The sequence below is a fragment of the Chiloscyllium plagiosum genome, unplaced genomic scaffold (assembly GCF_037043375.1).
Source record: "Chiloscyllium plagiosum isolate Xiang-an unplaced genomic scaffold, Cpla_swu_hap1 HiC_scaffold_9, whole genome shotgun sequence".
NCBI lineage: Eukaryota > Metazoa > Chordata > Chondrichthyes > Orectolobiformes > Hemiscylliidae > Chiloscyllium > Chiloscyllium plagiosum.
Window position 1 is genome coordinate 60,426,350 of NW_028270147.1, and position 288,358 is coordinate 60,714,707.

Genomic DNA, 288,358 nt, shown 5'->3' on the forward strand with positions numbered 1-288,358 from the left:
TGTGAATAGCAAACATTTAATGTCATTCGCACAATAATTTGCAATTTACCTTCGCCTACCATGAAACAAAACCTCTAAGCAGACATTTGAAAACTCGGCACGTTAATGTAGCGCGTGTGGGGTGTGACGTGAGATGTAAGCGCGCTTGAAGGGGCGGGCGTAACGTAACGTGTGCACGCGCTGGGCACGGTCTGTGATGTCCGACGTGAGCCCGCTGGAAGAGGTGGGCGTAACGTAACGTGCGCGCGCGCTGGGCACGGTCTGTGATGTCCGACGTGAGCCCGCTGGAAGAGGTGGGCGTAACGTAACGTGCGCGCGCGCTGGGTACGGTCTGTGATGTCCGACGTGAGCCCGCTGGAAGAGGCGGGGTGAGGCGTAACGAGAGTGCGCGCCGGGAAGGTAAGACGTGACGACGTCGGGGAAGAGGGGTGGTGCTGCGTTGGAGGCGACGGTGAAGACATGTTGGAGGTCCGTCAACGTCATGATGTTGTGGTTAAGCAGAGCCAGGAAAAGAGCGAAGCAGCTGGAGATGCTGCTGTCCGAGTCGACGCTCGAACTGGGGACGGGGAGATGTCGGCTGAGACGTTGACTGTTTTCCTGAAGTTGTGCGCGGCGGTTTTTTACGGAGTTAGCTCTTTTTTGATCGTGGTGGTGAACAAGAGCGTCCTAACCAGCTACAGGTGAAGGGAGTGGCGACCGCTGGGGCGGAGGAACTAAAAGGTTTCGAGGACGATGTAGAGTCGTCCCCCGCGCCGCGAGCTCTGACCCCCCCCCCCCCCCCCCCGGCGCGAGCTGCCTTGTGTAAAGAAGCTGCGTTACCAAACGGATTCGCATCTTCTTTGATCGTCACACTCATGCACTAAAGTCGATTCAAAACTGCAGCGTTGCTTAAGCATGGGATTGCGTATTGATTGGCGTTAAGAACATTTGCATTTTAGACGCACTGTTTCTAGGTTTGTTTTCAGATTCTCCAATAATGAAAGGCAAAATCATTTTGCAAAGCGTTTGTTATTTAGGTCCGATACTTGTATCATTGTTGAATTTTTAAAAAAAAAAATTCCCGTAAACGATAGTCTTGTAGAAATGCCATTATTCAGCCTCATTTTTCGGATTTTGTTCTGAATGTTCCGAAACTGGAGTTTAATCGAAAGCGTCCAACAAAGTTGGTTTCTAACATTCTATTTAAATCGCTTCCTACGTTCGAGAACTGTTCAGCTTTGCTTTCGGTCAGAAACCGTTATTAGTCTGTGGCAAACTGGTCAATGCTTGTTCTTTGTGCTTGAGCTGCGGCTTGCATATTTTGGGAAGGGGGGGAAAGTAGACTTTTTTCCTGTCGCAGCACTTCAACAGATTCCTGTACCGACTTGCATACTGTATGCCGTAAAGTCTTTTGTACAATCTAATTGCTTAATGTCTTTGCAATCTGCAGATTTCCGTCAATATTATTTGTGGGCATTGGTCAGGTACAGTTACTTTGATATTTAAATTCTGCGTGCCGGAAGGAAATTTTCATTAAAGTAGTGTATAAAAAGCAACATGTGGCCCATTTTAAAATCCGTTTCTTTCGCGTACAGATGTTAGCAACGGTAACCCTGCTGTGGGTGGGTAAGGCATGCAAGGTGGTGAAGTTTCCTGGCCTGGACTACAGTATGCCTCGGAAGGCAAGACTTTTTTGTTTTTTGATGCATAAAGCTAATTGTAGTAATTTTATGTGTACTATTTTGCATTCATTAAAGAGGAACTGACTTGATAAATTAGTCTTGTGTAAGCATCAATTTACAGACAGTTATGGATACTTTAAATTTTTTTGGTGTTTGTCAATTGAGCAATAAAAGTCTCCCTCCCTTTCTTTCTTCTCTACGCCTCCACTACTTCACTCCCTAATCCCATGCATGTACATGTGGATTTTCAGATGATCATATGCAATTAATTAGTTTAATTGAATTGGACATTAAAGTATTTATGTATAGTTTAAATTTTATAGTGCTACTCAGGAATGTTATGTAGTTATTTTCTGATTTTTTTTTGCTAAATTCTAATCCATATTGCAGATCTTGAATCAAATGTTGACCATTTCACCTTTGTCTATTTATAATCTCAAAACCAGCAAGATATTAGCAGTTACACAGCAACAGTTTTCTTCTAGTGGGTGAAAGTAATAGATCAAATGTGTATAGTGCCACTGAATTTATTCATCCTTTTATTTCTGTACATTTTTTTGTTGCCACTTCAAAAACATCTAATTATATTTAATTTGTTCAGACATATTCTGATTTGTCTCTGGGGAAGTGGATCTTGAATTTGATCTTCTGGGCCACAGATGATAACATTACCATTGTGGCAAAAGACCCATTTTGACAGAGGTTCCTCTTGATATGATACCAGTTTGTTTTTTCTTTTGACTAGGAGGAATTAGCTTGCCAACGAACTGGCACCTTTCTCCTGCAATACAAGTTAGTTTGATCACTTAAAATTTCAAATTCTTGACTTATCCTGATGAGCGCAAGATGAAAAACTTTGGAAATGGATCCATCATCAGAAATATGCAAGTTTGATTTCAATGCCTGTGGAAGAATGTGTTATCTGCCATAGGGAAGATCATTGCATACATGCAACTTACTCACTTATCTCTTCCTCATAGTTGATCAGCTCCTTCCAGAGTTGTAGTGCTGTTTTTACCTGTTGAGGCACCACAAACATGATTTTCATTCCAAGCCAAATTTGAGAAAAATGGAAGCAATTGCACCATGGGCCCTCTATGGCCTTTTGACAACTTTGAACCTTTGAGTATCCTCTTCAAATTTGGCTGCTGTCAGAAATTTGTCACCATCCTCTGTTGACTGCATGATGACAGAAGCTGTGATCTTCACCCACTACAGAACCTTACTCTGTGAAGTCTTGCTTGGCTCAGTCTGTCATAGCACTAACTCTTCTACATCTTCCTCATTACAATAGTGCATCTCGCGAACAGATTACCCAAAGACATGGGGATAGCTTACAGAACTAATAAATTCTTCAACCAATGCCATCTGCATTTCAAAATCATTCCAGCTTTGGGCATTGAGATTCAGGATCCAGATGATACTTGTCTGCTTTCTCTGAAACTAAGCTCAAGGTCATTGTTGACCGCTCCTTCACGGTGTATGAGAAAATAGGCCGTTCACTAGACTCCTGAAAAAATAAGGTCCTCTTCAACCTTGTGTCTCAGCATGGCACCTCTCCAATTGATTAAGAGCAGTAGTACGATCTTTGTCTATTTTTGTTGAGATGAGATTCAAAAGTAGATTGCAAAATAGTGAGGGGTGTGGATAGGGTGAGTAGCCAAGGTCTTTTTCCCCAGGATAGGAGAGTCCAAAAGTAGAGGTCATAGTCATAGAGATGTACAGCATGCCGACCAGTTATCCCAACCCTATCTAGTCCCATCTGCCAGCACCCAGCCCATATCCCTCCAAACCCTTTCTATTAATGTACCCATACAATTGCAACATTTAAGAGGCATTTGGATCAGCCTCCACCACTTCCTCTGGCAGCTCATTCCATACACACATCACCCTCTGCATGAAAAAGTTGCCCAGTAGGTCTCTTTTATATCTTTTCCCCTCTCATCCTAACTCTATGCCCTCTAGTTCTGGACTCCCTCATCCCAGGGAAAAGACTTTGCCTATTTACCCATTCCATGCCCCTCATAATTTTGTAAACCTCTATAACGTCATCCCTCAGCCTTCTACACTCCAGGGAAAACAGCCCCAGCCTGTTCAGCCTCTCCCTGTAGCTCAAATCCTCCAACCCTGGCAACATCCTTGTAAATCTTTTCTGAATCCTTTCAAGTTTCACAACATCTTTCTGATAGGAAGGAGACCAGAATTTCACAATATTCCAACAGTGGCCTAGCCAGTGTCCTGTACAGCCACAACATGACCTCCCAACGTCTGTACTCAATACTCTGACCAATAAAGGAAAGCATACAAAATGCCCTCTTCACTATCGTATCTACCTGCGACTCCACTTTTAAAGAGCTATGAACCTGCACTCCAAGGTCTCTTTGTTCAGCAACACTCCCTGGGACCTTATCATTAAGTCCTGCTAAGATTTGCTTTCCCAAAATGCAGCACTTCGCATATATCTGAATTAAACTCCATCTGCCACTTCTCAGCCCATTAGCCCATCTGGTCAAGATCCTGTTGTAATCTGAGGGAACCTTCTTCGCTGTCCAGTACACCTCCAATTTTGGTGTCATCTGCAAACTTACTAACTGTACCTCTTATGCTCGCATCCAAATCATTTATGGAAATAACAAAAAGTAGAGGACCCAGCACCGATCCTTGTGGCACTCCACTGGTCACAGGCTTCCAGTCTGAAAAACAACTCTCCACCACCATCCTCTGTCTTCTATTTTGAGCCAGTTCTGTATCCAAATGGCCAGTTCTCCCTGTATTCCGTGAGATCTAACCTTGCTAATCAGTCTCCCATGGGGAACCTTGTCGAACACCTTGCTGAGTCCATATTGATCACGTCTGCTGTTCTGCTCTCCTCAATTCCCTTTGTTACTTCAAAAAACTCAATCAAGTTTGTGAGACATGATTTCCCATGCACAAAGCCATGTCGACTTTCCCTTATCAGTCCTTGCCTTTCCAAATACATGTACATCCTGTCCCTCCGGATTACCTCCAACAACTTGCCTGCAGCCGACGTCAGGCTCACTGATCTATAGTTCCCTGGCTTGTCCTTACCACCCTTCTTAAACAGTGGCACCACATTAGCCAACCTCCAGTCTTTCGGCACCTCACCTGTGAATATCGATGATACAAATATCTCAGCAAGAGGCCCAGCACTCACTTCTCTAGCTTCTCACAGAGTTCCGGGTACACCTGATCAGGTACTGGGGACTTATCCACCTTTACCTGTTTCAAGACATCTAGTGCTTCCTCCTCTGTAATATGGACATTTTGCAAGATGTCACCATCTATTTTCCTACAGTCTATATCTTCCATATCCTTTTCCACAGTATATACTAATGCAAAATACTCATTCAGTATCTCCCCCACTTCCTGTGGCTCCACACAAAGGCCATCTTGCTGATCTGATCTTTGAGGGGCCCTATTCTCTCCCTAGTTACCCTTTTGTCCTTAATATATTTGTAAAAACCCTTTGGATTCTCCTTACTTCTATTTGCCAAAGCTATCTGATGTCCCCTTTTTGCCCTCCTGATTTCCCTCCTAAGTATACTCCTACTTCCTTTATACTCTAAGAATTCACTCGATCTATCCTGTCTATACCTTACATATGCTTCCTCCTTTTTCTTAACCAAACTCTCAATCTTTTTAGTCATCTGGCGTTCCCTATACCTACCAGCCTTTCCTTTCACTCTAACAGGAATATACTTTCTCTGGATTCTTGTTATCTCATATCCTGAAGGCTTCCCATTTTCCAGCCGTCCCTTTACCTGCGAACATCTGCCCCCAATCAGCTTTTGAAAGTTCTTGCCTAATACCGTCAAAATTGGCCTTTCTCCAATTTAGAACTTCAACTTTTAGATCTGGTCTATCATTTTCCATCACTGTTTTAAATCTAATCTAATTATGGTCGCTGTCCCCAAATTGCTCCCCCACTGACATCTGATGAAGGAGCGGCACTCCGAAAGCTAGTACTTTCAATTAAACCTGTTGGGCTATAACCTGGTGTTGTGATTTTTAACTTTGTACACCCCAGTCCAACACCGGCATCTCCAAATCATGACTTCATTAAAAAAGCATGTTAAACATAATTTTCCCTTAACAAATCCATTGCTAACTTTTAATTAACCTACATTCCCCAAATTTTGTCTCCATTACCATTTTCTTCAAATTTCGTCCACGTTAGCAGAGAAGTTCCTCATCTCAGAATTAAGTTGGTACTCCTTTATTGTGAGAAGTGTCCTCTGATCCTCCCTTGAAGGTACACATCATCTCAGCGTTCACCTTGACAAACCCTTAAGAATCATTTATGTTTCAGTGAGAGAATTTTTCATTCTCTGAATTGCCTCTCATGAAATAATAGCTTTCGTTAAATAAGGGGACCAATGCTGCTCATAATATTTCAGATGTGGTCTCTCTGGCACTTTGTACAGTTGCAATAAAACCTTTCTATTCTTATGCTCCAACCCCTCCACCTAGCCTTCCTGATTATCTGCTGCACCCATGCGCGAGCTTTGTGTTTGAAGTACAAGTATCCCAAAGTCCCTTTGCAGAAAATTGTAGCACATTTTTTTTTTAAATAGTATTGTTCATTTGTTCTGTTTTCCAAAATGAACAATTTTGCATTTTTCCACATTATACTCCATTTGCCAATTTTTACCCACTTAACCTATCAATATTTTTTTGTAAACTGTTTGTATCCCCCCTCGTAAATTGCCTTTCCACCTATTTTTGTGCCAGCTGCAAATTTGGCTACAATACATTTACTTCCTTTCTCCTGGTTATGAATATATACTCTAAATAGTTATGGTCCCAGCACTGATCCCTGTGATACCTCACCAGTCACAATTTATAAGCCTGAAAAGGAAACTTGCTGTTTCCTGCACATTGCAGATTGGAATGCCCGTCTACTGCCAACCTTGTGACCTCATTGCTTATAAATTTACTTTTTATGCGATATCTGATTAAATGTTTTCTGGAAGTCCAAATATAACACTTGCTAGTTCCCCTCGATGCATTCTGGTTGAGACATCCATAAAAGATGATAAATTAATCATATTTCCCTTTCATGAAGCCACATTGACTTTGCTTAATTAGATTATCATTTTTCAAATGTGTTGCTATTATGTCCTTAATGATCAGCTCCAATACTTGACCAACAATAGATATTGGACTAATTGGCCTATAGCTATCTGCTTTATGTTGCCTCCTTTTTTGAATAGTGGTGTCACATTAGCACTCTTCCAATCCCCTGGTACTTTTCAGAATCCAAGGATTTTTTAGAAAATTACAAACAGTGCATCCGCCATCTTCGTAGCTATCTGTTTTAGGATCCTACAATGCAAGCATCAGCGGCAGGGACTTAGCTGTCTTTAGCCCTGTTAGTTTGTCTAATACTATTTCAGTAGTGATAGTACTTAATTCCTTTCCCATTTTCTTTAGTAGTAATGGGATGTTTGAAGTATTTGTCATCATAAAGACTGATCCAAAACATCTGCTTAAGTCTCTGCCATTTCCTTGTTCCCCAAAACTGTCTCCCCAAATTTGTTTTCTGTATTCACTTTGACACCTCTCTTTTGTGTCTTTAAAGAAGCTCTTATTGTCAATTTTTATACTATTTGCTAAATTGTCCTTTGTTTATTTTCATTGTCTTTTTAATTTATTTATCCTCCTTTGCTGGATTCTGCATTTATCCCACTATTGAGGGCCATTGCTGACTTTGGCCTCTCCTTAACATCCTTGGTTAGTCATGGATGGTTTATCCCTCTGAGAATTTTCACTCCTTACGACTCTCAGCAAAAAAGAAATCCCACTAAGTTACCACCTCAAATGTCTGCCAGTGTTTGCTTACTGTCGTTTCTCCAATCTGCCCAGTACACCAAAGCTAATTCTATTTTCATTTCATTGTAATTCCCTTGTTTTCGATCCATGTTTCTCACTCTTGGATTGAATATTAAATTCATCATGTTATGATCACTACTTCTGGGGGGGATCTTGAAGGTCGTTTATTAAACCAGCTTCATTACTTATTACAAGGTCATTTATTAACCAAGCGATGTTACCTATGATCAGATCCAAGGGAGTCCACTTTATGACAGCTTGTTGTAGAAAACTACTATCCCTAATACATTCTGAATTCATCACAGCTACCCTTCCCCATTTGATCCAATCAACATGAAGATTAAAATTGCCCATAATTATTACTGTACTCTTTTTAGCCCCTCTTCTGATTTATAACCTTTCCTAAGAGAGGCTTCTCTTTGGGGATCTGTTCAGTACTCTTACCATCCTTTCCTGAATCATTCCTGATGAAGAGCTTATGCTCAAAACTTTGACTATCCTGCCCCTCGGATGCTGCCTGACCAGCTGTGCTTTTCCAGCACCACCCTTTTTGATCCGAGTCGCCAGCATCTGCAGTCCTCACTTTGTTCTAGTTGATTGTAACCTTACTGCGAAGCCTCTTCTAAGGCTGCCCACCTTGAAGAAGTTCTCCTCCCTCAACAAAGATCTCAGTGAGTCTCTCTCACTGCATCCCCCAGGTTGATTCCTTTCCTCTGAAGCTCTTCAACCAAGTCCTGAAGCAGACCGGCTACAATAGCCACATCTCCTTCCTCAGTGCCTGACTTTGGAACCAACTGATCCCACATGGACTCCAGACTACATTCAGGCCATCACAATTTGGACCTGACCAGTACCAACAACAAATCCAAAGCCTCCAGAAACTGTTTCCCTCCAGATCCGATCCTCTGCTGCACGCTCGCAGCCATGCGCCTTCACCTACTCTCTCTGCAGTTAGCCTTGCCCGGCTCAGGGCCACACTATCCCAGAACTGCAAAGGGCCTTCGCTGTTCTTCATCCTTAAAAGAATCCACGCACTTAACAAACGTACATTCCTGATGAAGAGCTTATGCTCGAAACATCAACTCTCCTGTTCCTCATGCTACCTGACTGGCTGTGCTTTTCCAGCACCATACTTTTGACTCTATCATTCGAGCCTAGATTGTGTCTCAACTATCCTCCGTTCATCACTTAAGTGCTAGCCGACAGACTTCTCAATCTCGTCTGTCGAAAGGCCAAATAACCCTGAATGTCAAGTTCCCAGTTTTGATCTTGTAATCATGTTTCTGTAATGGCTATAAATCTACTTATTTACCTTGATTAGCGCTAGTAACACATCTGCTTTATTCCAAATACTTTATGCATTAATATATAAACCTTTAAGTCTGTTCTATTATCAAATTTCCCTTTACTTCATTTCTTTGCTCCAATATGACATTCATTCATTGTTCTTTTTACGTTCAAGTAAAAATCAGTCCCATTACTAACCTACAATCCCACTTCTCCTTTACTTTTGATTTAAAAAATTTCCATGCAACTGAAACCACTCTCCCACTATTTAGTTTAAACCCTGTCTATAGTCCTAGTTATGCAATAAACCAGGGTTCAGATTGAGCCCATACCATTGGAACAGCTCCCTCCTTCCCTAGTACTGGTGCCACTGCCCCATGAATTTGAATCCATTTCTTTCGTACTAGTCTTTTGTCTTTAATCTTGTTGTCCCTGTGCCAGTTAACTTGTGGCTTAGTCTTGCACTTCTAAAATTCGGGAATTAACATTGACTAGAAACTGGATAGTACCAATGAAACAAATTGAGACAAGGTAAGAACATGTTGCAGGATGCAATTCTCTGGTGAGTAGCTCACTACCTATCTCGCCAAAGCTAGTACAGTGCACGCATGAATCAAAAATGTAACCAAATGTGCTCTGCTTTCCCTGAGCATGGCTCCTACAGCACAGCAGAAAAGCTTGCTTGATTAGCACCCCAACATTTTATCTCCCTCTCCTCTCTCGCTTGTTATTGGCTGTGCACTGGGAAACTGGATCAATGTCTCAGTTGTGGCTAGACTGTTTGCAATTTTGGCAGTAATTTTGAACTAAGGATCCAAGCTGTGTTTTCTTCACAAAAATTCACATCAAAGCTGTTTCAGGCATTCAAACCCCTTCACTTCATATTTGTCTATTTTAATAATAGCAAAATAGTGCAGAAGTTGGGTATCTGAAACAAACACAGCATCTGTAGAGTGAGAAACAAAGCTATCATTTTGAGTTCAATGACTGTTCTGAACTTTATTTTACCTAACAGTAAATTAGTCCTCACTTTTTCCTAAGAGAAAATTAGCTCCTGTTTCCTGCACCATAACATGACTAGATTTTTAAAAATACTTCATTTAATGTGAAGTACATTTAAATGTTATGAAATTGTGAAAGATGTTAGAACTGCAAGTCTTTTTCCTGTCATCTGAGCTTTCTGCAATCGTGAAGTCCATGATTAAGTGCATGTGCATGTATAGATCAGTAAGGATGCAGTTTTACACTTTGTAATTTGTAAGTGACTTCTCTGTTCCCAGTCGTTTTGAGTTGTGGCACTCACTATGTAATAACTGCAATATATATTTTTCATGGGCGGAGTTATGAATCCTTTTAAATATGATTATATAGCTTATGTTTTTGTAAGTAGGTTGTAATGATTATAACACCTCTTGATTTCTTTATATCTGTAAAAGATAATCCTTGGAGCATGCTTGTTAATATTTAACATGATTTACTCTTCTAGGTGTTTCCACTACCTCTATTATACCTGGGGAACCAACTTACAGGATTGCTCGGCACTAAGAAACTGAAGTATGTTTGAATCTATTTTGAGCTCAAGACAGTAGGGAAACTATTTTGTTTGACTTTTACTAATTTGGCTTAACTTTCATTTTCCAGTCTTCCAATGTTTACAGTTCTAAGGAGGTTTTCCATTCTGTTTACAATGATAGCAGAAAGTTTGTTACTTAAGTAAGTAAAAACATAATTTTAATTGTTTGCTTTAAATATTTGTCTTTGTTTCAAAACCGTGTATTTAGATGTCTTTTCACTCATTGGGCGAAGATCTGATTGAGAGTTGTGACATCCATAAAGTAAATTTGTACATGGGCAAATACAATTTTGTAGAAACTTTGTAATCGCTAAGCAGTTGATAGCTGAAGTCATGTTTCCCAAAAGTCCCGCTCAGCCAGGACTTTGTGTCCTCCATCAAAGATGGACAGGTTCTACAATTTAGACAGTTAATGACAGCAAGTAGCTGGTTTAGCTCCATTGTAAGGAAACAATAAAGGATTGTATCTCCCACATTACTCTAGTTGGCTGCCAATACAAACTCTTGTTGATTTTCAAAAAAATTATACTGTTATGAAAAAAAGTGGGATACCACTTTTAAATGACCTGGATGAGGGTATAGAAGGGTGGGTTAGTAAATTTGCAGACGACACTAAGGTCGGTGGAGTTGTGGATAGTGACGAAGGATGTTGTAGGTTACAGAGAGACATAGATAAGCTGCAGAGCTGGGCTGAGAGGTGGCAAATGGAGTTGACCGCAGACAAGTGTGAGGTGATTCACTTTGGTCGGAGTAACTGGAATGCAAAGTACTGGGCTAATGGTAAGATTCTTGGTAGTGTAGATGAGCAGAGAGGTCTGTGTCCACATACACAGATCCTTGAAAGTTGCCACCCAGGTTGACAGGGTTGTTAAGAAAGCATCCAGTGTTTTAGCTTTTATTAATAGAGGGATCGAGTTCCGGAACCATGAGGTTATGCGGCCGAACTTGGAGTATTGTGTACAGTTCTGGTCACCGCATTATAAAGAGGATGTGGAAGCTTTGGAAAGGGTGCAGAGGAGATTTACTAGGATGTTGTCTGGTATGGAGGGAAGGTGTTACGAAGAAAGGCTGAGGGACTGGAGGCTGTTTTCATTGGAGAGAAGAAGGTTGAGAGGTGACTTAATAGAGACATAAGAGATAATCAGAGAGTTAGGGTGGATAGGGAGAGCTTTTTTCCAAGTATGGTGACGGTGAGCACGAGGGGGCATAGCTTTAAATTGAGGGGTGATAGATATAGGACAGATGTCAGAGGTAGTTTGTTTATTGAGTAGTAAGGGTATGGAATGCTTTGCCTGCAACGGTAGTAGATTCGCCAACTTTAAGTACATTTGAGTCGTCATTGGACAAACATATGGACGTACATGGAATAGTGTAGGTTAGATGGGCTTCAGATTAGTATGACTGGTTGGCGCAACATCGAGGGCCGATGTTCTATGTACCCTGGATTACTTTTGTGATTTGTCATTAAATCTTGACATTAACTTCCTGGATCAAAAACAGCTGTTTTCTTGCCACAATATTGCTCCTCTATTGATAGAGGGCAACACTGGATCTATAATAGTCTATAATATCTGTACAAGAATTATTCTGTTCATTTTAAGAAAGTACTTTCAACAAACGTACAAATTGAAATGCTGAAAATATGTAAAATGACAAATCTCTTCCCATATCAGACTTTTTCTCAACTGTAGTGTTAATAATTGGTGGGCTATGTTGTCTTTCTACAATGTTTGGTCTTGTCATTTAATAAATGTGTATCCTGTATGCAGGAAGACAGTTCTGGTAAACATAATACGTACGTTTATAGCCAGAAGACAGTTGTTTAATATAAAGTGAATAAAATTATTTTAATCATCATTCTGTTTAGATTACATTCCCTACAGTATGGAAACATGCCCTTCAGCCCAACAAACCCACACTGCCCCTCTGAAGAGTAACCCACCCAGACTCATTCCCCTACCCTATATTTACCCCTGACTAATGCACCTAACACTAGGGGCAATTTATCATAGCCAATTCACCTGACCTGCACATCTTTGGATTGTGGGAGTAAACTGGAGGAAATCCATACATGGGAGAACGTGCGAAGTCCACACAGACAGTTGCCCGAGGCAGGAATCGAACCCGGGTCTCTGGCGCTGAGAGGCAGCAGTGCTAACCACTGAGCCACCATACCACCTTTATTTCAAGATAATGTATCTAAGATGTCATTCTTAGTTTGACAATTTGGTCTGCGATCTCATTTTTCTAGTTGTTGAGGCTGTATTAGTTCTTTTGTTCTTATGAAGCATCAATTTTGTTAGCGCGGATGAAATGATATCAGTCCGAGCCCAGAGTGCAGTTCAACAATCAGTAACGTTTATTGATACAGTAACACATGCGGAGACCAAACGAGGTCCGAATCTCGGCTGTTCTGCTGTTCCCGCACGCTGCTACACATTATATACCTTTCTTTGTCAGGATGTGAGGATTTTGAATATGAATGGGATGATAGTTCCCCATCATCGCTGGAGTAGGTGCAAATGGTGGGTTTCCTGCCGTCCCAGGAGAGTTGCAGTGTACACACAATAGGGTGCTAATTGGATTATGTAAACGGGTCCGGGTACTATCTGCTTGTCTCTCTCTCTCTCTGAGGGCTGGGGGCTAGCATCCCCCTTTGTTCCCTTGGGGTGCTGGTGTGTATTAGTCTGATCGTTCCTGTCTGGTGGATGCCTGTCCTTTGTGTCAGGATGGTTCTGTATTGATGAATATGGGTGTGTTTCAGTCAGTCTCTTGATTTGATTAGGTTAATTAGCTCCGGAGTTTCGGTCTATGAGTCATGGTTAGTGTCTGGCCTAGTGTGGATTTGATCTGTCCTCTGGCTCCCATCTCCCGGTCACGTGGGCGGACCGGCAGCTGCTGAGTTCTGTGGGTTTTAGCTGCGGCTGCCGTTTAAAACACAAAATGAATTCCTATAGTTTTACCAATGTAGGCATAGCCCCATGGCAAATGCGGGGCGGCTCTAATGCCCGCTTGCAGTCCCCCCTTTCGGCAAGGGGTTGGACACGTCCACACCCCCGATGCCGATATCTTGAAAGTTGGTTCCTTGCCCGGTACATTCCGCCAGCCGTCATGCTGCAGTCATGGGGCCTTTGGATAGTCCCGGGAGATGGTTACATTAACTCGAGCCCTGTGAGCTCGTGGTGCCTGATCGTCCGCCAGGAGTCTATGGCGTGGAGCATGGTCTTTCTGGCCTTTCATTTCTTGTGCTGAGGGCATGAGTGACATGCCACCAGGACCCAGGCCAGAGCCAGCAGTAACTGTATACCTACAATGGTGTGCGAGATGTTTCGGATCCAGGGATGTATGTTTACGTTTAGGCCCCAATCCCACACCCTCTGTGCCCAGCCCTGGGACTGCAGAGCTGTCTGTGTCCTCCTCTAGTTCCTTTATATGTGATTGCAACTGGTGGTCCAGTTTCACTGAGTGTCCTACCCGGGTCCTAAGCTCCGTAAGACCTCGGCCCAATGTGGGATGGGGGTTTTTTCGGGCTCCTGATATTCCCTGAGGGTGTCCCTGAATTTGTCGGTAGTTTGTATGGACTCGGGGTTCCATTGTCGGACCTCTGAGATGTGAGCTTGCCCAATCGTGACTGGGTGCCTGGGGGTGAAGCAGAACTCGTGCTGGGGAATCGGGCACTGCAGTCCGTTATACCAAAATAAGGTTTCAAGAGTGGAAACACAATACTGTCCCCTTCCACCATTCCCCGCCCTAGTGAAGTGGGGGCCCGTGGGTTCGATTTCAAGGGTGCAGTCCTGTGTCCGGTTGAACCTGCATTCTGCTGTTTAACTCCTTCGTAAGGGGTGAGGGCAGATGGTAATTGCCCCCCCCCCCCGCGCGGGCAACCTGTAAGCGGCACCCCGTACACAGCGCCGTTTCGAGATATGGCTGTGTGGTGAGCTAAACGATATTTGAGGGAAGCGTTTTCCCGTATGACTCCGATGTTCTCAATGTGAAACAGGGGAAATGGCCAGACCCTGGGGTGACCACGGGGATCAGGAGGACAATCCCGACTCCTGTCGCCTCACTGACCTCACAGTCGGGAATCACTGGGTATACTCTAGCCATACCCTTCAGAGTCCGGCTGTCGAGCGGCCCGGAGCGCCCCGCAAGTGAGGCCAGTTTGGCGCTGTCGATCCAGTCGGGCACCTCCCCCCTTTGGACCTGGTCAAGATTATACCGGATCTGGGCTACCATCCACAGGCCATACACATGGCACAGCTGCCCCTCGTGGATATGGGCCGTGTTTTCTCTTTCCCGGTCTATAAGGCGGTTAATGGTGTGGGTGTGTGTTTCCAGGACTGCAATGCCGTCGAGGTGGATGTATGCTCCCTCTTCCCCCAGGAGTGCCTGGTCTGCCTGATTTGTGAGAGACCTCTGTAGCAGGTCCCTCATTAACCCTTTTAGTTGCTCGATCTTTTCGTTAAGGCCCTGGATGTCTAGGGAGTTTACTACGGATGTCCCCGTGTTGAGTCCTGTGAGAGCATCGTTGACTATGTCCGTCTGTGTCGTGTGTGTGTGTTATGTATGTCGGTCCGGTAGTGGGTTGCCCCCATGGCGTCTATGGCCCTCTCTATAACCACCTTCCCCATCATGGCGTATAGGTTGCGTACCTGTGCTGTGCAATAGTCCAGTACCCGGATGCCCGATATATTGACCAGCACAGGTTCGACCTCGTGTCGGACGTTGTCATAAAGGGCCTCTCCCTCATCCCACAATACCGGTCCCCCTGCGGGCCCCGGTCCCAGAGAGGGGAACGGCAATATCCCTGGAGTCGCGGTCGGGGGTGGTGTGGTTGGGGCGGGTGGAAAACACAAATTAAAGGAGATTACCGCGGCATTGGTGGGCTCATAATACCCGCAAACAGACAGATCCCGTGAAGTAAAAGCATCAAAGGCCGGGGCAGAGGCGAGGTCCTCCGGCATGGCACACATTGTCCCAAACATGCCACCCCCCAAGTCCATTGCCTCAGCACGCCGGAGGCAGGTCGGCCGCGGGTCGCGCTCCGAAGTGCAGAATAAACAGTGTGTCTGTACGCCCGGGAGGACCTCCAGCCAGGCGTTGTAGAACGCATTGATCTTGTTGGGCTTGTCCCTTGCAGGAATACAGATGGCGCCGGACGCGTTGAAGGCAACACCGTGGCGGTAGAAGTTGTCATGTATCTCGGGGAAAGAAGGCATCAGTCGTAGGGCGAAGAGGAGAGCGGTGCACCGGTGAAGCATGATCTGTGGGAAGAGAGGGAGAGAGAGGGGCACCCTTACCAAGGGTGTAGGGTTAGTGTGTGTAGGAGCAGGACCCCCTGGACCGGTCCGCCCGTCGCGCTGTAAGGAGAAAAAGGAGGCGGTTAGAATCAAGTCTAAGGGGCGGGGGGGGGGTGAAAGGAGTGTCTGTCCGGTCGGGGCTTAAGGGAAGGGTTAAAGCTGGGACCAGTGTTTCCATCTGCTCTTTCCTTTCATGTCGACACAGGCGCAAGTGTTGCTGGTGAGGATGATTTTGTGCGGTCCCAACCACGGGGGGGGTGAAGCCAGGCCGGTTGGGGGCGGCCCTGACCAGGACTTTGTCCCCAACGCCGGGAAGGGGTTGGGCGGGCAGATACGGTTGCAGTTTTGTCTGGTCCCTAATGTCCTGCTGATCGCGTGCAGTTTGTCTAAGGGCCTGCAGCTGCGCGTCCAGCTGCCTGATATAGCGCGTCATCCTGTCCCTCAGGGGGGCCATGTCTTTTCTCTCTCTTTCCCCCCCCCCCCCCCCCCCCCCGACCATGACGTTCTCTGGTGGTCGCATGGCCCTCCCCGCCGCTTTGAGAGTCCGGTTCATGCGCTCGACCATCCCAGAGCTCTCTGGATGGAACGGGACGTGGAAGCACTGTCTGATGCCTAGGAGGCGGCAGGCCAGTTTCATCGCGCGCCCAGTGAAGTGCGTGCCCTGGTCCAAGTCAATCTGGAGGGGGGCCCCCCAGCGCAGGAAGATGTCGAAGGCCAGCACTCTCGCCACGGTGGCGGATGTACAGTCCCGTGTAGGGAAGGCTTCTACCCAGCGCGTGAAATGGTCAACGATCACCAGGCAATACTTCTTGCCAAGGCTGGAGGGTAGGGGGCCTGTGAAATCAACTTGGAGGTTCTCCCAGGGCCCCTTGGGCCATGGCTGGTGCGCTAGGAGAATGCGCAGGGGCCGCCCCAGGTTGTGCTGGGCACAGACAACGCATCGGTGGCAGTGTTTGGCCACGTCGCGGACGAGGCCGGGCCACCACCAGTCGGTCTGGAGCCTAGCAAGCGTTCTGTCACGGCCCGCGGTGGTCTGGCTCGTGGTGTAGTTGCATCAAGGTCGTTCTGATGGCCGCGGGGGCCACGACCCTGTCGCCGTGCCGCCACACACCATCAGGGTCGCGGGCTGCGCCCTTTGCCAGCTAGTCCTCTACCTCTCCGGGCTGTGCGCAATCCAGATACTGGGGTCAGCTCCTGGGACGGGGGCCGACGCTACTCAGTCTTTGCGTCGGGCGAGCAGCTGGCCCCGACTGAGTTGATCCCAGTCAGGGGTGATCGGTTTCGGGCTAGGGCTGCGGGGTTTGTGTGGAGTTTGCACATTCTCCCCGTGTCTGCGTGGGTTTCCTCCGGGTGCTCCGGTTTCCTCCCACCATCCAAAGATGTGCAGGGTCAGGTGAATTGGCCATACTAAATTGCCTGTAGTGTTAGGTAAGGGGTAAGTGTAGGGGTATGGGTGGGTTTCGCTTTGGCGGGTCGGTGTGGACTTGTTGGGCCGAAGGGCCTGTTTCCACACTGTGTAATCTAATCTAATCTCCCACTGCAGAGGTCAACCAGGAAGGCTTGTTTGGTCGGTTTTTAAACGGGGGGGGGTCAATCTGTCGGGGTCTTGTACCTAAAGTCGTCGGTCCAAGGATAGTCCGTCAGTCACAGTAGCACATTAACAATAAACGACAATAATAATAATCACGCACACATTTACTAGTGTTCCGCGATCCCAATCGCCCACCCGCGAAGGCTCACACTCACTCACTCACTCACTCACTCACTCACTCACTCACTCACTCACTCACTCACTCACTCACTCACTCACTCACTCACTCACTCACTCACTCACTCACTCACAAAGAGTACTCTACCGTTACACGACTGCCGGACTCACTCCGTTCACAGGTTCAGATAACGGCCGGCAGTGAAGTCACTTGCGGGGCACTGGGAGACTTTACACGAGAAGTAAAAGAGCAAAGATACTCACCCAGTGCCGTCGCAGGGATTCAGCAGCCGTCGTTATCCCGGACGAGCCCCCAATTGTTAGCGCGGATGAAATGATATCAGACTGAGCCCAGAGTGCGGTTCAACAATCTAACGTTTATTGATACAGTAACACCGGTGGAGACCAACTGAGGTCCGAATCTCTGCTGTTCTGCTGTTCCCGCACGCTGTTACACATTATATACCTTTCTTTGTCAGGATGTGAGGATTTTGAATATGAATGGGATGATAGTTCCCCATCATCGCTGGAGTAGGTGCAAATGGTGGGTTTCCTGCCGTCCCAGGAGAGTTGCAGTGTACACACAATAGGGTGCTAATTGGATTATGTAAACGGGTCCGGGTACTATCTGCTTGTCTCTCTCTCTCTCTCTGAGGGCTGGGGGCTAGCATCCCCCTTTGTTCCCTTGGGGTGCTGGTGTGTATTAGTCTGATCGTTCCTGTCTGGTGGATGCCTGTCCTTTGTGTCAGGATGGTTCTGTATTGATGAATATGGGTGTGTTTCAGTCGGTCTCTTGATTTGATTAGGAGATGGGTTTCCATATTAATTAGCTCCGGAGTTTCGGTCTATGAGTCATGGTTAGTGTCTGGCCTAGTGTGGATTTGATCTGTCCTCTGGCTCCCATCTCCCGGTCACGTGGGCGGACCGGCAGCTGCTGAGTTCTGTGGGTTTTAGCTGCGGCTGCCGTTTAAAACACAATGAATTCCTATAGTTTTACCAATGTAGGCATAGCCCCATGGCAAATGCGGGGCGGCTCTGATGCCCGCTTGCAATCTTAAATAAGTTGTCCTGGATTAAGACCATTTTCTTGGTACTATAAGTTCAGAAAGTAGCTTTCGAGGAAACACTCATCATTTAATGATTTTGAGCCCAGCAGTCATTTATTAATTTAGGAAACAGTCTAGTAGTCTATGACTATAAGCAGGTAACAAGGATGCTAACCTAACCACAAATTATCTGTGGGCCTCTGCTAGTCTAAATTATTAAGAGCATTTAATGATCTTGGGCTCATCACCAAAAGTATAATAGCAGGGCTAGCCAGGTTAATTCTCTGACACGAGGATTGAGTAATCTCAAATAAGGGAGTAGAAGAAATCTAGATGAGCAAAACATTTTTCTTTAAATGCTGGGTCTTGCCTCATGACATTCTTAAAATTTTCTACCAATATACATTTCCTTTTTTTAAATATATAATGGGTTTTTTAATAAGTAAGTATTATAATACAGTGTCAAGACAAGTAAACATAGTTTGCATTGTCTTAATTAGGAGGGAAGCCATTTGGGAAGTTCTTTGTAGTTTTAAAGTAGGATGTTATCAATACTTATGCAAGAAAATCTACAGTTTAAAACAGTAAACATGTGCACTAGAGAATTCTGCTTTAGTGTTGGGCATCCAACCACCTGCAGTTGTATGCAGACTGAATAGAAGCACAAATATTGTCAAGATTGTTGTCTAGTAGTTGAAATTGATCTTTCAAAATGTTAAGATCCTTTTCCTTGAACCTGCCTTATTTCTTATTTCTAGCCTCTCTTTCTGCCTTCTGATTTATCTGCCCACGATCTGTCATCCTATAGTATGTTTGGTGTTATCATTGCTGCATGTATGTAATCAAATTATTGCTATTTTAATCTTAGAATATTGTATAATACATTAAACTACTTTAAGATTTGAGAGTTTTTCTTACTATTTCGTTGCTGTGAATCATGATTGGAAATGTTTATCCTATTGAAAATCGATGTAATAATAACCTAGCTTTAAAATATTTCTCATTTGTTTCTTATTGCACCTTTGCATTTATAAAGCCTTCAAAGGAAGAAACATCACAAGCAATTCAATCACATTCAAATGTGAAGCTAATTATTTTTTTCTTCCGAATTTCAGTAAGAACTTCTCTTGGTCTGTACAGGTGACTGTCTTTGCAATGATACTTGGTGCATTTATTGCTGCCAGGTAAGATTGGCTAACTCATAGAATCATTTGAATATTACAGCATACTGCCTATTTAACGCAGCAAGTGTGTCTGGGCTTTTCTGTGCACTGTTTATTGAGTGTAATCCCAATTTCCCATCTCATTGTCCTGCTCACTTATGTTGTTTGGAAAAAATATTAGTCGCATTCTCTTTAAGAAAAGATCATGGAATTAATGGAATTTAATGTATTAAAGTAAGCACCGTAACACCTACTTCAGGTAGTTACTTACTAAAATTCATTCTTTTATGATCTTTAATTTGTCTCTTTCAGTGTCCATTTTATTAAGAATCTGGCTGTACAATTTTTCTTGGCTACAGTTGCTTCGCTTCTCTTTTGAGAATAGTGGGACAGGAGCTGTCTCAGTTCTTTGTGGATACTATTTTTTGGAAATAGCCATTCTGCTTCAATCATATTGGCCATTGCTGTTTGTCCAGGGCCCTAGGTGTAGTCAACTTCCCTCCAATAGTTTCAGGCAACAAGCTCTACTTGGGAGGAGATATGTGGCCTGCATATCTACAAGGCAAGTGACCAGATTGCTAGTAAAAATGTACCCATTATTTCCCCTGTAAGACATTGATCTCATGGATTGCAACTATATTTTCAAATACATAAATTCTTTTTCTGAAAAAAAATTTTAAGAATAATGTGAGCACTAGAAAACTTGGTAAAGGTTACTGAATGATTTGGGCCAATTGGTTATTAATCAAAGTATGTGGAACAGGAAAGTTTTCATATTGGATTCAGATGAAGATTTTGATGTCCTTGAAATAATAAAACTTGGAGATCTCCTGAGAAATTAATATTCTAAGGACAAGATTAGTGGTTTGTGTATTTCTGTTTTATTGTACAAATGCAAAAAAATACACTGCATTTTCTTTCAGTTCTGACATGGCATTTGACTCATTTGGATATGGATATATTCTTGCAAATAATGTGTTAACAGCTGCTAATGGAGCTTACGTAAAGCAAAAATTGGAGTCAAAAGTGAGTACTTCTTGAAAATTTGTTTCAAAACCTGATGATTTATTTTGAAATATTGAAAAATGTTCCAAGTTTTCAAATATTTAGCCTTTCCAATCCTATGAAACTATATTCCATTTACAATTGTGGTTTTAGGGTTTACGGTGAAACTACTTATGCAGTTATTTGTAATCAGATATGTTTTCACTTTTTGGCTTTTGCTTTCCTAAGGAAATAAAAAAAACAGGGTTTAAGACACATGGCATGAATAAGTTCTGCTGTTGACTATTGACACTAGTGAAATTTGACTTCCCCAATTTTCTGTCATTGCCTCTTTGAGGGTATTGAAGTGGCAGCACAGAAATTATAACCTGCATATAATAACTTAACCATGTGGCTAATCAGGAATTGAGATGAGTGACAAAATTGGATCTGTTCTCCATGTTTATGGAAACATTTTCCAAAAGGAATGACTGAATAATGTTAAAGATTAGGAAGGTCGTTTTTTTTGTCCCCCTTGCCCCCAGACTTCCTCCTTGGGGGCAGTAAAGCTTAGTATCAGGTTATGTTTGTTGCTGTGTATTCCAAAATTTTGTGTAGGTATGTAATAACATATGTATAAATCCTGTCCCTTCAGTGTGTTTTCTATTGATCTCACCAATTGATAGTTCAAATGCACTTCTTACTTTTCTGCAATCATTGTTACTGTTGCTGCCAGTATTGTAGCAGTAATGTATTTTATCCCTATTGTATAACTCAGTTGCTAATTTCTGAGGAACTAATGAGCATTACCCTGAAGATAAAGCACCATCACTTGCTGTTTCCCTTCCGATCACTGGCACAGAAATTGGCATCTCGCTTGACTTAATGAGTTGAAGGAAATAACACTAGGATTTTTCAACAGAGTTGACCAGATCCTTGTGGCATGGAAGGCCCAGGCAATAGTTAAATGGAGAGTCTGCTCATGTAGTAGTTTTGCGGAAGAGGAGCAATGTAGGCATTACAGGCCACAGTTTTTAAAATAATAATTCTTCTCTGCAAGGAACTCAGCATATGGTGAAGTTTATTCATGATTTTTTGGCTTCATCTCACAGATAGTTGAAAGGTGTTTCGGTCTGTCAGCAGGGTAGTGAGTACTTGGTTAATAAATGTGTAAGCTACTTGTGTGCTGAGAATATTGCAGTTCTGGTGAACCTTCAGTGTTATTCTTATGAAAATATGACATACCTTTCAGGAGAGGCAGACAGGGGCTTTACACTTAAAAGAAGGCTGGTGATGTCTGAATAAAATCTTTCATGTTGTCAACCTGAACAAAATTATTCACATATTTGCTTTGTAGCAAAGAACTAAACTAAAACCTATTTGTAATATCTTAAGAAATTCAGAAGAACTTTCTTCACCCAGTGAATGATGAGAATATGGAGCTCACTATTATCACTGCTCACTATTGTCTTTTATGGGGGATGCATTTATCAGTGCATGTAGAGGAATGCTGGATAAGCCCAAGGTATACTAAAAATAGTTATGCTGTTCAAGGCAGATGACGAACGATGGGAAGAGGCTTTCTGGAGCATAAACCCTGGCGTAGACTGTTAGGCCAGAAACAGCTTGTTTCTAAATAATGTAGAGGGTGGTAGCATTGTGGTAATTGGACTGGTAATACAGATGCTTTGAATACATAAATCCAGTCATGCCAGCTGGGAAGAATTTAAATTCAGTGTATAAATTTGGACTAAAATGTATTCTCATTACTAATCATGAAACTACCAGATTGTTGTTACATTGTTCTTTAGGGAATGAATCTGCTGTTCTTAACAGGTCTGGCCTAAATCTGAATCTAGACTCTAAGTGATTCTTAACAGTCCTCTGAAATGGCCTAGCAAGTCACTGTGTACAATTGCTATAGAGAAATTGAAGGAAACTTAACTGGATGGACCACCTACCATTGACTTCGGCATCAGAAGCAACACCCTGCTCAACACTGCAAAGTCCTCCTCACTAGCATCTGGGACTCCTCACTTAGACCTGAGTGACAAATTTGGAAGATTAGTCAGGCATAACCTGACCGTCATAGTTATCTCTCTTGCACTCAATGGCTCCAGACTCCTCATTCCCCATCCCTGGGTATGGTAGGACAACCCATCAGAGATGACAGCATAGTCATATATAGCAATGCGTATACTCATTTGTTTTCAACAAATCAGACTGTAGGTAACTTTATGGCATCAGGTCAAAATGAACAAGAGAACCTCCTGATTGTCATCCACTATCTTCGATAATTCACTGCTCCTCTGTGTCACATTGGAAAAGACTTCAACAAAAGCACGTAATGTAATTTGGAAGGGGAATTTAAATATCCTTCACCATGAGTGGCTCAGTAGCACCATGATAGACCAAGCTAGCCAAATCCTAAGTGATACATCAACCAGATTGTTCCTGTAACAAGTGGTATGAGAGAACTGACGGGAGTGGAAGTACCACCTTCTAATTTCTAAACTCTGGCATTTTAATTTCTGCTTGCTTTTAATTTGTCCCCAAGTCAAAACTAAAATTTGCTCAAATGTATAATTTAAACCAGGAATTAAATGATTCTGACACCATTAACATCCTAAAGGTTGCACAGATCAATTTCAAACTGGGTCAGTCTTAAAAAAAATAATGTAAATGCAACAGCGTGTAAGGAGCTGCGAGTCTGCTGTAACTATCCATCTAATTCCCAAAGCCTATCCTTCTGTTTACAAGGCATTACTTAAGAGTGTGATGGAATACTGTACTTGTCTGGATGAGTGCACTCAAATTCAATACAGGGTAAAGCATCAGTACCCTACTTCATTGGTATCCTACTATTGTCTACAGTATGCATTTTGATAACTTGGTAATGCTGTTTTGAAAGCACCTTTCAAACCTGTGACCCCTACTAACTAGAAGGATAAGGACAACAGATATGTGGAGCCATTGTCGTTACCAAGTTATACCTCGTCGTTTTGTCTTAGAACTACATTACAGGTCCCTCTATAACTCTGGATCAAAATCTTGGAACTCTCGCCCTTAGCATTGTAGGTGTATTTATATTATTAGAGTATAGTGCCGCTAGAATGTGGCTTATCACCATTTCTTCAAGAATATTTTGAGATGGGCAATAAATATTGGCCTTGCCAATTGTGCTGAAATTGCAAGAGCAGGTGAGAAAAATATTCAACGATCAACTTTGATATTGGAGCAGATAACTTTATGGTTAAGAGAAGAGCTATTTGATCAGTTGAACATGAAGGTTAATGCAGGGATTGTCCGGCTGAAGTTCTTCCTTAAATTGTTGCTGTAACGTTATGACAATATGTCTTAAGGACTGCTGTCACTTGCCATTTGCTATTTTATCTTTCGCCTGTCTGGCAAGGGACCTGGTGGCAAAAAGGACAGGTTCAGATCAGAGCAGCAGACTATGCTTTACTAGCTATTGCAGATCATCTAGGAAACAGCAGAATTATGTGATGATGTATGTAAAGAATCAAAGCTTCCTTGTACATTGTTCCTCAGACTGTAGAAATATTGTTTTCATCTACAGACTAAGATGTGCTCTCTCTTTTTGAATAGTACAGAGGAGGCCCTTTGGCCTAACAAGCTTGTACCACCAAAAATCTACTGTATCCTACATTAGCGCTAATTTCCTGCTCTGGGCCCATAACCTTGAATGTTGTGCACTTCAAGTGATCAGCCAAGTACTTGTGAAAGACTGAGAGGTTGTCTGTCTTAACTAGCCTCCTGAAAAGTGCACCCCCTCTGGGTGAAAAAAAAAATCTTCCTTCAATCCCCTATAAACCTCTTAACTTCCACTTGAATATATGCCCCTTTTTTAATTGACCCTTCAACTAAGGGCAACAGCTACTTTCTAATTACCCTGTCTGTGCCCTTCATAATCTTAATACACCTCAATGAGGCCCTCAACTTACTTTGCTCTCAGGAAAACAACTCGATCTTATGCAGCCTCTTTTATAGCTGAAGTGTTCCATCCCAGGCACCATCCAGGTGAAATGAAAACATGTTGCTGAAGAAACTCAGCAGATCTAGCAGCATTTGTGGAGAGTAAGCAGGATTAACATTTTAAGTCCAGGGACGACTCTTCAGAACTGGTGATAGTTAAGAAAAGGTGGTTTATATGCCCAAGACAGGTGGGAGAGTATGTATGTGATAGGTGGAGATGGAGCCCCGAGAGATAGAAAAACCAGTAGACAAAGGGATGGCTAATAATAGGAGAAAGAAAAGCTGGTAATTGGGACTAATAAGTGAAAATGGGTTGACTGTACTGAAAGTACCCCATGTCATGACAGGGCCTTTGGGTGTTGGTGGATAAAGGACATAAAAGTGTTCAGGCCCGAAAAGTGTTGAACTCTATATTGAATCCTGAAGACTGCCCAAGAGGAAAATAGCCTTCTGAATTTCCTATGTATCCCCTCCCAGCGATGGTGGTCAGAATATAATTGACAAGCATGTTCATTCATGGGGTCCCATCTAGACGAACTTCACTGATCTAAAATATGTATTATCTGCACAGTATTCCAGCTGTGGCCTAACCAAAGTGCTGTACAGCTCCAACGTTTCAGCCCTGATCTTCTAATCTGTGCCATGACTGACAAAGGAAAGCATCCCATATGCCTCTTTAACTGCCTTATTAACGTGTCCTTCTGGGATCTGTGGGTAAGCGCCCCAAGGTATCTATGTTCCTTTGATCTTCTTAGTGTCTTGCCATCCCTTGTCATGTTCCTTTTTAAGTGGATCACCTCACATTTAGCAGGGTTAAATTTCATCTGCCATTAATGTGCCCATCTGTCCAATCTGTACATGGTCTGTAACCTGACACTTTCCACCTCATTGTCGACCATCCAGACGTGTGTGCACGTGCACACGCAAACTGCCCCCACCACCACCTTCTCATCAACACAATTTATAAACGTAAGTAGTTGTGTTTCATTAACGCGAATTTGAATTGTATTGGTTACAACCCAATTCTGGTCCCATTAGTTTAAATGGTGCTGTGATTTTCTTAATGCAGGATTATAAGAGAACAGAACTACTGCATTATAGCAGAACTGACTGTACCACAAACAGTAAGGGACCAAGTACTGGTCCCTGTGGCATGCCACTGTTCATTGGGCTCCAGCCGCACGAACAGCCTTCTATCATTGCTGCGTTTTCAGTCAATAAGCCAATTTTGGATTTATCTTGCCAAATTATTCTGGATCACATGAGCTGTTTTCATCAAGTTTCCCATTTGGGATCTTGTCAAAGACCTGCTCAAATCCATATAAACTGTCAAATGTACAATCCTCATTCAAAAATCCGGATGTTGCTTTTTCTCAAAATTCCTGTGGACTTGTTAGTCATGACCTCCTTCTGACAAAGCCATGCTGACTATCCCTGATCAAACCTTGCCTCTAAATGGAAGTTAATTTTCTCCAATATTTTTCTACCACTAAGGTTAAACTCAATGGTCTGTAATTCCCTGATCTGTCTCTGCCACCTTTTCTTATAAAGTGGATCCACATTAGCACCACCTCTGTAGCTAGAGATGATTTAAAAGTTTGTAATTTCCTCCTGCATCCCCATAGTTGACTGGGATACGACTCATCTGGACCTGTGGATATATCAGCATTTAAATCCATTAAGTCTCCATACCACCTCAATTCTTGTGTTAATCTGTTCAAGAACCTCATAGTCCATCTTTTTGAATTCTGTGCTTGCATCCTTCTCCTGCATAAAGACATTTGAAGTACTTAATACTCTGCCACTATCCTCCAGTTTCATGCACAGATTTCCCTCTTGATCTCTACTAGGTTGTAACCTTTCCCTAATTATTCTCTTCCCCTTGAGATACTTGTAGAATACCTTGGGATTCTCCTTAATCTTGACTGTTTTCTCATGCCCTGCCTTTGTTCTCCTAATTGCTTTCTTGAGTTCTGCCCTGCACTTCTACATTCTTATAGGGCCTCTGCTTTGCTCCCTTTGTACCTGTTTTTCTACAGAATAGAATTTCTAGGATGACCTTTATTTTAGAACCTACAGTAGTAAACTGTTGATTTAGAGTTTCACATTTCCCTTGCCTCTTTGCAATATCTGTATCATTTCTCTTGTGAAAGTGTGTGGAAATCACTTATTTAAGAACTTTTTAAAATTTATCATTCTTCTTTATTACCCTATTTTGAGTGATAAAGCAAGTGTCTCTTTAGTGTTCAATTTTCAGGCTCTGATCCACTGAGTGGATACTCTGCTTGAGATTAAATGCTTGGTTGACTGGATGGTAACACAGATGGAAATTGTCAAGTATATATAATAAGGAAAACTTAAAGCTAATCCTCAAAGTTGATAGAATTTTGCAATCATTTTCAGTTCGAATTTTTCAGTATTTGAGATTTTAAAAAATACTTCATATTTAAAAGAAACACATTTTTCTTACTCGAGTGATTTTCTTTTTGTTTCTTTGGTTTACTTCTTTCAGATACTTTTATCTTGGAACTCAGATCTTCAAGTTTCAAAAATGGTTTTTACAGTGCCATAGCTGTTGCAGTTGTTGCTGCTTGTTCTTTGTGAAGGCCAGACAGCTGAATCCTATCAGTATTGATTAAGGCTTAAAATCAAAATGTATCCATTCACTTCAGATGTTTCTTACACTGTGACATAATATTTGGTTGATTTAGAAACAGCATGGAAGCCTATAAGGTATTTAAGAGATCATAGTAGAAGATGGTGGCAGATTCTGTTTAATATATGCATATAACTCAAAGTAAGTGCATACTGAGAGTTGAAACAAAGAATGCGAGCAAATCAAATTGAATGGCATTTGTGATGGTGACCTCCAGAGGGAAGACCAGGATTGACATCCTCTTGGCACTTCTAGCTGAAGATACTTGCAAATGCTTCAAGAATTTCCCATACAGAGGAAATACTCTTCTCAAACATTCATCCTATCAAACTCTTATTGAAATGATCTCATCTCAAATTTCACCCAGCCATAAATCTCCCTGTTTTACATCTTTCTATGAATTAACTTTCGATTTCTGAAGATTTAAGTGGTTTTCTGTAATGGGATTCTGAAAGCTTCTCGCTTTCAATTATGGTCTCACCTTGCATCTTAAAGAATGTTAACATAAGCACTTTTCACTTTGTACCTACTTAACAAAATTGAGCTAGTGTTTTATAAAAATGTTTTTTCTTACAATTGAAGTTTTAAATAGATTTTCATTTACAATTCTGGGTATCTCCATGTCTTTGTAACGAGTTTAGAAATATAGAAAATGGGAGCAGGAGTAGGTTATTCAGAACATTGAGCCCACTTTGCCATTCAGCATTTCATGGCTGATCCTCCGTCTCAATACCATTCTTGAAGTGCTGCTATTTTTTGTGTCTTCAGCCAAAATGCATAACTCTCATTAAGTTCTGTACTTGCTTTTAGTTGAATATACCTCTGCCAACTATGTTCTGCAAATAAATTTTATTGTCCTTTTTGTAAAATTGGCTGCTTTTTGTTCTTAGTGAAATCTGGTACAGCACACCTATGCTGAATACCATTTTTTTTGTATATCCAGCTTTAACCTCTGGAACACATTTCTTACTCTTCTGTGTTCCAGCAGCACCTGATTACCTGACCCTTTGATTCCCCTGCCTGTTGACCAGCTTTTCTACTCTCTGCCCTTTTAAATATTTTTTTAAAATAATCTCCAGCTCACTCCTCATGAAGTGCCATATCCACTACATCTCTTAGGTTCTCTTTACCTGTTCAAATAGTCACTTTAGAAAAATCATAACTCTTAGATTTGTTAATCATGTCTTATCTTTTAATAAATCTATTTTGTATGTATTTAAATAGCCAAAATGCCTCTACATATTCATCTGATTTCATCTTGAATAATGGATATCAAATTATTTCCCACAGCTGATGTAACATTAACTGGTCTACAGTTTTATTGCTATTTTCCATGAACATAGTTGTTATATTAGCAAGCCTCTGTTTCCTTGGCACAAGTTATATGTCTGAAGACTGAAAAAGTTCCTGTCTACTGCATTCAATATCTTTGAGTCCAGGCTAGATTATGGTGACTTGACAATTTTGTGTTAAATTTTAAAACTCAGTTTCTTGCTTGTCTCTCAACAGTCCAACATTTTATTAATTACTATATTAACCTTTGAGAGTTTTCATACTGCATTTAACTGATAGCTATTTCCCTTGGAATGCTTTAACATTGAGTAACTGAGTTTGATTTTTTTTGCATCTTTTAAGGAAATGTGGATACATGTTTGAAGCTGTGTCTACTATTGACTATGACTATAAGATTGCAGGGAAGTAATTAGTTTTTGTAGGTGACACATGATGGGACATCTTGTATAAATGTTTTTGCCTTTCTTCTCAGTTATTTATCAAGAGCAATGTATGAGTAATTTACTGCCAACAGATTTAGTTATTGAACTGCTTCTGCTCCAACAATACAAAACAAAGATGCAGATTTTGACTCCTTACATACTTCATACGCTGTGTTTTTAAAAAAAAATCATATGGACAGGAAATTGGTCTGCAGGAATTTTTAGTGTAATGAGATATACGTAGAACCTTAATAACTATGCTATAGGAATGTAATTTAGTGTTGGAGGTCAATCATCTCAATCCTAAGGTTCCTAGGAACACTTCTCTGTTCGCCTCCGAGCTTACTTTTTCCACCAAGACTCTCACCGACCCGTCAAGGATCCCTTCTCCTGCCTCCAACACCCCATCCAACCGGACACCCCTTGCTGGCCTGTTACCACCTCGATCTCTTTATTTCCAATTGCCACCAGGACATTGACTGCCTCAACCAGCCTACCACCCCTCACCCACTCAATCACCCACCCTTGCAGAGCGCAGCCTCCATTCCCTCTGCCCCAATCCCAGCCTCCCCATCAAGCAGTGGACAAGGGGGCGCGGTGGTAGTTGGCGCACTGACTTCTACACTACTGAAGCCAGGTGCCAACCTGTGGGCACTCTCTCCTACTGCCCCCTTGACCATGATCTCACCTACCATCATCAAACCATCATCTCCCAGACCATGCACAACCTTTTCACCTCAGGGATCACCCACTCACACCTTCCATCCTCGTCGTCTGGGAACCCTGCACTGCCTGATTCTACCTCCTACCTATAAACCTCAAACCTGACTACTCTGGTTGGCCTATCGTCTTGTCTTGCTCCTGTTACACCAAACTCATCTCCACATACATTGATAGCGTGTTCCACCCCTCTTCCCCCCCCCCCCCCCCCCCCCGCACGTGCGCGCCTATGCACACAGTCAAGGAACTCCCCACCTACGTTCGGTGCACCACCCAAGCCCTCTACCTCCTCCATGACTTTCGTTTCCCTGGCCGCCAATGCCTCATCTTCACCACAGGCATCCAGTCTCTTTTCACATCTGTCTGCCATGACGAAGGCCTTGAAGCCCTCCATTTCTTCCACTCCCAGTGTCCCCATCAGTATCCTTCCACTCTTATTTGACTGGCTGAACTGGTCCTCACCCTCAGTTTCTCCTTTGAATCCTCCCACTTCCACCAGACTAAAGGGCTAGCCATGGGCACCTGCATAGGCCCCAGCTATCCCTGTTTCTTCGTCAGGTACATGGAGCAATCCACCTTCTGCAGCTACACTGGCACCATTTCCTCCATTACATTGATGGCTATCAGCGCCACCTCGTGCTCCCACGAGGAGGTTGAACGGTTCATCAACTTCACTAACATTTTCTATCCAGATTTGAGTTCACCTGGACTATCTTGGACACCTCCCTCCCCTTCCTGGACTCCTCCATTTCCATCAACAGTGACCAACTCAACACTGGCATCTTCTCCAAACCCACCGGCTCCCACAGCTACCAGGGCTACACCACCTCCCACCTTTCCTACTGTAAAAAAGCGCTATCCCTTATTCCCAATTCCTCTGTCTCTGCCGCATCTGCTCCCAGGAGGACCAGTTTCAACAAGGAACACCCCAGATGGCCACCACCCTCAGACCACAATTTCCCCTCCCATGTAATCGATGATGCCCTCCAGCACATCACCTCCATTTCCCGCACCTCTGTCCTTGAACCCCACCCCTCTCAACGCAACAAGGACAGAACCTCCCTGGCCCTCACCTTCCACCCCACTAACCTCCGGATACATCACATCATCCTCCGCCATTTCTGCCACCTACAAACAGCTCCCACCATCAGTCATGTTATATTTCCCTCCTCACCCCTATCTGCATTCCGTAAAGACTATTCCCACCACAATTCTCTTGTCATGGCCATGTCCCCACCTAGCCACCTTTCCCTCGTCACTGTGGGAATAGCAAAACCTGTGCCCACATCTACCCCCCCCCACCCCCCCTCACTTCCATCCAAGGCCCCAAAGGATCCTTCCACATCCATCAGAGATTTACCTGCACTTCCACACAAGTCATTTACAGTATTCATTGCTCCCAATGCAGTCTTCCTGTACACTGAGGAGACAGGATGTCTACATGCGGAATGCTTCAGAGAACATTTCTGGGACACGGACGAAACAACCGCATTGCCCCATGGCCGAACACTTTAACTCTCCCTCCCACTCCCCCAAGGGCATGCAGGTCCTGGGGCACCTCCATTGCCAAACCCTTACCACCCACTTCCTGGAGAAAGAATGCCTCATCTTCCGCCTTGGGACCCTCCAACCACATGGGATCAATGTGGATTTCACCATTTTCCTCCCCCATCTTATCCCAGATCCAACCTTCTAACTCTGCATCGTCCCCTTGACCTGTCCTACCTATCCATTTTCCTTCCCACGTATCTGCTCCGGCCTCCTTTCTGACCTATCATCATCACCTCCACCTTCATCTACCTATCGCACTCTCACTACCCCCCCTCCACCCCCATGCACAAATCACCCTCTGTGTGGAAAAGGTTGGTCCTTATTGCCTTTTAAATCTTCCTCTCTTACCTTAAACTGTGCCCTCTAATTTTAGACTTGCCAGTGCTGGGGGAAAAGACATTGACTATTCACCTTATCTATGTCTAGTGATTTTATAAACTTGTATAAGATCCCTCCTCACCCACCGATGCTCCAGTGAAAAGAGCCTGACTATTCAGCTCTCCCAGCTTATACCCTCCAACCTGGCAACATCCTTGTAAATCATTTCTGAACTCTTTCAAGTTTCACAACATCCTTCCTGTATTAGGGATACCAAAATTGAATGCAGAATTCCAAAGGTGACCTAACCAATATCCTGTATCAGCATGACCTCTCAACTCCTATATTCAGTGCACTGACCAATAAAGGCAAGTGTACCAAATGCCACCTTCATTACCCTGTCTCCACTTTCAAGGAACTGTGAACATGCACTCCAAGGTCTCTTTGTTTGGCAACACTCCCCAGGACCATGCCATTAAGTGTATAAGTCCAGCTCTGATTAGTCTTTCCAAAATGCAACATCTTGCATTTATCTAAATTTAAACTCCCATCTGTCACCCATTGGCCCATCTGCTCAAGGTGCCATTGTACTCTGCGATAACCTTCACTGTCTACTACACCACCAATTTTGGTGTTATCTGCCAACTTAATAAACATATTCACATCCAAATCATTCACACACAAGTCAAAAAGGAATGGACCCAGCAGCAATCCTTGCAGCACACTGCTGGTCACAGGCCTCCAGTCCAAAAAGCAGCTATCCACCACCGCCCTCTGTCTTCTATCTTTGAGCCAGTTTTGTATTCAAATGGTTAGTTTTTCCTGTATCCCATGTGATCTAACCTTGTTAACCAGTCTCCCATGCAAAACCTTGTTGAACACCTTACTGAAGTCCGTATAGACAATCTCTACCCTCTGCCTTCAATTCACTTTGTCACTTAGAGTCATAGAGATGTACAGCATGGAAATAGATTTGTTTGGTCCAACTCGTCCACACCAGCCAGGTATCCCAACCCAATCTAGTCTCACCAGCCAGCACCCAGCCTATATCCCTCCAAACCGTTCCTATTCATATACCCATCCAGATGCCTTTTAAATGTTGCAATTGTACTAGCCTCCACCGCTTCCTCTGGCAGCTCACTCTATATGCGTGACACCCTCTGAGTGAAAAGTTGCCCGTTAGGGCTCTTTTATATCTTTCTCCCCTCACCCTAAACCTATGCCCTCGAGTTCTGGACTCCTTCCCCCCCCCCCCCCCACCAAATAAATAATCAAGTTGATGAGATGTGATTTCCCATGCACAGAGCCATGCTGACTATCCTTAATCAGTCCTTGCCTTTCAATACGTTAATCCTGTCCCTCCGGATCCCCTCCAACAACTTGCCCACTAATAATGTCACATTCAGTGTTCTGTAGTTCCTTGGCTTTTCCTTACCACCTATCTTAATGGCGCCACACTAGCTAACCTTCAGTCTTTTGCTGCCTCCCCTATCATCTGCTTAATTTCTGAAATCAAATGAAGTCTGGCATTTTCAGACCTGTGTGTGTACTGAGAGTAATGACCTCAGGCCCAGTCGTCAGCTGCTTATCAATGATCTTCCTTTTATCATAGGTTCAGAAGTGGGAATGTCCATTGGTTATATAATGCCGAGCATCATTTGCGAAATAGTCCTTGCTGTGTATGCAGCAAAACCTGGACAACATTCAAGGTTGCACTGATAAGTGGCAAATAATATTTGTGCTACATTAAGTACCAGGCATTGACCATTTTCTAATGAGAGTCTGATTATCACCCCATGACATTTGATGGCATTACTATCATTGAATCTCCCATTGTCAACATCTTGGGAGGTTGCCATTCATCAGTAACTGAGCCAACTGCATCAATGCTGGTTACCAGAGCAAACCAGAGGCTAAGAATTTTGCAGTCAGTAACTCACTTCTTGACTGCTTGAAACCTATATACCATCTATGAGGCATTGGTGAAGTACAATGGGATATTCTTCACTTCGTTGTTTGGTGCAGTTCCAACGTGACTTGAAGCTCACTGCCTATCAGGACCAATCAGCTTGTTTGATTGGCACCCAATACACCACCTTAAAAATGCATTGAGTCTACTCATGATACAATGTGTGTCTCCCACCTATAAATGCAGTGCACTACCTCAAGGCAGCTCAATGGTCCTCCAAATCAGTGATCTCTACCGCACAGAAAGCTGAGGACCGAAGATGTATGGGAACACCAAGTTCCCTTCCAAGCCCTACACTATTCTAACTTGAAAATGTATCACTGTTCCTTCATTGTTGCTTAGTCAAATTTTTTCAGCAACTTGTTTTTGTTTCCGATTTCCAGCATCCATAGTTCTGTTTTTTGTTTGCTCAGTAAAAGTCACTCCTCATTGCCAAAATAATGTGCCGCCTTCGGCACAACTGTCATTATTTTTTCCCATCTTTCACGCTGACCATGCAATTAGTTGGTAAATACAATACCATTCATTTTTATGCTGAGGGTATAAAATTTAGTAGATTGATATTGACAGTTTGAATTCCATTCCTAAGTGATTGATAAGGCATCCTCCTCCTGTACAATTAAAGTTTGGACCTCCAAAAGTGAAAGGCTGCTGTTACTGTATTGTCCAGATCCTCAATATTTGGATTGTGATTATACTGATTACTGTGGTTTCTTTGTAGGAACTGGGTAAATATGGGCTACTTTATTACAACGCCCTCTTTATGATTCTGCCTTCTTTGGTCATTGCATACTTCACAGGTGACCTTCAAAAGGTAAGCATTTTTCAAGCCAAACATTTGATTCGAATTTTGATTTTTTTTTTTAAGAAATTAGTTCTTAAAATAGGAGTTCCACCCTTCAGCATGTGCTACCACAAGCTACGAAGACACTCAGTGGGTCGAAGGGCTTCTTTTGAACTGTATGATTATGTGCATTAGATTGCTCTAATAGATTTTATTTCCGACTGTTGTCCCTCCTTCACTTCCTTTATTTTACTTTCTTTGTGTCCATTGACAACATTTTTGCCATTGCACCTGCCTTAACGGTCCAGACACTCAAATCTGTGTTGCCCTGCAGAAAAGTCCTAATCCTGAAACATATCAAGAATACCAACTGTAGTATTGCATTGAGTCTGCTCACAACAAAATTATGGCTTTGTTTAGTAGATAGTCTCTCTAGACCTTGGACTCCACCCTATGGAACCATCATCTTCATCTCTAAGCGTCTGATAATTGTAGAAGAGGGAACAATTGTTTCATGCAGCCAAGAGCTGCTAAAAATATCTCGAGACATGAAGCTGTCAGTCATTGGCACCATAGGATCTCAAATTCGCACTACTAGCCACAAACAAGCTTTCTAAATGGATGACTGGCATCTGATATTAGTGTGTGGTCTCTTTGCTAGTACAGGGAAACTAAATCAGCAATAATCAGTTTAATGTTCTGCTGAACTATAACAAACTTAAGTCAGAATTCTGACTGCTGGAAACAGATTGCGTCCTTCTACAGAGTAGAAAAGGAGGCTTCAAGTAGAAACTAAACGTCAGTTATGAGAATGTAACAAATAGCAGAGGGGGAGGGTAGACCATTGGACCCCTGCAACTTGAACCACCTTTCAGTAAGGTCTTGGTTAAGCTATTGCAGAAATTCTTTAATGATACGAGAACACGAGCTACATGAGAGTTGGCATCAGCATCTTTGAACTCTAAAGTACAGTTTGGCTTTGGATACTGAATAATGTGTTGCTGATCTACTGTTTGTAGTGTAGCTATTGGCAGAATTTCTGTACAGGGATGCCTTTTTATCAAAAGAAAACCTTTGCAACTGCTGTTTGTAGTAATTATTTCATGATAAGTTTGTAGCAGTTAATTACATTTTTATATAAAGGATTCCTGGAAAATGTTAATAATACCAGAGACTCCAGTTTGAATTTCAAAAAGACAGCTCAAAAAGTTTAGTTTTGAGAAATATAATTTATGATGAAAATAATGGACGAATTACCAGTTTTAAAAAATGATCGGAGGTTCTTTCAGTTTACAAAGATATTTCAATCTCTGTTCTCTACCCATTTCCCACCCTTAGTTTTTAGTGCCTTTTTTCTCTTCCAAATAATTAACTTCCTTCCTCATTTCAACCCCCTTTAAATTCACAAAGTTCTCCACCATCCATGAAGTCCTGTTCATTAAGACATTCTTTTCTTCATTCTATAGATCAGAAGGACTTTCTCTTTACACCCTATCCCACATTGACATAGCCTTCAAAGATCTATTAATCCCAATTTCATTGCTTAAACAATACAGCAACAAAATTATATAGATTTTTAAAAAAAATCTAGAACTAACCATCTCCTAGATCTGGATATAATAAAATTTGGCAGTTGTGTATGAGTGGAAGTCCAAGATTCATTGCATCTTAAAGACTTTGGTTTTAACAGCCTTTCAATTCACTTTGTTTTAATGACAGCACTTTGTTTTTGAAAAAAGGTATGATTTGAAGTGTTTTCTAGTTCTTGAGGTGACTAACTAATAGTCAAATCCATTTCATTACACCCATCAACACTGACTAAAACTAATGTTTGAGAGGAATAATGCATGTTCAAACTAAAAAGCCAGCCAAACACTAACAATTGGTAACTTCCTTCATGATTTGATGAGTGAAGAGCAACAAAACAATGACCCATCAATATATACACGTCATTAAAACTAAAGGTACTGGAGAAACCGATACAATGAAAGATATTGAAACAGTGTCTTTGCTAAACAATATTAATCTTCCTTGAGTATCAATGTGTCATGCAGCAAAATTAGGATCATGGTGGATGTTGTGTTGATGGATTTTTGTTCAGTTTGCAATATGAACTGAAAGGAAAATTGGAAGAAGGAAGCCAGAAAATTATAGAGGATTTTCCACTCAATATTACCCCTCTTTTCTCTCCAGTTGTCAGTGAACTAAAGGAGCGAACCTAAAATCGGCTCTGTTTGTTTAATTTTAGTTTAGTGAAATACAGTTGCAGCATTATTAAAAAGTGACCATTTAAGTTGAATAGTACTTTAATCGTACTCCTACTATCTTGAAGCAGTTTGTTGGAATATGAATGGAAAGCACATGAACACTGGTTCATTTGTGAAAGGCCTTCTGCTTGCAGCTGTTCTGACAGTAGAGTTGTTGAAGTAATTACTTAGACTTTGATATCTGACCGGTTGGAATTTCTTCAAAAACAGTGTGCCTTATGGAAAAAGGGAGCCCTGGGAGCTCTGAGTAGAATAGATCTTCTCTTTTAGTACCATACAGTGGCTTAATTGAGCCTGTTCTTGGCAGGTTATGTGGGAAGTGCTATGGAGATTGAAAACGCAAACATTTTCAAGAGTTACGATTTTAGAAACCTCTCGTTCTGCATGGTATTGCTAACTAAAGTTCCTTTTACCTTTTTGAAACAGTTGCAGACTGATTGCTAGATTCTTTCTCTGAAATATTCAAAACCCTTAACTTACCAGTAGAATGTTTAGTTGCATGTCGGCCTGATGTATTTTTGTAGAATAGGGTAGAAGGGCAACTTAGACAGTTTTATTTTTGGTCACTACTTTGTGTGTTTCAGAAAATGTCCTTAAATATTAGATACCATGGAAATTATTATAATTTTTTATAATATTCTTGATCAAGCATATGTCTAATATATTTTTATAATGTGAAGCATTCAACACCCAATGGGCATCTGCTGGATTTGATCATTTTCTACAGCTCTTAATGACCTCCTACAGCTATGCATTTTGTGTTTGAGGAATAAAGTAAAGAGATGAGCTGCTTTGGACCCATCTAAATTTGATTTGATTTGCATTTGGGTTTGATTGGTACTTGGAAATTCAATGTTCCTGTATATTGGGGAGTGTAACCTAGGGAAAGAACAATAAAATAAATGCTGCTGCATGAGAAGAACGGAATCATGCTCTTTGGCTTTTAGGGATTTTCAAATTATCTTTCATTTTTGTTGACTCCGACCTTTTGGCTTTTACAAGATGTAATACACTTTTATTTCATACCATGCAGGGATTCAAACTCATTTCAAGCCAGTTAACTTAGAGTCATAGTGACGTACATCATGGAAACAGACCCTTTGGTCCAACTCATCCATGCTGACCAGATATCCTAAATTAATCTAGTCCCATTTGCCAGCATTTGACCTATATCCCTTAAAACTCTTCCTATTCATAAATTCATTCAGATGCCTTTTAAAATATTTGTAATTGTACCAGCCTTCTCCACTTCCAGCAACTCATTCTGTACCCCACTACTCTCTGCATAGAAAAAAGCCGCTTAAGTCCCTTTTAAATCTTTCCATTCTCACCGTTAAACCTATGCCCTCTAGTTTTGGAATCCCCCACCTTGGGGAAAAGACAGTGGCTATTCACCCTATCTATACCCCTCAGATTTTATCAACCTCCACAAGGTCACCCCCACAGTCTCCACTTCAGGGAAAATAGACCCAGCCTCTCCCAAAAGCTCAAACCCTGCAACCCATGCGACATCAATATAAATCTTTTCTGATACCTCTCGAGTTTCACAGCATTCTCCGTTTTGGTGGGAGACCAGAATTGAATACAGTATTCCAAAAGTGGCCCAGCCAATATCCTGTTTAGTTGCAACATGACCTCCCAACTCCTGTACTCGATGCACTGACCAATAAAGGCAAGCATACCAATGCAGCCCTCACTATCCTGTCTACCTGCGACTCTACTTTCAAGGAACTGTGAACCTGCATTCCCTAGGTTTTTGTTCAGTATTACTCCCTAGAGCCTTACCATTAAGTGTATAAGTTCTTTCTTGATTTGCCTTTTCAAAATGCAGCACCTTCCATTTATCTAAATTAAACTCCCATCTGCCACTCTTCAGCCTGCAGGCCCATCTGATTAAGGCCCCATTGTACTCTGAGGCACCCTCTTGGCTGTCCACTATACCACCAATTTAGGTGTCATCTGCAAACATATTAACCATGTTGCCTCTGTTGACATGAAAATTATTTACATAAATGACCAAAAGCAGTGGGACCAGCACCAATTCCTGTGACAGTGTTGGTCATAGGCCTCCAATCTGAAAAGCCATCACCCTCTGTCTCCTAACTTCAAGCCAGTTCTGTATCAAGAATACAGTTCTGCCTGTAATCCATGTGATTTAATCTTGCTGACCAGTCTATCATGTGGAACTCCATTGAACACCTTACTGAAGTCAATATAGATTGCATCAACCTGCCTTCATCTATCCTCTTTGTTACTTTTTCAAAATTAAGTATTTTTAAAAATCTGAGTATCACTAAAAGTAACCATTTTATACATCTGGCCTGAGTGTGTATTAATATTTATTTACACAAACACCAATACTACAATTATTATGGTGCCGAAAGAAACCTTTCAGCCCTTCATCCATGTACTAACTCTTATCTAGTGATAGTCGCCTGTCTTTTCTTCATATCTCTACACCCCATTGCTATCCGTTTTAAAAATAACTAGAGCCCTCTTGAATGTCTCCATTAAACCTGCCTCCTCCACATCTAGTCCAATGTAGTCCATTGCCTAACAACTCGCTACGTGAAATTTTCTTTGCTGATCACCCTTGCTTCGTTTGGACATGATTTTTAAATCTATGCCCCCTCATTCTTCCTTTTATAAATAGATCTACTCTGTTCCACCTGCTCATGATTTTGAAAACTCCAAGCATATCTCTTGGCCTCCCCTCTCTCAAGGTTGAGTGGTCCCAACTTCAAAAACAAATTGCTGGAAAAACGTGGCAGGGGTCTGCCGATAAAGGGGGAGGGAGGGGCAGGATGGTGAAGTGGGGATAGGTGAAGACAGGTAGAGGGTACGACCTGATTGGTCAATGGGAGGAATGAATCCGGTTGGTGGCAGGGAGCAGTGGAAGCATTTCTTCTTATATTGAGATTTTGAGCTATTTCATGATGGGTCATAGTTCCAAAGTTACTAATATTTTGCTCCCTCATTCTTCCATTTGCTGGATAAGTAATTTTAACAGGAACACTAGCCCATATCCAAATCTCACTCTGGGTGAGATCATTTACTTCAAGGGCTGGGAATCAAATCTGGGCTGTATGAGATTGTGATTTGCATCTCAGTGGATAAAGTTGTTGAGCCATCAAGTAAGTGGATGAGAAACACTTTAGTTTGAATAAAGGATAATTGGAGCAGTTCAGTAAAAAACAGACGTTTAATATAATATTGCACCTTCCACATTTTTAGAAGAGATTATAGGTAGGATGGTTAAGGCGTTTAACATGCTTGCTTTCATTGTTCAGACCTTTGAGTAAAAGAATTGGGAAGTCAAGTTGAGGACATTGGTAAGGCCTCTTGTGGAGTACTGTGTACTGTTCTGATCACCCTGTTATCGGAAGGAAATTTTCAAGGTGGAGACGGTTCAGAAAAGATTTCAGGATATTGCTGGAATGGAAAGTTTGAGTTAAATGACGAGACTGGACAGGCTGGGACTACTTTCCACAGGATAGGAGGTTGAGAATTGTCCTTAGAGGTTTTTAAAATCATGATAAGGTGAATGACATGTTATTTTCCTAGGGTGTGGGATGTCAAGATGGGGGGCATGTTTTTAAGGTGAGAAGAGATTTTAAAAAGGGCATGAAGGGCAACTTTTTTTTCCAAGATGTTTCATGTGTGGAATGAACTTCCAGAGGAAGTGGAGGATGAGGGTACAATTATAATGTTTAAAAGGCATTTGGATAAATGCATGAATAAGAAATGTTTGGAGGGGTAAGTAAACGCAGGCAGGTGGGACTAGTTTAGGTTGGGCTTACAGCTGGCATAGACTGGTTGGATCGAAGGGTCTGTTTCCATACAGTATGACTGACTGACTCGCTGACTCCATTAAAGAAATTATTGCTTTCCTTTTCAGGCAGTTAATTTTGAAGGTTGGTCAAATACCATATTTGTGATGCAGTTCTTGCTGTCCTGTATAATGGGGTAAGTTTACTTTTTAAACTCCTGAAAGTAATTGATGTTTCATGTGTTTTACAGAGAGAAAAAAAAACACTTTTTTGCAAATGACTAGTTCTCAGTTAAGCTCATGCAGGAATACACAGTAATAAATCCATTCACATCTCGTATAGTAGCACTGAACTGTACAGAGCAAGAAGATTCAAGATTCAAATCTCTATTGTGATAATCATTCATTCATCAAAATCTACTTTAATCCTGAGGTTCATTCTAAACTTTGATTTGTAGCACCAAATGTCTGAGTACTAACTAGTATTAGCGAGTTTTGAAAAGATTTGTAGCTTGGGTTGAGGTTCTGGATGTAAATTTGCTTGCTGAGCTGGAAGGTGCGTTTTCAGACGTTTCATCACCATACTAAGTAACATCAGTGAGGCTCTGGATGAATCACTGGTAGTATGGCCCCCTTTTCTATTTGTGTTTGGGTTTCCTTGAGGTGGTGGTATCATTTCCTGTGGTGGTGGCGTCATTTCCTGTACTTTTTCTCAAGTATTGATAAATGAGATCCAAGTCAATGTGTTTGTTGATAGAGTTCCGGTTGAAATGCCATGTTTCTAGAAATTCTTGCGTGCATATTCACAGGAAATGACATCACCAATCCAAGGGAACCTAAACACACACAAAAAATGTGCCATACCACCAGTGCGGAGGCTCACTGATGTTAAGTGGTGAAACATCTGGAAACGAACCTTCCAGCTCAGCGAGCAAACCTACATTCAGAACTAGCAATGTATTTAATCTGGAAAACATATTTTCTGTTTCTTTGTTCTGCAGTACTAATTGTGCTCCTAGAACAGGAGTCCAGTTGTCCTACCTTTACAGTCAGTCTGTCCTCCTCATTTGACCTCTAAGTACAGGTATCTTTTAAGGTAAATCTGCGTGACCCTCTTTCCTGAGGCCAGTTTATCCTTCTAGTCACTTGCCAGAAGTAATCCAGATGTGATCTGATTCTGATCAAGTTTAAATATAACTGGTATAATCTCCACTGACTTCCATTCCAATATGTTCAAGGTAAAGACCAACATTTCATTACATTTTTTGATTAGTGTTTTGCAACTATATGAGCTTTATGTTATTGCCATGCTGAATTCCACTTGCCCCATTAGTATTCAGATTTTTATTGGCATATAAAATATATACAAAACAATCTAAGCAAGTTGTGAATAGTATCATGAGGCTTTTTACATAATTGTGCACAGTAATAAATGATATAGTAGCAGAGATAGAAGGTTGACTGAGAAATAGAAAGCTGTCGAAGCAAATAAAACTTTGTCACACTTTGTGACCTTATTCTGTACACAAGTGAATAGAATACTGAAAGTAATATCAGACTTTTTAGAAAGAAGTTGGTACATTATGGGGTGAGGGCATCACTGGCTAGGCCAACATTTATTGCCATCTTGCCTAGTTAGTAAGTACATGAATAAGAAATGTTTGGACGGATATAGGCCAAGCACAGGCAGGTGGGACTAGTTTACTTTGGGATTATGGTCAACGTAGACTGGCTGGACCTATGGATCTGTATAACTCTGACTCACTTTTGAAATTCAGTCACAGGTGTAATGTAGAGGCAGTTAGCAGTCAATTTACAAAGAGCTACTATAAAATAAAGATAATCTCTTCCATTGGTGTTGACTGAAGAATTAATATCATCCAGAAAATTGGAGTGATCAGCAAAACTGTAGACACTCAGCAACTCTGACAGAGCAGCAATTCCTTTAATGTATGAACCCAGATTATCTGCTTAAATCCATGAGGTGGAATTTACATCCCCAGCCTCTGAGGAGAGAGTGCCGCTAGTGATTTAAAATTGTCGCCTTAAATTAGTTTGCGGCAAGCTACAAGACTGATATCCTAGCTGGTGACCTCATCAGAGTAGCTATGAAAGATATTATTGTGAACATAATCCTTTTTTTAAACTTTTAAATACAGAATGCAGCACTGAATTATAAAACAAAAAGTTGAACCAAAAAGCAAAACCAGATTAATGTTTTATTTCAATAGTTTTGTACCAAGCAGTATAATCTACAGACGTTAAAATGCTGAAAGTGCTCAATAGGTCAGGCATGACCTGTGAAGAGAGAAGCAGTTGGTTTTCAGATCTGTAGCGACTCATCAGAATTGAAAAATTTCATGTAAGCAGAGAGGCAGGAAAAGGGACAGAAGGGAAGGAAGAATGATATGGAGGAATGAGCGCAAGGCAAAATGGAGTGTTAAGGGCACGAGCTCATGATCAAGAGGAGCTATAAATGGCAACAGCAGTCATTCCCATTAAATGAATAAAAATAGGAGCATGTGGTTATGATCTGAAATGATTGAACCAGGTGTTCAATCTGCAAGAAATAACTGAATGTAAAATATTTGATGGAATCTCATATTTCATTGAGGTTTCCATTAAGATTCAGTAAAATACTGAGTAAGGTTGCAGATATTGAGGTCATGGTTAGGAGTACAGCAGAGAATTAAATAGGTAAAAGGGCTCATCAGACTAGCTGTGTGCTGTGAATTGATTCCCAAAAATTAAAGTTAAGACTGAGAAAAATCTCATAGATTATTGTTAACAGATATGGAGACTCGTTTATTCTGAAGTGATTACATATGGGATCTAAATAATGCAACATCAGCATCGAAACATTTGAATAAAATCTTGATTCGGAGATTATTTAACCATTTGGCCTACTTTTGACTTGCAATGGGACAAGATCCTGAAGGCAGAAACTGGCAAGTTCATGTCTAGACAATCCATTTGTGTCAAGGAACTGAATATAGACGTTGACTGAGTAGAGTTATTACTTTCTGTATTCATTATGTTGATAGCAATCACTCATTTACAAATCAGGAATTCTATACTTTTGTCTTGCCATATTTTGGTGACATCAAACCAAAACAGTATCCATCCATTCACCCCTCCCCACCATGTAAAAGATGCCACAGAGTCGTTCAAAGGATTCTTTCTTGCTGCAGTCATCACATTATTTATGTGATTATACCAAATAAGTATCAGTGATATGCAAAGCACAGATTTTACTTTCCTCTTATCATCCCAAATCTGAATGATCAACTATTGCATGAGGAATGGAACTCAGTATTGTGCAATCTTCAGCGAACATTATCATCTTGCACCTATATTATGTGGCTCACATACTCCTAATGTAATTTAAATCTATAGTCAAACTATTAGGTGAATTCCCCATTGCCCAAAATATTTCTTATATCCATAATTTTGCACTTTACTGAAATTCAAGTGGTAGTGGTAGCCTTGATTTTTGGCTATAAATTGTGGCAATGTTTTATGTATCAATATTTGCATTTCTAGATTTTCAGTTATATAATACGTTCACCAAATCGAGGAAAGTATCTGTTTTTTGTTCTTGATTCCTTCACTTGTAAAGTTCCATGTATAACTGAAGTCATCTTTCACTTTGCCTAAGTGGTCATTCTTCATACATGAGTTGAGAACATTTTCATCAGCAAATATTCATAGCCAAGTTTGCTTTCCTTTGTTTTAGACATGCCATCGAAGTTTTCAATCTGCATTCACCAATGAGATGCTTACCTTCCAGGGTGACTGAGGGTACTAATGATTGGCCAATTGAGTGTGTGTCAATGGAAGGGTATTGGTTGGGTCAGTGGGGGAGGAAGAAATGGTGGGCTTGGAAGCCTTGGTCGTGGCATGTGGTTGTGTATAGGGACTGGATGTCCTTGATGAATATGTGTTTGGGGGCCAGGGAAACGAAAGTCACTGAGGAGGTGGAGGGTGTGGGTAGTGTCCTGAATGTATGTGAGGAAATCCTGGACCAAGGGGGACAGGACGCTGTCAAGGTACGGTGGGGCAGAAGCAAGCTGAGACGATGGGTTGACCAGGGCAGTGAGGTTTGTGAATTTTGGGTAACAGATAGATAGAACCAGGCAGTGTGGGGATTCCGGGCTGAGGTTGGAGGCAGTTGGTGGGAGATCGCCTGAGGTGACGAGGTTGTGTATGGTTTGGTGATGGGAGGTGATGTCGTGTTCGAGGGAGCAGTAGAAGGAAGTGTATGAGAGTTGGTGCCTGGCTTCAGTGGTGTAGAGGTGTGTGTGCCGAACCCCCCCCCCCCTGCCCCCCCCACACACACACATGTTTGATGGTGAGGTTGGGATTGGAGCGGAGAGGTGGAGCGTTGCAAGGGTGAGAGATCTGAGCAGCAGTTGGGGATGGAGATTGAAGACAGGTAACAGACCAGCCCGGGGAGTCCAGGTTGATGGAGGCAGGAGAAGGCGTCCTCGGAGGGTGGGTGGGAGTTCTGATGGAAAATGTTAAGCACGGACGTGGCGGTGGAAGAAAAGCTCGATGTCGCAATGCATGTTGAACTCAGTGATCCGGGATTGTAGGGACTTCAATGAGGACTGATTGTTCATCCTCTGAGTGGGAGGTCTGGGGGGATTGGTAAAAGCGTGGCAGGGCTGGGAGCTAGGACCTGGTGTGGAACTGGAGTTGCGAATGGAGTTGGAGTGGGTGTGGTTATGCTGCCTTTACCGACTGTGCTTTTCCAGCACCACACTTTTTGTCTCTGATCTCCAGCATCTGCAGTCCTCGCTTTCTCCTACTAATGATGTTTGCAGAGCTTTTTACTGATGTTCTGCCTGATAAATGGATCCTGAAACTTATTAAGTTTGCTTTGATCTGCTGCTGTCAAGAGTTTGAGAAGTATTATTTTGACTGTGTATTGGTTACCTATCACTTACAATGGTTCATTTGGCAAGGTTAAAGAAAATGTAATGATGGCAAGTATTAAGTGCTACTGTCACCTATAATGGGTGTGCAAGGAGACTGATATTTGGAGTTGGGGTAGGGTTGGTTCCTGGTTGTGAATATGAACAGTTCAACTACCAACCCTTTCATTTCAATGCTGGATATACCACATCTGAAATAAATTTAATTAAATGGATAACCTATCAATGTCTGATAAGGATTGTTCTGTTTCTGAATTTGTAAAAATTGCATTTCTGTATGGAACAAGTTTTTGTATGTTTGTAAAACCATCAGAATACTTAACTTTCATTTCACTCTCTTGTTTTCTTTCAATAGGTTTATTCTCATGTTTTCTACAGTTCTGTGCACTCAGTATAATTCTGCTCTTACTACCACAATTGTTGGCTGTGTTAAGGTAAAATGAAACATTTTTTAAAAGAATCAGTGATACGTTTTCATTCTTAGTGATATTTTGAGCTAGTTATGCTGTAGCTGTTGGTGTTCCAATATCAAGTGCTAATCATGTGGAAAGTAGAAGCAAATGGTCTAAGTACTTCACCATAGAGATGGTAAAGTATGGATACTAAGTCTAAAAGCAGCTCCGTGCTTATTTAGCAATTGTCACTGAAAAGATGTGTTTATTATCTCTTTCCTCCCTGTTACAAGGCAGTCCAAGTCTATAAGCACAGGTGTTAATTTTGTGGCAAATCTTTATGGTATACATTTTAATGTACTAACTGTGCTTCATAATGGGCTTTGAAAGTGGGAGATATGTTTTTATATGGTTCCACCGTAGAAGCACATTTCATCAGCATATACAAGACCAAAGTACAGTATTTGGGGTGAGAGGATAAGCATATTGGATTCAGATTTTCCAAATGAAAGGAAACTGGAAATCCTTTCGTGCAGGGTCTGAAAGACTTCTCATTGTTTCTTAACTGCATAGGAAAATGGAAGCATTAACTTTAACATTACAATGATGTTATGTAATGTCTTTACAAATGTAGAAAGAGAAGAAATTGTTTTGAATTGTAAATGCCAAGTTAATTCCATTTTCATTTCAATACCACCATTTTAATTCTGAATTTATCTCTCAAACAGTTTGTGACTCTTTAAATTATTTTTAAAAATGTAATTGGTAATCTGACTTGTCAGAGTGATATATCATGTGGAGCAGACAATCTTTTTGGAAACCAGATTAAAACATTACAAATATGCTTGAGTCAGGTAAAATGTTTCATGTTCAAGCATGATCCATTCTGCTCCATTTCATATATGACTGAACCACCTATATTGCTCCATTTTCTCAAAAGCAGATGCAGCCATCTTACATTTCTTTAAAAGTTAGTACATCAAAATTTTGTTACCTCCTCAGAATATTTTGGTGACTTATATTGGAATGTTTCTCGGTGGAGATTATATATTCACGTGGACCAATTTCATCGGGTTAAATATTAGGTGAGTGACAAGCTTCCTGATTTGAACATGGAAAATAGAAATACATTTTGCATGATTTGATTTTGATTTATTATTGTCACGTACTGAGATAGTGAAAAGTATTATATTGCATGCTAACCAGACACATCAGAATTTGTATAAAAACGTCAGGGCCCATTGCTGTTTGTTCTCTCTATCAATGATTTGGATGAGAATGGCAAGTCATGATTAGTAAGTTTGCAGATGACACTAAAATAGGCAGTATTGTGGACAGTGAGGAAGGTTATTAGAAATTGCAGCAGAATCTTGATCAGTTGGGGCAATGAGCCGAGCAATGGCAAATGAACTGTAACATAGACAAAGTGTGAGGTCTTGTATTTTGGAAAATCAAATCAGGCTAGGAGTTTTGTGCTGAATGGTCGAGCCTTAAGGAGTGTAGTAAACAGAGGGACCTTGGAGTTCAGGTGCACGATTCTCCGAAAGTGGAGTCACAGATAGACAGGCCAGTGAATAAAGCTTTTGGTACACTGGCCTTCAGTCAGGGCATTGAATATAGAAGTTGGAAATTATGTTTAGTTGTACAGGATGTTGATGAGGTCGCACTTGGAGTATTGTGTTCAGTTTTGATCACCTTGCTATAGGAAGGATGTTATTAAACTGGAAAGAGTGCAGAATAAATTTATAAGGATGTTGCTCGGACTCAAGGGTCTGAATTATAGGGAGAAGTTGGACAAGCTTGGACTCTTCTTTAGACCGTAGGAGACTGAGGGCATGTGGATCTTGGTGAGAAGCATGGATAGAGTGAATGCACTCAGTCTGTCTTTTTCCTAGGGTTGGGGAATCAAGGGCAAGTGGGCATCAGTTTAAGATTAGAGGGGAAGGAGTAAAAGGGAACCTAAGGAGCAACTCGGGTAGTGCTCATGTGGAATGAGCTGCTAACAGAAGTGATTGTGGTGGGTACATTAACAACATTTAAAAGGCAAATAGATGGATAGGAAAGGTTTCGAAGGATATGAGCCAACTGCAGTGATATTTTGGTTGGCATGGACCAGTTTAGGCCAAAAGGCCTGTCTGTGTGCTGTAGGACTTTATGACTCTATCCCAGTCATAGAACAGAATGCAGAATGTACTGTTACAGCTGCAGAGGTGCAGAGAAAGATCAACTCTAATATGAGTGTCCATAAATCTCGTAACTGGGGGAAGAAGCTGTCTCTTATATCTTAACGGTGGAAGAGAGTATAACAGAGGTGGGAGGAGTCTTTGATTGCCTTGGCTGCTTTCTCGAGGCAGCAGGAAGTGTAGGAGGAGTCAATGGAAGGAAGGTTGGTTTTCGTGATGGACTGAGCTGTGTTCAAAACTCTAATTTCTAGTGGTCTTGGCAAAGCAGCTGCCATACCAAGCTGTGATGTATCAAGACAGGTAATCCTCAGGATTTTTCATAGGGATTTCTGGTAGTGTTCCAGTGCTTTAAGTTGCCTTTCACGTTTCAGATCCATATAGCAGTGTGGGAAAGACAATAGCTTTGTAGACCAGAAGTTTAGTCTGGATCTGTAGGTCATGTCTTCAAACACATTTCTTCTGAGTTGGGCAGAGACTCCATTGGCTCAACTCAGTGTTGTATTTCTGCATCGAAGTTGTCCTTGGAGGAGAGAAAATTGCTGAGGTATGAGAAGTGATTCCCATTTTCAAGGGGATGGTTGTTGACCACCATTATAGGAGGGATAGAGGAACTGTTGGGTGGTAGCTGATGGTATACTAGGATTTGTTTTGTATGTTAAGGGTAAGGCCTAACTTCTATGCCTTAGCACAGCCGTCCAAGATGCACTGCAGAGTGCGCTACGATGGCGTTCGTATCAGCATATTGAAGCTCCACGATGGAGATGGTGGAGACCTTGGCTTTGAACCTATTAAGGTTGAACAGGCTACCGTGCATACAGTAAAGATTTGAATTTCCTTGAGCAGGTTTTGGCCAGTGAGATGCAGGATGGCAACAATGAAGGTGATGAACAGGGTAGATGCGATGATGCAGCCCAGTTTGACCTTCCAGTCCACAATGGAAATGTCAGACTCCAGTCCACAGTGACTAAGCACTGTCACATGTCATCCTACAGCAGCTTGAGCGTCCTGATGAACTTATCAGAAAGTCTAGTGGTTAAATGTGTCAAAGGCCTTGGTCGATGAAGGCCATGTAAATCAGTTTCTGTTCCTGACATTTTTCATGTAATGGATATGTGAAGCTCATGTCTGTTCTTCTGGATAGGCAAAAGCCATACTGCAAATCAGGGAGTATTTTCTGAAATAATGGGTAAAGTCTGCTGGTAAGGACATGTGCAAGTACTTTTCCAGTGGTTTGACAGACGGGAGATGCCTCTAATTCTGTCACCCTTGTCACTCTTTTTGAATATGGTCGCAAACTGAGCGTCCCTAAGCTCTGGGGGAGGTTTTCTTTGAGCCAAGTCTTCAAGAGCAAAGCTGCGGGCCTCCCTCCTTTAGGATCTTTGCAGGAATCTCTTCAGGACCAGCAGCCTTGTTCATTCTTAGGCTGCTTATGGCATCTTGTACTCTTGGAAACATGGTTGGCTTGGACTAGTTGGACCAAAGGATCTGTTTCCATGCTGAATGACTATGACTCTAGGATGCTTTCTATGGTGCATTTGTAAAAATTAAGAATCATTGTGGACATGCTGAATTTCTTTAGTCTTCTGAAGTGGAGGCATTGGTATACTTTCTTGACTGTAGCCTCAAAGTGGATCAACCAGGAAAGATCGTTGGTGATGTTTACTCCTCAGAACTTGAAGCGCTCCACCACCTCCACCTTGTCACAATTGATACAGGACTGTATCCTCCACGTCACTTCCTGAAGTCAACCAGTTCCTTTGTTTTGCTGGCATTGAGGAAGAGATTGTTGTCTTCATACCATGTCACTAAGCTGTCTATCTCCTTCAGGTTCTGTCTCAGCGTTTGAGATGCAACCTACCACATTGGTGACATCAGCAAATCTCTAAATTGAGTTAGAGTTGAATTTGGCTACACATTCATGAGTTTGTAAGGAGTGTAGTGAGGGGATGAGTGCACTGCCTTACAGGGCAGCAGTTTTGCCAGGATTATTGTGGATATGGTGTTGTCGGCTATCCTTACTGATCGCAGTTGCGGATCAGATTTTTTTGACATGTTTTACAGTTCTGAATATCTATACCCGTGACTGTGAATTGTAAGAAACAATTGGTATTGAAGATCTTTTCCCCCCTGTATCGGCACAATGCAAATACTACATAAGCTACACGTTCCACGTGTAAACACTTAATAGAAGGTTGAAGTTGATAATTCTTTCACAAGAGCAAGGTACCACAAGTAGCAATGGGATTATAGACTAACTGAAAACTAAAGTGACTGAAGAATTTCACGAGAACTCTTGGTTTAATATCTCATCACATGAGTACTGTTATGAAGCTTCAGACTAAATTATGCGGTCATGTTTTAGAGTGGGACCTGAATCCACAGCCATTCTAACACAAAGCTGTTGTGACTATTTGTGAAACTTGAGCACCAATACATTGTTCATCCTCGATTGACCGTCTGCATACTTTACTATTGCAGTATTCAGTTCTCAATGCAAAGGTCACAAGATGACTTAAAAGTATAAATCACTCAAACAGTTATGCATAGAAATTGGGGTAATCTGGAAAGAGCAAATCCAAATTCAGTCCTGTGCACACTAAAAATAGGTGTATCTTTTGGAATTTGGTAATCCTCACTTTCGTTGTTATCAATTCATCTTTCCAATGTTGACCTCAAACTATTGCAAGTATTCAAGAGCGTGTTTCACTTGTTTTCAGAGTCATAAAAGTGTAATTGAAAAGCAGACTACTGCAAATGCATAAAATAAAACCAGAAAATGTTCAAAGTACTCAGCAGAGCCAACAATATGTTTGGGAGAGAGACTAACATTTCAAATCTATTGTCTTTCATTAGAATGATACCATTGACTTAAAATTTTAACATTGTTTCTCTCTGTACAGATTCTACCTGACCTATTGAGTGTTTCCGGCATGTTGTGTTTTTATTTAAAGATTAGACTGGTTTTCATGATATTTTGTACATTGCTTTGACAGTATTGCCGGAAGTTTGGTGTATTCTTACATTACATTCACAGAGGAGCAGTCGGTCAAGACATCAGGAAACGGCAGCAGTGTGGACATCAAGGGAAAAGTAGCTGTATGAACAGGAAAGATTGTCGGAGATATCTAATTTTCATGCTCTACTGATTTTAGTTTTTTTAAAGAAAATGTAGAATTATAAATCTGTAATAATCTATTAAAGAAATTGTAGGTGATTTTGCAGTTTTGGTACATTGATATTTCCAGGACCAAAAACGTTATTATCAAAGGCCCCTCTTTTTACTAAAGCATCAGTAGTTGAGGCATTGCCACAAGTTGCTCTTCATCTCTATTCTCGAGCTTCAAAAAACAGTTCCAACTCAACTTTTTAATCTGTTTTAAATTGTATGTGGTGTGCCTCTAACAAGTATACCATGTGCAGATCTAAGAAGTGATTACTGTACTTTTTGGTAACTACCTTCATGAGTTTCTCTGCTCACCAATTCTCAACATCTTTTTGATTCTCCATCTGCAAACATGAATTTTAAACTAGGGATTTCATGTGGAACAGTGTGTGGCAGGTCAACTGTTGGTATTGCCGAATTTTAATCAGCTTTCGGTCCTCGTGTCAGGTAAATTGCATGTTGACTCTTTTACAGAAGACCACTGTAAGAAACCTGTGCAAAATGTGCTCTATTGAGTAGAAACACTTGTAATTATTCTATATTTTCCAATTTCTTATTGCAGAACTGAGCTTGGGAAATAAGAATATGGACACAAAGTTGCCATTTCAGTGTAGCATTTGCACACATTCAAAGGAAAACATCATATGATTTTTAGAGTTCTAGAAATGTACAGCATAGAAACAGATCCTTCGCTCCAAACCGTCCATGCTGACCAGATATCCCAACCCAATCTAGTCCCACCTGCCAGCACCCGGCCCATATCCCTCCAAACCCTTCCTATTCATATACTCGCCCAAATGCCTCTTAAATGTTGCAATTGTACTAGCCTCACCACTTCCTCTGCCAGCTCATTCCATACACGTACCACCCTCTGTGTGAAAAAGTTGCCCCACAGGTCTCTTTTATATCTTTCCCCTCCCACCCTAAACTGGACTCCACAACCCCATGGAAAAGATTTTGCCTATTTACCCTATCCATGCCCCTCAATTTTGTAAACCTCTATAAGGTCACCCCTCAGCCTCTGACGCTCCAGAGAAACCTCCATCCTGTTCAGCCTCTCTCTATAGCTCAAATCCTCCAACCCTGGCAATATCCTTGTAAATCTTTTCTGAACTCTTTCAAGTTTCACAACATCTTTCCGATAGGAAGGAGACCAGAATTGCACGCAATATTCCAACAGTGGCCTAACCAATGTCCTATACAGCTGCAACATGACCTCCCAACTCCTGTACTCAGTGCTCTGACCAATAAAGGAAAGCATACCAAACGCCATCTTCACTATCCTATCTACTTGCGACTCCACTTTCAAGGAGCTGTGAACCTGCACTCCAGGGTCTCTGTTCACCAACACTCCCGAGGATCTTACCATTAAATCCTTCTAAGATTTGCTTTCCCAAAATGCAGCACCTCTCATTTATCTGAATTAAACTCCATTTGCAACTTCTTAGCCCATTGGCCCATCTGGTCAAGATCCTGTTGTAATCTGAGATAACCCTCTTCATTGTCCACTACACCTCCAATTTTGGTGTCATCTGCAAACTTACTAACTGTACCCCTTATGCTCACATCCAAATCATTTATATAAATGACAAAAAGTAGAGGACCCAACACCAATCCTTGTGGCCAATATTCCTTTAATCATGAAATTATAGATGTATTTTTGAGTTGTGAAATGGCAATTTATAATTGAAAATAATTTCTCAAAATACTGAACTGATGGAAGTAGATGCAAAACTTAAAGAAATTTTGTATTTGAGTAGATGTTAAAAGCTTGTCAGTGTATATGTTTGAATCATTTACACAGTTTTCCAACCGTAGGTGGTTCATATATTATTGGCTCTGTGGAGTCATTTAAAATGATTGTGTTAAATAGGTCTGAAGAATTTGGTAAATCTTTTCTAAAACTTGAAAATTACAATCTGGTTCAGATTAAGGGCGATAGAGCAGGTGAGAGTCATTCAATATCTATCTATCTTTCAGTTCTCTACTTTTGAAGATCTACTTAATATATTAACTTAAAAACTTTGGTCTAAATCCAGATGCACCAGAATGTATGGTAGTTGTTCGGCAGCCCAGCAACTTGCTCAGAGATCTGTATGTGTTGTGCTAATAATGGGCTAATTACTTTGTATACAGTGTGTGAGAAGTGTAAAATTGCAGGCTCCCATGGATCATAATATAGTCAAGTGCATGTGTGCAGTGTTTTAATGACTTTCCCAAAATTTCAGTTTTCTGAAATGTTTGAGCAAAATGGGTCACCCAGTGATATTTCCTAATTATGATTTTGTGAATGCAGTCGAGTGAATTAAATTGATCATGCATATTTACAGGTTAAGTAGGTCCTATGGACTTAAGAATCTGCACTGCCCAAACGTTGATGACTCCAGTTACAATGTGGCAACATTTGCTTTTGTTCAGCACTAAATGTGCTTATGAATTAGTACAAAAAAACTCCTTGTAGAGCTTTCTTGTAGTCTGCCAAGATATTACTTGTTTAGTAGTGGCTGGTTTCAGAAATGCTGCTTTTGGTACTTAAAAAATTCAGATGTTGGTCTTGGTGATGTGTAAAAAAAGTTGCATTGTTCAATGTTGTAAACACTGAAGTGCCTAGATATTGGTTAGAGCTGACTTACAAACACTTAATATATACATTTAACCTATCCAAATGTAGATGTAGTTTGGTTCAGATATGTATAGATATTTTATAATTTAGTAACAAAGTGGGTCATAAATTGTTTTTTTGCTATTGTGTTTTAATAATTTTACTTGTAATGTTTTACTATTTTTGTTATTTGAAATTTGCTTGATAGGTATACTTTGTAGTACTATTTTATGGCTTTGATTTGGGTAACTCTTCAGCCTTTTGAGAACTTCAGCTTTTTACATTCTGTAGCTATTATCATCTGAATACAGAGACAAAAAAAAATCCCCTTCCACAACTTAAACTTCATGTTTTGTGAATTTTAATGAAAAAATTCATAATTGTCAAAAGATTAACTTGAAAATGTGGCAATACTTTAAATCATGGGTTAAGAGTTAATTTTATGTTCTCAAATGTGAAGATTTGGGCAGAAAGGAATGTGTATCTTTAGGATGATGATGCATAATTATGTATTAGTTAATTTTAAATTCAGCTTCAGAAGTAGCTGACTACAATCACTTTGCTCTTTACAATACTTTTATCCAACCCAGTGGTGCTCATGAATTTCAATAAAATTGAACCTTTGATTTGTTCTAAGTTTCTGGTTCACCAGAATAAATAATTTTGTATTTGTCATTTATACTATTTTAGCTGTTGGGAGACATATGAATAAAGAACATTTTTAAACTAAATTCATTTTGCTATAAACCTAACTTATCTGTTGGAACATCTCATGTTGTAAACACAAGGCCACAAGTCAGTTTTAAAACTTAAAGATGGCAAAGTTCCTAACTTAGCATTTGTGGGAATGGACTAATCCAGGGCATGAAAGGTTTAGGATAAATCATAATTTTTTAAGTTTTATATGTTTGAAAGATTTAATTTTTGTTCTCAACTTAGGAAAGAGGGAATTTTTATTTTTCATGATGCAAACTTTTGACACATTTGCAACAAGTACTGCTGATTTAAGTGCTGCCGATAAATGCAAAGACAATGTTTGCAGTAAAGCTTTTTTGCGTTCAGACTGATGGGCTGAAACTCACGTGGGTCATATGGCATTTGTCCAAGGTATAATACTCTAACTTCTTAATATTGAGCTAACTATTTTTTGTTTTTTATAGCATACCATTATCAGAATCCATTCTTTAGAATCAAATATCCCATTACACTATACATTTTTTTAAAAAAGCACACCATATACTAACTTCCACATTCATTGAAAAGTGATCATTAATACACAGGAAATGTGCTAGTGTAAGGACATGGTGGAAATTATTGTAATAGACTATTTTGTAATGCAGCAAAACTGAAATGTTTCGGAATGATGTATTCAGCATGAGAATACATCTAAAAATATTAAAAACATGAAAGGGATGATATGTAAAAATGCAGAATTTCAAAACATTGTGCAGTCTTTTGAGTAATCACCAATTGATGGATTTTTTATATCAAATTTCATAAAACAAATCTGAATACCTTTGATAACTTTGAGTTGTGTTACTCCTTTGGTAATTATTCATAATCAGTGTAAAATTAGGCTGGAAACACAAATTGCATGTGCTGGCCATTATATACATAGAGTGGCCTTTATAATAGGATTTGTTTGCCTTTGACCTGTTGCACCTTTGTGCTTACTTTCAGCAATTGGTATACATCAGAAGTCTCATTACACCTCCCTCTTTTGTGATTTGTTACCAGTCAGATAATCAGCCTTCCTGATTTTGCTACTGGCATTGCTAACCTCCCATTCATCCAGATGTTTGTTTTCCCTAGGACAGCATTTCCGTTTAGGGCAAGCAGAGGAGTGTCTCTTGCTGAACAGTGGTAGTGTTCTGACCTGTGCTGCAGAAGTATGTAATTAGTATCTGAACATGTTGAGAAAACAGCAATGACTCTGGTTCTAATCTCACTGACTTCATGTCACTGAATTTTTAAAAAACGATTACAGCATTTTTAAACATTATCTGTAGAACATGTATATTTTATAAATTGGTTGCTGTCTCAACTGCTCCTTTTAACACTACTGGCTTAGAATATAAAATTCATAATAAGCATAGGTATCATATTACAGATTCAGCTGCATTTCCCTACAGTGGTGGAAAAATGGCTGTAAAGCACTATGGAACATGAACTTGTTAAAACAAGGCTTGTAATTTCCCAGTTGGTTATTCCTGGATTCAGATTTCATTTATTACATTGCTTAAATTAATGTTGAGTGTAAACTTAACAGGAATCCTGAGGGGGAAAAAAAACAATGAAAAGACATCTTTTTAATGAAAAATATCACAGCTTTTTTGCACAATTTCATTTTGGAACATGCATAATCAACATGTTGTAGATAACACTTATCAGCAATAAAGAAAATGCAGCATATAATCAGAACTGTGAGTCAGCAACATTGAGGGACAAAGTTTTATATTCAAGCTGAAATTTATGCTGCACTAATAGAATAGCATACAAAAAGCTTCAATCAATTACAGTCTTGTAAAAACTGTGACCCTGAAACTTCTTCACAGCCCCAGACAGTGTAAAACCACTACCTCTTAAAATATTTTAAACATTCCATCATTAAATTATTTAAAATTTTACCAAAATGGAATGAGTCACACAATTAGATTCTTGGTATATTTATTATCTTTCCCTCCACAATAAAGCTTAGCAACTGTACAAAATTTACAGAAAGGACTGCAAGAAAACTTGAGTACTTATTCAAAAATCTCAATCTGTAAAAATCTGGCAAAAATATAGAATGTATTGAGTCCAGACAGAAGAATTTACATATAATATATTAATATATTGATATATAAAAAGACATCACTGATGTCAATGACCAAATTTATACAAACCAACCCAATTATAAATCAGGTTTTTTTTTAAAAAAAGTCAGACCAAGATTGGGTTATTACACACTTTAGATTTGTTGAGCTTCTAATTCAATAGATATTTGGTGCCTTGATGAGTCAGTCAGAACAGCCAAGTTCTCAGAGTCTTCAGGTTTGAGGTTTTCTTCTGAAATGTTTATACTGTTCATTTCACTTCCAGAGTCATTATCCATTTTTAGTCTCTTGGCTGGTCTTTCACAACTTGATTCAGACTCCTCATTTTCATTCAGTACATTTATTAGTTTGACATTACATGAATCATCTTTCTCACAGCCATTTGTGTTCAATTTGGCATAATCAGATGCTGCAGAATTGATAGGTCCATTACAATTCAATCCCTTGATTTCACCATAATCATGCCACTGATCTGACATTTCAACTGGACCATTGACATTTGTCCCTGCATCAAATACAACAAAAACATTTCAGTTAGCTCTTTACTCTTATATGCAAATATTTTTCAAAAGAAACATTTAATAATCACAAATTTTACTACCAAGTGCACAAAATGAAAAAATTAAAATCTATCCTGTACACTCAGCTGGTAACAAACTGTTTAGCACAAGAAAGATGTGAACAACAGGGGTTTAGTGAGACTGGATGTAACCTTGGCACTATGTGAATTTGATAGCTACCTACTACATATTATCTTCCTCAAGGCAATCTACTTCTAGCCTTGCCTCAGCTCATCTGCTGAAATCATTCTTCTAGATTTGCCTATTCCAATAGCCTCTGGCGTTTCTTTTATCGTGTCAGTGTGAACACATCCCAACTTCACCGGGTTATTTTTCACTTCACTCTACTGCTTGCTAGTCTGTTTTTGTCAGCATGGGAGCGATGCATACGGTTCAGAATTCTCATCTGGATTCCAAACCTGTTCATGATTTGGACTCTCCTCTCCTCATTTCTATAAATTCCTCTAATTTTGGCATAGGTGCATCCAACATTTAATTGTCACAAGTGGTAGCTGTGCCTATAGATATAGCATTTTTGGTGTAAACCTTGTGCACTTAAGATATTCAATATTGTCACATCTAAGTTTGTGCAATAATGCTCCAGTGAAGCATCATGTAAACATTGTTGCATAAATGCAAGATTGAGAAAAGGCATCCACAGACACCCTAACTACAGGTCCATTTACATTAACTGCCCATAACAGACATGAACATTCATATTTGTATGCTAAATTATTTACTCTTTCCAATCGTCACTCTTGGTTCCTACTCTGAGAACGTGCAACATTGGACTGGTGTTTGTGACTGAAGGAGCAGCAGTTATGTCAGTCTCAGGCCATTTTTTTCTTGAACATGGTTAATCAGCTTCTACCCAGAAAGCTGGCAAAAGCTTTCAGGTCAAATGTAAGTATTTTGATTAAGAAATTGTGCCAATTTTTTTTCCTCCCCTGCTTTTATTTTGGATTTATTTTTCTGATGCTACACTTTAGAATTCAACTTTCACAGCTAGTAACAATTCTAAATATTGACCTGTAAATAAATTTAATTTTACTTGCAAACTATGTCATTTTCGATGTACAAATGGGGTGGCACGGTGGCTCAGTGGTTAGCACTGCAGCCTCACAGCGCCAGAGGCCTGGGTTCAATTCCAGCTTCTGGCGACTTTGTGTGGAGTTTGCATGTTCCTCCCACGCTTGCATGGGTTTCCTCCGAGTGCTCAGATTTCCTCCCACAGTCCAAAGATGTGCAGGTTGTGTGAATTGGCCATGCTAAATTGCCCATAGTGTGAGGTGCATTAGTCAGAGGGAAATGGGTTTGGGTGGGTTACTCTTTGGAGGATCAGTGTGGACTTGTTGGGCTGAAGGGTCTGTTTCCACACTGGAGGTAATCTAATCTAATCAAAAAGGTAGTAAGAAGCAAATCATTTATATATCCAAATTAATGTGTGTGTATTGATCAAAATGAGGCTAGGGAAAGTGCTATAGCTAGTACTGTATGCCTAGATTCTGAACATGACACTTAATCCCATTTCCAACTTTAATGATATTTGGGTTGATTATATGAAGTATCATGTAATGAAGTCTGTGAAATCAGTGTTACACCTGGAACCTGACAGGATTCTAAGCACAAAGTACATTTATTTTTTTTTAATTTGGGGAGTTAGTGAGGAATAGGGAAACTGATTGACTGTATTCCACATTAGTGAAACGGTCTGAAGTCACTATTAGAATACTTAAACACTAATGTCATTGTGCATAAAATGCTCTTTTGTATACACATCTTTAAAAGCAGATTTAAAGAGGAGAAAGTGAGGTCTGCAGATGCTGGAGATCAGAGCTGAAAATGTGTTGCTGGAAAAGCACAGCAGGTCAGGCAGCATCCAAGGAACAGGAGAATCGACGTTTCGGGCATAAGCCCTTCAGGAACCATTCCTGAAGAAGGGCTTATGTCCGAAACGTCGATTCTCCTGTTCCTTGGATGCTGCCTGACCTGCTGCGCTTTTCCAGCAACACATTTTCAGCTTTAAGCAGATTTAAATAAAACTTAAGTTTAGCTTGGCCATGGTTTATTGGGTGGACTGTAGAATGTTCTGCAACACAATTTTCGAAAAGATGGACATTATTTCAACAGCAGAGAATTGCAGAGGTGCAAGTTTAGATTCACACAGTATGAGAAGTCCAGGGAAAAGGTTAATTAAATATAGTAAAATTAATTAATGAATGGCAGTGACTAAGTCCACCATTCTAGAGAAAAACATTAAATACATTGAGCCAAAAATCATATTTTGGTGTAACACATCCATGCTAGATCTATTAGATTATACTTAAGGATGCAAATCCTTAAGATTACACAACAACTAAGCAACTGTTCCCAATCTCATGATAAAATGTCTGCAGTGGCTTTATGGATTAAAATCTAGTTGGTAAAATCATATCAAATTGCACTTGTTGATGTTTATAGAGCATGAAACCATTTCTGATTTTTTAAAAAGCCCCAGGATTTACAAAGCTTTTATACTTCCCTCAACCCAGAGATCTACAGCCAGAAAGCAAGAACCTTGGAAATGGCAGCAAAAGGCATATTTTAACTTGTTGCTTAAAATTGTACATAAATTAACATCTCTAGTTAAGTTGCTAAGTACTAACTGTCATATAGAAATATACGTACTGCTTTTTGTTTTAAAATTTCAATTTAAAATGTTTAATAACATTTTGTATCTATAGAAAGGCATGGAAGAACAAGAGGAAAATATGAGTGCTAAGAAATCCAATCAAAAATTTACAGATCCTTCAAAATCAAAACTATGCTGCCAGACAAAACTTTCCCAATTCAGGCTGAAATCTTTCAAATACCTTCACTTCTGATAAATATCAAATCTACCAATAAGCCCAATTTCTCATTGCTGTGACACTGCAAACTTCAGATGATTATAATAAAATTAAAGACATTTAAAGTTATGTTTAAAGTTGAATACTAATAGATTACTCAAGATGGCACAAGCTAATGTCAAAAAATACTTTGCTCAGTTTCATTTGATTGTAAAACAAAAACAATCAAATAGTAGCTAGGGAAATATTTGGTTAAAATTATGAATAATAGGTTAATTTTTTAAAAATTAGATATTTACTTGAAAAGAGGATGATACAGGAGAATAGACTAAGATTAAGTAACTCTATTTCATTTATCAAACTTATGTTTTTATATAGACAAGTCATTCAATCTACACATACCTCCGCAGAGCATCCAACTCCACATGTCTAATGATTAATCCACCCAGCCTGTGCTTCCCTGGACACTCCAGGGCAGTTTGGCACGACCAATCCACATCGGACGATGTGAGGAACACAACACAGAGCGGAAACGCTCAAAGAACATGCATCTCCACAAGTCATCCAAAGCTGGATTTGAACCTAGGTCCCTGGCACTGAGGTAGCAGTACTAACCACTGCATGTGATAAAATGCCTTCTACCCAATCTCACAATTAAACCAATAGTCATTCAAATATTTAGAAAAGTTTGCATGGAAACCAGATTCCCTGGATGCTGCCTGATCTGCTGTGCTGTTCCAGCAATAAAGTTTCAACTTTGATCTCCAGCATCTGCAGACCTCACTTTCTCCTGGAAACCAGATTACCCAGTATACAAAACTGAACCTACCACTACTTTCTGTATGTGATACCACCAATTATATGGAAAAATATATCCTATTCAACAATGTGGTCTATATTAGAATGATATATTCTGGTGACTTGCTATTACACCAATGTTATTCCTTGTGATTTTAATACGTGAGAATGTCTTACTTTAGGTTGTAACAGTAAAAATGTCTCGGTTACCAAGAAAATACACTTCCTGACGACAGTGCTGAGAGTCAAGAACCAGGTATCTTGGGCTACAGACACATTTATTTTGTATTTTCAAGATATACCTCTATCAAATAAGTACTCAAACAATAAGTTCTGTCAAAAAAATGATTTCTACTAATTCTATTTGCATACTGTAAAGTTTAACGTCTCCAAGATCTTCTGCCATATTCAATCAATTTCACACAGTAATCCTCAGACATTTCTCATTTTTTGTTCAAGTTATCAGGGATGGGCTTGGGCTTGAACCAAACACAGACTCCAACTGAATAAGGATACTATTAATCGCACAAAAGTCCTTTTCTTTAAATCTTGTAGTTTTCCTGCATGTAGATAACAGCACAAAAGGAACCAAGAAAATGATCTCGAGCTTGAGACAAACTAAATTGATTTGAAGATGCAAGCTGAATAAAGCTCATAAGATAATGCCTGCTATTTAGCTACTTTTTGTATAGGTATACAGCAGAAAATTAAGATATATATCTTATACTTGACAACATAAAGGAAATGAACATAACTGATGATCTGAGGTTTGGTTACAACTAAGACAAAGTTAATTCACAACTCACCATTCATATTTCCTATTGCACCAGTATCTTCTCTCTCTGTCTGGCTACTGCTACTGGTTGAAGTGGTTGGAGGTGGAGAAGGTGCACAACTTGAAGCTGTGCTCTCTGTTTCATCCAGGAGACGGTCCATATAATCCCTAAAACCAATTTCAGATCTGTTATACAGAAGTCTGACTAGCTATTTCAAACTGGTGTTAACTTCAGATTGGATCCCCTAGAAGTGTACATATAAAAGAAACTGGCTTTCTGTGCCAGTTCTTTACAATGTACCTGCAATCGCATCATGCCACCAACATTCAAGCACCCCCAGAAGACAACCCTGCTACATTAATGTCACCTTAGATTTTCTGTTTACTTAGGTATAAATAACATTCTACCTAAGTAAACAAAAAATGCATTTAATGTACCATGAACCCGCAAGATGAAATACTGATCCTTTATATCATCTATTAAAATGACCTTTAGGCTCTTGGAACATATGGTCAAAAACAATGCATGAGTGACATAATTTTTTTTAGATTAGATTACTTAGTGTGGAAACAGGCCCTTCGGCCCAACAAGTCCACAACGACCCTCCGAAGAGCAACCCACCCAGACCCATTCCCCTACATTTACCCCTTCACCTAGCACTACGGGCAATTTAGCATGGCCAATTCACCTAACCTGCACATTTCTGGGCTGTGGGAGGAAACCGGAGCACCCGGAGGAAACCCACAGACACGGGGAGAGTGTGCAAACTCCACACAGACAGTTGCCTGAGGCGGGAATTAAACGCAGGAATTGAACCCGGGTCTCTGGCGCTGTGAGGCAGCAGTGCTAACCACTGTGCCATCGTGCCGCCCACTAATTTTGTTTTTTTTAAAAATTACAATGGAGTTTATACTCTGTAATCAAAAATTTGATTTGTTTAGAAAAAAATTAATGAGGATATTCCATAGATACTACTTTACAATGAACTGAAGACACAAATATCAGGATTTTTTAGGCTTCCTGCTGATAATGTACACCTAAAATATTGCTCTGGTAACTCATCAGCAAGAGAAAAGGGAGTCAGAAGAGATTGGTCTCAATATTGTTTCTCTACTAGTGGATGATTGACTAATGGAGGATTAATTCTAAGATTTGTGCTACTTACATTCCAGGCCTCCAAATTCAAACAAAGACAAGTAAATAGTGCTGGATACCCTGACCCCGAGGGAGAACAAAGCAGCAACAGACTAAAACTAGACAATGTGGAGTCCACCATATGATCAGGGAATAACAGGTCAGTTTTCACATAGTAGTTGTCATTCACAGAAACAGTAGAAGACCAGTCGCTGGTAAGTACAAAGGATTAATGTCCACAGTTACAGTTTGATAAAAGTTAAAGTTGAATACAATTTTGTGGGGAATCTGACCAAAAGTTGCTACACGGGTCTTTCTTGATGGAAACAAAATTCACTGTAGCAAAGCAGTATCAAAAAATGAATTACCATATTAAGCAACAGGGGACTAGATAGCTCAGTTGGCTAAAACGCTAGCTAGCCACATTATGGCTGAGCATGTGCCTTGCTGTAGTCGTAGTTAACAAAATCATAGCAATTTGCCATGGTTTGAACAGTCACAAAGGACTTGTCTTTGGGCACAGAACTTAAGATAATTATATAATTATTTAGTCAGTAATTTAAAAACACTTACGTAACACCTGGATGAAGATTGTATTTCTTTTTTCCAAATCTAGTCTGCTGTGCAAAAAAATCATAACGCTCAGACTTCTTCCACATGTAATAAAATGCTACACAATCCCCTACTGACCGTGTTCTCACCTGAAATGTGAACACCAATAAACCAATACATATCAGTAATAAAATGAGGCAATCTTGACCATCCTATAAATACATCAACTTATTTCAGATAAGAACATCTGAACATTAAGTTTTGCTAATCTTTTACCCCAAATTATTTTGCTGTTCAACAATATGTAAAGGTTTTAAATGTGGTTACTCTATTATTTTACGATCTTGCACATGAAATGTTAGTTAAACAAAGCCTCTTAAAAACCATAGCAATGTTTGAGCATAACTTTCCACAAATCAAGAGCTATTTTTAAAACTACATGTGTTGACAAATGTATTAAGATTCCACTAACTATGTGGGGGTGGGGGGAGAGGAAGGAGCAGGGAGTTAGAGAACATAATTTTAAATCTGAATCTTATGGTGGTTAGACTGATGGCATAAGGGCTTTTGCTATATTCCAGAGGGATTTGGATTATGACCATCAAAGCATTCAAATGCAATCAGAGTCTCATTCACCTTAATCTCCTGACATCACCAAAGTGCTATAGCTTCCTCAACCAACACTGCCAGTCATCAACAACTAATTCCATCAGTTCTGACTGCCAACACCTCTAAGCCCTGGTTCAATAGGACTCCAGAATCACCTCTGGGTCACATTCCTTATGCTACCCAATTTGTCATAATTGAACCAGATTTTTAAATTCCTCAATGCTTCAAGATCTTTCCCTACATTCCAAAAAGCTTTGACTGTCACTTGCCCAGAATATCTGAACGTTTTTCCACTTCCAGCAGACCCTAAACACTACCAACCCAACCCTCAAAGTGCTGATCAATGTCAAGAACCCATTCAATTACCCTTAACCCTCACCCCCCAGCCCAATACTTTTAGACATCAGGGCCAACCTCAAAGCTGATAAGCAAGTGTGTCTTTAACACAACTTGCTATAGAAACCTTGTTGTTCTCATTAATAACTCCAATTCCTTAAGAGACCTTCTAATGCTTCACAAACTATTGACAGCTAGTTATTGATGGATCAGTAATAACGGGAAGTGAAGTCACAGTTTCATTACAGTGTATTAAAAAACTAATTTGTAAAGAAAGTAATTTTCCCCAAAGCTAATTTGATGGGGGAAGTACTGTTGTTTGTACATAACCTAAAGAATTCCATGACAAAACACTAATGGATAGTCTAGTTCTTTCTTCTGTAATACCATGAAATGTAAGTAACATACAGATATTCCTAAGATTTTTGAAATTTTACCACTAGAACGTCCAGAGTAATAACAGAATAGAAAAAGAAACATATAGTTGACCTGAAATCATGGTTGTCGCTTTTCCTCACCTGTTGTTTGATTTCCAGAAAGCAATAAAACTATTTTCAAAAATTGTTTTGGTTCCTTGTTAGCTGCCTGATTATAAATTGGACCTATTTTTTAGCATTTCAAACTTTAAATACTTTACAATTAGAATTTTCCAATACATTTAATTAAATCAGAGTTGTTCAATTCAGGAATACAAACACAAACGCAAAATTTATACCTTGTTAGCCTGGATCAGATGAAAATCTTTTCCATATGCCTTAAGTCCCTGTTCAAAATTCCTACATTCTTCTTCACTCCAAATTGAGAGCTCTTCTACAGCAAGTTGTGGGGGAGGGGGGAAGGGGGGGCAGGAGGGAAGGGGGGGGGGGGGGGGGGAGAGAGAAGGTAAGAGACAAGAGAAGAATAGGTATACAGCCTTCAACACAATTCGTAAATACAATACTGCTATAATTTAAAGAGCTTCATAATATTTAGAGCAGAGCTGAGACTTTCTACTTGAATGGTTGACAGATCCACAAAACCCCAAAAATCTCTCAGCCAGGTTCAGTTTTTATTAACAGACATTTCACCAAGGCTTTCCTCTAAAGTTACAAATTATAGAAACAAACTGTCTAGGTTACAGCAACTGTAGGTGATCTATGGACAGCTCAAGTTTTTTTTCCTTTGCCACTTGGGAATGTTTGTTGGCTCTAAGTAACTGTAAAGTACCTACAACAATAACTTTGTTTTAGGATTTGGGATAAGGGGTGTGTAAGGAAACAAAAAGTTTTTGTTTGCTACTCTCGGATAGTACTTTGTGTACTGGCATTGGAAGGCATTTGAGTAGCCATTCTTTAGGCAATCAGTTAATCTTAATTAAAAGATACAGATAGTTAAAGTTGTCTTTCAATTAATTCCATCAAAAGCTTCCATAGTACTGCTGGTTTAAATTTAAATTTCCACCTAATTAAATTAACATTTACTGTTTAGATCTTTGCAGTAAAGGTTCCCATGCAGTGTATGATAATTTCAAAACTGTTTAGAAGTATTTGGAGATGAATATTAGCAGACTGTTCAGGTATAGAAATTGAAACTTAAATGTTCTATCAAGGGCAGAACTACACAATTTGAAAAAGAAATGGCTGCCATAGATACAAATCAAATATGATCATATTTCTCAATTGAATTTTGGAAAAATGTATAACTTAAGCAATTATCTGAACTGAACTTGGAAATAGGGATTAAAATGTGTTGCTGGAAAAGCGCAGGAGGTCAGGCAGCATCAAAGGAGCAGGAGAATCGACGTTTTGGGCATAAGCCCTTCTTCAGGCTTATACCCGAAACGTCGATTCTCCTGCTCCTTTGATGCTGCCTGACCTGCTGCGCTTTTTCAGCAACACATTTTTAAGCTCTGATCTCCAGCATCTGCAGTCCTCACTTTCTCCTTGGAAATAGGGATGCATGTATTATGGACAGCTTAATTTTACAAATATATCAATAAAGAGCTGAAAGACTTCGAATACATTTCAAGTGGAGGAAACAAACATTTCTCTGGTCAAATTTAACTAAAGTAACTGAATGTGAAATGGGTGAAATAACCTTGAAATTAAAAGTTGTGGGAAAGTTAGATAGTTGGAAAAATGTAGAGCAAGGAGAAAAGGAAGCATCTTATCCCAACAGATCTTTAAAAACAAAAAATTACTATTAAGCCAAGTTAAATAGTTTCTAACGTGCTAAACTGTTCTGCTTTCAACTGAAAAGGAAACACCACCACCTAGTGGGAAATGAATATGTTTTTACCTCTGGCTGCTTTTACATTAAACCTCAATCTTCGCAATGCTTCTTCTGTATCAAAGTTGCATTTAACCAACTCATACAAGGCCTGAGAAGATAAAAGAAACTTTCATAACTTAAATTTTTTTATGGATTAGTAACCAAACCTTATTCTGTTCTTATGAATTTATTGTATATACTGATATTTGAAGCATTCTTATCCAGTTTGATTTGTAAAAAAAATTTTTTTTTCTTAGATTCGAGTAGAGATAAATCACATTATTATGCAACTTGCCCCTGCGAAACAGTCTTAATAATTCAGCTCAACAGGATCCCAAGACTTCCATTTGGAAATCACAAAAATCTTACGAATGTGACAAGACAGTTTATGCACGACGTTTATTTAATAAGCATCTCCTCTTACATGTTGCATTATATGAACTGGAGGATAATTCAAATTTTATCAATGTAATGTGACTGAAAATTAGAAAAATCTCATGAAATGGAAGCAAGCTTTGTGAAAGCACTACATTTCTCTGGTGCAGGTCCACTACAGTGCTATTAGAAAGGAGGTTTCAGGATTTTGAAACAGTTACAAGTCAGGATAGTGTGTTGGATGTAGAGGAACTAGCAGGATGATAGCATTACCATGAATCTGTTGCTGTCTTCCTGGTACGTGGTATGCTTGGAAGGTGCTTTCAGAAATGAGGTGTTTTGTAGATATGGCTGTCAGTGCAAGTTAGCAGAGGAGGCAGCAAATATATAAAAAGGTGGTAGAAGTGTATATCGGTGCAGACTGCTTTGTCCTGGACGCTAGTGGTATTGGAGTTGCGTTCATCCTGGCAAGTGGCGAGCAGCCCAATCACACGCATCACTTGTGCTTTGTAGATGATGTATTTTACAGCATCTGCAGTTTGTTGTTTTTTGCAGATGCTGGACAGTACAGTAATATGAGTTGAGTTACTTGCCTCAGAATTCCCAGTCTCTGGCCCATCTCAACAGTCACACGATTTATATGGTGGGTCCAGTTCAGTTTCAGATTGGTAATCCATAGCAACAGTAATATCTTGAATACCAAACAGAAATGACTAGATTCTGACTTAGAGATAGCACTTCAATGCTGCAAAATGTCCCATTTATCAGTCTAATCTTTAAAAGTTGTCCAGGTCTTGATGCATATGGACATGGATTTTTCAGAAAGAGGAGTTACAGTACTGAATATTGCATAGAGAATTTCCCTACTTCGAATCTTGGGTTAGAGGATGCCCTCAAAAGTCTCCTCCCTTCATTTTTATTCTCGCATAAGTCTACTCCTAACATGCCCTTTTCATTGAATGCAAGATTGATATTTTGGTTTGATGGTCAAGGTAGGGACGTATAAGCTAGGTCTTGGGGTAACAGATTTTGATGAAGTACAAATCTGACACGGATGGCTCATAGCACCTATTGGAGGTCCATTTCTAAGCTGCTGGATCTGTTCTGAAACTCATTTATCATGACAAAAATGTCATACAATATGATCAACGGTAAATTTCATGTGAAAGAAAGAAAGACTTTGTCTCTACAAAGATGATAGAGTGTTGAGATGAAGCTTCACTAGAGAGACAGATGCAACTGCAGCAAATCAATTAAGACGGAGTTGACCATCTTCCTGGTTCCCTCCATCTGCCAAATAGGGACACTGCTGTTCAGTGGCACTTATGCAGCAGTAATGTCTTACTGATGGTCAGGTTGGATTCTGTCAAGTTCAAATGTTGACTCCTCCAATACGTGGCAAAATCTGGGAGTAAAAGTGTGAAACCTTCGTAATGGACAGTGAAGACTTCTACCCGCAGTACGTTTTTCCACTGTTGCTACTTTCAGTGCTTCTTCCAACTGGTGTTTAACATGGAGGAGGGTTGATATATCAGCTGAGGGCAAGTTTAAATTACCCAAATCTGACCTGATGCCATTTGACTTCATTTGACCAAACATAGCAGAACAGGGAGCTCTAATAAGACTAGAGCCAATTGGAATTGGGAAAATACTTCTGCTGGTAATGAAGTTACACTGAGCACAAAGTAACAGTATCTTTATTGAGATCAGTCATCTCAGCTGCAGGATATCTCTGCAAAGTTCCTCAGGTAATGCCCTAGACCCTATCAACCTCAACTGTTTCATTAATAACCTTCTCTCCATTATGAGGTCAGAAGTCAGGATGTTCAACCATGTTCAGCACTAGTTGCAACTTAGATACAGAAGCAGTCCGCATCCAAATGCAACTAGACTGAGACGATATCCAGGTTTGGAGACAGGTGGTGAGAAGCATTACCAGGCACTTATGTGACTGAAATGACCAATTCCGACATCCCCCAATATCAACATCCTGGTGGCCACCATTACGTATGAAACTTATAATTTACTCGTGGGACGCAAGTGTCTCTGAGGGACAAGATATAAACACTGTGACAAGACCAGGTCTGAAGCTGGGAACCCTGAAGCAAGTCAGTCACCTCCTTATTCCCCAAAGCCTGCCAACCATCTACAAGGCACAAGTTAGGTGTGAGGTGGAATACTCCTCACTTGTCTGGATAAGCTGAGTTACAACAACACTTGAGAAATTTGATACCATTCGAGGTTAAGCCACCCCATTTGACTGGCACAATAACTGCAAACATTCATTCCTTCACTACTAATGCACAGTAGCAGCACTGTGTACCATCAACAAGGTACATTGCAAAATTTACCAAGATTGCTTAAATAGCACTTTCTAAACCGATGCTCACTACTAAAGAGGAGGAGAAGACAGGAGATACCTGGGAATAAAGCCACCTGCAAAGTCCACATCAATATACTCACTATCCTGGCTTGGAACAATATTGTTGTTCCTTAAATGTCGTTGGGTCAATATCCTTGAACTTACCCCAGCAGCAATTTGGATGTACCTACATCAAGGTGAACTGCAGTGATGGCAGCTCACCACCACCTATGCAACAGCAATGAGAAACAGGCAATAAACTTTGGCCCAGCCAGTGAAGCTAACACCCTGAATGAAGTTTAAAAACAATATAGTGCAAAGGATAATTTACAATTTAATTTTGAATCATGACATGTAACTAACATGCAAGCTCGAAAATGACTGGTTCCTAAGAGGGAGCCAGGATGAAGTTCTAGATCTACCAAGGTTATGATAATTAAGTGAAGGAAAATAATTGCATTTACATTTTTCAAAACTACTGGGTGTCTCAAAGTACTTCAGAGCCAATTTGCATATTGCAAACTCCAAACACTGTTGAGACAACTGTCAACTTTTTTAGGATGTCGACTGGGAGATAAATATTGGATACAACACCAAAAATAACTTGCCCTGGACTTTTGTAAAATAATGTTATTGGACTTTTTATGGCTACCAAGGGCGACTGTTCTAGTATCTTAGTTGAAAAATTGTACCCTGGCTGTGTAGCATTCTGTCAGTTCTGCACATAGTATTTGTCTTGCCTTTTGTTTTCAAGCTCTAGAGGAATCTTGGAACCAGAATCTTTTGACTGAGAGACCACAGTATTATCAACTGAAGTATGGTTGATACAAGAGGCTGTTCATACATAGTATAGAAGTAAAATAAACCCAAAATAAATTTTCAAAATTGTCTGACAATGGAAATTAATACATTTTGAATCAGAATGTTGACAATATAAATTTTAATAGATATATATGACTTGATTGTCTGCATTGCTGCAATCATTTGGATATTGAAATTGTTTCAGAATTTAAATTTAAAAGCAAGGCACGTTCTACTGGTTTTGAAGAATAAAATCCTATTTTGTGAAGTTGTATAATAGAAAGTGTCGTTTAAATAGCCAGTTCAAAATAATCTGCACTTTGAACTAAAGATTCAAATATTATAATGTCGTTGGAATATAATCCACAGACCAGGCTAATGACCTTCAGGCATAAAATCCCACATGGCAGCTGGTGGAATTTAAATGCAATTATATTATTTGGAATATAGTCTCAGTAATGGTGACCATGATCCAAAATTGACTGTTGTAAAACCCACCTGGTTCACTAATGCCCTTCAGGGAAGATACTGCAGTCCTTATCCAGTCTGGCCTACAAGTGACTTCCAGACCCACAGCAATGTGGTTAACTCTTAACTACCCCTCTGAAATGGCCTAGCAAGCCACTTAGTTCACAGGAATTAGGGATGAACAACAAAAGCTGACATTGCCAGCAATGCCTACATCCTATGAAAGAATAAGCAAAAAGAAAACATTTATATAATGTTGTTAGTGATGTTACCCAAGGCAAACGTCTGCCACTACCTCATGATTCTTGAATGGTTAAGTTCGTTTAAACTAAAATGTAATACCAGTTTCCTACATTTGCCTGAACAGGTTCAAAAAAGAATAGATATACTGTAGAGTTTTAGGACTTTTAAATTCAATGATTTAAACTATTATTTTGCAAAATTTTGACTTCATTTGCAAATTGCTTCTCTTTAACAAATAAAACAACAACTTTCAATTTCAATGTATATTACAAACCTGTTCATTGTCTTTTATGTGCGAGCCTTCCGGTATTGCATCCAATCCTTTCTCCTCACCCGTGCGCTTACTAGCATCACAAAGAAATTCCACCACTTTATTCTCAGGCAGAAAATCAGGATTCCACAACAACTGGTCTTCATTCTCATATACTAGACAGATTTTCATAAGATCCATTAGTGCACAGCTTTTATCTAGACCATATATTTGTGCTCACTATGCATCTTAGGTTTTACAAAAGAGTACCACTTTTACAAAAGATATAACCAATCCTTATGTCTCATAAAAAACTTTGAAATCTGAAGAAAATATTTGGCAAATTAAAAACAAATAAAGTTTCCCTTTGCCAGTAATATTTTTCTCCAAGTAGTTACTTATTGTGGCATAAGATTTTTCATTAGTTCACTCAAGTGACAATTCTTCAGGAACAAGCCTAAACAAAAAATTTTCAGCAGGCTATCTAACATTCGGGGATATCTTAGCTAGTCTCCACTCAGGTTTGAAGTTGGATAACAGCAGATGCAGCAACTTATGTTGACTTCTTTCTGATCAAGATCATAAGGACTATTGTATACCCAAATAACACCCTGGCTAACAACGAAAATTAAGGATCAAACTCATCTTGGTCACATGACTCCAGGGTATAAAAATGATTAGAGGAGAAAGTGAGGACTGCAGATGCTGGAGATCAGCACTGAAAATGTGTTGCTGGAAAAGCGCAGGTCAGGCAGCATCCAAGGAACAGGAGAATCGACGTTTCGGGCATAAGCCCTTCTTTAGGGCTTATGCCCGAAATGTCGATTCTCCTATAATAATGATTACCAAGGTTTAAAACCATGAACTCTTCGAAGTAGTCGGATCAATTTTGAATGTGCTAGCAAAGAGCCAAATAGCAAAATTCTTGTAAGAATTTTGATTCTAGTTTTAAAATGGTCATCCTCGCCTCCAAGTCTAAATAATAAGATAGATAGAGGCAAACATTTTGTGATACGATCTTTTCAGGTGACTAAGACACATTGATACATGCAAAATTTCTACGGGGCCCAACAGAACAGATGCAGAAAACAGAAACAGAAAACAGGAGACAGCCAGGAACATGTATCCAATCCATGGTTCCAGATTATGACCTTGCAGGAAAGCATAACTGGTTTGATTGGTCATTAATTTTCAAAATGGGTAGATTTAGTAACTGAGGTTCAAACAGTTACATATCTTACAAGAGTAATAAAAGCTTTTTAGGTAGACTGGTGAGTTTTTATTATTTATCTTAATTATAGAATTTCAATAAAGATATGTAGAATTTTTTTTTTCAAGATTAGATTCCCTACAGTGTGGAAACAGGCCCTTTGACCCAACAAGTTCACACTGACCCTCCGAAGAGTAACCCACACAGACCCATTCCCTCTGACTAATGTACCTAACACTATGGGCAATTTACCTGACCGATTCATGAGTACCCGGAAGACACCCACACAGACTGGGAGAATGTGCAAACTCAACACAGACAGTCGTCAGAGGCTGGAATTGAACCTGGAACCCTGCTGCTGTGAGGCAGCAAGCTAACCACTGAGCCACCGTGCCGCCCCAATTTAAAAAATTCCAAGCACAGGCAGGACTATAGAAGACATTCAAAATGCAATTAGTGAAACAGTCAAACAGGTGACAAATGGTGGCTCCAGAATGCAGATACCCATTTCCTTTGCTTAAAAAGCAAACACATTTGCACTAAGTGTCTGCATTTGGAGAAACTTTGCCTCAGAGTCACTGAACTGGAGGCTGAGCTGCAAACATTGTAACACATCGATAGGGGCAGGAGATATTTTAACTGGACACTTTCTAGTTCCAGGAGACAATCACACCTGTTAGGTTAGAGACAGCAGATTTGGTCCATAGTCAAGGACAGGTGGCGTGACAGTAAGGGAGAAAGTTATGGGATCAAGATTGTAGGTGTGGAGGTGCCTGAGCCAAAGTACACCCCTAAGCTGATCAGCATGCCTAACATGGCATTGACTTCTGGTACCAGATTTTGCTCCTCAAAGGCCCATGCAGCTGCTAAGAAAATTAGAGTGAACGTTGGCCTAAGTCCTTGCAATTATCCAACAGGTTTGAAATTCTAAAATAAAATCGAAGTGGAAAAACTCAGTAGGTCTGGCAGCATCTATGGAGACAGAAACAGAGTTAAATGTTGAGTTCAGTGTGACTAATCAAAGAAAAGTCATACGAGACTTGAAAAGCTGTTTATCTTTCCACAGACATCATCAGAATTTGAGTTCTGAGTTTCTCCAGAACTTTATTCCAGCCATCCATAATATTTTGCTTTTATTTGAGAGCTCAAGTTCTGATAGTGTGTATGCGGAAAAACAGGGGCTACAGGGTGAATATCTGAACTGACCATGACACTGACAAACAGGAAACCGTTCAAGCTGGAGGGGTCAACAGGAATGTAATGGTAAGGGACAGTTTAGTCTGGAGAATAGACAGCTATCAGCAGTTGACAGAGTCCAAAAGGTTATGTTGCACCTGCTCGATACCAGAGTTTGTTGATCTGCTCTGTATTGGAGAGAAACTTGGGAGGGTGCAGGGTAAAAGATAGAGTCATTGTGGTCCATATAGGTACCAACAACTGGCATGACTGCAAAAGTTAGTCTGTTTAGAGAGTGCAGCTAGGGCTGAATTAAAAGGCAGCACCTAAAACAGAATCAAACAGCATTGAAACAAATCCTTTGGTCCAACTTGTCCATGCAGACCAAGCTTCCCAAACTAAACTAGTTCCACCTGTCTACAATTGGTTCATATCCCTTTAAACCATTCATGTACCTGTCCAATTGTCTTTTAAATGTTATAACATACCTGCATCTACCACTGTCAATTCATTCTACATATAAGCCAGCCTGTATCTACTACTTCCTCTGGCAGTTCATTCTACATGTGAACCAACCTCTTGAAGAAAGTGCCCCTGGGGTCCTTTTGAATCTTTCTCCTCGCACCTAAAAATATGCCCCCTAGTTTTCAATTTCCCCATCTTAGGGAAAAGACCTTTGCTATTCACCTTACTGATGACTCCAATGGTGTTATAAACCTCTTTAAAGGATCACCCTTCAACCTCTACACTCCAGTGAAAAATGTGCACAGCCTATCCAGCTTCTCCTTATAACTCAAACCCTCCAGTCCCAGTAACATCCTGGTAAACCTTTTCTGAACCATCTTCAATTTAATATCATTCCTATACTAGGGCAATCAGAACTATACACAGTACTCCATAAATGACTTTACCAATATCCTGTGCAACCTCAACACAATGTCCCAACTCCAATACTCAGTCTGAGCAATGAAGACAAGCATGCTCAATACCTTAACCACCCTGTCTGCCTGCAATGCAATTCTTAAAGAATTATGTACCTAAACTCCAGCTGAAGCATACTGAAACCAGTGTTCTGGCAAATTAAGATATAAAACTAAGACAGTAGAGAGGACTTGAAAGTAAGTAGTACAGTAGTGAGCAATACCTCGTCCTGAATTTACTCTCAACCAGCTTGTCAAGACCATTTTTCATCTTATACACCAAGTCACCCTTGCTCTTCTAATCTCCAAGGGGAACAAGTACAATTTGTGCAAGCTCTCCTCATAAAATAACCTGTTCAAGTGCCAATCTAGTAAATGTTCTCTGATCTGCTTCCATGCACATTTACATTTTTCTGTAAATACGGAGACTACTACTGCATTTAGTATTAAATATGTGGGGAGAAAGTGAGGTCTGCAGATGCTGGAGATCAAAGTCGAAACTTTATTGCTGGAACAGCACAGCAGGTCAGGCAGCATCCAGGGAACAGGAGATTCGACGTTTCGGGCACGAAGGGCCTGTGCCCGAAACGTCGAATCTCCTGTTCCCTGGATGCTGCCTGACCTGCTGTGCTGTTCCAGCAATAAAGTTTCGACTATTAAATATGTGGCCTCACCAATGCCCCGTATTAACTGTGGCGGTGTATTTTCATTTTTATGCTCAAATATACAAATCTCTTTTGTATTAAAGGACAGCATTTCACTAACCTTAACTACTGTACTTGCAAACTAAATTTGTTATTAATGCATTAAATCGAAGAACCCTCTGCACCCCAGAATTTCAATCAGTCATTGTCTTTCCAGTATTCCTTTATCATTCTTCCTGCCAAAGTGAACCCTCTCATGTTCCCATGTTCTACTCCGTCTGTTGCATTTTTGCCTGATCAGTAAGCTGTATCCATCTGAAACTCTTTTATATGCTCTTCAAAACATACTTTCCTATCTATGCTGAGTCATCTGTTAATCTAGCTACAACGCCGTTGCTTCTTCTATCCGGCATCAAATAAATGGTAAAGGGCCGAAACCCCAGCAGACTCCTGTAGAGCTGCACTTGCCATATCCTGCCAATGAGACAATGAATAATTTCTGCATTTTTTTTTCAGCCAGCCAATCTTTTTTCCATTCTAATATTACACCCTACACCACAAGCTCCTACTTTGTGCAATAACCTTTTAAGTGGTATCTCGCCAAATGCCTTTTGTAAATCTAACTACAGTACATTAACAAGTTCCTTTTTATCTACAGCACACGTTACTGTTTGAAAGAATTCTAACAAATCAGTTAAAGGTGATTTCTCTTCAACAAAACTATGCTATCTCTTCTTGATTACCTTTAATTTTTCCTAATTACCCAGCTTTAACATAGTTAAAGACCCATTTTAAAATGTACCCCAGACAGATGCCTTTAGTTTCCTGTTTTCTACCTTCTCCCTTTTTGAATAGTTATATTTCTTAGTCTAATGGAATTTTTCCAGAAACAGAGTATTTGTTCATTTCATCTAACATTTCCTTAAATTTACTATTAATTCCCCTATTCTCACTTTAGAGGACCGACACTCACTACTTATTCTTTTCCTTTTTTAAATACCTGAAGAAACTTTTACTATGTTTCTTACATTTCTAGCTGGCTTCCTTTCATACTCATTTTTTTTCTCTCATGATTAACCTTTTATTTATTCAGTCATTTTTAAAAATTCATCGAACATCCCACTCATCTTTGCACAATCTTGCAAGTCTGAGGCCTTCCTTAACTTTAATCAACCACATAGTGGGCCCTCCCTTTAGAATCCTTACAATAGGAATATACTTATTCAAAGACACCTGAAATATTCCATTGAACATCTGCCCCACTTTCTTTCAATCCATCTCCTAACCTTAACATTAAAATTCACTTCAACGTTCATTCTAACAAAGTTGTCCTTATTGAATTTTAAATATTTGTCTTTGGATTTTGCAAGCAGTATGAAAGGGAGAAGAGTAGGTCAATCATATTGTGGTGGCTATTATTCAAGCATGTCTTTACTCAAAGATTACTAATAAATTCTATTATAATACATGCTGCAGGAATTAGTATAACCTGCTTCCATTGTTTAATGAAAACTAAATTCTATAGATTATAGTTTTTGCAGATTAGAAGGTAGCATAAGAGACCCACTATTGAGGAAATGAGGCAAGGGTAAACAGGGAACTACAAACCTATTGGCTTGACAACAGTAGTAGGGAAAAAAAACAATCAGGGTCTCTTATAAAGACTGAGAGAACTGGACTCAAAAACTGGTAGGACTGGACAAAGAGAACATGGATTTATGAAAAAGGAAATTATATTTGACAAAGCCATTGGAATTTGTTTTGAGGATGTCAAAACATAAGAAATAGGAACAAGAGTCAGCCATTCAAGAGGATCATGGATGATTTGACACTCCAAGTCCAATTTCCTGCACTTTCCCCATAACCCTTTATTTCCTACTGATCAAGAATCTATCCACATCAGCCTTACAAAGACAAGGACTCTGCCCCACAGTTCTTTGTGGTAAGGAAATCAAAACACACCGAACCCTTGAGGAATCCTAGATGACCTCTCATTCCTCTAAACTCCAATGAGTAGAGTCCCAATCTGTTTAACCTTTGTTCGTAAGACAAACTGTCCATACAGGGATCATTACTGGAATTAGGGAGGGTCCAAGAGGACTGGAAAATCACTAATTTCTGCTCTTATGTGGATGGATTTTGAGGGATATGAGCCAAGCGCTGGCAAACGGGACTAGATTAGGTTGGGATATGGTCGGCATGGACAAGTTGGACCAAAGGGTCTGTTTCCGTGCTGTACATCTCTATGACTATGTCTTACGATCTCAGTAGTCCAGATGTGGTCTCACCTGAACCTTGTATTGTTGCAGTCAAACTTCCTTATTCATACTTGCTGTACTTTTCCAGCATCACAATCTCAACTCTATTTAGGTGAGAGGATGGGTAAATGAAGCTGAGGCCACAAAAAGATTATTGAATGGCAGAGGGGCTCAAAGGGCTAGATGGTCTACTCCAGCTCCTGGTTCTTATGTTCCTATACCTTAACCCTTTGAAAGAAGGGCCAACATTCCATTAGCTTTCCGGATTACCTGCTGCACCTGTGTGCTAGCCGTCTTTTGTGCAAAAGTAACCTATGTTCCTGTACTAGCCGTCTTTTGTGCAAAAGTAACCCCATGTCCCTTTGTGGTGCAACTTTCTGAAGTTCCTTTTCTATTTAAGTACAGCAACTATGTTTTAACGAGCAATTTATGAACCAGCACTCTTGGTAAACCGGCAAAAATTATGGACCTGAAATACTGAATATTTACTGTATTACGATCTCTGCAATGTCCAAATAGTCAGTTGAGGGTGCGGGTGAGAAGGCTCTCTGCCGCTAAGTTATAATTAAGACAAATTTGCAATATTATTTAAGTGATTTATGCTGTAAATAAAGTGTAGCCTTGATATAGCCCCGCATTACATTTCTATTACTTAGTGCGTGTTCTTACATTGATTAGCATGGACCTTTTTAATCAACTGGAATAGGTGAGCAACCTGCACATCCTGGCTCCAAAGATGCTGGTTAATAAATAGTTTATTGCAACAGTTTTTCTGTTCTCACTTTCAAAGCGAGCAACTTCACATTTTCCCACATTATACTCTATTTGCAATTTTGTTTACTTACTTAATCTACCAATATCTGTAAACTGTTGTATCCTTTACAACCTGCTTTTCCACTTATTTGTGTGTGCTGCAAATCTGCCTACAGTATGTTCAGTTCCCTCCTCCAAAATCACTGATATATACTTTAAACAGTTGCAGTCCCAGCAGTAATCCTTGTGGAACCCCGCTGGTCACTTGCAGTTTGCTGCCTGATAGCAAATTCTTTCTCGATGCCAATGTTACTAACAGTAAATAAAAGATATGTTTGGGATCTTCAGAAGCCTCACAAGATTCCACATAGGCTCCATAACCAGGGAAAACTGTCAGGGAATAAGAGGTAAACCATATAAGAATGATATGAGGAGGAAGTTCTTTACTCATAAGGTGGTGAATCTTATAATTCTTTAACCCAGAGAGCTAGAAGAAAGAGAGGACTGCAGATTTTGGAGATCAGAGTAGAGAGCGATTAAGGGCTTATGCCCGAAACATTGATTCTCCTGCCCCCAGGATGGTACCTGACCTGCTGTACTTTTCCAGCATCACACTCAACTCTAACCCACAGATTCAATTACCAAGTACATAATCAAGATAGAAACCAAGTAATATGGGAGTATGCAGGAACATGACATTGATGTAGAGCATCAGCCTTGATTTAGCAGGCTGAATTAGTCAAAATCCTGCTCCTATTTCACATTTTCAGTGTCACTGCTCATCATAAAAAGGGTGTAATAGCAGAGCATTGCAAAATACATAAAATAATCAAGCAGAATCAGCAAAGCTTCATGAAGGAAAAAGCAAGCTTGACAAATTTCTTAGATTTCTACAAAAAGGTAACATGCAGGAGAGATAAAAAGGAACCTATATTTGGATTTCTAAAAAGCATTCAAAAACGTACCTAAAAGACATTTTAAGAGCCTATGGTTTTGGAAGTACTATACTCGCATGCAGAGAGGATTAACGATCAAATAAGAGGATAGAGAGATAGGACAAAGGGGACATTTTCAGGATGGCAATCGTAACTAGTGGAATGCCATAGGGATTAGTGCTGGGGTCACAATTATTTATAATATACTATTACCAAATTTGCAGATGACAATTTTAGGTGGGAATGGAAGGAGAGTCATAGAGTCATACAGCAAGGAAACAGACTCTTCGTTCCAAACAGTCTATGCTGAACATAATTCCAAACTAAACTAGTCCTACGCTTGGTCCCATATCCCTCCAAACATTTCCTGTTCATGTACTGGTGTAACTGTTTTTTACACGTTGGAACTGTAGTCACATCCGCCACTTCCTCTAGAAGTTCATTCCATACACGAAAATTATATAAAACATTTGCCTAGTCTTAAAATCTTTCTTCTCTCACCTTAATATTATCTTCCCTAGTCTTGAAATCCCCCACCCTGAGGAAAAGACACCTGCCATTCACCTTATCTATACCCCTTATGATTCTATTACCCTCTATAAGGTCAACTACTCATGTTCTAATGAAAAAAGTCCCAGTTTATCCAGTCTTTCCTTATAACTCAAACCCTCCATTTCCGGCAACATCCTCCTGAACACTCTTCAGCCTAGAAATATCGTTCCTATAACAGGGCGACCAGAACTGAACATGATACTCTAGAAAACCCTACCAACGTCCTGTACAATGTCAACATAACATCTCAACTGCTATATTCAAACATTTGAGCAATGAAAGCAAGCTTGCTAAATACCTTAACTAGCACATATGTGATGCCAACTCCAAAGAATTATGCACCTGAACCCCAGGTGTCTCTGTTCTACAACTACTCTGCTATGGAGATGCTAGTGTTGGACTATGGTGGACAAAGTCAAAAATCACACGTCAGCTAGCTGCCTGAGGAAGGAGTGTGGGTTCCAAAAGCTTGCAGTTTCAAATAAACCTGTTGGAGTATGACCCAGTGTTGTCTGATTTTTGACGACAATACTACGCAAGGCCCGACCATTAAGTGTGTAAATTCTGTCCTTGTTTGTATGATCAAAACTGCAATACCTCAAATTTAACTCTGTTACTCCTCAGTCCATTGACCAAATTGATCAAGATGTCTTGGTAATCTTTGATAAACTTCTTCACTATCCACTATACCACCAATTTTGGTGTCACCTGCATCTTCTACACCTTCTGTATTTTCATCTAGATGATTTACATACAGACAGCTCTGCTATAACGCGATGGTTATGTTCTTGTGCAACCCCACATTATATTTTTAAAAACCATGCTTTACAAACAGCGCATAAAGTTTGCCCTTTAGAAACAGGGTCCCCAATTCAATCATGTTAGTGAATTTGCATTAGCAAAACATGTTACAGCAGAACGATTTGTAAATGACAAACAAAAATGGACCCAGTACCGATTTCTGTGGAACACTGCTAGTCACAGACCTCTAGTCTGAAAAACCACCCTCCGCCCCATTCTGTCAAGCCAATTTTGTATCCAATTGGCAAGATCACCCTGAATCCCATATGACCTAACTTTACAAATTTGTTTACAATGTGGAACCTTGTCAAAGGCTTTATTGAATTCCAAGTAAAGAATGTCTACCACTCTGCCCTGAACAATCTTATTGGCTATTTCCTCATAAAACTCAATCAAGATTGAGAGACATGATTTCCCTCACACAAAAGCATGACTACCCCAATCATCCCTTGCTTCTCCAAATGCATATAAATCCTATCTTTCAGGATCACTTCCAAAAACCTAACCACCATCGAAGTCAGACTCAAATATACTAAGCTTCTCCTTACATCCCTTCTTAAACAAAGGCACAACATTAGCCACCTCCATAAATTTGCATTTATAGATACAAATATTTTTGCAAGAGGCCCTGCAATTTCCTCCCACAAGGCCCTGGGATACATTGGATCAGGTCCTAGAGATTTAGCCACCTTTATATTTCCAGCAGTACTACTTCTGTGATATGACTAGTTTTCAGAATATTAATATTTATTCCCAAGTTCTCAAGCCTCCATTTCTTTCTCCACAGTAAAAACTGATGTGAAGTACTCATTTAATATCTCTCCCATCTCCTGAAGTTCAACACAAAGAATACCCCTTTGACCTTTAAGGAGCCCTACTCTCTCTCTTTAGTTGTTATTGTTATCTTGCTCTTAATGTACTTACAGAATCTCTTGGGGTTATTCTTAACCTTATTTGTCAAGGTTCTCTCACATCCTCTATGCCTTCCTAATCTCTCTCAAGAAAGCTCCTACACTCTTTATTCTGTTAAAGAGATTCATTTGAACCCAGTTGTTTATTTTTTTTTAATTTTTGACTAGTATCTCAATATCTTTGTTCATCCATTGTTCTCCAATCCTACCAGTCTTACCTTTTACTCTAAACAGGAACATAAATCCTCCCACTTATCAAACATCCCTTTATTTGCAAAGAGTCTACTCCAATCGATTTTGAAAGTTCTCCTCTCATATCATTAAAATTTGCCTTACTCTAATTAAAAACTTTTTTTTTAAATGGAAGGCTTATCGTTTTCCATAACCAATTTAAAACAAATAGAATGATTACTAGACCTACAGTATTCCCCTACTATCTCTTGCCTTGTCTTATTATCCAAGACAAGGTCAAGTTTTGCTTCGTCTCTAGTTAGAACATTTACATATTGATAAAAGTTTCTTGAGGACAACACAGTTAACAGAAGGGTATAGACGAGAGTGGACAAAAACTTGGCAGATGTAATATTATGTGAGAAAATGTTAAATTATACACTTTGGCAGGGAGAATAGTGGAACTCAATATATTTGAAAGGTTGAAAGTCTACAGAAAGCTGTAGCATGGAAAGATTTGTGGGTCCTCATGCTTAACTCAAAAAGCTAACACCTAAATTCAACAGCTACTAGGAAAATAAAGGAACTGCTGGCCAGTATTTCAAGGGGAATAGAATGTAATACTACACAAGGTACTAGCAGATCTCATCTGTGGAAGAGTCCAGCATCAAAAGACAGAATCTCAGAGTAAGGGTTGCTTATATCTCTCTTCCCGCACCCACCCCATGTAGCAAATCTGTGATGTCAAAGGGGATGTCAAAGTTGGATTGTTAAAGTATTTTCAAAGCGATTCACAAATTTTGAATCAGTAAGGAAACAATGGGTTATGGGGACAAGATTGGAAAGTAGGACTATTAGATTAATCACAAACAACATAATCAACTCAACAGCCTGAATGGAATATTCCTTCTCAGAATTTAGCCATTATTGGTATCTGAAAGCCTTATAAGACAAGGGTGAGCAATTGAAAAGTCTCATAACTACACAAAGATCATTTCACAAAATAATGCAGACTTATTTTTATCTAGTATATTTGGTATGTGTTCTAAAATTAGAAAGGCTTAAGTATAAAACTGTTCAAAAACAAAATCAATCGAACAGTTCATGATGCTGAATCTAACAGACAAATGCTTTATCACCCACACCAGACTTGCACAAACACAAGTTTAAAGTGTTAAGTAGCTTACCTTTCTCATTCTCTTTGTAATTATAAATGCCTGTAGGAACATCAGCCTGGTATTGCGAGCCTACCATGATCTCCTGAAAAACACCACCAACCATCTTTATGAACTGTTTAGAAACTGTAGCACTTTACTACGCAATTCCTTTAAAGTTACTATTATATTGCACTTACAAGGCTGGCAGTCAGTAAGATACAGTTAAATAAGGTTCTTCCCGCCTGCTGGCCTTGGAAAATCTGACAAATTTATTTTGACATTGTTGCTGGCTGCAGGGGCCCCATGAATCAGAAGTCAGTAGCACTAGCACTACAGTAGGACAATACAAGAGCACCTGCAATTAGCTCAGAGATTTTAAAAGTTTAAGAAAACTCAAACTACACTCTGTTGATATAACATCCAACAACATTTTTATATTTAAACTTACATGCCATTTAGGAAGTCAGTGATAAAACATTCAACTTTATTTTCCAAATAATAGAAGTAAACATATGTAGCAGCCTTGCAGCAGGAAAGGAGAATAAATGTACCATTTCAGATATTGTTCACTGCAGCTCAGCAAAAATTGAAGAAGGGTGAATGAACAATATAATTACCAGGTGGACCTAGATTGAGATTCCTGGAGAATGCTACCTGCCTCGTGTCAACTCAAGCCTGGAAGTAATCCAGAATTGTCACAGGCTTGCTTGGGCTGTATCATTGTTGAGTTCTAAATGGATCTAAATGCAGCCATCAGCAGTGAGCATTCTGACTTGATGATAGAGAGAAGGTATCTGAAGAAACAAGGAGGTTGGCCTTTGACTGCTACCTAGGCTTTGACAGCCATAACCATCTTCGTGTGAGATACAAGTCCAGCCACTGGACTTCTAGCCCACTGACCGATGCCATTAATTTTTTTAATATTCCCTGGAATTAACTGTTTACTTCATGTCAAGGGCAAACAATGTAACTATTCCACTAAAATTGAAGCTAAGCAGTCTATTGGCCAGTAGAGAGCACCAATGATGACATAATATGAGAATTGGAAGTGATGTCATTTCAATGGTCCTTGAAGCTTATTTTTGAAAAAAATACAAGAAAAAACACCCTGAACTAGATTTAAAATGGCAATGGAAGTCTTCCTCACTAGCTGGAGGACCGATAGGGGGATTTTCACAGATTTTCACAGGGGGACTCCAACCAAATAAAATGTCTGCTATCTTGATCTAGAGAGGTGGAAGGCATAAAGGAAGGCAATGCATAGATTTAATAAAATTGTGATGCCTTTCTTCACGTTAAAACACACTTAATCCTCGTGATTTTAAAAATCACAATTACTAAAAAAAGTTTAACGTTTTTTAATTAGGCATGAATTTGACAAATTATAGGAATGTGATGCCCAGATTGTGCAGTGATACTCTCTTAATAAATCACTCAGTACTATACATGATCCGGATGTTACAGGCAAATGCATTCTCTTAATGAAAATTACATTACTTCCAGATTTAACTAGTACTTATAAATGCCCAATGATGCACATTCCCCACAAACCAAGTTTAATACATGGCAGATAAATGTAATGTTATATCAGAGGCAGAGTTGGAAGTCACGTGCAAATGGAATGCACAATATTGCAAAATCTGTTATAGAGTCATAGAAATGTACAGCCTGGAAACAGACCCTTCGGTCCAACCAGTCCATGCCGACCACATATCCCAACCCAATCTAGTCCCACCTGCCAGCACCCAGCCCATATCCCTCCAAACTCTTCCTATTCATATACCCATCCAAATGCCTCTTAAATGTTGCAATTGTACCAGCCTCCACCACATCCTCTGGCAGCTCATTCCATACACGTACTACCCTCTACATCAAAAAGGTGCCCCTTAGGTCTATTTTATATCTTTCCCCTCTCACCCTAAACCTATGCCCTCTAGTTCTGGACTCCCCGACCCCAGAGAAAAGACTTTGCCTATTTATCCTATCCATGCCCCTCATAATTTTGTAAACCTCAATAAGGTCACCCCTCAGCCTCCGACGCCCCAGGGAAAACAACCCCAGCCTGTTCAGCCTCTCTCTGTAGCTCAGATCCTCCAACCATGCAACATCCTTGTAAATCTTTTCTGAACCCTTTCAAGTTTCACAACCTCTTTCCGATAGGAAGGAGACCAGAATTGCACACAATATTCCAACAGTGGCCTAACCAATGTCCTGTACAGCCGCAACATGACCTCCCAACTCCTGTACTCAATACTATGACCAAGAAAGGAAAGCATACCAAATGCTTTCTTCACTATCCTATCTACCTGCGACTCCACTTTCAAGGAACTATGAACCTGCACTCCTTTGGTCTCTTTGTTCAGCAACACTCCCTCGGACCTTACCATTAAGTGTACAAGTCCTGCTAAGATTTGCTTTCCCAAAATGCTGCACCTTGTATTTATCTGAATTAAACTCCATCTGCCACTCCTCAGCCCATTGGCCCATCTGGTCCAGATCCTGTTGTAAGCTGAGGTACACTCTTCGCTGTCCACTACACCTTCAATTTTGGTGTCATCTGCAAACTTACTAACTGTACCTCTTATGCTCGCATCCAAATCATTTATGTAAATTACAAAAAGTAGAGGACCCAGCACCGATCCTTGTGGCACTCCACTGGTCACATGCCTCCAGTCTGCAAAACAACCCTCCACCACCACCCTCTGTCTTCTACCTTTGAGCCAGTTCTGTATCCAAATGGCCAGTTCTCCCTGTATTCCATGAGATCTAACCTTGCTAATCACAGTCTCCCATGGGGAACCTTGTCGAACGCCTTATTGAAGTCCATATAGATCACATCAACTGCTCTGTCCTCATCAATCTTCTTTGTTACTTCATCAAAAAACTCAATCAAGTTTGTGAGATATGATTTCCCACGCATAAAGTCATGTTGACTATCCCGAATCAGTCCTTGCCTTTCCAAATACATGTACATCCTGTCCCTCAGGATTCCCTCCAACTTGCCCACCACCGAGGTCAGGCTCACTGGTCTATACTTCCCTGGCTTGTCCTTACCACTCTTCTTAAACAGTGGCACCACGTTTGCCAACCTCCTGCCTTCCAGCACCTCACCTGTGACTATCGATGATACAAATATCTCAGCAAGAGGCCCAGCAATCACTTCTTTAGCTTCCCACAAAGTTCTCGGGTACACCTGATCAGGTCCTGGGGATTTATCCACCTTTAACTGTTTCAAGACATCCAGCACTTCTTTCTCTAAACGGGACATTTTGCAAGATGTCACCATCTATTTCCCTACAGTCTATATCTTCCATATCCTTTTCCACAGTAAATACTGATGCAAAATATTCATTTAGTATCTCCCCCATTTTCTGTGGCTCCACACAAAGGCCGCCTTGCTGATCTTTGAGGGGCCCTATTCTTTCCCTAGTTACCCTTTTGTCCTTAATATATTTGTAAAATCCCTTTGGATTCTCCTTAATTCTATTTGCCAAAGCTATCTCATGTCCCCGTTTTGCCCTCCTGATTTCCCTCAAGTAAACTCCTACTTTCTTTATACTTTTCTAAGGATTCACTCGATCTATCCTGTCTGTACCTGACACATGCTTCTTTCTTTTTCTTAACCAAACTCTCAATTTCTTTAGTCATCCAGCATTCCCTATAGTTGCCAGCCTTCCCTTTCACCCTGACAGGAATATACTTCTCTGGATTCTAGTTATCTCATATCTGAAGGCTTCCCATTTTCCAGCCGTCCCTTTACCTGCGAACATCTGCCTCCAGTCAGCTTTTGAAAATTCTTGCCTAATACCGTCAAAATTGGCCTTTCTCCAATTTAGAACTTCAACTTTTAGATCTGGTCTATCCTTTTCCATCACGATTTTAAAATGAATAGAATTATGGTCGCTGGCCCCAAAGTGCTCCCCCACTGACACCTCAGTCACCTGCCCAGCCTTATTTCCCAAGAGTAGGTCAAGTTTTGCACCTTCTCTAGTAGGTACATCCACATACTGGAATCAGAAAATTGTCTTGTACACACTTAAGAAATTCCTCTCCATCTAAACCTTTTACACGATGGCAGTCCCAGTTGATGTTTGGAAAGTTAAAATCTCCTACCATAACCACCCTATTATTCTTACAGATAGCTGAGATCTCCTTACAAGTTTGCTGCCAATTGGAATTTAATTTGGGCCATTCAAATCAGACAAAACACAGCTGCCAAGACACAAAGGAACATCAATACATTCCACAGAGCACATATTAGCACAACTCATGTCAAAAACAGGGGAATCATGTTACATTTAACAGCTTTGCATTCAGTTATATGAGGAGGCTAGAAAGACATTCAGCTTTTGTTGGCATGCTGCAACAACAGATAAGAAAATAATTTGGAATAAAAAAAACCTATCAGAAACAGCGAGATGTATAAGTAACATTAGTATAGAGTGAAAAGACACAACCAGTACCTTTTTCCAATCTTCTGATGGTATGTAATCTTCATCATCATCAGATTCTTCTTCCCCTTCATTACCTATGAATGTTAACACATTAATGTTCTGCCCTTAGTTGTAAAATATATAAAGCATTCTCATTTATAGAAATTATGAGGAATTTATTATGCGATTTGCAACTTTCAATTTGTTTTTGAACACAAGTGTTTTTGAAACTTCTACTTCCTATTCTTATGCACATTTTTGGAAAAAAAGTACCATAGTCTCAGTCTACAAATACACAATCAGAACTTTGCAATTTTAACCACAAATACATCTGGATTCCATCATATTAAATCTTGGTACGCCTTATACAAGACAAAAATACACAACTTTCTGTGAATGCTGAAATGGATATATGTAAGTCAACTTTTCAATTTGACTCAATTGGTTTAAAACAAATGCTCCACAAGTTTGAAATTTCAGTCAGAGACCAACCATGTTCCAACTTGGTGCAATTATTCTACTAAATTGGGGATAAATACAACTAGGATTAATAGGTAGAGAAAATGTGAGAAATTTCTTAATTTACATATATATTGTTACAGTAAAAATAAATGTATACTATATTTAACTGCCATCATCTGATTTTAATACCCAAGACCATCACAGACTGAAGTGACTGATAAAAAAGGACAAATGCAGACCTGAAATAGTCACAGTGATCATCATTACAGATGGAGGGAGGTACAGAGAAACTACACAAATACACTAAGCTGGCTCCACTGAAATTACAATTTAATCCAAAAACGTGAACCCAGTCAATAAGTCAATGTGAAAATTTGTACTCTATTTAAGTCACATATGTCCATTCATATATTTGGAGATATAAAATGGTTTGCACAGTATTCGGCTTGGAAAGACAATAAACTGTGAAATGCACAATGAACCAAATTACAGTTATTTGCTTGGCAGAGAAAAAGAAAGAAAATATAAATTCACAACAGAACCTGGAATGCTTACTCTCTTCCCTATTTCTCTCAACTTTCAAAGTGACTGCCCAGTAAAAAGTCAACTTGGGAAACAGCCATTCACCAAAAACTCCAGAATTCTACAAATGTAACTACTCCCGAAGAAAAAGGTAGCAGCTGCATACGTGAACTGAGGTTTCAATCTCTCAATGCAGACTCTAAGAACTTTAAACTGCATTTGCTTTTATCTGCCTGTTTATATTAGACACCTTGCCCAACTTCCATACAAATCACCTTTCAAATCCATTTTCTATGTTTGCATTTTAATGGGTTAGTAGGTAATAAAATTCTTCTTTCACCCAAGCAAACCTTTGGAATTAGCTTTCATTTTCGAGCAAACATATTTTGATTGAAGTGCGATAGCTGGGTGCTTAAAAAAGCAAAACTATTTGCTGTAAATGGCCAATTTAAAGGTAAAAATAGGGAACAACAATCCCAGTCATCTGCTCGTAATAAAATGTACATTTTCTGTAATTAAACCAGAGCTGAAATACATATCAAAATTATACTAAACACTCAACTGGATATGTGCCAAAGCTTGAAAATTTAATCATGAGTTGGGGGCAAAATGAGAAAATGGCTATTCTAAAGCAGAAATCAGAATCTGTTTTTTCTCCTTGCTTTTTTTTTTGGGGGGGGAACGCTTGCATGCATGCACAAGTGTGCTGGCCCTCCAAACGCTAAATTCTTGCTGTTCAAAAGTTCACTATAAGCAATTGCCACAACAACTAGGTTTGGAATGACTGCTGTTGGGTGAAAGGAATCTTGGCAAGAATAGGATCAGAGAAGAGAGACTGGGACTTATAGATGTGTGTGAAGGACTGTGAAAAGAGTGGGGAACTCCACTTTGAGGGGGTGAAGGCAGACTCCAATTGTGGGGGAGGCGAACTCCATTTGATTGGGGGTGGGAGACTGGGATTGCAAAGGAAAAGGAGACAACAGTTAAATATTTTAACAAGGATAGTGTATGGTATGAAAATTACTATCGTAATAACATCGTCAATTATATACTTCAAATGAGCGTCTGTGTATTACATCTTCAAATTTCTCATTCACTGAATTACTATTAGATGCACTCATTGTGTTTGGAACAAACACATAGCTGTTTAGCTGTGACCTTCACCAGTCTGTGGAAAGTGTATACTTTGGATGTACTGGGATGTCAGTTATTTCATTAAAATCTGCATTTGTTGTTAATTCATTCATATATCCCTAAATATATTGCTGAATTCTTCATTTCTGAATCTATGCAAGTGCAAATATTGCATAAATCAGCACAAACACAAAAAGCAATTTTACAAGATTGCATTGTCTAATAAAAACAGTAAGGAAATAAAAAAGGAACCTGCCAAAATCAAAACAGAAGACATGGGGGGAGAAAAAAAAAGTCCTCCAAAACAGAAATAGCTACAGTTAAATGCTAGTAAATATGCAAATGCGGTCCCAAAAGTGTTTGTTAAAATAATGCAGTTCTAGTTAGTCATGAATAATTGATGTCACTTTGTCAGAAAACATTACTAATAATAGCTATAAAACAATTAGGACAATTAAAATGAACAATACAGGTGCCCTTTGCAGGTATATGAGATGCAGCAGTAGAACGTTAACAAATAAAAGGTACAATGTTTAGTACAAGTTTATCAATCCATCAACTCTTGAAATAACTGTTGCTTTAGCCAGAGGTTTAGTCTTCAGATATTTTTAATCCCTTGAGATAACACTATCTCTCCTAATATAAAGGACCCACTTCCAGCTTGTCACTGTGGTATTAGTTGTTAATACCTAATTCTTGATAAATTGATATCAAGATGAATTTCAACCAGGTACAAATAATGAAAACTATATTCTTACATGCTACCAATCTTCAGCCAACTGTATTGTGCAAATGACTCAATTTTTAGAATCCATGGCACCTATAAATCACACTCCAAGTTTAACTAATGGGTAATTTCACAACTTGCACTTATGACAGTATATACTGGAACCGGCTGTGGCAAAACCACTTGTTACTTTCGCAATAACGAAGAGTAGAATAGCTATTAAGAATATCTTTGATAATGTGGCAAGTGAATAAAATTTGGCTTCTTTCACATTCACAAGGAAGTATACCTATGTCTAAGTATTTACATCTGCGTGGTCGGATCATCTCTTGCACATCTTGAGAGGTAGTCAAAGGTGCAAGGTCATCATTAGAAGACTGGGTTTCATCATCTTGTCCACTTGAGTTCTTTGGTATTTCTTGCTGCACAAATAAGAGATGTCAATAATATAGCTCAGTTAATACAATAAAGTTTGATGAAAAAATGAAGTTAAAAATAAAGGCCCTCATGAGACTTTAAAACCTCGGATGTATATAATAGAAACAAAGTGAATGATAAGAAATCAGAATTCAGATTGTAAAAAAATAATGTTTTGATTAAAAATAACAAGAGAAAAAGGGAACTGCATTCGGCTAGCTAAACTGGAGTCCATAATAGTTGTGAAAAGAAAATTCATGTTCATTATAGAAAAATTGCACCATACTGAATTCGATCAGTATCTGGATGAAAATGTTTCTATTTTGTGCACATGAAAATTCATTACAAGTGTGAGATGGTAAAGGACTTATAAACAACCTGCACTGAAAAGGTGAAAAACTATAAAGAAAAATTACCATAGTTACTCCAGAGACTAGTTAAAAAATCACACAACACCAGGTTATAGTCAAACAGATTTATTTGGAAGCACTAGCTTTCGGAGCACTGCTCCTTCATCAGGTTGACAACCACCTGATGAAGGAGCAGTGCTATAAAAGCTACGGCTTCCAAATAAACCTGTTGGACTCTAACCTGGTGTTGCGTGATTTTCAACTTTGTACACCCCAATCCAACAGCGGCACCTCCAAATCCTGAGACTAGGGATACATTTCTTTAAGGGGGAGGAAATTCAAAGAGAAAATATGTATATGACAATCCCAAGGAATTACAGCACAATGTCATTAGGATTTTACTGATTTTACTTTCTCACTCCTTCAGTTAAGTCTTTTCTTTGCCCTTTACGAATGGGTTCACATTTCACTATTAAGCATTCCTAGTTTTTACCTATCATTTACATTCATACATAAAAATATATGAACAAGCGAGAGTCACCCTTTCATCCAGAGAGAGATGATTTGCTCAGCTTCACCTTCACAGCAAAGTAAGATGCATGTTGCAAAGTTTAACCTGAGATCTTGAAAGCTGATGGTGTTTTGAAATTCAGCTCTGGACTAAACAGAATGGAGAGTTGTGTATGCAGCCAAAGCAAATTAACTAAGGTGGAGGATGGTGTCAGTGGCGGGGAAGTAATGTTTAGCATTTACCAAAAACAACTGATTTTGACATGCTCAATTTTCATTGGAGGTAATCATGGATCACCCACAATATAGGTCATTCCGCTATAACATGCGTTGCGTCAGTGCAAGTTGGCTATAATTCAACTGACGAATGGTAGACATTGTTTGAATAACATGAACTTTCTACTGAAGGGGTATAGTGATTTTCTATAGTGGTTTTCTATAGTGTGAGATTGCAGAGGAACATAGCTGTCGCATTATAGCAGAACGACCTGTACATGGAAAATAAGTAGACAAAACCATTCAATATGATCATGCAATTTCATCCCACTCCCACTTTCTCTCCATACCACTTGATTCCTTTAGCTACAATATACCTAACGATCTGGCCCCAAAAGTTTTCTGTGGTACAAATTAGTTCTGAAAGCAGGCAATCTGATATGTTCGAAATGCAAACTGATATGAAAGTAGATGCAATCAATGATGATAAATAGGGAATATGTAACTAATAGCTATGGTTTAAAAAAAAGCTGAGGATGTATCCTTGAGAAAGTTTAAAAAGTAATGCAGGGATGTAAGAGTCTGCTCACAAGCACGAACAGATAGAAAGGAACGGAAAAGCAGGCTCAAAGTTGGATCATGGAGAACGAAAGGAGAAAGGGGTTTATCTTAGAGAAGTGGAAGGTGACAAGAGGATACAAGACTTGAAGCCATGGAGTATAATTGATGACTCACCCAAAGTGGACAATAAATTCAAAACGAAGTTGACAGTTTATACAGAATATAAAAGAATGAAGGATATAGGGTGAGGGCACAGTTATATATCGAGTTAAGCCTAAATGTTAGGTTTGGTATCAAAAACAGAGGCAATCTTATATTTGGGTCAACTTCTATGCCACAAACTACAACAACTGTAACTAAGGTTGAAATGATTGAGGTATTAAGTTCATGTGAAACAGAAAGCTGAGATGGGCATGTCTTTGGAGAATTTACATGACGTAAGATATTGAGCAATGAGGAAAGTGAAAAAAGACTAAGACAATTACATTCCTACAGAGACAACTTGGATTTGGTAGGAAAAAAACCCAAATTGACAAGTTTCTCATAATAACTGGACAGAAAACTTAAAAATTGCACAGTCACTATTAGATTTCACTGAAGCCCCAGTAACAACAGAACCAAAACTGCATCAAATGAAATTCGCAGCTCCATCCTGTAGTTAGCTCTGGTGGAATCTGCTGTTCCCAAACTTTTAACTAACCTGATGTAGATGTACATCTGGCAGATCCTCGGTCTCTGGAACTTCACTACTTCCACTATTTTCCTCATTATCTCCATCATCTCCATCATCCTCCTCCTCTGCTTCATCATCTTCATCATCATCGTCGTCGTCATCCTCGTCTTCCTCACCAGGAAATGGAACAGTCTTCCCATAACCATACAAATTTAATAAATCTTGGATTGGCATTTCACCTTCCTAAAATGGAAAAAACACAGAAGAGGCATTTAGTTACAAAGGCTATTTCTTGCACTAGCTTGACACAAAGTAGGTCAAAGTAGGAGGATTTCATTAACATGGCTGTCTAGTTAATTCAATAGCTGTGTACCTAGATATGTAATATGATTCAATTTTATGCAGTTAACTCAATCATGAGGGAAAATTTGAGATAGCTTAAGAACTGATTGATATTTGACAGTAAACCTCCCATGAAAAGGTTCCAGTATCTTAGCCTACAATGAATTAGCTTGGTACTGCAAGAGTAGCCTCAGATGATACTACACACTATTTTTGCAGAGATGACAGGCATTTGGCAACGCCAACATTAACTAACAGTCAAATCTATAACTGGCATGGATGGTAGCTAGCTACAGTTGCCCTTTCAAACTGCTGTAGTGGTGCTGCCAGTTCTTCCAGTGCTGTTAGGTAGAATTCCAAGTTTCCCTACAATAACAAAGGAACAGCTAGATATTACTTTCAAGTTTGGATGGTGAGCAATGTGGGTGGGAAATTTGCAAGTGATGTTCTTGTTCTGCAAGACAGTAGAGATTGCAAGCGCAGGAGGTGCTGGTAAAAATAACCTGGTGAATTGTTGCAGTGCATCTTGTAGACAGTACACACTGCATTCAGTGCACTGGTTGTGGAAGCAGTGAATATTTAAGGTTATGGATGGTATGCCAATTAAGTTAGAACCAACCAGGTCCCAGAAGCTAAGCTTCTAATGCGTCGTTGGAGCTGAACAGGAGACAATGGTGTAGTGGTAATGTCAATGGACTAGCAATTCAGAATCTCAAGTCAATGCTCAGGGGACTGGGTAACTTATAGCAGATAGTGGAATTTGACTTCAATAGAAAGATCTGGAAGAAAGAGCCGGCCTAATTATTAAAAGCCTCCTGGTTCACTAATGCCCTTTTTCACTAATGCCCTTTAGGGAAGGACATATGCTTTTCTTATCTGGTTTGGACTACATGCGAGTGCAGAACCACAGCAATGTCGTCGACTCTGAACTCATCTAGCCAATTAGAGATGGGCAATAAATGCTGGCCTAGCTAGCAACATCTTTGAACAATTAAATAGAATTTAAGACACACCTGACATGTATTTCATAGATTGTGGAAAGGCAGTGGAGGATCAGGTCAGGGATTACTCATTGCATAGTGGAAGCGGTAGCACTAACAAACCAGAGACTAACAAACCAGAGACTTGCACTAATTGTGGCAATATAAGTTTATGGGGGAGGCGATGGCTATTTGGGAGTATTACCGGACCAGTAATCAAGGTTAATTCATTGGTTTGAATTCCAAATCATAGTAACTGAACTCAAGATGCACCATTTAAATCTGGAATTAAAAAGGGGGTTAATGATGACCACAAAACCATTGCCATTTGTCGTAAAATCTGTCATTATCTGGTCTGACCTACAAACCATCACGGACCTCACAACTGACCTATACACCAGAAATGATAATGGCAATCCCAGCTCTGTTGACCTTGCAAAGTCTTAAATGGTGGCTGTACCAAAATTATATGAGTTGTCCCACAAGCCAATCAAGCAACAGCCTGAATATCATATTTATAAAGCTATATCAGATGCGATAGCACAGTAATAAATATTGGGAGTGAGTTGTCCTGTACTTTGTTTTGGACTGCTTTATATTCTCAGAGGTTGCAAATGGAACAGAATACACAAATCAACAATTAGCCCACGTCTGACCTAAGGTTGGAAAGAAGGTAAGTGATTAAGCCAGCTGACAATAAGTGAGCATGTGACACCACCACCAAGAAACACTGCAATGGAAGCCTTGGGATGAATTGAACATACTGTGATGCGTATCAATGTGATGTGCATCCACATCTGAATAACCTTCTAATCTCCGTCTCGGCTCATACAAACAACCTGAGCAAAGCACAAGAGGTGCCTTACCAAATAACAAATGCATTCAGTAAAGGATGAGTGAAATTTCAAAACTCCATATTCCTTAGGTTCAGTATGTCTGGTGTCTCACAAATTAATCCCATTTTCCGGGTTATCTTTGTTACCCAATATTTAGGTATACAGAGTAAAGAGTATTAAGGTAGTATTAATAAAGCCCTATATCCAATGCTCTCACATGTCCTTCAATATTCTAGGTCTGACTTATTGATTAACAAGACATGAGGAAGGATATTTTTAAAAAAACAATCGTTTGGATTTGTTAAGGGACTGAACTTTTTGCATTTGCAGTAATCTCAGCATTCTTTCAAAAACAAAAAACTATATATATGCGATAAGTGAAGTAAAAATAGAAATTTGCCAGAAATGTGTAGGTCAAGTAGCATTTATAAAGGGAAATGCTGCCAGAAAGGTCATCAATTTGAAACTTCCTCTCACCACAGATGGAATCTGTTTAAACAAAATACAAAATTTTCTGGAAGCTTTCACTTTATGTTCATCATTGAATCTCTACTGTGTAGAAGCAGGCTATTTGGCCCATCCAGTATACATCGCCCCCCCCCTGCAGAGCATCCCATTCAACCCTATCCAGTCCTGTAACCCTGCATTTTCCCATGGCTAGTCCACCTAGCCTACGCATCCCTGGACACTATGGGCATTTTTGCACAGCCAATCCACCCAACTATCAAATCTTTGGACTGTGGGAGGAACCTACATAGATACATGGGGAGAACATGCAAACTCCACACAAGGGTGGAACTGAACCTGGGTGCTCATTACCAAGAGGCAGCAGTGCTAACCACTGAGCCACTATTCTGCCCTATTATAACTTACCTTATTAGCAAACTAAATTTCATTTATCTCTATAATTTCCCTGTGAAACAAAAGCTGAGTTATCATTGTAGGTCATAACCAGCACCACTTCGTTCCTTTCCTCCTACTCTTACCTAGACACGCACAGCTGAAGGACTACGATGATAAGAGCACAAGCAGGACAGCAGATTTTCCAACTGAGCATGCATGGATGGAACTAGTGGAGGATGTCAGCTGCAGCTGGAACACCTTCAACGTTTTCATCCAAGGATTCCAGTATGTAACTCAAGGTCAAGACAGGCAAAAAACATAACACTGCATAGAAAACCTTAGGGCAACATACCTTACAACTTCATCATAACCTCTCTACAGATACCACGGAAGATAGCAGTGATCTGCCTTTAGAGCACAACCTCCTGAAGCATAGTATTTTAGACATGGTGCAAGTGTTGACTCTATGCTTGTTTAGGAGTTTTCTTTCTTTGTGAATGGATCTCTGTAGCTAGCACATTGTTATATGGAAAGGCTGTGACTCAAAAAAAAAGCTGGTGTTGCGCCTACTGAAGTTGGAGCATTTCAGTGGTGTGCCTCAGCAAAGGTAGATAGTAGTTACATAAGCTGTTCTCATACTCTGGAGACAACTAGAAAAAAAGAGGGCAGTTGTAGATGGGTTTAGTGATTAATAAGTGAGGTGCCTTCCAATAAGGCAATCATCAAATAAGCAGTGAAAGCATACTGATGAGCTAAACACCAATATCTCATATTTGAACGCTTCAATATAACTAATCAAAAGTCTCTCCAGTTTGACAGTTCACCAAAACTCTTGTTGGATGCAGTTTCCTGAACCTTTTGATTTGTAGAAACAGTACAGATTGGCTGCACTTATGGGAATGAGGGAATCGTACAATTACTGATAACTGCTCTTCTAAGTACTTACACTGAGAAATAGTGATTTCCTACTACAGAGTTAGTGAGGAAGCCAGAAGAGTGCAGGATCATCTTGTGGTGCTGACCAGATGTTACTTCCTGCAATTTTTACATGATCTTAAACACACCTTTCGGCCTGGGAAAATTGCATGTCAAGAGTCTTTTGCTTATCCGAACAGGAAGCCGGCAGTGTGCCTTCTTTCAGTCTTTCATTTAGTCATTAAGGCTACAAATTTGTTCAGACTGCAGTCCCTGCCCGAATTTTGGACGTGCCAAAATGTCATCTTTTGTTTTTTAAATAAATATGATCCAGAAAAATGAGACTAAACATGCCACAAAAATGAAATCAAATGTTCAATCATCCAATCTTCTTAGAATGAGTTAATGAATGACAGGTTCCAAATATCAAACATCTCCACTTGCAACTCGGGTGTTAAACTAAAATCAGTCCTAGCAGAAAATGTTCATCTCATGTTTTGCTAAGTACAGCAGTCTCCATATTGCAAATGGGTTCCATTCTGGAGTCCTTTTGCAAGTTGATTTATACATCAATCACAACATATGCAGTGTAATTTAAAGTACCCATTTGTAAGAATAGGAAATGTTTGCAAGTTAGATCTTTAAAATTACACCCCTGCATTGGATCACATTCATAAGTATGAGTGTTCATGGATGTTATAAGATAACATCAAGTGTTAGTGGTCAGCCAATGCACTAGTATTTGAAAACAGCTCCTGATCATTATTACAACTCCTGTTGGAAAATGCATACATCAACACATGATTGACCTTTCATTAGAACTGTACATTAATGCCAACATACATACACAGAATGTATGAGTGCCACAAACAGAATTCCACAATTCAGAATTCTATGACCAATAGATCAGGCAAAAACTCTGTAGTCACAATTGGTCATGGACAATTAAAATAAACCTGTGGTAACAGTTATATCCTTAAATGATAGCAGAGCCATTACCCATATGCAAAACAAAGCTGAAGAAGTTCTTACAAGATCTTTAACCAGAAATACTGATTCACCTTGATCTCTGGAGATCAATCCTATTACAGATATCAATCTTTAGTCAATTCACATTATATCACGTGACATAAAAAAACAGCTAAAATGATTGGATGAAAAGCCTACATGCCCGAGCAACATCCCAACAAAAGTGAAGATGTGCTCTAAAACAAGGTGTTTCTCTAGTCAGGCTTTTCCAATGGAGCTACAACTCTAGCATTTACCCAAGAAAAACATCTAGGTACATCCTGCTCATAAAATGCTAAACAAATCTAATTTGGTCAACTAGAATTCTATCAGCGTACTCTCATTAACAATGAAGTGAAGGAATGGTGTCAGAGCATATCAAGCAGCACTTACTTGCTGATAACCTACTTACTGATGCTCAGTTTAGGTTCCATCAGGATCACTTGGCTCCGGACAACAGCCTTTGTCCAATCAAGCACCAAAAGTACTAGTTTCCATGATTAGGCAATAGTACTTACTCTCACCATTAAACAAGCAAAAAGTCCTTGTAAAAGTGAAGTCAATTGTAATTAGGGGGAAACTCTTCACTGATTAGAGTCATTAACAGCTCAAAGAAGTTGCAAAGCAAATATCTCAGCTCCAGGCCCTCAATTCAAGATTTCCTCAGGGTAGTGTCTCAGGCAAAACGATTAAATGCTCATTTCCATTCTCAACAACTATAGTGAAGCATTTAGTGGAAGGACACAGGAAGACCTAAACAACGTTCAGGATCATAAACGACAATTACCATTAGTGTCACAAAGCACAGGCAATGATCATTTTCAAAAAATGGATATACAACATCATCAGGGGAAAGTGAGGATATTTTCCTTTATTCCCAATTCCTCCACCTCCTCCGCTTGTGTTCCCAGGATGACCAATTCCACCTCAAAGTCCCCGATGGCCCCCTTCCCACGTGATTGACAATGCCCTCCGGTGCATCTCCTCCACTTCATGCACCACTGCCCTTGAACACCACTCCTCCCAACGCAACGACAGAACCCCCCTGGTGATCATGTTCCATCCAATCATCCTCTGCCACTTCCGCCACCTCCAAATGGACCCGACCACCAGAGATATATTTCCTTCCCCACACCTATCAGCATTCCAAAAAGACCATTCCCTTTGCAACTCCCTCGTCAGGTCCACACTCTCCACCAGCTCACATCCCATTCCTGGCATCTTTCCCTGCACCGCAGGAAGTGCAAAACCTGCACCCGCACCACTCACCCCACCTCTGTCCAAGGCCACAAGGGATCCTTGCACATCTGTCAGAAATTCACTGTATATCTACCAATGTTATCTACCAATGTCATCTACTGCACCCGTTGCACCCAGTGTGGTCTCCTCTACATCGGGGAGACAGGACATGTTTTTGCGGATCATTTCAGAGAACATTTCTGGGACACCCGCACCCACCAACCCCACTGTCCCCTGGCTGAAACACTTCAATAGCCCTTCCGCTCCGACAAGGACATCAGATCCTGGGCTTCCTCCACCGCCAAACCGTTACCACTCGACACTTGGAGGAGGAATGCCTCACATTCCGCCTTGAGACGATGCAACGACATGGGATAAATGTTGATTGCAACAGCTTCCTCATTTCCCCTCCTCCACATTATCCCAGTCCCAAGCTCCAACTCAGCACCACCCTCTGGACCCTGCCCATCACTGCCCCCTCTCACCTATCACCTTCTCACTCACCTTCATCCACCTGTCGCTTTCTCAGCTATTTCCCCTCCAACCCCACCCCCCTCCCATTTATCTCTCAGCCCAACCCACAGGCCTCATTCCTGATGGAGGGCTTATGCCCGAAACATCAATTCCCTCGCTTCTTGGATGCTGCCTGACCTGCTGTGGTTTTCAAACACCCCACACTCAACCAACGTCATTACCACCCATAGTCACCCACCATGAATATCCAGCTAGGGGGAAGACACCACTCGTCAGACACTTAACTGGACTAGCTACAGGTATAGGATGTGTACAATTCAGCATGAATAACTCATCACCTGACTTCATAAACTTTCTATCATCCGTAACACAAATTATGTGATGGAAGACTTTGACTTGCCTGGTTAAATGCTGCTCAAACATTCAAGAAGCTCCACGACAAAGCAAATTACATTGACTTTCATCAACATATTGTGGTTCCAATAAAGCAACACATACAAGCAATTTTCTTCTTCAGGCTAATATCTATCAAATGTGACCTCTGCAAACAATAAGGGCAGCAGAAGGCTGAGAACGCCCACCATCTGCAACAACACAGTCAAAATCTTGGAGCTCTTTTATAAATAAAACGAGACACCTGCAGACTAATGAAGGTGGCTCACTATCTTCTGAAGGACAACTTGTGATGACCATGCCAAAAGATGAGTTCAAAATAAACGCAAGTGTTGAAATGGAAACAATAGACCTACCAGGAAAAACATCACTGATGTCAGCAATTACAGATCTTGGAATGAGCACTTTGTAAAGACAATGTGCCTTGGCATCAGTTGAGATAGCTCTTATATCATCACAAATTGTTTCAGTGTCAACGCTAAAAATATCTAGGTGCCAGAGTAAGATTGGTAAAATGTGTTGACAGAACTGTTTTGATTTGATCATAAGTTTTAAAAAAAAGTGGTAAATAATTAAAGACACATCCCAAGCACATTCAGGTTATAAGCAAACGGATAATGAATTGACAAGAATTAACAAGATTAACACTATTTGAATTGGTATACGGACCTGTGTGAGTGTCAATGTTAATGTCAAGAGGCATGTTTAGTGAAAGCCACTGTGATAAACAGGAATGTAATGCAGAATGTGCTGCAGTTATGGCAATATCATAAAGCATCTGGTTTAACCACATCATGTAAAACTCCAGTATATAGGTGGAGAAAGTGAGGTCTGCAGATGCTGGAGATCAAAGTTGAAACTTTATTGCTGGAACAGCACAGCAGGTCAGGCAGCATCCAGGGAACAGGAGATTCGACGTTTCGGGCACAGGCCCTTCTTCAGGAATGAGCAGAGAGTGTTCAGCAGGAGAAGATAAAAGGTAGGGAGGAGGGACTTGGAGGAGGGGCGTTGGAAATGTGGTAGGTGGAAAGAGGTCAAGGTGAGGGTGATAGGTCGGAGTAGGATGGAGGCGGAGAGGTCAAGAAGACGACTGCAGGTCAGGAAGGCGGTGCCGGGCTGGAGGGATCCGGCTGAGACAAGGTGGGGGGAGGGGGGATGAAGAAACTGGTGAAGTCCAAGTTCATCCCCTGTGGTTGGAGAGTTCCCAGTCGGAAGATAAGACGCTCCTCCTCCGACCGTCGCGTTGTTGTGGTTTGGCGGTGGATGAGTCCAATGACCTGCATATCCTCGGTGGAGTGGGAGGGGGAGTTGAAATGCTGTGCTACAGGGTGGTTGGGTTGGTTCGTCCGGGTGGCCCAGAGGTGCTCTCTGAATCGCTCCGCAAGTAGGCGGCCTCTGTCCCCGCCCCCAGGCCTAACCCCGCCTCCACATCCAGCTCCAGTCCCACACCAGGTCCTAGCTCCCCACCCTGCCGTGTGTTCACCATCCCTCCAGACTTGCCCCTCTCTGAGGATGAAAGATCAGTCCTCAACAGAGATCTCACCTTCGTTCCCACACGTTCTCGGGTCAATGAATTCAATACACGGAGTGACATCGAACAATTCTTCCGCCGCCTTCGCCTCCGTGCCTTCTTCTTCAATCAAGACTCTCGCCCACCCTCTGACGACCCCTTCTCCCACCTCCAACACACCCCGTCCACCTGGACACCCCGTGCTGGCCTCCTACCTGCCCTCGACCTCTTCATAGCAAACTGCCGCCGCGATATTAACCGCTACCTGAACTCCCACACCCCTCCCACCCACTCCAACCTCTCACCCTCGGAACGCGCAGCCCTCCACTCCCTCCGTTCCAACCCCAACCTCAACCTCACCATCAAACCAGCTGACAAGGGAGGCGCAGTAGTAGTTTGGCGCACTGACCTTTACACCGCTGAGGCCAAACGCCAGCTCGCAGATACCTCCTCCTACCGTCCCCTTGACCATGACCCCACCCCCCACCACCAAACCATCATCTCCCAGACCATCCATAACCTCATCACCTCAGGGGACCTCCCATCCACCGCCTCCAACCTCATAGTCCCACAACCCCGCACCGCCCGTTTCTACCTCCTGCCCAAAATCCACAAACCTGACTGCCCCGGACGACGCATCGTCTCAGCCTGCTCCTGCCCAACCAAACTCATCTCGGCATACCTCGACACGGTCCTGTCCCCATTAGTCCAAGAACTCCCCACCTACATTCGTGACACCACCCATGCCCTCCACCTGCTCCATGATTTCCGCTTCCCCGGTCCCAAACGCCTTATTTTCACCATGGACATCCAGTCCCTGTACACCTCCATCCCCCATCACGAAGGACTCAAAGCACTCCGCTTCTTCCTTTCCCGCCGTACCACCCAGTACCCTTCTACCGACACCCTCCTTCGACTGATCGAACTGGTCCTCACCCTGAACAACTTTTCTTTCCAATCCTCCCACTTTCTCCAAACAAAAGGAGTAGCCATGGGCACCCGCATGGGCCCCAGCTATGCCTGCCTCTTCATAGGGTATGTGGAACAATCCATCTTCCGCAACTACACTGGCCCCACCCCCCATCTTTTCCTTCACTACATTGATGACTGTATCGGCGCTACCTCGTGCTCCCACGAGGAGGTTGAACAGTTCATCCACTACACTAACACCTTCCACCCCGACCTCAAATTCACCTGGACAGTCTCGGACTCCTCCCTCCCCTTCCTAGACCTTTCTGTTTCTATCTCAGGCGACCGAATCAACACGGACATCTACTACAAACCAACCGACTCCCACAGCTACCTGGACTACAGCTCCTCCCATCCTGCCCCCTGTAAAAACGCCATCCCATTCTCCCAATTCCTTCGTCTCCGCCGCATCTGCTCCCAGGAGGACCAGTTCAAAATACGTACAACACAGATGGCCTCCTTCTTCAAGGACCGCAATTTCCCCCCCGACGTGGTCGACGGTCCCCTCCACCGCATCTCCTCCACTTTCCGCTCCTCCGCCCCTCCAACCGCCACCAGGACAGAACCCCACTGGTCCTCACCTACCACCCCACCAATCTCCATGTACAGCGCATCATCCGCCGTCACATCCGCCACCTCCAAAGAGACCCCAGCACCAAGGATATATTTCCCTCCCCTCCCCTATCAGCTTTCCGTAGAGACCACTCCCTCGTCAGATCCACACCCCCCACCGACCCAACCTCCACTCCCGGCACCTTCCCTTGCAACCGCAGGAAGTGCAACACTTGTGCCCACACCTCCCCCCTCACTTCTCTCCAAGGCCCCAAAGGAAACTTCCATATCCGCCACAGATTCACCTGCACCTCCACCCACATCATCTACTGCATCCGCTGCAGCCGGTGTGGCCTCCTCTATATTGGGGAGACAGGCCGCCTACTTGCGGAGCGATTCAGAGAGCACCTCTGGGCCACCCGGATGAACCAACCCAACCACCCTGTAGCACAGCATTTCAACTCCCCCTCCCCCTCCACCGAGGATATGTAGGTCATTGGACTCATCCACCGCCAAACCACAACAACGCGACGGTCGGAGGAGGAGCGTCTTATCTTCCGACTGGGAACTCTCCAACCACAGGGGATGAACTTGGACTTCACCAGTTTCTTCATCCCCCCTTGTCTCAGCCGAATCCCTCCAGCCCGGCACCGCCTTCCTGACCTGCAGTCTTCTTCTTGACCTCTCCGCCTCCATCCTACTCCGACCTATCACCCTCACCTTGACCTCTTTCCACCTACCACATTTCCAACGCCCCTCCTCCAAGTCCCTCCTCCCTACCTTTTATCTTCTCCTGCTGAACACTCTGCTCATTCCTGAAGAAGGGCCTGTGCCCGAAACGTCGAATCTCCTGTTCCCTGGATGCTGCCTGACCTGCTGTGCTGTTCCAGCAATAAAGTTTCAACTCCAGTATATAGGTCACAATGTCCTCATGTACCTTCTAATGCAAGAAACAATGTACGGGAAAACGCTACAGTTGAAGTGGCTTATCAGCCAAACAAGGTAAAAAAGTATATCTTCAGTTACCACGTGAAGATAGTACTGTGTCTCATGTCACTCAAGAGTGAGAAACATTGTGCATCTGCAAGCTGGCAGCACACTATCAAGTTCTTGATAGGCTACATTACACTGAAGTTCATGTACTCGCTGCAGAGACTTGGCAAACTGCAGAACTGCTTCCAATTATGTTTCTTTCTGGAAACTAGGATAGCACTATAGATTATCCATACGTTGAGTATGAAAACATCTGGATGTGAGTTTGCTCAGAGCTGGAAGGTTAGTTTTCAGACATTTTGCCACCATACTAGGGAACATCATCAATGAGCCTCTGGTGAAGCGCTGGTGTTGTCCTGCTTTCTATTTATTTGTTTAGGTTTCCTTGGGTTGGTGTTGTCATTTCCGATTTTCTTTTTCCCTTGGAGGGTGGAAAATGCGGTCTAAATCAATGTGTTTCTTGATAGAGTTCTGCATGGACTGCCATGCTTCCAGGAATTCTCGTGCAAGTCTCTGTTTGGCTTTTCCTAGGATGGACATGTCATCCCAGTTTCACCAGAATCTCACTAGTATGCCTGAAAATGAACCTTCCAGCTCAGCGAGCAAATTCACACCCAGAACCTCAACCGGAGGTACAAATCTCAAAACTCGCAAATTGAAAACATCTGGTTCATAGACCAATGTCACACAAGATCAAAGAACAAAGTGGGGACTGAGGCTTTTCCAGTGTTCAAGGCATAACTTGCACACTAATACTCAAATAGAAAAGCTCTGTCAATCATCAAAACCTAAATAATGCAATGTAAGTCACTGCCTAATCTAGAAACTCACACAAGGGATATATGGAGAAATTAGGGATAATGTATTTCACAAATGTGTTCATAACCTTACGGCCAGATTGCCTGATGAAAAGTGCATGCAGCTTTTTGGATATCATTTTCAGGATGCAGAAGTGGATGGACAAGGTTACAACCAATCCAATTACCTGAGGTGAAGCTAAGGTACTGGAAGCCTAAACCATGTAGTTCGTATCATGAAGATGTTGCCACGATGTTTCATAGAGAGTTCCAGTACTTAATCCTGCAATTTGCAATGAATGGTTATTTATTATATATATTTATAAGCCAGGATGACAGGTGATTTCAAAGCTAACTTGAAGGTGAAAGTGTTCTCATATTGCTATTTATACACTCTGTCCCTTCAGGGGCTAGAAATTAACTTTTAGGATATCCAGGTAACAGATATCCTTATTTGGACACAGGCTGAATACCCCTTTCATGTTGGAAATATATCAACCCAGATAGGAAATTAAAAAAAGCCCGAAAACAGGAACAGCTATATTTCACTGTGGAAAGGACCCACCGAAGAATCCTTAGGGTTAACAACTCTAATTATAGATTCATCCCTAAACACAAAGTAGACACAAGCAGGTTCCTCCCCAACTATATGAATGAATAATAATATTTTAGGTATAGACTACCTAGTTCAAATGAACCTCAATCAATATGAAGAAGGGAGAGGCATTCTTAAGAGAGAAATCAGGAAAGCAATGAGGGGATGAGAGATAACTTTGGCAGATACGTTAGGGCTGATCCAAAGAGATTCTACAAGTACATTAAAAGTAAGAGGGTAACGAGAGACAGAGTAAGACTCCTGAAAAATTGAGATGGTCATTGCTGCGTTGAACCCCAGGGGATGGAAGAGATACTAAATGAATATTTCACATCAGTTTTTACTGTGCAGAAAGAAATGGAGGCTAAAGAATGCAGGGAAATAAATATTGCTATTTTAAAAACAGTTCACTTTACAGAAGAGGAAGTTCTGGAGGTCTTAGAGAATATAAAGGTGGATAAATCTTTGCAAACTGATCTAATGTATCCCAGAAAATTGTGAGAAGGGAGGAAATTGCAAGGCCCCACCCAAAAATATTTCCATCATTTGTAAATGTAAATGAGGTGCCTGATGACTGGAGGTTGGCTGATGTTGCACCTTTGTTTAAGGAGGGTTATAAAGAGAAACCAGATTTTTAGGGGCAAAAATTGTTTCAGGATAGTCAACATGTTTGAGAAGATTTGTAGCTCAGGTTGATGATAAGTGTGTAAGTTAGCTTGCTGAGCTGGAAGATTTGTTTTCAGACGTTTCAGCACCATACCAGATAACATCATCAGTGAGAGTTTCCGGTGAAGTGCTGGTGGTATGTCCCACCTCTCTATTTATAGGTCTTGGTTTCTTAAGGCGGGTGATGTCATTTCTAGTTTTTTTCCCCCAAGGGAAGGTAGATAGGATCTAAATCAATGTGTTCATTAATGGAGTTCTGGTTAGAATGCCATGACCCCAAGAATTCTCATGCGTGTCATTGTTTCGCATGCTCGAGGATGTGTGTCAGTGATATTCTCCTTTGTTTGGGTGAAGATTTGTAGCTCGGGTGCTCGTTGTTGTGGTTCTGTTCGCCGAGCTGGAAATTTTTGTTGCAAACGTTTCGTCCCCTATCTGGGTGACATCCTCAGTGCTTGGGAGCCTCCTATGAAGCGCTTCTGTGGTGTTTCCTCCGGCATTTATCGTGGCCTGTCCCTGCCGCTTCCGGTTGTCAGTTTCAGCTGTCCGCTGTAGTGGCCGGTATATTGGGTCCAGGTCGATGTGTTTGTTGATGGAGTTTGCGGATGAGTGCCATGCTTCTAGGAATTCCCTGGCTGTTCTTTGTTTGGCTTACCCTATAATGGTAGTGTTGTCCCAGTTGAATTCATGTTGCTTGTCGTCTGCGTGTGTGGCTACTAAGGATAGCTGGTCGTGGCGTTTCGTGGCTAGTTGATGTTCATGGATGCGGATCGTTAGCTGTCTTCCTGTTTGTCCTATATAGTGTTTTGTGCAGTCCTTGCATGGGGTTTTGTACACTACATTAGTTTTGCTCATGCTGGGTATCGGGTCCTTCGATCTGGTGAGTTGTTGTCTGAGGGTAGCTGTTGGTTTGTGCGCCGTTATAAGTCCTAGTGGTCGCAGTAGTCTGGCTGTCAGTTCTGAAATGCTCCTGAAGTATTTGGTCTGTGTTTGTTGTTTTTCTGTAGAAGCTGGTTTGAAGCTCTCAATTAACTGATGTACGAGGGATGGGAGTCTGCTGTCGTTCTCCTCTTTTGTGAATTTTATGCCCGTCAGAATATTGTTGATGGTGTTGAATGTTTCCTCTAATTTGTTCTGTTTTGTGATGACAAAGGGATCATCCATGTATCAGACTCAAAGTTTGGGTTGGATAGATGGACACCATCAACAATAGGTTCCATACGATCCAGGGGAAAGCAATGAGGCACATGTCTCTGGCGCAGAGACTATCCCTGTTGCTCAGAAGGGAAGGGAGAAGAGGAGCAGAGCTTTAGTCATTGGGGACTCCACAATTAGGGGGACAGATAGGTGGTTTTGTGGGAACGATAGAGAGACTCACGATTGGTATATTGCCTCCGAGGTGCCATGGTTGTGATGTCGCTGATCATGCTTTTGGGATCCTTGAGGGGGAGGCACCAACAACATAGTTAGGACGAAAGGTGGGGATCTAAGGCAGAAATTCAGATAGCTATGGTGGAAGCTTAGAGTGAGAACAAACAGAGTTGTCATCTCTGGTTTGTTGCCCGTACCATGTGCTAGTGAAGCAAAGAACAGGGAGAGCACAGAGCTGAACACGTGACTGCAGGAATGGTGTTGGATTCTTGGATAATTGGAGCTCTTTCTGGGGAACGTGGGACCTCTACAAACAGGATGGTCTTCACCTGAACCATGGGAGTATCAATATCCTGTGGGGGGGGGGGGCGGTAGAATTGCTAATATTCTTGGGGTGGGAGGCTTTAAACTAATACTGCAGGGGAATGGAAACCTGAATTATAGTTCCAGTGTATAGGTGGTTGAGGGATGGGTTTACAAGGTTGCAAGAGGGATCGGCAATCAGGATGATGATTTGAAATGTGTGTACTTCAATGCCAGGAGCATCCCAAATAAGGTGGGTGAACTTGTAGCATGGATTGGTATCTGGAATTTCGACAGTGTGGCCATTTCAGAGATATGGCTAGAGGAAGAACAGGAATGGCTGGTGCAGTTTCTAGGAATTAGATGTTTCAATAAGAACAGAGAAGATGGTAAAAGGGTGGGGGGAAAGAGTTGGCATTATTAATCAAGGGTAGTATTACAGCAGCTGAGATAACATTTGAGGACTCATCCACTGAGATAGTTTGGGCTGAGGTTAGAAACAGAAAAGGGGAGGTCACCCTGTTGAGAGTTTTCTATAGGCCTCCAAATTGTTCCGGGGATGTAGAGAAAAGGATAGCAAAGATGATTCTCGATAGGAGCGAGAATAACAGGGTAACTTCCCCAACATTGACTGGGAATAGTATGGTCAGTTTTTGTTCAATGCGTGGAGGGTTTTCTGACACAGTATATAGACAGGCCAACAATGGGTGATGCCCATACTGGATTTAGTACAAGAGAATGAACCCGGCCAGGTTTTAGATTTGGAGGTAAGTGGCGATTTGGCGATAGTGACCAGAATTCAGTTATGTTTACAATAGCCATGGGCAGGAATAGGTATATACCGCAGGGAAAGAGGTATAATTGGGGGAAATGCAATTATGATGCGATTCGGCAAGATTTAGGATGCATAGGATGGGGAAGGAAACTGCAGGGGATGAACACACTTGAAATGTGGAGCTTATTCAAGGAACAGCTACTGCGGGTCCTTGACAAGTATATGCCTATCAGTCAGGGAGGCAGTTGTCAAGAGAGGGAGCCATGGTTTATTAAGGACGTTGAAGCTCTTGTCAAGAAGGCAGCGGCTTATGTGAGGATGAGGCGTGAAGGCTCAGTTAAGAAGCTTGAGTGTTATAAGTTCACCAGAAAAGATCTAAAGAGAGGGCTAAGAAGAGCCAGATGGGGACATGAGAAATTGTTGGAGGATAGGATCAAGGAAAACCCTAAGGGCATCTATAGGTATATCAGGAATAAAAGAATGACTAGAGTAGGATGAGGGCCAATCTAAGGTAGAAGTGGGAAGTTGTGTGTGGAATCTGAGGTCATAGGAGAAGCACTTAATGAATACTTTTCATCAGTATTCACATTAGAAAAGGGCACTGATAGAGAGAATATGAGATACAGGCTACTAGGTTAGATGGGATTGCGGTTGACAACGAGAAGATTTTAGCAATTTTGGAAGATCTAAAAATGGAGAAGACCCCTGGGCCGGATGGAATTTATCCACAGATTCTCGGAGAAGCCAGGGAGGAGATTTCAGTGCTTTTGGCTTTGATCTTTATGTCATCATTGTCAACAAGAGTAGTGCCAGAAGACTGGAAGTTAGCCAGTGTTGTTCCCTTGTTTAAGAAGAGGAAATCAAGTCAACCCTGGTAATTATAGGCCAGTGAGCCTTACTTCGGTTGAGGGTGAGGTGTTGGTTAAGGTTACAAGACATGGGATTTATAATCATCTGGAAATGAATAATTTGATTAGAGATAGTCAACCAGTTTTGTGAAGGGTAGGTCGTGCCTAACTAACCTTATTGAGCTTGCCAAAAAGGTGATATAAGAGGTGGATGAAGATAAAGCTATTGATGTGGTGTATATGAACCTTAGTAAGGCATTTGATAAGATTCCACATGGTAGGCTATTGCACAAAATATGGATTGAAGGTGATTTAGCAAATTGGATCAGAAATTGGCTAGCTGAAAGACAGAGGGTGGTGGTTAATAGGAAAGGTTCATTCTGGAGCTCAGTTACCAGTGGTGTGTCACAAGATTCTGTTTTGGGGCCATTGCTGTTTGTCATTTTTACAGATGATCTGGACGTAGGCGTAGAAGGATGGGTTAGGAAATTTGTGGATTACACTAAGGTAGTGGATAGTGCTGAAGATGCTGAGAGTTACAGAGGTACATCGATAAGCTGCAGAGCTGGATGGAGAAGTGGCAGATGGAGTTTATTGCAGAAAAGTGAGAGGTAGTACAATTCAGAAGAAGTGCCAGGAATGAGTACTGGGCTAACAGTAAAATTCTTGGCAGTATGGATGAACAGAGAGATATCGGTGAGCAAGTGCATAAATCCCTGAAAGTTGCCACCCAGGTTGATAGGGTTGTTAAGAAGGCATGTGGTGTGTTGGCATTTATTGGTAGGGGATTGAGTTTCAGAGTCACAAGGTCATGCTTCATTTGTACAAGGCACAGGTAAGGCCGCACCTGGAGTATTGCGTACAATTCCGGTCACCGCGTAATAGGAAGGATGTGGAAGCTTTGGAAAGAGTTCAGAGGAGATTTACTAGGATGTTGCCTGGTATGGAAGGAAGGTCTTACAAGGAAAGGCTGAGGGAACTGAGACTGTTTTCATTGGAGAGAAGAAGGTTGAGAGATGACTTAATTGAGACATATAAAGATAATCAGAGGGTTAGATTGGATAGACAGTGAGACCCTTTTTCCTCGGATGGTGAAGGCTTTAAATTGAGGGGTGATAGATATAGAACAGATATCAGGAATAGTTTCTTTACTCAGAGTAGTAGGGGCGTGAAACAGCCTGCATGCAACAGTAGTAGACTCACCAACGTTAAGGGCATTTAATTTGGCATTGAGCATACATATGGATAATAATGGAATGGTATAAAATTAGATGGGCATCCGATTAATTTCATAGGCCGCGGAACATTGAGGGCCGAAGGGCCTGTACTGCGCTGCAAAGTTCTATGTCTTTTCCCTAGGATGGGAGATTACAAGACTGAGGGCACATGTTTAAATTGAGAAGAGAGAGATTTAATACAGACAAGAGAGGCAATTTTTATTTTATACAGAGGGTGGTTCACATGTGGAATGAACTTCCTGAGGAAATGGTGGATGTGGGCACAATTGCAATGTTTAAAAGACACTTCGATAAGTACATGAATAAGATAGATTTGGAGGGATATGGGTCAGGAGCAGGCAGGTGGGACTAGTTTAGGTTTATGTTCGGCACGGACCGAATGGACCAAAGAGTCAGTTTCCTTTCCATACAAATACACCATTAATGAATTTTAACTGAGGCTGAGCTTCAAACACACTGATCTGTTCAGCAAGAGAACAGAAAACTGAAAACATTCCAACTCAGATTCTTTGCCACATTATGACCCAGATGAACTCAAAGTAGCAGCTTTGGCACCAATATTTTATCAGGAATAATGACATGAGAAGTAGTTCATAGCCACCTTTCAGAGCCTCATTTTACTGCCACAAAAACATGATCAAGAGTATTGGAATGCTCAAAGTTATTTTGACTTTTGTGGAACAAGTACAAGACAGTTGCATTTCCTACAAACAAACTATTACAGATAATGGAAATTTTAAATGAAATCAAAAATTACTGGAAATACTGCCAGGCAGCATCTGTGGATTGAAACAGAGAGTTGAGGTTTCAGGTCAATGATCGTTTATTAGAACTATGGCTGAAGAGACAAGAGCCTAAAGTAATATTTTGAAAGAGCAAAGTACACTTAGTATGTTTAGATTTTAAACATTAGTATATGCGATTATCTTGACCAGTTCTTGTTTCAAGTCATGTCACAATACAGAAAAAGACTGTACAACACAAAGACCTCTTTTCCTGGAGTCAAATAATTTCTTTTTAATTGAATTCACTTTTAAAAATATTCATGGAATGTAACAAAAATTCCATATTCAACATTGCTTTTAATTCTTAGATTCTTACCTTAGATTTGTGTCAAGTTGATGAACTGAAACAATCTATAACTATTATCTGAAATTAACCCTGAAGATCTCTATCAGATCACTCTCATCCTTCACAGCGCCTGTAGAAAAAGCCCCAATTTTTCAATCTCTCTTCAGAACTGTAATTTTTCATCTGGCATTATCTGATGAATCAAACATGGAAACTTTAATTCAGTGCTCTAATAACAATGGAGTGTCCAAAATTGTAAATAACAGACAAAATAAAGATAGAATACAAATGGGATTGGGAGACAATGTCTCTAGATTCAAATTCAAGCATTCAGCCAAGTTTCTATCATAACCTTTGGTGGTATTGCCAATTTGATGACTTGTGTATCTGCATGAAATCTTTTTACCTTCTCAACTCCATTTAAAAATCATATAACAAAGTACACTTGCTCACCTTATTTCTGCTTTAAAATGAATAGCCATTTATCATAATTTCACCATGTTAGCTGTTTATCTATTTTCCTAATCTCTACTTTTCTTGCCTTGGAGATAATTTACCCAAATTTGATGAATGCAGCAATATATTATTTCCATGACTCTAAAAAAAATCCATGTCCTGCACATTGTAAAACACTACCCAAGCATAGTTCAAACACCACTCTCATTTCTTTGCTCCTACTCTTCAAACATCCTAATTTCCCATGTACTAATAATGTGGAGGAGCTGGTGTTGGACTGGGGTGGACAAAGTTAAAAATCATAATGCCAGTTTGTTTGTCCAACAGGTTTATTTCGAAGGACTAGCTTTCAGAGCACCGCTTCTTCATCAGGTAGCTGTGAAGCAGGATCTTTTGCTATAAATTATGTGTCTTATGGTCCTGCTCCACAGCTACCTGATGAAAAAGCAGTGCTCCAAAAGCTAGTGCTTCCAAATAAACCTGCTGGACTATAATGTGGTGGTGTGAGATTTTTAAGCTTTGCCCATCTACTAATAATAATAATGATTATGATGCCCACTTGAAAGAAATGACAATAAAGGTATGGTATAAACTGAGCAACAAACATTTGACAGTAAAATCTCTAAGCCAAAAAAGTAATCCTTGCTGTCACCATACTGTATGAAATGAAACCTAAGAGCAGCAACACAAGAACATTACAGAAATTCCATCAGCAAAACCTTCCGGATTCAAAGAAAGTACAGTTGAACAAATGCTTGTATCCTTCTTGAAGTTAACTCCACACAATTCATACAAAACCCTTGCAACACGTTGACAGGTCTCCTTCCTCAACTCTCAAAAGATCAAGATCAAATGAAGGTTTAGATCAACTTCAAATACTCTCTGAAGCACAATAGCATTAACACTAATGAGAAAGGAGGGACATGCTCCTAATCATTCAGAAACAGCTTATCCATTAAACTGCAAAATCAAAGTCTTAAATGGTGAGGGAGAGCAGCAGAGAAGGAAGCAAGTCCTGTACTCTGAATCCAACTATGTGAACCCAAAGATATGTAATCTAAGAACTGCTTACTCAGTTACATGAAGATTTGTGATAGAAACTGGTCACCCTCGAAAGGTCATCTGCAGAGTAACAGACAGACAATAATAAACAATTATTTACGAGACTAAATGTTTATTACTAATGCTATAGGTCATTCTCCTTGCAAATGTACAAAAACAATAAGCATTATTAAAAATGGCCTTGGAGTCCGTAGGGTGTGAATATGTTTGTATATTCCTACATAACACTACCTAGTCTGTATTTTGGTGAACTGCTAAATGAACAAATTGCTATATTTATGGAATTATATTTGTAATGCTGATTAAAGTCATGCGAGCTATAATCCTAGAACATCATTTTTCAGAATACATGACAATTAGCAAAAATGTTGATAGCAGGTTAGGCCATTCAACCCTTTGAACCCATTCTGTCATTCAATAAGATTGGACAAGGGAGTTTACGTTTATCAAAAATATCTACCTAGATATTGAATATATTCATAGACACAACCTCCACTAATTTCTGGCGAAAAGAATTCCACAGCCTAATGACCTGAGAAAATACCTTTTCTTAATACTGTATTAAGTAGGTAGAACTATCAGATTTTCAACTATATCCTTTGTTCTACGCTCCCTTACAAGAGCAAAACTATCGTCATGGTTTCTATCCTACCCAGTCTCAAGATCATTTTGTTTCAATAAAATAGCCTCTCATTCTTCAAAACTCTCCTCGGTACAAGCCCAGCTTATTTTCTTAAAATAACCCTCACATCCCAGACATTGTTTAAAAACTGAATGAAAATGAATTGCTCCTAATGCAATCATATTTTTTAAATAAGGGAATCAAAATGAGTATATACTTCATAAGCACTCTCACCAAAGCCCAGCACAACTGCAGTAAAACGTCACTTTTATATTCCACTTCTCTTTGAATACACTCCAGCATTTTATTTACCTTTCTAATAATTTGCTGCACCAGCTTACTAACATATACCAGGAGATCCACAGATCGACAGATTCTTTATGTCAGAATTCTGCAATCTCTTTTCATTTAAATAATTTTGTGCTCTTCTTGCTAAAGTGGGCAAGTTTACATCTTCCTACATTTCATCTGCTAAGTTTTTGCTGCCTCACTCAACCTATCTTGATACCTGTACAGGTTCGAGATGGCCTCTTGATGGTTCAATTTCTTATTGGTGTCAACGGCAAATTTAGCAACCACATATTCAGCTTCTTCATCTGCATCTTTTGATATCAATAGTAAATAGGTAAGGCTGCAACATTAGTCTCTCATGCACTGTACCACTAGCAGCTGTTCAACCCAAGAAATGACATGGAATTTTGGAAAATTCTAATCAATGCATCTATACCATTTCTGGAGATATTTATTTTGAGAGCCTACATACAGGCCTTCTGTGAAATCTCCTTCCATTAGTTCTCATACCTTCCTCAGCACCTTTTCCCTGCAGATAAGAACTAGGAGCAGGATTAGGCCGTCTGGCCCTTTGAGCCTGCTTCGCCATTCAATAAGATCATGGCTGATCTTTTCGTGGACTCAGATCCACTTACCCGCGTTTTCACCGTATCCCTTAATTCTTTTATTGTTTAAAAAAATTTTAGCTTGAAAATGTTGACTGAAGTAGCATCAACTATATCACTAGGCAAGGAATTCCATAGATTCACAACCCTCTAGATGAAGAAGTTCCTTCTCAATTCATTCCTAAATCTGTTCCCTCTAATCTTGAGGCTATGCCCTCTTGTCCTAGTTTCACCTGCCAGTGGAAACATCCTCTCTACTTCTATCTTATCTATTCCCTTCATAATTGTGTATGTTACTACAAAATTCCCCCCTCATTCTTCTAAATTCCAATGAATATACTCCCAGTCGACTCAGTCTCTCCCATTAGCCAACCCCTTCAACTCCGGAATTAACCTAGTGAACCTCCTCTGCACCCCCTCCAGTGCCAGTACATCCTTTCTCAAAAGATGGCGACTATTTCAAATTTACCTCATTATTGTATGTTTGGTGTGTTTTTTATGCAACCTACAGTGAAACCAAATAGAAAGTATCTGTTTAACACCTTGGCTTTTTCAGCCAAAACTTCAAGAAAATAGTTAGCCCGAGTCAAAGGCTTTTATGGGATATGTAGCAATCAACATCAAATTCAAACTGATGATAGCTATAGCTTAGTTGTAAGCAATGCTTAAATAATTCAGTGATATATGGATTTAAATCCTACTTCGGTTGGAGATTCCACTCAAGAACACAGCAGAGTTGCTCTGACCAACATTTATCCCTCAGTCTACATCACTAAAACCTACATCATCAAAACAGATTTTCTAGTCGCTCTCAGAGTTTGCTCTGCACAATATGGTTGCTGTCTGCCTTACATTTAAAACAATGGCTACACTTCAAGACAATATTTTTCTTTAACTTTTGTGCTGTAGTAAAAAAAAACTATATTTTAGTCTAAACTGCTGCTCCTCCAATATTTTATGACAGTTCTGGATGTCGGTTTGCTCGCTGAGCTGGAAGGCTCGTTTACAGACTGTTCGTCACCATATTTGATAACACCTTCAATGAGCCTCTGGTTGAAGCACTGGTAGTGTAGCCCACTTTCTATTGATATAAACAGAAAGCAGGCCACACCACCAATGCTTCATCTGGAGGCTCACTGAAGATGTTATCTAGTATGGTGATGAACCATCTGAAAACAAACCTTCCAGCTCAGCAAGCAAACCTACATCCAGACCCTCAACCTGAGCTACAAATCTTCTCAAAAACATTTTAAAACAGTAATAGATTCAGAAAACATACAAGTAAATGGATACCAGAAAAGAATGTGCAGATGGGATTAAGACAGTTGTTTCTGTCTAGGACAAATGTCAACAAAAACTGTTTTATTTGAACTGGCCACTCTTCATTAAAGTTTATCATTTTATGCACTAAATAACAGAAGCATTTCCTTCATAATAAGTCTATTAATAACTAATTTCTTACATATTGGCAATCTAAATCAATAGATTTTCAAATGGGGGCATGTTTATAAACCAATGAAACTTTCTTCATAAAGTTTAAAATATCCGAAACCATTAATTTTACTTATCACACATTAAAAGCACAATGTTAAACACAGTCATAGGATCGATCACCACGTGCAACAGCTTGAATACCTTAATTTCACAATTTTTGTAATTATTGTCAAGAATCTATCTGCAATGCAGAGTGGTACCACAGCGTAGATTGAATTCACGCACTGGCAGAGGTTACCATGAAGAACTCTCCTTCTCAACCTTTAAAAGCATGGTGACTCTAAGGTTAAATTGCCACAAGTCATTTTTTTTAAAACCATGTTTTCGATTAAATGTTTCTGGACTATTGCCGAGACAGTATGAAGACAGGAAAGCTTTCTACTTAATCTGATACACCAGCTTTGAGAAGGCGAGAGAGAGGAAAGCTGTTTTAGACATATTGCTACCTTATGCTTGGGTTAATTGAGAAGGTGATTAATATTTCAGTAAAAACAGCCAAAGAATCCATATTTACACCTGTGCACAATGTGTAGTAACGAATATTTAAGTATTTTGGCCAGTTTATTTATCCCTTAACAATGCTTGCCCGTCTGCCTTTTGTGAGAATGAGGCTAAAAAGAAATATTTCAGGTTTAAAGCACAGGCATAAATCACTTTACCCTACTGTTTAACTTTCTCTATGCTAATGTTGATTTGTAATTAATAAACTGTTCAGATACAAAACCTTGTCTGTAAATTAATTATTCACCAAGTCTGGGAGTGGCTATTCAAAAGTCTGGTTAGGAACTATTTGGGGGTCTCCGAAAGTTTAACTTTACTGCCTTGTAAATACAGATGTAGAAGGGTTGTTTTGACTTCCCTGTCTCCATGTCATAACCACATGATCAAGTAATCTTGCAGCTCTGTTTAATGAGATTATTGACATAACTTGTAAACTAATTTTTTACGCATGGAAGAAACATGAACAAAGCACTTTACCAGATAAGTCTTCATTTAGAGTAAAATTACATTGAGTCAAGTTCAGATTCTGGCTGTGGCTAAACCGACAGCCGTTCCCCCTGCGAGAATAAAGAAATCCAATAGAAGGATGCCCACAATAAGCCAAAATTCCAGGCTGGTAACTCCAGATCATCCAAATTCATGTATGCTTGTCACATGATAGTACCATCAATCAGTGCAGAAATAAACCATGGAGCACAAAAACATGGGCAATTGATCATTCCATATTGATATCAAACCCTGCAAGAATGGCTAAACATGTGAAAAATCAAAGGTGTTGCCAACTAGAGAGACAGAGACGTTGACATAGCAAGTTGAAATTATAGTGCGAAGGGAAAATAAAGTTCTTTTTTCCTAACACTATGGGCCAAGCTACAGTTATGTTTGACTGCATCATACTTGCTCAAAGACAGCATGCCAGGAAGCAGAAGAATATGAGCTTTTACAGAGTTATCTTGCAATAATGTTCATTGTCTTTAACTGGGCAAGATCAGATCTGTGTGAAGTGTGAACCCTAATGAAAAATAAAGAAAATGTTACCTTATCTGCTACACTTGGTTTTTTTTTTGCCCACAAATTCACTGTCAAAACTGGGTTATATAAGGTTTAGTCATAGTTTAATATTTATCTCAAATTTTGATGTAGATTCCTGCAATAACAGGGGCCAGGAGTTAAAATGAAGTTATTTAGGAAAATTATTTTCGTATAATTTTCTTCTAGCTTAAAAATTAAGGAATTAGTTAATTGAATCTAACGATATACACAGAATAAGAGCAAATAATTATCTTCAAGAGAATAATTGACAAATTTGATCATCACAAAATCAAGCAACAGGAAGTTTAAAATAAAAAAAATTGATCAAACATAACCATCACTTTCCAAATAAATTTAAACGTTTACTGGTTTTGACTGGAAAGTCAAAGGCCAAAGTGTCAAATATGACAAAGTGAATAAATAGGTAAATTACATAGTTTCCCAAAAGAAAAATAAGATTTCAGAAAGCTACAAGAGAGAAAAATGGCCTGGCTCAGCATCATGACGTATCATTTTGCTAAGCTAGTAATGAGTACTCCTGTACCTGTCTTATGTGAAGAATGGGAACATTTTTGCACCATATGTAATATTAGGAAAAATAGGAAAAGCAGAAGATCATTCATTCTAAGCAACAAATCTGCACTCTTGCACGATTATAGAATTAATCAAACATTTTATAATTTTAAATAAAGAAACAATTAGTTATCTCTTACCCTTGCAAGATCTGCAATTTCAGAGCTGAAACTGTTGTCACCTTCCATCATTTCCTCTTCCTCAAGTGTTCGTTCATCATCAAAATCATGCACAAGCATATCAACAGATGGATCAAAATCATGGTCTTCTGAGCCTGCTGAACCACCTGGACAAGGTATATTTTAAGAGAGAGAAAGAAACAGATTATGTAACGTCTTTACAAATCAGCATAACTACACATCACCCTCAACACCACAACAGACTTGCCAAATATTTTCAACAGATTTACAATTTTAATTTTTGCCTTCCTACCTAGAATTTATTCAGTAGACCACAACAATATGATTTTGCCAGCTCAAGTAATAGATTAAATTTGCAGTGAATTTAACATCATCCTACATGTCATAAGCAAAGACAAACCTGCTTGTGGAAACATTTTTATGATTATGAAAACAGAATTACTTTTTAAACACTTTTTAAATGTCATATGCTTTAAGATAATTGCAATTTAGAGCACTATTTCCACAACATACTGTAATAAGACTAAAATCTTCATAAAGCATACAGACCTTAAAGAAAGTTTGCATTTACTGTACCTGGGCTCGAGCATCCGAGGGAAGGCTGTAATTGAAAAAAAGAAACTTTTAAAAATTCAAAATAAATTCACTACTGAAAACATCCTGAAAACCAGACTATTTTGCCCATAGCAAAAGACAATGCGTTTTGTTATAGAAAAAAAACTGAAAACTCTAAAATAATAACATGTTTTACAAGCTTTATTTGTATTTATTAATCGTTCCCCTCTCAAAATGGTTTCAAAGCAATAATAAAGAAAAAAGTTTGACGCCTGACTGCGGGGTTCAAAGTAAGGACAGCGGTGATGGAAAAGTTTTTTTTGTGAAGCTAAAGTTAGGGGAAATTATAACCAGACGAGAGGTACAAAGTTCAGAAAAGCTAGCGCAACTTCAAAGAAAATTTGGTAAGTAATGCATTTTCTAAAGTGGAACTCGTTTCAGGGGAAAAAAATTCGCCCGTCTTATAAAATAGATTCTGAGGAAAAATAGCCAAATAAGGCCTAGCGGATATGGACGGAACTTCAACAGGGGAAGAAAAAGCGCGCCGCGAAACAGGCTCCGGCACAGCGCCCAATATTTCCACAACTTAATAATTTTAAAGGCAAAGGGGAAAAACACAGAAAAAAGTTTATCACTTGAATGTTTCCTCTTAAAATTTTCATATTTCATTTTATAAAACGCTTAATTTTAATTAATGAAGACAAAGTTTGAGAGCAAACATTAAAAATAAGATTCCAAAATTAACTTTTGATGTTTTGTGAATAGATCAGTCAAGTGACGGTTCCGCCTTACCTCCGCCATTTTCTAATTTCGGGTCGGTAAGTGAGGTCATGCCTTGACCCGGATGCACTCAGCAGCCTGCATCTAACGAGTTCGCTGATTGGACTGGATAATAACCGGCCTCTCACATTTATAAAGTAATATTGTCTGGCCCCACTCTCTTCCCCACTGATATTTGCAAACAGCTTTCCCAGTATGGGAACAAAGCTGTTTTTTAAAATGCCTGCTTTACTCCAAAGGGAGTAAGTGTGTGCCCTTTGAACAGTGACCAATCACATCGCGGTTTCTTACAAGTTTGGCTGCTGGGTCGTATCTCCTGGTGACGGCCCCTCCCTTGACAACAGCGCCGTCTCTTAGGAACGGACCAAGCGGCTTCCAGGAAGCAGCGGGCACTTCACAACCCTCCTTGTTTCTCGCCAGCCCAGCAAACCTATTGGAATCACCGGAAAATCACAATGAAGAAGACGTGAGTTTTGCCAATTTAGTGGCTCACTTTCAGGAACGTAAGGAGAATTTCCTCCTCGGACACTTATGTTGTCTTTCACGAGCAGGTTTACCATCTCAGCAGGGGTCATGGCTGCTGCAGCTAGCGCTACCCAGATGCTGGAATGCAGACATGTCTCTGATGCGACACAACTGATGCCGAAGAGTCAGAGCTGATAAATTAAGGAGCCTTTTATTTGGAGATTGTTTTACTTCCGTCAACTCCAGCTAACCCCACCCCTCCTCACCAAAGAGATCTTCCCCTCTCTGCTTTCCACAAGCACTGCTCCCTTCGTCACTCCTTGGTTCGTGCCACACTCAGCACCATCCCCCGAACCCCTGGTATCTTCTCCTGCAACTCATAAAAGATGCAGAACTTTGTGGCACACCACTTCTCTCACTTCCATTTAGAGCCCCATAGAGTCCTTCCAGGTTCATCTGCCTCTTCTCCAACCTAATTTACTTTATCCGCTGCTCCCACTGTGGTCTTCTCTACACCAGTAAGACCAAAGGTAAACTAAGGGCTCGTCTCGCCAAGCATCTCAGCGGGGCCCACAAAGGTCGACCCAACCTCCCAGTCACAGCCCATTTCGATTCCCTTTCCCATTCCCTCTCCGATATGACCATCTTCAGCCTTCTGCAATGCCACAGTGAATCAGACCTCAAATTGGAGGAACAACACCTCATCTTCCGCCTGGGCCACCTACAGCTCAGAAGACTCAACAGTGAGTTCTCCAATTTCAAATAACTTCCCTTTCTATTCCCCCTACTCCCATTCCAGCACCACCACCACCCCCGCCCCCCCAACCCAGCTCCCTTTCCAGCCTCTCCTCCCCTCTTCCATTCCATTTACTCCAACCACCAACCAGACTCATTCCTCCCATCATCCAACCAGAGTATCCCCTCTACCTTTGATCACTTATTACTACCTCATCACTTTGCCCCTCTCCCCACATAAAAACTCCCCCACCACCTCCCCCCCCCTCCCCCTTAATCTACATCTCCCCTCACCCCACACCCAATCCTGAAGAAGGGTTATACCTGAAACGTTGACTTCTGCACATCCTGATGCTCTCTGGCTTGCTGTGTTCTTCCAGCCTCCTGCTTGTCTACTCTGGATTCCAGCATCTGCAGTGTTTTCATCTCTAGTGGCTCCCCAGTGCAGTGACGCATAATTAGACACCTTAAATATGGAGAAGAAAGAGATACTCAATTTAGGTAGTGCTGTTGTTGAAATTTGATTGAGCAATGGCATCAATGTATGTAATGTCATTGGCAGACAGAAAGCCTTTGTTATCAAAACCTGGTTATCACTCCACAGGCCAGCTATTTGTTGCCAGACAAACTCATATTCTATGAGAGCCACCTAGCTGATCTTGCTGCAATTACTGCAGACATCTTTTCATCTGAATTTGCTTTCAAAGGCTGTGCAATGTTTTGGCTGAAATGTTGAGATGTTATAAGTGTCAGTAGCACATATAATGGGGCTCGATGGCTAGCATACAGCCCAGTATGATCACATATACATGGATTTTGTAAGATGATTCAAGTGGAAGAATTTTTAGGATGTAGCCCGTTAAGAATATGTGTGTGGTAATTTTGCAGATATAAATTACTTGCAAAATGTTTCTTACTATAATCTGGACAAATATTGTAAGCATTCAATGGACTATAAGAAAATGTGAGGTGGACAAAACTTTATTTAGAGCATGATTTTTAATCAACTTTCCATATAATTTTAAGATGGCTAATTATATCTCACTTGATCTGGTAATCATGATTTGGAGATGCCGATGTTGGACTGGGGTGTACAAAGTTAAAAATCACACAACACCAGGTTATAATCCAACAGGTTTAGTTGGAAGCACACTAGCTTTCGGAGCACCTCTTCTTCATCAGGTGATAGTGGAAGACACAATTGTAAGGCGCAGAACTTATAGTGTGGTGTAACTGAAATTATGCATTGAAAAATACCTTGATTGTCTGTTGAGTCTTTCATCTGTTCGAATACCATGATAGTTTCACTTCTTTCACGTGTAAATCACAAAACCTTTTTTTAAAAGTTGCATTCTCAGGTTAGCTGTAACAATTGATGTTAGCTAGACAATATGTTGAAGGTGTTAGCCCCCTGTGTTCTCTGTCTATGCCAGGATGTTTAGATTGATTCTAATCTAAAAAGTAAGATAACAGAGTTTTACATGAATTCATGCGGTTTTTGAGCAAAGTACAATGTAACTCTGCAAGCACAAATTCACCCCACAAAATATGTGTGCATGTGGTTCTTTGTGTCTGTCTGTGTGTCTGTCTGTCTGGGTTGGGGGTTGTGAATATGAGAGAGAGTATATATGTGTGTGTAGTGAGGGTAGAGTGTCTTAAGTCTGTGGGAGTGATTGTGCATGTCTGGGGTGGAGGGTTGTGAGTGTCCTTGAGAGAGAGTGTATATTTGTGTGCATGAGTGTAGAGTGGTCTAAGTCTCTGAGAGGATGCCTGTGTGAGTGTGTGTGCCTGTAAGGGTGTGTGTGAGTGTCTGAGTATCTGTGTGTATCGGAGTGCCAGTATGTGTGCATGTGTGTGAGTGTATGTGTGTGTGTATAGTGCAATGGTGGTCACCTGTAATGTGACATGAACCCAAGGTTCCGGTTGAAACCCTCCCTATGGGTACCGAACTTAGCTATCAGCCTCTGCTCAGCCACTTTTTGCTGCTGCCTGTCCCGAAGTCCGCCTTGGAGGATGGTCACCCGAAGGTTTGAGGTTGAATGTCCTGGACCACTTAAGTGTTCCCCAACTTGAACCTAGCCTTTGTTCGGTTTCCCCAATGCACCATGCCTCAGGGCATCCTTGCCTGCAACATATGAGATAGACAACGTTGGCTGAGTCACATGAGTACCTGCCACGTTCAAGGTGGGAGGTGTCCCCACTTGTAATGGTGGTATCCATGTCCACACTCTGACACGTCTTGCAGCTCCTACCATGACAGGGTTGTATGGAGTTGTCCTGAGAGCTGGGCAGCTTGCTACGAACAATGATTTGTTTGAGGTTTGGCGGTTGTTTAAAGGCAAGCAGTGGAGGTGTGGGGAAGGTGTTGGCGAGGTGCTCATCATCATTGATAATGTGCTGCAGGTCACGAAGAACATGGTGTAGTTTTTCAGCTCCTGGGAAGTACTGAACAACGAAGGGTACTTTGTCGGTTGCAGCACGTGTCTGACTCCTGGGGAGGTCATTACGGTTCCTTGCTGTGGGGTCAAAGTTAACATCTTCTTTGGTCGCTCCTCTACAGATCCCTGTGATGACTGTTCCAGTTCATCAGTGGGCTCATTGGGATCACTGCCCTGGACTTGACATGTGTGCTCAGTCAACTTGGACCCCACTGGAGGGCCGCTGCCCTGGGCTTGACATGTATGCTCAAACCGTCAGGAAATATATCAATGCCATATTCATCAGCCGTACCCACAAGGTAGAGCAAAACATCACCTGTTCACAACGCAATGCCTATCAGGTTCTCAAAACCAATCACAACATTGTCATCAAACCAGCAGATAAAGGAGGAGCCATTGTCATTCAGAATAGAACAAATTATTTGTTTGTCACTGGCCACCCGGGTGTTTTCCTATCTTCCTCGTGGTGGAATTTGAATAAAGATTCATGCACTTTGTGTCTTTCACTGTGTCTCACACCTGCACACACACATCATGTGTGCTGGGGAAAAAATAAGTACTACTGCACTTAGGTGGTAGTGTGGGGGTTAATATACAAAGAAAAAGAAAAAAAAAAGAACAGATTAATGCAAGGAAGTGTACTGACAACTGAACAACCAGGAACACTACAGGCAACTACCAGCTGATCAGACCAAAGAACACACCTGTGAATTAAACACATTGATCAGGACTTTGGATCTAGTCCTTCAGAGTTCCTTACGCTCCCTCATCCCACGTACTTCTCATGTAGGCGACTTCTACTGCCTTCCAAAAGGTACACAAAACCAACAGAATGTCCCATCGTATCGGGCAATGGGACCCTGTGTGAGAATCTCTCAGGCTATGTTAAAGGCATCTTGAAACCTATTGTACAGGGGATCCCCAGCTTCTGTTGTGACACTACGGATTTCTTACAGAAACTCAGCACCTACAGACCAGTCGAACCGGGAACAATCCTCGTCACAATGGATGTTTCAGCACTCTACACTAGCATCCCCCACAATGATGGCATCGCTGCAACAGCCTCCGTACTCAACACCAACAACTGCCAATTTCCAAACACCATCCTATAACTCATCTGCTTTATCCTCGATCACAATGTCTTCACCTTCGACAACCAGTTCTTCATCCAGACACATCGAACAGCCGTGGGGACTAAATTTGCACCCCAATATGCCAACATCGTTATGCATAAGTTCAAACAAGACTTCTTCTCTACACAGGATCTCCAACCAACATTATACACCAAGTACATTGACGACATTTTCTTCCTCGGGACCCATGGTGAGGAGTCACTGATAAAACTACACAGTGATATCAATAAGTTTCATCCCACCATCAAACTCACCATGGACTACTCTCAACTATCTGTCTTATTCTTGGACACATGCATCTCCATCAAGGATGGACCCCTCAGCACTACACTCTACCACAAACCCACAGACAACCTCACAATGCTACACTTCTCAAGCTTCCACCCAAAACATATTAAAACAGCCATCCCCTATGGACAAGCCCTACACATACACTGGATCTGCTCAGGATGAGGAGGAATGTTACTGGCACCTGGAAGTACTCAGGGATGCCCTCACAAGAATGGAGTACGATGCTCAACTCATCGACCGCCAGTTCCGACGTACACACACTATATATGCACACACACACAGACACTCCTCTACACACACACGGACACACACACACGGACACACACACACGGACACACACACACGGACACACACACACTGACATGGACACATATACACAGACACTCACACTCCCACCCTTACAGACACACACATTCCCACACTCACACAGGCATCCTCTCAGAGACTTAGACCACTCTACACTCATGCACACACATATACACTCTCTCTCACAGACACTCACAACCCCCCACCCCAGACATGCGCACACACTCCCACAGACTTAAGACACTCTACATTCACTACACACACATATACACTCTATCTCACACTACAATCCCCAATCCAGACAGACACACACACCGACAGACACAGACCCACGTGCACACATATTTTGTGGGGTGAATTTGTGCTTGCAGAGTTACATTGTACTTTGCTCAAAAACTGCATGAATTCATGTAAAACTCTGTTATCTCACTTTTTAGATTAGAATCAATCTAAACATCCTGGCAAAAACAGAGAACACAGGGGGCTAACACCTTCAACATATTGTCTAGCTAACATCAATTGTTACAGCTCGCCTGAAAATGCAACTTTTTTAAAAAAGGTTTTGTGATTTACACATGAAAGAAGTGAAACTATCATGGTATCCGAACAGATGAAAGGCTCAACAGACAATCAAGGTATTTTTCAATGCATAATTTCAGTTACACCACACTGTAAATTCTTGCTATAAATTCTGCCTCTTACAATTGTGTCCTCCACTATCGCCTGATGAAGGAGCGGCACTCCGAAAGCTAGTGTGCTTCCAATTAAACCTTTTGGCCTATAACCTGGTGTTGTGTGCTTTTTAACTTTGACCTGGTAAGGTCTCTGAACATTTTCCTTTAGTTGCTGCACTATACTGAATGGTTAAAATATTAGAGACATATAGTATCTTTTCCTCTTTTGCATTTTGTGGTTGGTGCCCTTGTTTACATTAACGACACCCCTCTGCAATGCTTCCTTCATCAGAATTAATGAGGCATCATGTTCTGAAAAGATTGTGGGCCATTTCTCAGAAAGCACAAACTTTTTATTCCAGAAATACTTTCCCATTCAACTGCTTCTCTAGACTTTTCAAATTTTGCAACAGTCTGGATAGTATACTTTCTCAAATAGTGAGCTCCTAATGGGAGATATTATTCGTGCAAGGAGCTCACTAAATCAGCATTAATAGACCTGACCCCAGAAGATTCAATGCACTTTATAGTCTTCCTTTGCAGGAGATCCAAGTGCTGTGATGGATTGTTGCTTTCGATTCCTGAGAACATTGTGGAGAACTTGTCGTAAAATGTTCTCATTGAAGGAGCTGTGTTACTCTCTGACAAATTTATACTCTGACAGCTGATCAATGGTAGAAATCTGGATTTTGGCCCGTTAAACGAGGGTTGTGCCTGGAGAAGGCATTTTGAGCCTAATAACAGCAATTCTGGTGAATATAGCTTTGTCAGTATTTATGATAATAATGGAAGTAAATGACAAATCAAGATATTGGAATATTAATATATCATGTTAGAATAATTTGCTTCAAATGAATTTTCATATACCTGTACTATATGTTGGTACCAAAGGATTACAGTATGTTTGAAGCTCAAATAATTGCTGTTTATTTTAAATTGTAGGTCGTCCAAAATTGGAGGAAGCATGAAGAAATTTCCTAGTCACCCCAGTGTAGGGAACTTCAGTAGACACAGCAATAGAAGCTCTTATAGTTTTATGGGGTCAATTAGTCGTCAAAGGGTGAATTTGCAAGGAGAAAAGATCCTGGATAAAGGCTACATTGCAGGAGGAAAATACCCTATACAGGTACAATTTTATGTAGTGAACATACCATTTTGTTATAAATGTGATTTTTTGGATTTGTACCTCAAACTCTCTATGTAAATACTTTTCCAATCTTAATTGTGGTATTTGGAAGCTCCTAGCTGGTGCTGAGCATTTTCTTTATCTCCCTCTCAGCCCAGCATCACTGGAGAGGCAAAAATGCTCGATCAAAGAATGGTGACAGTACAGAAGGATATTATTTGGGCTGTTGTGTCTTTGCTGATTCTCCGAAGGAGCAATTAACCTAATGTCATCTTGTGTTTTTTTTTCCGTAGCCATGCACTTATTGATTTTGAGATAATAATCCCATTCCCTCTAAAATGCCTCGGTAGAACTTGTTTTCACCACACTCGCCGAATGTATATTCTAGATCCCAACCACTCTGCATGAAAACGTTTTTCTGCATGTCTCTATTACTTATTTTGTCAGTTACCTTCAAATTGTGCCATCACTGTACTCTGTTCATGCCCTTATGATTTTGGATACTCCTATCAAATCACTTCTCAATTTTACCTTCTCCAAGATAAATTCATCCTCTCTGAACAAGCTGTAACTGAAGTTTCTGATACTGGAGTCATTTGGGGAGCTGAAGGCTTAATGATATTAATTCAGAGCCCCAGGTAATACTCCTGTCAAGGCAGATGGTGAAATTTGAATACAATTTTTAAAAAAATCTGGAATTCTGAGTCTAATGATGACCATGAAACCATTGCCATTTATTGGACAAACCCATCAGGTTCTCTAACCTCCTTTAGTTAGGGAAGGAACCTGCTGGCCATACCTGGTCTAGCCATGTGACTCCAGACCTACAGAAATGTGGTAGCTTCTTAACTGCCCTGTGGGTATTGGGGATTGGCAATAAATGCTGGCCCAGCTAGTGATGCACACATTAAATTAATGTGCAAAAAAATTCTACATTATTCTCTTAATACAAATTGATCAAGTATTTCAGTCAACATGCTAATATTCACATTTTCCTCATGTATGGCACCCAGAATTGGACTTAATGATCCAGGTGAGGAAACCAGAGTATTATACATTTTAACATCACTTCCTTACATTTGTACTCTACGCTGTCAACCTGTCCTGACATATTACATAAATTATGCTCATACCCCCTAGTATCTATGTATCTCATAGAGTCATAGAGATCTTAAGCCCAGAAAAAGGCCAATTGGCCCATCAAGCCTGTGCCATTCAAAAACAAGCACCCAGCTGTTTTAATCCCCACTTTTGGTTGCCACATTATAGGAACAATGTGCAAGCATTGGAAATGGTGCAGAGGAGATTTACCAGGATGTTGCCTGGTATGGAGGGAAGGTGTTATGTGGAAAGGTTGAGGGACTTGCGGCTGTTTTCGTTACAGAGTAGTAGGTTAAGAGGTGACTTAATAGAGATGTACAAGATGATCAGAGGATTAGATAGGGTGGACAGTGAAAACCTTTTTCCTCGGATGGTGATGGCTAGCATAAGGGGACATAGCTTTAAATTGAGGAATTATAGATAGAGGACAGATGTCAGAGGTAGATTCCTTACTCAAGAGAGTAGTAAGGATGTGAAACATCTTGCCTGTAACAGTAGTAGACTCACCAACATTAAGGGCATTTAAATGGTCATTGGATAAATATATGGATGATAATGGAATAGTGTAGGTTAGATGGGCTTCAGATCAGTTTCACAGGTCGTTGCAACATCGAGGGCCTGAACTGTGCTGTATTGTTCTATGTTCTATGTACCAGCACTTGGCCCAAAGCCTTGTATGCCTTGGCATCACAAGAGCAGATCTATACAATTCTTAAATATTACGAGCAATGTTCCTTCTAAGCTGTGTGTGCAGCTACTCCAATGTTCTGTACAGGTCAATCGGCATTAGAATGCCAATCGCAGCATTGACTTGTGGTTGTGGAAGTGGACCTGGACCCACTCTAGTTTTGTGCCTGTTACCTTTGGTCTCACCACTCCCTATCTGCCCAGGTGCCAACTTGTCTCCTCTCTAAAGTGTGTGCTTCATTCTCAACCTTGCCTAAACCCCATTGCTTAGTCTTTCTAGGCCCTAGTCTTTCTAGGCGTGGTACAAGGCCATCCTTACATTCCATTTCCAAATAAGGCAATTGGATTAATGTTGTTCCAACCACAATGCATGTTTGGAGAAATTCTATCTGTCTACTGCATCAGCATTTGAGTCTGTTTATGCATTTTAACTAACTTTTGACCTGACTACTTTCTTGACTCAAGTAAAGGCGAATTAATCTTAAATGGGCGGCACGGTGGCACAGTGGTTAGCACTGCTGCATCACAGCGCCAGAGACCTGGGTTCAAGTCCCGCCTCAGGTGACTGACTGTATGGAGTTTGCACATTCTCCCCATGTCTGCGTGGGTTTCCTCCGGTTTCCTCCCACAGTCCAAAAATGTGCAGGTTAGGTGAATTGGCCATGCTAAATTGCCCATAAAGGGAGGTGAAGGGGTAAATTTAGGGAAATGGGTTTGGGTGGATTGCGCTTCGGTGGGTCGGTGTGGAATTGTTGGGCCAAAGGGCCTGTTTCCACACTAAGTTATCTAATCTAATTTATATGATTTAACTATAACTTTATCCAATCCTTGCTGGAACCTCATGTGCATTTAAAAGTTAACTCATTTCATGCCAAATTTTCCCCCTATCAATGGGAATCATTAATCCACCTTCGGCAATGAATTCCTATACCCATTTAAAGAACCGTATAGGTTTTCACTGCAAATTTTGTAATTTTTGTTTGTGGATGTTGCAAATGCATTTCAAGTATGGAATACTAAATATTTATTCATTTTTTAAAAGTTATGAGAAAACCTTTCATTGCTTGTTCATCGCAGTTACAGACCTCAGTGTTGAAAAATTTTGGATGGGGTCCTCCATTAAACAATATAATTTCAGTGCTGGGTACGGAATTGAAGGTCACTACCAATCAGGGAAGATTGGTTTCTCTCGCACAATTGCATGATTCTCCGTTCATTACAATTGTATTAGCATGCAGAATGGTGTGGTCTTGACCCCAACAGGACCTTCTGGATTCACCATATTTATTGTGCAGCCAGACACTCAGTGCAAGAATGAAAAATTAGTCAGAACATAGAACACAGAACATTACAGCGCAGTACAGGCCCATTGGCACTCGATGTCATGCCGACCGGTGGAAACAATCTGAAGTCCATCTATCTTATAATATTCCGTTTTCATTCACATGTTTACTCAATTACCATTTAAATGCCCTTAAATTTGCTGAACCTACTATTGTTGTAGGCAGTGTTACATGCCCCTACTACTCTGAGTAAAGAAACTACCTCTGACATCTGTCCTATATCTATCACCCATCAACTTAAAGCTATGTCCCTCATGCTAGCCATCACCATCCAAGGAAAAAGGTTCTCACTGTCAACTCTATCTAACCTTCTGATTATCTTGAATGTTCTAATTAAGACACCTCTCAACCTTCTTGTCTCTAACGAAAACAGCCTCAGGTCCCTCAGCCATTCCACATAATACCTTCCCTCCATACCAGGCAACATCCTCGTAAATCTCCTCTGAACTCTTTACAACACTTCCACATCCTTCCTGTAATGCAGTGACCAGAACTGTACGTAATACTCCAAGTGCGGCTGCACCAGAATTTTGTACAACTGCAGCATGACGTTGTGGCTCTGAAACTCAATCCCTTTACCAATAAAAGCTAACACACCATATGCTTTCTTAACAACCCTATCAACCTGGTTGGCAACTTTCAGGGATCTATGTATATGGACACCGAGATCTCTCTGCTCATCTACACTACCAAGAATCTTACCATTAACCCAATACTCTTCATTCCTTTTGCTCCTTCCAAAGTGAATCACCTCACACTTGTCCGCGTTAAACTCCATTTGTCACCTCTCAGCCCAGCTCTGCAGCTTATCTATGTCCTTCTGTAACCTGCAACATTCTTCAGCACTATCCACAACTCCACTGATCTTAGTGTCATCTGCAAATTTACTAACCCATCCTTCTACTCCCTCATCTAGGTCATTTATAAAAATGACAAACAGCAGTGGCCCCAAAACAGATCCTTGCAGTACACCACTAGTAACTGAACTCCAGGACGAACATTTCCCATCAACCACTACCCACTGTCTTCTTTCAGTTAGCCAACTTCTGATCCAAATCGCTCAATCAACCGCATCCCTTGCCTCCATGTTTTGTGGAAAAGCTTACCATGGGGAACCTTACCAAACCTGAAACTTTATTGCTGGAACAGCACAGCAGGTCAGGCAGCATCTAGGGAACAGAAGATTCGACGTTTCGGGCACATGCCCTTCTTCAGGAATGAGCAGAGAGTGTTCAGCAGGAGAAGATAAAAGGTAGGGAGGAGGGACTTAGAGGAGGGGCGTTGGAAATGTGATAGGTGGAAAGAGGTCAAGGTGAGGGTGATAGGTCGGAGTAGGGTGGAGGCGGAGAGGTCAAGAAGAAGACTGCAGGTCAGGAAGGCGGTGCCGGGCTGGAGGGATTCGGCTGAGACAAGGTGGGGGGAGGGGGGATGAAGAAACTGGTGAAGTCCAAGTTCATCCCCTGTGGTTGGAGGGTTCCCAGTCGGAAGATAAGACCTTACCAAACGCCTTACTGAAATCTACATACACCACATCAACCACTTTACCCTCATCTACTTGTTTTGTCACCATCTCAAAGAACTCAATGAGGTTTGTGAGGCACAACCTACCCTTCACAAAACCATGTTGACTATCCCTAACCAACTTATTCCTCTCTCTTATATCCTATCTCTTATAACCTTTCACAAGACTTGACCCACAACTGAAGTAAGCTAACTGGTCTATAATTACCAGGGTTGTCTCTACTCCCCTTCTTGAACATTTGCTGTCCTCCAGTCTTCTGGCACTATTCCTGTCGACAATGACGACATAAAGATCAAAGCCAAAAGCTCTGCAATCTCCTCCCTGCTTCCCAGAGAATTCTAGGATAAATCCCATCAGCCCAGGTTTCTTATTTATTTTCACACCTTTCGGAATTGTTCACACTTCCTCCTTGCAAACCTCAATCCCATGTAGTCTGGTAGCCTGAATCTCAGTATTGTCCTTGACAACATTGTCTTTTTTAACTAAAAATTCATTTAGCACTTCCCCATCTCCTCAGATGCTATGCACAACTTCCCACTACTATCCTTGATTGTCCTAATTTTTCTCAAGTCATTCTTTTAGCCCTAATATACCTATAGAAAGCTTTAGGGTTTTCCTTGATCCTACCTGCCAACGACTTCTCATGTCCCCTCCTGGCTCTTCTTTGCTCTCTCTTTAGGTCTTGCCTGGCTAACTTGTAACTCTCAAGCGCCCTAACTGAGACTTCATGCCTCATCCTAAAATAAGCCTTCTTCATCTTGACAAGAGATTCAACTTCTTTAATAAACCATGGCTCCCTTGCTCGCCCACTTGCTCCCTGCCTGACTGATACATACTTATTGAAGACCTTTAGTAACTGTTCCTTGAATAAGCTCCACATTTCAATTGTGCCCATACCCTGCAGTTTCCTTCCCCATCCTATGCATCCTAAATCTTGCCTAATTGCATCATAATTGCCTTTATCGAAGCAAATAACTCTTGCCCTGCATTATATACCTATCCCTTTCTATCTTTAAAGTAAACATAACCAAATTATGGTCACTATCACCAAAGTGCTCAACTACCTCCAAATCTAACACCTGGCCAGGTTCATTACCCAGTACCAAATCCAACATGGCCTCGCCCCCATGTTGGCTTGTCCACATACTGTGTCAGGAAACACTCCTGCACACATTGGACAAAAACTGATCCATCTAAAGTACTTGAACTATAATATTTCCAGTCAATATTTGGAAAATTAATTTCATAACCACTATCCTATTCTTCGCGCTCCTATCCAGAATCATCTTTGCTAATTTTTCTCTACATCTCTGGAACTACTCGGAGGTCAATAGAAAATTCCCAACAGGGTGACTTCTCCATTCCTGTTTCTAATCTCAGCCCATAGTACCTTAGCAGATGAGTCTTTAAACATCCTCTCTGCTACCATAATACTGTCCTTGAGTAACGATGCCACACCTTCCCCTCTTTTATCATCTTCTCTGTTCTTACTGAAATATCTAAATCCCAGAACCTGCAACAACCATTCCTGTTCCTGCTCTATCCATGTCTCCGAAATTGCCACAATATCAAAGTCCCAGATACCACCCATGGTACAAGTTCATTCACCTTATTCTGGATGCTCCTGCCGTTGACGTAGACACACTTCAAACCACCTTCCTGCTTGCCAGTGAACACTTGTGACTTTGAAACCATATTTCTGACCTCATTAGTCTCAACCTCCTGGACACTGGAACTACAATTTGGGTTCCCATCCCCCCACTGAATTAGTTTAAACCCTCCCAAATAGCATTAGCAAATTTCCACCCCAGGATATCAGTACCTCTCTGGTTCAGGTGTAAACCATCCTGTTTGTAGTGGTCCCACCTATCCCAGAATGAGCCCCAATCGTCCAGGTATCCAAAACCCTCCCTCCTGCACCATCCCCGTAGCCACGTGTTCAACTCCTCTCTCTCCGTAAACCTCGCCTCACAAACACATGGCATGGGCAACAAACCAGAGATAACAACTAGATTCCACCCTAGCTCCCTGAATTTCTGCCTTAAATCCCCATTTCCTTTTCCTACCTACCTACCTTTGTCGTGGACCACAATTTGGGGCTGCTCCCCCTGCCCCTCAAGGATCCCGAAAAAATGATCGAGACTTCACGAAACCTTGCACATGGGAGGCAATACACCAACTGTGAGACTCTCTCGTTCCCACAGAACCACTTATCTGTCACCCTAACTATGGAGCCCCAATAAGTAATGCACTGCCCCCCCCCCCACCCACTTCTCTTCTGAGGAACAGGGACAGACTTTGTGCCCCTGGTAAGTAATCCCCCCCAACAGTATCCAAAATGGTATACTTGTTGTTGAGGGAAACGGCCACAGGGGTTCCCTGGACTGCCTGCTGGTTCCCTTTCCGTCCCCTGACAGTAACCAATCTGCCTGGTTCTTGTACCTGAGGTGTGACTACCTCCCTGTAACTCCTCTCAATAACCCCCTCCACCTCCCAAATGATCCAAAGTTCATCCAGCTCCAGCTCCCTAACGCAGTCTTAGAGGAGCTGGAATTCGGTGGACTTCCCACAGATAAAGTCAGCAGAGACACTAATGGTGACCCTTACCTCCTACATTCTGCAAAGGAACATTCAACTGCCCTAACCGCCATCCTCACTGTTCTAAACTCCCAAAGAGACTGTAGAAAAATAAAGAAGACAAAAAGACTAGTTACCTTACCAATCCTGAGCACAGTATTTTTGTTTTGGTTGGAGGAGGTGGGTGGGTGGGAGATACTATCTAAGTAGCGTTTCAGGTAATGTAACCACCCAACTATATTACTTCATTTACTCAAGAGTCCCGTGTCTGCTCCTGCTCAGTGTGCGCTCTGCCTATTCACAAGATAAGTTTATATAATTTTAAATTTACCCTGGTAGGCCCCTCATCCTCACTGTCGCTCCTCCCACTGCTGCTGCTACTTGCCCTACCTTCCTCAGAAATTTCCCTGACAAGACAGAGCAGGGCCCATGGTTCAGCAACATGTCGCTGCAAGCTGTCCTCCAGAAGATCCGGGGAAAGCTGGTTCCCCTGTTCCCTAGGGATGGCAGCAGGAGGCACACCAAAGAGATGAGGTTGGCTTGGATCGAGGTCTCAATGTAGATTAGTGCCAGATTAGTGAACCTGGATGCAGCGCAGCATGTGGATGAATGATCTCTTGTGCTACATGAGTCTGTGCAGCACTGTCATTTTACTACAAACTAACAGTCTTGGGTCATCTCTCAGTCTAACTGTACTAATGTAGAATCTATTGAGCATCATGTCACATAGAAGAACTGAACGCACGACCCTTTACCATGTTCAATATGTGCACTGAAATGTGTCAATGTTCTGTCAGTTACAGGACAGTGCCATTGCTAATCCCTTACTGCGGAAGAATCAGCAGCTGGCATGGGTGTGCATATTCAGCAATTGCTCATGCACCGATTGAGATGACACTGAATCATACATTTTCTCTGTCTGCAAGAAAAGAATGGTCACTACAGAAGTCGGTTCTCCCAGACTAGTAGCAGGGTGTCAGATATTCAAAGCCTACCTTACCTCCATTTCCAGCTCTGCCACCATCTTTGATGATGGCCTCTTCAAGCCCTCAGAGGATGAATTGGTTTGGCATTCACTAGCACCCCTTCACCAGCATAGTTCACTTTGGTGTGTACAAACTCTACATTCATCCTCACGGTCTTGCCATTCCTCTTCTAGGAAGCTTCCCCTATTCCACTGATCTCACCTTTATTTTCTTGGTATTCCTACACTTGCCCTGAGGACCTAACTGTGAATGTATCAAAGCTGCTGATAAGTCTGTCTCCTCTCATTCCTCAGGCCACTTGCACCCTGCCTTTCATTATGAAACCTTCCAATATTTCAAATTACTTTACAATAACCACCCTGTAATGTCCAACTACCTCCTTTTGTTACTACACCCTCTGCTGCCTAGTGTCATCACTGATACTCTCAGGACTAAAATTTAAACAGCAATGATCATACGCTTTATACTAAATAACAGAGAGGTTATGGCCTAGTGGTATTATAACTGGACTGTTAATCTGATCATGTTCTAGGGATCTGGGTTCTAATCCTGCCATGACAGATGGTGGAATTTGAATTCCATTTAAACAAAAACAAAATTTGGAATTAAGAGTCAAACAATGACCATGAATCCACTGTCGATTATTGAAAAAACTCATCTGGTTCACAAATGTCCTTTAGGGAAGGAAGCTGCCATCCTTACTTGGTCTGACTTACATGTGACTCCAGACCCACAGCAATGTGGATGACTCTTAACTGCCCTCTGGGCAATTAGGAGTGGGCAATAAATGCTGGGTCCTCATCCCGTGAATGAATAAAGAAAAAAAAATTCTCTGAAGCAGCTGTCTAACCATCTCCTCCACTACCCCAAATACAATAAAGACATTCTGCTATGTCTACCCTTCCACACTTCCCCAGACAGTGCCCCATTTATCACCGGACAGTGTCTAAACCTTCCCTAAATTTGTATGATCTGGATCAATTTCAGTGTTATGGCTCATGATGACCAAGTGTAGGACCTGAATATTCAAGGGTTCATTTAGGAGGGATAGAAAATTCGGAGAATATATGGGGGCAGCTCTGCTAATGCAATCCACATTTTAAGATTCAAGAAAATATAGTGATAGAGCAATTATACTGTTTATAAATTTAAATTAGATTGCATAGAAGAATGTCTTCCTTTGTTTCAAGAAATTGCATTCATGAAAAAGCCTGGATACCTTAATGGTTGTTGCGATTAGAAATTTAGCAAATCAAAGAATGCACTATACCAAAAGTATGTTAAATTGATCAAAAAAGAAAATATTTTCCCTAATTAATGCTATTAGTCCCTTTATCTCACTTAAATATCCATGTTGTTTCCTATATTGCTTCTCCTACCTACCTCCACCTAACACTGTAACTGTTGCCAGGAGGCAGGAAGAAAAATATTGATGAAATTAAACATAAGTTTTATCATTGAAAATAATTGTTTGCAATTTTGTTTTGCTTGTATGACTGAACTCTCTTCACAGTTTCATATAAAACAGTGAATGCAAAAAGTTTATTTAGTGCATCAAATTTAATTTTTCCACAAATCACTTTTTTCCTAAAGGAGCTAATCTGTGCTAGACTGCTTGAACCACTTTATTTCACTTGGTTAATCAACAGAGGCAAAATTGTGCAAATGTTTGCTTTAATGCCACAGATATTTGAACAAAACTCCACTGTTATTTACCTACACCTAGCTCTATTATTCATTCATGGCCATTGCTTTCGACAAGCTTAATACTTTGAAGGTATACAGAATTCCATGGAAAAGTTTCTTTTAAGTCTAAAACCAGGGAGATGTGATTTAAGAAGCAGCAATGTATCATTCCTGTCCCGCTAATGCTTGTTCAACACTGTAGTGGTTTGGATAGTGCTTTTCAGAGAAAAAGAATAACTTAGTGCCTCAGTGGACCCATATACTACCAAATTTAATACTTGTTCATATCAATCATAGAACTTTCAGTATTGATCTCAGCTGAATTAACTGGCCTCTGGCAGGAAGCCTGCAGATGAATTTAGAACCCTTGTGCATAGCAGATCTTGACTATTATTTAGTGACTTCCATTGGTCAAAAAGTATGCAAAGACAGATTTAGACTCAGTTGTAATGAATCTCAACTCATTTAAACAGCATACCCATCATGGATGTTGATTTTAGTGAAGTACTTGGATGATTCCTAGGAACCACAGTCTAGCACAGATTAGCTCCTTTAGGAAAGGAGAAAAAATAAGACATAAATTAGACTCAATACAGTTGAAAACTATATTAGATTTCCATGTTAATGAATTTTATTTTTGACATTTGTGATCATATAAAACAGATGGTGTGCAAATAATACTGGTGTGTGTCTGTCATATTTCTAGGTTTTCGATGAGACTGGGAAAGATGTGACTCCTCATCCCCTCATTGTATTTGACGCTGCTTTTACACAAAGCAGGCAAAGTAAAATTTTCACCTCTCAGGACTTACTCGTATCTGACTATATCCTCAGTGGTACAATGTATCAGACAATTGCAAATGCTAGTTTTGTTGCACCTTTTACCAGGTACCATTCTCATTCTGCCTTAACACATATATCTTGTTAATTTTTAATATGTATTGTGTAAAGTTTTAGCATGTAGCACTACCTTCTAAGCTAGGTTGTAATGAAATAAGTTCATAAGGCTATAAGGACTATTTGGAGCCATCTAATTCCAAGTAGGTATTAAAGTGACAGTACGTTTGCACATATTGTGCAAATGAATCTTACTCCATGTATCATGACTAAAATGTCACAGTATTTTAGCAGCATTAGTTGCAGAAGTTGTGATGAAGAGCAAGTTTATTGAACTGTGCCATGATCTGGAAACCTAATACTTGTTGATAGATTCTAACTCTGATGGTAAAACAGAAACTAAGCAGTACAGATTTTCTTTCTACAGAAAATTTATTGACTGTGTCAACAGAACAGTTCTCTCCCTAAGATCCAGCTGATCCCCCCTTTATATAATCAGACATCAATTAACACTCATTGCATGTTTCTCTTCTAATCTTAACTACTCGCTATAATAACAGATACCCCTCTTTTGATGTGCAAACTATCTTTGGAAAACTAACTTAAAGAGAAAGAAATAAAGTAATTATGTTCTGTATCTTACATTATAATGCAGCTAATCTTCCACGTTGCATTTGAGGAGAGATGATGGCATTGTGGTATTGTGATTGGACTCTAGTCCAGAGATCTGGGATGGGTGGTTTTAGGATTCAAAGATTCACAGATTCAGACGCAGGTTCAAATCCCACCATAGTAGATGGTGGAATTTGAATTCAATAAAATCTGGAAATAGAGGTCGAATGAAGACCATGAAATGATTGGAGTAAAAAGCCCACCTGGTCCACTAATAGGGAAATAAATTTGCCATCCTTCTCTGGTCTAGCCAACATTTGACTCCATGTGATCGACTCTCAGCTGCCCTGTGAAATGACTAGCAAGTCATTCAGTTTTATCAAATGTTAAAATATCTCAAAGGAACAAAATCAGATAGACCACCGAGCATCAAAAATGAAATTGGAAAACTAAGCAACCTCAACCTTGCAAAGTCCTTATTAATAATATCTGGGGCAAGTGCCAAAATTGGGGAGCTGTCTAACAGCCAAATAACAGCCTGAATAATCAGACTCATGGAATCATACTTTGCACACAGTGTCTCAGACAGCACCATTACCATCCCTGGATATGTTCTGTTTTACCAGCTGGACAGACTGAGCAAAGTTATAGTGCAGAAGTGTACAGACAGGAGGGAGTTGCCTGGAGCGTCCTCAACAATTGCTCTATACCCTATGAAATCTTAAAGCATCAAGCTAGACAGATGTATCTGTCCATGCCAGTATCAGTAGGAGTGAGCATGCACAGTCCTTGTGGAGAGTAAGTTCTGTTTTCACATTGAAGGTAATTTGTATTGTTCTATGCAGCACTATAACAATAGTAATTGGCATAGAGTTTGAACAGATCTGTAAACTCAAGACTGTGCATCCATGAAGCATTGTGAGCTATCAGCAGCAACAAAAGTCTGCTCAAGCAACGTCTGCAACCTCATGACCCCAATTTACTATTGTCATCAAGTCAGGGGTTCAGTCTTGGTTCAATGAAGAATGCAGGAGTGCATATCAGGAATAGTACTAGGCATACATAAAAATGAGGTGACGACCTGGTGAAACCACAACATTTGTGTGCCAAGTAGCACAAGCAGCAAGTGATATACAGGTTTTTAATAAGTTATTTTATAACCAGCAGATCAGGTCTAAGCTCTGTACTATTGCCACGTCCAGTCATGAATTAAACGACTCACTGAAAAAGGAGACTGCATAAATATCTCTAATGTCAATGATAGAAGTGTCTAGCATGTCAGTGCAAAAGATAAAAAAACTTTTATCAACAATCCTCAGCCAGAAGTATTGAGTGAATGATCTATCTCAGCCTCCTTCAGAGCCCCCAGTATCATAGATGCTGGTCTTCAGCAAATGTGATTAACTCCACATGATAGCAAGCAATCACAAACAATTCAGTGGATAATAGAGAAGGCAAATGGAATGTTAGTCTTTATTTCATGGAAATAGAGTATAAAAGTAGGGAAGTCTTGCTAAACTATGTAAGGCACTAGTCAGACCACAGCTGGAATACTGTGAACAGGAAGATATACTTGGACAAGAAGCAGTCTGGAGAAGGTTATCTAGGCTGATGCCAGGCATGGAAGGATGATCTTTTGAGAAGAAGAAGGTTGGGCCTGGACTCATTGGAATACAGAAGAGTGAGAGGTAACCTTATTAAAATATACAAGATTCTTTGAGGATTTCACCAGATAGATGCAGAAAGATTGTTTGAATTGAATTGAATTTATTGTCAAGTGTACCGAGGCACAGTGAAAAGCTTTGTGTTACGAGCAATACAAGCAGATCGCATAGTTACGTAGCATAGCTGAGTAAGTAATAGGTAAACAGCAGCAAAAACAAAAACACAGGTACAGGTGAATGTTAAGAGTTTGTGAGTCCATTCAGTATTCTAACAACAGTTGGGTAGAAACTGTTACAAAACCGGCTGGTGCATGTGTTCAGACTTCTGTACCTTCTCCCTGATGGTAGACGTTGTAGAAAAACATTGTCAGGGTGCGATGGATCCTTGAGAATGCTGGCGGCCTTTCCTTAGCGGGCCTGGTAGATGGATTTTATAGATGGGAAGTTAGTGATTGTCTGGGCTGAGTTCACCACTCTCTGTAACCGTCTCCGATCTTGAATGGTACAGTTGCTATACCAGGTAATGATATGTCCAGACAGAATGCTTTCGATGGCACACCTATAAAAGTTGGCAAGGATATTCGCTGTCATGCCTAATTTCCTCAGCCGTCTGAGGAAAAGGAGACATTGTTGGGCCTTTGTAACCAGTGTGTCCAAATGAAGAGTCCAAGAAAGCTTGTTGTGGATGACCACTCCCAGGAGTTTGACATTCTCCACTTGTTCCATCTCTGTGCTATTAATGTGTAGCGGAGCATGAGTAACATCCAGCTAAAAGTCAATAATGAGTTCCTTGGTTTTGCCGGCATTGAGAGCTAGGTCGTTCTCAATGCATCATTTTTCCAGGTTTTCCACATCCCACCTGTAGCCTGGTTCGTCACATCTGAGATTCGACCGACTACAGCGGTGTCACAAGCGAACTTGTAAATGGCATTAGTCTGGTATTTGGTGACGCAGTCATGGGTATACAGTAAGTACAGTAGGGGGGCTGAGTATACACCCCTGGGGGGCTCCAGTGTTGAGTGTTAGTGACGATGAAATATTGTCCCCAATCTTCACTGATTGTAGCCTGTGGGTCAGGAAACTAAGGATCCAGTTGCAGAGAGTGGGGCTTGATCCGAGATCACCAAGTTTAATAATCAATCTTGAGGAAATAATAGTGTTGAAAGCTGAACTGTAGTCAATGAGTAGGATTCTTACATAGCTGTTCTTTGTGTCAGAATGTTCTTGGGAGGAGCGAAGGGCAAATGATATGACATCTGACGTCATTGAGACATGCTGCAGAGCCTTCTTTGGCACAGGGATGATGTTAGCCATCTTGAAACAGGCAGGGACAGTGGCCTGCTGCAGGGAGAAGATGAAGATGTCTGAGAATACCTCTGCCAGTTGATCTGCGCATGCTCTGAATGCACGACTTGGTACTCTGTCTGATCCCATCACTTTCCTTGGATTCACACGAAGGAAAACTGATTAGACCTCTAATGCAGTGAATATTGGGATAGGTTCGTCAGGACTTGTCGGAATAGGTGTTACCTCTCCGCTGAAATTCAGCTCAAAGCGAGCATAGAAGGCATTGAGATGATCTGGGAGGAATGTGTCATCGTCTGCTATCTTGCACTGTCTCTTTTTATAACCTGTGATGTCATTCAGTCTTTGCCATAGTCGCCAAGTGTCTGTCTGGGTCTCTAGTTTGTATCGGTATTGGTCCTTGGCTGTCTTAATGGCTTTGTGAAGGTCATACTTGGATTCCTCATATTTGAGTGGGTCTCCTGATCTGAAGGCGTCACGCTTGGTTTTTAGCAGGTTCTATATGTCCTTATTCATCCAGCATTTCCTGTTGGGGAACACCCAGATTGACTTCCTCGGTATGCAGTCTTCCACACACTTGCTGATAAAATCTGTGACAATGGTGGCATACTTGTCCAAGGTATATGCGGACTGTTTGAACATGGCCCAATCAGCTGATTCCAGACAGCACTCTTCTTAGAGCACAATGTTGCAGAACCTACCCAAGAACAGGTTATTTTAGACTGAGTAATCTAAGATTTTATTAAGAGATTTTATTGTTGAGGCCACAATTAGTGATCTTCTACCTTCTCCGACCAGCACTGGACCTGTATCCACGAGGGGGTCTCCTGCTTGAGCTTTAGCCTTTAAGCCGGGAGAAGAAACACGGCATTGTGGTCGGAGTTCCCGAAATGAGGGCGGGGGATGGAGCAGTAGGCATTTTTCAGTGGTGTAGCAGTGTGTTTCCCTTTGTGGTAGAGTCTAGGACCAGAGGAAATAATCTCAGAATAATGATCCGCATGTTTATAACACAGATGAGGAGGAATTTAGTCTCTCAGATGGTTGTTAATCTGTGGAATTCTTTACTGCAGAGGGCTGAGTTATTGAGTATATTCAGAGTTGAGAAAGGCACATTTTAAATCAGTAAGGGAATTAAAGATAATGGGATAAAAAGCAAGAAAATGGAGTTTGAGAGACTTAATGACCTACTTCTGTTCTTATGTAGTTCTCTTCATAGCTGAAAAACTCCAATCCGAGACACTAATCTCCTCTGCACCTTCTCCTGTCCAATCACATCCTTCCTATAGTGTGCAGACCAGAACTGCCACAGACTCTGGCTGTAGCCTAACTAATTTTTTTTATAATTCCAGCATGGCCTCCCAGTTCTTGTATTTATGCCTTGACTAATAAAGGAAAGTATCTCATAGTCTTCTTAACAACCCTATGTACCTGTCCTGATGTCTTCAAAGATCTATGTACATGGACCTCCAGGTCCAAGTGATCCTTGGTCATACTTGGAGTCCTTTCATTCGTCATGTACTCCTTGCCTTGTTCGTCCTCTCAAAATGTATCACCTCACCCTTTATAAATTGTGAAATAATGTAAGATAGGCACGACAATTATCACGGGTGATTTTAATTTGCATATTGACCAGCCAACTCAAATAAGCAAGGGTGATATGCGAGACAAATTTCTAAAGTCTATCAGAGCTTTCTTCTTAGAGCCCAATGTTGCAGAACCTACCCAAGAGCAGGTTATTTTAGACTGAGTATTCTAAGGTTTTATTAAGAGATTTTATAGTTGAGGATCCTCTAGGGGGTAGCAACCACACCATCACAGAATTTCAAGTTCTATTTGAAGGAGAGCAATTCAAGTCTCAAACCAAAGTTTTCACCATAAGTAAGTACAATTGCAAAGGTATGAAGAAATAGTTTTCCAAAAGGAGGCTGGGGATATAGACTAACGGAAAGTGAGTGGATGTGCAGTGGCAGACATTTAAGCAGCTATTTCATACTGATTGGTGAAAATTTATTCCAGTCAAAAATGAGAACTCCTTGAGAAGGATGAACAATCTATGGTTAACAAAGGTGGTCAAGGAAAGTTTCTAATCAAAAAGTAATACATGCAAAATCTAGTGGTAGGACAGAAGCCTGGGAGGTTTTTTTGGGACGCAGCAACAGATTACTAAAAAGAGGGAGAAAATTACTTTCAAGGAGTGTAAAAACAAACAACAAGCTCTTCTATGGGTATATATTTTTAAATGTTAAAATAAGTGTGAGCCCCTTAGAGGATGCACCTGTGGAATTGATAATGGTGAACAGGGAAATGATAGATAAATTAATATTTTGCATCATTCTTCATGTTGGAGAACACTATAACCCCAAAGATAACAGATAAACCTAGTGCTGGTGAGAGGTAAGTAATAGTCTCTGTCATATGGGATAGAGTATTTGACAAACAAATTTGATTAAAGGCAGACAAGTTGCCTCGACTAGATGGCGTACATCAAGGGATATGCGACAGAGATAGCGGAGGCAATTGATTGAAATATTCAAGAACTCGCTAGATGCCAGGAGGGTTCAAATATATTGGAAAATTGCTATTATGATGCCCTTGTTCAAAAAGGGAGGGGAACAGGAAGCAAGAAACTATGGGCCAGTTAGTTTTACATCTGTCATTGGGAAAATGCCAGAGTCCATTATTTAGGAAGAAATAGAAGGACATTTAAAATGCTTAAATGCAATCAAAATGAGTCATCATTTTGTGAAAGGGAAATCATCTTTGACAAATTTGGTAGAGAACATAGCAAGCAATATTCATAAAGGGGAACTAGTAGCATATTTGGATTTTCAGATCACATTCGATAAGGCGCCATATAAATAGATATTGTACAAGACAGGAATTTTTTTCTCTTTTTCATATTTGCATTTTCCCCAGGATTTCCTCCCCTTCATTTTCTTAACATTACTTTATTCTTTAGAAATGTTAAAGTGTTTTAGCTATAATTTAGTTTAGTTTCTTCCTAAACATTTAAATTTAGTTTTTCCCATTTCTCGGCAACTCTTTAATCTCAGTGTGTGCAGAATCTCCTGTATAATTTTCATCTTTAATCTCATTTTTCACAACAGCCCATTCACAGCTAGGAGAGACAAATTGAAATTAAAAATACAAGCATAAAACTACTTACCTGAGTATTTCACTGCGCCAGGCACCCAGGTTCGATTCTCACCCAAGGCAACTGTCTGTGGAGTTTGCATGTTCTCCCCTTATCTGTGTGGGTTTCCTCTGGGTGCTTCAGTTTCCTCTCTCAATCCAAAGATGTGTAGGTTAGGTGAATTGACCATGCTAAATTAACCATAGGATTCAGGCATGTGTAGTTTAGGGGCAAATTTAGAGTAATAGGGTAGGGGAATGGATCTTGATGGGTTACTCTTTGGAGGGTTGGTGTGGACTTGTTGGGTCTAATGGCCTGTTTCCACACTGTAGGGATTCTATGATTCTAGGAACAGTCAATGTTTAACATTTGGAGGTTAAATTAAAATTATTCTTGTGGCAATACCATGATTCATGTTTAATAAAAGTTTTATTCTCTCTGCTACGCTGTAGGTCCACTTATGAAAGTAGTAGTATCTCTCGATCAAGTCGTACCTTTTCTGATTCATTGGAAGATATTGGCGAATCTGGTGTTCAACTTGAAATTCCAAGCTTACAATGTAAGTTTTATGTCATTATGCCATAACTGAATACTCTATGTAATTTGTGTGTATGTGTTAGTATTTGAATCACAATCAGAACAGTTAAGAAATGTTGCTGTCAATATTAAGTAATTAGCTGCCCTGTTCCTGAATCAAAGAGTTCATCATAATGACTTAGTAAGAGGCACATTATTATGTCCCTGAATGTCAATTAATGAAAACTGAGGCTGCAATCTCCTTAGCCCTACAGTACAAGCTGGGAGGTGAGAGGCCTGGTAAAGTGGTGCTGGAAAGTGATGGAAAGTTGGCAGCTTGAATACCCACTGGGATGCCAGTTGATTCTCTCTGAAATGGCTAATTAATAGATAGTGACCCATGGACACTTCATCTGTGAAAGAAGGGTCTTCCACCAAGTAGGAGGGCCCCAATTTAAACTTATTGGCTGCTAATGAATACTTGAAGATTTCATTTTGTGTATTCTAGAATAATGTCCATCCTTGTGTCAGAGGCACTGCCTTAGAGCCACCTGCCCCCCTGCCACACACATCCATCCTCCCCATTTCCTTAATGACTACTATAGCTTGTCTTCCTGGCTCTGTCATCCCAATCACACATATTGGGTTACCTGCTTCTTGGTATTGCAGCTTCAACTGTGAGCATTGTTATGAGATGGTTAACTAGGATAATTCCAATATGGAGGGATTTTCTTATGAGCAAATGCTAAACTGGTTGGGATTCCATTCACTGGAGTTTAGAAGAATGAAACATGATTTCATTGAAACATATAGGATTCATAAGAGACTTTACAGAATAAATGCTGAGAGAATCATTCCCCTCATGGGAAAGTCCAGGACCAGAGAGCATAATTTTAAAATAAACGGATGACAACTTAAAACTGAAATGAGGAAATATTTCTTCTGTCAAGAGGTTGAGAGTCTTTGGAACCCCTTGCCACAGAGGCTGTGGAAGTAGAGTTCTTGGCTATATTTAAGGCAGAGATAGATGCTCAATCAGTTGGAGAAATAATAGTTTCAGGAAAGTGGAAACAATTAATGTCGGATCAGCCATGATCCTATTGAATGGTGGAGCAGGCTCAAGGAGTTGAATGGCCTACTCCTGTTCTATTTCTTATGGCCTTGTTGCATTGTTTTGTGTTTGGAGTCACATGTAGGCTAAACTTGGTAAGGATGTCAAATTTCCTTCTCTGAAAGACATTAGTGAACCTGGTGAGTCAAAACAAAAAAAAAACAAAAATAAGCTGTCCACTGAATATCATTGGTCTCTCCCTAGATGTAAGGAAATAACTGAAAATTGATTAGGGAATGTATTCAAAGGCTAAATGCTCTAGAGAACAAAAAAAATCATTGAATCACTTGTTTCAACAGCCATTTGTCATATGCTGTGGTGTCAGTTCCACCTTTTCCATATATTTTACATTTTCATTTTCCATTTCTCTTTTAAAAGCTACTACCATCTTTCCTTCAATCACTCCCCTTTTCTAACGAGTGTCTACTCAAGAATATTCATCTGGATTCCTTCCTTTCTTCTTTTGTTCTTAATCTTACATTTTTGCAATCTAATTACCAATTAACTGTTTCTAATTCCCTGAGGAAAACTCTTCAAAAATGTGAAATGTCTTATGAACCTTAGAAAATTTTGTGGCACATTATGCAGCACCCAGTCTCTGAGACGGAAGCTCCAGTTTCAAATCCCCTCCAAGACCAAGAAAGTTCTTTAAAATCACTGCTAACCCGGTTGCTTACCAACCTGCAAATCTTTCCAAAATATATCAATGGCAGGCGTTACGACTAGGAGAGATTCATACCCAGTCATGCGATGGAAAGAAAACTAGAATGTCTACAGTCAGTATCCACACACTGCCCTCCCAGATGATAGAATATTGTTTCCATTGGCTGGTTTGATTTTCATTCTGGCTAAGGTGGATTCAGGACCTGTCCAAGCCCTACCAGTGGTGAAGATAGCAGCACTCTAGGTTAGACAAAGAATTGAAGGAGTAGGATCTACTTTAGATCTTAACCTTGATTGTTATCACACTTGTGCTTTCAGATGTACACATCCGAAGGGAAGATGTACGAGAACAACTAAGTGAGGATGATCTTAATAAGATTGTAGATGTGTATTTGACAGAGACTGAAACATTTACACTTCTTGATCTTCCTGTTGAAATTATTTCAGTGGATTCTGCAGAAGCAGAAGTTGTCAAGTAAGTCTTTTTAAATATTTTAATATAATCATCTGACCAAATAGCTAGATTAATATATCATTAATATAACTGACCTCTTTAAAAGCCATGATTGAAATATTTTCGGGCAGTACAATCGTGTGTGGCAAAGAAAAATATTTTTCCTCATGTTGCCGTTGCTTCTTTTGCCAATCACCTTAAATCTGTCATCAATGGTAGCAGCTTTTCCATATCTACTCAGCACTGATCCCTCATATGGAATTGCAGAACTTTTCTTTTGTCTTTATTATCTAAATTAAAATAAAACAGATCAAAATGTCAGAGTGCTGGAATTTGTCATTGCAGATAAAGAAATTGTTACCGTGTTATTTAAATATGCGAACTGTTACGAGAAGAAATAGGATATTAAAAGGCCCTGGAACAGAATTCTACACATTCTGACACATCCCTACCATCAATTGGTGACACTTAGTTGAAATGAGTTGGGATGGATGAGTCTTCTTAAAATTGGAAAGATGTAATTAGTGGAGTAATTAGCCAAAGAACCGCAATTGTTTACTATCTATATTAATGTCATCAAAATAGGTGGGTAAGCATTTTTAATGAGGGTGTAAGGAATCTGCAGGGGCTGAGTGAGTGGGCAAAAACTTGGCAGATGAAGTTTAACATAGGAAGGTGCGAGATCATGCACTTTACTGGAAGAATCAAAAAGCAGACTATTATTTAACAGACTCAAAAAAAGTGCAGTGCAGAGGGATCTGGTATTTTTGTATGAAACACAAAAAATAAGCATGAAGGTGCAGCAAGTAATTAAGAAGGCAAATAGAATTTTGACCTTTATTGCTAAGGGGTTGGAGTTTAAAAATAAAGAAATCTTGTTATAGTACAGTTTTAGTTCTGTATTTAAAAATTGATATTCTGGAATTGGAGGCTGTTCAAAGATTGTTCCTGGAATGAAGTTTGATTTATGAAGAACAGCTAAACAGGTTAGGCTTTTATTCATTAGAGTTTAGAAGAATGAAAAGAATCTTGTTGTAATATACAAAGTTTCTGAGGGGAGCTTGACAGGGCAGATGTTGGGAAGAAGTTTCCATTAGTGGGGGATTTTCGAACTAGGGCTTGTAATTATGAAATAAGGGAACACTTATTAAAAACTGAGGTGCAGAAGAATTTCGTCTCTGAGGGTAGTGATTGTTTTGAATTCTCTAACAATGACAGTTGTGGAGTGTAGATCACTGAAAGTATTTAAAGAGATTAGATTTTTGAAATACTGGGGAGTTGATGACTATGAGCTGGCACAAAAGAAATTGAAACCTGAGGCAGATCAGCCATGACCTTGTTCAGGCTTGAAGAGCCAAATGGCCAAATCCTGCTCTTATTCCTTCTATTCTTACTCTCATACCACTCAAAAGCCGCTGCACTATGCTTTGTATCATTTTCCCACCTCTGTGTGATTCTACAGTCAGCACTGTGTGTGTTTTACTGATCCTTACCAATAGTTGTTTTCTCTTGCTATGAGTATGAAGGACAGAAGTACCATCCATGGAGAGGTAATTGGTGTGGCCATGTGTTTTGGATTTGTAGGAAGAGTTGGATTCCAACATGAATGCATAGTTGTTTCTTGGTTTTAATGTCACCTTGTGGCTGATGATGGGAGCAGAGTGTGACTGAGTAAAGACAAGGGTACACAGCCAGGTGAAAGAGGCATGCCAGGCATTTTCCGAGGTTGTTTTGGAAATATGGATCAAATGCTTTCCTGAGAGGAGAAAATCTGTATTGCAGGGCAATCAGCTAAATAATGGATGACAAAAGTCACAAGATATACTAATGATCTGCTATTAAGATGATAAAACATAGGAGCAAATGAAAGTCACTCAGCCCATCATTGTCTTCTCTGCCATTTCAATGAGAACATGGCTGATCTGAAAATCTTCAATTCCATTTTCCTGCCTTTTCCCTTTAACCCCTGATTCCTTTACTGATTAAAATTCTGTTTATCTGAGTCTTTAATCTGAGTCTTTAATAGACATACTGACCCACGTCAACAGCCCTCTGTGGTAAAGATTTCCAAACAGAGATACAAAGTAACAGCAACGTAATGCAGGGGGTGCACATATAACTGTTATTACCTTATTTATAGCATAAATCACTTAAATAATAAGAAATTTTGCCTTAAATAAAACTCGCCTACAGAGAGTCATCTTGCACCCTCAACTGATGATTCCAACATCAAGAAGATCATGATAATACGGTAAACTTCAAGTATTTCAGATATATAATTTTTGCTGGTTTATCAAGGGTGCCGGTTAAAATAAAGTTCGATAAGTATTTCTAAATGTTCTGTTGTTACGTCATTTGCAATAGATTCTAAGATTTTCTTAATAATAGATGTGAAGTTAACTGGCCTCCTCTCCTTTTTAAGGAGTTATTTTGGCAGTTTTCCAATCCTCTCGGGCCTTTCTCTGCTTTATAATTTAGCTTCTGTTCAAAATTTTTTCAGTGAAACCTACCTTTTAATCTTATCAGTAATTTTGGTACCAATATGGACAGTAACTACTGGATTCCTCCCCTCCCTCTTCAAAACCTTTTCCAACACCAAGGAGATGTCCTTAACTCTGGCACCAAGCAGGCAACACAGTGTTCAGGGTTCCCACTCACAGCTGCAGAGAACAGAATCTATCCAACCAACTATATTGTCCCTGACCACAGCTTCATACTTATTTCCTCTCTCTGCTTGAATGATTCCCATACATGATTTAATCCTTATGTTAGTTCTTACAAGGACAGGAAGTGATTCCACACAAGTCACAGATATTTACATATATACGTTACAATCACAAACACCTGTGTCTCTGGGCTTAAGCTAAACAATAATGCAAGAGAACAGAACTCAGTAAGAGGTTAAGAGTTTTATTGTTATTTTCAATCAATCGGTTCCAAGATCATATTACACATCTCTGTCAATTCCAATAATTAAATGTACAGCAACAAGACTGTATAACTCTTGGGCAACACAATAGATTACAAGATCTTGCAAATGCAAAATTGCTGTTTGATTTCTAGGAAATACTTGTTCTTGAATCTAGAGGGCCTCAAAGCAGTGGAACTATCTCCCTTCTTCAGGTTTTTTTTTTCCCTTGCAATCAATCTTTCTCTATATTGAGACATTCAGTCTCAACCAGAGCAACACTTTGAATAGGATCCATGATAATCAAGCCATATTCCCCCAAAATCCCCAATGGACCTGAACCACCAACTTGAACTAATCCAACTACAACCACCCAATGACTAACCCCTCCTAACTGGACACATACTGAAAGCCTTTGAGTTCCCATTAGCCCTCACGTGCTAACATAAAGAGCTGTCCACCACCCTATCCATCAGGCACCCTCTGACTTCTGCCAAGCTACTGTCCACCCTCGTAACATCTACACCTGTCACTCACTAACCCTGTCTTTGTCTCCCATTTCCCCATCACCCAATGTTTGTAGTTAAATTTATTCATATAAACTGGCTTTTCTCAATTTTAAGGTTACGAAACCAACTGTACATTGAACTCTGCAAAGAGCGAGTTGGCAATGATCGCTACATTGAAAGGATGGCACAAACTTTCAACGGAGCACGAAAAACGAAAGAAGTTCAGTGTGATAGAATTAACATTCAAGAAGCAGGTATACTGTTGAATGCAACAAATATTTGTTTTATGTTTAGAAAACAAGTTGAATGGCTGAGCTTCATAATGCTAATCAGCTCCAATTTAGAAGAGACTAGGGAAGATAAGATAAACTAAGTCAAACATTATGTTTTAAGTGTGTCTTCAATAAGAAGACTGAGAAATTAAAGAATTAAGTTTTGACTTTGTGCAATAGTCTGAATTGAACGATAGCAAATTTATAGGGTTAAACTTATTTTTGAGGGCACAACTCAAGAAGTTTTGCCAAACTGCATTCATTAAAATTGGGGAAGAATTTGACATTCCTGCATAGGTAGGTTTATAGGTAGAAGAGAGGCAGAAAATTGCACAGATATCATACCTGGCACCAATCTTCTTGCCCCTACTGCTATGTCAATTTTAAATGTGCTGAAGAGGTGGTGGACAACTTTCCTGCCTTTGTGTGATTGAAGCCATTAAGGGGTCAATTATTGGCTACTTAAGAATCACTTCCTGTCACTGCTGTTATTTAACAGTGGTAGACTAAAGCTGAGAACATAGTGGACGCCTTGCAGGTAACATTGTGAGGGGAGGGGAGGTTTTGTATTGGCCCTCAATGGAAGCAGATGCCTTGAATATTTGTAATTTTGAGGTAGATAATTTTTTTTTATAAGAGAAGAGGTGAAAAATTATATAAATGTGGAGTAATTAGATAAGCCATGATTTTATTAAATGGTGCACCAAGTTCAGCAGACCAAGTGGCCTGCTTCTGATTTGCATGTTTCTATCATTGCCCCTAAAATCCCTGTAATTAACAGCCCCCCCCCCCCCCCGCCTCCAGCTTAACTTTTCTTGCAGCTTCAGTGACAATCCTCATGGTGGACTGCCGATGTATCAGCAGGAGCCAACAAATCCACTGGCACAGTTGGGACCAGAAAGCCAACAGCCATCTGATTATCTGGCAGGTTTATAATGGAGAACTTCCTCATTAGATGGTAGCAGAAGTCTCTCCACTTCACACTAGGCAATTACCACCTTGATGGATGTTAATTTGTTGAAGGACAATTTGCAGTTGAAATATCCATGAGGTTGCTGCTCACTTGACCCAAACCGTATTCTAAATCTGTTAAGCCACAACCAAGCATGCACAATATTAAAATATACTCACCTGAATGTAGAATTTGGCAGAATAGGAGCAGTGTAAGGATAAATCCAGCATTTAAAAACTAGTTAGTTTAACTTCAGTAGTGGAGAAGTCATGCACAAGTCAGGAGCGTGAGGGAATAGTTCCCACTGGACTGAATGAGTGCAGCTCCAACAACACTCAAAAAGCTGACTGTGACAATGTAGTGGTTTTAAGAGGTGTATTTTGTCCTGTTTTGTTTGAAGAGAGGTGTTGAGCCAAAGGCAATAAGCTGTCTGTTCGAAGCCAATGAAGTAAACCGCTTGGAAGACCTTGTTTTTTGTTTGAAAGTTGGAAAAACAGAAGCAGCATGAGTTAGTTGAGTCACACTCCCACAGAACTGGGGCTTTAGTTTAGCTTTCAGCAATTGCTGGGGTTTTGAAGCTGGTTGTGAAAACTGCCCCTGCTCTCTGTTGCAGCTAAAAGCTTAGGTTCTCCTTCTGCTGCCAGAATTGCCTGTGAGACAATCTGTTTTAATGAATTTCCCTCTGCCAAGGGTATGTTTATGGGATGTTACTACATTGGAACAGTTGTTGTTTTGTAACGAAATAATCTACTTTTTCTGTTAAGTTTTCCAATGGAGTTAAAGTTAAACCAAATTTTCTTTCTTGTATTTGAATTTTAACTGCGTGTAAGAATGAAGTGTGTTTTGTTTAAAGCCAACTAGTATGACCAATCAAATTACATATGGAGCACAGGACCCTACATGACTTTAAATAAGATAAAATTTTGATACTAGGCTATCTCCTTAATATATTTAAAGGGTTTGATCTGGTCCATAAGAAATTGGGAGCTCTTGTCGGGATAAAATTTCAAATTCCAGGTTGTGTTGGGATTATTAGACTTAAAAATAGGGAGTGATGAGTTTTGAAGGTTTGTTTATTTCAACTATTGCCTTCAGTTGGTTTGAATAGTGTTCTTTGTGCAATAATGGCTCCTTTAGTCACTAAGAGTTTCTTGGGAGTGGAAACAGTCACTTCAGATGGTTTAGTAAAAACTGAACAAGGCAGAATGTTTAGAATTGGCAAACAAGTTGAAGTTTAGTTGCCTGTGTCTGTGAGGATAGGGCAAATAATTGCAGCAATAGCTCTGCATTTATAATTGCCTAGAATGCAATCAGAATCATTGGAAGTGGCTAAAATTCAATTGCAAAAGAAGCAGCTTGAATTAGACGCAATGACAAGGGAAAAGAAAAAGAAAGTATAGACCTGGCAGAACAAAAAGAAAAAGAAAGCGAGGTGAGAGAGAGAATTTCAGTGGAACAAAATGCACAACAATGAAAACAACTTTAATATTAACAGGAAATGTTTGAGTTATGATTAAAAGTGGAAGAAAGTGAGAAAGAGAGATTTTTGAATTTTGGAAGTTGGGAATGTAAGAGGGAAGTGGACTTTAAACCAAAGGCAGAAAATAGGAGTACTGATGAGGGCAGTGATGAAGAGCAAACCCATCATGCCAAAAGCCTAGTGGAGACCTGTTTAAATATGTCCAAGCTTTACCAAAGTTTGATAAGAAGGCAATAAAAGCCTTTTTCATTTCATTTGAGAAAGTGACTAAACAAATGAAATGACCAGTGACCATGTGGGTATTGTTGATTCAAACAAAATTGGTAGGTAGAGCTAGTGAGGTATTTGCATCAATATCTGAGCAGGTAAATGGAGAGTATCGTGAAATGAAGTAAGCCATCCTAAGTGCATATGAACTGATGCCAGAAGCCTACAGACAATATTATAGGAATTTAAGGAGGGAACCTGGCCATACATGCATAGAGTTTGAAAGGATCAAACAAAGTAACTTTGATAGATCAGATATATGATGCTCTTTAGAGAGACTTATTTTAGAGGAGTTCAAAAATTCACTTCCTTAAACAGTGAAAACTTATGTGGAAGAGCAAAGAGTTAAACCTGGAAGAGTAGGAGCAGAAATTGCAGATAATTACGAATTAGTTCATAAATCAAAGTTTGGATTCCAACATCAATTTTTATCTGTGAGAGATTGAAATTAGGGAAAAGAGCAATTCTCAGGTAGTAAAGAAAAAGGAGATCTCATTGAAGATTGTAACGGTAGTTTACCACAAGTTTAAAAAAGAAACCCATGAGGGGGAAGAGAAGTAAAAAACCTCAGGTGTTTTCACTGTAGTAAAATAGGTCACAAGAAGTTGCAGTGTTGGCGGTTGAAGAAAAGCACTCGGAAAACTAATGTGGTAAAACAATAAAAACCAGTGGGGTTTATTAAACTGTAAAAGGAGAACCCACTGGAAGTAAGGAGCTGCAAAAGAATGTACAACCTGATCAGGGGTTGTATAATAAACAGTACCAGATCTCTTTAAAGAGGCATGGGTAAATAACTTAAAATTTTAAGAGATACAACAGCAAGTCAATCTTTGGTGAGATTGGTATGTACTTTGGAGGAGTGTTGCCTGAAAAGGTGGTAATATGTGGAATTTGTGGTGAGAAAAGTAGTGTTACATTGTATAGGTTGAGGTAGGAAAGTCCGTTGAAAAGTGGTGAAGTGGTGTTGGAGTAATAGAGAAATTCTCTGTTCTGAAGAAGATTCTCAAGAATGATATAGCTGGATTGCAGGTGGAAATGATGCCTACTGAGGTTGAAAAGCCTGTGGAAAGTCAAGCAACTGAAATGTTGCAGGAAGTGTATCTTGGGATTTTTCATGACTATGGTAGCAAGGTCAAAAAGCCATAGGTGGAAACAGGAGGGGAAATCAAAGAATAAAGATGAAGAAGTTGAAGTTAATTTGTCAGAAACAATGTTTGATAAAATGGTTGAGGGAAAAAAACAAGAACAGGTGGAGGACAAAGTGGATATTTTTTGTTCAGAAGGGTTAATTAAGTTCCAACAAAAAGTTGTAAAAGTAAAGCAGTTGTATCAAAAAGCATACACAGAAACTGAGTGTATCCCAAAACAGTCTTAAAAATGAAGTCTTAATGAGGAAATGGAGACCATTACATATTCCGGCAGATGAAAAATGGACAGATGTTCATCAGGTTGTATTACCAATGGGTTATGGAAAAGGTAGCACATGAGGTACCAGTAAGAGGCCATTTGGGAGTAAAGAAAACTCAAGCCAAAATACAAAAACATTTTTATTGGCCTGGACTGCGTTGAGATGTGGTTGAATATTTGCCAGACATGTCATATATGTAAGGTAATAGGAAAACCAAAAGCATTGATAAAAGCAGCACCATTAATGCCTATTCCAGATTTGAGGAACCTTTTACAAGAGTCTTAATTGATTGCATTGGACCCCTCCCTAACATAAAAGTAGGAATTATTATTTGTTGATCATAATGGAAGTCAAGAGTGTGGTGCTGGAAAAACAGCAAGTCAGGCAGCATCCGAGCAGTAGGAGAATTGATGTTTCAGGCAAAAGCCCTTCATCAGGAATTCCTGCTGTGCTTTTCTAGCACCACACTCTCAACTCTGATCTCCAGCATCTGCAGTCCTCTCTCTCTCCATCATAATGGAGATGTCTACTAGATTTCCAGAGGCCATTCCATTATGCAGTATCACAGCTAGAAGAATTGTAGTACAATAAGTCAACGTTTTTACTAGATATGGACTATCCACAGAGTTGTGATCAGAACAAGAGTCAAATTTTAAATCAAAGAAGTTATGGAGAGCTGAGGAATAAATTTAAGATGGTAAGGAGAGCCAGGGAAATATAGACCAGTGAGCCTGATGTCGCTGGTGGGCAGGTTGTTGGGGGGCAATCCTGACTTACAGGATTTACATGTATTTGGAAAGGCAGGGATTGATTAGGGATAGTCAGTATGGCTTTGTGCGTGGGAAATCATGTCTCTCGAACATGATTGAGTTTATTGGAAAGATATACAAGTTACCTAAGGGGCAACTTTTTCATGCAGAGAGTGGTGCCTATTTGGAATAAGCTGCCAGATGAAGTGGTAGAGGCTGGTACAATTCAGCATTTAAAAGTCATCTGGATAGGTATATGAATAGGAAGGGTTTAAAGGGATATGAGCCAAGTGCTAGCAAATGGGACTAGATTAGTTCATGGTTGGCACGGATGACTTTGAGGGTTTGTTTCTGTGCTGTACATCTCCATGACTCTATGACATGAGGTGAGACAAACACTGAAATTTAATTAAGGAAAAATTGTAAGTCCAAGTTCAGAAACTACATGTTTTGACTAAGCGGTGAGTTGGCTAGACAGCACTTGATGAAAAAGGAAGCAGACAAGAAATCAAATGTTCATACTTATGCTAAAAGAAATAAATTGTCTATATTGCTATCAGTGGTACGTGAGATTTAGTGGTCATTCTCAAATCAAAAGGAAATTGAGTGAGGTCAATTATTTGGTAAGAATGCCAGGTAGGAGGAAAGGAAAAGGAGAATGTTGTACTCGTTACAGATTGGAATAAAGAACCAAATCTAGCTGATTCTGAATTTGTTATTCCACAAATTGAATTGGATAATGAGGAAATTCTCAAAACTTAGGAAAATTATTACATTACCTTCCAGAGGAAAATCAAAATGGCCCGAAAGACATATTACATGAAGGGATAATTGGGAATAAGCTGGGAAGAACTAACATGACTATGCATGGTGTAGATGTTGGAAATTCTGTTCCATTTAAGCAACATCTTTATAGATTTATTAGTACTGATTCAGAAAAGTGATTGAAAGCATGTGTTAAGACAATATAATCAAAGTGAGTGGCTGAAATCCATTCACGCAATTGTGATGGTACCAAAAGCATTTATCTATCGATTACTGCAAAATAAATGCAGTTACAAAATCTGATTCGTATCCTATTCCATGGCTGGAAGATTGTATAAAGAAGGTGGGACAAGCAACTTATATTTTGAAGCTAGACCTCCTCAAAGTATACTGGCAGGTACCTTTATCCAAGAGTGCAAAGGAAATTTCAGTTGATATTGAATGGACTTTACCATTTTAAAGTTATGCCATTTGATATGAAAAATGCACCAGCCACTTTCAAAGACTAACTCATATAATTAGATAATCCAGAAATGATTTTATGCTGGACAGAGAAGATCTCATGACTTTGTCACACATGGAAGAAACAGTTGGAGTATCTATCAGAATTGTTCATCTAACTTCAGAAGGTGGCCTTAGTGATAAACCTTACTAAGAGTCAGTTTGCAAAAGCCCATGTGAAGGTTGTAGGCCATATCATTGGACCTGAACAGATGGCCCCAAGGGATGTGAAAAGAAAGGTTAGTAGGGAGATTCCCATACCATTGATGAAGAGGGACTCCATTTCCTGGGGATGAGTGGTTTTTATGCATTGCTGCCCCACAGACACTTTCACAGGGCGGCATGTTAGCTCTGTAGTCAGCACTGCTGCCTTACAGCGCCAGGGACCCAGGTTCAATTCCAGCCTCGAGTGAGTGTCTCTATGGAGTTTGCATGTTCTCTCTCTGGTTTGTGTGGTTATGGATTGGCCACACTAAATTGCACCTTTGTATCCAAAGTTGTGCAGGCTAGGTGGATGAGCTATGGGAAATGCAAGGTTACAGGGATAGTGTATAGGGGTAGGTCTGGGTGGGATGCTGTTCAGAGGGATGGTGTGCACTCAATAGGCTAAATGGCCTGCTTCCACACTGGCAATTCTATGATTATTTTATAGTTCTGTGTTAACTATCACCCCAGTGTTAGCACACCTAATTACACAAAGCCATTCAAGGTAGCTGTTGATTCGAGTGATGTGGGTGTCGGTGCTGTCCTCTTGCAAGAAGACAATGGGAGATAGAAAGACAGACTGAGTATTTTTCCAGAGAGTTGAATATTCAACAACAGTCAGGTTCCACAGTTGAGAAGGAGACCTTGGGTAAGATGTTGGCATTGCAACATTTTAACATTTACGTTGCCACTAATGAGTCAGTGACAATTTTATGCACTGATCGTAACCCCTTAATGATTTTGGAAAACTTTAAAGATAAATACACCAAACTGTTTAGATAGAGTGTATCGTTACTGCCGTTTAATTTGAAAGTCAAACACATGGCAGAATGAAAAAACATAATTGCTGATACGTTGTCACAATTTTGAAGGAAGTTGAAGGCATTCTGTGTTGGATGAAACAACTGAAAATGGACAATATAATGAATGTTTACATGCTAAAAGTCAATAAAATGTCGATGTATTGTTGTAAACTAATAGTGTAGACCAAAGGGTTTTAAAAATGAAGGCAACTTTTCATATTGATGGTTAATTTATTTTTGAGGAGGGAGGTGTGATGATACTCTGGCTTTAAAAGGTGCATTTTGTCCTGGTTTTGTTTGAAGAGTTTTTGAGCCGTAGGTAGCGAGTGGTCTGTTCCAAGCCAATGAAGTGAACAGCTTGTGAGGGCTTGGGTTTTTTTAAAGTTGGAACAATAGAAGTTGCATGGATGGGTGTAGTCAGACTCCCACAGAACTAGTGCTTTAGATTAGCTTTCAGCAGTTGCTGGGGTTAGTGAGTTTTGAGAAGATTTGTAGTTCAGGTTGAGGTTCTGAATGTAGGTTTGTTCGCTGATCTGGAAAGTTTGTTTTCAGATGTTTTGTCACCTTACTAGGTAACATCGTCAGCAAGCATCTGGATGAAGCACTGGCGGTGTAGCCTGCTTTCTATTTGTGTTTGGATTTCCTTGGGTTGGTGATGTCATTTCCTGTGGTGACTTCTCCAAAAGTCCACCGATTTCTCACCAAGAAAAGCCCAAGCAAGCAGACAAAACACGTCCAGAAACCCTAGTCACTCATCCTTACATCAAAGACATCTCAGAAATGACTGCCACACCACTCAGATCCCTTGGCTTCATGGTAGCCCACAAACCCACCAACACACTAAAACAGCAAGTAGTGAACTTGAAAGACCCTATACAGACAATAAGCAAAACTAATGTCCTTTACAAAATACCTTGCAAGAACTGTAACAAACACTGCATTGGACAAACAGACAGAAAACTAGCCACCAGGATATATGAACATCAACTAACTACAAAAAGACATGACCCATTGTTTACTACTATCTTTACATATGGATGAGCAAGGATACCACTTTCACCAGGACAACACACCCATCCTAGAACAAGCCAAACCGAGACATTCCTAGAAGCATGGCATTCCAACCAGAACTCTATTAACAAACATATTGACTTGGATCCCATTTCTCACCCCCTGAGAAAAAGAATAAGAAATGACATCACCATAGGAAATGATGTTATTAACCTGAGGAAATCCAAACACATACATAAAAAGCGGGCTACACCACTAGTGCTTCATCTGGATGCTCACTGAAGATGTTACCTAGTATGGTGACAAAACATCTGAAAACGAACATTCCAGCTCAGTGAGCAAACCAACATCCCGTTGCTGGTGTTTTGAAGCTGGTCATGGAAGCTGCTATATCTCTCTCTTACAACTAAAAGTCAGGTTTCTCTTTCTGCTACCAGAATTGCATGTGCCAAGAGTGTGTTTATGGCATGTTGGAACAATTGCTGTTTAGTAGTTAAATAATCTATATTATTCTGTCAAATTTTCCAAAAGATTTAAAGTTATACCAATGCTTATTTTTGTTAGTGTTTTAACTGGGTTTAAGAACAAAGGCTATTTTGCTTAAAGCCAACTGGTGTAACCATTGACCATTATTCTCTGTTTACTGTTGCTCATCAATTTTATATCCATGTTGCTATTGAGCCTAATATTTGATGACCAATGACTTTCTTCACAAATCTATTTTGTGGCACTGTATCAAATGTTTTCTGAAAGTCTATGTACACCACATCAATTGTTACTCTTGTCAGCTTTTGTTGCCCTTTCAAAATATCCAGCAAGTTAGTTAAACATGAATCTTCCTTTAGAAATCCATGCTGACTCTTCGTAATCCAATTCACCTTTTTCCATAGAAGTAATCATTCTATCTCAAGTAATAGCCTCTAGAAGCTTTGTTTAAAAATGTGTTTGTGGGAGTTGGGTATAGTTTGCTTGGCTAAAATTTTAACCCACTCTATTTACCCTTGGCAAAGTGCTGATAAGCTTCTTTTTTGAATTGCCACAGTTCACATACTTTTGGTGCCACAATGTTGGTAGGGAGATCAATTCTAAGATTTTGGCCCAATGACACCAAAAGGTATATATTTGTATATTTCCAAATCAGGGTGTTGAGTGGCTTAGGGAGGAACTTGCAGGTGGTAGTGTTCCCATGTATCTGCTGCCCTTGTCCTTCTAATGGAAGTGGTCGTAGTTTGGAAGATGCAATCTCAGAAGCCTTGGTGAATTTCTGGTTCATCGTATGAATGGTATATACTACTGCTACTGATCGTTCATGGTGGAGTGAGTGGATGTTTGTGGATGCAGTGCCAGTCAAGCAGGCTGCTTTGTCCTGGATGGTGTCAGTATTATGGACCAGACAAAATCCCCTTCACATTTGTCAAGATGATAGCCTGCACCCTAACTTTTATCTTATTTAAACGCAACTATAAGATGCTCTGTTCCAGATGTAAATCTATTGGTGCTTGTCTGCCATGCAGTTTTCCCCGGTAACGCAAACCATTCGGTCTTGGGGCTGAAGTAATCTTAACCTATTCTTAAACTATAAATGGATAAGAAACCCAATTCGCTGGACTGGAGTCCGGCCTGCAAGTGAGTGCTTAGTGGGCCACATTTGATAAGCAGAACTCGCTATTTAGGGATGAACTGACATGGTCAACTGATACTTTTCAGCTGGAGGGAGCTTTGAAGGTTTGCATCTCAATTTTATTCAAATCAGGTAAATCAACAAATATTAAAGAAATGACAGGGGATATCATTGCTGAAACTTAAAATCAGGTCAGTGGGATCTGAGGCTTTGGGTCCAGTCTGCTAGGCTTGATGAGAGGATTGCAGCAGGAAAGTCAACCATTACCTTCAGGGATAGCCATTGCTATCAGGGGGTTAGCAGCAATCCATGGGCCAACAAATATCCGAATGTGAGGTACTTGAAACTCAAAAGGAAATTGGCAGGCTTTACCTGCCTGTTTAATCATTCAGCAGCAGCCAACGAAAGGGGAAAAGGTCTTTAATTCATCACTGATGTGATTCAATTGGGCTCACAGGGTGGTTCATCTGCCATCTTTCCTGCCCTGACAGAATAACATGGTGAACGTGGTGCTGGAAAAACACAGCAGGCCAGGCAGCATTCGAGGAGCAGGAGAATTGACGTTTCGGGCATAAGCCCTTCTTCAGGAATGAGGCTGGTGTGCCAAGTGGGTTGAGATAAAAAGGTAGGGGGGGGGGGGGAGGGAATTTGGGGGAGGGGCTCTGGGAATATGATAGGTGGAAGGAGGTGAAGGTGATAGGCCGGAGAGGGGCTGGGGGCGGAGAGGTCGGGAAGAAGATTGCAGGTCAAGAGGGCGGTGCTGAATCCGGGGGTTGGAACTGAGGTAAGGTGGGGTGAGGGGAAATGAGGAAGCTGGAGAAATCTACATTCATCCCATGTGGTTGGAGGGTTCCTAGGCGGAAAATGAGGCGCTCTTCCTCCAGGTGCCGTGTGGTCAGGGTCTGGTGATGGAGGAGGCCAAGGACCTGCATGTCCTTGGCGGAGTGGGAGGGGGAGTTAGTGTTCAGCCATGGCGCGGTTGGGTTAGTTGGTGCGGGTGTCCCAGAGGTGTTCTCTGAAATGTTCCGCAAGTAGCTGGGGAGGGAAATAGCTGGGGTCCTCACAGATATCTTTACAGCGTCCTTAAACACAGGTGAGCTGCTGGAGGACTGGAGAGTTGCTCATGTTGACCCCCCTATACAAGAAGGGGAGTAGGGATATTCCAGGTAACGACAGACCAGTGAGCCTGCGTCAGTGGTGGGAACGTTTCTGGAGAAAGTACTGAGGGATAAAATCTATACTTGGAAAAGAATGGGCTTATCAGTGATAGGCAACATGGTTTTGTGTGGGGGAGATTGTGCCTTACCAACTTAATAGAGATTTTTGAAGATGTGACCAAGTTGATAGATGAAGGAAGGGCTGTAGATGTTATATACATGGACTTTAGTAAGGTGCTTGATAAGGTTCCCCATGGTGAACTAATGATTGAGGCTAGTGGGCCAGGGCTGGGAGATAAATGGGAGGGGGGATGGGGTGGGTAGCTGAGAAAGTGATAGGTGGATGAAGGTGAGGGAGAAGGTGATCGGTCGGGGGGGAGTGAAGGGCGGGTCCGGATGGCGGTGTCGTTGGAGGCTTGGGATGGGATTATGCGGGGGAAGGGGACATGAGGAAGCTGTTAAAATCCACATTTATCCCATCTGGTTTCAGGCGGAATATGAGGTGTTCTTCCTCCAGGCGTCGGGTAGTAGTTTTGGTGGTGGAGGTTGCCCAGGGCCTACATGTCCTTGACGGAGTGGAAAGGGGAGTTGAAGTGTTTAGCCACGGGATGGTGGGGTTGGTGGGTGTGGGTGTCCCAGAGATGTTCTCTGAAATGATCTGCAAGAAGGCATCCTGTCTCCCTGATAAAGAGGAGACCACATCGGGTACAACGGATGCAGTAGATGACATTGGTAGATGTACAGGTAAATTTCTGATGGATGTGGAAGGATCCCTTGGGGCCTTGGACAGAGGTGAGGGGAGTGGTGTGGGCACAGGTTTTGCACTTCCTACGGTGGTAATGAAAGGTGAGTGGCTTAGAGAAGAACTTGGTGTTCTCTTGTATTTACTGTTGTTGGTCGCTTTAGATGATAGTGATTGCAGTGCTACCTACGGAGCTCGGTGAATCTTTGCAGTGCACTTTGTAAATAGTACATACTGCTGTTACTTTGCATTGTTAGTGGAAGGAATTAATGCTTATGGATGTAGTACTATTTAAAATGCTGCTTCTTCCTTAATAATGCCAAACGTCTTGAATGTTGTTGGAGCTACATACTACTATTGCTGGAATATTGTCAGGACCCATAGTTTTATCAATGTCAGTGTCTTCAGCTGTTTCTTGATTATTACATGAAGTGAATCAAACTGTCTCAAGGTAGTCTCGTACAATAATTATTTCAGAACCATTAACTTATACAACAGTGATTACAAATGGACATTCATCAGTCAAATGCAAATGAGGGTAGGGAGTTAAAATACTCGAAACTTTACAATGATGTAGTCAGATGTGTTTGATGATCACTCTGTGCCCTCAACTCTGCCAAAGCCTACAATTAAAATGAAATCCACATCTCTATTATTTCTTCTGCCGGTCACAGATCTCATCCAGAGTTAGAAAAGTTATTTAAATTTTCAGTTAAGAGTTTAACAAACAGTTCCTATTTGTTTTGTCTTTCTAGGTGTTATGGCTACAACATGGGACATGTATGATAGTTTTAAAGAAGGAGAAGTGCATGAAGATATTTCCTCTGATCAATTAACTCAGCAAAAGGATTTGTCACAAATTAATTTTGACAAAACTGTCCTTCGAACTTTATCAGCTCTAAGTTCAATAGGATTAGGTAAGAATGGAACATAAACTGACCACTGAAAAGATATCAATCCAAAAGCATTCCAGAATTACCTCTGTAGAGGATATGCCGTAAACTGAGTTACAGATTAATGGTTAAAGTATAAACATGGAACTGTTTGTATTTGTCTGAAGCATAATATGAAATTGTTCATTATGGTCAATCAGCAACCATTATAGCTTCCATTATTACCATTCCACTTATTTTTATTAATTTAGTTTTTTAAAAAAAACCAAAGCAATTGAATCTATTGTTACACAGTTTCTCTGTCAATGAAAATCGCTTTTTTTGGATATGCATCATTGCAAAATAAGTAGTTCAACTGACTATTAGATTGGATGGAAAACATGAAATAGTTACATACTATAGTTTGTTGTGAAGTAAAGCTTAACTAATTCCATCAATAATTTTGTGAGGATATTCTCAATCACCTGCCAGAGCTTTGATATTGAATTGATGAAAATCTAAAAAGTGGATTATTTGAGATTTTTACTGAGCTTCAACTGAAATTACAACATAAATCTCTGAAAATTCTAGCTGTTCAATTTAATTTTTAATCCTATCGTGTCACAAAAAGGCATAGATTTAATCATTTTCCACCAATGCATACATTTTAACCAATCATTGGCATACAGATGGTGGCAGAGCAATAATATCACTGGATTAGTAATCAAAAGGCCAATGCTAATGCTCCAGAGATTGAATTTAAATCCTACTCATGAAAGGTAATGGAGTATAAAGATATCCATCAGTAATGGTGACTATAACACCTATCGTTAAATCTTTAAAGGAAGGATGTCTGCTGCTTTTTCCTGAGCACCTTTCATGTAACTCCAGTAATATGCGTAATTGCCCTCTGAAATAGCCACATAGTTCAAGGGCAGTTAGTGTAATAATCATGTCCTTTTATTTTTGCATCTTTCAAACTGTGGAATTCAAGACTATAAGACCATATGATATAGGAGCTGAATTGGGAGCCATTTGGCCCATCATGTCTGCTCTGCCATTTTTTATCATGGCTGATAAGTTTCTCAATGTCATTCTCCTGCCTTCTCCTTGTAACTTTGATCCTTTTAATAAGCAAAAACCTACCTATCTCTGCTTTGATGCAGTCAATAACTTGGCTTCCGCAGCATGTAGCATGAATTCCACAGATTCACCATTCTTTGGTGGAAGAAATTCCTTCTTATTTCAGTTCCTTCACTCTCAGGCTGTGCCCTCAGGTCCTATCCACCTAGTGGAAATATCTTTTCCACATTCACTCTATCCAAGCCTCTTAGCCCATTTTTATAGTTAATGGTGATTGTTAATCTGCTGAATCTGTTCCATTATTTGTGCTGCAGCCAGTTAGAATGAAAACAATGATATGTGTGATATAATGCTAAATAATTCATGGTCCTCATAGGACCCGACCTGGGACGTCAGAGGGGACTATAGAGAATGGAACCTCGTCCCAGCAATCTGGAAATTGTTCAAACGAGCATTTGTTATCAGTTCTCTCAATTTTATGGCTTCACTTTGCCAACCAGAATCTTGGATGTACATGGGTGTAAGAATGTAATTCATTTCAGGATCCCCACCTACAGATAAGGAAGCTGAAGGTATTGTAATGCCTTTCCCTTTTAAAAGATGGTGTACTGAAGCAAGTTTAAATTATGATTTAACATATTAAAATTTATTATCATAGAAAGTCGATCCTCCACTTCAGCGGAGTCAGAGAGTATCGTCACTGTTCAAGGTATTGACGAATTAGACCATGATCCAGAAGAACTCCTGAAAAATGAGAAACTAAAGCATGACTTATTCATTATGGAACGTGTCATTATGGAGAACATTTTCCAACCTAAACTCGCTGCTTATCGTCAACTGCCAATATTACCTGGTAATTTATAGTAGTTTAGGACAAGAAGATTGCTGAAATGTTCAAGTGTTCACTTATTTGATACTAAAATTTTGTTGAGGCATCAGGGTTCTTGTCAGAACCACATGCAAGTCAGGCAGTGGCAAAGCCAGTAGTGAGATTTGCCTGGAATCAGAACCAAGTGTTCTGTTCAGCAACTGCTGTTATTCTGAGCAGTGCCACAGAGGAGGACATGGCTGCTGCCAGTAAAGCATGCCTGGAGTTCCAGCATTACAGAGGACGCAGAACAAAAGATAAATGATGTGCGTTGGAGTGAGGGACAGTTTTCCGTCTTGGGGATAGAAAGACTGTGGGGTCATAACCAAGAGCAGGAGCACAGTTCCCACCAGGTAATCTCTATCCCATCTCTTGTCCCAAGGTTTGATTGCCTTGATCATGGAATGCTATCCCCCACATCCCTCCCAACTCTTCCCTCCCCCTTCCCCACCAACCCTCCCAACATCAAATCACATAATGAGATATTGAGACAGGTGATCAAAAGTGGATCAAAGAGATGTGTTTTATAGCATTTCTTAAAGGAAAAATTGAAAAGCCTGGAAAGAGAGAATGCAATGGATCGGCAGTGCACTACAACCAGACAGGAAGACTCCAGACAGAGTGGAGTGGTGGAAATTGACACTGCTGTCATATTGGACACATATCTAACAGAGTAACCCAATATTTCAAGAGTGAGAAAAAATTCAAAAATAAAGTTCACAAAGAGTAAATAAGAAAGGAAAGAAAATAATGATAAAATTAATCTTAATGAAGCATCTTAAAGTAGGCTAAAGTTTTATGATGGATTAAAGCATCAGAACTGCTATGTCAAATTATCCCACCAAAGATGAAGTGTGACCCATGCATTATCAGATGTTTCAAGATTCAGATTTCAAGTAATTCTTCTTTTTCCTTTTTAGTTCCTCAACATGAAGTGTAAACAGTATTTTAATATTTAATTCTTAATATTGCCTAGATCCAGATGGTACAACTAATGGTGAGGACGAGGTGGTGGACAGCATAATGCTGTTGGATTTGATGAGTCCAAGACTGCAACCACTATGGTCTTTTACCTGTTATCTCACCAAAGGGCGTAATGTTAGTTGCATGGTTTGGAACAAACACAACTTGGTGAGTAAACTTAAGCAGACAACAAAATAAATCATTATGAAGGTGAACTAGTGCCGTGATGAAGGTGAACTAGTGATGATATTAATTGACAGCTTTGTTCATGTTTAAAATTATACACCGAGACTTGAACACACCAGAAGATTGTCCCCCGGAAGCAATAATCTACTTAACAGTTTACGTAGATATCGGGACTATGTAGAATTCACATTGGTGGCTTGTTATCGTGGATTGGTCTTTCATCTAACTCTACTCTCATGACTTGTTGGTGTCATTTGTGGATGGAAAGCATTAGGGAATTTGGGTAGTTCTAATGCTAATCTCTCTTTTTGTGTTGCTGCATTATTGTCACTGACAGGGGGAATGCTTGTGAAGAGAAGAATGACTGTCTGTTTTATTTGTAGACAAACACAGAGATTCTTTGTTGTTGCATCGGAGATGTTGGTCCAGGTGGTGGAGGAGGGAGGTGTTGAATGTTTGGGAATGAGGTGAGGTGGTGTGTCGTGGTGGGTAAAAGTTGTTCAGTTAATATCCCTGTTGCCAATGAGAAGTAATCACTAAGGAGGTTATCTAAAGGAACTTAGCTTGCAGGATATAGTTGCAAAATTGAAAAAGCTCAATAACTTCAGCAAAATTATCAAGTTAGGAGCTCTATTGCTCACATATCTACTGTTTGCTCACACCTTCACTATCATGAATTATACTATTCTCAGCACTCCTTTCTCCCATTTTCCTTCACTGTCCTGCAATCACTGCCACAAGTGTCACTCATTCACTTCCTCCAACATGAAACTACACCTACTACTCTAAGTCTTACATGTCCAATTATCTCCAATGTATTTACATCCTTCCTTAAATAAGGAGGCTAAAACTGCACACAGTATTCACCACCTGAAGCATAACACCCCTGCTTTATTTTTAATTCTATTAGTAATAAAAAAAAGTATACCATTGGCCGCCTTAATTATGTGCTAAACCTGCATACTAACTTTTGTGACTCATCACTAGAACATCCAAATCCATCTGCACATTGCAATTGTACAATCTATTTAAGTAACACTCTGCTTTTTCATTCTTCCTGTCTAAATGAACAACTTCACATTTTTCTACATTATGCTCTATCTGCTAAACCGTTGTCCACTCACTTAACTTATCTGTGTCTGCCTGCAACTACCTTATGGCTCCTTCACATTATACTTTCCTACTTGGAATTATCTGCAAATTTAGCTACCCTGCCTTCTCTCCCTTCATCTAGTCATTGATGTAAATTGTAAATATTTGAGGCTCCAGCTCAAACCGCTGTCAGACTCCACACATCACTTCCTGACAATCAGACAAAGACCTATTTATGTATACAGTACTCTGTTTTCTGTCAGCTAATCTATCTTCTATGTGTGCTGATATGTTGCCCCCAGAGTATGAACTTTTTTTTACCTCTATATTTGTGATTTTTGATCACGTTTAGTAATAAAAGTGTAACCAAATTGGTTTGGCTACTTTTGGAATATTATGTTCAATTCTGGACTCCCTCCTAGAGAAAAGATGCAGTTAAAGTTGAAAGAGTGCATAAAAGATTTATAAGGGTGTTGCCAAGGTTGGAGGGCTTGAACTACAGTGAGTGGCTGAATAAGCTGGGGCTATTTTCTATGGAGCATCATAGGCTGAGGGGTGACCTTATATAAGTTTATAAAATCATGAGAGGCATGAATAGGGTGAAAAGTGAAGATCTTTTTCCCAGTGTTGGGGAGTGCAAAACTGGAGGATATAGGTTTAAAGTGAGAGGGGAAAGATTTATAAGGGACCTAAGGGGCAACTTGTTCATGCAAAGAGTAGTGCTTGTATGGAATGAGCTGCCAGAGGAAGTGGTGGAGGGTGATACAATTACAACATTTAAAAGACATCTGGATAAGTCCATGAATAGAAAGGTTTCAGATGGATAGGTGCCAAATGTTAGCAAATGAGACAAGATTTATTTTGGATATTAAGATTACTTCTTGTGGAAACAGGCCCTTCAGCCCAACAAGTCCACACCGACCCGCTGAAGCGCAACCCACCCAGACCCATTCCCCTACATTTTACCCCTTCACCTAACACTACAGGCAATTTAGCCTGGCCAATTCTCCTCACCTGCACATTTTTGGACTGTGGGAGGAAACCGGAGCACCCGGAGGAAACCCACGCAGGCATGGGGAGAATGTGCAAACTCCACACAGTCAGTCGCCTGAGGCGGGAATTGAACCTGGGCCATATCTATTCGGCATGGACGAGTTGCACCATAGGGCCTGTTTCTGTGCTGTAAAACTCTATGATTCTATGTCCTGATTTTACAATAGAGATTTTAGCCACTCCTTTGAAGGCTGAGACTACTGAAGAAGTCTGCCGATAAATTTGTGTACAATGACTGACACCATGGAGAATTTGTGTTCCTTCTTTTGTCAGGATTTCACGTTTCGAGCAAATAGTAATTTCTATGAACACAGTAGTGGAGTTCTCATTTTGAAGCCTCTGGTGAAACCTCTGACTTCTGTATTGGCAGATTGTGTTCCTGCCATGGAAGCTTGCACTGCATTAGAAGCTTGCTTCTTGGGTCCAGCGTTGACAGAAGTTTTCCAAGTATATGTTTTTTCTTGGGATGTTGACACTGCTTGAAAGGCCAACATTTGTATGCTATTTCTGATTATCCTTGAACTAATGGCATGCTAGGCAATCTCAGAAGACTGTTAAAAGCCAACCACATTACTATGGGTCAAGGATCACATAGGATGGCAGATTTTCTTCCTTAAATAATATTATTAAGTCTGATGGGTTTTTACCACAGTCAGTGATAGATATAGTTCCACTAGCTGCTATCATGGGATATGAATTTGTGTCCCAGAACATCAGCCTAGCCTCTGCATTACCAGTCCAATGGTATTACCAGTACTCCACCATCTCCACTAACACCCTGTCTCCTGCTGTTACTGTATGCCCCTGCCATCAGCATCAGCCTCCAAGGCTATATGAAGTGTTTTTAACTGAACCTCAGTGGTGTTCCACCATTCAGCCTATAGCCAATAGGAATACATCTTTTAGATTGCTGTGATAGATAACTAAGCCCCACCAAGCTTTCAGAATATTGATTCTTAATTGCTTCCATTAACTGCCACTTAGATCTCTTGAGTTGTTAAAATAAAATTTCTGTTCTGTATGTTTTCAGCTCATATCTTTAGTCAGTTGAGAGCAAGACCCAAAATGTTTTTAAATAGCACACAATCTGCAATCTCTGACATTTTGAATACTGGGGAAGCTGGGAATGCCACAAAAACTTTGTGCAGTATCATTCGTTCCCCACCTGGGAAATGTTTAATTTCCTCCAATGTTTTGAGACTCAGCCACTTCCCTGATTTAGTGGTACATAGAAAATTAATGTACTAATGATAGAATTAGTAGCCTAAATGATTAGGGCCAGTATGGTGGGGAGTGTAAGATTGGCATGCTACACTTGCTATATTGAATGTATAAGGACCAGATAAATAAATGTGGTGCAACAGAAGTTTAAGGCTATAGTAGTTTGTTCACTCATAATATCCTGCTGCATTATAATCCAGTCATTGAACTTGACAGTGACATATAATTTTATCATCAGTTCGACGGTTTTTTGTCTTGTGTTATTTTAAAATACTTTCCATTTGAAACTGTTTGTTAATTAATGGGACTTTGCAAACTCCAAAGTCTGGAGCTGTGGGAAATGGGAAATTAATACAGTTTCATCAGTGATAGTTAAAAGCAGAAAATGCTTACATTACTGAAGTGATGTTTTGTGACTTGATTGTGAACAATGCATAAACCAGATATGAAAAGATAAATGTTAAGTGATATTATTTATTTATTCTTAAGAAATGAGTTGCTAGTCGTTATAGAGACGTACATCATGGAAACAGACCCTTCAGTCCAATTCGTCCATGCTGACCAGATATTCTATATTAATCTAGTTCCATTAAACAGCACTTGTCCAATATTACTCTAAACCCTTTCTATTCATATACCCGTCCAGATGCCTTTTAAATGCTGTAATTGTACCAGCCTTACCATTTCCTCTGGCAGCTCATTCCATACATGTGCCAGTTTCTCCATGAAAACGTTGCCTGTTAGGTCCCTTTTACATCTTTCCCTTCTCACCCTCAACCTACATCCTCTAGTTCTGGGCTCCTCCAACCCAGGGAAATGATCTTGTCTATTTACCCTATATGCCCCTCATGATTTTATAAGGTCGTCTCTCAACTTCCGACATTCCAGGAAAAATAGCCCCAAACTATTCAACCTCTCCCGATAGCTCAAACCTTCTAACCCTGGCAACATTCTTTCTGAACTCTTGTGTCTTAAGAGTTATAAGTACGGGACTGGGTTTAGTCCTAGCCCTTTAGCATCCCATTGGCGGGCCTGTAAATCATCAGTGAATAGATGAGTCTCTATGATTGTTGAGATGAACCTAATTACCTGGTGGCAAGCTCATAAATGTGATTGCTGTGGGCTTACTGCTGGATCACATGGCGGGGGGGGGCGGGGGTGCCTCTGCCATCAGGTAATCTATATCACCTGATGTCTACGTGGAAAAGGTACCATATTTAAAGGACCGCCATGCAGTTTAAATTTTTGGCATCTTAATTTCTCCGACTCCAGCAAAAAAAGATGTTCCAAGATCCAGGTAAAATAGTTGTTTGCAACCACACAGGATCATTCATTGGTATCAATGTCCATTTGAGTTCTAAGATGTCACAGTCCACCCACTATGTTCTCTCAAGCAATGGAGGAGAATAAGGATAGGGTGGATTTTCCCATGCTATCACTATCTCTCCCTTTCCCTGTAGGTATGCCCCTAACTGTCCAAGCAGTCGGGACTCAGAAGTGAAATGTCACTTAAAGTGATGGACCCTCTGCACCTCAATTGTGTGCTGCCCTTTCAAATTTTGGATCAGTTCTGTGTCCTGAACATTTTACCTATGGCTCTATCCCTCAGCCCATCAGGTCAGCAAGTTTTTACACAGAGAATTTATCTCCAGGGTGAATCCTATGCCTCTGTGACTCACTTTCCTGGATGTCCAAGGGACTGTCACTCTGAATAAAGGATACCACATGTAAGTCATCAGTTCATCGTTATTGAAAGCATGAAAGACATGTGAGTTTCACAAAATCAGTGTTGTAGGATTAACTCAAAATGAATTACATATAAATTATATGCAAATTGGCAATTGAGCATTAACTGGCATATTTCCTGTTTTGTTACCTTCCTGCTGTTGACTTAAATTGCTTACAGATAAGTTTTGAAGTATGCTGTTCAGTAACAACTTAATTGTTTAGGACAAGTTCAGATTGCATATATATTATGATAGGCATAAATTATTTTGTCTTGGTATACAGGACCTATTGGCAGTTGGTTATGGGCAATTTGGATATAAGGAACAAAGAGGGGGATTGATTTGCTGCTGGTCCCTGAAAAATCCCATGGTGAGTTGAAAAATTGTGTAATTAAAATTTGGAGCTAATTCTTACCAATGCAGACTAGAGAAAACTGAATTTTCCTTTTTGCTGTTGTAGTTAAGAATCATCTAGACTTGAAACGTTAGCTTGCTTTCTCTCCATGGATGCTGCCTGACCGGCTATGATCTCCAGCATTTTTTGTTTTCAGTACAAATTCCAGCGTCGAGAGTTATTTGCTCCTCCATTATTGACTGTCATGCAAAGGGTTACAACTAAACTGAGAATATGTGTGATATCCACCATGTGTTCAGTTCTAATTACAACCTGAGTTAGGAAGGACTTATTGTTTGTATCAACACTGTATACTTAAAGTAAGTCCTCACTTAACACCGATTTGTTCAAGCATTGGTCTTAAAATAGAGGTGATACATGGGTTTAACATTGTGAAGTTCACTACCATGTCATTTAGAGTCATAGTCATAGAGATGTACAGCATGGAAATAGACCCTTGGGTCCAACTCGTCCATGCTGACGAGATATCCCAACTCAAATCTAGTCCCACCTGCCAGCACCCAGCCCATATCCCTCCAAACCCATTCTATTCATATACCCGTCCAGATGCCTTTTAAATGTCGCAATTGTACTAGCCTCCACCACTTCCTCTGGCAGCTCATTCCATACACGTACCACCCTCTGTGTGAAAACGTTGCCCTTAGGTTTCTTTTATATCTTCCCCCTCTCATCCTAAACCTATGCCCTCTAGTTCTGGAATCCTCCACCCCAGGGAAAAGACTTTGTCTATTTATCCTTTTCATACCTTTCATGATTTTATAAACCTCTATAAGGTCACCCCTCAGCCTCCAACGCTCCAGGGAAAATATCCTCAGTCTGTTCAGCCTCTCCCTGTAGTTCAAATCCTCCAACCCTGGCAAGATCCTTGTAAATCTTTTCTGAATCCTTTCAAGTTTCACAATGTCTTTCCATTAGGAAGGCGACCAGAATTGCACACAATATTCCAAAACTCCAAGGTCTCTTTGTTCAGCAACACTCCCTTGGACAATGGTGTGTTGCCTCCCTGGTGCCAGGATCAAGAATGTCTCAGAGAGAGTACAAAATCTTCTCAAGAGGATGAGGACCCAGCAGAAGGTCATTGTACACATGGGAACCAATGACATAGGAAGGGAAAAAGATGAGATTTTGAAGGGAAAATAGAGTTAGGCAGGAATTTAGAAAAGGAGGTCCTCAAGAGCAGCAATATCTGGATTACTCCTGGTGCTGCAGGCCAGTAAGGGTAGGAATAGGAGGATAAAGCAAATGAACACGTGGCTGAGGAGCTGGTGTATGGGAGAAGGATTCACATTTTTGGATCGCTAGAATCTCTTCGGGGGTAAAAGTGACCTGTACAAGAAGGATGATTACACCTGAATTGGAAGATGACTAATATACTAGCAGGGAGATTTGCTAGAGTTGCTTGGGAGGATTTAAACTAGTAAGGTTGGGAGAGTGGTACCCAGGAAGATAGTGAGGAAAGAGATCAATCTGAGACTGGTGCAGTTGAGAAAAGAAGTGAGTCGAACAGTCAGGGCAGGCAGGGACAAAGCAGAGAACAAGATAGGACTGATAAATTAAACTGCATTTATTTCAATGCAAGAAACTTAATAAGGAAGGCAGTTGAACTCAGGACCTGGTTAGGAACATGGGACTGGGATACCGTGGCAACTACAGAGATGTGGCTCAGGGATGGACAGGACTGTTAGTTTAATGTTCCAGGATACAAATGCTACAGGAAGGACAGAAAGGGAAGCAAGAGAGGAGGGGGAGTGGTATTTTTGATAAGGGACAGCATTACAGCTGTACTGAGGGAGGATATTCCCAGAAATACATCCAGGGAAGTTATTTGGGTGGAACTGAAAAATAAGAAAGGGATGATCACCTTATTGGGATAGTATTATAGACCCCCTAATAGTTAGAGGGAAATTGAGAAACAAATTTGTAAGGAGATCTCAGTTATCTGTCGGCGGCACGGTGGCACAGTGGTTAGCGCTGCTGCCTCACAGCGCCAGAGACCCGGGTTCAATTCTCGACTCAGGCGACTGACTGTGTGGAGTTTGCACGTTCTCCCCGTGTCTGCGTGGGTTTCCTCCGGGTGCTCCGGTTTCCTCCCACAATCCAAAAATGTGCGGGTCAGGTGAATTGGCCATGCTAAATTGCCCGTAGTGTTAGGTTAAAGGGGTAAATGTAGGGGTATGGGTGGGTTGCGCTTCGGCGGGTCGGTGTGGACTTGTTGGGCCGAAGGGCCTGTTTCCACACTGTAAGTAATCTAATCTAATCTAATCTAATAATAGGGTGGTTATGGTCGGGGATTTTAAATTTCCAAACATAGACTGGATCTGCCATCGTGTTAAAGGTTTAGATGGAGAGGAATTTAAGTGTGTACAAGAAAATTTTCTGATTCAGTATGTGGATGTACCTACTAGAGAAGGTGTAAATCTTGACCTACTCTTAGGAAACAAAGCAGGGCAGGTGACTAAGGTGTCAGTGGGGGAGTACTTTGGGGCCAGCAACCATAATTCTATTAGATTTAAAATAGTGATGGAAAAGTTGAAGTTCTAAATTGGAGGAAGGCCAATTTTGACGATATTAGGCAAGAACTTTCAAAAGCTGATTGGGAGCAGATGTTTGCAGGTAAAGGTTGCAGTTCGAAAATGGGAAGCCTTCAGAAATGAGATAACGAAAGTCCAGAGAAAGTATATTCCTGTTAGGGTGAAAAGAAAGGCTGGTAGGTATAGGGAATGCTGAATGACTAAAGAAATTGAGGATTTGGTTAAGAAAAGTAAGCAAGCATATGCCAGGTATGGAGAATAGATAGAGTGAATCCAGAGAAGAGTAGAAAGGCAGTAGGAGTATACTTATGAGGGGAATCAGAAGGGTAAAAAGGGGACATGAGATAGCTTTGGCAAATACAATTAAGGAGAATTCAAATGGTTTTACAAATCCATTAAGGACAGAAGGGTAACGAGGGAGAGAATAGGGCTCCTCAAAGATCCGCAAGGTGGCCTTTGTGTGGAACTGCAGAAGATGGGAGAGATACTAAACGAGTATTTTACATCAGTTATTTACATTGGAAAAGAACATGTAGAATGTAGGGAAATAGATGGTGACATCTTGAAAATTACAGAGGAGGAAGTGCTGGATGTCTTGAAACGCGTAAAGGTGGATAAATCCCCAGGACCTGATCAGCTGTACCCTAGAACTCTTTGGGAAGCTGGGAAGTGATTGTTGGGCCCCTTGCTGAGATATTTGTATCATTGATAATCACAGGTGAGATGCTGGAAGACTGGAGTTTGGCTAACGTGGTGCCACTATTTAAGAAAAGTAATGAAAAGCTAGGGAAATATAGACCAGTCAGCCTGATGTTGGCGGTGGGCAGGTTTTTGGAGGGAATCCTGAGGGGCAGGATGTATATGTATTTGGAATGGCAAGGACTGATTGGGGATAGTCAACATGGCTTTGTGCATGGGAAATCATGTCTCAAAACCTTGATTGAGTTTTTTTGAAGAAGTAACAAAGAGGATTGATGAGGGCAGAGTGGTAGATGTGATCTATATGGAATTCAGTAAGGTGTTTGACCAAGTTCCCAATGGGAGACTGTCAGCAATGTTAGATCTCATGGAAAACAAGGAGAACTAGCCATTTGGATACAGAACTGGCTCAAAGGTAGAAGACAGAAAGTGGTGGTGGAGGGTTGTTTTTCAGACTGGAGGCCTGTGACCAGTGGAGTGCACAGGATTGGAGTGCCCATCTCCCTCAACCCTTGCTACTCATATACCCATCCAAATGTTTTTTTAATTTTGTCATTGTACCAGCCTCCACCACTTCCTCTAGCAGCTCATTCCATACACGCGCCACCCTCTGTGTAAAAACTGCCTCTTAGATACCTTTTAAATCCTTCCCCTCTCGCTGTAAACCTATGCCCTCTAGTTCTGGACTCCCCACCCCAGGGAAAAGACCTTGTCTATTTATCCTATCCATGCCCCTCATGATTTTGTAAACCTCTTTAAGGTCAACCCTCATCCTCCAACGCTCCAGGGAAAATAGCCTCAGTCTGTTCAGCCTCTCCCTGTAGCTCAAATCCTCCAACCGTGGCAACATCCTTGTAAATCTTTTCTGAACCCTTTCAAGTTTTTCACGATATCCTTTCGGTAAGAAGGAGACCAGAATTGCACACAATATTCCAAAAGTGGCCTAACCAATATCCTATACAGTTTAAACATGACCTACCAACTCCTATACTCAATTCTCTGACCAATAACGGAATGCATACCAAACACCTTCTTTACCATCCTATCTATCTGTGACTCCACTTTCAAGGAACGTTGACCTGCACTCCAAGGTCTCTTTGTTCAGCAACACTCCCTCAGACCTTACCATTAAATGTCTAAGTCCTGCTCTGATTTGCTTTTCCCAAATGCAGCATCTCGCATTTATTAAAATTAAACTCAATCTGTCACTCCTCAGCTCTTTGGCCCATCTGATCAAGATTACATTCAATTAGATTAGTAGATTCCCTACAGTATGGAAACAAGCCTTTCGGCCCAACAAGTCCACACCGACCCTCTGAAGAGTAACCCGCCCTGTCCCATATCCCTCTGCCTAATGCACCTGACACTATGGACAATTTAGCATGGCCAATTCACCTGACCTGCACATCTTTGGACCTGTGGGAGGAAACCGGAGTACCCGGAGGAAACCCACACAGACACTGGGAGAATGTGCAAACTCCACACAGACAATCACCCAAGGCTGGAATCAAACCTGGGACCCTGGTGCTGTGAGGCAGCAGTGCTAACCACTGAGCCACTGTGCATTGTTATGACACAACCTTCTTCGCTTCTATTCCACCTTCAATTTTGGTTTCCTCAGTAAACTTACTAACTATACCTCCTACGTTCATATCCAAATCATTGAAATAAATTTCCTGTTCTGTAGCCTTTACATTTCCACATATGCAAATGATACTTTCTCCAGTGCTGTTGGGGATCATTGAACCATAAAAGTATTTCATGTAGGAGCAAAATTAGGCCATTTTGCCCATCGAGTCTATTCCACCATTCCATCATGGCTGTTCTGTTTTTCAACCCATTATTCGTCCTTCTCCCATAACCTTTGATCTCCTTACTAACCAAGAACCTACATATTTTTGTGTTAAATACACTCAGTGACTTAACTTCTACATCCTTCTGTGCCAATGATTTCCACAGATTCAGCACCTATCGGCTGAAGAAATTCCTCCTCATGTCAGTTCTAAAGATTCATCCTTCACTCTGTTGCTGTGCCCTCAAGTCCTAGTCTGTTCCTTCAGCTCTCACTCCCAGTCCTCTTCCCCTGACGCCTGTTGCTATCATACATTCTCACCTTTAAATTTCCCAGTGTCCACTACTACCACCAGGAGGCCTACAGGTGGCTCCTCTTCCTCTGCTTCCATACTTAGCAAACACTGAAGTTCTTCAGCTGTTACTTGTGTTGATCATTACGTGTCACTAGATGGATCTTGGTCAGTGCAAACTAAAAGAGCTAATAATTTTTAACTTTTTAATCTATTCGCACTTAATTTGCAAAACAAAACATTTAGAATTACAATATATTTCATTTATGAATATCTTGGACATGGAGAACCTTAACTAGCAGAGTAAATAGGTAGATGAAGATTGTTTTGATTCTGAAAAGAACAAGTTAATTAGAAAAGACAGACAAGAGCATTTCAGAGAATGATCTAACTCTGAAGAATTAAACTTCATTTATTTCAGTGCAAGGGGTCTTACAGGTAAGGTTGATGACCTTGGGGTATATTTGGGAATATGAGATTAGGTGGTCATTGCTATTACAGAAACTTGGCTGAGGGATGGACAGGGCTGTCGACTCAATGTTACGGATTTCAGATGCCGTAGGAAGGATAACAAAGGGGGCAAAAGAGACAGAGAAGCGTTTTTGGTCCAGTAAAACATTACTTCTGCAGCTGGAGAAAATATTTCTGAAAAATTGTCCAGTGAAAATATATGGATTGAAATTAGAAATAAGTAAGGAATGATCAACTTGATGGGATTGTACTATCGACCCCCAAGTAGTCAAAGGGAAGTTGAAAAACAAATATGTAGAGAGATCTCAGATACACGTAAGAATAATAAGGTTGTAGGGTGATTTTAATTTTCCAGACATTGACTGGGACTACCATAATGTTCAAGGTTTGGATGGCGGAGAATTTATTAAATGTGTTCAAGAACATTTTCTTTATCAATAAGTAAATATTCCTGATAGAGAAGGAGGAGAAAGTGAGGACTGCAGATGCTGGAGATCAGAGCTTAAAAATGTGTTGCTGGAAAAGCGCAGCAGGGCAGGCAGCATCAAAGGAGCAGGAGAATCGACGTTTCGGGCATAAGCCCTTCTTCAGGAATCCTGAAGAAGGGCTTATGCCCGAAACGTCGATTCTCCTGCTCCTTTGATGCTGCCTGACCTGATAGAGAAGGAGCAAAGCTTGACCTTCTCTTGGGTAAGAAGACATAGCAAGTGACTGAAATGTTAGTAGGAGAACACTTTGAATCTAGTGATCATAATTCTACTTATTTTGAAATAGTTATCAAAATCTATATCTAGCCTCCATTTCTCTCCACAGTAAAAACTGTTGCAAAATATTCATTTAATATCCATCCCCTCTCCTAGTTATCGAAGGCTAGTTATTGAAATCGCATTCCATAACTTAAAGTTTTGAATTGGAGTAAGGTAAATTTTAATGGTATGAGACAAGAACTTTCAAAAGTCGATTGGAATCGACTGTACACAGTTGAAGGTACGTCTGGTAAGTCAGAGGCTTTCAGAAGTGTGATAATGAGAGTTTATAGCCATTATGTTCCTGTTAGAGAGAAAAGTAAGGTAGGTAGGATTAGAGAACAATGGATCAATAAAGATATTGAAGTTCTAGTCAAGAATAAAAAAGAATTATATAGACTACTGAGTTCAAATGAATCTCTTTAACAGTATAAAGAGTGTAGGGGCATTCTTAAGAGGTAGATCAGAAAGGCTCAGAGAGAATATGAGATAGCCTTGGCAAATAAGGTTAAGAATAATCCAAAGAGATTCTCCAAATACATAAAGAGCAAGAGAGTAACTAGCGAGAGAGAGGGTAGGGCTCCTTAGAGATCAAGAGGTCACCCTGTGTTGATCTTCAGGAGAGGGGAGGGGTATTAAATGATTATTTTGCAACAGTTTTTACTGTGGCGAGAGAAATGGAGGCTAGTGAACTCGTGAATATATATTGATGTTTTGAAAACAGTTCTCATGACCAAAGAGGGAATGTTGGAGGACTTAGAAAATATAAAGGTGGTTAAATCTCTGGGGCTTGATCTCGTGCATCTCAAGACATTAAAGGAAGTTAGGGAGGAAATTGTGGGGCCTATTGCAGAAATGTTTGTATCTATAACTACGGGTGAGGTGCCAGATGATGGGAAAGTGGCTCATGTTATGCCTTTGTTTAAGAAGGGATGTAAGGAGAACCTAGGAACGATTGATCTGTGAGTCTGATTTTGGTGGTAGGTAAGTCGTTGAAAGTGATTCTGAAAGATAGGATTTATATTCACTTAGAGAGCCAAGGAATGATTAGGAATAGTCAATGTGGTTTTGTGCGAGGGAAATCATGTGTTATAAACTTGATTGATTTTTTTTGAGGAATTAACCGAGGAAGTTTTATAAGGGTAGAGTGGTAGATGTTGTTTACTTAGACTTCAGTAAAGCCTTTGACAAGATTCCACATTGTAGACAAATTAGTAAAATTGATCACATGAGATTCAGGGTGAGCTTGCTAATTGGATTCAACATTGGCTTGACGGTAGAAGACAAAGGATGGTGGCAGAGGGTTACTTTTCAGGCTGGATGCCTGTGCCCTGCGGTGTTCCACAGGGATCGGTACTGTGTCCACTTTTGTTAATCTTTTATATTAATCATCTGGATGAGAATATGGGAGGCATGGTTAGTAAGTTTGCAGATACAATCAATTTTGATGATATAATGGACAATGAAGAAGGTTATCTAAGATTACAAAGAGATCTTGGTCAATTGGGTCGATGGAGTTTCATTTGTATAAGTATGAAATACTGCATTTTAGGTAATACAAATAAGGACTGGATTTATACAAATAAAAGTGGGACTCTGGGTTGTTTTCTAGAACAGAAACCTAAGGGTTCAGGTACATAATTCTTTGAAGTTAGCATCACACACAGACAGGGTGGTTAAGAAGGCACTTAGTACACTTGCCTTCATTGCTCAGACGTTTGAGTCCATTCCTGGTTACCATGTTATAGGAAGGATATTATTAAGCTGGATAGAGTTCAGAAGAGATTTACTAGATGTCACCAGGAATGGAGGGTTTGAGATAACGGCGAGGCTGGATTGGCTGGGACTTTTTTCACTGGAGCATAGGAGGTTAAAGGGTGACCTTATAGAAGTTTATAAAATCACGAGGAGTAGAGATAGTATGAATGGCAGATGTATTTTCCCTCAGGTGAGTGATTTCAAGGTTAAGGAGTATATTTTTAAGGTGAGAGGAGGAAGATTTAAAAAAAGACATGGGGCATTTTTTTTCATAGAATGGTTCATGTGTGGAATGAAATTCCAGAGGAAGTGGTGGATACAGGTGCAGTTACAAGGTTTAAAAGACATTTGGATAAGTACATGAATAAGAAGTGTTTGGAGGGATATGGGCTAAATGCATGCAGGTGGGACTAGTTTAATTTGGGATTATGGTCAGCATGAACCCCAGACGGAACAAAGGGTCTGTTTCTGTGTTTTATGACTGTATGGTCAATTGTGATAGGGGATTCTCTCGTCAGAGGCACAGACAGAAGTTTGTGCAGCTGACAGTGAGAGTTCAGAATGGTTGCCTTCCCAGGTGTCAGGATCAAGGATCTCTGAGAGTGAAGAATATTCTGAAAAGGGAGAGGGACCAACAGGAGGTCATTGTACACTTTGGAACTAATGACATATGAAGAGAAAAGGGTGAGTTTCTGAGAAGAGAATATAGGAAGTTAGGCAGAAATTTAAAAAGTAGGTCTTCAAGGGTGGTAATATCTGGATTACTCCTGATGCCACAAGCTAATGAGGGTTGAATAGGAGAATAGAGCAGATGAATGCATAGCTGAGGAGCTGGTGCAGGGGAGAAATATTCACATTTTTTAGTCATTCGAATGTCTTCGGGGATAGAAGTGACCTGGAAAAGAAGGACGATTAGACCTGACTTGGACGGGGACTAATATACTTCAAGGAGGTTTTCTAGAGCTGCTCTCTGAAGGATTTAAACTAGTACGTGGGGGTGGGAACCAGGGAGCTATTGAGCAAAGAGATTAATCTGAGACCAGTGCAGATAAGAACAGGAGCAAGTCAAACAGTCAGAAAGCAGGCAGGAACAAAGCAGAGAACGAGGTAGAACCAGTTAATTGAACTGCATTTATTTCAACTAGGCAAAAGTGAGGACTGCAGATGCTGGAAACCAGAGTTTAGATCAGAGTGGTGCTGGAAAAGCACAAAAGGTCAGGCAGCATCCAAGGAGCAGGAAAATCGATATTTCAGGCAAAAGCCCTTCATCAGGATTTATTTCAATGCAAGAGGCCTAACAGGGAATGCAGATGAACCTGGGACATGGTTAGGAACATGGGACAGGGATATCATAGCAATTACAGAGATGCAGTTCAGGGATGGACATTCAGCTGAATGTTTCAGGGTGTATATGCTATAGAAAGGACTGAAAAGGGGGCAAGATATGAGGGAGAGTGACTTTTTTGATAAGGGATAACATTACGGCTGTATTTAGGGAGGATATTTCTGGAAATACGTCCAGGGAAATTATTTGTGTGGAACTGAGAAATGAGAAAGGGATGATCACCTTACTGGGATTGTGCTTTCAACCCCCCAGTAGCCAGCAGGAAATTGAGATGCAACTTTATAAGGAGATCTCAGTTATATGTAAGAATAATAGGATGGATATGGTAGGGGACTTTAACTTTCCAAACATAGACTGGGAATGCCATAGTATTAAGGGCTTGGATGAAGAGGAATTTAAGTGTGTGTGAGAAAATTCTCTCATACAATCTGTGAATGTACCAACTAAAGAAGGTGCAAAACCTGACCTACTCTTAGATAATAAGGCCGGACAGGTGACTGAGGTGTCAGTGGGGGAGCTCTTTGGGGCCAGTGATCATAATTCTATTTGTTTTAAAGTAATGATGGAAAAGGATAGACCAGATCTAAAAGTTGAAGTTCTAAATTGGAGGAAGGCCAATTTTGATGGTATAAGGCACGAACTTTCAAATGTTGACTGGGGGCAGATGATTGCAAGTAAAGGGACGGCTGAATAATGGGAAGCTTTCAAAAATACGATAATGAGGGTCCAGAGACATTATGTTCCTGTTAGGGTGAAGGGCAAGGCAGATAGGTCTAGGGCATTCTGGATGACCCGAGAAATTGAGGTTCTGGTTAAGAAAAAGAAGGAAGCATATGTCAGGTATAGACATTAGAGATCGAGTGAATCCTGAGAAGAGTATAAAGGCAGTAGGAGTATACTTAATAGGGAAATCAAGAGGGCAAAATGGGGACATGAGATAGATTTGGCAGAAAGGTTTAAGAAGAATTCAAAGGAATTCTACAAATACGTTAAAGACAAAAGAGTAACTAGGGAAAGAAGAGGGCCATTCAAGTTCAGCAAAGCCACCTGTGTGTGGAACTGCAGGAGATGGGAGAGATACTAAATGAGTATTTTGCATTAGTGTTTACTGTGGAGAAGGATATGGAAGCCACACAACTTGGGGAAATAAATAGTGACATCTTGAAAAAATGTCCATATTCCAGAGGAGGAGGTGCTGGATGTCTTGAAACACGTAAAGGTGGATAAATCCACAGGACCTGATCAGCTGTACCCTAGAACTCTTTGGGAAGCTGGGAAGTGATTGCTGGGCCCCTTGCTGAGATATTTGTATAATCAATAATCACAGGTGAGATGCTGGAAGACTGGAGGTTGGCTAACGTGGTGCCACTATTTAAGAAAAGTATTAAGGAAAGGCCAGGGAACTATAGACTGGTGAGCCTGACTGTTGTTGGAGAGAATCCTGAGGAACAACATATATTTGGAAAGGCAAGGAATGATTGAGGATAGTCAACATGGCTTTGTGCATGGGAAATCATATCTAGCTAAATTAGTTGAGTTTTTTGAAGAAGTAATAAAGAGGATTCATTAGGGCAGAGTGGTGCACGTGATCTATATGGACTCCAGTAAGGCATTCAACAAAGTTCCTTATAGTTAGCAAGTTTAAGTCACATGGAATACAGGCAAAACTAGCCATTTGGATATAGAACTGGTTTGAAGATAGAATACAGGGAGTGGTGCTGAACAGTTGCTTTTCAGACTGGAGGCCTGTGACCAAGGGTATGGCACAGGATTGGTGCTGTGTCCACGACTTTTTGTCACTTGTACAAAATGATTTGTATGTGAACATAGGAGATACAGTTAATAGGTTTGCAGATGACATCAAAATTGGACAGCCAAGAAGGTTACCTCAGAGTACAAAGGGATTTTGGTCAGATGGGCCAATAGGGTAAGAAATGACAGAGTAGTTTGATTTAGATAGATAGGAGGTGCTGTAGTTTGGGAAGGCATATTGGGACAGGACTTATACAATTGATGATAAGGTCCTGGGGAATGTTGCTAAACAAGGAGACCTTGGAGTGCAGGTTCATAATTCCTTGAAATTGGAGACAACAGGGTAGACAGGGTAGTGAAGAAGGCACTTGGTGTGCTTGCCTCTATTGGTCAGTGCATTGAGCATAGGAGTTGGGAGGTCATGTTGCAGCTAAACATGACATTAGTTGGGCCACTTTTGGAATACCGTGTGCAATTCTGGTCTCCCTGCTATAGGAAAGATGTTGTGAAACTTGAAAGAGATCAAAAAAAGAATTACAAGGATGTTGCCAGAGCTGGTGGGTTTGAGCTGTAGGGAGAGGCTGAATATGCTGGGGCTATTTTCCCTGGTGTATCAGGGCTCAGAGGTGATCTTATAGAGTTTTATAAAATCAGGAAGGGCATGGATAGGGTAAATAGACAAAGTATTTTCCCTGGACTGGGGGAGTCCAAAACTGGAGACTGTATATTTAAGGTAAAAGGGGAAAGATTTAAAAGGGACCTAAGTGGCAATGTTTTCACACATGTATGGAATGAGCTGCCAGAGAAAGTGGTGGAGGCTAGTACAATTACAACCAACATTTAAAAAACATTTGGATGGGTATATGAATAGGAAGGGTTTAGAGGGATATGGGCCAAATGCTGGAAAATGGGGCTAGATTTATTTTAGAGATCTAGTCAACATGGGTGAGTTGGACTGTTTTCATGCTCTACGTTTCTATGCTTCTATAACTCTACTCTGATTTAACTTTTGTTGACTGTGTAAAATTGATGTTTTATATCTACAAATCATCTTTGTTTTTATTCCTGGTGGCTTGGATTTAAGTAGAACAATCATTTTAACAAGAATGTTTCTGAACTGATATGATTCAACTTCTCTTCCTCAAAAATTTATTTCTATATTTGTATTAGTGGCCTGAGCGCATTTATAACTGTGAAAGTGGTGTTACTGCTCTGGAGTTCTCTGCAGATAGCCCTAATCTGTTGGCAGTGGGCCACTATGATGGAACTGTAGCAATCTACAACATCCGTAACCCTGAAAATGGGCTAGTTCTGGATAGCAGGTAAGATTGTTGGATAATTATTGCAATTAATTTAGTGCTGTACTAGTCATACAGTCATAGAGATGTACAACATGGACTCTGACTCTTTGGTCCAACTATGTCAATCAAATATGCTAGATAAATTTAGTCCCATTTGCCTGTATTTGGCCCATATCCCCCTCAACCCTTCCTATCATTCTTGTAATACTCCCAGACGTCCTGTTTGCTGTGTTTAAATTGAGACAAATTGCATAATCACTTGCACTTTTCATTTTATTACTTCTGCAGAAAACTCCACACAGAAATTCATTTTTGGTCCAATGTCAACTTTTCAAATGTTCTTTCAACTCTTTTTAAAAATTTGCTCATGAGGTGTAGGTGTCATTGGTAAGACCAGTGCTTAATGCCCATCCCTAATTGCCTTTTAATTGAGTGGCCTCCTGGGCCATTTCAAGCTTGTTATGGAAAAGGAAAAGATGGACTGCAAAACAAGGGTTTTTGATTGGAGTAAGACAGATTTTATTAAAATAGGACAAGATCTAGCCAAAATAGATTGGGAGCAGCCACTTGGGGCTAAATCTAAGCAGAAAAATGAAAATGTTCAAAAAGGTACTCAGATGATTATCAGCCCAACATGTTCTTTTAGGGTTATATAAAGGAGCTACAAGTGCAGAGAACTGATGGCTCAGTGGTTAGCACTGCTGCCTCATTGGTTCAATTCCAGCCTGTGGAGACTGTCTGTCTGGAGTATGCACATTCTCCCTGTGTCTGCGAGGGTTTCCTCCAGGTGTTCCGGTTTCCTCCCACGGTCCAAAGATATGCAGGTTAGGTAGATTGCGCATTCTAAATTGCCATAGTGTTCAGGGATGTGTAGGTTAGATGGATTAATCAGGGGTAAATGAGGAGTAATAGGTTAGGGCAATGGGTTTGGGTGGGTTACTCTTCGGAGGGTTGATGTGGACTTGTTGTGCCTAATGTCCTGTTTCCACACTAGGGATTCTATGAACCTGGAGGTCTAGAATATTCAACATTGGATAAAAAAGAAGAGAGTGATGTATAACAGATACTAAGGGAACAATATAGTGGAGGCCCTAGAGGAGTGTAGAAAGTCCAGGGAGGAACTCAAGAAAGCAATTAGGAGAGCAAAGAGGGGAATGAGAAAATAACTGACTGGCAAGATTAGGGAAAATCTCAAAATACTCTAAGTAAATCAAGAAGTAGAGAATAACCAGGGAAAGAGTACGGCCTGTTAAGGATCAAGATAGCAGTCTGTGCATGAAACAGGAAGACATTTATGAGTGTTAGAACATAGAACGTAGAAAAGTACAGCACAGAACAGGCCCTTTGGCCCGCGATGTTGTGCTGAAACTTAATCCTAATGTAAAATATAGTAACTTAACCTATGCACCCCTCAACTCACTGCTATCTATGTGCATGTCCAGCACTCACTTAAATATCCCCAATAACTCTGCTTCCATCATCACAGCTGGCAACGCATTCCATGCTTTCACAACTCTCTGCGTAAAGAACCTACCTCTGACATCTCCTTTATACCTTCCTCGTAATATCTTCAAACTATGACTTCTCGTACCAGTCAATCCTGCCCTGGGGAAACGTCTCTGGCTATTGACTCTATCTATTCCCCTCATCATTTTGTACACCTCGATCATGTCTCCTCTCTTCCTCCTTCCTGCCCTACCAGGCAGCATCCTGGTAAACCTTCTTTGCACCCTCTCCAAGCCTCTGTATCTTTCCTATAGTAGGGCAACCAGAATAGACACAGTATTCCAAATGTGGTCTCACCAGGGACTTGTAGAGCTGCAGCAAAACCTCGCGGCTCTTAAACTCGATCCCCCTGTTAATGAAAGCCAAAACACCATTTGCTTTCTTAACAACCCTATCCACTTGGGTGGCAACTTTGAGGGATCTATGTACTTGCACACCCAGATCCCTCTGTTCCTCCACACTGCCAAGAATCCTGTCTTTAATCTTATATTCAGCATTCGAGTTCGACCTTCCAAAATGCATCACTTCACATTTATCCAGGTCGAACTCCATCTGCCAATTCTCAGCCCAGCTCTGCATCCTGTCTATGTTGCGCAGTAGCCCTCTATACTATTGGCGACACCTTCAACATTTGTGTCATCTGCAAATTTACTAATTCACTCTTCAACCTCCTCATCCAAGTCATTTATAAAAACTACAAAGAGCAGAGGTCCAAGAACAGAGCCCTGCGGGACCCCACTCAACACTGACTCCAGGCAGAATACTTTCCATCTGCAACCACTCTCAGCCTTCTGTCATCCAGCCAATTCTGAATCCAGATTGCCAAATCTCCCTGTATCCCATACTTCCCGACTTTATGTATGAGCCTACCACGGGGAACCTTATCAAATGCCTTGCTGAAGTCCATATACTCCACATCTAATGCTCGACCTTCGTCGACCTGTCTTGTCACCTCCTCAAAGAACTCTAGGATTTGTGAGGCATGACCTGCCCCTCACAAAGCCACGCTGACTGCCTTTAATCACACTATGCTTTGCCAAATAGTTATAAATCCTATCCCTCAGAATTATTTCCAAAACTTTGCTGACCACGGGCATAAAACTGGCTGGTCTGTAATTGCCAGGGATTTCCCTATTGCCCTTCTTGAAAAGAGGAACAACATTCACCTCCTTCCAATCCTCTGGTACGACTCCTGTGGAGAGTGAGGAGGCAAATATCCTCACCAGCGGCTTAGCACCTCCTTTCTCGCTTCCCGGAGCAGCCTAGGATAAATCTGGTCTGGCCATGGGGACTTATCAATCTTAATGTTTTCCAAAATTTCTAGTACCTCAACTTCATCAAACTTGATCTGGTCAAGACTGATTCCCAGCTCCTCTAAGTTTTCATTTACAACAAGGTCCTTTGGGCTTCCCCTATCTGCTCAGACTCCACACTCAAGTTCCCTCCGCTATCTCTGATCAGCTCTACCTTCTATCTTCTCTTATTCCTCACGTATGAGTAAAATGCTTTTGGGTTCTCCCTGTTCCTTCTTGCCAAGCCTTTTTCGTGCCCCCTCCTGGCTCTCCTCAGTCCATTTCTGAGCTCCTTTCCAGCAAGCCTGTAATCCTCTAAAGCTGTGGTAGATCCTTGCTGCTTCCACCTTACGTAAGCTGCTTTCTTCCTTTTGATGAGAAGTTCCTCTGTTCTCGTCATCCAACGTTCCTTAATCTTACCCCTTCTTACCTATCTCAGAGGAACAAATGTATGCATCACTTGCAACAACTGCTCCTTAAGTAGTCTCCATATGTCTGCTGTGCCCTTTCTGTGGAACAATTGCTCCCAGTTTGTACTTCCCAACTCCTGTCTGATAGCATCATAATTTCCTTTTCCCCAATTAAGCATCTTCTCTCGGTAACTGCTATGGTAAATGTGAGGCAGTTGTGGTGACTGTCACCAAAGTGTTTTCCCATCGCGAGATCCGACACCTGACCTGGTTCGTTGCAGAGCACCAAATCCAAAATGGCCTCTCCCCTCGTTGGTCTGTCTACATACTGAGTAAGGAAACCCTCCTGAATACACCTGACAAAAACGGCTCCATCCAAACCATCTGCACTTAGGAGGTTCCAGTCGATGTTGGGAAAGTTGAAGTTACCCATAACAACAACCCTGATACTTTTGCATTTTTCCAGAATTTGACCGCCTAGGAGATCTTCAATCTCTCTACTGCTATTAGGCGATTTGTAGAAACCCCCCAATGTGGTGGCTGTTCCCTTGCTGTTCCTAACTTCCATCCATGCTGACTCAGTAGACAAACCTTCCTCAACAACCTTAGTTTCTGTAGCTGTGATGCACTCTCTGATTAGCAATACTACACCCCCTCCTCTTTTTCCACTCTCCCTGTTCTTATTAAACGTTCTAAACCCTGTAACATCAGGCAACCATTCCTGCCCCTGTGAAACCCACACCTCCGTTATGGCCACAACATCGTAGTTCCATGTTCTGATCCATGCTCTAAGTTCATCACTCTTGCTTCAGACTCTCCTTGCATTAAAGCAGACACACTTTGTTTCATCACATGCGAAACCTTCCTCGTAGATTCAATATATCCTGTCGCTGTCCCGTCTGCAACTGGCCCCCTCTCAGACATGTGGCTCTGATTCCCAACCTCTGCCAAACTAGTTTAAACCCTCCCGAATCACACGAGTAAATCTCCCGCCTAGAACATTTGTGCCCCTCCAGTTCAGGTGCAACCCGTCCTTCATATACAGGTCCCACCTTCCCCAGAAGGTATCCAATGGTCTTGGTATCTGAAGCCCTCCCTCTTGCACCAGCCTCGCAGCCACATGTTAAGCTGCATTCGCTGACTGTTCCTCACCTCACTGACTCGTGGCACCGGTAGCAAACCTGAGATCACTACTCTACTCGTCCTGCTCTTCAGCTTCCAATCTAGTTCTCTGTAGTCACTTTTCAGATCCTCAATCCCTTTCCCGGCTACATCATTGGTGCCAATATGTACCACGATTTCTGGTTGCTCACCCACCCCCTTCAGAATCTTGTAAACCTGATCAGCGACATCCCGGACCCTGGCACCAGGGAGGCAACATATCTTCTGCGAGTCCCGTTCCTGACCACAAAATCTCCTGTCAATCCGTCTAACTATTGAGTCCTACCACTAGCGCTTGTCTACTTTCCCTCCTTCCCTTCTAAGCCACAGTGCCAGGCTCAGTGCCAGAGGCCTGACAACTATGGCTTTCCCCTGGTAGGCTGTTCCCACCAGCAGTATCCAAAATGGTGTACTTATTGCTGAGGGGAATGGCCACAGGGGATCCCTGCTCTGACCACCAGTTCCCTTTCCTCCCCCTGAGAGTAACCCAGCTGTCCTTATCCTGTGTCTGGGGAGTGACTACCTCCCTGTACATCCCCTCAATTTCCTCCTCAGCCTCCTGGATGATCAGTAGTTCATTCAGCTCCCTAACTTGGTTTTTGAGGAGCTGAAGTTGAGCGCACTTCCTGCAGATGTAGTCGGCAGAGAGGTGTGAAGTGTCTCTCACTGGCCACATTCTGAACATGCAACTGCCCTAACATCCATATGAGGCTACTCTGAAAGCCCACACAGAACTAAAAGGAAGAGAAGAAAAAAAAGAGAAACCTGAAAACTTACCTAGCTTACAGGCTCTAAGTAAGGTTAGAGGAGGTGGGTGGGAGGGAGGCCCTACAATGCAGGGTCTCGAGTTTAGGTCTCACCCACTTAAAACTTTCCCAGAGGTCCTTCGCTCCTCCCTTACACCTCTCGGCAAATGGAGGACCCAACGCTTGAAGTAAGTCTTTTTAAACAGTTAGACTCACCTTCCCAGAAGTCCTTCGTTCCTCCCTTGCACCTCTCGGCAAATGTGTTAACTGAGTACTTCACACCTTTCTTTACTTGGGAGAAGGAGGATGCAAGTACAGATTTGAGATGTTGGACTGTGAAATTCTTGAGATTATTGATACAAGAAATAAGGAGATATTGGAGGTTTTGGCAGATTTAAGACTGGACAAGCCCCCAGGTCTGGATGAGTTGTATCCCAGGCTACTGTTGGAAATGGAGGGAGGAAATCATTGGAGCCTTGACTCAATTTTTTAAATCATCTCTGGCCGCAGCGAGGGTACCAGAAAACTGGAGGACAGCTAATGTGGTTCCATATTTCAAAAAGGATAGTAGAGATGAACCAGGGAATTACAGTAAATTTCAAAACAGTAGTAGGAAAACTGTTCATTCAAATTCTGAAGGAGATAATTAATCTCTACTTGGAAAGGCAAGGTTTGGTCAGGGATAGTACCATGGCTTTGTCAGATGGAAGCAATGCCTAAAACATCTGGTGGAATTTTGAAAGGAGGTGATCAAGTATTTGAATGAGGGTGGTGCAGTTGATGTTTGATTTTATTGTTGTCACATGTACCTGAGTACAATAAAAAATTTCATTTTGCAAGCAGTACAGGCAGATCTTAGCATACAAGGACATACAGGTTAAAGGTGTTTTGACAGAGCAAGGCATACAAGATTACAGTTGCACTGGAGGTGGACAAAAACAAGATCAACATTAGATTTGAAATTAGAGAGTTCCATTCCGCAGTCTAATAGCAGGGAAGGAGCTGTTCTAAAACCTGTTGGTACGTGTGTATAAGCTTCTGGATCATCTGCCTGATGAAAGAAGATGTAAGAGAGTACTACTGGAGTGGGAGGTGTCTTTGTTGGCAGCCTTTCTATGGTAATGTGAAGTATTAATAGAGTCCATGGATGGGAACTTAGTTTTCGTGATTGTCTGGGTTTGTACACAACTTTCTGCAATTTTGTCCAGTCCTGGGCAGACCAGTTCCTCGACCAAGCCATTATGCACCCAGATAGAATACTTTCTATGATGCGTCTGTGAAAGTTGGTGACAATCCTTATGGATGTACTGAATTTCCTAAGCCTCCTGAAGAAGAAGAGGCATTGAGTGCTTTCTTAAGCATCGCCTATGCATGGGAGATTCAAGGCAGATTGTTGGTTATCATCACAGCTAGAAACTTGACATTCATAACCCTCTTCACCTCAGCACTATTGATGTAAATAGGGGTGTGTCCTTCTTTCTGAAATCAACGATCAGTTTTGCTGACGTTCTGAAAGAGATTTTTTTATCATTGCACCATGATACCAAACCCTCTCTCTCCTTCCTGTATTCTCACACATAATTGTTTCATCTTCAGCCTACAATGATGTTGTCATTGGTGAACTAGTTTATGTGGATTTCAGAAAGGTCCTTAACAAGATTCCATATAAAAAATTGTTAAAGAAGAAAACATTTCATGGGTTCCTGAGTAACTTGGTAACCTGGATCCACAATTGGCTTAGTCAATGTAGAAGGCTATGTAACTAGAGCCAGTGTCCAGTTCTCAGTGCTTGCCACATTCCCTCTGAACTATACATCCAATCCTGTGATGCATACTTAATGATGAACAACTTTGTGGACAACCCTTGGTCTTCCCATGATCTTATGAAGTTTGCTAGGCATTCTTATCACCTATCATTGGGCTTTCACAATACATTTTACACAACCACATTCCAATACTGAAATCTGTCCCCAAGTATTTAACGTTCCTGCTATCAAGCCTCCCTGTTATCAGGAACATTCTGTACTAATGTTATACAACCATCTCTGCCAGCAGAATGGGGTTTCCTCCCTAGTGTCTAAGGTTGCCTCTCCATAGGTATTCAAATAAATTCCCTGATGTTCATTTGTTGACTGCATTTATAATTCCAATATAGCCATATAGGTTTACTTAAAAAGTCTTGATCATTGTGGGATCAGACTCTTCTCTTTTACAAACATTGAACTAGTTGGTAAAAGGCAATTAAAATGTGAACAGGAGAATCGACGTTTCGGGCATAAGCCCTTCTTCAGGGCCTGAAGAAGGGCTTATGCCCGAAACGTCGATTCTCCAGTTCCCTGGATGCTGCCTGACCTGCTGCACTTTTCCAGCAACACATTTTCAGCTCTGATCTCCAGCATCTGCAGACCTCACTTTCTCCCCAATTAAAATGTGAAGCTGAGCTGTACATCTCTATGACTCTATAAGTCAGGCACTATCAGAGGAGCAGGACAACTGGCGTTTCGGGTCATGTCCCTTCATCAGGACTGGGGAGGAGGAAAGGAACTCATAAATAAATAGAGGGAGGGGATCCGGGCTGGGTGAAGGATAGATAGGATGATGTTGTGGATGCAGGTAGGGGATTATTGTGATTGGTGAGTGGGAAGGGTGCAGAGGATAAGTGAGAGGGAAGATGGACAAGTTTAGTCAAGGAGCGGGGAGGAGAGGGAAGGCTGGACACGGGATGTGGTTGGCGTTGGGAAATTTTGAAACTGGTGAACTCTATATTGAGGTTATTGGGCTGTAAGCTCCTGAAGCAGAATATAAAGTGTTGTTCCTCCAGTTTGCGTGTGACCTCATTTTTACAGTGGAGGAGGCCCAGATGGACATGTTGCTAAGGGAGTGGGAGGGGAGTTGACATGGCTAGCAGCTGGAAGGTGGTGTTGATTGGAGCTTACAGAGCGCAGATGCTCTGTGAACCAATCCCTGAGTCTGCACCTTGTCTCACTGATGCTGAGGAGACCACGTCTGGAGCAACAGATGCAATAGGCCAGGTTGGAAGAAGTGCCGGTGAATCCCTGCCGGATTTGGAATGATTGTTTGGAGGGAGGTGAGAGGGGAGATACAGGGACAGGTGTTGCCCTTCCTGCAGTTGCAGGGACTGGTGCCAAGTGTGGAGGAGAGATTGGCGGACAGTGTGGAACTGATGAGGGAGTCATGGAGTGAATGGTCCCTACGGAAAGCAGATGGGGTGGGAAAGGAAATATCTCTTAGGTGGTGGGGTCTGACTGTAGGTGGCAAAAATAGCAGAGGATGATGCATTGGATTTGGAGATTGGTGGGGTGATATGTAAGGATCAGGGCGACTCTATCCTTATTGTGGTTGAGGGTAAGGAGTTTGAGGGCATACGTGCAGGAAATCTGAGATGTCCTGAAGTGGAATCCATCATCCTGGGAGCAGATGTGGCGGAGGCGAAAGAGTTGGGAGTATGAGATCACATTTTAGCAGGAGGACGGGTGAGAGGAGGTGTTGTCAGGTAGCTGTTGGAGTCAGTGGGTTTGAAATGGATGTCAGTGCTAAATCAGTTATCGGAAATGAAGGTGGAAAGGTCCAGAAAGGGGAGGGAGACGTTGGAGATAGCCCAGATGAACTGTGGACGGGTTGGAAGGTGTGGATGAAATTGATGAATTGTTCGAGCTCCTCGTGGAAGCACGAGGCGGCGCCGATACAGTCATCAGTGCAGCAGAGAAAAAGGTGAGGGATGATGCCAGTGCAGCTGCAGAAGAGGGATTGTTCTATGTATCATATGAAGGGTCTTTTGCAAGGTTTTTCTGGAGTGTTTCTCATCAGAACCAGTCTCTTTATCCAAGGTGATTGTCTAGAGAGTCTAGTTAAATTCTCAATATTTAATTCACTTAAAACTATTGCAAATTATCATATGAGTATAAATGTGTTTACACTAAATGTACTGTTAATTACCTAAAGGGTCTTAATTAGTGTTAGTGCAGTTCTCCCCATCTGTTCATTCTAAATAACATGTTTTACATTGGGTTGCTAAATACTTTGATCCGAGCTTTCTAATCGGAAATGTAAACATCAAAAACATTTGAAATAAATGCACAAAAGCCAGTATCCTGTCACCAAATCACCCTTAATGTATTTGTGGCCAGCCAGCCCGGAGTCAGTCTCCTGAACTGAAGAGATTCTAAATCTCCTGGTTATATTCTTATTTATTCAAAATTCTCATAAAGTTATGATATTACAGACAGAACGCATAGCATCAGTAACTATATAGAACATAGAATATTACAGCGCAGTACAGGCCCTTCGGCCTTTCGGCCCTCGATGTTGCACCGACCTGTCATACCAATCTGAAGCCCATCTAACCTACACTATTCCATGTACGTCCACATGCTTGTCCAATGACGACTTAAATGTACTTAATGTTGACGAATCTACTACTGTAGCAGGCAAAGCATTCCATACCCTTACTACTCTGAGTAAAGAAACTACCTCTGACATCTGTCGTATATCTATCACCCCTCAATTTAAAGCTATGCCCCCTCGTGCTCACTGTCACCATTCTTGGAAAAAAAGCTCTCCCTGTCCACCCTATTTAACCCTCTAATTATCTTATGTCTCTATTAAGTCACCTCTCAACCTTCTCTCTAACAAAAACAGCCTCAAGTCCCTCAGCTTTTCCTTGTAAGACCTTCCCTCCATCCCAGACAACTTCTTAGTAAATCTCCTCTGCACCCTTTCCAAAGCTTCCACATCCTTCTTATAATGCGGTGACCAGAACTGTACACAATACTCCAAGTGCGGCCGCACTAGAGTTTTGTATAGCTGTAGCATAACCCCATGGTTCCGGATCTAGATCCCTCTATTAATAAAAGCTAAAACACTGTATGCCTTCTTAACAACCCTGTCAACCTAGGTGGCAACTTTCAAGGATCTGTGTACCTGGACACCAAGATCTCTCTGCTCATCTACACTACCAAGAATCTTAGCATTAGCCCAGTACTTTGCATTCCGGTTACTCTGACCAAAGTGAATTACCTCACACTTGTCTGCATTAAACTTCGTTTGCCACCTCTCAGCCCCGCTCTGCAGCTTATCGATGTCTCTCTGTAACCTACAACATCCTTCGTCACTATCCACAACTCCACCGACCTTAGTGTCGTCTGCAAATTTACTAACCCACCCTTCTACACCCTCATCCCGGTCGTTTATAAAAATATCGAACAACAGTGGACCCAACACCAACCCTTGGGGTACACCACTAGTAACTGGACTCCAGGATGAACATTTCCCACCAACCACCACCCTCTGTCTTCTTTCAGCAAGCCAAATACTGATCCATCTGCTATATCTCCCACAATCCCATTCCTCAGCATTATGTACAATAGCCTAGTGTGGGGAACCTTATCGAATGCCTTGCTGAAATCCATATACACCACATCAACCGGTTTACTCTCATTTACCTGTTTGGTCACCTTCTCAAAGAACTCATAAGGTTTGTGAGGCACGACCTACCCTTCACAAAACCGTGCTGACTATCCCTAATCAAATTATTCTTTTCTAGATGATTATAAATCCTATCTCTAATAACCTTTTCCAACACTTTACCAACAACTGAAGTAAGGCTCACTGGTCTATAATTAAAAGGATTGTCTCGACTCCCCTTCTTGAACAGGGGAGCCACATTTGTTATCCTCCAGTCTTCTGGCACTATTCCTGTAGACAATGACTATTTAAAGATCAATGCCAAAGGCTCGGCAATCTCCTCCCTGACTTCCCAGAGGATCCTAGGATAAATCCCATCCGGCCCAGGGGACTAATCCATTCTCACACTCTGCAGGATTTCTAATACCTCTTCCTTGTGAACCTCAATCACACCTAGTCTAGTAGCCTGTATCTCAGTAATCTCCTTGACAACATTGTCATTTTCTAGAGTGAATACTGTTGAAAAATATTCATTTAGTGCTTCCCTGATCTCCTCTGATCCACACACAACTTCCCACTACTATCCTTGATTGGCCCTAATCTTACTCTTGTCATTTTTTTATTCCTTAAATACCGATAGAAAGTCTTAGGATCAGGGTAAATCCTATCTGCCAACACCTTCTAATGCGTCCTCTTGGCTCTTCTGAGTTCTCTCTTTAGGTCTTTCCTGGCTACCTTGTAACCTGTATTCCTGATGAAAGGCTTTTGCCCAAAACGTCGATTTTACTGCTCCTTGAATGCTGCCTGAACTGCTGTGCTTTTCCAGCACCACTAATCCAGAAACTTGTAACCCTCAAGCGCCCTAACTGAGCCTTCACATCTCATCCTAACATAAGCCGCCTTCTTCCTCTTGACCAGAGATTCCACTTCCTTCGTAAATCACGGCTCCCGCGCTCTACACCTTCCTCCCTGCCTGACAGGTACATACTTATCTAGGACATACAGTAGCTTTTCCTTGAATAAGCTCCACATTTCTAATGTGTCTATCCCCTGCAGTTTCCTTCCCCATCCTATGCTTCCTAAATCTTGCCTAATCGCTTCGTATTGCCTTTCCTCCAGCTGTAACTCTTACCCAGTGGTATACACCTATCCCTTTCTATCACTAAAGTAAACATAACAGAATTGTGATCGCTATCACCAAAGTGCTCACCTACTTCCAAGTCTAGCACCTGGCCGGGCTCATTACCCAGTACCAAATTTAATGTGGCTTCGCCCCTTGTTGGCCTGTCTACATACTGTATCAGGAAGCCCTCCTGCACACACTGGACAAAAACTGACCCATCTATAATACTCGTAGTATAGTGTTCCCAGTCAATATTTGGAAAGTTGAAGTCCCCCATGACAACTACCCTGTCTCTCTCACTCCTATCGAGAATCATCTTTGCTATCCTTTCCTCTACATCTCTGGAACTATTCGGAGGCCTATAGAAAACTCCCAACAGGGTGACCTCTCCTTTCCTGTTTCTAACTTCAGCCCATACTACCTCAGTTGACGAGTCCCCAAACATCCTTTCCGCAACTGTAATACTGTCCTTGACCAACAATGCCACACCTCCCCCTCTTTTACCATCTTCTCTGTTCTTACTGAAACATCTAAATCCTGGAACCTGCAACAACCATTCCTGTCCCTGCTCTAACCATGTCTCCGAAGTGGCCACGACATCAAAGTCCAAGGTACCACCCCATGCTGCAAGTTCACCCACCTTATTCCGGATGCTCCTGGCGTTGAAGTAGACACACTTCAAACCAACTTCTTGCTTGCCGGTGCCATCTTGCATCCCTGAAACTTAATTTTGGACCTCCCTACTCTCAACTTTTTTCTCTACTTGAACTACAATTTTGGTTCCCATCCCCCTGCTGGATTAGTTTAAACCCACCCCAATAGCCTTACAATTGGGTAACTATACAATGAGACAAGTCACCATAAGGCAGAAAAATTAACATGGAACATCCTTTTGAAAGACATCACAGCTTAAACAGTAAATTCAAAGTCAACACAAGGTTACAATGTCTCAAACACGATACATGGCAGAGTCACTATACATCAAATTGATTTGCCGACGAGCAGAGATGTTGACATAGAACCATATAGAATCACATCTCATTTCAAAAGGTAGTACAACATATCATAGACAAACATACATCCCCCCCAGGGCAATTGGTCAGCCTACATATGGGGTTGTCGATTTTTGCTTTTTTTTTTACACACAGGGCTTTCGATCAATCGATACACACCTACACATGGAGCTATCAACACACAAGGACATGTGAAGGCGGAGTCAAAACATGAAGGCATGGCACACACATGAAATCACAATCTAAACAGGATTTGATGACACAGTCCAAACATTGAAGGCACGGTCCGTACCTGGAGGGCAGGTCTACCTTCAAAGGCTCAGTCTACTCATGAGGATATGCTCCACTCATGAAGGCACAATACACACACGAAGGCACAGTGCACACACGAAGGCTTAATCTGAGTACAAAGATTGAAACAGCAGCAAAAAGGCCAGTCCCATCATTGAGTCACCTTTTACTTTTACTAGTACAACAGTATCACTGGCTGTGGCCAGCCAACTCTGAGTCAGTCTCCTGAACTGAGGAGATTCTAAATCTCCTGGTTATATCTATATTTTCTTACTTTTTCCTGTTTTTTTCTTTATTTTTAAAATACCCCCACTTCACTGTCATATAACAGTAGTACTTATCTTCCCCAGCATCCAAGCGTGCATGTCGGTGTGAGACACAGTAAAATCACCAGATGTGTAAATAATTTTATTAATACTTCACCACCAGAGAAAACACCCTTGTGGCTAGGAAACCAGTAACAGGCACAGCCCAATTGGGCAATGTCTGTGTGAGTGAAAAAAGTGAAGGGGCGGGTAAGGTCTCCTGGTTATATTCTTTTCCACCACTTCATAATATGCTTAAATTCAGCGGGTTGTCACATCTGATCTGAGGCCATATCTCCTGGTTATATTGATCAGCCATGGCTTTCCATATTGGCCCAGGTTAACAACACCAATCAAGGATTTTGTAGTCAACAAGATCCAGCTGGTTCCAATCACTAGAACATTCCTTATTTCCTTCATACTAAGATTTCTGTGAAGAATTTCATTATCTTATCTGTTGCCTTGAGCATGAAGGCCATGATTCTGACTGTGGAACTGCTGTGTTCCACTAAAAATTCACTTCAGGCATCTTACGTCAGCTAAAAAAAACCACGGTCAGCCATTTTATTTTACCTTCAGCCCTGGGCAGACCCAAAACATCTAAAAGACTAAAAACTGCTCATAGTATTTTAGGTGTAGACTCATCAAATCGCAATGCAATTTTAGCATAACTTCCATCAACTTTTAGTACAATCTCCTTGCAATTAAAATAAATATTCCATTTGTTATCCTAATTGCTAGCTATGCCTGCATGCTAATTTCTGTGTTCCTTTTCTGCAAACACCCACATCTCCCTGAATTTCAAAGTTTTAAGTTTCATTTATTTTAAGAAAACATTTTGCTTTCTACTGTTATTATCAAAGTACATAACATCAAACTTCATCACATTATACTCCACCTTCCACCTTGTTTTGTCCTTATTTAATATGACCATATCTCTTTGTAGCCTCCTGATGTCCTCCTCCCAGTTCCCATTCTCAGTTAGTTTCCTATCATCAGCAAATCTAGTTATGTCATGTATGGGTTTATTAAAGGCCTAAATGATCTGGTACAAATTAAGATATCTTCTTTTGAGCTAACTAGAAAAATCTTATTGAATAAAAAATATGACGTTTATTGCATTACAGCAACTATGTGTAGATTACATTAATATGACCTAGATAATGTCAGAGACTGTTAGGAATAGTCTGGCCCCACATCTATTTCCTTATTTTTCTCTGACCAAATTCCTGTGACAATATCACATTTGGTGATGCAAACTGGACTTTATCAAGTACTAAACTTAGAAAATCTTTTCTGACCCATGCAACACCTTCCCTCAAGTCTTTTTCTCCTCATAATCATATTGTTCATACCTTTATATTTACCACACTCCATTTCTAGCCTTTGACTTTACAAATTAAGGTGATTTAAAGGTTTCATTGTTCTCCTGGAACATATTCTCTTCAGACATAGAAGACTGGTACTTTATCAGGTAGTTGGCTTGGACTTCATTCTTGAAGGTTTGAGGTTTGAATTTCTGTCTTCAACTGAGAGGTTTTTAACCTCTTTATATTTCTTCTGTGAGGATCCCAGTGATTTAAATCTATACTTTGTTTTTGTTAGTGTAATCCCTGCTATTGCAGGCAGATCACCCATTCTTTGTATTATCTTGGATATTTGAATGTTATTGTCTTTTCTTCAGTGTCTTCCATGGAGTTGCATGTGGCATGTCTTCAATTTGTGTCAGTGAAATTTATTTTTCAATTACATGTGCTGAAGTAGGTCCAATTATTGATTCAACCTCCTCTTGAATATTTTCTGCTTCCTCCTCTCAGTGATTGAATAAATGATGAAGCAAATAGGTCATTTCTTCAACTGTTCCTAGAGATTCATTTTTGTTTAATATGGCAACTGTTTTGTTGTTGAGGATTCCTCTTTGGAAGGGGGACAGGTCAGGCATTTTGTTTGACCTTATCTCTTCATATTTATCTTATTCCTTAAAGGTAGACTTGAATTTACAGGAGATACTCATTCACTATTGTGTGTTGTGATTAACTGAGTTGCATGTTCCTCCATTGTCTATCACTATACATCCTGTCATGTGATGTAGCTGATTGATTTGCTGCCTGTTTGTTTACAATTCTTCTCAAACTTTGTTAGTGCTTGGAATCAATTTTGATAGCAGTGAAAAACATTTCCGCCAAATCCCTATTTCACAAATTTCTATTTCATTTATGATGTGACTTTTCTTTTATTTCAGTGCAACTAACCAAAGAAGATTCTGCTTTAGGTATAGGTTCATTCATGTGCTTAGTGAATCAAGTAGCATTTACTACCATCTTCTCCCTGACCCTTTGTTTCATAACCTCTTATTAACATACAGAGGGATCTAGCTGTACAGGTCCATAGATCAATGGAAGTGGCAATACAAGTGGATAAGGTGGTCAAGAAGACGTATGGTATGTTTGCCTTAATCTGGGCAGAGTACAAAAATTGGCAAGTCATGTTGCAGCCATATAGAACTTTAGTAAGGCCACATTTGGAATATTTCATGAAGTTCTGGTCATCACACTAGCAGATATGGATGTTTTAGACAGGATACAGAAACTGCTTACTAGGTTGTGGCCTGGTGTTATTAGCTACAAGGAGAGATTAGATTTTTGCTTGAACATCAGAGGCTGAGGGGCAACCCGATAGAGGTTTACAAAATTAAGAGGCATAGATAGAATGGATAATCAAAGTCTTGCACCCAGAATAGAATTGTCAGTTACTAGGGAGACATAGATTTAAAGTAAAGGTCGGACTTTTAAGATGAGAGGACATCTTTTTTTACAGAGTAGTAAGTATCTAGAATGCGCTGCCAGAGGAGGTGGTAGAAGCAGATACAATTGCAGTGTTTAAGAGGCATCTTAACAAATATATGATTAGGTAGGGTTTAGAGGAATCAGGATCACCTCGAGGCAAATAATTTTTAGTTTGGAATGGCATTATGAGTTATTGCAGGCTTGGTGAGCCAAAGGTCCTGTCCCTTTGCTGTACTTTTCTTTTCTTTTTTCTTTGTTCCCTTGCACCTTTTGAATGATTGGGGTCAGTAAAAGCTGTTTTACTCAGTAGTGAAAATTCTTGATTGTGAAGTATGTAAAGGTTTTTTCTAGTATTTGAAGTCCCTCTGTTGGAGAATTATTTGTAGCATACCTTTAACCTTAAATGCAATATGCCTGGGACAATGTAGCCAAACATCTGTTAATTGCAAGCATTTATTGCCAGCTAAGACTCTATCTGACAATCCTATGACACGTTTTTCCTTTGTATAAAATGTATGGTCAAATTGTGACTTTCCCTCAAAGTTTAGGCCTATTTTCTACTGGATACAGTTCTACCTCATTTATTTCTGTGTGGATAGTTTTTTTGGTTTATTGCTTTTCTGTGGCTGTATCCTCATTTGGCATATTTTTTGAGAGTGTTCTACTTGCCTGCAATAAATTCTTTCAGTTTTAAAAGTTGCATTTCACATCTGTGAATTATCTTTGTGCAGAGTTTGTGAGAACTTTTAGACTCTAATATCTGGCCAACCAGATGCATAGGCTTATCTGAAGTCATAACAATGGATCATATGCACAGATTACCTATGACATTTTAAACTTTTCAATTACTAAATGTGATTTTAATAGCAGACATACAACCGAAAAATGACTATGATAGTAAAATCAGTGGCTCTCTGACAAAAGCCCTACTGAACCCATGGAACATCACACCAATAGAGTGACAGTGATTCTTTAACCAGAGACATTTAAAAGGGAAAGAGAATGAGGGGCTGACTATCCCTTTCAGCATAAAGATACCTCCTGCAGATCACATCTAGAACTGCAGACATGTTTGTTTTACTATTTTAAGAATATTCCAAAAAAGGATTTAAAAACTAACTGCAATACCTGTTATGTTTGTGTTAGTGAGTTGAGATGCTAATATGAACTAGTGTGCTGTGGAGGGCACAACTTGAGGACAGCCATTAGATTTTCCAGATAAAGAAAGAATCTTTTTCTCTGTGAGAGCTGGAAGCCAGGCAAACTAGTGAAGTGTCATTTGAGAAGAAAGCAGAACAAAAAGCTGTCTTTTTTTTGAGGTATTTTAGGTGTTGGAGTGATTTCCTCGAATTCCAGGAGCAGCAATTAATGTTTTATATGCTGTTGCATTGTTTTGGAACTTTGAAAAAAAAAGTCAAAACCACAGCAGTTTTAAAAGGGAGAAGAGCAGACAAAGGAAGCACATGGTGAGGACAGTGCAGGAGACAGACAGACAGAGAGAGAGAGAGAGAGAATCTGCACAGTTACCGCCTTGGCTGTTTGAATTCGTGTATCGCTGGACATCGGAGTGCATCTGGGAATATTAACAAACAGTGAAATTCACAACTAATCTTGGAGGAACTGTTGGGTGAAGTTCACAGCACAGAATCAGATAAGTTAATTGTAGTTTTAAGTCTGTCCAAGAGAAAGGCTGCAGTAGTGAGTAGAGTGGATTCTTTCTTGATTATATGTTTTTGGAGGTATGTCTCTTGATTGAACTTGAACTTAAAATATAAGCCATAGCTATTAATTTAACCTGGGGCAGTGTTTGTAGAGGAATTAGACGGTGTTATTTTCTGGGTCTGTAGATTGTGAAGGAGCAAAAATGGCCTTTGCAGTGATATGTAGGAGTGGGGGTGGGAGTTTAAAGAGAGTTTAAGGGTTACTGTGGATTATATCTGCCATAAATGCTGTTGGATGCGAATCTTTTCAGATCGAGTGGATCGGTTGGAGAGACAGATAGAAGCAATGAGGAATTTGCAACAGCAACAGTATGTGATGGATGGCAGTTATAAGAAGGGGGAAAAGTCTCAAATACAGTCACATAGATGGGTTAACTCCAGGAAGGGTGAGAGAGGTAGGCAGCTAGTGCAGGAGTCTTTTGTGGATATACCCATTTCAAACAGGTATGCTGTTTTGGAAAATGTAAGGAGTGATGAATTCTCTGGGGAACGTAGCACGAACAGCCAAGTTTCTGGTGTTGGAACTGGCTCTAATGCAACGAGGGGTATGTCGGCTTCCAAGAGATAAATTATGTTAGGGGATTCTGTACTTAGAGGTACAGACAGACGTTTCTGTGGCCAGCAGAGAAAAAGCAGAATGGTGTGTTGTTTCCCTGGTGCCAGGATCAAGGATGTCTGAGGGTGCAGAATGTTCTCACAGGGGAGAGGGGCCAGCAGGATGTCATTGTTCACATTGGAACCAACGCCATTGGAAGGGAAAAGGTTGAGACTCTCAAGGGAGATTACAGAGAGTTAGGCAGAAATTTAAAAAGGAGGTCCTCAAGGGTAGTAATATCTCTAGTGAATCGGATGACACCTTTGTAATCATTAAAAACACAGAAATAGAGAACACACACTGGATCATCAACGCTACACTCACAGGAATCCAATTCACTAGAAAGGAAGAAAAGGACAACCATCTCCCATTCCTCGACGTGATGGTACAGAGAATACCGAATGGAGAATTTGCCACAAATGTATACAGGAAAGCCACACACACAGACCAAGTCCTAAACTACGAAAGCAACCACCCCAACATACACAAAAGAAGTTGCATCAAGACACTGTTCAAAAGGGCCACAACACTGCAGTACACCAGAACTGCAAAAAGAGAAAGAAGAACACCTATACAATGTATTCGCCAAAAACGGATACCCGCGCAATTTCATCAACAGATGCCTAAGGGAAAGACAACGGAATGAGGACATGCCGCAACCCAAAGGACTAGCTACACTACCATACATCAAGAGCATTTCCGAACTGAGAGCCAGACTACTGCGACCACTAGGACTCATAACAGCACACAAACCAACAGACACTCTCAGACAACAACTCACCAGAATGAAGGACCCAATACCCAGCATGAGCAAAACCAATGTAGTGTATAAAATCCCATGCAAGGACTGCACAAAACAATACATAGGACAAACAGAAAGACAGCTAACGATCCGCATCCATGAACACCAACTAGCCACGAAACGACACGACCAGCTATCCTTAGTAGCCACACACACAGATGACAAGCAACATGAATTTTACTGGGACAACACTACTATTATAGGACAAGCCAAACAGAGAACAGCCAGGGAATTCCTAGAAGCATGGCACTCATCCACAGAATCAATCAATAAGCACACCGACCTGGAACCAATATACCGACCACTGCAGCGGACAGCCGGAACTGATAACCGGAAGCGGCAGATTCAAACCACTACAAATGTCGGAGGAAAGATCACAGAAGCGCTTCACAGGAGGTTCCCAACCACTGAGGATGTCACCTAGACAGGGGACGAAACGTCTGCAACACAAATTCCCAGATCGGCGAACAGAACACAACAATTACTCCCAGTGCTATGAGCTCGTGAGGGCAGGAATAGGAGGATAGAGCAGATGAATGCATGGCTGAGGAGCTGGTGTATGGGAGAAGGATTCACATTTTTGGATAATTGAAATCTCTTTTGGGGTAGAAGTGACCTGTACAAGAAGGACAGATTGCACCTAAATTGGAAAGGGACTAATATACTTGTAGGGAAATTTGCTAGAACTGCTTGGGAGGATTTAAACTAGTAAGCTGGGGGGGGGGGGGGGGTGAGACCCAGGGAGATAGTGAGGAAAGAGAGCGATCTGAGCGAGCTGAGAATAGAAGTGAGTCAAATAGTCAGGGGCAGGCAGGGATAAGGTAGGACTAATAAATTAAACTGCATTTATTTCAATGCAACGGGCCTAACAGAGAAGGCAGGTGAACTCAGGGCATGGTTAGGAACATGGGGCTGGGATATCATAGCAATTATGGAAACATGGTTCAGGGATGGGCAGGACTGGCAGCTTAATGTTCCAGGATACAAATGCTACAGGAAGGATAGAAAGGGAGGTAAGAGAGGAGGAGGAGTGGCATTTTTGATAAGGGATAGCATTACAGCTGTGCTGAGAGAGGATATTCCTGGAAATACATCCAGGGAAGTTATTTGGGTGGAACTGAGAAATAAGAAGGGGATGATCACCTTATTGGGATTGTATTATAGACCCCCAAATAGTCAGAGGGAAATTGAGAAACAAACTCGTAAGGAGATCTCAGCTATCTGTAAAAATAATAGGGTAGTTATGGTCAGGGATTTTAACTTTCCAAACATCGACTGCGACTGCCATAGTGTTAAAGGTTTAGATGGAGAGGAATTTAAGTGTGTACAAGACAATTTTCTGATTCAGTATGTGGATGTAACTACTAGAGAAGGTGCAAAACTTGACCTACTCTTGGAAAATAAGGCTGGGCAGGTGACTGGGGTGTCAGTGGGGGAGCAGTTTGGGGCCAGCGGCCATAATTCTATTTGTTTTAAAATCGTGATGGGAAAGGATAAACCAGATCTAAAAGTTGAAGTTCTAAATTGGAGAAAGGCCAATTTTGACAGTATTATGCAAGAACTTTCAAAAGCTGGTTGGAGGCAGATGTTCGCAGGTAAAGGGACGGCTGGATGACTAAAGAAATTTAGTTTGGTTAAGAAAGAAGGAAGCATATGTCAGGTATAGACAGGATAGATCGAGTGAATCCTTAGAGTATAAAGAAAGTAGGAGTATACTTAAGATGGAAATCAGGAGGGCAAAACAGGGACATGAGATAGCTTTGGCAAATACAATTAAGGAGAATCCAAAGGGTTTTTACAAATATATTAAGGACTAAAGGGTAACTAGGGAGAGAATAGGGCTCCTCAAAGATCAGCAAGGCGGTCTTTGTGTGGAGCCACAGAAAATGGGGGAGATACTAAATGAATATTTTGCATCAGTATTTACTGTGGAAAAGCATATGGAAGATATAGACTGTAGGGAAATAAATGGTGACATCTTGCAAAATGTCCAGATTACAGAGGAGGAAGTGCTGGATGCCTTGAAACGGTTAAAGGTGGATAAGTCCCCAGGACCTGATCAGGTGTACTCGAGAACTCTGTGGAAAGCTAGAGAAGTGATTGCTGGGCCTCTTGCTGAGATATTTGTATCATCGATAGTCACAGGTGAGGTGCCGGAAGGCTGGAGTTTGGCAAACGTGGTGCCACTGTTTAAGAAGGGCGGTACAGACAAGCCAGGGAAGTATAGACCGGTGAGCCTGACCTCGGTGGTGGGCAAGTTGTTGGAGGGAATCCTGAGGGACAGGATGTATATGTATTTGGAAAGGCTAGGACTGATTCAGGATAGTCAAGATGGCTTTGTGTGTGGGAAATCATGTCTCTCAAACTTGATTGAGTTTTTTGAAGAAGTAACAAAGAAAATTGAGGGCAGAGCAGTAGATGTGATCTATATGGACTTCAGTAAAGCATTCGACAAGGTTCCCCATGGGAGACTGATTAGCAAGGTTAGATCTCATGGAATATAGGGAGAACTAGCCATTCGGATACAGAACTGGCTCAAAGGTAGAAGACAGAGGGTGGTGGTGGAGGGTTGTTTTTCAGACTGGAGGCCTGTGACCAGTGGAGTGCCACAAGGATCGGTGCTGGATCCTCTACTTTTTGTCATTTACATAAATGATTCGGATGCGAGCATAAGAGGTACAGTTAGTTAGTTTGCAGATGACACCAAAATTGGAGGTGTAGTGGACAGTGAAGAGGCTTGCCTCAGATTACAACAGGATCTGGACCAGATGGGCCAATGGGCTGTGAAGTGGCAGATGGAGTTTAATAAATGCGAGGTGCTGCATTTTGGGAAAGCAAATCTTAGCAGGAATTATACACTTCATGGTAAGGTCCTGGGAATGTTGCTGAACAAAGAGATCTTGGAGTGCAGGTGCATAGCTCCTTGAAAGTGGAGTCGCAGGTAGATAGGATAGTGAAGAAGGCATTTGTTATGCTTTCCTCTTTTGATCAGAGTACTGATTACAGGAGTTGGGGGGTCATGTTGCGGCTGTACAGGACATTGGTTAGGCCACTGTTGGAATACTTCATACAATTCTGGTCTCCTTCCTATCGGAAAGAGGTTGTGAAACTTGAAAGGGTTCAGAAAAGATTTACAAGGATGTTGCCAGGGTTGGAGGATCTGAGCTACAGGGAGAGGCTGAACAGGCTGGGGCTGTTTTCCGTGGAGCGTCGGAGGCTGAGGGGTGACCTTATAAAGGTTTACAAAATTGAGGGGCATAGATAGGATAAATAGACAAAGTCTTTTCCCTGGGGTCGGGGAGTCCAGAACTCGAGGGCATAGGTTTAGTGTGAGAGGGGAAAGATATGAAAGAGACCTAAGGGGCAACCTTTTCACGGAGGGTGGTACGTGTATGGAATGAGCTGCCAGAGGATGTGGTGGAGGCTGGTACAATTGAACATTTAAGAGGCATTTGGATGGGTATATGAATAGGAAGGGTTTGTAGGGATCTGAGCCGGGTGCTGGCAGGTGCGACTAGATTGGGTTGGGATAGCTGGTCGGCATGGACAGGTTGGACTGAAGGGTCTGTTTCCATGCGGTACATCTCTACGACTCTATCTGACTGTGGAACCAAGAATCTTGTAACTGTTTCACTAAAATTATGAGCACCTTAGGTGCCATCCAACGTAATTGGCTGCAACATTCCATCATCTGCTCCTCAGGCAACCCAAAGATATATACTATTTCTGATGCCATAGATTCCTAATGTAATTGGGTATTTTATCATCTTTACAAATTTTTATTCTGTAGCATTGGCATTAGGTGCTATGCTGCTGAACTAAAGCATTTTCCCTGTGACTTATGACACTAATAGATATTTTCTCACTTTTGTAGTTCCTGCTTCAGATCTCTGCTATGACTCCCAGTGTATTCCCCTTGTGTGATGTAAACATTACTTGTTAAACTAAAATTATTACTTCTTTAAAATAAATACTTTAAGTAGCTTACAGTTCAGAAAGAGGCTTTTTGGCCCATCAAGTCTATACCGACTCTCTGAAGTGCATCCAACCCAGACCCACAACGTCTCCCACAATCGCCATGGTTAATCCACCTAGCCTACACAAACCCAGACACCACAGACAATTTAGCGCAGCCAATCCATCCATTGCAGGAATGTGGGAGGAAACCAGAGCACTCAGCATAAGCCCTCACAGACACAGGGACAACTTCCATCTCCACACAGAAGTCATCTAAGGTTAGTATCTATGCCAGTCCCTGGCACTGTGAGGCAGCAGAGCTAACATCTGAGCCATCATGCCATCTATGGCTTAGTTAGTGATTTTTCCCAGCTGTCTGCTCCCAGTATGTACAGGATTTCGTTTGTGGTCCTCTTAGTTTTTTCTTATTTGCAGCCCTACCTCATGGTATCAAAGACTATGGCAGAGACAATCGACACTACCTGCTGCAATTTGTTTTTAAAATTTCTGTTTAGGTTCTTGTTAGGCAAGACTATCCAGGGTTATGGAGATTAGATTGGAATGTTGAATTGGAAGTGGGAACAGGTCAGCTATGATCTTATTGAATGGTAGAGCTGACTCAAGGGGCCAAATAGTCTACTTCTGTTCCTATTTTCTTTTGCCATATAATTGTAACATGTAATCTTTTAACACTTTGATAATTCATTCTTTCATGGCAATCCTTTTGTTTTGTGATTATGCTTTTATTATCTCTATTTTTAAGTAAATTATAAAAATAACATAGGGTTCACTACAAATTCATACTCCTGGGCCAGACACATGAAAATCTGGTAGATCTCCCACTTATCACTATCCAATATCCTTATTCAAACTTATGAAAAGCAAAGCTGATGTTCAGGAAAAGATGGTCCATTAAACTTTGTTCATACATGCTTAAGCATACCAATTCAGCATTTACCACCCAAAAAACCATACAAATCTCCTCTGAGAGGCAAAAAAAATCAGAAAAATAAATCCCAGATTAAAGTGAAAGTGGCAGGAAGGAAAAGATTAATTGATCCTTCAAGCTATCCACATCTCATCACCTCATGGTAGTGAGAGGACCATGACAAGATACTTGTACTCTCTCCACACTTGCTTTTACAAACATTTTGAACAAAAGTCATCCTCACCATGTTTTCATCTATTTAGTGGTATTATGTTTTCTTCAACCGTTTTGTAAAATTAGCCTACCAAGGAACCAAATTAGATAATCTGCAGCAAAATACGCATATATGTTTAGATTTGGTAAGATAAGTACAAGTTGAACATCAATTGTAATTTTGTAGGCTCATGGTGAAAAGAAATCTCCTTTCGTTGCATGATGTTTTGTTCAATTACATTTTGATTCCATTTGTTTTGATATTTTCATACAGGTGCTGTTGTAAAGTTTCAACATTACTGTTTTTTAAATTTAATTTCAATTTAATTGAATTGAATTGTGGCTTCTTTAACTATTTCCAGTAATGATCTAAATAAACACATTGGCCCAGTCTGGCAACTGAAATGGACTGAACAGGACAGAAATTCCAAAGGGGATGAAAAGGAGGGGACTTTGATCTCCATAGCTGCAGATGGCAGAGTTGCCAAATGGACTCTTGCAAAAGGACTGGAATCATCAGGCAGGTTTAATGTACAATTCTATGTTGTTAGTGGCATCCAGAGGCAGTTAATAGATGTTTGACTTGCTATATTTAAGCTACCAAAAATTACATCTGAATGACAAGATGGTGATTTAATTAAGTACTAACCTTTCAGATTAGGATCTCTATTTGTGAAGATATAGATTTAGGTATATAGAGATTATTATAGATATAGAGCAGACATCATCTTCTGCTCCTATGAGTGGCTTGGGCAATAGCGAGAAATTTCAGAAAATAGTATGAAAAAGAAAAAAAATACTAAAATCTCAACATCGAGAAAACGATATCCAGATTTTCTGATATTCTGATACAGACTTTAAATCTAGGTTTTAAATAACAATGTCAAATCTCGTTGATAAGCATTGCCTATCTTATTTCCTTGCACTTGCATCTAATTATTACCCATCTCAATTGCCTCATTTCTATGCAGCTCATAATTCTCTCCATCTGCCAGAAACTGGGCATCACCAATTTCTGACATGAAAGTCAAAGCGATTACGAGGCAGCATCATCTTGCTACTTTTTTCATCCAACTCTGTCTCCACCACCACATCCCTGCACACTCCATGAACACCATCCTCTTCCACCTGGTGACAATGCAAATCAGCATCAGTAAACCACCACATCATCATGCCTTCTTAAAATTTTCTTGCGGGATGTAGGCCAGTACTTATTGCCAAACTGAGTTGCCATTGAGAAGGTGGTGGTGACTGCTTTTTTGAACTGGTGCAGTCCATGTGCTGTAGGTCGACCCACAATGTCATTGTGGAGAAAATTTGAGGATTTTTGCTTAGTGACAATGAAGGAATGGCAATATATTTCGAAGTCAGGATGGTGACTGACCTGTTTTTGGATCAACTAACACAGCACTGCAGCCCTTAATGATCTCACTTTGGGTCTCAGGAACACTCATGGTTTGCATCTAATGATTGTTAGCTTACTTCTTTTGTGCTTACTTGAAGGCTGACAGCCTGTTACATGCATTTCTTTTAGTACATAGGCTCATCACAGATAAGTTACAGGCTATCAGCCTCTGTTGCTTACATAATTTTTTTAGCATGCATAAAGGGGCAGGCAGCTAGTCATAGTTCAGAGCACTGAACAGTCAAGGGAGTGGAATGTTACATGTTATACCCACAGCATGTGCTAGCAGTTTACATGGCAAACACCCTGTATGTGCTTCAACGAAATGTCCATGAATGAAAGTCAAAGATCCTTAGCATGTTCAAGGTGACTTCAGGTAGTCATAGGGTGTCGTCCTATTTGGTCAAGGACTCCTTTGATTCCAGTCCATAGGGTTAGCCATGGACAGCCAGGCGCTTGGTCCCACTAGAGTCTTTGTCTTCCTGGGATTGGGCCACAGTCCGTCCTGCAGGTCAAATGCAATCAATTTGGATTTTATAGGTAGGTTAGTCAGGGTGTTGTGGAAACTTCAGTATTGGGGTTAGGCCATTCTCAATCAGAGCTAACCTCACATCAGTTCTCTTGGTGGTTGGACCATGGTTATTGATGGTCAGGGGGCTTATCATGGGATGGTCTTTGGAGTCCTGGGAAAAAATTAGATGATCCTGTCTATTGGATTGGAATGCTGAGTGAATGATTCCAGTGAAAATGGTTGGCATGGATAGAGGGTTAGCTGACTGGCAGAAGGCAGAGAATGCAGATAAAAGGGTCATTTTCAAGACTGGCACCCAGTGACTAGTGGAGATCCATACATGTCAATGTTAGGACCACAACTATTCACATTATAGATTAACATTCAGGACAAAGGAAATGGGGGCATTGTTGATAAGATTGCAGATGACACAAAGATAGTATTGGTGTATTCTGGAAGCAGGAAGGGTGCAAAAAGACTTGGACAGCATAGGAGAGTGGGCAAAAAAATAGTAGGTTAAATACAATGTGGGAAAGTGAGGTTATGCACTTTGGTAGAAGAATAGAAGCACAGATTAATTCCTAAATGGGAAACACTTCAGAAATATAATTTTTTTTATTCATTCACGGGATGAGGGCATTGATGGCTAGGCAGCATTTATTGTCCACACTTAATTGCCTAGAGGGCAGTTATAAGTCAACCACATTGTTCTGGATCTGGAGTCACATGTAGGCAAGACCAGGTAAGGATGGCAGTTTCCTTCTGTAAAGGACTTTAGTGAACCAGATGGGTTTTTCTGACAATCGAAAGTGGATTCGTGGTCATCATTAGACCCTTAATTCCAGATTTTGTTCTTTTATTGAGATCAAATTCCACCATCTGCCATGGCGGGATTTGAACCTGGGTCACCAGTCCAGCAATAATACCATTAGGCCACTGCATCCCCAAAATGTGCATTTTGTCAAAGTAATTAATGTCTGAGACATTTGAAATGGGGACAAGAGCAGGGCTTTTGCCCAAAACGTCGATTTTCCTGCTCCTTGGATGCTGCCTGACCTGCTGTGCTTTTCCAGCACCACTCTAATCTCGACTCTGATTTACAGCATCTGCAGTCCTCACTTTTGCCTGGGCCCATCAAGCCTCTCTATGACTCAAGAAGATCAGAGCTGACCTATTTGTGTTTAAAATTTCAAATCTGAATTCTGCAGTTTATTTTCTTACTCTTAAGTCTTCTATGCATTATATATTGTATCTTTAATCGTTAACTGATTATGATCTATCAAGCCAGTTCTTAATATATATCTGGATATTCAATACTTTAATAATTGACCTCATAACAGTTGGCAGTTATATGGTTACTTTACCTGGATGGTATCAAGTTTTTGTGTATAATTGTTGAAGTTTTACTAATCCAAGTAAGTGGCAAGCATTCCACGAAATTCTCCTCTATTCCTTGCAGCTGTTGGAAAGGCAACATGGTATCAGGTGGTGAATTACCCACCATAGAATATTCAGTCTCTGACCTGTTCATGTAGCCATAGCATTTGTGTGGTTGGCCCACAAACCTGAATCTCTGCTCAGTGATGACCTCCAGGATGTTGATCTTAGGGAATCCAGTTGTGGTAATACCATGGACTTTCAAGGGAAAGGAGCCTTTCTTAATTTAGATTATAGTGTGAAGGAACTTTTTAGCATTAACTAGGCTTGGTGTGTCTATGCACAGCAACCAGTTTGTAACCTAAGGTCTATCCCCTTAGAGTTTCCTTGTGGCGATTTCATACAATTGAATGGCTTGTTCAGCCATTTCAGTGGGAGGTTAGGAGTTACCTTCACTGTTGAGGATGTGAATTTACATATAGACCAGACCATGGAAAGATGCTAGATTTCCTTCTCCAAAGGACATGAATTGTGAAGAGATCAACTGGGATTTTCCAACAATCTGATATTTTCATGGGCACCAGCACTGACACTGGCTGTTTCTTGCCAATTTAGTTTAAGTTAAATTAACTTAATTTAAATTGAACTTAAATTTTCTGACTGCAATGATTTAGACTCATGACTCCAGGACAGTAATCTAGGCCTCTGGTTTGTAAGTCCAGTAATATATAATCATATTCTATCCTATACTGATAATTTAATATGTTTTCATACAGATTTGATGAGGATAAAACGAACCGGAATGCAGACATCTAAGAAACTGGCAACTGATAAAGAAAAGAAAAGTGAGGCCTCCATTTCTCGCTATGCAGCAGGAATGTGTTTCTCCTTCCACCCAAAGGTATCTTCAATGAAAACACATTTGTGTTTCCAGTTATATTGAAGTATTAATTTTGATTACTCAGGGAGTTGTATTCATTGTTGCTCAACACCTATGATCTTTCAGTTTTCTACTTCCTTTATTCAGGGAAATTGGCCCCACTTCTGGTTTCTTTTCACTGTTTATTGCATTCTGCTGCAGTTTGAGTGTATATGAAGGGTAAGGACAGGAAAGGAGTCAGTTGATACTTATCAAATTGCAACAGCCAGTCTTCACTCAGTATCATGTATACAGGTGGATAGCCCCTTGATTGATACGGTACAAATACTAGTGTCTGTAGCACCATATCTTTTGTACTGTTCAGTGCCTTCTGAATGGAAGTCTGTGAACAGTAGAACATAGGAAAATAAAATAAATGTATATCTACTTTAATTGATTACCCAGTTTCTGTTTGTACCTGAACAGGTTGATAAAAAAAATTGTGACATGTCTGAGGCAGGTAGACTGTAACTGGTGGCACAGAGGTAGGCATGGTACCACTGCGCCACAAGAGCCCTTGTTTGTCTGTCTTGTGCATGCCTAATTTCTTCTCACCAAGAGATATTTAAAAACTTTTTGTACCTCAAAACTGACAATTTTTCAGGTTTACAGAAAAGTGTCAAACTGAGCAAATGTGGGAAAATCTTCCCTGCCCATTTTCTACCCAGTAAGATTCAAGTATGAGCAAACACTTAATAGGTCCAATGAACATGGACTGCTTCGTTGTGATACCATGAAAATGAGATAAGTAGTCGTTTGATGCATTTTTTGGCATGATGTTATCGCAATAGTGGCCACAGGGCTGCCTGACCAGCAGCAATGCTGCAAAAGACTCAAAAATAATTTAGTTTCAAATACCTGATGTCAACAGTTGATTGACAATTTCTCATTTGTCCATTGCTCTCCAATGTCAAAAACCTTGACGACATATAACCTTCAACTGGCATTGTGCTGGAGCTTTATAGCAAGTTTCTTTTTTCCAATTCAGACAGGCATCTCAGCTGTGTTGCTAATGTAGAGAAAAGCCAATAGTATTACCCTATTACCATTCAAAGTGATTTCTTCTTCCCTTCAGCTAATACAACCTCCACTCTGTCCAATGCTCTATGATAAACGTTATATTACCTTCACATAACGTTATTCCACACCTCCAGTCAATAATTTCTCACCTCCTGACCTGAGCCCTGATTTTCTCTCCTTTCTCATCGATCAGAAAGCGAGACTCTGTGACACCAACAATATTTCTGTTACCTTCTATTTTCCATTACCCAACACCAGCAACTGATTTTTCATATCAGTAGTAGGATTGTGCTGAGCATTATCACGCCACTTCTCAGAAGTATCATTCCATTCAGGCCTGAACAATTTCAAAATTGTATGTTGGTCTGTGATATCTCCAGTATTTTGAAGGGGAAATTAGAAGGACAAATTTTGTCTGTTGTCCCTGACACCACGTTTGTGGAAAGCAGCAGCAGAAAGAGAAGTATTGGGTCAAGTGAACAGAAACTATGAGATACTCCTCAAAGTTCTCATGAAAGAACGAGCATTTGTGTCCTCATGAAACTGCTCACAATCAGTCACAATAAGTTATATTTCTAAAGGATCCTTTATGTAAAAGACAACCCAAAATGTAAATGTAATGTTTTCAAATTTACTGATTATGCAAAACAGATGTGAATGGAAATTGTAAGTCAGTTGCAACAATACCATCTACCATATTCTTACCCATTTAATTAACAAGTCCAAGACCACCAATCTGAATGAATGTGAATTTATCTATTTTGGTTTTAAAAAAAAAGAAAGGCAGAATATTTTGTAAATGGTGAGAGGTTGGGAATTGTTAATATCAAAGGGACCTTGGTGTTTTTGTCGATAAGTTACTAAAAGTTAGTATGCAGGTGTAGCTTGTAATTCAGAAGGCAAATGGTGTGTTGACCTTCATCAAAAGGGGATTTGAACACTGCAGTAAATATGTCTAGACCCTGGCTGAGATTGAAGAATTGTATACAGTTTTTGTTTCCATCCTAAGGAAGAATATAGTTACCAAACTTAGAGTACAACAGTTTCATCAGACTAATCCCTGGGTTGTCTGATTGTCTTAAGCAGTATTGTAGATCCTAACCTCTTACTGAGTGAAAATATTTTTCCTCATGTTGCCATTGCTTTTTTTCGAGTACCTTAACCTAACTCCTCTCATTCTTGATCTTTTACCAATGGGAACATTTTTTCCCTATTTATTCTGTCCAGGCCTCTCATGATTCTGAACACCATTGTCAGATCTCATCACAACCTTATCTTATCCAATATAAGCTGTAAAATGTAAACTTGTTCATTCTATTTATGTTACTGGAGTTTGTAATACCTGGGACCATTCTTGAGAATCATTTCTGCACTCTCTAATCCTTTTATTTTCTTACTAAAGTGTAGTGCCCAGAACTGGACACAATGCTCCAACTGAGTTGAACCAGTGTTTTGTACAAATTTAAGATAACTTCCTTGTTCGTAGACTCTATGACCCTATTAATAAAGTCTAAAATAATTTATGTTGTATTAGCTACTCTTCCAAACTCTTCTGTCACCCTTAGTGATTTATGCATCACTTTTTGAATTGTACTCCTTGTTTTATAATGTCTTGCTGCAGTCTTCATACCAAAGTGATTTGCTTCACATATCTCTGCATTAAATTCTATCTGCCACTACCTCTTCCATTATACCTGCCTTTTGAAGTTCTATGCTATTCTCCTCACAGTTCTCAAGGCTTTCAAGTTTCATATTATTCCATAAAGTAATGTCCTGAAAGGGTTAACGTTGGAGACAAGATTATGATCCACCAAATCTGGAGATGTCATGACTCGGGTAAGGATAAGACAGAACACCTTAGAATCTCAGAGTGCAAACCGATATCCAAAAGTCTCATCATAGCCTTTGTAAAAATGTCTTCTGAGCTAATACCTGATAGCTATATGCAAAAAAAAACCTTGTTTAAGATGCAAGTCTCTTCTTGTTAAGACTCAATAGTGCATGATCCTTTACCACTCTAATTCAGCCCTTAGACTTAGTCAAAAAAGAGGATTGGTGACAACACTCTTCCACCCAAAATTTTGAAACTGTATTTTCCAACTAGATTGTTGGAAAGTTAACTTTTGAATTTTATTATTGAGGGGCATTCTGATATCTGGTGACTCTATTGGTCTGATATCACTACTCCACTCCCTGCTTCCTTCTACCATAAGTACACTTTTCTTCTGAGTATCATCCTTTATTTTATCTTTGCAGTATGTTCATTTTTATTTTTTAAAATTCATTTTGTGGGATATGGGTTTCACTGGCTGGCCAGCATTTATTGCCCATCTCTAGTTGCTCTTGAGAAAGTGCTGCTATCTTCAACTGCTGTAGTCCACCTGCTGCAGGTTGACCCACAATGTCATTAGGGAGAGAATTCCAGGATTTTGACGCAGCGATAGCGAGGGAGCAATGATATACTTCCCAGTCAGGATGGTGAGTGGCTTGGAGGGGAGTTTGAAGGTAGTGGTGTCCTTATAGTTGGAAGTGGTTGTGTGTTTGGAAGGGGCTGCCTGAGAATCTTCAGTGAATTTCTGCAGTGAATCTTGTGGATAGTACACACTGTTGCGACTGAGTATTAATGGTGGAGGGAGTGGATGCTTGTGGATGTCATGCCAATCAAGCAAGCTGCTTTGTCCTGGATGGTGTCAAGCTTCTTGAGTGTTGTTGGGGCTGCACTCATCCAGGCAAGTAGGGAGTATTCCATCGCACTCCCAACTTGTGCCTTGTACATCGTACATAGGCTTTGGGGAGTCAGGTGGTGAGTTCTGTTGAGTTTCAGGTCAATGATAACCCTCAGGATGTTGAATATCAAGCATTAGTGGCTAAATTGTCTCTTACTGGTGATGGAAATAGCCTGGCATCTGTGCGTTGCTGATGTTACTTGCTGCTTGTCATGGAGGAGAAAGTAAGGACTGAAGATGCTAGAGATCAGTGTCAAGGGTGTGGTGCGAGAAAAGCACAGCAGGTCAGGCAGCATCTGAGGAGCAGGAGAATCGATGTTTCAGGCATAAGTCCTTCATCAGGAATGGGCTAACGCCTGAAATGTCGATTCTCTTCCTCGGATGCTGCCTGACCTGTGCTTTTCCAGCACCACACCCTTGCTGCTTGTCAGTCCAAGCCTGGATATTGTCCAGATCTTGTTGCATTTAGACATGGACTGCTTCAGTATCTGTGGCGTCATGAATGGTGCTGAACATTGTGCAATCATCAGTGAACATCATCACTTCTGATCTTATGATGGAGGGAAGGTCATTGACAAAGCAGCTAAAGATGGCTGGCCCTAGGACACTACCCTGAGAAACTCCTGCAGAGATGTCCTGGAGCTGAGGGATGACTGACCTTCAATAACTGCGACCATCTTCCTATGTGCAGGTATGACTCTAACCACTGCAGAGTTTGCCCCCAGATTCCCATTGATTCCAGTTTTTCCAGGGCTCCTTGATGTCACACTCAGTCGAGTGCAGTCTTGATGTCAAGTGCAGTCTTGATGTCAAGTGCTGTCACTGTCCCCTCATCTCTAGAATTTAGCTGTTTTGTCCGTGTTTGAACGAAGGCTGAAATGAGGTCTGGAGCTAAGTGGTCCTGATGGAATCCAAACTGGGTGTCACTGAGCAGGTTATTGCTGAGCAGGTGCTGCTTGATAGGATTGTTGATGGTATCTTCTATCACATTACTAAAGATTGAGAGTAGACTGATGAGGTGGTAATTAACTGTGTTGGATTTGTCCTGCTTTTTTTTTAGTTCAGGACATACTTGGACAATTTTCCAAATTGGAGGGTAGATGTCAATGTTGTAACCGTACTAGAACAGCTTGGCTAGGGGAGCAGGAAGTTCTGGAGCACAAGTCTTCAGGACTATCATAGGAAAGTTGTCAGGGCCTGTAGCCTTTGCAGTATCCAGTATCTTGAACCATTTCTTGATATTGCGTGGAGTGAATTGAATTGCTGAAGACTGGTATTTGTAATGTTGGGGACTACTGGAGGAGGCTGAAATGCAACATCCACTCGACACTTCTGGTTGAAGATTTTTGCAAAAGCTGGGCTCTTCCATCATTGAGGATGGGGATATTTGTGGAGCCTCCTCCTCCAGTGAGTTATTTAGTCGCCCACCACCATTCATGACTGGATGTGGCAGGACTGCAGAGCTGAGATTTTACCCCTTAGTTGTGCGATTGCTTAGCTTTGTCTATTAGCTGATGCTGATGCCATTTGGCATGCGAGTAGTTCTGTTTGGTGGCATCTCATGTTCAGGTATGCCTGGTGCTGTTCCTGACATGCCCTCCTGCTCTCTTCATTGAACCAGAGTTGAGCCACTGGCTTGATTGGTAATGGTTTGAGTGGGGGATATGCTGGGCCAGGAGGTTACAGGTTACAATTCTGCTTTTGATGGCCCACAATGCCTCATGGATGCCCAGTCTTTTGATTTGCTAGATCTGATCGAAGTCTGTCCCATGTAGCATGGTGGTGGCGTCATACAATGCGATGGAGGTTAGTCTCAATGTGAAGGTGGGACTTTGTCTCCATAAGGGCTGTGCAGTGATCATTCTTATCAATGCTGTCATGGACAGAGATGTTTACAGCCAGCAGATTGGTAAGGATGAGGTCAGAATGCTTTTCCTTCTTGTTGGCTCACTCATTACCTGTTGCAGACCCAGTCAAGCAGCTGTGTCCTCTAGGACCCAACCAGTTTGATCAGTAGTAATGCTGCCGAGCCACTCTTGATGGTGGATATTGAAATTCCCCACCCAGAGTAATTATGTACCCTTGCCATCCTCAGTGCTTCCTCCAAGTTGTTCAAAATGGAGGAATATGATTCATCAGCTTAAGGAGGATATGACATGGTAATCAGCAGGAGTTTCCTTGCCCATGTTTAACCTGAAGCCATGAGACTTCATGGGATCTGGACTCAATATTGAGGACTCCCAGGGCAAGTCCTCCCAACTGTATAGCACTGCTGGCTCTGTCCTGCTGGTTGGATAGGGATGGTAATGGTGGTAGCTGGGACATTGTCTGTATCAGATTGTTGTTTGACTAGTCTGTAAAACAGCTCTCCCAATTTTGGCACTAACCTCCAGATGCTAGTAAGGAGGATATTGCAGGGTAAACAGGGCTGTTTCTGCTGCTGATGTTTCTGGTGCTTGGGTCAATGCCACATGATCCGCCTGGTTTCATTTCTTTGAGAGGTTGTAGGGATTCATACAACTGAATGGCTTACTTGGCCGTTTCAGAGGGCAGTTGAAAGTCAACCATATTGCTGTGGGTCTGGAGTCACATGTAGGCCAGATCAGGTGATGATGGTAGATTTCCTTCCCCCAAGGACATTGGTGAACCAGATGGGTTTTTCTAACAATTGGCAATGATTTTGTGGTCATCAGTAAATTCTTAATTTCAGATTTTTTAAAATTGAATTCAAATTCCACCATCTACTGTGATGGGATTTGAACCCACATCCCCAGAACATTAACTGGGTCTCTAGATTAATAGTCTAGCAATACTACCACTAGATCATTGTCAGTGGCACACCTGCTGATTCTGTCTCCTGTCGTGAGTTCTATGAATACCTCCATTTAATATTTTCTCCTTTATCTACACCTCTGGAAGACCATCAGCCAACATCAGTGACTGACTTGCTCCAACATTTCTCAATAACCATTGGTTTACCTCCTTGGTTCAAAGCATAAGGAAGTACCTCCCCTTTTGATATAAAAATACAGAGAACTTCCAGCCGTCTGGTTTTCCTTGTCAACCCCTGAAAAAGAATTGAGATTGTCCAGAGCCATCTTGCACTACTTAGAACATTCCAGGGAAATATGTTCTCTTTGTACCACTAATACAGTTTTAGTACCTAATTTCTTTCCTGATACCTCATCATCTGAAGACTCCTTAGATTTGCCTATTACTACGATTAGTCTCCCATTTAATTTCCAGCAATTGATATTCGTACATCCAATCTTGTTACAATGTAAACATATTTATATCACCTTTTTTTGTTCCAGTCTTTCTTTTTTGTTGCTTTGATGTTCTCCATCAGTTCTCTAAAACTAACATTCCTTCCATCTGCAAATATTCTATTTCTCTTATCTCTAAGCTCTTCCATGGCCAATTGTTTTCTTTAATTTCCTTATCTCTTTGGCATTCAAATTCGATTTCTTAATTCCATTTCTGTCTGGTTTCGTCTCCTTTCTTTTTGTTACCCTCTGTCTCATTTTTCTCTATTTCAAGTCTTTGAATTTCTCTTTCTTTCTCTCCAACCATATTTTCATTTCTAACTACACCTTTATCTAATTCCCATTAGGATATCCCAATTTCAGATTTTCGTTCTATCAGTTCTAAATGTTGTATAATTTCTTGAAATACCTCATCGGTACAAGATCCTGCTTTTAAATCTATCCTCAAAGATTCCCCTATGTCCCTCAGTTTCGTCTTAGTCAACAATTTTAAATAATCTTCCACTTCCATAAAACTTCCAGCAACATCAAGCTCTGTGTATTAAACCTCACCACATAACATCTGTTTTATACCCTATAACCATTCCATATCTGTCACTTTAACAAAAGAACCATTGTTCTTTTTAAATCCAGTGAACTCAAAAATCCAACCAAGAGCTTGCTATGGTTCCAGATAATATTAACACTGGGCATGCCAGACCCCAGACAGAAATCTGTATTGCTAAATCATATTTTGATTTGCTTTGGGTTTTATCAAAATGGTTTTTTGCTGAAATTATAAGCGCATAATGCTGCAGATTTTGCTTTAGCAATGAAATAGAAGTTTATTAATAAAATAAATGAAGATAAAATAGAATAACAAAAACCATTTACTAATAGTGCAAATTCAAGATTTTTTAAGTGTTCATTAAAAGCACACCTTTTATGAATTGAATTGAGAACCAACAGTTTTTGTATAACACACCCCGGTACAATACCCAAAACTTGTGCAATACTCACATCAGAATCCCTGTATCTAGCACCTCAGTTGTTTTATATCACTTGTGCCTTTACTTTTTAGATTTACATTGCAGATAGTATGTTTTTCTGCTGCCATCATTCACCTGAGTTTAAATGTTTTCAGCTTAAGCAGTTTCTTCAATGTTTTATCCCAACACTCTGGGACTATCATTAACTCTACTTTGAAGCAATTCAGTTTAATATATCATTCCCTCTTAGGATCACTGGTCTACATCCTAGTCCAAGGAATTCACAGCTGTGCTTGAAACACAAAGTAAAACTGAATCCAAGTCTCCCTGTCTAAACTGAGTATTTCCCTTAAGCTTAAAAAAGCATTTTCCAGAAGTCTTAACAAACCTTGAGGTCCCATTCAACCTTGATGGCTGGCAGAACAATCTAAGATTTAAAAACTGTGCAGTGGTGCATAAAATCAAGCCTCAAAAACTATGATCACTGATACTAAGGGACATTGTCAATACAGTTGATTAATTAATCCTATTTCATTGATCAATACCAGTTCAAGTGTAGTCTGCTCTTTGATTGGCACCAAAACATGCTGCTCGTAGAAACTATCCTGAAATTATTCTATGAAATTGTCATGTAGACTATCCAAATTTGATCCCTAGTCAACTTATTTGGTTTAAAACTCCCTCTAACCTCCCTAGTTATGCGGTTCACTAGAACGTGGATGGATCAGGTATAATACACTGATGTTACAGCGTCCACTTTCCGCACTACTGTCCCCCAAAGCTGAACCCAGTTCAATTACATCAATCTTTGTGCCACGCATTTATTTTCTAATTTTACTTGCCCGACACCAAACTGCATGTGACTGAAGTAATAATCCTGAAGTAATAATCCTGAGATAATTACATTTGAGGTTCTACTTCTTAATTTAGTGAACAGCTTCTCATTTTAATCATGCGGGACCTCTTTCCTTGACACTGGTTCCTTCCCCACCCTAAAGTAAGTTTCTCTCCAGTTTTGGGCAGATGTCCTAAACTCCAGTACCAGGCTGGCAACACTGCTGTTTTGATTCTCATTCTTCTTGCTACAGAAAACATTGTCAATCTACTTCACTATACTATCCCCTACTACCACTAAGTTGCTTTTGCTGTCCCTACTTGAATGGTTTCCTGTACTATTGTGTCATGTCAGTTACCTAATTCATTCTGCAGCCCTCAATCTCATACAATCTGAAAGAACATCAAACCTGTCTGACAATTGCATTAAATGAGATTTGTACAATCCTGCCCTCTGAGTTCCCTTATCATCTTCAATTGCAGTCATACCTTCCTTTCCCTGACTAGTGACCTAATAAAAAGACTCTATCATAAAAGGTATGACTCTCTTCTGGAATAAGGTGTCCAGGTAACCTTCCTCCTTGCACTGTCTGTAGTCTGGCCTCCAGTTCAAATTCTGAGTCGAAACTACTTGAGCTTCAAAACCTTACTGCATTGGATCTTACTAACATGCAGGAGATCCTACATTCCAATATATCATCAAGCCTCAATGTTGTCCAGATTTTACTGTATATGGATACAGACTGCTTCAGTAACTGAAGAATCACAAATGGTGCTGAAAATGTTGCAATCATCAGTGAGCATCCCCACTTCTGACCTCGTAATGGATGGAAGACAACTGATGAAGCAACTGAAGCAAGTTGAACCTAAGACACTACCCTGAGGAAATCTTGCAGTTATGTCCCTAGACTGAGATTATTGATCTCCAATAACCACAACCATGTTCCTTTGTGCCAGGTATAACTCCAACCATAGATTTCCCCCTAAATTCCCACTGACTCCAGTTTTTTCAGTGCTCCTGATGTAATACCCATTCAAATGCAGCCTTGATGTCAAGGGCAGTCACTCTTACCTCACCTCTAGAGTCCATGTTTGGACCAAGGTTGTAATAAAGTCACATGCTGCATGGCCTTGGTAGAATCAAACTGAATGATAATGACGGAGTTGTTCTGTTCCAAGTGCTGGTTTGTAACACTCAACGACCCTTCAATCAATTTGCTGATGTTCAAGAGTAGACTGATATGGCAGTAGTTGGCCAACTTGGATGTGTCCCACTTTTGCGAACAGGATACACCTGGACAATTTTCCAAGTTGTCAAAGGGATGCCATCAGGTATAAATCAGCATGAAAGAGCTTTTGACCATCATTAACCTATAATTGCTGTATGAGTTGGGGTTAGATTATATAAATTATATTCTACTTCAATATGCCACCATTGAGCATGTTGTTCTGATTTATTGCAGGAAGCTAATATTTACCTGGCTGGCACAGAAGAAGGTTATATTCATAAGTGTTCATACTCCTACAATGAACAATTCCTAGAGACCTATGGAGTCCACAAGGTATGTGACAATTGATGTACAAATTTCAACTTAACTCTACTGATGATTCACTTATTGAGTACCGAGCTTATATGATCCAGCTCTGCTGTTTGTTCTCACTGTGCATGTACTCTAGAAAGTCTAGTCTGTTCAACCCAGACCCAGATCTACCACATCACTACAAGACTCTATTGGAATGCTTCTTGTTGACACTTACCTGAATGCTTATTGGTAGTTAAGGGATGCCTTATATTCTGGCATCATAGAATCCCTACAGTGTGGAAACAGGCCCTTCGACCCAACAAGTCCACACCAACCGTCCGAAGAGTAACCCACCCAGACCCATTCCCCGACCCAATTATCCTATATTTACCCCTGACTAACCTACACATCTCTGAACACGATGGGCAATTTAACAGGGGCAGTTCACCTAACCCGCACATCTTTGGATTGTGGGAGGAAACCGGAGCACCCAGAGGGAACCCACACAGACACAGGGAGAATGTGCAAACTCCACACAGACGGCTAAGGTTAGAACCAAAGCTGGGTCCCTGACGCTGTGAGGCAGCAGTGCTGACCACTGAGCCACCATGCCGCCCTAGAGACAATCAATGGCATAACACTCCCCTTTAGTCAGAATAGGTAAGAAGTGTGCAGGCACCATACAGTGAGGCTTGATGGTTATGATAACTGAGGCCTTGTACTGGCATGGGAGGGCATGAAACTAACAGTGGGCAACTGGATACAAGCTATTATACAAGTTAATATTCTATCCCACAATATGTTTTACTTATTAATATTTAAAAGATAAAATTATTGATGTCTGTTAAAATAAAAGGAAGGTTGGCCATCATCCATGGAGAGGCAAAAGGGAACAGAATCTGTTCGGTTTGTAACAATTTTGGTATACTGTATTTGATGAGTTATTTTCCTTGTGTGAGCAAGTTATGGTCATAAATTACATTTTAGAATAATGTGAAAATTGTCTAGGTGATTCTTTTAAAAGAAAAGGCATGTCTTTAAGTGGAGAAGTAGACCAGCTGTATACCTAGTAGTCATGTTTTTTTCTGTTCCTAATACTGCATGCTTTTTTTTTATATCTGGTCTGTGTTCACTTGGAATTCAGTGTAAGCTTTATAAAGTTTTATTGTTATGCGTACTCAAGTAAAAGGATCCAGAAGTACGGTGAAACATGTATGAAGTCACCATTCTCTGATGCCATCTTAGGTATAAAGTAGAAAAATAAAGATATAAAGTTAAAATTCAACATTACAATCTTTCCTAAGTACTTAGCCATGGTACCGGATCCGGGCTCTTTCATCCCCAATACTGAGACCATCACCAGCACAAAGAAATTGGCCAGCCTCACGTCCCTTTGTTGCACCACTGCTGCAGGACTGTGTTGCTATTCTTTGGCACCATCTTGTCTCAGTCACCACCACCATGAGACTGCGCAGAGCTGATCTCTCCAATGCAGCCGCCAGTGAAGCTGCCGGCTCCTGCACCTTGCACAGGGCCTAAAATTCCTCCCCCTCCCACTATCGGGAACACAATCCCAACTCCGTCTGTACTGCCGCTGGGAACAAACCTTGTCTTCAATGCGCTGAACAACCTGATGCTGTCCGACCTTTCCACAGGCGCTATATAAGGTTAAAGTTAAAAATGAAAGTGGAGAAAGAAGAAGAAGGTAAAAGCTGGTGGAGCAGATAAGCTCTGAGGTCCTGGGCTCATGGTTCTGCATGCTGTGCTGCTACTCTGCTGCCATATTGACTGGCATCAACTAGAGTCCACACTGGGGGTCATCTGATGCCTTCTGAGGACGAGAGGGAAGTGGAAACAAGAGAAAAAACAAATTAATGCAAGTAGCAGATGCATTCCAGCTAAGGAGTCCTCCTCCACTACCATCTTGAAATTTAGACAATAATGTCCGTATTCCACTTCCAAGTTAACATCAGCAAATTAATTTATGGTTGCGTTCCATCAGACTCCATTTGAACTCACACCGAGATTGCGGACCCTAGGAAAATGGTATGAATGGCCATTTTCAACCACCTGAACAATGTCATAAAGTTTTATCTGTTCTCCATCAGACTTGCAAAGGGAGAACAATAGAATTTTCATGAATATCAAAGCCTACAGTATGTTTTTCTGAAACTAAAGTGCTGTTAATTGCCAGATTGACATTTAAAATTTTATAGTAACTGCATTGAAAAGTGATTGCAAATATGATAATTACCACATCCATTTTTTATTGACCTGTTTTAGTACCAGAATCTACTTAGAGCAGTGAGTAGTGTTAAGGTTAATGTTGCTGAAAACTGTAATCCATATAGATTATGCAATAAACTAGGAGTGCAACAACTGGTAAAATATGATATGACCTATTTGAGTAAATGCTCCTGCGCTCGAGCATTTAGTCATATCAGTTAGGAGTCTTGAGCTATGAAGGTGATCTGTGATTTGTTAGCTAAGTTCAGATGGGGAGTTTCACAACTATCCTTAGCATTACGACATCATGGGAAAAAATAGTCTTGGTTAATGCCTGATTGTTGTTCAGTAAACAATTACTTACAGTCGCTAAGTAGGTTTTAGGAAAGGACTGTTTTGGATTTGGCTGTGATAACTTCAGAGCTCATGAGCCTAGATATGGACTATCTAGGCTCACATTTAAAAAGTGGCCTTTATCCCATTAGAAGTTAGTGCTTCTCGAAATAGAAAGTTAAAAAGGCAAAAGTCAAGTTTTGAAAACGGTCTCTTCGCCTGTTCAATTCTTAATTTCACTGTGCTGCTTCTCAGTTGAGAGGATTGGAAATTGGGTATTTGCACATTTCTTCAAGTATAGAAAAACCTGAACGATGATAAGTTTAGAATTCACTGGGAGTCATCAGGTTGTGGGTCCACTGATAAGTTAATTTAATGCTGTAACTTTATTTCAGTAAATGAAATATGACCTGTTTTCATGAGAAACCTGGGTGAAGAGCCAGACATTAGAACATGGACATTAGAAAAAATAGCAGAGAGGAATGATGATAATACAAATCTTGAATTTTAGAACTCTTCAAATTATACAAGGAAGAGAACATGGTGGGGGTTAAGGAGTGCCACCTAAATGCAAACAGAATGCTGATGAAATTCAGTGGATCAGGCAGCTTCTGGGGATAGAAAAACTAAGTTGGCGTTTTGATTCTGATACAACATTTTTTAGAAGAAAAGTCATGTCAGATTAGAAACGTTAACTCTGTTTCTCTCTCCAGGGGTGCTGGTAGCTCTGTTGAGTTTCTCCAGCACTTATCTGTTTTTATTTCCGATCTCCAGCATCTGCGATAGTTTGCTTTTATTTTAATGAACTCCACAGATTAAAAATTTTGGATTCAAGACAGATAAAGCCAAAGATGATACAACAAAACTTGTTTGGAGCGCAGGGAAAATGGAGGAAGTAGCATGAATGAATATACATTTTCATTAACCTTATTCATTTTAAAAGTTTTTTTTAAATCTTAGAAATGAATGCATGTGGATATGCTCAAACAATTAATCAACATCAAGAATATCAAATTTAATGTTAACTATATTTCGTGACAAGTATGAACTGTGTTTTTGTATCTTTTCAAGGGACCAGTGTATAAAGTAGTATGGTCACCATTTTCTGGAGACACTTTTCTGAGCTGCTCTGCTGATTGGTCTATTCATGTATGGAGCCAGGAAACGCTAAAGCCCATTCTCCGCTTTTCTTCGACTATCACAAAGGCTGTGCATGACATCATGTGGTCACCAAAGTCCGCCACTGTGTTTGGAGCTGTGAATGAGGACAGAGTGGAAATCTGGGACCTTACTGTCAGCATGTAAGTATCCAATTTTTAAAAAAATATTGTTGATTAAGAGTCACTGATAATCTTGGAAGAAAATGTTTTTCAATGAAGATAGTTGGTAATAGACGCATCTGGTGTTGTGACAAAGAAACACAACCTAGAATATCATAAGTTTGATTTTTAACTTGTGATAACTTAGTTAAGCTACCCAAGAAAACATTTGAAGTTCTGCAATCAATCTTAGCTACTCTTTAGCTAGGCTGTTAAGGGAGTGGATGGGTAGGAGTGGAGGAGGGAAACTGATGGAAATCAGCCAGGGTTCCATTTTTGATCAATGTGCTTACTATCCAATGAGCCATGTTTGAAATTGTGCTACACTGACATCAAGTGAAGCCAGAGACAGCTGTTAATCATCACTGTCTAGGATGTGGAGGTGCTGGTGTTGGACAAGGTCAAAAGTCACATGACACCAGGTTACAGTCCAACAGATTTATTTGAAATCATAAGCTTTAGGAGTGCTACCCCTTCGTCAGGTGACATGCAGAGAGCACCCAGGCACAGATTTTATAATCGGAGAGATCGAAAGATCATACAAATGGTGTGAATGGAGGATAGACAGGTTGAATAATAGGTCTCTGCAGGGGATCAAGAGTGTCAGGCAGTGCGAATAGTATCAGCAGTTGAATAACATGTGAAGTGATGACCTATAATCTGATCAGTTGAGGCAGAAAGATAATTACAAAAAATTAAAAATAAGGTGGTGCTGGAGACAAACCAAATGACTGGAATAACATGCCAGGTATAAGAGTCGCATGCCAAGGATCTAACCAAAGTAACAATTAATCCAAAACTATACAAGCTAATTAAGGTAGAGACAACATAACAAGTTGTCATGGTGATAGTGTCAAAGCAGAACTGTAAGGAAAATTTTACAGAATATTATGGTGGGGTCACATGTAATGCGACATGAACCTATGATCATGGTTGAGGCCATCTTCATTGGTATGGAACTCGGCTACCGGTTTCTGTTCGGCCATTCTGCATTGTTGTGTATCTCGAAGGCCACCTTGGAGGACGCTTACCTGAAAATCGGATGCTGAATGTCCTTCACTGCTAAAGGTTTCCCCAATTGGGCGAGAACATTCCTGTCACATGATTGTTGTGTGGTATCCATTCATCCATTATCGTAGCTGGATGTCGATATAGTGCTACCATGAGTAGCATTTGGCATTGCTATGGTATTAATTTGAATCAATCAAGGTAAATGGTAGTGATATGTGCAAGGCAGCAGGCCACTTAACTATCTGGAGATGAAATGATCGATCTGTTCCAAATTGCAGTCAGGATGGAAAATTCACACTAGTATGGTGCAACAAATATATTGGCTTGACTAACTTTTGAAAACTGCAGTGGGCTGTATTATCTTATGGAATCATTGAATCATACAGCACAGAAACAGACCCTTTAGCCCAACTCTTCCATGCTGACCAGGTTTCCTCAAGCAACTAGTCCCATTTTCCTGCATTTGGCCCATACCAGCATGTTAGCTCAATGGCTAGCACTGCTGCCTCACAGTGCTAGGGACTTGGGTTCAATTCCAGCCTCACGCAAATGTCTGTGTGGAGTTTGCACATTCTCCCTGTGTCTGTGTGGGTTTACTCTGAGTGCTCTGGCCATACTATGTTGCCTATAGTGCTCAAGGATGGGTGGGTTAGTTGGGGATAAATATAGGGTTGGGGATTGGGTCTGGGTGGGTTACTCTTTGGAGGGTCACTGAGGACTTGTTGGACCTAATGGCCCATTTCCACACTGTAGGGATTCTATTTTATCTCTCTAAACCTTTCCTATCCACCTACCCATCCAAATGACTTTTAAATGTTGTGATTGTAATCGCTTCTGGCAGCTCTTTCCTCTGTGCAAAAAAGTTGCCCCTCATGGCCATTTTAAGTCTATCCCTGTCAACTTAAACCTATGCCCTGTAGTTCTGGACTCCCTACCCTGGGGAAAAAATCTTAGCCATTCACCTTATCGATGCCCCTCATAATTTTATAAACCTCTATCAGGTCACCTGTCAGCCTTCCCCGTTCCACTGAGGTTAAAGCAAGAACATTCTTTATTATTAAATGTATGCAGTGCTTTCAATGTTTTTGAAACATCAATTATTCAATTATTCTGAAGATTCTGGGCAGACAAATGGCAGATGGAGTTTAATCAAGAGCGAGGTGATGCATTTTGGGAGGTCAAATCCAAGAGGAAAATATCCAGTAAATGACAGGAACCTTAGAAGTATTGATATATAGAAAGGATCTTTGGCATAAATCCATAGCTCCCTGTAAGTAGCAACGCACGATGGTAAAGAAGGCATATGGCATGCTTGCCTTCATCGGTCAGGGCGTTGAGTATAAACTATGGAAAGTCATATTGCAGCTTTATGAAACTTTAGTTGGGCTACATTTGGAGTATTGTGTACAGTTCTGGTCACTATTATAGGAAGGATATGGAAGCTTTAGAGATAAGTGCAAAAGATGTTTACCAGGATGTCACCTGGATTTGACTATATTAGCTATAAGGAAAAGGAGGACAAGTTTGGACTGTTTTTGTTAGAGCATGCTGCCAGAACATTGTAGAAGCCAATACGATCGCATTTAGACGAGGCATTTAGACATTAACAGGCAGAGAATAGAGGGATACGGACTGTATGCAGACAGACGGGATTAGTTTAGAATGGCATCGTGGTTGGCATACACTTAGTGGGCTGAAGAGCCTATTCATTTGCTATTGTTATGTAAGCAAATACAATAGCAAGGTACATCTCATATCTGTAACCTTATAGGGTTTTAAGTATCACATTCTAAAATGCAACTCAAGGTTGGCAATTTATGAGGGTTTGAACAGAGACTTTACCGACTTTCATCCTTATTTATTCAACGTAGTCTGAATAACAACTTAGAGGTTAGTGCTTACAAACCACGACATATGTGGGCAAATTAAAAAATATAGATTGTAAAATTTATATTTCATTGATTTCAAATTGTATTCCTTTGTAGTAAACACAGAATTATCAGAACAAATGATCAATGCATTAATTCTTTACTCATTTTGTTTTTACATCCTTTGATAGATTGGATCCTGTTATTATCTGTCCAGCTAATGAAGGATCAAGTTTATCCACCATACTCTTTGCTAAAAATACAGACTGTGTTCTCATTGGTGACAGCAATGGTGAAGTTATCATATATGAGCTCCTTAATATGCATCAGCAGGAAGATTCTGTAAGTTTCATTTTATGTGCTGTACTTTACAACATCATATGAATTTCTCTCTTCTAAGTGTATCTCCAATACTTATATTTGAGTGAAATATCTTTTATGATTTGGTATGCAAATTATTGTTGATTATACACAAATGTTCATACATACTTGAATGTAACAATTAAATTTGTAAATAGCTGATATTTTCCATTGCATATTGAACACCTAAGTTTGAGACAAAAATATTGCAGATGTTGGAATCCAAAGTAGACAAACAGGAGGCTCAAGGAACACATCAAGCCGGCAGCAGCAGGAGATGGAGAACTCGGCATCTCGGGTATAACCCTTCTTCAGGAATGGAGGTGGGGGTAGGGAGAGCTGAGGATAAAGGGGTAAAGGGTCGGAATGGTAAGATAATGATAGGTGAATACAGGTGGTTGATACTACTTGGTTGGTCAATGGGAGGAATGAATCCAGTTGGTAGCTGGAAGGAAGAGTCGGTAGGAGGAATGGAAGGGAGGAGACACGGCTGGAGAGGGAATCAAGGGATGGATGGAAAGTTTATTTGAAATTGGAGAATTCAATGTTGAGTCCTCCAGCTGTAGGCTGCCCAGGTGGAAGATGAGGTGTTGTTCCTCCAATTTGTGGTCTGATTCATTATAGCAATCGAGGAGGCCAAGGATGGACAAGTCGGAGAGGGATTGGGAAGGGGAGTTGAAATGGCTGGTGACTAAGAAGTCAGGCTGGCCTTTAGAGGCCAAACTGAGATGCTCAGCGAAACGTTCCCTCAGTTTACATTTGGTCTCACCAATGTAGGGAAATCCACATCGGGTGTACCGGATGCAATAAACAAGGATGAAGGAGAGGCAGGTGAATCTCTGTTTCACCTGGAAGGTGTTAGGGAGAGTGGCGTGAATCAAGAAGTGACGAAGAAAATGGTCCTTGCTAAAGATAGAGAGGGGTGGGAAGGGGAAGATGTTCTTGGTGAGGTCCAGTTGGAGTTGGTAGAAGTGTTTGAGGACGATGCATTGTTGCAGAGACTAATGGAGTGAAAGGTGAGAACAAGAGAGACCCTATCTTTATTATGTTTTTTGGAGGGGGGGTGTTTAGAGCAGTGGCATAGGGAATGGAGGAGGTATGGTGGAGGGCTGCCTAGATGACAGAGGGCAGAAAATTACATTGTTTAAAATAGGTGGACATTTGGGATATTTGGCAGTTGATCAGCCTCCTCATCAAAGCAGATGCAATGAAGGTGGAGGAAGTAGGAAAATGAGATGGAGTCTTTCCAGGATATGGAGTGGAAGGAGGTGTCATCCAGGTACTTTGTGGGAGTCTGTAGGTTTATGGTAAATGTCAGTCCAGAGATGGAAACAGAGAGAACAAGAAAGGGCAGGGAGGTGTCCGAGATAGACCAAGTGAATTTGAGGACAGGATGGAAGTTGTTGACAAAGCTGACAAATTGCTCCAGTTCAGTCTGGGTGCAGGATACTGTACTGATTCAGTCGTTGATGTAACAGTAGAAGAGTTGGGGAACAGTACCTGTGTTTGTGCTGAAGAGGGAATGTTCGATGTAGCCACCAAAGAGGCAGGCATAGCTAGGGCCCATGCGAGTGTCCATGGCTACCCCCTGGATTTGAAGGAAATGGGAAGAATTGAAGGAAATGTTATTGAGGGTGAGAACTAATTTGGTAAGGCACAGGAGGGTATTGGCGATGGGAGAGTGGATGGGTCTGTTGGAGAAGAAGAAACTGAGGGCCTGCAGGCCGTCATTGTGGGGAATGGACATGTATAAGGACTGCACACCCATAGTGAAGAGGAACACCCAAGCCATAGATCGGCAACCTCCCACCCCCTTTCTGGACCATCTCTGCAACCTCCCCTTCTTGGACCTCTCCATCACAGTCTCTGGCAACCGACTAATCACAGACATATACTATAAGCCCACCAATTCCCACAGCTATCTAGATTACACTTCCTCCCACCCTAACTCTTGTAAAAAGTCATCCCTTATTCCTAATTCCTCTACCTCCATTGCATCAGTTCCCACGATGACCAATTCCACCTCAGAAAGTTCCAGATGGCCTCCTCCTTCCATGATCGCAACTTTCCTTCCCACGTGGTTGACGATGCTGTCCAGTGCATCTCCTCCTCTTCACTCATCACTGCCCTTGAACCCCAACCCTCCCAATGAAACAAGGACAGTAACCTGCAGTCCTCACCTTTCACCCCACGCATACAACACATCATGCTCCGCCACTTCTGCCACCTCCAAATGGACCCCACCACCAAAGATATATTTCCCTCCCCATCCCTATCAGCATTCCAAAAAGGCCATTCCCTCCATGACTCCCTCGTCAGGTCCACACCCCCCCAACCAGCCCACACACCACTCCTGCCATCTTTCCCTGCCACCACAGGAAAAACCTGCGCCAACACTGCTCTCCTCACTTCCATCCAAGGCCCCAAGGGATCCTTCCACATCCATCAGAAATTCACCTGTACCTCTACCAATGTCATCTAATGCATCTGTTGTCTGCTCTACATCAGGGAGACAGGATGCCTTCTTGCAGATCATTTCAGAGAACATCTCTGGGACACCTGCACCCACCAACTGCACTGCCCCGTGGCTGAACACTTCAACTCCCCCTCCCACTCCATCAAGGACATACAGGTCCTGGGCCGCCTCCACCGCCAAACTATTACCACCTGACACCTGGAGGAGGAACACCTCATATTTCGCCTTGGAACTCTACAACCACACGGGATCAATGTGGATTTCAACAGCTTCCTCAATCCAAACCCCCCCCCCCCCCCCCCCCCCTCCCCAGATTATCCCAGTCCCAAGCCCCCAACTCGGCACCGTCCTCTGGACCTGTCCATCATTCCCCCTTCGGACCTATCACCTTCTCCCTCACCTTCATCTACCTATCGCTTTCCCAGCTACCTCCCCCCAACCCCACGCCCCCTCCCATTTATCCTCAGTCCACTTGACCCACAAGACTCATTCCTGATTAAGTGCTTATGCCTGAAACGTGGATTCTCGTGCTCCCTAGGTACTGCTTGACCTGCTGTTCTTTTCCAGCACCATATTCTTGACATAGGTCTGGAGTTTCCTTGGCAGGTTAAAGACTGAACTTTCAAGGATAGGTACTAGGACCGTAGCAACAATCTTTCTAATAGCTCTTAATTGGTTCTCACAAGTGTAATAAAATTATGCATGCTGTGCTGGGTAGCCATGTTATTGACCCAATCTTTGCAGTCTTGACAGCATAACTGAGAGTAGTGGCCACTACTGAAGCTGCGTGGAGAATGTGTGGGCATTTTATTTTGAGATACCCTCACAGTTCAGCCAGAAAATGTTTATCTCTCTTGACCAAGCAAGTAGGCCTCAACAATCAGAGCATTAACGCTTTCAGTGCTGGGAATACACCATGGAGGCATATTCTGATCACAATTGCTGTTAATATTCAACAAATCAGATACCAGAATGAAACCTGGCTTGATATCCTGTAACGCTGAAAATGTGTTGCTGGAAAAGCGCAGCAGGTCAGGCAGCATCCAAGGAACAGGAGAATCGACGTTTCGGGCATAAGCCCTTCTTCAGGAATCCTGAAGAAGGACTATTGATATTCTGTAAGTTTTATTTTTGTAATTTGGCTGTAGCGATGGCCAGTAACTGAACATATTCACATAGCATGAAAGGAAAACTAAACCAAATATTCATTAGACAATTTGGGAAGATCTTATTATCAATAGCAAAAAGAAAGATTTAACTCTTTTATTCAGCAATATACTTTACAGATACTCAATTCCAATGAAGTATCACTCCTTTCTTCATGCTTTGAATTCTTACTTCGCTAATGAGGTTACAATGTTTTTTCAGTGATTCACCAGATATGATTCTTTTTGTCTCTCCCAGAAACACCCAAGCAAACTCACTGACTTTCATACTGTACTTTAGGAAAACAACTCCGTTCTTTTTCCAATTACTTTGACTGCTTTTAGGCTTCTAAACAGCACATCTTTTCTTCTGAACTGAACTTGTGTCTGACTTTTCTTTCTCTAGCTCAAAGAGGCTAAACTTGGTAAATACTTCAGCAATTATCTCACCAGGTAGCATGTCTGGGCATTTAGCACAAGTCACATGATTATTTCAAAATACTGTTTTGAGCTTTTATAAAAGCAAGTCACCTTCACAGTATTAAACACCAAAAAAAGCATTTATCCTCCAACTTCCAAATAACAATAGTGAATTATAGATCTTCTTCATAGGTTGCTTTTGCAGCTAGGGTCCCCTCCCTTGACTCATGTATAATGACTAAATGCTAAGAATGGGCGACCTATACCCTAGTGTAAATGTCAGGGCTAAGTCCACCTCTGCTGTGCTGGATTGCACTACGTCACCTTTTTTGAGTGACAGTCAGTTAATTGGTATGAGGTGGGTCTTCCGCCCCTCTCCAGGAAGAAGTGTCAGCCTACATTTTCCTTTCATTTCTCCAACTGCTGTGCAAACCTCTGAGGTCCATATGTGGTACTGGCTGGAGAAACCAGAAGTAAATGCAATCAGTGTGCATTTACCCTCAGGGTGGCTGTTGGGCTGTGCATCCATGCAGTTTAGAGGGAACATTTGTCTTGCCTCAAAAAGCTGCTTGCCAGTTGGAGATCAGTGGCTGTACGCCACAACAGGACTGGTGACCAATGCAAATACTGCAGGCGGCCAGAAAGTAAAAAGAGCCACTGATCCACCAAATCCAGATCAGTGCAGGATCTTGCCCAAGCCAGTGAGGAGAGCTGTTAGGTGGGATACCATATTAGACTGGAACAGTGGATGCAAGGAGGCAAAATTGTGTGAGAGATCTCCTCTGATTAGCATAATGGTCTCACCGTACCCCACCTTTCACTGCCCACTGAACCTGCTGATCAACATATGAGTACAAACCACTTCTGCTGCCCATTAATCAGATTGGCGACATTATTAAGCCCTTAATTTGGCATTAATTTCCCACATAAAGGCTTAAATTAAGCCATAGGTGAAGAGCACCTTCCCCACCCCCAACCATATCTCCCCTACCTCCATAATATAACTTCTAAAAGCATGGCATCTTAATTTATGGGCTCATTCACCTGTTTTCCCCTACATACCTGGCTTGTAGAATTCATTCAATGGTGCTTCCATGCAACCTGGTGGCATTCCCACACAGTGGAGTGACTGCTCTATTTTCACAAAATGTGGCAGCCTGGATAGATGGCCCTCAGTTCGCCCTTTCATTGAGGCCTTCATTGACTAAATTAACTGTGTACCTTCTGTAGGCAAGTGACTGAGCCACTGCTGATTCCTGCTGCTGGTAAAAACACTGGCATCTTACCAAACCAGCTGCCTTCTAGCCTGCCACTTGGGGTGAGAAAAATCTCACCCTTATTCTTATAACAAACATGTACCTTGTAACATCAATAATCTGAATTATTGCATGTGTACAAGAAGCAAAAGCCATTATTGTAGGGGTGATCTTGCACTCACACTTGATCATGGCAAGGCAGAAATGTGAGTCATTTCAGTTTGCATCCCCTTTGCATGTGGCTGCCATGTTGGGATCTTGCTATAACAAGACATCCTTAATAGTCTTTCCTTATTTTGCACTCTGCCTCCTTAAGAAGAGAGCATTGAAAAGAGTGCAGATACTCTAATGCTAAATTGAGCTTCAGACTGGATTTGGAGAATCAGGTATTCAAGCCTACATCACCCCATCCACCATAACACACTGGAGCATTAGGCCAAGGATATATTAGCTCCCAAGTTTGAAATGCATGTGTCGATTTTGTGTCCTGCCCAAATACAACAAGAATGATGTCTATCATGGCTGCAGTTATGTGATCCCACTACTGAAATTCAAACAAGGCCTGACTGCCAAAATAGTTCAAGCATCAAACAAATTATATTGTGTTGGCAGTCCTCTTGCCCTACTCACCCAACAATTGCTTAGACTAGACTTCAACTCTAATCTTACTTCAACTTAGTATTAGTAATAACCGTAATATTAGTCAGGATGATTTTTCCCTTCTGCGGTAAATTCCCATGTTAACTGCACTTCACTAGGTTATGATGATATATGTACTCATCTTTCATGTAATCATTTACCCAGTACTGAAGTATGAAGTTTGCTTGTGAATAAGTTTTAGTTGGTTTTCAACATATTGGACTTTCACAATGCTTATTCACTCTCTAATAATGTGCAGCAATGCCTCATGAATTTCTGAGTAGTCTGGGATAAATAATATTCACCTGTGGTGATTTTGAAGTTTTGAATAATTGTCCAGGGCTTCAATTACACTTGTATCACAGTGGTTAATGCTGTCTTGTTTTCTCTGCAACCACAGTTGTCCGTGCTCGATAGCATCATTTCAGCCACATTGACCAGCCAAATTATGAGCGATTCTTACAAAGATTCATCAGAGGAGCCAACTACTCCTTCTACTAATATATGTGATACAGTTGAGTGACTTTTTAAAAAAATTAAGATAAAACCAAAAGTGATTTAACAATCGTTAAATTCACTAATCTGTACATTAATTCTGACATGTTTTAATTATTTTGAATTGATTATATTTGTAAAGAATATTTTGCAGCACTTCTCCAGATGAGTGTTATTCTACAATACTTGTATTATTTTCACATTACATCAACAAGCAAAAAAGCTTTAACTGGTAGATTGGAATCAGTCACTTTGGTTAATTTGACAAGCTTAATTAATGCGTAAGTTAACAATATTTTTTTTTATAGATATTTTTATTAGAAATTTAACATTTTTACAAGTTTACAAAAATAAACAAAACTCTCAGATATAAACATTGATATACAATTAGCTCAAATATACAATAGCCAAGATTTGACAACAAAAAAAAAACAAAACAAAACAAAACAACAACAAAAAAACAAACAGACAAAACTCAACTATCTACTAATCTAACCTACAACTAACCAGGGTGTATATTTAAGTCTCTTACATGCTCGGGATGTGTTAACATCAGATATGATAAAACCCGTATTCGTGCGGGATTCCTCCCCCGAGGGGCCGCGGACCAGCCAGGTTCGTAGTCTCAATTAAATAAAAGCCCTTGTTAGGATAGCCGAAATATCTGTATTTATGTAATTCAAAAAGGGCTGCCATATTTTATAAAATAATTTGGTCTTTCGGTGCACCATATTTGTAAGGAAGTCAAGGGGAATACATTCCATAATTAGTCTGTGCCAATTTGAAAGTCCAGGGGGGCCCTCCGCCACCCAGTTCATCAGAATATTTTTCCTTGCACAGAAAGAAAGAATAGAAAATAGTCTTTTCCCGTACGTGTCCAGGGAGGGAAAGTTCGAAAAGCCCAAGAGGAGAGATACGGGGTCCACTTTTATTTCCGTTCCTAAAATTTCGGTCAGGGTACTTGCTACTTTAGTCCAATATCCACGGATCTTATGACAGGTCCATAAGCAATGTACAAGAGTGCCCACCTCTATTTTGCATTTAGGACACATTGGAGATGCTCCTGCCTTAAATTTTGCCAATCGAACCGGTGCTATATGGGCCCTATGAAGTATCTTCAGCTGGATAGCCTGGGAAGTTAACAATATTTAATGTATTGTTAGTTACTGTTGCAGTTACTCCTCAATACTAGAAAATATTAAGAAAATGACAGGCAATTAACTCTAAAATCAAATTTACTCAGTTATCATTGTTTGCTTCAGGTGGGATTGAAGTTATCACTTAGTTCTTTTCACCCTGGGGAACATGCTGTACTAGATAGACATTGTTTGGCATTATGGCACCCTTGACTTTGTGCAGATTGTTTTAGCTTTCCCAAATAACATTCGCTCATGAACAGCTTATCAATAAATCAATCGAAAGGTAAGATGGGATTTTATCAGAATTATTGATCCAAAGCATTGTAAAAATACAACAGAACACGCAGTTTGAAATCAGTTCAATTTTGGCAATTTAATAAGATAAATTTCCATCTTCGCCACCTGGGTGGAAATCTGACAGTAGCTGAGACCTTTATTATAGAACCAACCTGATTTTCATCTATTTATTTCAATAGATCAAAGTCAGGTGTGTTCTACAATGGATTGGCAACCACTAAGCGTGTTTATCATTTAGATGTGCAGACAACAAAATTACCTCCGTGTTCTTTCAAGCATTGGCTTTGAATTACATCTGGATCAAAATCATGTTTGCTAATCTAGATGTAACATTGAGAAAGTTTGGGAGGTACTTATTTAGAATATTATCAAAGCACACCAGGGGAGTTGTATCCCTCAGAGGTATTCATATTCTATGGTCAGGTTAGCTCAGGGCTGAAAAATATGAGGTTAAATGTTATTATTATGTATTGATTCAACCAGTTTATCCAACACGTGGTTGTCCAAACAGACCAGCATGTTCAAACACTATTGAATTAACTGATTTCAATTGTATTAACAACATGCATACTGAAGCTTCCATCTCCCCCTCTCCAATTTGTATGTTCCCTAATCCTCCTCCTTGCTGAAATCCCCTGCTTCCTACCACCTCTGCTTGCCAATGCTTCACCACCCGACTCTTCTGTTCATCATTCCTCCCACTGGCTATCCCTTCCACTCAGTGTCACTCCTGTCCATTGCCTATCCCTGGCATTTCGATTACCCTACTGACTCCATTACTTATTTTATCTCTATTCCTGTCCCTGCACTAAGCTCTCAAAGGGACGGTTCAAGAGAAGAAAGCAGTAAAGTGAGACGGAGCGAATGAGGAAAATGCCAATCATTAGAGATGAAGGATACAAGGATCAAGGAGTGAGAGAGGCAGTGAGTGGGAGGATTGACAAGTGTAAAAGTTAAAAGATAGCATGTCAGCCAGCAGGAAGGTCAGGAACACGATATCTATAATTGGGAAGATCAAGGAACAGGAGATTGTTGAACTAGAGAGTCCAGGAGAGAGCAAGTGCAGTTGGCAAGAGGGTTGGCAAGTGAGTGGGAGGATCAGTAGGCAGGAAGTAAGTTACCATATTTCTTTTATACTGCAAATTTACACTGTTATAAAATTATTTCAGTTTTAAATATTAGGTTTAGGAATGTACAATTTTTCAACTTGTAGGATATTATGTTTTAATTGTTTTTCTTAGGTTCTGTCAAACATTACTGCTAACTGTAGCTACATTGGTTGTAATAGGAAAATTTGATTTGCTTAAAATTTTTCATTTTTCACATACACACCACAGAACAGAACCACAACAACGAGCACCCGAGCTACAAATCTTCGCACAAACTTTGAACATACACACCATTAAGTGAGGAATTACTGTGGGTGGTTAGTGGATGCTTTGGCTTCATTCTAACAGCACATTGTGTACCAGTATTCTTGGCTCTATGTTTGGAAGACAACGAATTGAGAAGGGAATTGCAAGCGCCAAAGGAGGATCTTACCTAAACATATTACAAAAATTAATCTGGTAGTGAGACAGATTAACAGTACATTAATAATCCTGGGATCACAGTTTTTATATACTAAATATTTGCTCAATTAACATGCGAAATGCATTCTAGACCCATAACAAATACTATTGTACAGAGTTTATTTTCTTTAGTCAATATTGTGCACATTGGACATCACACAACATCTTCCATCACTTTCCCATTTGTCCAATGACTCTGACCCCGTGACCCAGCTGCAGTTCAGACATGGGAATTGACAATGGCAAACTCAGCCCTATCGATCCTGCAAAATTGTACTTACTAATTGGGTCAACTGTCCGCAGACTAGTCAAGCAACAATCCAAAATTATACAGGATCAGAATTAGGCTATTTGGCCCACTGAGTCTGCTCCATCATTTGATCATGACTGATCTGTTTCTCAAACCCATTTTCCTCCCCCCAACCCCAACCATTGATTCCCTCACCAATCAAGAACCTATCTGTCTCTGTCTTAAATACACTTAATGACTAGGCCTTTATAGCCTTAAGCAGCAATACATTCCGCAGATTTGCCACTCTCTGGCAGAGGAAATTCCTTCTCATATCAGTTCTAAAAGGTCATGCCTTCACTCTGAGGCTATATCTTCAAGTCCTAATCTCTCCTACTAGTGGAAACATTTTCGCCACATTCACTCTATCCAGTCCTCTCAGTATTCTGTAAGTTTCAATGAGACTATTCCCCCCCCACCCCTACCCCCATCCTTCTAAACTCCACTAAGTACAGACCCAGAGTCCTCAACCACTCCTCATTTGACAAGCACTTCATTCCCATCACCATTCTTGTAAACCTCCTTTGGTACCCCCTCCGTGGGGGAAGGCACATCCTTCCTTAGATATGGGGCCCAAAACTGCTCACAATATTCCAAATGTGATCTGACTCGAGCCTTATACAACCTCAGAAGTGCATGCCTGCTCTTGTATTCTACTTGAAATGAATGCTAACATTTCATTTGCTTTTCAATCTGCAACTAAACCTGTTATGTTAACCTTAAGAGAATCTTGAACGAGAACTCCCAAATCCCCTGTGCTTCAAAGTTCCAAAGCAGCTCCCCATTTAGAAAATACTCTATGCCTTTATTCTTCCTACTAAAGTACATTACCTCACACTTTCCCATACTGTATTCCATCTACCACTTTTTTGCTGACTTTTCTAGCATGTCTACATCATTTACAAACATTTTAATACTTATTGCCTCAAACTTGCACAAACCACAAGGAATACTGAAGTCAAAAGGCAGGACTTCCTTCCCACACTGCACTGAATTACCATTTGCCCCAAATTTCCAATTGATGCACTCTGTTCTGCAAGCTTCTATGTTCATCAACAAAGGCAACACTTACATCTGAAATATTTTATATAGTGATGAATAAAAATTCTAAAGTCTGCATTATGGCTAACTGCTGAAGATTTTTCCTTCAAATCTTTAATGAAGTCTAGGAGAATAATTAACTTGCTGTCCGTTTATAGCCTTAAGCAGCTTAGGCAGACTTCAGGAGCTCTCCAATGATTTGTCATATTGGCTGCACGCATGCAGTAATATTTTTGACACCATATTTGCACAGGAGGACATTGTATATAGTTATATGGAAAATTACAACTATTTAAATATGCCAAGTAATTACTTTTTTAAAATCTCAGGTGTTATCCTAGACTGTGTCAGCAGACGATTCCTGCATGGAGGGAGTTACTACTGAGCCCAATTCTGTCGTCTTCAATATCCAAACATAGCCATATTACTATTAATGGATCAGAAGATGGATGCCACTGGATATTTTTCTTCAATTCATAGTCCAGGAATGCTTTGTATCCAAATTACTGCCCTGGCTGAAATTAACTCAACACAAGTTTTCTCACTGAGAGTTCGAAGAATTAGAAAAATTGACTAGATCTTCAGATTATTATACATTAGTGTAATATTTTGCATCCAAAGTGGTTTTTTTATAGATTGCGCAGTCATATCAAACTACTATAGCAAAACAAATTTATCACCAGTGAAGTCAAAAAGAAATCCATCATGGCCTAAATAGGACTGTATTGGCAATAGATCTATTTGTTGTGTGTAAAGTCTTCAATGGTTTTATATTAACCAGATTTCCAGATTCAAAATGATGTAATTGTATAATTTCAAGGTCGAATTTTAACTTGGTAAAATATTAACATGTATCACTTTAAATATGTTAAAAGAAATAAACTTTACAGAGAATAAGCTATTAACCTAACTTTTTTTCTTTTCAATTTAAGAAGTGAAAATTTTTTATTCAGTTCTAATTTTAATCGCTGATATACAAATAACATTTTCAGATTTTCTGTGATCAAATAAACCTTTCCATATGTGAGGTACAAAAATTCATTTTTGGGAACAGCAGAGTATGCATTGACCAAATAACATGGAATAGTAAAGGTCTGAGCTCTCCTGAACAAAAGTGCAGCTTTTAAAAATCTATTTTCTACACTAACAAGACTTATATGTAGAGGTCAGTTAGATCCACCAGTTTGTCTCTCCAATTTGGTGCCAAAGCAAAGGGAAGCCACCTTATTATCATTATTCTTTATTTGGCATGAAGGATATTTAGTGCAGAAATATGTTACTGCAAGCCTGCAATTCTTAAAGGACAGTGTCTGAAGGTAACCGAAGCCCAGTAAAAGACCAGAAACATGAAAATAAAGAGAAACAGAAGCACAAAAATAAGAGTAAAAGAAGATTAAATTAGAACCAGTAAAAGCAATAAACTAACACTGCACTGTACTTCCAAGATTTTAAAGGTCTTTAATATGACTTGCAAGGCAAACATTTTATTATGGCCTTGGAAGCACAAAACACTTGCACTGAATTTCAACTTTGAAACAGCATGTACAGTTTTAATTCACAGATCAAGCACTGGGAAGAGAGCTCTGAAAATTTTCTTTCAAACCAACAAGGAGAAGATTGACAGAATTAATATGTACTGTCTTTCCAAGGATGATCAGAAATGCCTAGAAAAGATTTGGAAAGTAACAATTCAATGTAATAATTAATTTCAGAATAACCAGGCTTCAACACACGTCATACAGGCTAAAACCCCAAGAGGCTGTTGACAAATTATTTGAAGGTACTGAAGCAAAGGGCATCAGTGTGACTTCTCCAAAAAGAGCCCTCAAAGTGTCATAGAATTAATCATTGTTTCCACACCAATTAAAGTTTTCAAGAAAGATCTTCTGAGCAAGAAAAAGGGCCATACCATTGGTACTTTACATGAAAATGTGGGTAAGCATGAAGCCATAATTGTAGTCTAAGAACAATTTCATACTTTAGCTTTACAAGACTTTGGTTGGGTCACTTTATAGGCTTTAAAATGTCCAGAACTAAGGAGCATGCATTTAAGATGAGAGAGGGAAAGTTCAAAGGAGATGTGAGGGACAAGATTTTTACACCGAGAGTTCTATGTTCGAGGTGCAGCCAATGCTATTGCAATGGTCAGCAAAGTGGATCAAACCAACAAGTTCTGTAAACGATGAGGTTTGCAAAGCTGCCAAAAAGCAATCCAGCTTCAGATCTGTAAAGCATGTGAAACCAAAGGACATTGAGCATGTGTATGCAAGAAATCTAATTTCAAAGGCCAAACCAGACTCCAGCACAAAACACAGGTGACCAAAAAAATGGTACAACACCACAATACTACAGTGAGGAAAATGTTCAGAATGTACAGGCATTTAGAGGAATTCAGGATTGCTGAAGGAGGGTAAGCCATTTTGTTTGTCTAACAGGTTGGGAGATAGTTTCTCCCTGTGTGGATGAGAATGGGGGCTGTAGAATAGATGAGCAAACTTTTCATGGCACTGTTATGCAGAGAGCCATTCAAGAGTGAGGAGAAAAAGAAAAGGTGGTTGTAATTGGAGACAGTATAATCCAGGAAAGAGACCTTATTCTCTCTGGTCAGGATTAAGAGTAGCAAAGGCCATGCTGCCTGCCTGGTGACTGGGTTCAGGGTATCTTATCTGAGCTGCAGAGGAAATTGAAGAGAGAAAAGAAAGATCCAGTTGTCCTGGTCCATGTAGGTAACAACAATATGGGTAGAAAGAGGATCTTCTGAGCAAATATGAGAAGCTAAGGCTAAATTAAAAATCAAAACCAACAAGTTAATAACACGCAGTTCTGAAGATAGGTCACTGGACCCGAAATATTAAATCTGATTTCTCTCCACAGATGCTTCCAGACCTGCTAAGATTTTCCAGAAATTTCTATTTTTGTTTCAGATTTCCAGCATGTGCAATTCTTTTATTTTTAACCCCTGGGTTGCGACCTGGGCCATGAAATAATTGGTGTAGTGTCAACAAGATTAAACATGTGGTCCAAAGATTGGTGTGGGAGAAACTGGTTCAAATTCATGGGACTTGGCGCCAGTACTGGGGAAGGAGGAAGCTGTTCCGATGGGACGGGTTCCACTTGAACAATCTGGGACCAGAGTACAGTACTGGCAAATTGCATATAAGGCTAAATAGTTGGTGGGGGGTGGGGGATTCAGTTGCACAAAAAATTAGGGAAAAAAATAAGAGGGTGTGAGTGCTCAGCAGGGGTTATTATAGTTTCCAGAACAAGTGGAACGGCACGGTGGCACAGTGGTTAGCACTGCTGCCTCACAGCGCCTGAGACCCGGGTTCAATTCCCGCCTCAGGCGACTGACTGTGTGGAGTTTGCACGTTCTCCCCGTGTCTGCGTGGGTTTCCTCCGGGTGCTCCGGTTTCCTCCCACAGTCCAAAAGATGTGCAGGGTCAGGTGAATTGGCCATGCTAAATTGCCCGTAGTGTTAGGTAAGGGGTAAATGTAGGGGTATGGGGTGGGTTTCGCTTCGGCGGGTCGGTGTGGACTTGTTGGGCCGAAGGGCCTGTTTCCACACTAATGTAATCTAATCTAATGTAATGTAATCTAAAAAAAAAGTAATGCGACAGAGAATATAGGGACGTTCAGGAATCAAACCTGAGGCTCAGCTGATAAAGGACTATGAGAAGGGGGAGTGGGCGGCAGTCAATACAAGACTGAGGGTGATGTACTTCAATACACTCACTCTTAAAAAAAAAAATCAGCTTAGAGCAAAGACTGAAATTGGCAGGTACAATGCTGTGGGAATTACAGAGACATGGCTGCAAGGGGTTCAGTGCTGCAAACTAAACACCCAAGGATACGTGTCCTATCAAAAGGACTGGCAGTTGGGCAGAGGAGTGAGAATTGCCTTATTAGTATGTAATTAAATTAAATCAAAGGCGAGAAGTGGTATAGAGTTGGAAGGTGAGAATCTGTGTGGATAGAGATGAGGAACTACAAAGAAAAAAAACTCTAATGGAAGTTATGGACAGGCTTCCCAGCAGTAGTCAGGATGTGGAGCAGAAAATAAATCCGGAGATAGAAAAGGCATGTAACATGAACACAATTACAATATTCATGGGGACTTTCATATGCAGCTGCACTTGGAAAATCAGATTGAAAGTAGAAGAAAAAGAGATGTTTTTGTGTTTGGAACAGCTTGAGGTAGAGCCGATGAGGGACCAGGCAATTTTGGATTGGACGATGAGTAATGAGGCAGATTTGATTAGGGAGCTTAAGGCAAAGGAGCCCCTAGGGGGCAGTGACCATAATATGTGACAGTGGCACAACAGTTAGCACTGCTGCCTCACAGCATCAGGGACCCAGGTTTTATTCCATTCTTGGGCGATGGTCTAAATAGAATTTTCACATTCTCCTCATGGATGTGTGCATTTCCTCTGGGTGCTCTAGTTTCTTCCTACAGTCCAAAGATATGCAAGTGGATTGACCATGCTACATTGCCACTGGAGTCCAGGGATGTGTAGGCTAGGTGGATTAGCCATGAGAAATGCGGGGTTACAGGGACAGAGTGGGGGGTTGGATCTGGTTGGGATGCTCTATAGAAGGTCGGTACAGTTTCAATGGGTCAAATGGCCTCTTTCTGCCCTATAGAGGTTCTATGATTCTATTATATATTTCCAACTTCAGACAAATGGTATCTTCACTGAGAGATTTGCTCAAGTAGGGCATCCTAATATGTAGCAAGATAACCATACTCTCAATTCACTGAAACTGGTTCTGTCAACAAAATCATGCACACCGAATTACTACAACCCCCCCAAAAAAAGGTATGATTCTCAAAGCAGATGACAAATTATGCCTACACAGTAAGTATGAATAATTCTGCCCAGCAACCAGATTTGTAATCATTCTGAGACAGGGATATTCTTCTTCAAAGACGGAGGAGAGGGAAAGAGATGCACAAACAGTGAGCAAGTGGAGAACTAGCAAACTATGCAGTGGACACAGAATGAAATTCACAACTGCGAATACAAATATTTGGAAATTTTCTAGAATATACACCCAGTCTAGGTCGTACAAAGCCATTGCTGATCATAATGCTACATTGGTCAGAACTGGCTTTGGTTTCTTTGCAATGTACAAAATGCCACTCATCCATAAAAAGAGTGATGACAACTGTGCAGCTATGGTGAGTGACAGCAACTAACAAGACAACATAGTTTTCAACCATGAGCAACCGTGAACAACACATACTTTCCTAAATAGGTGTCCAATCACCAGAGCAGGATGAGTTGTCAAACCTCCAAATTGTTACACTGAAGTTTAGTTATTAATTTTGTCAGTGTGTTTTATCAGTTTGTATTATCAAATTGACAGCATATGCCTATGTACACTCATGTATATCTATTTGGGACCATTTTTTACTTGTGTGAAAAGGGATAAGTTCTGTGATGGCATACATCTAATACACCTTGTACATTTAGGATGCATGTTCATGATACAAACACCATATCATAGTATTTAACCTAAGGATATAAATGTCTCACACTTGATCTTAATTGAGGCCACATTACTAAAAGCATGCCACTATTTGTAACCAAATCACTTATCATTAACCAGACATTGAAATTCCCATATTATCATAATTGCATACATTAAAATCTGTAATAAGCATGAATTGAATTTTTTAGTACATGTAACTCATATCTTGTTCTTGCGTTATGGGAGCTCACATAAGCATTTCTGAGAAGCTTTAATGTGTACCACCTACAAAATACTGTGAAAACATTTGCCAGGGCTCTGAAGACAGCACCTCTCAAACCCATGACTACTTCAATCTAGAAGGACAAAGACAGCAGCTACTTGGGAACACCACCACCTAAAAGATCCCTTCCAAGCCACTCACCATCCAGACTTAGAAATGAATCAGAGCTGAAAATGTGTTGCTGGAAAAGCATTTCCAGCATCTGCAGTCCTCAATTTCTCTTCGAAATGAATCACCAGTCCTCAGTATTGCTAGTTCAAAATCCTGGAATTCCCTTCCTAACGGCATTGTGGTTGTACCTACAGCACCTAGAATGCAGCAGTTCAAGAATACAGCTCACCACTACCTTCTCGAGGGTAACTAAAGATGGGCAATAAATGCTAGTTCGAGTTAGTGACATCCATATCCTTTGAATGAATTCTCAAAAAAAGAAGCTGAGTGGCTTTGATGGAATCAAACTGTGCATTCATGAGCAGGTTTTGCAATGTAAATGCTGCTTGATAGCACAAACATTGACGTAAGTTAAGACGTGGACATCAGAGTTGTGGATGACCTCCAATTTACTGTGGGACACAAATGAGAAATGCATTGGAAAATTCAAGCCAAGAGGTAACAAAAGACAAGGATAAGAATTTTAGCAACAGATTAATTATGACATGGTATGGAGTTGGGGGATGATACAGAGCCGAAAGACAATTCGAGTGATAAACAATTTCTCTCTAGATTTGAAAAACTACTTGTGGTTTATTTATATCAAAACAAACAAGCAGAACTCAGATGAATGGAGCAAGTTTCTAATACTGGCAGAATTGTCAATCATCTTGTGCAACAATCTAGTGAATATTTCTTTCAACAAGAACACAAACACTGTTCACACTATTTCATCATCGTTTGGGGACAATTTTAAACTGTGCTGTGATATTGAAAATGAAATGACTGTACTAAAACTTTAGAATGACTGGACTACATAGCAACATAAAACAGGTACTGGGTAATGACAGGCCATGATGATTTTATTGTTGATTATTACTGACCATGATTTGTTTTATTGGGTCTTTAGTATCTCTGGTACTTCTGTGCCAGTGTTTTATCAGTATTTACAATACTTCACTGTTTGCCAATAGATTAAAGTATACTTGTTTCAAATGTCAGAAGCTATCATGAAAGACAGCCAATTGTATTTCTGTTTGGATTGGTGAATTTTCATCTAATGCGAGCAGACTTTCATGTAACTTAATATCTATTGCTGCCATGGATTATAAATTATATTTTCAGGTCTTCTCTATGAAGCAAAAGTACAATTTACTCTAAGTTTTGAGTTAACTGCTAAGAATCCAATGATAGTTTAGCTTGTGTTTTTTTCTACATAATGTAGTTTACTGTATGATGTCACAATTTGTCCTTATAGATCTTGAGTTAAGGGAGCAAAAATATCATCAGATATTCCACTACTGAATGTTAACCAGTGAGGTTACACTGGTCTTGTTGGAATTTCCAGCTGAACTCATCCCAATTATGGAAGTAGGGTTAGCACAGAAATCGGAGCTGAAAATGTGTTGCTGGAAAAGCGCAGCAGGTCAGGCAGCATCCAGGGAACAGGAGAATCGACGTTTCGGGCATAAGCCCTTCTTCAGGAATGAGGAAAGTTTGTCCAGCAGGCTAAGATAAAAGGTAGGGAGGAGGGACTTGGGGGAGGGGCGTCGGAAATGTGATAGGTGGAAAGAGGTCAAGGTGAGGGTGATAGGTCAGACTGGGGTGGGGGCGGAGAGGTCAGGAAGAAGATTGCAGGTTAGGAAGGCGGTGCTGAGATCGATGGATTTGACTGAGACAAGGTGGGGGGAGGGGAAATGAGGAAACTGGTGAAATCCGAGTTCATCCCTTGTGGTTGGAGGGTTCCTAGGCGGAAGATGAGGCGCTCTTCCTCCAACCGTCATGTTGTTGTGGTCTGGCGATGGAGGAGTCCAAAGACCTGCATATCCTTGGTGGAGTTGGAGGGGGAGTTGAAGTGTTGAGCCACAGGGTGGTTGGTCAGGGTTTCCCAAAGGTGTTCTCTGAAATGCTCCGCAAGTAGCCGGCCTGTCTCCCCAATATAGAGGAGGCCACATCGGGTGCAGAGGATGCAATAGATGATGTGTGTGGAGGTGCAGGTGAATCTGTGGCGGATATGGAAGTTTCCTTTGGAGCCTTGGAGGGAGGTGAGGGGGGAGGTGTGGGCGCAAGTCTTGCACCCCCTGCAGTTGCAGGGGAAGGTGCCGGGAGTGGAGGTTAGGTTGGTGGGGGGTGTGGACTGACGAGGGAGTCACGGAGGGAGTGGTCTTTACGGAATGCTGATAGGGGAGGGGAGGGAAATATATCCTTGGTGGTGGGGTCTGTTTGGAGGTGGCGGAAATGATGGTTGATGATGCGCTGTACATGGAGATTGGTGGTGTGGTAGGTGAGGACCAGTGGGGTTCTGTCCTGGTGGCGGTTGGAGGGGCGGGGCTCAAGGGCGGAGGAGCGGGAAGTGGAAGAGATGCGGTGGAGGGCATCGTCGACCACGTCGGTGGGGGAAATTGTGGTCCTTGAAGAAGGAGGCCATCTGGGTTGTACGTTTTTGTAACTGGTCCTCCTGGGAGCAGATGTGGCGGAGGCGAAGGAATTGGGAGAATGGGATGGCGTTTTTACAGGGGGCAGGGTGGGAGGAGGTGTAGTCCAGGTAGCTGTGGGAGTCGGTTGGTTTGTAGTAGATGTCCGTGTTGATTCGGTCGCCTGAGATAGAAATAGAAAGGTCGAGGAAGGGAAGGGAGGAATCTGAGACTGTCCAGGTGAATTTGAGGTCTGGGTGGAAGGTGTTGGTGAAGTGGATGAACTGTTCAACCTCCTTGTGGGAGCACGAGGCGGCGCCGATACAGTCATCGATGTCGCGGAGGAAAAGGTGGGGGGTGGGGCCAGTGTAGTTGCGGAAGATGGATTGTTCCACATATCCTACGAAGAGGCAGGCATAGCTGGGGCCCATGCGGGTGCCCATGGCTACTCCTTTCGTTTGGAGGAAGTGGGAGGATTGGAAAGAGAAGTTGTTCATGGTGAGGACCAGTTCAATCAGTCGAAGGAGGGTGTCAGTGGAAGGGTACTAGTTGGCACGGTGGGAAAGGAAGAAGCGGAGGGCTTTGAGTCCTTCGTGATGGGGGATGGAGGTGTACAGGGACTGGATGTCCATGATGAAGGTAAGGCATTGGGGACCGGGGAAGCGAAAATCATGGAGGAGGTGGAGGGCATGGGTGGTGTCCCGAACGTAGGTGGGGAGTTCTTGAACTAAAGGGGACAGGACCGTGTCAAGGTTTGCGGAGATGAGTTCGGTGGGGCAGGAGCAGGCGGAGACAATGGGTCGGCCGGGGCAGTCAGGTTTGTGGATTTTGGGCAGGAGGTAGAAGCGGGCAGTGGGGGGTTGTAGGACTATGAGGTTGGAGGCGGTGGATGGGAGATCCCCCGAGGTGATGAGGTTATGGATGGTCTGGGAGATGATGGTTTGGTGGTGGGGGGTTGGGGTCATGGTCAAGGGGGCAGTAGGAGGAGATATCTGCGAGCTGGCGTTTGGCCTCAGCGGTGTAAAGGTCGGTGTGCCAAACTACTACCGCGCCTCCCTTGTCTGCTGGTTTGATAGTGAGGTTGGGGTTGCAATGGAGGGAGTGGAGGGCTGCGCGTTCCAAGGGTGAGAGGTTGGAGTGGGTGAGAGGGGTGGGGGAGTTCAGGTGGCGGTTAATATCGCGGTGGCAGTTGGCTATGAAGAGGTCGAGGGCAGGTAGGAGGCCAGCACGGGGTGTCCAGGTGGATGGGGTGTGTTGGAGGCGTGAGAAGGGGTCATCAGAAGGTGGGCGAGAGTCTTGGTTGAAGAAGTAGGCGCGGAGGCGAAGGCGGCGGAAGAATTGTTCGATGTCACGCCATGTGTTGAACTCATTAATCCGAGAGCTTAGGGGAATGAAGGTGAGGCCTCTGCTGAGGACTGATCTTTCATCCTCAGAGAGGGGTAGGTCTGGAGGGATGGTGAAAACACGGCAGGGCTGGGAGCTAGGACCTGGTGTGGGGTTGGAGCTGGGCGTGGGGGCGGGGTTGGGCGTGGTGATGGCGATCGGCGAAGGGGTGGGGTTAGACATGGTAACGGATATAGGCATGGGGGCGGGGTTAGGCATGCAGTCGGAGATCGGTGAAGAGGCGGGGTTAGGCGTGGTGACAGAGATCGTCGTGGGGGCGGGGTTAGGCATGGTGACGGAACTCGGTGGGGGGGCGGGGTTAGGCGTGGAGATCGGCGTGGAGGCGGAGACACATGCGGCGTTGCGGTCGTGTAGGTTAGTAACGTCACTGGGGGCGGAAGTGGCTGCGGCGACCACAGAGATAGAGTTATTTCCCATAGCCGCAGATGTCGCGAATCTGTCGGCGATTGTCTTCATGGCGATCGTGGAGGCGGTTGTCTGAGCAGCGATCGCGGAGGCGGTTGTCTGGGTGGCGATCGCAGAGGCTGCGAGGTCGGTGGGGGCGGAAGTGACGTCATCATCTGCGGCGGCGGCGACTATTGCCGCGGGCGATGTAGCGGCCGCGTGTGTAATGGCGCCAGACTGATTTCGGAGGCCGATGGAAGATTCTGGAACAGTTGAGGAATCCGGAGTGTGGGGGTAAGTACATGAAAGTTTTTGGTACTTACTGTCTTTAATTTCCGATATGGCTAGGAAGAACTGTTTGTTTAGTTTATGGATCCTTCTGTGGATGAAGATCAGTAGAGGTCCTTTGCAGGTCTGTGAGACTGTTGTCCTGAGCTGGGGTAGGTCTAATTGCAGGGAATGTAGGTAGCGGCGCATGGCTGCAAGCGTGGAGCGGAGGATCCGGAGGGAGGTCTGTTGCTGGAGGCTTCGGATTTGTTGTAGGTACTGGTTGTCCTGGTTGGGTCCAAGTTTTGTTGGTTGGAACTTGGTCCGGAGAAATCACAGAAATCATGGACCATGGTGCTACTCCTTGCCTGGGCTGCTAATCCTGGCTGATTCAATTGTAGAGAATATTACTGAGACCACATCTGGAGTATTATGTTTACTTCTGTTCCACTTTTCAGAGAGGGAGTGCACCAAAGGATAACACTGATTCCTGAGACAGTGAGATTGTCCTGTGATGAGAAATTGAAGAGAATTGGCCTGTATTCTTTGGAGTTTAGAAGAAAGAGACATGATTGCATGCAAACAGACATCAGAAAGGTTGGCAGTTATCCAACTCGTTCAAACCACAGCAAAAATAGAAGTTGCTGAAAAAGCTCAGGAGACCTGGCAGCATCTGTGAAAATAAATCACAGTTAACATTTCAGGTCCAGTGACCCTTCCTCAGAACTAATGATAGCTAGAAAAATGTTTGTTTATTTACAGAAGATTTGGTGAGGAGAAGGGGTAAGGAGTAAATGATAGATGGGGATAGAGCACAAATACAGAGAAGAACAGTTGGACAGACAAAGGAGTGGATAATGATCTAACTAGGAGAATGAATACCTGTTAATGGATTCTGTTAGCAGCCAATAATTGATAGTGTGTAATGGCAGACTGTGTAATAACAAGGCCTGGTGTGTATGATAGGGGGCTAGGACATGGGAGAGTTCAGGCCCTAAAATTATTGAACTCAATATTGAATCTAGAGGGCTGCAGGTTTCCCAAGTGGAAAATGTGGTGGTGTTCTTCCAGCTGATGCTAAGCTTCACTGGAGCACTGCAGTAAGCCTGAGACAGAGAGGGAACAGAGTGGTCCATTAAAGTAGCAGGCAACTGGATGCTCAGGGTCTTCTCTATGGGCAGAATATAGTTGTTCAGCAAACCATTCACCTAGTCTACACTTCATTTCCCCAATGTAGAGGAGACCACATTGTGACCAGTGAATGCAGTAGATTATGTGAAATTCAGGTAAAGGATTGCTTCACCTAGAAGGTATGTTTGGGCCCCTGGATACTGAGGAGGGAGGAGGTAGATTGCAGGGAAAGCTACTGTGAGGTTGTGGGGCAGGAGGGTGTGTGGATGTTGGGAGTGAAGGAAGAGTGGACCAGGGTGGATGTGGATGTAGGTTTGCCTGCTGAGCTGGAAGATTCATTTTCAGACATTTCATCACCATCCTAGGTAACATCTTCAGCGAGCCTCTGAACAAAGCACTGCTGGTGTTTCCTACTTTCTATTTATATATTTGGGGTTCCTTGGGTTGGTGATGTCATTTCCTGTGGTGACATCATAACAACAGGAAATGTCATTTCTTGTTCTTTTTCTCGGGGGGGGTGGTGGTGGTAAATGGGATCCAAGTCAATGTAAATCCAAGTAAATCCAATCATTTTTCCCTCCTGAGAAAAAGAACAGGAAATGACATCACCATAAGGAATGAAGATTAGAGTAAATTACTTACAGTGTGGAAACAAGCCCTTCGGCCCAACAAGTCCACACTGACCCTCCAAACAGCAACCCACTCAGACCCATTCCCCTATATTTACCCCTTCACCTAACACTCCGGGCTCCGTGTATACTTTGGTAATTTAGAGATAGACCTAACATACAAACTGCTACAGAGAAGACCCAGAAGTGGCACTCACCCCAACTGACTGGACCCACATAAAAACCAAGCAGGACAACTGTTCCTGGAAGTTGCACTGATGTTATTATCTAGCATGGTAATGCCATGTCTGCAAAATAACGCAGCAGTTCGGTGAACTAACCAACTACCTCATTCACAACCCGAGCCGCAGATCTTAGTAAACATCTTAAAAAATGAAATTGCAAAAAAGCAGAGGCATCGTCTTCAGTGTCCAGGCCCAATATGAAACTCTCATTCAAAATAAAAAAAAATCTGGTTATTATTTTGGTGCTTTCTGTGGGAGTTTTGTGGTGCAAACCTGCTGCAGCTGTTCCTGCATTGAAACAGTGACTACACTTTAAAGGCATTTTGTTAGCTGGGAAGTGATTTGTTGAGAAAGTTGCTATATATGCACAGGTTTTGCTTTTCTAGCATAGTGAAAAAAATGTGAGGCCAGATAGAGCAAATCCCTGGTTTGTATAATTTGATTAATGCAGTTGTTTGTGATACTAACATAATATGGAGGAGCCGGTGTTGGACTGGGATAGACAAAGTCAAAAATTACACGACACTGGGTTATAGTCCAACCGGTTTATTTGAAACCACAAGCTTTCAGAGCTCCCGTTCCCTCCTCAGGCAGCCAAAGACAGAGAACATATCAGACACAGAATTTATAAGTGAAAGACCATAGGGTCATACAACTTATATGAATGTATTGAACAAACCTAGATGGCTGCTAAGTCTTTAATCAGTTAGAATGGAGGTTCAGGTTTCAACTGGATAATATGTAAATCCCAGAATTTCTTTCAAGTCACTGCCCAAGATAACTAAGTTTTATCAGAATAAAAGTGTGACCTCGGGCATTACTGACATTAAGGTGCAACAATTTAAGAAGCCACAAACCTCTTCTGTGATTAAAGCAGGAGTCAATCAGTGGTGGGGTTGGGGCAATACACATTGCAAGTAAACAAAACTAGGGGCTATTTCTTAAGGTGAGATGAGAAAGATTTAAAAGGCACCAGAGGAGCAATGTTTTCATGCAGAGGGTGGGTTCATATGTGGAATGAACTTCGAGGAAGTGGTACATGCAGATACAGTTGCAGCATTTGAAAGACATTTGGACAGATGACAAATAGGAAAGGTTTAAAGGGATATGAGGCAAACATAGGCAAGAGGGACTTGTTTAGTTTGGGAAACTTGGTTGGCATGGACAAGTTGGACCAAAGGGTCTGTATCCATGCTATATAGCTCTATGACTTAAGTACCTTCTACATCTGGTTTCCTATCAAAGTGGATACATTCACTTTTTTTCCATATTATATTTGATCTTCAATATTCTTTCTGAATCACAAAATCTGCTCAACTGCTCTTGAAAACATTTCTCATTTTCTTCACAGCATACATTCCTGCTTAGCTTCATATTCTCTGCAAATTTGGAAATATTACATTTTGTCCTACATCCAAATCATGAACATATATTGTGAACAGTTGGGATCTATGCTGTACACCATTGCTCATAGCCTGTTTAATCTTACTCTCTCTTTTTTGTTGGTTAGCCAAAAACTATGGACCTTAGTACACTACCTCCTACACCTGTGCTTTAATTTTTCTAATCAAACTCCATTGGGGAATCTTACCCTCAAGCCATTTGAAAATCCAAATTTACCACTTCCTTTGACTCCCCTTTATTATTTTAGTTTATAATATCCACACACCTTTTCAATAAAAACAACTTTCCATTTTGACAATGTCCACTTAGATCATCTTTATCCAAATGTATATTTCCCATCCTTTAGATTAGATTCCCTACAGCGTGGAAACAGGCCCTTCGGCCCAATAGATCCACATCGACCCTCCGAAGAGTAACCCACCCAGACCCATTCCCCTACATTTACCCCTAACTAATACACCTAACACTACAGGCAATTTAGCATGGCCAATTCACCTAACTTGCACATCTTTGGACTGTGGGAGGAAACTGGAGCACCCAGAGGAAACCCATGCAGACACGGGGAGAATGTGCAAACTCCACTAAGACAGTTGCCTGAGGCAGGGATTGAACCCAGGTCTCTGGTGCTGTGAGGCAATAGTGCTACCCACTGAGCCACCAATTCAAGCTTGTTTCCAACAATTGACGTAAGGCTGATGTGTCTTTGGTTCCCTTTTGTTTCTCGTGTTCCTTTCTTAAATAATGGGGTGACATTTGCAAACTTCCAATATGCAAAAATCATTCCAGCATAATTTTGGAATATGATTGCCAATGCATTGTCTATCTGAATAGACACCACTTTCAATGGTCTGGGTTGTATACTATCAGGTCTTGGGCACTTATCCATTTTCAGATCTATGAATTTTCTCCAGTACATCCTTCTTACTGATATTAATTTCCTTCAACTTCTCATTCTCCATAGTCCCTTGAATCTCTAATTATGGGGGATTATTCTCGTGAATCTTTGGTGAACTGTCTCCAATGAATTACTATATTTTCTTAAATAGCAGGACAAAAACTGCTCACCGTACTCAAAGTGTTGTTTCACCAGCACCTTGTACAATTTGCAGTAACACTTCCCTACTCTTACACTCAAACCACTTGAAATAAACATTCTAATAACCTTCCCGTTTGCCTGCTGCACCTGTATGTTAGCTTTCTGTGTTTTGTACACAACTGACCCCAAGTCCCTTTGTGTTACAGCTTTCTGCACGTTTTTGTCCATTTAAATAATAATGCCATTGTGTTTTCCCTTCCAAAGTGAATATTTTCTGCATTATACTCCACTTGCCATCATTTTGCCTGCTTACTTAACCTGACAATATGTCTTTGTAAAGTGTTTGTATTTTTGTCGCAACCTGGCTCTCCAATTATTTTTGAGTCATCTGTAAATTTGGCTACAGTGCATGTACTTCATTCCTTTAAATCATTAACACATATTGTAAACACTTGCGGTCCCAGCTTTAATCTTTGCAAAACTCACAGTTCACAGGTCACTAATCTAAAAAGAACCCTTTATCTCCACTCCCCCAATAGCCAATGCTCTGTCCATGCCACTCTACTACCTCCATTTCTATGGGCACTTACCTTAAGACTTTACTTTTATACAGTACTTTGTTGAATGCCTTCTGAAAGTCCAAATACAACACACGTACTGGTTTCCTTCTATCCACTCTGGTTGAGATTTTCTAGATGGCAGTTTTCCAGTTTTCTGGTACTTCTCCAGAACCTAAGGATTTTTAGAAAAATTTGACCAATGCATTCACTATCTTTGTAGCCACCTCTTTTATGATCTCCTCAGTGAAAACAGACAGAAAGTAATCATTTAGTTTCTCTGTCATTTCTCTCTTTCTCATTATAAATTCTCCTGCCTCTGCTTTTAATGGATCCATGTTCAGTTTAGGCATTTACCTTCAGCAGGAGGACACCAATAATTATCATGTTACACATGCTACAAGGTTCTCTCATCTTCTGATTTATACCATCCCCTATGTATGCAGTACTATTTGGTGGCCTATAATAACTGACCAATGTCTGCTACTGCTTCTGAATTCCACCCACATTCCACATGTTGAACTTCTGAGAGGCTCCCTTTGGAAAATACTGATCCCATTTGGTAAGATCAGTAAGATTCTACCTTCTTTTCCTTGTGCGTCCTTCTTGTATATCCTTGAATATTTAGTTCACATTGTTGGTGATTATGCAGCTGTATTTCTGAAATGCCAATTAGATTAGAATCATTTACCTCTATTTATGCTTTTAGATTATTTATGTGGTTATGAATGCTGAAATGCCTTCAACTTTGTCTTTTTGAAATAGAGTCATAGAGATGTACAGCATGGAAACAGGCCCTTCTGTCCAATTCGGCTATGCTGACCAAATATCCCAACCCAATCTAGTTCCACCTGCCAGCACCTGGCCCATATCCCTCTAAACCCTTCCTATTCATATACCCATCCAGATGCCTTTTAAATGTTGCAATTGTACTAGCTTCCACCACTTCCTCTGGCAGCTCAGTTCATTCACGTACCATCCTCTGAGTGAAAATGTTGCCCCTTACGTCTCTTTTATATCTTTCCCCTCTCATCCTAAACTTACGCCGTCTAGTTCTGGACTTCCCCACCCCAAGAGAATAAATCTTTGTCTATTTATCCTATCCATGCCCTTCATGATTTTATAAAAGTCTATAAGGTCACCCCTCAGCCTCTGACGCTCCAGGGAAAACAGCCCCACCCTGTTCAACCTCTCCCTAGAGCTCAAATCCTCCAACCCTGGCAACATCCTTGTAAATCTTTTCTGAACCCTTTCAGGTTTCACAACATCTTTCCAATAGGAAAACCACAATTGCACACAATATTCCAACAGTGGCCTAACCAATGTCCTGTACAGCCGCAACATGACCTCCCAACTCCTGTACTCTGTACTCTGATCAAAAGAGGAAAGCATATCAAATGCCTTCTTCACTATCCTATCCACCTGCGACTCCACTTTCAAGGTGCTATGAACCTGCACTCCAAGATCTCTTTGTTCAGCAACATTCCCTAGGACCTTACCATTAAGTGTATAAGTCCTGCTAAGATTTGCTTTCCCAAAATGCAGTACCTCACACTTATCCAAATTAAACTCCATCTGCCCCATTGGCCCATGTGATCAAGATCCCTTTGTAATCGGAGGTAACTTTCTTCGTTGTCCACTACACCTTCAATTTTGGTGTCATCAGCAAACTTACTAACTATTCCTTCTTATGCTCACATCCAAGTCATTTATATAAATGATGAAAAGTAGTGGACCCAGCACTGATCCTTGTGGCACTCCATTGGTCACAGGCCTCCAGTCTGAAAAACAACCCTCCACTATCAACCTCTGTCTTCTACTTTTGAGCCAGTTCTCCACACGACTCAACACTCAGCTTTGTTTGTCCTGTTTTCTAGTTTCCCCTCACAGCTTTTCTACCTCCTGGCACCAGATTAACATCCTTTCAGTTTGAGTTGCCCCTCAGATTCTCACCTTCTCCAACAAGATAGTTTAAATCAATTTTAATATGACAAGCAAATCAAACTGCATATCATCCCTGTTATTGTAACCCATCCAGCTTGTACAGATTCCACCTGCCTCAGAACTATTCCCAATGCCTCAGAGATCTAGTATCTTCCCTCCTATACCAGTTTTCCAAGCCATGAATTCAACAAATTGATCCTCCATAGTACTGGGAGTAATCTTGAGGTCCTGCTTTTTAATTTCCTTTCTGACTCCCTGAACTCTGCTTTCAGGCTGTCATCTCTTTTCCCATCTCCATCATTGGTTCCAATAAGGACCATGACTTCTGGCTGATGGCCCTCCCCCAGAAGGATGCTCTGCAGCTGCTCAGCAATATCCTTGACCCTGGCACCATGGACGCAATTCACCATCCTGGAATCACATCTCAACTCCAACATAGCTGAGACACCCTTTGTGTCATGGACTTGTCTCTGGCTCCATTACCCTGAGCAACCATTGACATTTTATATAATGGAGGATCAATTCTCAAGCATGATAAAATCCTTCACTTCTTGCCTGGCTCTCTTATACTGCTTGGTGGTCACCCATTTCCTATCTGCCTCTATACTTTCAATCTGGGGTATGACCACCTCCCTGCATGTGTGATCTATATAGTTCTTTGCCTGATGGATGCACAACAGAAGCTCCATCTGGCAATCAAGTTCCTAAAACCAGAGCTAAAGCTTGTGAAGTCAGGAACAAGTCTTGCAGATGTGTTTGTCTGGGTTATCCAATTTGTCTATGACTACATACATAGTCGTGTACACACACACACCAAGGATCCCCACTCCACTTGTTCATGCTGACTTGCCATCCAGTAACTCTGAAAACTAGATGTTACCCTTAAAATAAATATAAGCATTTTTTATTTCAAAAATAAACTTTATTCATGAAAATATATTTATAAACATCCATAGTCACTAAAGCAGCTCGGTTCTTGACAATAGCATCTGAAGCAACAAACAAACATTGGAAACAAAAACAGATTACTGGAAAAGCTCTGCAGGTCTGGCAGCATCTGTGGAGAGAAATTAGAGTTAACTTATTTCAAAATATACTTTATTCATAAAAAACTATATATATACACATATAGTCACAAATGCAGTTCAGTTCTGTACAGTAGCGTATCAATGAAACAAACATTGGAGTGTGACTTTATTCAACAAGCAAAAAGCAACAAAAGGCATCTCTGACTTGAACAAGACAATAATTATATGCATCTAAGGCACCAGGAGGGTGTAGACCCTCATTTACCTTCAGCAGGAAGACCTCAGACAGTGGTCTTTCCCAACTGTGCTTGGTGGCAGTTTCCCCCAGCTTTAGTGTGTCCCTCAGTCCCACACTAGCCCTGGACTTTGAAATGTGCCAGCCTGCAACTTTTGGTTGGGGTCAACTCCTTATTCTGTAAGACCAAAAGCTTTTGGGCAGACCAAAGAGTGTATTTCACTGAGATGGTCCTCCAGACGCAGTGGATGTTTATTTCAGTGTGCACCCAGGAGCACAGAGCCCTACGTCATGGAGGCGCACTCCTTTTTTCATTTCAAATAAAATATACTTTCGTCACAAAAGTCAGAGTTAATGTTTCAGATTGGAGTGACCCTCTCCTCTCAGTGATGCTAGCTGCCTGTCACAATCCCCACTTTTCATGTAATTTACAGAATGGGTCATGGTACCCATCGTCTCTCATTAGAGAGACTGGACTGGTGGTGATTTAACCTGAGGGCCACCAACCCTCAGGTGAGGGAAGAGATTGAGAAGGAGAATCCTTCACGGTACCTCAAACTGGTGATGAGTATTGAACCCACGCTGTCAAAAATCACACACCACCAGGTTATAGTCCAACAGGTTTAATTGGAAGCACACTAGCTTTCGGAGCGACGCTCCTTCATCAGGTGATAGTCCTCCGTCGCTCCGAAAGCTAGTGCTTCCAATTAAACCTGTTGGACTATAACCTGGTGGTGTGTGGTTTTTAACTTTGTCCACCCCAGTCCAACATCGGCATCTCCAAATCATGAAGCCACGCTGTTAGTAGCGTACTGCTCTGTAAAGCAACAATCCAGCCAACCGAACTAAACAGATACTCGGTAATCCTCACGCTACTGCAGGCGCCTTCCTAAGTACCTCATTAACACATTAAGGAGCCGCAATGAGTGGTCGGCACTGCAGGTGGTTGGAAATATAAGGAGTGACGAGTGAACAACCTGCTATAAACTGCTTTGACTGTGGGCAACAGGAGCTCGAACATACCCACAGAGCGGCCGATTAATCGGAGAGTGTCCGGGTAACCCGGCGGGAAAAACATGCGGTCCATGATACTCGCTGCTTTGGCCCTGGTGGTGTTGTTCGCCGTTTCTGGGGGGAGCACACAGGAGCTGATCCGGCTCTGCGGGAGTGAGTTCCGCCGGGCGCTCATTCACCAATGCGGAGCCTCTCGCTGGAGGAGAGGGTTTGGGTCCGATGCAGCGCTCAGAGCTCTGCTCGGTAAGAGCTAACTCTCAATCCAATTGACGCAATCTTCCGGTGGTCTTTGATCAAGAATGTGGTTTAATTAACTCTTACAGTTTGAATCCTTGCATTTTATAAATCAGAACGCTCAAAAGAATTAGACGATCAAGTTGTTCATCACGTTGTTTTTAAAGATTAGAGCAAATATTCACGAGTTTTGAGACAGGAGAATCTAACATCAGTATGTGTCATTTAGAAAATTTTGTGGATGTTGTAATTTGTAGCTGAGAGATAAATCATAGTTCATCATCCGGAGTACAGAGGTTTTGCAGGCGTTTTGAATTTGATTTTCGGATCAGTCTGTACTTCTGCAGAGTTTAGTCAGTAACGCTTTTCCTGTCTTGAATTCCCAGGAAGGGATCAGGAGACTTTGTTTATGGACAATTCGGATCCCTCGGCGAAATTGACATTGGCCGACGAAGAGAATTTGAGTAACAAGCCAGGTCAACGGGGAGCTACATTGGAGGCTTTCCAAACTCCAGCCCGAGTAAGACGCCAAGACTTGAGCAAACTCGCCGATCTTTGCTGCAACAGGGGCTGCAACAAGGGACACCTGAATGACATCTGCTAAAGAGCAGAAGACTGATGAAAATGCTTGTCGCGCGTCTTATTTACTGCAGCTTCAGTAATTGCTGTACTTATGAAATTCGTTGTTCCGCTTCAAATTTAGGAGTTGAAAATATGTTGTAAAACGTCGGCTTTAACTGAATAAAGAAATTGGTAAAGTTGTTAAATGTCAGTGTTATTCAGTTGAAATCATTTTTAAATTCTAAAGTTGATATTTTTTGGACAATGGAACTCGCCAATCCATAGTCGACCAATCATGGATTCAGACATGAGTCTGCATTTATAAGTCTGCGATTTTATGATAATCTATTCACAGTCGTTGTGATCCATCAGGATTCAGTACCATCACAACATAGTTGCTTGGTTCAATCATGTTTTCTATCATGAACTTGATCACTTTTCTCTCATAAGCTAATTACTCTAGGTGGAGTCCGCCAGGACTGCAACACACGTTAATCCAATATATTGTCAAAGATGATTTTCCTGGCATATTTACACAAATTAATTCATGTGTTTTTACCATCTTTAACTTTCCTTATATGTTTATGGGAGATAGCTATGTTTTCTAACCTTTTAAGCACATCCAGTTTGATTATTGGGGGATCAACGTTAAACATTTCAATTTTTGATTTATTCTCAAGTCACTCATTTTTATGTCGACTCTATCTTTCTTTTACAACTGAAACCATACTTCTTTCATGAATAACTTTCTTGTCTGAGTGTCAGTTTAATACATTAATATAGAATACTCTCAGATCTTTTTCTACTGTCTTAAGTCTTAAGTACACATTTATGTAATTACATAACAAGAGAGTTCACTTTCTCTTTGATAATATCCACTGAACTTTGCTTTTTGATGGTTTTTCCAGAGGCAAGTCACTTTACCGATACCTTGGCTCCAGTGACAAAATTTTGAGCTTTAGCGTTTTTTAAAATCTGCTGCAGTTAGCAGCGTTTGTTGGACACTTTTGAAATACTTTTTGGCAATTCATATCTTAGATAATTAGACACAGAAACTTGCCTAATAGATCCCAATCTCCGTTTTGGTTCAATTAATTTAGGGGTCCTTTCACCAAGGACATCAATGTCGACACATTGGGGTACTCTAATTGCAAACAGTAAGAAGGAAATTCCATTAATATTCTCCACTGAGTAGCATCGCTGACTTATCTCTCGGGAGGCAATATATTATCCTTGCTCACGTAAATCCTGTGAGCAAGGATAAAGCCTGTCCCTTTAAACAGTGATTCCTTATGACTACTGCATTCTTGAGACGCTTCTTCCTCCCCCATTCACTTCCTGCTCTCCTAACTGTACTGCTCTGCCATTAATGGCAATACATCAAGGATATAGACAGGCTGGTCACATTCTGGATCAATGGTGCTGGAAGAGCACAGCAGTTCAGGCAGCATCGAGGAGCTTCAGCAAAATCGACGTTTTGGGCAAAAGCCCTTCATCAGGAATAAAGGCAGAGAGCCTGAAGCGTGGAGAGATAAGCTAGGGGAGGGTGGGGGTGGGGAGAGAGTAGCATAGAGTACAATAGGTCAGTGGGGAAGGAGATGAAGGTGATAGGTCAGGGAGGAGAGGGTGGAGTCGATAGGTGGAAAAGAAGCTAGGCAGGTCGGACAAGTCCGGACAAGTCAAGGGGACTGGAAGTTTGAAACTAGGATGAGGTGGGGGAAGGGGAAATGAGGAAGCTGTTGAAGTCCACATTGATGTGCTGGGGTTGAAGTGTTCCGAGGCGGAAGATGAGGCTTTCTTCCTCCAGGCGTCTGGCGGTGAGGGAGCGGCGGTGAAGGAGGCCCAGGACCTCCATGTCCTCGGCAGAGTGGGAGGGGGAGTTCCGACACTTTCATTCGTTTGGCCGAACTGGTCGATTCGTTTGCCCGAAACGTCGATTTTGCTGAAGCTCCTCGATGCTGCCTGAACTGCTGTGCTCTTCCAGCACCATTGATCCAGAATCTGGTTTCCAGCATCTGCAGTCATTGTTTTTACCAGGCTGGTCTCATGGCTGATCAGTAGCAAATGGAATTCAATCTGATAAGCGTGAAGTGATACACTTACGCAGAACAAACAAGGCAGGGGACCCTGGGGAGGACCGAGGATGAGGCTCCTTGGTGCGAATGTCAACCAATCCCTTATCAGAACAAATAGGTAGTGATTGAGAAGGCAAGTGGGACACGTTTTTATTTAGGTAAAAAACAATGACTGCAGATGCTGGAAACCAGATCCTCGATTATAGTGGGGCTGGGAAAGCACAGCAGTTCAGGCAGCATCCGAAGAGCAGGAAAATCGACGTTTCAGGCAAAAGCCCTTCACCATTCTGATGAAGGGCTTTTGCCCGAAATGTCGATTTTCCTGCTCCTCCGATGCTGCCTGAACTGCTTTGCTTTTCCAGCACCATTCTAATCCAGACACTTGTCTTTATTTGCCAGGGCACAATGTTAAGCATAGGGAAGCTTTGCAGGAACTATATAATACATTGGTTATGCCACAGATAGAGTATTGTTTGCTGTTATCAGAGCAGAGATTTACCAGGATGCTAGCAGGTCTGCAGAGTTTTAGTGAGGAAGACAGATTGGAGGGGGTTCCTTCCCTTGGAGCAGAGGAGACTGAGGGGGGACATGACTTAGCTGAATAAAATTATTGAGGGCTTAGCCGGAAGAAACCTTTCCCTTTAGTAGAGGGATCAATGAGCAGGGACATAGATTTTAGCTCAGGGGCAGGAGGCCCAGAGGCATCGTGAGGACATTTTCTTTCATCCAGCGAATGTTGGAAATCTGGGACTCACTGTCTGTATGGATGGTAGATGCAGAAACCTGCACAACATTTAAGTATTTAATTTGCACTTGTGATGCCAAGCCATAGAAAGCAATGGGCCAAGTGCCGGAAAATGGGATTAGAAGGGACGGTTGTTTCTGATTGATTGGCACAGACTTGATTCTGAGGAAATGGCAGGGGTTTGGCACCAGGTCAGAAAGCTGGTGCAGATACGATGGGCTGAATGGCCTCTTTCTATATGATAACAATTCTGCAATTGTGATTCTTTATCTTTCATTTCCATAGCTAAGAAACAAAGTCTATTTGGTGTTGTACATTAGCTTGCCAAGTTGGTGGGTAGTAATGGAAATGTTTCATCACCATACTAGATAACATCATCAGTGCGATCTTTGTGAAGCCTTGACAGAAGTCACACTGATGATGTTACCTAGCAATGGTGACAAAACTTTTGCATGACAACCCACCAGCTCAGAGAGCTAACCTACAAAAACATTCACAACCCGAGCTAAAATCTTCACAAGAATCTTCAAAAGTCTATTTGTGTTGGTGTGATATATTAATGACATGATGAGAAAACTGTGCACTGCTGTTTAAAGTGTTTTCTTAATGACTCAGTATGCGAATATGGAACAGAATCCAAAGAGACCCCATCCCTTGTCTGTACCAAGTTAGCTGACCTCAGCTTGAGGGGTAGGGAACACTGCTATTCACTCTCTCTGCAAAGGAGGAAACCAAAGTGAAGCTTTGCAATTCTGAATGATACTGTTGTAAAAGGTGCACCTGTGATTCTATCACATACAAAAAATTCCACTAAACCTTGTCACCTTGGAAAGGTGCTAAAAGGTTAACGTCAATGGGACAGCATTCAAATAGCAATCCCAGCAGAAGAGAAAGATGACAATGGAACAAAAAGACTTTAAGATAACCAATTCTCTCTCTCTAAAGCAACGGTCCCAAAGTTTGCTTTATTGCTGCCCATAGTTGCCTCCCTCCCATCATCTCTCTCAGCACCAATTTCCTCCTGACCACACCTCTCCCTTTCTCCCACTCACTGACAAGTCCATTGACTGTCTGTCTTTAACCTGCAGAGTCCTTTATGCTGTTTTTCTGTTGCTCATAACTTCACGCCTGCCATTGACTCTCCCACTTGCTGCTGGTAGAATCATGTGGCTACTCCTTAGTGAATTTGTCAAGGTGGGGTTAAGGAAACATTTAATCAGACAAGAGGGTGCTAGGTGGGGACCCACTGCCTTAGCTCTTTGCCCCACAATTGACAGGTCAACAGATAGCCTTCCCACATTGATGCTGATAACAGACAACTAATGCCTACCTGAGCACTTTAGCCTACAGATACTATTAGGAGAAAGTGAGGTCTGCAGATGCTGGAGATCAGAGCTGAAAATGTGTTGCTGGAAAAGCGCAGCAGGTCAGGCAGCATCCAGGGAACAGGAGAATCGACGTTTCGGGCATAAGCCCTTCTTCAGGAATGAGGAAAGTTTGTCCAGCAGGCTAAGATAAAAGGTAGGGAGGAGGGACTTGGGGGAGGGGCGTCAGAAATGTGATAGGTGGAAAGAGGTCAAGGTGAGGGTGATAGGTCAGACTGGGGTGGCGGAGAGGTCGGGAAGAAGATTGCAGGTTAGGAAGGCGGTGCTGAATTCGATGGATTAGACTGAGACAAGGTGGGGGGAGGGGAAATGAGGAAACTGGTGAAATCCGAGTTCATCCCTTGTGGTTGGAGGGTTCCTAGGCAGAAGATGAGGCACTCTTCCTCCAACCGTCGTTTTGTTGTGGTCTGGCGATGGAGGAGTCCAAAGACCTGCATATCCTTGGTGGAGTGGGAGGGGGAATTGAAATGTTGAGCCACAGGGTGGTTGGGTTGGTTCCTTTGGGGCCTTGGAGGGAGGTGAGGGGGGAGGTGTGGGCGCAAGTCTTGCACCTCCTGGGGTTGCAGGGGAAGGTGCCGGGAGTAGAGGTTGGGTTGGTGGGGGATGTGGACCTGACGAGGGAGTCACAGAGGGAGTGGTCTTTACGGAATGCTGATAGGGGAGGGGAGGGAAATATATCCTTGGTGGTGGGGTCCGTTTGAAGTGGCGGAAATGACAGCGGATGATGCGCTGAACATGGAGATTGGTGGGGTGGTAGGTGAGGACCAGTGGGGTTCTGTCCTGGTGGAGATTTGAGGGGCGGGGCTCAAGGGCGGAGGAGCGGGAAGTGGAAGAGATGCGGTGGAGGGCATCATCGACCACGTTGGGGGGGAAATTGCAGTCCTTGAAGAAAGAGGCCATCTGGGTTGTGCGTTTTTGGAACTGGTCCTCCTGGGAGCAGATGCGGCGGAGTCGAATGAATTGGGAGAATGGGATGGCGTTTTTACAGGGGGCAGGATGGGAGGAGGTGTAGTCCAGGTAGCTGTGGGAGTCGGTCGGTTTGTAGTAGATGTCCGTGTTACAGGGGGCAGGATGGGAGGAGGTGTAGTCCAGGTAGCTGTGGGCGCCGCCTCGTGCTCCCACAAGGAGGTTGAACAGTTCATCCACTTCACCAACACCTTCCACCCCGACCTCAAATTCACCTGGACAGTCTCAGATTCCTCCCTCCCCTTCCTCAACCTTTCTATTTCTATCTCAGGCGACCGAATCAACATGGACATCTACTACAAACCGACCGACTCCCACAGCTACCTGGACTACACCTCCTCCCATCCTGCCCCCTGTAAAAACACCATCCCATTCTCCCAATTCCTTCAACTCCGCCGCATCGGCTCAACAAGTCCGCATCGGCCCAACAATTCCACACCGACCCGCCGAAGCGCAACCCACCCATACCCCTACGCTTACCCCTTACCTAACACTACGGGCAATTTAGCATGGCCAATTCACCTGACCTGCACATCTTTGGACTGTGGGAGGAAACCCACGCAGACACGGGGAGAACGTGCAAACTCCACACAGTCAGTCGCCTGAGGCGGGAATTGAACCCGGGTCTCAGGCGCTGTGAGGCAGCAGTGCTATCCACTGTGCCACCATGCCACCCACAATCAGATTACCAACAGGCCAGGTCTTTGGAGATCCACAGTTCCAAATGATGCCTTTCTTGAAAAAAAAACAATTGCCCTCAGAATAAATAGCATACCAGTATGGCAGTAATCAAATACATGCCTGAGATTCTTTACACAATTTTAGTAAATTTTAATTATACTGTCACAGTTAATTCCAGATTAGAGGAAGAGAACAAAATAAATCGAAAATGGGATCAATGGTTGTTCAAGTGCATCGAGAGTTTGAGGCCCTCAGACTTGAGCACACCAAAATAAATGGAGCTGACCCACTAATTTACTACTGAAGGAACACCATATCATTGGAAACACTGTATTTTAGACAATATGTTGCATCAAGGTTCTGTCTGTCATCTTAAGTGGATAAAACATAACCAAGAGCGTATTTAGAAGAAGAATAGGGGATTTCAAGGAGGGGTTGGATTTAGCATCGAGGCAAAGGCATCAGTGGGTATGGGGGAAAAGCAGGAACAGGCTATTGAGTCAATGATCAGCCATGATCAGAATGAATGGCAGAACATGCTCAAAGGGCCAAATGGCCTACTCGTGATCCTAATTTCTGTGAATTATTGCTGATGCCCTGGCCAATGTTTATTGCACAGTGTCAGAAAATAAATGATCTTGGCTATTAATTACCTTCCTGTCTGCTGTGTGCAAATTAGTTGCAGAACTAATTGGCTGGAAAGCACTTTGGTCTGCTGTGAAGGCGCTATAGCAAAAATGTAAGAGGTTTCTTTATTTTCATTACCATCTATGCTTGTTTAGTTGCTTATACAGAAGCTAGGAAAGCTCTACATTCAAATATCATTGTCTTGCCTTCTTTTGCTAGCAAGAAAAAGAGAACAAGTCAAAATCCCAGTTGTTTAATATCCCACAGGAGGACAAGACTGTTGGAAGTCTGCTGACACTTATAAATGGGGACAGTCAGACTGCAGTGTGGTCCCCAGCATATGTTGAATGTCACTGATATCAAATAACATACATATGATTTCTTGGAGTGGAAGCTTTCTAGTCAGGATCATTGCAATTTTTTATTGTATTGTCCAGGCACATTTCACTCAAAGTACACCGCGAAAACATTAGCAACAGCAAACAGAGACTGGTTACAGAAAGAGAAAGAAGAAAATGTGTCTGTTTTGGAATTCCAAAGACAACGGCTGCCAATGCGTATACTCTGTTCATTCAGCTGTCCAATATGGATTAAAACAATTATCTTGTATCGTGGAATCATGAGATCCTTTACTCGAGCTTTTATGACCTAAAAACGACAAGTATTTATTCAATACAGATTCTACTACTCTTTACATGCAATAATCCCTTCTCAACAATAGATGTTTAGTTTATTGCAAGGTATACATAAAACCAATGCCTAAAAGTTCCAATTCCATTATTACATTGAGGTTTTTCAAAAATATGTGACCTTTTCCATTGTCTCTTTCATTGTGTGTCATGTATGTTTTCCAAGGTTTTTCTAGTTTGATCTTTAAGTGCAGTACTAGAAGATTTCAGTTGTCTCTACCATTGAAAGTGGGAAGAGGGGAGGTTTCTGACAACATTTTTTAGTCTATTTGCCTTAAAAGATATTTCTCAAAAATTAAAAGGACTGGTTTCAACAAAACCATAGTCAAGGAAAAGCTGAATGGTTTTTGGGAATATGCATATCCATATTCTGGAACTTACTTTGAGAGAATTCATCAGTTGATTTACTAGTGGAGTTAAGTCAAACTGACATTTATTTTTGGGAATTAATGTGTTACTTCATTTAGTATGTTAATTTATTTTGAAATGATTTAGATTGACTCAGCTATTGTGCCACAAATTGACTGAGATGACAAAATGTGTTCAGTTTTCAAAGCAGTTTTTTGGATTTGGGTTGGTCAGAAGTCTCAGTGAGATAGAGGCTCTTAATTAAAAAAATTTAGTTTCCTCAGCTTTAATGTTTCAGAACAACATTCAGGTAGAGAAAAGCTTCAAAGAGTGCTGTATAATTATAGTAAGGTTAAATTCTCACAATGTTACAGAGATATATGCTGTACTTATTGCTATCTTTATCTAGTTTTCAATTAGATTGTTTTATTTGTGATGTTTACTTTCTAAGACTATACTATGAAATAACAGTACTATTCTGTTGCCTATCGACATGGAGAAAAGCAGAAATCTGACAAATGAGTGATGAAATCAGCTTTGCAAGGTCTCATATGCTAATCCATTGCAGGAAGAAGTTTTGTTTTTCTGTGGAATTCTGTGCTATCTACTTACATTTCTCTATTTTTATTGCACTAAAATTAAGAATCATCACTATGCTTCTTACTCCAGTACATTCTTTTCTTGATCAACATGGTATAACTCCTGTATTTATCTATGTGGAAAACAGGCTTTCAAAACCTGTCACTATTACTTAAGAGCTGGGAATTTGTGTTGCAGATGTTTCGTCCCTGTCTAGGTGACATCCTCAGTGCTTGGGAGATGTGCATCCTCCCAAGCACTGAGGATGTCACCTAGACAGGGGACGAAATGTCTGCAACACAAATTCCCAGCTCGGCGAACAGAACCACAACAATGAGCACCCGAGCTACAAATCTCACAAACTTTGAACTATTACTTAACTATGAATGCAATTAGTCTCTCAATGTTTTCAACCATGGTGGTATCAGTTACACAGGTCTTATGCTCCAGTCCATTAATTTAATTTATAAAAGCCAAACAGTCTGACAATACACATTAAAGATGTTTGAAGGGAAACATTAAATCTTTTGTTTCTTGGCATTTAGTGACTGAGAAAAAACAGCAAGAAAAGAGGTGGGTTTGAGGATTATTTCAATACATTAAAACAATACTTCACATGAAAAAAATTCTGATTTCCACAATTGCTCATTATTTTAATGCAGAAATATGTGAACTGAATGAATGTCATTGGTGGTCAATAGGATTTTTATTTTTCCTGGGAGTTGTTTCTTTTCTCTTAAATTTAGCAAAAACGTACCAATGATCTACTGCATCTCCTAGAAGAGCAAGTACCTTAATTTTCTCCCATGCATGCAAAGATCCGGCAGGCAACTAATGATGCATTGGATCAAAGACAAAATCTCCAAAATGATTTTCTGAAGAAGCAATTACCTGCAGCGCCACCAACCTCTTCCCTTCCCTCGACAGCAAGAAATGTCAAAAGCTTACATATGAGACTATCAATTTCATGCCAGTGTAAGCTGAGCTTTGGACCACGCTGCACTGTGGTTTGTCACTGCTCCTGTAAAGATCCTAAATGAAATATTGGAGTAGGGTGCAGGCTTTAATTTCATCTGTGGGTTGTGTTAAAACCCAATTCTCAGAGGTCAACAAAAAGACATTGATTTGCCGCCTAGCTCATCCAAATTACAATCCGAAAGAAAAAAAAACCTTCCATTTTGTTTGCAGAAAATTGTCAATGAGGTCATGGATGCATGAACTTTCAGTGAGCGAATGGCTTGAGACTGCAGTGACCCATCCACAGGAATAGGATAATATTGAAAACAAAAAGGGAAAAGCTCTTTCAGTTATAAAAGATAATAAAAATGAAGGTACAGTGTTGCCAGTTCCAGTAAAAATAGTTATAATATGATCTTGAATTTTTTTGGTAAACCTTGATATAATTATTGACAGTTAGCAATTCAAATCTTTTTCAGCTCAAAGATATGTTTCAACTCAAAGCATTTGTTCCTTTCTCAGGTATTGTGTGCCTTTCTAACCATATACTTTCATCTAGTAATGTCCTAAAGCCATCTTTATGATTTACTTCAGTATCCTTCCTTAAGATCTTATTCCACAAATTATCATAGAGATGTGCAGCATGGAAACAGACCCTTCATTACAACCCGTCCATGCCGACCAGACATCCCAACCCAATCTAGTCCCACCTGCCAGCACCCAGCCCATATCCCTCCAAACCCTTCCTATTCATATACCCATCCAAATGCCTCTTAAATGTTGTAGTTGTACCAGCCTCCACATCCTCTGGCAGCTCATTCCATACACGTACCACACTCTGTGTGAAAAAGTTGCCCCATAGGTCTCTTTTATATCTTTCCCCTCTCACTCTAAACCTATGCCCTCTAGTTCTGGACTCCCTGACCCCAAGGAAAAGACTTTGTCTATTTATCCTATCCATGCGCCTCAATTTTATAAACCTCTATAAGGTCACCCCTCAGCCTCCGACGCTCCAGGGAAAACAGCCCCAGCCTGTTCAGCCTCTCCCTGTAGCTCAGATCCTCCAACCCTGGCAACATCCTTGTAAATCTTTTCTTAACCCCTTCAGGTTTCACAACCTCTTTCCGATAGGAAGGAGACCAGAATTGCACACAATATTCCAACAATGGCCCAACCAATGTCCTATACAGCCTCAACATGACCTCCCAACTCCTGTACTCAATACTCTGACCAATAAAGGAAAGCATACCGAACGCCTTCTTCACTATCCTATCCACCTGCGACTCCACTTTCAAGGAGCTATGCACCTGCACTCCAAGGTCTCTTTGTTCAGCAACACTCCCTAGGACCTTACCATTAAGTGTATAAGTCATGCTAAGATTTGCTTTCCCAAAATGCAGCACCTCGCATTTATCTGAATTAAACTCCATCTGCCACTTCTCAGCCCACAATTCTGACTTTTTAATTTTATGCTTTATCCACTGTCAGGACAACATATTTAAGAACTTACCTGGAGAAGATTGGAGGATTTTAACCACTTTCCATAGTTCCTGGAGTGAAACGGGATTTTCACCAAGTAATTAATCTGGCTTCATTTCCAATCAATGTGTGTGATGGTTTACGTGCTCTTTATTCGAACTCACAAGGATTTGGAGAAAATAACCAACCAAAGCTTTCAAGGAGATAAGAGATGGGGCTTGCTCCCTTATTTACTAGAAAACCCTGGCTTCGAAGGACTATGGGCTTCTATGCTATGGGCTGCTTAAATCTTTTTGGACTTAGGAATTCTGATGGATTGAGTCATTCCTCCTGAAATCCTGTTCTCAGCAGAAATTCCTGAGAAGTCAATAGATTTTTAAGACTGTATGAGTTTGTCTGTGTATGGAAATAATGCAGTGTCACTTCAAATCACAACCACAGGGTAGGTGTTGGTCAGTTGCTTTAAGAATAACTTTTCTATGACAGACAAACAGATTATTTTGAGTTCATTAAAAAATCATGGTGAATTTTATTTGGAATAGTAATAAAAAAAAAGTAATTAACCACTCTGGTGCTTCAATCAGCAAATTTATACCAATGGTGCATTGGTGAATAGTGGTGCTTGATTATCAGAGCACTCTGCTGACACAGTCAGAGCACAAAATTGCGTGCAAAAGAAAATCCTTCTTTTGTCCTCTGTCGAAATCTGAAATCTGGAACCATCTTTGTTATTTGCTACATTACCCATTCGATAACCTTCATTCTAGTAACTAGAGTTGCAATTATCAAGATTGTATTCTGTTAGTTGGACACCTACTTCCATCACTTTCATTAGCAAGAGAATACAATTTTTATTTGATATAATAGAACATAGAAAAGTACAGCACAGAACAGGCCCTTTGGTCCACGATGTTGTGCCGAGGATTAATCTTAATGTAAAATAAAATAACCTAACCTACACATCCCTCAATTCAATGCTGTCTATGTGCATATCCAGCAGTCGCATTAAATGTCCCTAATGACTCTGCTTCCACCACCACCACTGGCAACGTATTCCATGCATTCACAACTCTCTGCATAAAGAACCTACCTCTGACATCTCTTCCAGATCTTTCTCCAAATATCTTAAAACTATGACCCCTTGTGCCAGTCAATCCTGCCCTAGGGATAAGTCTCTGGCTATTGACTCTATCCATGCCTCTCATTACCTTGTATACCTTGATCAGGTCACCTCTCTTCCTCCTTCTCTCCAGAGAGAAAGTCTAAGCTTAGTCAACCTCTCTTCATAAGACAAGCTCTCCAGTCCAGGCAGCCTCCTGGTAAACCTTCTTTGCACCCTCTCCAAAGCCTCTGTATCTTTCCTATAGTTGGGTGACCAGAACTGGACACAAAATTCCAAATGTGGTCTCACAAGGGACTTGGAGAGCTGTAGCAAAACCTCACAGCTCTTAAACTCGATCCCCCTGTTAATGAAAGCCAAAACACCATAAGCTTTCTTGGCAAAAGTAAGGACTGCAGATGCTGGAAAGCAGAGTCTAGACTAGAGCGGTGCTGAAAAAGCACAGCAGGTCAGGCAGTATCCGAGGAGCAGGAAAATCGAGGTTTTGGGCAAAAGCCCATCATCAGGAATGGAGGCAGAGAGCCTCCAGGGTGGAGAGATAAATGGTGGGTGGGGCTGGGGAGAAGGTAGCAAAGACTACAATAGGTGAATGAGGGTGGGATGAAGGTGATAGGTCAGAGAGGAAGGTGGAGCGGATCAGTGGGAAGGAAGACTGGCAGGTAGGACAGGTCACGAGAATGGTGAACTGGAATTTTGGGATTAGGGTAAGGTGGGGGGAGGGGAAATGAAGAAACTGGTGAAGTCCACATTGATGCCCTGGGATTGAAGTGCTCCGAGGCGGAAGATGATGCATTCTTCCTCCAGGCGTCAGATGGTGAGGGAGCGGCGGTGGAGGAGGCCCAGGACCTGCATGTCCTCGGCAGAGTGGGAGGGGGAGTTGAAATGTTGGGCCACAGGGCGGTGGGGTTGACCGGTGTGGGTGTCACAGAGATGTTCCCTAAAGCGCTCTGCGAGAAGGCGGCCAGTCTCCTCAGTGTAGTGGAGACTGCATTGGGAGCAACAGATACAATTAATGACATTGGTGGATGTGCAGGTGAAACTTTGATGGGTGTGGAAGGCTCCTTTGGGGCCTTGGATGGAGGTGAGGGAGGAGGTGTGGACACAGGTTTTGCAATTCCTGCGGTGGCAGGGGAGGGTGCCAGGATGGGAGGGTGGGCTGTTGGGGCGTGTGGACCTGACCAGGTAGTCACGGAGGGAACGGTCTTTGCGGAAAGTAGAAAGAGGTGGGGAGGGAAATATATCTCTGGTGGTGGGGTAGACCAGGATGATGTGGTTAATGCGAAAGTTGATCGGGTGGAAAGTGAGGACCAGGGGGGTTCTGTCCTTGTTAAGGTTGTAGGGGTGGGGTTTGAGGGCGGAGGAGCGGGATGTGGATGAGATGCGTTGGAGGGAGGAAAGGGAACCAACAGATAGGGCAGGGATCCACTGTGGCCATTCCCCTCAGCAATAAGTATACCGTTTTGGATACTGCTGGTGGGGTCGGCCTACTAGTGGAAAGCCATAGTTGTCAGGTCTCTGGCACAGAGCCTGGCACTGTGGTTCAGAAGGGAAGGGCGGACGAATAGAAAAACCCCAGTGGTAGGGGACTCAATAGTTAGACGGATTGACAGGAGATTTTGTGGTCAGGAAAGGGACTCCTGGCAGTTATGTTGCTTCCCTTCCATGTGGGAAGGGAAATTGCGGTCTTTAAAGAAGGAGGCCATCTGGTGTGTTTTGTGGTGGAACTGGTCCTCCTGGGAGCAGGTACGGGGCTCCTCGGATGCTGCTTGACCTGCTGAACTTTTCCAGCACCACTCTAGTCTAGACCAAAAGCTTTCTTAACAGCCCTATCCACTTGGGTGGCAAATTTGCAGGACCTCCGTACTTGAACAATGCTACACCCCCTCCTCTTTTTCCACCCTCCCTGTTCTTCTTGAACGTTCTAAACCCTGTAACATCAAGCAATCATTCCTGCCCCTGTGAAACCCACATCTCTGTTATCGCCATAACATCGTAGCTGAAAATGTGTTGCTGGAAAAGCACAGTAGGTCAGGCAGCATCCAAGGAGCAGGAGAATCGACGTTTCGGGCATGAGCCCTTCTTGCCCGAAACGTTGATTCTCCTGCTCCTTGGATGCTGCCTGACCTGCTGCGCTTTTCCAGCAACACATTTTCAGCTCTGATCTCCAGCAACTGCAGTCCTCACTTTCTCCCATAACATCGTAGCTCCAAGTACTGATCCATGCTCTAAGTTTGTCACTCTTATTGCTAACACTCCTTGCGTTAAAGCAGCCACACTTTAACCAATCCCTTTGTTTCATCACATGAGAAACCTTCCTGATAGATTCACTACATCCTGTCATTGCCCCATCTACAACTATCCCCCTCTCAGACATGTGGCTCTGATTCCCACCTCCCTGCCAAACTAGTTTAAACCCTCCTGAATTACACGAGCAAATCTCCAACCCAGGACATTTGTGCCCCTCCAGTTCAGGTGCAACCCGTCCTTCATGTACAGGTCCCACCTTCCCCAGAAGGCAACCCAATGGTCTAGGGATCTGAAGCTCTCCCTCCTGCACCAGCCTCGCAGCCACACGTTAAGATGCACTCGCTGACTGTTCCTCACCCCACTGTCTCGTGGCACCGGTAGCAAACCCAAGATCACTAATCTACTCATCCTGCTCTTCAGCTTCCAACCTAGCGCTCAGTAGTCACTTTTCAGATCCTCAATCCCTTTCCTGGTTATATCGTCGGCATCAATATGTACCATGATTTCTGGCTGCTCACCCTCCCCCCTTCAGAATCTTATAAACCCAATCAGCAACATCCTGGATCCTGGCACCAGGGAGGCAACATACCTTCCAGGAGTCCCTTTTCTGACCACAAAATCTCCTGTCAATCCGTCTAACTATTGAGTCCCCTACCACTGGGGTTTTTCTATTCGTCCGCCCTTCTCTTCTGAACCACAGTGCCAGGCTCTGTGCCAGAGACCTGACAACTATGGCTTTCCACTAGTGGGCCGACCCCACCAGCAGTATCCAAAACGGTATACTTATTGCTGAGGGGAACGGCCACAGGGGATCCCTGCCCTATCTGTTGGTTCCCTTTCCTCCCCTGACAGTAACCCAATTGTCCTTATCCTGTTTCTGGGGAGTGACCACTTCCCTGTACATCTTCTCAATTACTCCCTCAGCCTCCTGGATGACCTGCATAACATTGTGCTTCAGAGTGATGCCGGTCAGGTAGTTTCCGAGGAGCAGAAGAATCAACATTTTGTGCATAAGGTCTTCATCAGGAATGGGCTTATGCCCAAAATGTCGATTCTCCGGCTTCTCAGATGCTGCCTGTCTGGCTGTGCTTTTCTAGCACCACACTCTTCAACTCTGATCTCCAGCATCTGCAGTCCTCACTTTTCCTCACGGTTTCAGAGTGATGGTCTGTTTTCCCAACATTTAGCCAAGATGGAATGTGGAATATAGCGAGGGAGAAAGATCAGGTAGAGAAACGTATTTTTACGTTCAACTTACTTCTGAAATGGTCTTCGTCATTTGCCTGCAGAGTTCAGGCTCATACTTCTCCTCCTGTAAATAGCTTGGCAGGACGTCTTTGAGAATATTGTTCACAGTGGCCCCTGGGAAATACTTTGTTGGATCTGGAAGCAGGTATAGCTTCTTTAAAATAATTTAGAAGCTAGGGCTGGTAATCAACATCATGTACATAAATATAAAAGGTATAAAGATGAAGAAAAGTCTGAAAAACAAAAATATGTTCAAAGTATCCTACATCTGTGGAAAATAGCAATGACAACAACACTACTGAAACTTCCATATGACATTTGAAGCACAAATCAAGCCTGTATACCCTACAGTTACATTCTTAGCAACAATGAATGCCAAGGGCATTGGATGATTCCAGGTTTCTAGTATTGTTACAACTAAACTGAGAACATAGTACATTGAACCGTACAGCACAGGAATGAGTCCTTCGGCTAACAGTGTTGTGTTGAACATGACACCAAGTTAGCCTGCCCTTGGTCCATATCCCTCCATTCCTTGCAAATTCATGGTATTTATCTAAAAGTCTCTTAAATGCCCCTTTTGTATCTGCCTCCACCACAATCCCAGTTCACATTCCATACTGCTACCACTCGAAAACATTTATGCCTCAAATGTCCTTTGAAAACCCCCACCACACCCAAACTCACCTTAAATGCATGCCCCTTTGATTCAACTCTGGGGGAAACATTCTGACCGTCAACCTGATCTGTTCATCTTATAAATTTTATAGACTTGTATCAAGTCTTCTGTAAGCCTCCGCTGATCCAGAGAAACCAACCTGAGTTTTTCAAGACTCTCCTTATAGCTCATACCCTCTAATCTAGGCAGAATCCTGGTAAACCTTAGACATGATGGAATTATACAGGAGCTTGCAGGGGTCGATTGGAATAGTTTGTTTGCAGGCAAAGGGACCTCTAATAAGTGGGAGGCCTTTCAAAGTGAGATAGCTAGAGTTGAAGGTCCATATGTTCCTGTGGGGATGAAGGTCAAGGTTGGCAGGTTTAGGGAACTGTGGACGAAAAGAGATGCTGAGGCTTTGACCAGTAAAAAGGAGGCGTTGCTCAGGTACAGGCAGTTGGGATCAAGGGGACCTTTGGAGCTATACTGGGAATTCAGGAGGTTACCCAAAAAGGAAATCAGGAGGATGAAAAGGAGGCACAAGATAGCCTTGGTTGAGAAGGTTAGAGTGAATCCAAAAAGGTACTTTAAGTATGTTAAAGGAAAAAAAGAGTAACTAGAGAGAGAATAGGGCCCCTCAAGGACCAAAGTGGATAGATGTGTGTGGAACCACAAGAGACGGGTGAGGTTCTCAATGAATATTTCTCCTCAGTGTTATCATGGAGAAAGACAAGATGATTTGGGAACTTGGGGAAGTTAGTGATAATATCTTGGGGACAGTCCATATCACAATAGAGAAGGTGTTGGATGTATTAGAATGTATGAAGGTGGATAAAGCTCTTGGTTCTGACCAGATATAGCCAAGAACACTGCAAGAGGCTAAAGAAAAATAGCGGGCATCCTGGCTGATATTTTTACATTATCGTCAGCCACGGGTGAGGTCCCAGAAGACTGGAGGGTAGCGAATGTTGCCCCATTATTCAAGAAGGGCTGTGAAAAATCCTGGGAACTATGGATCTGTAAGCCTAACATCTGTGGAGGGTAAGTTACTGGAGAAGATTCTGGGGTAGATAAGATATACAGAGGAACCTCGATTATCCAATATCAATTATCCGAATTTCAAATTATCCGAAGAAGATCTCAAGGTCCCAATAGAAACATTACATTAAGGAGGTGTTACCAACACTAATCATGTCTTTTGTTTATTGAGATTTAAAGTGGATTCGGCTCACTGAAATGTTGCCGAGAACAGTCTTGGACATCAATGGGAGCCCAGGCACCATCTCCAAAAGACTGTCCTCCCGCCCTCTCTTTCCCCACACGGGTGCGCAGGGGGCAGTGGTCGAGGTCGGAGCGCAGCGATGTGCTGTTGCCTAGTCTCCTGAACGGAGAGTGGATATAGCAAGCGTCAATCCCATTGAAGTGAGACAGTGGTGGGGAGAGGCTACAGCAATGCTGCAGGTCCCTTACACACAATTGTGTGTCTGCTCAGAAACAAACCCTGAAACAGAGAGAGGGAGCAAGGAAACTTCAGAAAACTCCAAGTCCTAGAGCAAGGCATTGAATCAGTATATTCGAATAATCAACTATCTGGATGAAATACTGCCTGCCCATCTCGTTCGGATAATCGAGGTTCCACTGTGCATGCATTTGGAGAGCCAGGGCTTGATTACGAGTAGTCAGCATGGTTTTGTGCATAGCAGATCATGCCTCACAAAATTATTAGAGTTCTTCGATGAAGTGACCAGGAACATTGATGAGGACAGGGCGACAGATGTCGTCTATATGGATTTCAACAAGACCTTTGATAAGGTTCCACATGGTAGGCTGTTCTGGAAGGTTAGATTGCATGGAATGCAGGGCAAGCTGGCAAATTGGATATAAAATTGGCTTGATGGTAGGAAGCAGAGAGTAATAGTGGAAGGATGCTCGTTGGCCTGGAGGCCTGTGACGAGTGGAGTGCCTCAGGTGTCAGTGCTAGGCCCATTACTGTTTTTATCTATATCAATGATTTGGATGAGAATGAAAAAGGCACGATTAATAGGTTTGCTGATGACACTAAAATTGACGGTATTGTGGACAGTGAGGAAGGTTATCAGAAATTGCAGCAGGAACTTGATCATCTGGGGAATTGGGCTGAGAAATGTCAAATGGAGTTTAATATAGATAAGTATGAGGTCTTGTGTTTTGGAAAGTCAAATCAAGGTAGGAATTTTATCATGAATGCTATGGACTTAAGAAGTTTAGTGGAAAAGAGGGTCCTTGGAGTCACAGGTCAACAGGGCAGTGAGGAAGGCTTTAATCAGTCAGGGCACAGAGTATAAAAGTTGGGAAGTTATGTTGCAGTTATACAGGAAGTTGGTGAGGCTGCACTTGGAGTATTGTGTTCAGTTTTGGTGACCTTACTATAGGATGTTATCAAACTGGAAAGAATGCAGAAGAAATTTACAAGGATGTTGCCAAATCTCAATGGTCTGAGTTATATGGAGAGATTGGATAAGCTAGGACTTTTATCTTTAGACTGTACAAGATGGTAGAAGGACTTTATAGAGGTATAAAAGATCAAGATAGGAATGAATAGGGCAAATGCCAGAATGGCTCAAGGACATGCAAACCTCAGATTAGGATATTTACAGCTGAAAACCCAGGCACTGGTTCAGTGCCAATCCTCTCTGCTGCTGGCTGCAAGCAATCTTGGTTTCATCCATGCTGTTCAGCACAGAAGATGCCTGGCCCCTCACCCAAGAAACTGACCAAACGTAAGTGGGCAGTTTGTTCTCTGCTGTGTTGGAAATAGGGATTCCACCACAGATCAGAAGATTTGTACCAATATCCTTCCTGACAGCCAATAACCTCCTTTCCTATCTATAATACAGAATTGTTAGTCTTAATCAGCAGCCAGCCTGTTGCATCTGCAATGGCTCTCTGAATGAATATTATGGCTTGATGCTGATCTCCTGCATTTCCCCCCCTCCCACGTCTCTGCACTTTGAACTGAAAAAGAAAACACGATCAACTAACACCCTCTTGGATGAAACAATTGAACATGATTCCATCCAGACAGGCAGTCCTCCCAGACCCTAACTACTCATTTTGAGTAAAAGATTTTTCTTCCATTCCATTTCCTCCTTGGCAAATGACTTCAAAGCTGTACCCACTTTTTCCTTGATCTGCTTAAGATTGGGAACACTTTCCCTCTACCCCAACTCCCTGAATGACATTGAGGATTTTCAAACTTCTTTTCATCTTCTCTTATCCAAAGAAAATAGGGCAAATTTTTCCAAACTATCTTCATTACTGAAGTTTCTCATTCCTGGGAATTTCTTCTGAGGTGTCTCCAAGAAGGTGTGCATTGAAGTGTGGCATTAAAACTGCACACAATATTCCAACTTAGGTCTAACTAGTCTCATGTAATTTTAGTAAAATGTTGTCGGTATTGTGCAGTGCACAACTGTTAATAAATCATGTATGCTCTATTAACTTTTTTCTTCTGTCACCTTTAATGATTTTACACACACATATCCAGGATCCTCTGCCTGTGCATAGTTGTTACTTTAAATTGACTCTCCATATTGTTTCTAACCAAATGTTAGCATCTCACAATTCTGTTTAAAAATCCTAATAATATAGCATTTTAAGCTATCTTAAAACTGTATATACAATAACTAGGTACAACTGAAGATAACTCAAATAAATTGAAGTGACTCAGGCAAGAACCTGATAGGAGAAAGAAGGCAACTGTACGAGTACATTTCCCTAACCCAATCACACACTCCAAGAACACAAACACTATTGCCACACTTAAACTGCAGAGAATATTTCTCTGCAATTCATTGCAAAAGAAATTTTGTGATTACACTAGGTTTTTTTTTAAAACTTCTACAGGACTGAAGAACAAATGCACTAAACTTGAAACAGTTATGAATTGGAATGACTGAAGTAGTGACAGAATTGTTTTTTGGAATAGTTATCAGTAAATTTTCTCCACAATATCTAATTAATAGTTTGCTCCTATTAAGTTATGAAGTCAGAGTTCAATTTAGGAAATCTAATTTAACAAACACACATTAAAAAGTCAGGTTTTCATCAAAACCTTTCAAATATTTGTCAATTTTTGATGTTTGTATCATTAAGTTATGAAAAGCCCAAGAACTTGAAATGCCTCAACTCACATAACTGATATGTGTTTTCCATTTGTTGTGCTGGCCGTGGAATATCATCGTGATGACCTGGATCATCCATATAGGACACAGTACTCATGGAACTATTAAAAAAAAGACAATGAGTGGGGAGGAATAAATAGTCTACAAGTTAAATTTGGATTAAGTTAGCTTTTTCTAAAATTCTCAAAAACAGTGAACACTTTGAATTTGTTGACTAATAGGATAAGAAATAATATGAAGCCAGAAGTGCACTTCAGGTCGCTCATAATTGGTAGTTGAACCTGAACCGAATAATCTCTCAGACTATTTTTTCATCTATCCAAGATGATAGTCACTCCAACAAATAAGAAATTTATTTGGAAAAATCTAGTGGTATGCTGAACCAGGACTCCATATTTGTAAGGCTTCAAGGTTTAGATCAAATGAATTGCCAATTGCTGTTCCATGTTGGTTTTTGCAGTAAACACAAATGTTAAGATGGAGCAAAAAACGTGCGCATTACAGAATAGTAATGACATTGCTTCAAAAACTTAGACAGAATTGATAGCAATGTTAGGTAGGATGGTGTTATCTTGCGTTACTTGGCTTGACTGTATGCTGGGGACGGGAGGGTGTTTATTTTTAAATCAAGACATCAAGGCTTCACAATAAATGAGCGAAGTATAGAACTAAAACTGAATTGCTGAAGCAAATCTCCTTTACATGTTATTTCAAGGCCAACTGTCTTACATGATAGTCATGAAGGTTTTCTGAATATAGAACACAACCAAGCTTTCAAGATAACTATTAAAATCATCGTGCAAACAATCAGGCTTGATTGGCTTTGAGAGATGTAGACAAAGGAACCTGCATTTTGAGTAAAATAATTCAGGGAACGGGTTCGAAATGGCTGGAGTAGCATACCATAAGGTTACAGATAATGCTAGTCAGACAAATAAGAGTGTTAGGGAGGGCTTGAAGAGTGGGGGAAACAATGGATGACTAAAAATCACAACTTTGAGGCATTGGTGGTGGAAAAAAAAGTGAAATGTACGTAAATGTGGAATTTACAGAAATTTTCAGGTTGCCATGTGGAATAATCTAGTTCAAGTGTGACAAAAATAATGGAACAGGTTTCATTAGTTAATGGACTGAGGCAGAGTGAAAGGATGGAAATGTTACAGATGGAAATCAATAGTTTTTTCATAACAAAGACTAAGGCCCAAAACTCAGCTCAGTCAAACAGAATGAGGATACAAACAGTTGAGTGCAACCAGAGAGTGTTAGAGTTGACAATAAGGATGAAGCCTTACATCAGTGGTGGGTAAGTTGTTGTTGAGGGACAGGACTTACATGTATTTAGAAAAGCAAGAACTGATTAGGGATAATGAACGTGACTGTGTGTGGGTAATAACGTCTGACTAATTTGATTAAGATTTTTTTGAAGATAAACAAAGAAGATTGACAAAGGCAGACTAGTAGATGTTGTCGATATAGTCTTCAGCAAAGTGCCCAACAAGGTTCCGCATGGTGGACTGGTTCGTAAGGTTAGGCTACATGGGATCCAAGGGCTGCTAGCCAATTGGATACAAAATTGGCTTGAAGGTGGGAGAGAGTTGCATTTTGGACTGGAGATCTGTGACGAGTGGTGTGCTAACAGGATCGGCGCTGGGTCCACTGCTTTTCATCATTTATGTTTGGATGTGAACATAGGAGACATGGTTGATAGGTTTGCAGATGACACCAAAAGAGGTGGGGTAGTGGAGAAGATTATTTCAGAGAACAATGCAACCTTAATTGGATGGGGCAATGGGCTGAGGAGTGGCAGATGGAGTTTAATTTAGATAAATGTGAGCTGTTGAATTTTGGTAAGGCAAATCAGGGCAGGACTTATGCAGTTAATGGTAGGGCCCTGGAGAGTATTGCTGAACAAAGAGACCGAGGGGTGCAGAGTCAGAGTTCCTTGAAGGCTGACTCGCAGGTAGACATTGTGGTGAAAAAGGTGTTCGACACGCTTACCTTCATTGGTCAGAGTATTGCGTATCGGAGTTGGGACGTCATTTTGTGGTTGTACAGGACATTGGCCTGGCCTGTATACGATTCTGGTTGCCTTCTACAGGAAGAATGTTGTTAAACAGAGTGCAGAAAGGATTTACATAGATGTTGCTAAGACTGGAGTTATTGGGGAAGGCTGAATAGGCTGGGGCTTTTTTCCCTGAAACAGAGGCTGAGGGGTGACAGCTTGGAAGGGAGCACAATACCAGCATGGGGAGAGTGGGCCCTGAGGTGACATCAGTGAGGTGTACCCGGCAGTGCAAGATGGCGCCTGAGGAACAGCAACTTCGATGTTAGCTGGGTCTGGTGTGGCGATGGTGATTCTGAGCCAACTCAGAACACATGCATGGATGGACTTCTCCTTAAGCTATATCATTTCATTTTCTCTTATTTTTAAACTCTCAAAATAATGCTGGATTATGGTGACAAACGAAAGCTTTTCACTATTTTATTATATTTCACTGTAAAATACATGTGATATTAAAATCACTCAAAATCCTTATAAAACTTTATAAAATCATGAGAGGCATGGATAGGGTAAATAGCCAAGGTCATTTTCCATATCCACACATTTCATGATTTTAAAATTCTATAAGGTTGCAGTCCAAAACTAGAGGGCATAGATTTAAGGGGAGCGGGCAAAGATTGAAAAAGGACCAGATGGGTAACTTTTTCATGCAGGTGGTGGTGCTTGTATGGAACAAGCTGCCAGAGGAGGTGGTGGGTACAATTAGAACATTTGAAAGGTATCTGAATGAAGATAAGTTTAGGAACGGTTGAAAAAAAGGAATTTGGGGCAAATGAGAGAAGGTCAGATTGGATCGTCCAGTCGGCATGGATGAGTTGGACTGAAGGGGGTGTTTCCATGTAGTATGACTCCATGATGGAATTTGTGGTGGAGCCAAAAGGTAATAGTTATAGTCTTCCCACATGTTGAAAAAGACAATTGCAAGGTTAGGTACAGACAAATAAGATGATACAGACAGGCAAGGACTGACAGGTAAAGGTGCATAAATCAGTGTACATGTAGACATTGACCCAATGTTTGTGGATGGCCTCATACACAAATGGTCAAAGTTTTGTTTTGTGTGTTTAGGGGCAGGGATGTGGCGGTGGGGTGTGTGGAGGGAGAAGAGACATGCACAGTAAGTAATAACTCCTTGGCTAACTCAGGAAGACGGAGAAACTTTGGCTCATATTATTGCCTTTTTCACTCAATCTTCATTGAGTTAATGTTCTACTTTACTTTAGGACTTAAATGTTCCACAGTTACACAATGTTCCAATTTAACTTCTGATTGTTAACTGTGATGTAGACAGAACATATTTGTATCAAAGTCACTGCATCAAATTTGGCATAAGTTTAATCGAGGTAAAAACAATGACTGCAGATGCTGGAAACCAGATTCTGGATCAGTGGTGCTGGAAGAGCACAGCAATTCAGGCAGCATCAGAGGACAGGCAAAAATCGACGTTTCGGGCAAAAGCCCTTCATCAGGAATGATGAAGGGCTTTTGCCCGAAACGTCGATTTTTGCCTGTCCTCGGATGCTGCCTGAATTGCTGTGCTCTTCCAGCACCACTGATCCAGAAATAAGTTTAATCGAGTTGAGCATATTTGAGAATCAGTTTGGATATCCTCAGGAAATGACAACGATATCACAATACAAATACTCTTTGTTATATTCACAATTATGAAGATCATAAGGAGTAAAAAAAGTCAGAATGTGTAAAGTCAATTTACTACTTCCAAGCTCATCACTTCAGTTCATTAACTCTCTCATTATCACATCTTATTGTACTTTGCTTCTACAACATTTCTTGGTAAATATTTATTATTCTGAAGGATATTTTTTCCTGACATTCATTTTAAGTTTACTTCTGCTTCCCAGTTAGCATGATAATGTTCCAAATATGTTTGCAATAAAACAAAATTGCAAGCTACCAAAGTAATGAGGGACTGCTACCTTCTATTAAAGGCACTTTAGTAAATAAAAGGCTTACAGCTTCTCCTTAAAACAGCTCAATTAGAGGGGAAGCCAGCATGAAGAAGTGAGGATAGTTGATTATAATCTGCAGCATTTGTCTTGGCTGACTTTGAAATATAATAAAATCTTAACCTGCTCATGCATTTTCATTGCATTATGTATTACATGCCAGAATTGCATCAAGTGCGAAGGGACAGGATTTCAGGCACAAATAAATTGTTGTCGTCTCTCCATTGTGACCTCTTTTATCTAACTACTATGACCAGTAAATCAGGTCATAAAAATCCAGTCAAGGAGCTGGCTATTAAGAGCCAAACAAGTAAAGCTGTAGAGAATGCACTGACTCCGTTGAATGGAGAGATCCACCCAGCTCCAGGTGAATATTAACTTTCTGCTGCAGAAATGCTGTTTGAAATGACTGGAGTACTCCTCAGGTACCTGAGTATCATTGAGAGCTTCATTATTTACTAAAACCCAAAACTCGGTGAATAAGAGATGCTGCGCGTTACAATTAGTCCAACAACTTGACGTTCATTGTGATTGAGATCAAAGTGTAAAACAGGATGTCATTTTCCAATTGTCAGTTTTATATATTTTTAATTTCGGTGTTCAGATGTATGTTAACACGCCTCTGGAACAAGTGGAACTTGAAACTGAACCTTCTTCCTCAGAGTCAGGGACACTACCTCTGTGCCACAATGTCTTCAATTGTCAACTTTTTGCTACTGCTCAAGACAAATGTTACTTTCTTCATTTCTTGGCATCATAGATGTTCCACTGGTGCATTATAAGATGATGTATGAATTAGGAACTGAACAGAGCTGCAGGGCCACCTAAACTGTGGGTTGTGACTCCAGATTTTAGGGTTGCAAGCACAGAGACAGAAATGGCAGTCACAGAACTCTGACTGAAACTATGTCTGGCATCTTTGGAAGTTAGCTGTCGGTGTATTCTTGCTGGAATGCTATGTAATTGCCGAAAAGGTAACTGCCACTGGTATTGCTACTTGTGACTGCTCCTCATGGATTCAGTAAATATCTCCTGTGCTGCACTGAAGGATGAGGTAATGAAGTTGAGATGAAAATGAGAAAACTCAATACACTTGAAAAAGTTCTAAAGAGTTGAAACTGACACTCAAAGTAGTTATTTCAGACTCTTGGAACACATTCTGCAAGCACAGGTCTTTCACTCCAAGTCAAGCTTAGTAATTCAATGCTTTGCAGTCTTTCCCAGCACTCTGATTTTGTTAAATAATCATTCCCAGTGTAAAACTAAGGAGAGGTGATTTTGTAATGGGAATGTCACTGCACTAGTAATGCAGAGATTCAGAATTGCTACAAGGTTCTGTTCATTTATTTGGCAAAGAAACTTGTTTCCTCTGCTACGTCCCAATATCACAGGGTACCTTGTTGATAGGAAACAGTTCAATTTTTCCTTTCTTTTGCCCTTATTTCCTGAAGCATTGAATTACTTACATAATTTTTTTTAAATTGAAGGCCTCATTTAAGTGCATGTAAACATATTTCCAAACAACCCACCACCATCTCTGATAGCTCCAAATGAAATTAAAAGTAGATCTCCCTTTCTTAGCCCACACAATAACTTCTAGAAGAAAGTTCACCACCACCTTCTCAAAAGCATCCAATGTTGGCCTAGCCAGTGATTCTCATGTCACATGAATGAATTAGAAAACAAAGTTATACACAGTTCTTTCCATATTAAAACACATATTTAAATAATATTAGCAATAAATATCATGAACCATCACACACAAAGTAAAAATGTGATTTTTGTTCCTTATCATCAGTACTTATAATAAACACTCAATATTTCTACTATATGCCATCACATATCAATGCTAATACACCCAAAGACCATTGCCTCATGTTAACTCTTCTGCTACATTTTGGTTCCCATTCATCTCACACAGTGGCCTTGCTGGCTAGTTTCTTCAACCTGTTGAACACTGGCCCAAGGATCTGTTAGTCTGGCAGCCCACAGTTTCCATCCTACTGCTTACACATCCACCATTGTTCCTCCAACACTTCAAAAATACAACTAAACATTGCAAATTGGGTATTTTCACTCCTATCCACCTGTCATGTTTGATGGGCACCTGCAAGGCAAAATTTAGGACAGTTATGGAATACTCTCCAGTCAACAAGATGAACGAGACTCCAACATCACTCAAGAGGTTCAATACTATCCAGGACAAAAGCAACATGCTTGCTTGATCAACTTCAAAATTCACGCCTCCTAGCAGTGCCACACAGTGTATAAATTGCTTCTAACACCGCATAAGTATCATCATGGGAGTTTGATTCATTTACTTTCCTCTGCCTTCTGTTATGCTCAAGTGTAACATTGAAATTTGTGTGTCGCACTTCAAGGAAAAGTAACAAAGGAGTTGTTTGATATGTGGCTGTGCAGTGTTTATTTAATAGAAATTATATGGCCTTAACACAACATAGCTGTGTGCAATAACAATCGGAAAAATTTAACATTTTCCAGTGACATACTCCAGAGTTATTTACTGCCAAAGCTTGAAGATACACTATTTCACAATGTTTGTGAGCAAGCAAGAAAAATAAAAAGTCACTATTCAGCATCAATAAATATTTTACACAGATTACTCACTCCTTTTGCTTTCGCCTGCTTTCCTTCACTTTGACATCATAGCTACTGAGTGAAGAAAAGCTACCAGTCTTCCTCAGTAAGCGAGCGGCTTTGTCTTTTGCAATGTCAGACATCCTGATGTTTTCCTAGAGGTAGAAGACATGTCAACCATTACGTATCCTTGAAAAAATTGTTTTAAGGCAGGCAACAACTCAAAAACCCAAAAGCTATGCTGGAATTGAATGCTAAGTTTTGCCCATCTATAAAGTTGTGAAAAATAAATGTTTAGAAACAGATCACTAAAAATATACAATTTAATTTTTGTTATAATAAATATATATTAGGAAAAAGGGTTAATACGAGCTATATAAATCCCTTGAAAATGTTTAATTGGGAACAAACTTGTGTAAGTATTTACAGATAGAGAAAGGTTAACAAATAGAAATCAACAAAACTTAAGGTTGAATTGGGGAAGGGAATTGACCAAAATTAACACAGGTAAAATAAAAGTAATGAAAAAGCAATGACAATATAATGACCAACCAGATGGCTTCCACTGTGGATTTTAAGGAAATAGATGAAAATAATTGCAACTGCCTTAACTTTAACCTTCCAAGGTCCTTGCAGTTTATGAAGGAGAAAGGTGAACACTTTGAAACCTCTTAGTTGAGGAGAGAGCCAGGTATACCGGAAAATTCCAATTTAATTTCTTTTGAAGAGGT

At 41.0% G+C, this 288,358-nt stretch overlaps 5 protein-coding genes across 17 annotated transcripts in view; 3 read left to right on the plus strand and 2 right to left on the minus strand.

The window, feature by feature from the left end:
* The first annotated feature begins 446 nt into the window (after positions 1-446).
* Positions 447-70,786, plus strand: slc35d1a (solute carrier family 35 member D1a). 3 transcript variants are annotated; one of them, XR_006312988.2, is made up of 13 exons: positions 447-680; positions 1,430-1,463; positions 1,575-1,661; positions 10,288-10,355; positions 10,443-10,514; positions 19,544-19,612; positions 20,515-20,617; positions 34,222-34,314; positions 40,450-40,517; positions 45,613-45,691; positions 46,652-46,734; positions 62,548-62,669; positions 66,514-70,786. XR_006312988.2 is itself a non-coding variant. In XM_087990675.1 (12 exons), the coding sequence occupies exons 1-12, from the start codon at positions 460-462 to the stop codon at positions 62,573-62,575; spliced, it is 1,005 nt and encodes a 334-aa protein (XP_087846801.1). In that variant the 5' UTR covers positions 447-459; the 3' UTR covers positions 62,576-63,088. The 3 variants fall into 3 exon arrangements, 2 of the variants coding, with proteins under 2 accessions (XP_087846801.1, XP_043555342.1); XM_087990675.1 differs by lacking the exon at positions 66,514-70,786 and having other exon boundaries at positions 62,548-63,088; XM_043699407.2 differs by lacking the exons at positions 62,548-62,669; positions 66,514-70,786 and adding an exon at positions 50,826-54,328.
* Positions 55,887-118,745, minus strand: LOC122554413 (mesoderm induction early response protein 1-like). 7 transcript variants are annotated; one of them, XM_043699398.2, is made up of 12 exons: positions 118,316-118,745; positions 117,740-117,885; positions 92,276-92,491; positions 89,811-89,943; positions 86,707-86,771; positions 82,274-82,346; positions 70,780-70,931; positions 66,284-66,365; positions 64,722-64,816; positions 63,083-63,210; positions 61,406-61,542; positions 55,887-56,918 (listed from the first exon to the last, which is right to left on the minus strand). In XM_043699398.2, the coding sequence occupies exons 2-12, from the start codon at positions 117,836-117,838 to the stop codon at positions 56,548-56,550; spliced, it is 1,551 nt and encodes a 516-aa protein (XP_043555333.2). In that variant the 5' UTR covers positions 117,839-117,885; positions 118,316-118,745; the 3' UTR covers positions 55,887-56,547. The 7 variants fall into 7 exon arrangements, with proteins under 7 accessions (XP_043555333.2, XP_043555336.1, XP_043555335.2 ...); XM_043699401.2 differs by having other exon boundaries at positions 118,289-118,745; XM_043699400.2 differs by having other exon boundaries at positions 89,829-89,943; positions 118,316-118,340.
* Positions 118,746-119,467: 722 nt separating this feature from the next.
* Positions 119,468-241,561, plus strand: dnai4 (dynein axonemal intermediate chain 4). 4 transcript variants are annotated; one of them, XM_043699392.2, is made up of 18 exons: positions 119,468-119,540; positions 126,059-126,242; positions 136,851-137,032; positions 144,148-144,254; positions 146,304-146,460; positions 149,971-150,110; positions 162,544-162,705; positions 164,402-164,596; positions 165,588-165,742; positions 171,137-171,223; positions 183,825-183,976; positions 208,591-208,748; positions 212,298-212,422; positions 222,718-222,816; positions 226,408-226,637; positions 229,726-229,876; positions 236,231-236,344; positions 240,992-241,561. In XM_043699392.2, the coding sequence occupies exons 1-18, from the start codon at positions 119,530-119,532 to the stop codon at positions 241,001-241,003; spliced, it is 2,421 nt and encodes an 806-aa protein (XP_043555327.1). In that variant the 5' UTR covers positions 119,468-119,529; the 3' UTR covers positions 241,004-241,561. The 4 variants fall into 4 exon arrangements, with proteins under 4 accessions (XP_043555327.1, XP_087846800.1, XP_043555331.1 ...); XM_087990674.1 differs by lacking the exon at positions 171,137-171,223; XM_043699396.2 differs by lacking the exon at positions 164,402-164,596.
* An 18,415-nt stretch (positions 241,562-259,976) lies between these two features.
* insl5a (insulin-like 5a) lies at positions 259,977-261,233 on the plus strand. Its single transcript, XM_043700152.2, has 2 exons — positions 259,977-260,481; positions 260,859-261,233. The coding sequence occupies exons 1-2, from the start codon at positions 260,301-260,303 to the stop codon at positions 261,074-261,076; spliced, it is 399 nt and encodes a 132-aa protein (XP_043556087.2). The 5' UTR covers positions 259,977-260,300; the 3' UTR covers positions 261,077-261,233.
* Positions 261,234-267,914: 6,681 nt separating this feature from the next.
* The window catches only part of dynlt5 (dynein light chain Tctex-type family member 5), a 23,147-nt gene continuing 2,703 nt past the window's right edge, over positions 267,915-288,358 (minus strand). For both annotated transcript variants that reach the window (XM_043699409.2, XM_043699410.2), the window contains exons 2-5: positions 287,658-287,782; positions 281,010-281,101; positions 276,190-276,314; positions 267,915-268,160 (exon numbers count right to left, since the gene is read on the minus strand). In XM_043699409.2, coding sequence (XP_043555344.1) covers positions 267,957-268,160; positions 276,190-276,314; positions 281,010-281,101; positions 287,658-287,770 — 534 coding nt within the window. In that variant the 5' untranslated portion in view covers positions 287,771-287,782 and the 3' untranslated portion in view covers positions 267,915-267,956. The remainder of the gene's footprint in view (positions 268,161-276,189; positions 276,315-281,009; positions 281,102-287,657; positions 287,783-288,358) is intronic.

Coding starts and splice junctions, on each gene's coding strand:
- slc35d1a (XM_043699407.2), top strand. CDS start 460: ATGTTGGAGGTCCGTCAACGTCATGATGTTGTGGTTAAGCAGAGCCAG. Junction 20,618..34,221: donor AGCAAAAATTGGAGTCAAAA/GTGAGTACTTCT, acceptor GTTTCTTTGTAG/GAACTGGGTAAATATGGGCT. Junction 34,315..40,449: donor TCACAGGTGACCTTCAAAAG/GTAAGCATTTTT, acceptor TTTCCTTTTCAG/GCAGTTAATTTTGAAGGTTG.
- LOC122554413 (XM_043699398.2), bottom strand. CDS start 117,838: ATGCTTGTGCATGATTTTGATGATGAACGAACACTTGAGGAAGAGGAA. Junction 92,492..117,739: donor AAATTGCAGATCTTGCAAGG/GTAAGAGATAAC, acceptor TTTCCATTTTAG/GAAGGTGAAATGCCAATCCA. Junction 89,944..92,275: donor CAGATGTACATCTACATCAG/GTTAGTTAAAAG, acceptor TTATTTGTGCAG/CAAGAAATACCAAAGAACTC.
- insl5a (XM_043700152.2), top strand. CDS start 260,301: ATGCGGTCCATGATACTCGCTGCTTTGGCCCTGGTGGTGTTGTTCGCC. Junction 260,482..260,858: donor AGCGCTCAGAGCTCTGCTCG/GTAAGAGCTAAC, acceptor TTGAATTCCCAG/GAAGGGATCAGGAGACTTTG.
- dnai4 (XM_043699392.2), top strand. Junction 126,243..136,850: donor GAGGAAAATACCCTATACAG/GTACAATTTTAT, acceptor TCATATTTCTAG/GTTTTCGATGAGACTGGGAA. Junction 146,461..149,970: donor GCAGAAGCAGAAGTTGTCAA/GTAAGTCTTTTT, acceptor CTCAATTTTAAG/GTTACGAAACCAACTGTACA.